Raw genomic sequence first — 270,182 nt, 5'->3', positions numbered from 1 at the left:
TTAAAAAAAAAAAAAAAAAAAAGAGGAGGAAAATGAACTATGTATAACATATTACTGTCTCACAAGGATTTCAAAACTACCTTCAAGGAAAAATTTTTTTTTAAAGTAAATTACCCCCAATGTGGGGCTCAAACTCATGACCCTGAGATCAAAGTCGCATTCTCTACCGACTGAGCCAGCCAGGCGCCCTGAAAAAATCTTTTACTTTTATTTATTTTTATTTTTATTTTTTTTAAATCTTTTACTTTTAAAGATTTTAATTAAACTTTTTATTTTAAGATCACTGCAGATTCACATGCAGTTGTAAGAAACAATACAGAGATCCCATGTACCCTTTAACCAGTTTCCCCCAAAGTTAACCCTTGCATAGCTACTACACATCTTGTCACCAGCAGGAAGTTGACAATACAATCCATGATCTTATCCAATTTCCCCAGTTTACACGTACTCATGCACATGTGCCTGTGGATTCAATTCTATGCAATGTTATCATATGTATAGATTTGTGTAATCACTACCACAGTCAAGACAGAGAACAGTTCCATCACAAGGATCTCCGGTACTGTCCTCTAAGAAGCCTTTTATTTTATTTTTTTAGATTTTGTTTTTTATTTTTTTTTTGAGAGAATGAGAGAGAGAAAGAGAGAGTGAGAGCACATGAGAGGGGGGAGGGTCAGCAGGAGAAGCAAGACTCTGCGCTGAACAGGGAGCCCGATGTGGGACTCGATCCCGGGACTCCAGGATCATGACCTGAGCCTAAGGTAGCCGCTTAACCGACCGAGCCACCCAGGCGCCCCAAAGCCTTTTATTTTAAAGATTTTATTTTTAAGTAATCTCTATACCCAATGTGGGGTTTGAACTCACAACCCCAAGATCGAAAGTCGGGTGCTCTACCCACTAAGCCAGTCAGGAGCCCCCAAATCCAAATACCCTATTACCACGTTAAGTCTTCAAGTTCTTTACCCAGATCTAAGGCAAGAACGAGGTGCCCGGGGTCAACTGAAGAGTCCAGTGAATCCCACTACCCACACTGTAAGAAACACTTGAGTTGGGGCACCTGGGTGGCTCAGTCGTTAAGCATCTGCCTTTGGCTTGGGTCATGATTCCGGGGTCCCAGGACTGAGCCCCGCATCGGGCTCCCTGCTCAGCGGGAAGCCTGCTTCTCCCTCACCCACTCCCCTGCTTGTGTTCCCTTTCTCGCTATATCTTTCTCTGTCAAATAAATAAATAAAATCTTAAAAAAAAAAAAAAACACTTGAGTGACATGTTTATTCTTGGTGGACCAGACACTTAAATGATAAATATGACTATATACAAAAACTGCAAAACTATATATAAAATTTTAAAAAGACCACAAAAACAGAAGATTATGATCACACATCTGTTAAAAATCTGTATCTAAAGGGGCGCCTGGGTGGCTCAGTCAGTCTGGGCATCTGACTTGATTTTGGCTCAAGTCATTATCTCAGGGTCCTGGAATCAAGCCCCATGTCAGGCTCTATGCTCAGCTGGGAGTCTGCTTGAGGATTCTCTCTCCCTCTCCCTCTGCCTCCCTCCCCATTTGCCCATGCTGTCTCTTAAATAAATAAATATATCTTTTAAAAAAATCTATTATCTAGGAATATGTACACATGAATATTTTGGGAGGTAATGGTGGCCATGCAGAAATTTAAAATATGGAACAGTAGAGTGGTGGGCTACATTTTCCCTTTTGTGTCTTTAAAGTACATATAAGGAGGTGCCTGGGTGGCTCAGATGGTTAAGCGTCTGCCTTCAGCTCGGGTCATGGTCCCAGGGTCCTGGGATCGAGCCCCGCATTGGGCTCCTTGCTCGGCAGGGGGCCTGCTTCTCCCTCTCCTTCTACTGCTCCCCCTGCTTGTGCTCTCTCGCTTTGTCAAATAAATAGATAAAATCTTTTAAAAAAAAATAAATAAATAAAGTACATGTAAGTAGTTAAACAATTGGACTGAGTTCCTGGGGTCACAGGATGATACCAGAGAGGACTGAGGGTGTAGATACAATGCTCAGAGTACTTCTTGCAGTTGACAGTTCCTCCAGGACTGGATGGCCAGATGGAGACAGACCTTTCTCCTCTGCCCACCCCTCACCCCGTATGCAGGCTGATGAAGGGCAAGTGCAAGGGAGGGGCTGAGAAGGGGTCCAGAGTAGGCCAATTGACCATGTGGTCTATCCAGGACTGAGGGTTTTTCCAGAATGTGGAACCTTCTGTGCTAATACCAGAAAAGTCCCAGGCAAACAGGGACAAGTGGGTCATCCTATCTGGAAGGTTTCTATCTGTACTTCTTTGGAGCTTGAAGCTAAGTAAACCTTTTTGTGGTTAAGGACTCAGAACATGTGGGTAGGAAAGTGTGGAGGGATGATTTAGAAGAGAATAAGGTGACCATGACACTTTCTGAACACCTGAGCATCCATCTTCCTTTGGCCTAAAAAGAAGTTGCCATAGCTGAGTTATACAACCTGATTTTTGAGTCTCACAAAAACGTAATGGAAAGTAATTCTGGCAGATACACATACTTTAAAGGCTAGGCTCAAACAGGTTACAGAGGAAAAAAAAGAAGAAAAGATTACCTGTCACATAAGAGAAAAGCATTTAACCTCAGAGTGGGTGGAATACCAATGCACTGAGCAATTTTATAAATTGGGCACTTCAGCTTTTAAAGAAGTACAATACTTCTCATAATTTCTAAATTGAGTTACTTGTCCATCCATGAAAAAATGTGACTTGTGTTCATTTTTCTTAGAGCTGGTTAAAATGAAAGACAGCTGTCCCAGCACATCCCACACAGTCATCCACCAGTGAGAGGCGCACAGAAGACCAGAACACAGGTGTGCACCCAGAAAAGGCTTGCAATCCTATATGCTTGGAGCCCAGTCACCCTCCAATGGCTTAATACATGCACGGCACTCTGCTAGGCACAGGTAGACACAACTTTTACTCTTAAGAAACTCATAGGCTTGGGGCGCCTGGGTGGCTCAGTTGGTTAAGCGACTGCCTTCAGCTCAGGTCATGATCCCAGGGTCCTGCGATCGAGTCCCGTATCGGGCTCCACCTGCTTTGCAGGGAACCCGCTTCTCCCTCTGCCTGCCACTCCCCCTGCTTGTGCTCTCTCTCTCTGGCAAATAAATAAATAAAATTTTAATAAAAAAATAAAAAAGAAAGAAACTCATAGGCTCAAATCAAGGCACTCTTAAAATTAAGAGACCCACAGTCTCAAAACAAGGAGATGAACAAAGGGTTCTAATACCATTTATTCATTACCTTAACAGCAGGGTCAGCAAAATTCTATGGGAACCCAGGTGAGGCAGCCATGTTCTTCATGTATAAACCTGACCGTTGGACCTTATTCCATCAGTTCTTGCCGTTCTTGAATGCTCAACTTATCTCTGACTACTGACCCTTTCCTCAACATGTCTCTTCTGCCCTCAACAGCCCGCTCAAAAAACCTTGCTTTGGTGTTGAGTTTTTCTTACTGTTGCCAATTTAACAAATAAAAATAAAAACTGCCTACTTGTATCTGAAAATCAGATAAATAACAGATTTTTTCTTTTAGCGTAAGAATGTCCTGTGTACTATTTGTGACATATGCTAAAAAATTACTTATGCACATTCAGCAAACTAAGAACAGAAAGGAACTTCCTTAACATGATAAAGGGTATTCATGAGAAACCCATAGCTAATATATTCAATGGTGAAAGACTGAAAGAATCCCCCATAAGATCAGGAACAAGAGAAGGATGCCTGCTTCTACCACTTCTATTCAATTTCATACAAGAAACTCTAGCCAGAGCAAGTAGGCAAGAAAAAGAAATAAAAAGGTCTCCAAAGTAGAAAGAAAGAAGGAAAACCACCTTTATCCATAGATTATATGATCCTATATATAGAAAATCCTAAAGAATCAACACACACACACAAAAACTTTACAGCTAATAAAAGAACTAGGCAGGGGCGCCTGGGTGGTTCAGTCAGTTAAGCATCTGCCTTTGGCTCGGGTCATGATCCCAGGGTCCTGGGATCCAGCCCCACATCAAGCTCCCTGCTCGGTGGGGAGCCTGCCTCTCCCTCTCCCACTCCCCCTGCTTCTGTTCCCTCTCTCACTGTGTCTCTCTCTGTCAAATAAATGGATAAAATCTTAAAAAAAAAAAAAAAAACTAGGCAAAAAATGCAGGATAAGTAATTCATTTCTAAACATTAGCAATGAACAATTCATAAAGATGTTAAGATAAAAATTCCATTTACAGTAGCATTAAAAAGAATAAAAATACTTAGGAATAAATATAACTGGGGAGGTGCAAGACTTATACACTGAAAACTATAAAATGCTGCTGAAAGAAATCTAAAAAGATATAAATAAATAAAAAGACATCTCCTGTTCATGGATTACAGACTCAGTATTGTTAAGATTGAAAGATGCCAGGGGTGCCTGGCTGGCTCAGTCGGTAGAGCATGTGACTCTTGATCTCAGGGTCATGAGTTCAAGCATAACACTGGGCATGGAGCCTACTTAAAAAAAAAAAAAGAGAGAGAGAGAAGAAAGATGCTAAGCACCATTAGTCACTAGGAAAATACAAATCAAAACCACAATGAGATACCACTTCACATTCACTAAGACAGCTATTAAAAAAGAAAAAAAACAACAACACAGAAAATAACAAGTGTTAGCCAAGACGTGGAGAAAGTGGAATCCTAATACACCGCTGTTGGAAATATAAAATGGTACAGCCACTGTGGAAAAGTTTGGCAGGGGGCACCTGGGTGGCTCAGTCAGTTAAGCGTCTGGTTTGGAATTGGGTCATGATCCCAGAGTCCTGGGATCAAGTCCCGCATTGGGCTCCCTGCTTAGCGGGGAGCCTGATTCTCCTCCCTCTGCATCTCCCCTGCTTGTGCTCTCTCACTCTCACTCACTCTAAAATAAATAAATCTTTAAAAAAAAAAAAAAAGTCTGGCAGTTCCTCAATAAGTTAAATATAGAATATATAACCCAGCAACTTCACTCGTAGGTATATACCCAAAGTACTGAAAACAGGCGTTCAAACAAAAATATGCACATGAGTGTTCACAGCAGCACTATTCACAATAGCCAAAAAGTGGAAAAACCCCGGGTCAATCAACTGATGAATGCATAAACAAGATAGGGGATGTCCACACAGTGGACTATTATTTAGCTATACGTAATGAAGAGCTGGCACATGCCATAACATGGGGGAATCTTAGTAACGTTATACTAAGTGTAAGAAGCCATATACAGGGGCGCCTGGGTGGCTCAGTTGGTTCAGCGACTGCCTTCGGCTCAGGTCATGATCCTGGAGTCCCTGGACCAAGTCCCTGGATCGAGTCCCGCATTGGGCTTCCTGCTCGGCAGGGAGTCTGCTTCTCCCTCTGACCCTCCCCCTTCTCAAATGTGCTCTGTCTCATTCTCTCTCTCTCAAATAAATGAATAAAATCTTAAAAAAAAAAAAAGAAGCCATATACAAAAGGTTACTACAGAATTCTACTTTTTGGAAATATCTAGAATAGGCAAATCCACAGAGACAGAAAGCAGATTAGTAGTTGCCAGGGTCTGGGGGAGGGGGAAACGTGGAGTCACTGCTTAATGGGTATATGGAGTTTTCTTTGGGGGTGAAAAAATGTTCTTGAACTAGATAGCGGTGGATTGGTTGCACAACAGCATCAATGTACTGTCACTGATTTGCACCCTTAAAAAAAATGGCCAATTTTACCACAAAACATTATCCATTACGTATCTGAAATTCAAATTTAACTAGGCATTCTGTATTTTATCTGGCAATCCTAGCCCCACTCTGTATCCTGCTCAAGGTTCCCCTTCTCTTCAAAGGTTCTCAAGGAACTGCCTCAACATTTGCAACCTGTTCCTTAACTCTCAACATTCAACAGGTGTGCAGTCTGGTTTATGCCCTGACAATCCAATCAAACTGCTATTGTTAATGTCATCAGTGATGTCCAAGTTGCCAACTTTACTGGAGACTTTTGTTTTTGTTTTTTAAAGATTTTATTTATTTGACAGAGAGAGAAAGCGACAGCCAGAGAGGGAACACAAGCAAGGAGAGCGGGAGAGGGAGACTGAGCCACCCAGGCGCCCTGAGATTTTTGGTTCTTGCCATAACTGCTCTCTCCCTAGCAACCGACATGGTGCAAATTCTTTTTTTTTTTTTAAGATTTATTTGAGAGAGAGCAAGCACAAGCAGGGGGAGGGGCAGAGGGAGAGGGAGAGGGAGAAGCAAACTCCCTGCTGAGCAGGGAACCCGACCAGGGGCTTGATCCCAGGACCCCAGGATCATGACCTGAGCCGAAGGCAGCCGCTTAACCGACTGAGCCACCCAGGCGCCCAAATCCTCTCCTTTTTGCAATACTCTCCTTTCCCACTGGCTTCTGTGAGGTGAAAGGTTAACTCAGCAGATTTGGGGTGTTCAAATCCTGCACATTCCAAAAACACCCTGGCCCTTTGCCAGCTCCTTGGAGCTAATCTCTAAGCCTTTGGAACATCCTTCCTATTAAGACTGTCCGAGGGGCGCCTGGGTGGCTCAGTCGTTAAGCGTCTGCCTTCGGCTCGGGTCATGATCCCAGGATCCTGGGATCGAGCCCCGCATCAGGCTCCCTGCCCAGCGGGGAGCCTGCTTCTCCCTCTCCCACTCCCCCTGCTTGTGTTCCCTCTCTCGCTGTGTCTCTCTCTGTCAAATAAATAAATAAAATCTTTAAAAAAAAAAAAAAAAAGACTGTCTGAATAGGGTGCCTGGGTGGCTCAGTCGTAAAGCGTCTGCCTTCAGCTCAGGTCATGATCCCAGGGTCCTGGGATCGAGCCCCGTATCGGGCTTCCTGCTCAGCGGGAAGCCTGCTTCTCCCTCTCCCACTCCCCCTGCTTGTATTCCCTCTCTTGTCGTCTGTCAAATAAATAAATAAAATCTTAAAAAAAAGACTGCATATACTGAGACCTTGGCCACACCAGACAGCCTACACTACCAATGTGATTTATGGTAGGAGCCTTGGGCCACATCAGTTGGACCTCTGAAGGGGGCAGGGACTGGATAGCTAACTAAGGTCAGCCATGTGGGCACTCCATGCCTACTTGACTGACCCCCAATAAAAACTCTGCACAGGCTCCAGTGAACTATCCTGATTGGCAATATCAGTAAATGTTGGCAAACATCATTGCTGGAATGAAATTAAGAGCTGCCCAGGAGTGCCTGGGTGGCTCAGTTGGTTAAGTGTCTGCCTTCGGCTCAGGTCATGATCCCAGGGTCCTGGGATCGAGCCCCACATTGGGCTCCCTGCTCAGCGGGAAGCCTGCTTCTCCCTCTACCCCTCCACCCTGCTCGTGATCTCTCTCTCTCAAATAAATAAATAAAATTTTGAAAAAAAAAACAAAAAACAAAAAAGAGCTGTCCATGTGACTGCACTAGAAGAGGACAACTAAAGCTTGTGCCTGGTCTCTCCTAGACTCTACACTATGTGCCTCTTTCCTTTGCTGATTTTAATCTGTATCCTTTCATTGGAATAAACCATAACTGTGAGTATAACAAGCTTTTACGAGTTCTGTGAATCCTTCTAGTGAGGGTGGTATGGGGCCCCTTGACAAACTTGTTACCATTTTCCCTAAGTCTGATTATCTCCTTTTTTTGTCTTTACTCCTGGGTCCCCTTTCCTTCGCCCTCCCTATAAATGCTGGTATTCTATTCTTGGGTTATCTTCTCTCCCCTGCTCCACAACTGTAATAATGTCCTTCCCACCTATCCCAGGCAATTTCATTCACTTGTGGTTCTGATTGCCACCTGTCCTCATCCCCATTTGAGACTCCAGCCTGGATATTTCTGCCTGGAAGCTCATCTTAGCATGACCAGGTCAGATTAACCCTCACCCAAACACCTTTCCTGCTTTGGTTCCAGTTTTAGTTTCTGACTCCCTATCAGTGTAGTAGGCACTAAAATCCTCATTCCCAGGGTGCCTGAGTGGCTCAGTTGGTTAAGCGTCTGCCTTCGGCTTGGGCCATGGTCCCAGGGTCCTGGGCTCAAGCCCCGTGTCAGGCTCCCTGCTCAGTGGGGAGCCTGCTTCTCCCTCTCCCTCTGCAGTCCCCCCGCTTGTGCTCTAATAAATAAAATCTTAAAAAGAATAAAATAAAATCCTCATTCCCTAATCAACCAATTAGCAAGTCTTGCTTTTTTCTGCTTCCAAACATCTCTGAAACTGAGACTTTCCATTCCCATAGTTCTGGCCCTCATTAGCTCTCACCTGAGCTCTTGCACGCATCTGTGAAATATTATCCCTAATATATCTCATGCATCCCTATCCCCAATCTAGTTCTATCCTTTTTACCTAACAGTTCTAAAACATGAATCTGCTCAATTATTCCTACTGAAACTCCTTTAGAGGCACCCCAGCCCCTGTAGACTTAGGCTCTTTAGCAACACTGTAAGTTGTGACCCAGATCTGCTCTCTACCCACACCCTCTGCCTTCTTTCCACCCCAACTCTCCAGCAATGCCCAACCACTCTAAATTCCCAGAGCATATTCACTAAACATTATCATCTCTATGCCATGACCCATTCTAGGCACTGTAGATAAATTAGTTAACTAGACAGTTAACTCAAAGGGCTATCTTCCAACAGGGAAAACAGTAAGTAAACGGAGTAATTTCTGATACTGCTGAGTGCAGTGAGGAAAATGAAGCTGAAGATGACAGAGCACGATCAAAAGCCAACGGGGATATTGTTTTAGCATGGGCAGGGAAATGGCCTTTGGGAGGAAACCTGAATAATGGTGGCAGGGATCCTTTTTAAAATTCTCAGACCCCAAATGTTACAAAGTTACTTGTATTAAGTTGCTTACATACATACTGGATCTATATACACAGAATCTGTATGTACAATCTCTTTAGCTTATGGCTCTAATACAACCAAACCTGAAGCCCACTAGACTTCCTATCATGGGAGGTAATGCATTTTCCTTCTTGTCTGAGCTACTTATCATGAAAAACATTCTACCTGGTCATCAGATTTGGGAATCACTGGCTCAAGAGGCACTCATTTAATTCTACTCTTCCAAGTCCAATATTAGGGAGAAAATATTCGGGGGGGAAGGGTGGGGGGAGAGTTTATGCAAGAGAAGTAGAAACGCAGAAGAGGGGGGCTAGAGGATGACATTAAGCTCACTAAATCTGAAATGGCTCTTGTAAACAGGAAGAACCAGCAACTAAGGACAACCAACCAAATGTTAATGCGAATGAGATTTTAATTTTAAAGGGAGAAGAAAACATGCATGAGGGAAAAATCCTGAAATGTAAATGAAACTGTAAAAGATTCTTATTTAACTTTAAGTACGCTCCACATCAAACATGGGGCTTGAACTCCCATGGGGCTTGAACTCATGACCCTGAGATCAAGAGTCACATGCTCCACCGACTGAGCCAGTAAGGTGCTCCAAAAGATTCTTAATTTAAAACAAAGTATATGAAAACCATTTTCAAAAAATTGGCTTTGAAAATGTCTGACTACACTTTTTTTTTTTTTAAAGATTTTATTTATTTAATTTGGCAGAGAGAGACACAGCAAGAGAGGGAACACAAGCAGGTGGAGTGGGAGAGGGAGAAGCAGGCTTCCCCGCAGAGCAGGGAGCCCAATGTGGGGCTCAATCCCAGGACCCTGGGATCACGACCTGAGCCGAAGGCAGACGCTTAACAACTGAGCCACCCAGGAGCCCCTACATTTTTATCTTAAAAATTCAAAGTCATCGTGAGGTAAGGCCAGTCAAGAGAGTAAGAAAAATATGGTAAGAATTACTTGAAAATAGGGCACATTAAGAGGTTTATTAGTCACCTGCACAAACTAGCAACAACTTGTCCAACTGGGCCGGGTTACAATTAATTCACAGTAACACTAACTTCACTCTGCCGTAAACAAAGAGCACAGCTAAGTCTCCTCAACAGAGGATTTTATTACCAAACCTATATTCTGGCTTTTATAACGGTTTCCCAACACCTTGCACAGCGCACCTCTGCAGCATTTATGAGTGACAATGTCCTGAAAGCCCTTCAGAGAGCGGAGGTGAACACCTTCTCATGGAGGAACATCAGCTTTTCTAAGCGAGTTCGTTTCAGGAGGGGGAGCCATTCCCAGTGGAATAACTCGACCACACGGTATCCGAGCTGCTTCAACTGCCGCCTCTTCATGTTGTGCAGTCCAAGCAGATCCCTGGAACCATAGCAGTATTGGTTCTTGTTTGTCAACTGAATAGCCAGCCTCACTTGTGGGGCCTGCACGCAGGCTGGGGGATGAGGGCCCGCCATCTCCATGGCCCCCAGTCTGTCTGCCACACTGTCAGGGGAGCTCCCCAAATGTATGGCCACCTTCTCTAATTCCCTTGCCTGCTGCTCAGTCTCTGACTCAATTTCTCCCCGGAAATGTGCTCTTGATTTCCCTTTTAGTAGCCGATTCATCAAATCATCTGTAAGGCTGACTCCCACGTGCTTCAGCCTCAATCTGGCTTCATCTTCCATTGATACGGCTTCTTTGTTAAATGGTAATGGCTTCAAGTTAACATCAAGCTGAACCTCTAAGTCAGAAGATCGGGTATGAGGCAGAATCATATGGTGTTTGATGTACTGGGGCCCACCCAACATGTTCTCAAGTAAAAAGAGAGCTTCTAGGAATTCAGGCTTTGAGCACATATCCCTCCTTGCTAAATTCCACAGCATTTCCGACCCCTCTTGCTGAAGATGAGCACTAAGACGATTGCCTCTGTAATCCAGACACTCAATGCCAACCGTACCATCAAGAGTATACAACTCCTTAGTGAGTTCGAACTTACTTCTCTCCTGAGCTAACCTGATGAACTCTGGACTCAAAGCAAAGTTGATGAGCTCTAATGGAAAGTACTCAGAAAATGCCAGGCCCAGCAAGCAGGTGAGCAGGTGTTCTGGGTATCGCCTGAACTCAGGCATCTTTCTGTGAATCTCATTTATCAGACTAGAATAAAACTCTTCTGTATTGGGTGGCTTGTAATTCAGAGTTCCAAATGACCACAGAATCTTGGCTACATCCTTACTTCGACAGTATGCCACCCTAGGAGGCAAAGAAGCAGCCACAGCATTCATTAGCCCTTCATCCAGGATGTGTAAAGCTGAGCAAGCAAGAGTCAGGTGCATGACACCCTGAACTCCTAGAAAAGGAATTCGTTGAGGAGCAATCTGGCCAAATTGCTTCATGAAATTTATGTGATCCACGTGAGTGAAACGGAACATTTTGAGAATATTCACTAAGGCATAATTACTCAGATGCTGCATGTCAGCACAAGCCAAGTCTCCAAGTTTCCGCATGACATATTCAGAGAGACTACTACTTGATTTAAAGAACCCCAAACAGATTGTACCAATCTCCTCTAAATTGATCAAATCTATATACTTGAGAATCAACGATTCCAGTTTTTGCATGAGGTCTTGGGGTACCTGGCGACTTTCACCTATAATATAAATTAAGTGAATCAGCTGGGATAAGGATAGATCTTTCCAGTGTAAATTAAGATAACTAAAAAAGATTTTTAAAAACCGAGGTACTCTGCGGCCCAAGTACCGCCAGAGGTCAGCCACCAAGAGAAGCTGATCCAGACTCATCTCCCACACCTTACTGCAAAATCTGGTTTCACACACATCGAGCACTGAATGGGAGTAAGGGATTCCTAAACCGACAAAGGCTTTCAAAATATTGATCAGATCTGGGACTTCAAAGAGCTGTATGTTTTTCACACTCAGCTGGCAGAGCAAAGCAAAACTGGTACTGGACAGCACAACAGGATGCTGCTCTGCAGGCAAAGAGCTCAGCTTACAGAAATAATCAGCAATGACTTGAGGCTGGAGATTATCTTGATAAACTGTGACTTTGTGCAAAATTAATTCACCTTCTGAAACAGAAAGGGGCTGACAAGTCTCCGATCTGTTATAGCTGTGCAGCTGGTACTCTGGTCTTAGCTGGAGGAAACCTCGGGGGTCTTCAAAGGAATCAAACATTTCTATATTGTCTTCAACAACTCCCGCGGCCCCGGGTGAGCCCGGCTTCAACGTGCTGGCCTGAGAGGCAGAAGCCCTGCTGGATTCCGAACCTGGGAGGGCGCTGCTGGTTGTCAGGAGCCTCCAAGAAGAGGAAGCGCTATGAATGTTCTCAACTTTTTTGGCAGGCCAGCAGAGGCTGCTGTGTTCTGCAGGGTCCTGTCCCCCATGCTGGGCGCAGCTTCCCACAGTCCAGTATGTCACACTCTGGGTCGCACCGTAGGCAAAAGGATGGCAAAACGTTCGGTATCCTAAAGGTTTTAACAACTTGAGGGTGGCTGCCGTTCTGGGGTCAGTACCGATCGTTCTGGCAGTCAGAACACAGTCCTCACAGGTTTGTCCAGGCAATTTCTTGTTTGCATGGCGCTTGATTAGAGCTGGACGGGGAGGCGTTCCACAGAAACTGCCTGGAAATCTTCGGCAGATCGCAAGAGCCATGGGTCACAAATGACTGGGCCAGAATTGGTGCCAGATACTGAAAAAAGGGTAGATGAAGAATAAGTGGCTTCCACCTATCACAATACCAAAACGCACACATTTTAAGAAAGAGATTAAGCTACACTGCTGTCCACTCAAGTAAGTTCCATGCTAGTGAATGCCCAAACCACAAGACAGCACACATCAAGGATAAACTCCTTATCCTTCGTATCAAGGCATAAAGGGCCCGCTTGGAGAATAAGAACGTTGGTAAAACTGTTGTGCTAACTCCAAAAGTAAAAAGTGGGATCTGGTGTAAAGTTTAATTACGCCCACGACAACCCTCCTTGTTCCTAAGGTATGAAGCTCTTGATGACGGGATTCTGTTCTAATGCTGCTCCTACACCTTTTAGAAGATGCTTGTCTCCTCTCCAGGTGGCTTATCAGATACTGAATCGCTATCACAGAGCAGTCACGCAATTGGAACGTATACTCAAAAACTCATTTTGGTGGGAGAAGGCAGAAGGCTGATGCACTCTGCTCATTGTCGATTCACGGGTGGGAAGCAAAAAGCATCTCGAAGTTGGGCTCGGGGTTCAGGGAACACCAGGTCACACGTCTGCCCTGCTGACATGCAAGGGAGGAGCACAGCTCTCCTCTGGGGGCGGCTGGTTAGCAATGTGGCCAGTGAGTCAGATGCTGACGACCCTGCCAGCTATACAGGCTTCTCTGGATGGCAGGAGTGTATGCTTTAATTTCTTTGTGAACCAGAGTAGAATTCTATCCCATTAAATCTTTATACACTTAGTTCTTTACTGTGGCCTGTGGACCATTCTGTCCACTAAGTTTCAATCTATGGGTCCAGATACTACAGACCAGGTGTCAGCAAACGACGGTCCACGGGTCCAAATCTATCCCTCCACCTGTTTCTTAGGAAAAGTTTTATCTGAACATAGCCAGGCCACACATTACATATTGTTTACACCTGCTTTCTCACTACAAGAGTAAAACTGAGTAACTGTGGCAGAAAAATACATGGCCTGCAAAGCATAAAATATTTACTATATGGCCCTTTACAGAAAAAGTTGGCTATAGACGATTAGTTTATGCCTATGAATGCAGATGGCCAATTTTTTAAAAATTAGAAAACATTAGGAAAATAGTACTGAAATAACTTTTCCTTTAATAGTTAGAGATAATTGAAAATTTATGCCTCAAAATAGTCACTAGGAATCTCAACCAATATTGCACCACAGGCATGCTAGGAACAAAAGAGAGCAAGTAATAGAACTCTCCAGTTGACAGAATAGGGTTTGGTGTTTTTTTTAAGATTTTTTATTTTATTTTTTTGGAGGGGGAGAGGGAGAGAAAGAGAAGGGGGGGCAGAGGGAGAGGCAGAGAATCTCAAGCAGACTCTGCACTTAGCACGGAGCCCCACCTCACAACCCTGAGACCATGACTTGAGCTGAAACCAAGAGTCCAACGCTTAACTGACTGAGCCGCCGGGGTGCTCCGACAGAATAGGGCTTTTAAGAAGACCTGCTTTAGAACCTGGAATCTACATTTGGCTCAACAGAATTTGCAATTAAAGCCATGAACTGTTCAAATCTGTAGACTTTCATCTCATCTTGGGAACTAGTTTGAAATAACAACAACAACAAAAGACAAAACATTTTTTTACAAAATAACCGTGCTCTAAAGAAAAAACTGGCGCCTGGCTGACTCAGCTGGTAGAGTATGCGACTCTTGATCTCGGGGGCTTTAAGTTCGAGCCCCACATTGGGTGTAGATTACTTAAAAATAAAAAATCTTAAAAAAAAAAAAAAAGCAAAAAACTGAAAAAAATTCAAATGTCCACCTGGAAGTAGAGACTGGTTTATAGAATAAGTGTGTGGCAGGCATCAACATGAGAAAAAGCACATACAAAGACACAGTAGGACAAAGAGAACAAAGGAAAGTAATTATATAGCTTTTTGGTGGGGAGACTTTCTGTTATATCTTTGATAAATTAACTTTTTCCCCCTTTTTATTGGCACTGAAACCGTTAATACAGAAAAGTATACGAGTTTAACAAATGCCTTTATAAATAATTTCAAAAGTGCATTAAATAACTTAAATTACTTCAATAAATACTACCTAAGAGTACTTTTTTTTTTAAGATTTTATTTATTTGAGAAAGAGAGACACAGATAGCGACAGAGATAACGAGACGAGAGCATGAACAGGGAGGAGAGGGAGAAGCAGGCTCCCGCTGAGCAGGGACACTGCCGTGGAGTTCGATCTCAGGACTCTCAACTCATGACCTGAGCTGAAGGCAGACGCTTAACCAAGTGAGCCACCCAGGCACTCCTACCTAAGAGTAGTTAATGAAAATACTGTGCACGGTCCTCAAATGAACAAAAGAACCATTTGGAAAATGGAAAAAAACCATTTCCTCAAACATCAATGTTTGAGTGGTATCGATTCTGTATTTTGAATTAACATGGTTCTTTTTGATTTGTAAAAATACAGGTTAAGTCCCAAGATGGAAAAAACAACAGCCACAATCATCTTAGGGCCTCCTCTGTGCCAAGCCTAGTATATGCTTTTCATTTATTTATTTTTGTTGTTTTGTTTTTTAATTTTTTAAAAGATTGTATTTTTTTATTTGAGACAGAGAGAGACAGCGCACGAGTGGTAGCGGGGAGAGAGAAGCAGACTCCCTGCTGAGCAGGTAGCCCTATGCAGGCTTGATGCCAGGACCCTGGGATCAGGACCTGAGCCGCAGGCAGATGCTTAATCAACTGAGCCACTCAGGCGCCCCTAGTATACGCTTTTTAAATCTGCATTAGTTCCAATCCTTACAACCTCTCTGTGAGGTAGGTCTTACTATCTCTATATTGTGGATGAGGAAAAGGACACTTCACAAGGTTAAGAAACCTGCTGAAGGTTACACAGCTAAGGGATGGAGTGAGGTTTGACATCAAAGACTGTCTTGATTCCAAAATCCACAGTGCAGGTGTATTCTAGACAAGAAGAGTCAGATTCCAGACAAAGAAGTGGGGAGGACCCTGAACAATCTACAGGGTTTCCAGACGCCAAGGAACTGGAGGGTTAGAATGGGTGAACTCAAAAGCCCCTTCCACCTCTAATACGGGCAAACCTCGGATGTAGCGTTGCTTGGTTCCAGACCACTGCAATAAAGTGAATACCATGATAAAGTGCGTCAAAGGAATTTTCTGGTTTCCCAGTGCACATAGAAGTTATGCTTATACCATACTGTAGTCTGTCAAATGCGCAACAGCATTATGTCTAAAAAAACAACAGACATATCTTAATTATAAAATGCTTTACTGCTAAAAAATGCTAACCATCATCTGAGCTTTCAGCAAGTCATAACTACTGATCACAAATCACCATAACAAATACAATAATAATAAACAACATTTGAAATACTGCAAGAATTACCAAAATGTGACACAGAGACAGGAAGTGAGGAAATGCTGTTGGAAAAATGGTACCAACAGACTTGTTTGACACAGGTTGTCATAAACCTTCAATTTGTAAAAAACACTCTCTCTGTAAAGTGCAATAAAGTGCAAAATGAGCTATGCCTGTAGTCTAGGATCCGACCTATCACTATGGTTAGTTTATACTGCTTACAAAAAGAACAAAGAGAAGATCTCAAAGACTGAAATCTACAGGAAGGAATCGGTATACAAGATACCCCGTCATCGAGGTAAGGAGAAGTACCATAACTGAAGACCTGGAAGTTGGCAGGAGAGATAAGGGATCCCGAATTTAGGGCTCAACTCAGGAGAGAAGCAAAAGGAAACCCCAGGAAAATGATGAAGATCCCAATACTGGAACTGTGAGCAGACATAAAGAGCAACTAGTTCATGCCAGAGGAGGTAAATATTACCAACGAGAGAGGTTTATACTTCTAAGGAATAATCTGGGGATGGACAAGCAATTGTAGACAGAAAACCAAGCCAGTAACAGTGACAAAAATTATTAACTCCAGGAAAACAAAAAAGTTGTGTAAGACAGAAAATGGTTCCCCGCTCAGCTATGAATATTTACATAATCTTACTGATATAAACCTTGAATATCAGCTTAACCAAAAATTATGAGCAAACTATATATGGAGGATGCAGGGAGGGGAAGAGGAATAGGGGAGGCTGGGTAGTGAGGCCCAGAGCCTCAAAGCCCGTAATAAAGAAGTCAAAGATTTTATAGATATAGATACTTCCTAGAAATCAAGAAACAGCAACACAAATACATTATTTAGAAATAATGCAGATTTAAAAAGCGTATACTAGGGGTGCCTGGGTGGCTCAGTCATTAAGCGTCTGCCTTCGGTTCAGGTCATGATCCCTGGGTCCTGGGATCGAGCCCCACATTGGGCTCCCTGCTCAGCAGGAAGCCTGCTTCTCCCCCTCCCATTCCCCCTGTTTGTGTTCCCTCTCTCGCTGTCTCTCTGTCAAATAAATAAATAAAATCTTTAAAAAAAAATTTAAAAAAAGAAAAGAAAAAGAAATATACTGATAAATGCCAAAAGAAACAAGAGTGGAAAGTGCCTCCACAGAACAAAAAAGGAGGGAAAAAGAAAGGAAATTAATATTTAGTGTTATAAGTTTCATCAAACTATTGGACTGTGTAAACCATGTCCAACTTTGACAAAAATTAAATTTGCCAAATGCATGTACTAACAGGAAATTAAGGTATTCTTCAAGAAGACAATGTTCAAAGAAAGTAACCTTAAGTTTCAAGGAAAATGTTGAAAAGTCCAACTAGTCCAAGCAATTCCTACTGTCTATAGAACTTCCTTATGGATGCCCAGTAACAGAAATGATGACAAAATAAAGAATCGTAGAAGCATGCAAAGCCAACTGCAAACGGCAAATAGGAGCTACTTACTTTTCCACCATGCAACTTTTAGCATAACTGTTGAGACACCATATCTATATATATAGGTCTGAAATAAAATCACTTCAGAAGTCTGGTCTTGAGTACTGTGGAGAAGGAAAGGAAAGAAACAAAGGGAAGATACAGAACCCATAAAGTAGATCAGTGAGGAGAAGAGGCACTGCAAAGGAGAGGTTGTCAGATGTGTTCGCCCAGACAGAGAAAACACAGCTGAGTTTGTTAGTTCCTCCTTACTTAAGGACTCCCAGGGAATCCATAAGAAAGATGGAAAGGGAATACTATGAGATGCCCAATCAGTAACTCCTGACACCTTCTCTAGAGGTTCAAAGACATGTGACAACAGCACAAAGCTCCTTTCCTAGTTTAAGTGTATAAACTAAACTATATGTATATTCTCCTCCCCATCTCCTCTTTAGGGGACCTAACAAACCAGAATGGAGCCTCAGAGACCCCTGGCACTGCCCAACCGCCCTGAATGATGTGATTTCACAGGAGTGAGGCCTCTTACCTTTCCACCTTCCAGGTACAGGTCTGAGCAAAGTCGAATAGCTTCGTTTAAACTACAGTCCAGAAGTTAGAGGAAGGGAGCCAGACGGAGGAAGACAGCCATGCTAACTGTAGATTAAGTATATGACACTCTCAGCATATCCAATTCACCAGTTACTGGATCTCCTCTCTTAATTCTGATTACTGTCCTTTTGCTACAAAGGTTTAACCCCCTTATGTCCTGATAAAATTGCCACAAATAAATGGATACTTCAAATTCTAACCTTGTCTGAGCAAATAATTTGTTGAGTAACCCTGAGAATTAAAACAAAAAACTAAATTTCTCTAGGTGTTGAGAGTCTACAAAACTTTAATGCCCCTGGTGAGGGCTTAGAGACTGACCTAAGGACCCTTAGCTGTTAATGCAAATGCTAACTGGGCTAGACTCTTCCGTGCTTTGGTTTCCACACAGGAGCAGAGAGGGATCTACTACTACCATGAAGGTCAAACACTAGTGCTAAGGTGTTTAGGTCAAGGTAAGTATCACCCCGAGTTAAGCCAAACCAAAACCAAGTCTAACAGACCATCCCCTCCACTTTGTTCCAGTTTGCACTTTTTTTTTTTTAAGGGAGGGAGAGAATCTTAGGCAGGCTCCACACCCAGCACAGAGCCCCACCCAGGCTCGATCTCACAACCCTGAGATCAGGACCTGAGCCGAAAGCAAGAGTCAGACGCTTAACCGACTGAGCCACCCAGCCACCCAGGCGCCCTCTAGTTTCCGTTCTTATTGGAGAAAACAGCACATCACAATTATCTGTGAAACTTTTTTTTTTTTCAGTTTATATAGCCCTCTCCTCCCCTTCTCTAAGCCTCTGCTATTCCTCTATCAGAATGGCAAGAAGGGCCTGGGTAGATACAGTCTGACAAGACCCCACAGATGATTCTGTTAGAGCAACCGCTCTTAAAGGATTCACAACACTGTCTTTAGAAAATCTCTGGGTTTAACAACAGAGAGCAGGCACCCATGCCCTCTCAGCCCGTTGAGAGTGGAGCTACTAAAGGAATGACCAAAGCCTTGCAAGTAGAGAGAAATATCTGCATCCAAAGTCACGTCAACTGGTCAAATCAACCAAATACTTGGTTTTATCTATTCTAGCTTTGCAAGGCTGAGCAGTACAGTTTTTCAGGCAGTGGAAGGGGAAACTTCAGAATTCTCTAATATCAAAGTTGACGTATCTGCACGACGAATGACAAGACCCTGTTGGGAATCAGAGAAGTAATGGGGAATGAATGGGGAAGAAAATCAAACTGTCAAATCAACTAGGCCTGCACAACTGCCAAATGCCTCACTGTCTCTGCTGTATTATGCAACACTGAGTCTTCAGATTTTATTTTGGTCTACTAGGCAGCAGCGAACTCATCCCAGAGCTTGCCTGAGGCCATTCAGAGCAGTGAGTTGGAGAATCTGGTTGTGGTTAAAGCAGCTGTTCTTACTCCTCACAAAGTGTGAGCAAGGTGCAGAAAACAGGAATTAACATGCCAGCTGCAACAAATGACTAGAGCAGGGAACACCAGACACACTGGTGCTAAAGCCCTTGGCCACCAGCTCCACAGCATGAAGTGCTATTCGAGGGTTTACAGTGAGTGAGCAATGAAGCATGGTCTGAGGAAGTGGATGAGTAACTGGTACAAAGAGGGCCCAAAGCTCCCTGGGTCAGGACAGAAGAGCTGTGTCATGATTTGTACGGAAAGAGAAAGGGCAATTATTTTTCTTATCTCTGGAGAGGAAAGGGAGGAAGACATCGATAATACCCTTAGGGCTGTACAACTAGAAACCGTTCTGTTAAAAATGGGGACTAGGTATACATCGTATTGATATTTACTGAAGACTCAGGTTGACCCAGTACTAAGCAAAATACTGTATGTAGCATTTTGCGGCTCAAATTGTGGCCTGCGGACCAGCGGCATCAGGCTCACCCTCACCTGGAAGCTGGTCAGGAATGCATAACCTCGGACCCTACCGCAGACCTACGGCCACAATCTCCAGATCCCCGAGTGATCAGCACGCACGTGAAAGTGTGATAAGAAGTGCGGCAAAACACCTCACTGCATTCCCCCAACAGTCCTGCGAGGCAGGCAGTTATGATCTCCGGCTCCCAGAGGAAACGTCAAGGTTCAGACGAACCGTTTGCCCAAGGTCACAGAACTCCGGAGTGGCGGGGTCGCCGAGATGCTGCCTAAAGCGGGCCTGCGAGAGGAGTCCGCAGCCGGGCCCGGAAGCGCGGAGCCCGGCCTTGGCGCGTGCCCGGCCCTGCGCCGCCCAGGACGGGAGAGGCGGGCCAAGCGCCAGGCGGGCAGGGAGCGGGAGCGGCCGCCGCGACCTCCTCCCCGGGCGCCGCCACTCACCTGAGCCTGGCGAACGCGGGCGCCGCAACACCAGACCCCGGACCCCGCGGGAACGCCGCGCCACCACGACTCCTCCAGCAACACCCGGACCTCACAGCCCCACTTCCGGCCAACTGCCCGCTACTTCCGCCTGCTGCGCTGGTGACGGGTGCGCCCGAGGCCCAAAAGACTCTGTCAGCGTTTTCCAAGGACGTTTTCCAGTGGAGGACGTTGCTAAGACGACGCGGGAGTCTAGGACCTGCGGAGGGGAAACAGCGCCGTGGATGGACCGCGCTGGAAGTCGCTGAATAGCCCAGACACTGGTTCGAATCCCAGACCACCACTCAGGGTTTTATAGCCTTGGAGAAGTCACATCAACTCTCTAAGCCTAGTTTCTCAACTGTATGGTGAGGATAATCACGCATCTGTAATAGAGAAGCATCTGTGAAGCGCTCTCAGGAGAAGAGTTGGTGATGGATAGCCGAGCCAGCTAGGAGAAATGGATGTGAGGAGTTGGAGCTGGAGGAGGCCTGTGCATATACTGATGAGCAGGGTCATCATTTACCTCCCTGGGTAGAGGGGCTCACACCTGAGCCTCTATCAGCAACTAGGCAAGGAAGAGACCCTCCAGGAGGGCCTGGTCCCGGACTGCTGTTCTGGGGGAAACTTGAGACTGCCAGTTGGGTTTGTCATACCTTGTCAGTGCCTTGGTTGCTGGTCCACCTATCCTAAGTGCTGCGAAGGAGACTTGAGAACTGACGCTCCTTCCAGGGCACCATCTTGTCAGGGAGACAAAAACCAATGCAGGGAGGACACTTTACTGCAAATGAGGTGCAAGCCTGGCATCCCAATTCCTGAGCTCTGCAGAGGGCAGTTTGCCTGATTCTCTCACTTGGACCAGACAAGAGCAAACATTCCTAGTTGCTAATTATGACTCTCTTTGCCAGAAGAACCCGGAGGGAGCAGAGGACCCATCCCCAGGGGATGAACCATATTGCTCCTAGGCAGCCATGACATTCCTGTTCTTTGCCAAATACTCAATTTCCCAGCCTCCCTTGAAGTGAGAAGAGGATGCAACTCAGTTCTGGCCAACAACATTTAAAGGGAAACGTCCTGGCAGGATTCTGGGAAAGCTTTTACCTTCATGCTAAAGTAGTGTGGCCTCATTCGCTTCATGGAGCTGTGGCAGCCACCTTGTGGCATGGAGGAAACTACATGCTAAGGATGGGAGAGTAGGAGAATGAAGTCTTATGTCCTTGATGAACCACTACCTATGACAGAATGCTTGTGACCAGAATTGTCAGGTGAGGAAAACTAAACCACTTTTTTAAGGTCTTGTAAATCAGGTTGTTGCTTGTAGTGGGGTGCATTCTTGACTGGGGTGGGGGGCGGTGTTTTGTAAAGATGAGAGGCAGTTATCATAAAGGACAGCACTTATCCCCAAAGGACAGCTCCCTGCTCACAGCACTCTTGGGTCCATTCTGCCTTTGGGGCTTCACCACTAATTACAACCTTGTTCTCAAGCGTCATGTTTTTGTCTTCTGTCCTCAAACATTGGCCAATCACTGTAAGGTGGCTCAGGACACCGCATCTAGCTGTCCTGCACCACCTACCTGCCTTCCAGCCAGCAGCCTGGTGTCCAGATGCTGAGTTAGAACCACCTTGAAACCCTTCAGGGTGACAATCCGAGCTCAGAGAAAGCCCCATCGGGCAGAAACTTGGAACCACGACTCCTTCTGGGCGACATGGAGGAGCTTGGGCTTTGGGCCAGCCTTCTCGCACGGCCCAGTGAGCACCTCCGGTCTCGTGCATCCCCTGGGAAATCTGTTTACTCCAGCTTTGCCCTCCACAACCCCCTCACCCAGGCTTCACCTCCCAAACCTGCAAAGACACAAGCAGGCCAAAGAATGCCACTCAAGAGGCTTTCTCCATTTTATTTCTTTGGGAAAAGAAAACGAAGTCTTTCCATCACCTATGGTAGAGATATATATTTATATATATTTATATATAATTTCTTTTGTGGTTGGAAGTCCCAAAGCTGAGTCTGTTCATATTTTTTTCTATTTTTTTTTTTTTCCTACTAATGCCTTCTCTTCCCCCTGCCCCTCTGGTCCAGGCCCAGGTTCTGGGGCAGGTACAGTGAGGGGTGAGTGGAATGGGCAGTGATTGCCAGATGGCCCCCCTCACCCGGCTCAGAGATCTGGTGAGGGTCACCGAGAAGGGGCTGTGCAGAGGGATAGAGGCCACACAGGGGGGCACTCTTGTTTTTGTGGGGGATGCACAGCTCATTAAACAGTCACCAGTCATAGGAGGAGGCTGGTCAGGGGCTGGGGAACTTGCTCACAGTAGTTGCCAGCTCTCTCCACCCTGTCCTCCAAACCCCATCTTGGGGGTGGGAGGAAGAGAGTGAAAAGAGAAATACAAGGGCTGAGGGCCAAGCCTCCTCTAATTTTTATTGCTGGTGAATTAGAAATTTGCCTTTCCCTTCCTATCTTAGGGAGATAGACTCAGAGGATGCCGAGAGGAGAAGGGAAGTGACAGTGCTGTCCCAACCCCCACTGATGGCCATGCCAGGCCTACCCTGGGCAAACACTGGGCTACCTCGAGGTCCTGGGAACTCAGGGGTCAGTGTTCCTCTCAGGTCAGCCTTGTCCTTCAAGGGCAATCACAACCATCCCCCCTCGCCCCTCAAAACAAAGGCCTCTGGCTCAGGCTTGGGCCCATTGGAGCTTGGAAGTGGGCAGTGCACCAAAGATCAAGCAGAATTTTCTACTGGAAGAAAAGGTGAGGTTTGGGGGGAAGAGGCGGCCTAGGACAATGATGTTCTGAGCGTGAAAGCAGAGGGAGGCTGGGGGAATCGAGTGGGAGAAGACACAGGAAGACATCACAGACACTCATATGACCTCAGAAACCGGGTGAGGGGAGTGCCTGAGAGGCAGGTAGCACTTAATAGCTGTAGTTAGAGCCACGGACAGCGGCCCTGGGTGTGGGGTGAGCCAAGCAGATGGGGCTATCACCCTGTGGGATCCTGGCCAGAAGGGTGGGGTAGAGCTAAGCAGTCTCCAGGTGACCCTTCCCAAGAACAGGAGAGCAGATCTTCCCTGGGCACTGAGTCTCCACCCCCAGCCTTCCCTCCGGCCCCTGATACGCACATATGGACATACACTCAGGACCAGGCCAGGCTCCGAGGCCTGAGCCCAAGAGACCTTGGTAGGAGTGGGGGGAGGGGCTGGGCAGGTAGCCCTCTCAACCACATACGGGCCATCTGCTCCCACTCGTCCTGCCAATCTGCCCAGGGAGGGATAATAGGGCAGGAAGGAGAGAGGCCAGGAGCCCAAGGTCTGTCAGCTTCGGCAGACCCCATGCAGGCCCCCTCAGGCTATATGGCCTTGGAGGTGACCACAGAGAGCATCACTGGACACCGGGGTGGCCAACAGAGGCAGCCCGGTCCTACCGAGGGGCTGGGGCACCTCATGGTACTGCAGGCCTGCCACCTCCCATCTCCTGCAAAGCAGTGCCAAGAAGGGGAGCACGGGCTCCCCCAAACACTCTGCCTCGCTCTCTCCCTTCCTTGGGAGGAGGGTCCAAGTGGGCTGCCCAGAGGGCCTGTGGTAGAGCCCGAAGGGCACCCAGTGGGGGGTGGGGGGTGGGGAGGGACCTGGTCACAGCTGCTTTGAGAACCTCTTTGGTCTGGGGGCATGGGGGACATGGGGAAGAGAAATGGCGGGAAGGGGACACTGGGGACTCTGGCCTTTGACAGGGCATTTGTCAAAAGGCCACATGCCCAGGTAGGGGATCAGATTTCCGTGGACTCAATGCGCTCGAGGCGGGAGGGCGTCCAGGCTTTCTTCTCCTCGCCGTGTTGGGGGGTGGGTGTGCTGGCACCCCCCGCTGCCCCGCGCTCCCGCAGCCGCCGCTCCAGCTGCTGGTTGCGCTGGTACATCTCCACGTAACTCAGCTGCAGCTGCTTCTGGTACTCGATGACCTTCTCCTTCTCCTCCAGCCACACGCGGCGCTCCTCCGCGAAGCTGGCCCCCTGGCGCTCCCGGGCTCGCCGCTCGGCCGCCAGCTCGGCCTGCAGCCGCCCCACCTCCCGCCGCAGGGCCCGCGTCCCGCTCTCCCCGCCAGCTTCCGCCTCCCCGTCCAAGGAAACCAGCGAGGCGGCGGCGGCCACCCCGGCCTGCCGGCGCATCTTGGCCTCGTCGCTCTCGCACGTGGCCAGGGCCTCCTGGGGCTCGGCCGGGTCCACCGGGGTCAGGGCGGGCTTGAGGCACGCCGCGGGCAGCTCCGCCTCGCCCAGCTCCAGGCTGGCCTGTTTGCTGCCGAAGGAGTCCCTCAGGCTGAGCAGCTGCTCCTCCTTCTCCCGCAGCGAGGCCCGGCCCTCCCGCAGCTGCGAGCGCAGCCCCACGATCTCACTCAGCTTCTGGGACACGTCGGCCTGCGAGTCCTTCAGCTGCTGCTTCAGGAGGGAGATCTCCCCCGCCTTCTGGCACACCTGGGCAGGGGCAGGGGCGAAGAGGACCAAGGTCAAGGCAGAGCCCTGCGGCCGGCACCCGGGCCCCGGCCTCCAGCCCGCAGCGCGGAGCATCTGCAGATGCAGGCTTAACTCCTGGGACGCGCAGGAATGCCCCAACGGCCCCCCTTGGGCTACCCAGGACACACGTGGCTAGTCCCACACAGCACCCCCCTCCCTCCCCGGGGCCACTCTGGTCCTCACAGACGCTCCTCATCGGTTCTGTCCCCCTCCCCCTTCACTCCCCCTCGTGACAGTGGGCCGCAGCTCTGGGTTTCTCCAGAGCGACAGAAGGAAGGAGACTCAGAGAGGGAGAGCCCAAGCCCCCTGCCCGCACCTCCCACTTAGTTTCCTCCATCCGGGGCAGGAAGTCAGCCTGCTCCTTCTGGCAGGCGGCCACCTTGTCCTCCAGCTCTTCCCGCTGCCGCATCAGCTGGGCGGCCTCCTCCTGCAGCTGCTTCTTGTCCTGCTGCAGCCGCAGCACCTGCAGCTGTAGGCCCTGCTGGGCGCGCTGCGCGCGGCGGGCCACCTGCTGCAGCTTCCCGCTGCAGCCCTGCCGCAGCTCGGCCAGCTCGCGCTCCCACGCCTTCTGCCGCTCCTCCAGCACCTGGGCCACCGCGGCCTCGCTCTGCTCCAGGCTCCGCCGCAGAGCGGTCACCTCCTGCTCCTTCTCCCACAGCCGCTCCTCGAGCTCCTGGATCAGGGCACTGGGCGAGGGGGGTGAGCAGGCCGCGAACGGCAGGCCTCCACCTCCGCCCTCCCCCGACCCCAGGTGGCCTGGCCGCCCCATGGAGGAGGACGACCCGCTCTTGCTGGAGGCGCGCCCGCTGTCAGAGGTCCCCAGGTCCTGGTAGCCCGAGCCGCCGCCGCCGCCGCCACTGCCGTAGCTGGCAGTGCCGATGCGGTTGATGTGGCTGGTGGAGGCACTGAGGGGCGCCAGGTGCTGGCTATAGCTGGAGCTGTAGGTGGGCAGGCTCGTCAGTGAGTTCCGGCCGGAGTCGGAGAGGCCGCCCCCGCCCCCGCCCGCTGGGGTCATGGTCCGAGACTTGTCCAGTCCGCCCTTGAGACCACCAGGACCCTGTCGTCCCTCAGGAGTACCATTGGTCTGCGGGGGGCACAAGTTCTGCATGGAGTGGAAGTTCTTGGGTACAACGGGCTTGAAGGCCGAAGGCCTGACTAGCGGCTCGGAGCACTGAGTAAAAAGCAAGCAAGGCGGAGTGGGCATCAGAATGGGGCCTTAACCTCGGCCCCAGCCTCTTCCCTCTGGCCAAGATAGGTTCAGCCTCACCCCCAATTAATCTCCATCCTGGAAGTCCCTCCCAGCCGGGCTCCACCGCATGGCACCCAAAAGCCAAGTCTCCGCCCTGGAACCGCCAGCCAGACTTGGCCCCCAAGACCCCACACCAGGGCTCCCCAGCCCGACCTCCATTCTGGCCCCTACACCCCAACCTCCAGGGCCCACTTTACCCTCCTCTCTTCCCCTCAGAAAAAAGGCCCTGGGGACCGACCTGGTCTAGCTTGCCAGAGGTGGCCAAGAGCTTAGGTGGATGGCTGGGCTCGCGATACTGCGGCGGGGCCTTGTCACTGCCCCCGCTGCTGCTACTGCCCCCGCTGCTGGCCACCACGTTGCCGCAGACATCGGTGTGGTCGCTGCCCCGCAGCTCGCCGTTGAGGTAGAGGGAGTTGGCGAGAGCCTTGTCTTCGGAGGGGTAGCGGCCTGGCCTCTCCCTGCTGGCCCCACCACCGCCGCCGCGGGGGCCGGGGAAACTGCCCTGGCTGCCCCCACCCCCCGTGCGGGTGCCCACGCTCTTCATGGCGAACTCCTGGGCATGGGCCACCCCGCTGCCCACACTGCCCATGGCCAGGCGAGGGTCTGGGGGTCCGAGCTCAGAGGGCCGAGGGGCAAAGGCCAGGAGAGGATCCCGCCCTGGGTCAGCGCGCATAGGCAGCGTCTCCAGCTTCGCCATGACTGAGCCAGGGGGGCACTGCGGGCACAGGTGGGAAGGCAAAGATAGGTCAGCCCCACCCCCGCTTGCACCCCGCCCCTCAGTGTCCCCTTCCCTACAGTGGGTACAAGAGTTCCCAGACACCCAGGATGGAGGAATGGGGCTGGGGTAAGAGTGACAGCTTGGTAATGGGGGTGCCTGTTGCCCACCTGAAGCCCAGGCCCCAGGGCACCATGCACATACCCTCCCAGCTTTGCTCAGCTCAGCATTCCACTCCTCAGCTCCTGCCTCAACCCCATCTCCTCCATGAGCCCCAATTCTTCACTGCAGCTGCCAAAACTTAGGCGTTCTTTTCCCTGGGTCTGGAGCCCTATAACCCAACCTCATGGGCTGGGGAGATGGGGTTGGAAGGGTACAACAATGCTTGAATTCAATAGGGAACCTCAGAAATTAAAGGAAGGAGAGAACCCACCCCTAACCAAAACTTGGGAGTAGGGGTCCTTCCCGGCCCCCTAACCTAGGGTGTTGCAGTCAAGGGCAGAAGTGGAGGCTCACTACCAGCGCAGGCTCCTCTCCTTGCCTTTCCAAGGGAGTGGGGGGCCGACGGGTCCTCAAGCCTGGGACCCTCCGAGGCCCGGTCTGCAGGGGCCATGTGCCTCACTTTCGCAGTCGGGGCTCGGCCCGAACCAGCTGGGCGACTTTGGACGGGCCGACTGAGCCATCCCGGACTGCAGTTTTCTCCTCTGCGAAATGGGAGGAATGGAGGACCTACCTCATGGAGCTGCCGAGCGCCAGGCGCCCCGAGGCGGCGGGCGCGGGAGGGACGGGAGTCTTGCGCCGCGCGCCCCCGGGTCGCATGTGGGCGCCACCTCGGGCACGCCCCGCCCCCCGCGGACGCCCGGGGACCTTGGCTGTAGCGCGTGGCGAGCGGACCTTCCGGAGGTCTTCCCAACTCGGCCGCACGAGGGGCCCCTTCCCCACGGTCAGTACCTCTGCAGAAGCCCCGGGGCTGGCTGAGACCGAGGCAGAGGACGCGGTGCTACCAGCTGCGGGCGCTGGCCGTGCCTCCCTCCGGGCCTGCTTTTCCCACAGGTGGGCGGGGGAGGGGCGGGGCTTCCGCACCCTGCTGCGCCCGCAGGGGATTCCGCGCCTCCCATCCCCTCTAAGAATTCACTGCCACCGGGAAGACTTCCTGGATTACCCCCTTCCCCCGTTCCCTTTGGACCTTGAACCGTGAAGTCCTCTGAGCCATTCCGTGAGCGTGCGCCCCCCCGCCCCCAAGGCCAGCCCACAAGAGCGGGGGGGGGGGGGCGGCGCAGCGCAGGCAGGGCGACAGGGCCTCGGGTTACCTGTGCTCAGGGAGGCCCCACTTCCTGGTTCCTTTGTCTCAAATCCACACCGGGGAACACCTGCCCTAGAGATCTGCATAATCTAGCGGGGCCAAGGCACCAGGCAGTGCCAGCCGCGGATGCAGACCCTGGAATCCGTTTGCCAGAGGTGGTAGGGGCACCCTCAGGCTTTCCCCCCCTACTCCCATGAGAAACCAGGCAAGGAGCCCTCCTTCTCTACCAAGGTGAAGCGGTCCAGGTGGCACTCCATGCCCCTCGAGTGCCCCTCAGACTGTCTTCTACCCAGATGCCCATTCTGATGCCATGTCCTTCCTATTAGGCCCCAGACCAGGGGAACCTAACAAAACTCTTGCCCTTCAGGAGTCTTTTGGCCACCACACCTGGAATTACAGCCCTAAGTGGTTGGAAAGTTCACCATCAAGCCAGACCCCACTGCCTTTGTAAAATTCCATTCTCTCAGCATCTGCCCCCCTCCCACCCCAGGGGTGGAGAACAGCACTTTACCACCTTCCTCCCAGGAGCCGGTCTATCCCCACATGCAGGGCTGAGTCTAGGGTGAGGCAAGGGAGGCACCTAGTGCAGAACTTCAGCACAGTGTCAGCAGGTGCAAGACCCTGAGAGTGAGTGCCTCTCAGGCCTCACTCTCGTCCCCGCTCTGCCTCTGCTCCCCAGGTACTCCAGCTCAGCTACCCCTCAACTCAAAATCCCCCTCCCACCCTAAGCATGACCCCTTTCTCAGCATCCTCAGGTACAGTGTGGGGAGCAGCTGGGGACTAGGAGGATGAAAGCTGAGTGGCCTGAGGCTTGAAACCAGTGGGAAGGCCTGGGCGGGGTCTGGGAGGAAGAACTGACCAAACTTCATAGAGATGGGGTTCAGGGGCGGGGGCAAGGGGTGGGTGTGACACCCTTAACAAAACAGGGGGAGAATGTTTGGGGAAACAGGTACTTTGGGAAAGACCAGACAAAGATCTCTCTCACATACTGGGTGGAAAGAGACTGTGTGCTGTGGTCAGCATTCAAGGGTGGTGTGGGTGGAGCCCAGCATCAAGCGAAGGTGGCAGGGCCCCAGAAGCCTGGGAGGCAGTGTGGACACAAGAAGGCCAGAACAAGGCAGGCCCTGCAGAACAAGCTGGGGGACTTCAAGAATGTCAGAGCAGCTCCCAATGTTAGAAAGGGGCCAGGTAAAGTCGAGACTGGAGAGTGTATCCTGGATCTGCAGGTGGAAACCTCACTGGCTTCAGAAAAGTGGTGCACGGCAAAGCGAGGCTACAAGAGTAGCTGGGTCCGGAGGGAGAGATGGGAGAGTTCCCTGGTGAAAGAGAAGGCCAGAGAAGGCAGTAACTTAAGGTGGTTTGGGATCCAAAGGCTCTTTTCTAATTTTAAATTAAGCATGGTAGAAACCTGAGTATGTTGCTATGCCGAAGGAAGGCGCCAATAGTGAGATGAGAGAGCTAGGCAAGGGGGCTCCAGCAGATGCCAGGATGTGGGCAGGAGCAAACCTCAGAAGTGATCATGTTGATCATGAGAGTGACAGGGGATAGTGTTTGCAAGGGTGCTTTCTGAGCTGTAGGGTGCAGTACAAACATGCAGTACTTCCTTCTCTGTGATCCACAAAAGGAGGATCTGACCACAGGTTGAGGCTGGTGGTAGGCCACTCAGCGCCACTGTTTCCCTGGGATGTGTGTGGTCCCCGGACAAGCTCAATGCCCAGAGTCCTAGATGGAAATGAGGTGTTCCTGGGAATGTCTCCTGGGATCGGCTCCTGCTCTACCTGGGGAATCCTTGACTATCAACCCAGAGCAGCTCTCCCTGGAGCCCCATTCCCCAAAGAGTGTCCTGCCATAATTCTAACCTGTCAGCAAGCATTCCCTGCCCCTTGCCTTTGCCGAGTTTGGGCTGCCGCAGTTTCTTTTCTCAAAATCCCAACAGGGAGCTGGCAGGACAAGGAGGGGCATTTGTTTCCCTGATAGGCAGAAACTGAGCCCAGGGGAAGGGTTTGAGCTTTGTGTATGGGTTAGGGTCCTGAACTGGCCCAGGTGGCTGAGCATGGTCTGCATAAGCACCCTCAGGGCATCAGCTCAACAACCTGGGATGACAGCCTGTTGCCCAACTCTGCCGCTCTCTCTGTGCCATCAACCTTCATTGCCTGGGACATTATGCAGAGTATTGATGGTCATAAAGGGGTCAAATGATCTGTACCTGGGCTCTACATGGGCAGGTCCCTCCAACCCACAGTGACCACTCAACCCCTCCTTACCTCTGTCCCTCCCAAAGCTAAGAACACTCTACCCCTCTCTTGTGGTCTCAGAGACCCCTATACCAGCCCATTTGCCCCCTAAAGCTTTCAGTAGCCCCTCTTGCCAGCACCCTTGCTGGGGGCTCCTCGCTGGCCTCTTCCCCCCTGCACTCCCTCCCACACACAGCTGCCAGGGGACTCTTTCTAAAGGGCAAAGCTGAGCTTGTCCCTGCTCTGCCCAAATTCTTCCACGAGCAGCGCCAAGAACAGTCGACATGGGTTCTGGAGGCATCAGCTCAAGTGTAAATCCCAGCTGAACTGATTAGGGGTGAATGCATGCAGGTTATTTCACCTCGGGTTCTCACACCTACCTTACAGGAATCTTAAGAAGTAAATGTATTATGGGTAAGAGGCCTGGCATTTCTCTCAGTCCCCAGAACCAGAGCAGAGCTTGCAGCAGGGCCTTCAAGGCATCTCCTGCTGCCCATCCTATTTCCCCTGACCTGAGCTCCTCTCCGCTCCACACAAAATCTCTTCCCAGGTCTCTATGCCCACCCTGCATCCTTCAAGGACCAATCCAAATGCTGCCTCCCAGGACAGCATCCCTGATCGCCCCTGGGGAGCAGGGGCCTTGGAGCACTTGGCTCAGGCTACTCCAGGGAGATTTCACTCTGAGGCTTCCCCAGGGGCTGGCCTGGGGGTGCCCTGGGGACACAGATGGCAGAGTCCTAGGGGTCTCTGGGCCCTGACCCTGAGGAGATGCAGAGAGAATGCTGTGGGAACGCTAGTTATGAGCAATGCAAAGAGGCAATGAATCCGGACAGGAAAATCAGGAAGGGCTTCCGGGAAGAAGGACTGAGGGAGAAAGGGGACTGGGGGCACTGTAGGGCTTTTGGGGTGCAGAGGTCTTCAGAACTTCTTGGTTGGGATGTGGGAGGGGAGATCCACCTTCCCTTGGTGTCAACGGGGGAAGGGAACCATCTCCTAGATCCTGGCTCTGGTGGAGCTGGTGTTTAAGGACTGAGGGGGCTGACAGCGCCCCCCCTACCCCAGCACACACACGCGCGCACACACGAGCTGCCGCGCAGGGGAGTGGGGGTGTTCGCCATTCACCAGCAGTCCACGGCCCGCAGCGCCAACAGATAGAGACCCCGGCCACAGGCTGTCCTGAGGAGGTGCCCGAGGGTCTCCGTGGTGCAGGAAATCCCTCTCGCACCTTCCCTAGCTCCCTACCAGCGCGTGTGGCCCCGGGGGGCGGGGCGCAGAGGGAAGAGGTGACATAATCCGGGCCGCACCCCCTCCGGCCGCCACCTCCCCCCAGGCCTGGTGAAGCATCCATGACATCATCGGCCTTATCTCCACTCCCCTCCCCCGCCCCGGGACCCCAGCAGCGGGACGCGCCCCCTCCCCAGCTCCGGGTCCGGCAGGACGAGCATCGCAGTGCAGCGGGCACGACGACAGGTCGAAGCCGGGAGGGGTGCCACGATGGGCCGGCCTCACTTACTCGCTGCCTCAGGGTCCAGCGCGGGGTCCTCGGAGCGGGCGCCACCGGCCCGGCTCGCTGGCGCAGCCCGAAGCCCGCCCGGCGGGGCGCGCGGCGCGGGCCCGGCTCCGCTCCGCGCCCCTCCCGCTCCCCGCCCGGGCCCCGCCCACCCGCGGCTGCGGCAAACGCGGGCCCGCCCTCCGGCCACGCCCCCCAGGGCCGCCAATCCCCAGGCTGGGGCGGGGCGCAGCGCTTTAACCCCTTTGTAGCTGCGTCCGGGTTCGCGCGTGGGACCCCTCTATTTCACCCTCTCCAGAGCTGCGTAAGTCGGCCCGAGTCCCTCTGCTCGTCGCCTCTTACCCCCCCAAACCCCTTGGGTTCAACCCCCAGGCTCTGATCTCTAACAAATCCAGTGGGACCGCGCCCTCCGCCACTACTTTGGCAACCGGGAGGAGCCCCTCCGGTTTGGGGAAGGGGATCTCGACGTCGACCCCAGCCCCATTTCTCTCCGGCTCCTGCTCTTCCGGACGCGGCCTCCCAACGGACGCCGTGAGACCGCAAGTCTGCAAGGTGGGGGCGGGCGAGCCCTCCCGGGGGGGATCCGACACCGCTGAGGGAAGACCCGCATGGGCGCGGGGACCGCAGGCCGGCGTGTAAGAGGCTTCGAGGGGCCGTAACTATGTCCGGCAGCAAACGGTGCCGGTTTGAAACTTGCTGCTGCGGAGGCTCACTGTCCGGGGGGTAAAAGGAGGGCAACGAGGAAAAAGATACACGTTACAATCCAGCAAGGTGTGAGTGCTTTCACCCCCTGCCCCACACCTGGCAGGAGGCCCAGCCCCAAGCCCACGCTGCATTCGGGGGTAAGAGGGGGTGAGGTGAGGACTTCGTCCCTCACCCGGAGTACCATTTTCGCACGCGCGTGCTTCGTTCTGTACCGGGAGTGCTCATTCTGTCCCGGTTGGCCCGGGAGGACTGCCGGGAGGAAGCCGGCCGGGACTGGAGGTCTTAGCCTCGAATACGGCGAATATGGCGGGGAAGCAGACCAGGCCTAGTGTTCAGCATGAGTAAAAGCCTGGAGGCACAAAGGGTCTGTCCTAAAAACTGCAGCGCCTCCACTCTAGCTGGGATTTAACCCATTGTATCATATCTGTTATTTGGTCATTGCTGATTTGTTTGGTTATCTGTCATCCTATTTTATAGTATGTATTTCTTGCTATTTCCTGTTTTCTGGATTTTTCCATATTTACTTTTATTTTCTATAGTGGTCTGCAAGATCGAAAGCCTGTGTTTAATTCTCCTGGTGGTTGCCTTTGAGTTTATCAAGTAAAAATACAGTTTTTCACAAATCATTAAAGTCAATGACAAATTATTCCTTTTTATATTCCTCTTTATGTAATGAAAAATTTAATGTGCTTTTCTATCTCTAGGCCTGCTGCCCTCATACCTACTTATATCTGTTCATTTAATCCAGGATGACAGGCCCAGTTTTGTTTACACTTTTTTTTCACGCCACAAAATCCTGTTTTTCTTTTTTTTTTTTTAAGATTTTATTTATTCATTTGAGACAGAGAGATACAGAGAGAGAGCAAGAGCATGAGCAGGGAAGAGGCAGAGGGCGAGGGAGAAGCAGGCTCCCCGCCGAGTCAGGAGCCAGACATGGGGCTTGATCCCAGGACCCTGGGATCATGACCTGAGCCGAAGGCAGATGCTTAACCATCTCAGCCACCCAGGCGCCCCCAAAATCCTGTTTTTCGATCATTGCCTTTGGCTTTTGCCAACTCTTTGTTTAATTGGTATCAATGTCACTGCCAGTTTTTTATGCTCTAATTTTTCTATTCCTCAATCGGACCCATCTCTCATTTTACTGGTGATTTCAGGGAGGACCCCTGAATGTTTTTTTCCTAAGCCTTTGCCCTAGGTAAGAATGCCTTTCTACTGTCTTTCTTTTTTTTTTTTTTTTAAAGATTTTATTTATTTATTTGAGAGAGAGAGAATGAGAGACAGAGAGCACGAGAAGGAAGAGGGCAGAGGGAGAAGCAGACCCCCTGCTGAGCAGGGAGCCCGATGCGGGACTCCATCCTGGGACTCCAGGATCATGACCTGAGCCGAAGGCAGTCGCTTAACCAACTGAGCCACCCAGGCGCCCGCCTTTCTACTGTCTTTACACACTAATATACCTTTATGGCTTGACTTTATAGAATTCTTGAGTCTCCAAGGCTCTCTTGTCCTTATCCCTTTGTCTTTTGGGTCTTAAAATGGTAGAAAGTACACCTGAAACTAATATAATGTTAATATGTCAATTATATCTCCAAACAAAACAAAACAAGGTAGCAAAGCTGGTCTGGTCTGTGTTAGGTGAGCAATTTGCCTGGTGCTTCTTAGGATTTTTCTTTATCCTTAAAAGTTAAATATTTGCCAGCATAAGTCTATTAATTTTCCAGAAAAGAAGTGATCTTTTCAGCTTAGGAAAGTTTTCTTCTAATATGTTCCTGTCCATTCTGTGAACAGGGTTGCTTTGGGGGTTTTTCTCTCCTAAAATTATCATATTAGATTACTGCTGTCAATGAAATCTCTTCATCCTCTTTCTCTGCATCCTGGGAGAGTATCTCATGTTCTTCTTCACCATCACAGATTTAATTTTCTTCAGAGTCAAGGGTACTCTTTGTTTTCTCCAGTAAGATACCTAATTCTGCTTGTTGGGTTTTTTGGGGTTTTTTTTAAGATTTTATGTATTTGAGAGTGAGAGAAAACAAGCAGGGGGAGGGGCAGAGGGAGAGAGAGAAGCAGGCTTCCTGATGAGCAAGGGACTCCACAGGGGCTCCAGGATCATGATCCAGGCTGCTGGAAGGCAAATGATCAACTGACTGAGCCACCCAGGCACCCCTAATTCTGCTTGTTATATCTTTCTTCGATTTTAGCCAATTTCCACCCCACCTCTGTCTTGATCTCACTCAGTCTCTTTTTAGTTTTCTGTTCCTATTTCATAGAGAATGTGGTTTTGCATTTTAAGAAGCATAACAGGAAAATAAAGGAATACCATAGCTGACTCTGTTCTAATGTATATGAAAGCCTTAATAAAGTGGACCATTTTCTGGGAAATACAATTACAAAAATAAGAAAGATGTTGAAAACATTACCTAAGAAATATGTCCCAAAAAGGCTCTGGGCTCAGATGGTTTAATGGAAGGACTCTCTCAAACTTTCAGTGAACAGATAATCCTTACCCTGTAAATCTGTATTACAGCCCAGAAAAGTTAGAAAGCTATTTCACTTTATGAGGCTACAGTTCTCCTTATACCAATTCCTAATAAAGACAGCATAAAAAGGAAAACTGCAAACCAATCATACTTACCAATTCAGGGGGAAAAATTTACTAAATACAACTCAAGGAAATAAAATTAAGTGTGACTGCATAAGAAATTAGTCCATGAGTTTGGTAAATGAGAAAAAAAAAAATCGTCATAATATATGCCAAAAAGTCACTCAAAAACCAGTACCCAAAAAGAACCCTCATAATTACCCAGGAACAGTTGAAATTAAGATTCAATATCTTGTGCCTTGACATCTGGTAAAATCAGGAGTGTCTCAAATAGCTGAACTGAACGTTGCCCTAGCCAAATAATCCTTATCAAATCGACCAGGTGCAGTTTCTGCTTATCTCTGAGAGCAGGTTTCAGTTCTTTGCCAGCCTGTGGAATCATTCAAACAAACCAATGACATTCCCTGCAGGAACAACAGGCACACTTCAACCTCTTGCTGCTATAAAACTTGTCTGTCCTCCACAGCTTCTGGTTGTTCACTGTATTTCTGAGTGCAACACCTGGATGGCCCCATTGGCTTGTGGTGTCCTCCTTCCCTGAGCTGTGAGGATACGTGACTGATAAACTGCTGTCGCTCTGACCTGTCCAGTGTCAAAGGCTGTGTTTGGCCGTCCCCATAACCCTAGGGTGGGAACCCCTCCCTCACCAATGGTAAAGAGAAGGCAATTAAAACAAGAGTCTATTATCTCAATAAAGCTGGAGGGAAAAAAGAGTCTATCAGACTGACAAAACTTAAAAACTGATGGTATTGCATGTTGGTGAGACTGTAGGGAAACAGGAACTCACGGTGTTTTTGAGAGTATAAATCGGTACAACCTTTTAGGAGGACAACTGGGTAATAGAGCTATAAAAATGTGAAAAGTGTATATCCTCAGACTTAGCAATTCCATTCTGGGAAGAAATGCCATCACAAATAATATAGATGTGCAAAGATAAGTCACTAATGTACTGACTGTAATAGAAATATTTAAACATAAATACATCAATCTATTAATGGAAGACTGAGTAAATGAATCACAATGCATCCAGTGCAATGTAACAGTAGCGATGTAAAAATGCCACAGGTGTCTATGTGTTGACATAGAAAGATGATTACGTGGAAAAAAAGCAAGGACCAGAATCGTATGTATGCATACTCTAATTCTTCTATTATTTTATTTATTTATTTATTAAATATTTATTTAGGGGCACCTGGGTGGCTCAGCTGGTTAAGTGTCTGACTCTTTTTTTTTTTTTTTTAAAGATTTTATTTATTTATTTGACAGAGAGAGAGATAGCGAGAGCAGGAACACAAGCAGGGGGAGTGGGAGAGCGAGAAGCAGGCTTCCTGCCGAGCAGGGAGCCCGATGTGGGACTCGATCCCAGGACCCTGGAATCATTACCTGAGCCGAAGGCAGACACTTAACGACTGAGCCACCCAGGCGCCCCAAGTGTCTGACTCTTGATTGCAGCTCAGGTCCTGATCTCAGGGTAAGGTCAAGCCCCGAGTTGGGCTCCACACTCAGTGCAGAGTCTTCTTGTCCCTCTCCCTCTGCTTCCCACCCCCCCACCCCATTTGCTCTCTGCGTCTCTCTCAAAAAAATAAAATATTAAAAAATATATTTATTTATTTAAGAAATCTCTACACCCAACGTGGGGCTCGAATTCACAACCCCGAGATCAAGAGTCGCATGTTCTTCTGACTGAGCCAGCCAGAGCCCCATCTTCTATTATTTTAGTAAGAATATGTATGTACCTGCATAGAAAAGTGAAAAAATGCACACCATCTATTAATAGTGGCTATTTTGAGATGGTGGGATTGCAGGGAGGAGGGCAGAAGAGAAGATTCTAGGCACTTCTGTAATGTTTGCATTTTTTTTACAACAAGCATGTATTTTGTAAAAAAAAAAAATCGAAAAGATAATGCAGTTTGCTTGGAAGAATAAACAGGTGAATAAGCTCTGAAAATTTAGAAGCAGCTATTAATTTTAAATTAATAGCTATTAATATTAAATATCTGCTTAAAAACCCCTGCCCCAGTGGACGTTTGCATTCTAGTGGGAGGAGACAGTTGGTAAAATATATAGTGGATTAGAAGTGGCAAATACTAAGGAGAAGTTGAGATTGCTGGGGGATCCCAATTCCAAGTAAGATGGAAGGCCCTCCTGAGGAAGTGACATTCAAGTTAAAGACTTGGAGGTGGGGGAGCAAGCCAAGTGTAAATCTGGAGGTTTCTAGGATGCAATAATTTTGTATATAGTAAAATGAGCTCTTTTTTTCAGTATTTTCTTGTTTTTATGCACCAACTAAAGCTTTCAAATAGAAAAAGCTACTTAACCGTGATTTTAATTAGTTTTTAGTAAGTAACTACAAAAAGAATTAACATTGTTCAAGGTTTACCCTTTTAAATGGCACTCACCCTAGACTGTTTTATAGCTGAGTTCTACCCAATCTATACAGAGATCATTCTAAATCATAGGAAAAGATGAAAAGCTCCTTAACTCATTTTATAAAGGTAGAATAATCTTAATACCAAAATCTGAAAAATAATATAAAAGAAGAAAAATTGTGATTGATTAATCATCTGTCTTCCCCACTAATCTGTAGCGTCTATGTAGACAGGATACTTTAAAGTTTCATTTCCCGGGGTACCTAGGTAACTCAGTCAGTTAGGTGTCTGACTCTTGATTTCATTTTTTTTTTTTTTAAGATTTTATCTATTTATTTGACAGAGAGAGACACAGCAAGAGAGGGAACACAAGCAGGGGGAGTGGGAGAGGGAGAAGCAGGCTTCCCGCAGAGCAGGGAGCCCGATGTGGGGCTTGATCCCAGGACTCTGGGATCATGACCTGAGCTGAAGGCAGACGCTTAACGACTGAGCCACCCAGGTGCCCCGACTCTTGATTTCAGCTCAGGTCATGATCTGAGGGTTGTGGGATGGAGCCTCAAGTCTGGCTCCATGCTCAGCGGGGAGTCTATTGAGATTCTTTCCCTCTCCCTCTTCCCCCCACCCCCGCAGGCTCTCACTCTCAAATAAATAACCTTTAAAAAAAAAATTCCATATTAATATTATGCAGCCATCAAAAGGAATGAGATCTTGCCATTTGCAACGACGTGGATGGAACTGGAGGGTGTTATGCTGAGCGAAATAAGTCAATCAGAGAAAGACATGTATCGTATGACCTCACTGATATGAGGAATTCTTAATCTCAGGAAACAAACTGAGGGTTGCTGGAGTGAGGGGTGGGTGGGAGGGATGGGGTGGCTGGGTGACAGACACTGGGGAGGGTTATGTGCTACGGTGAGCGCTGTGAATTGTGCAAGACTGTTGAATCACAGATCTGTACCTCTGAAACAAATAATGCAATATATGTTAAGAAAAAAAAAAAGAAGGTAGCAGGAGGGGAAGAATGAAGGGGGGAAATCAGAGGGGGAGACGAACCATGAGAGATGATGGACTCTGAAAAACAAACTGAGGGTTCTAGAGGGGAGGGGGGTGAGAGGATGGGTAAACCTGGTGATGGGTATTAAAGAGGGCACGTTCTGCATGGAGCACTGGGTGTTATGCACAAACAATGAATCATGGGACACTACATCAAAAACTAATGATGTAATGTATTGTGATTAACATAACAAAATTTTTTAAAATTTCATATCCCCACCTTAATACTCTGATAAGCAGAATTAATGAACCCCCAAAGATATCCAAGTCCTAATCCCCTGAACCTGTAAACATGTTAGGTTACATGGCAAAGGAGAATTAAGCTTGTAGACAGAATTAAGGTTTCTAATCAGCTAACCTTAAAATAGGGAGATTAGGGGCACCTGGCTGGCTCAGTCAGTACAGCATGCGATCTTGATCTCAGGGTTGTAAGTTTGAGCCCCATGTTGTGTGTAGAAATTACTTAAAAATAAAAATCTTTATTAAAAAGAAGAGATTAGCCTGGATTAACCAGGTGGGCCCGGTGTAACCATAAGGATCCTTGAAAGTGGATGAGGAAGGCAGAAGTGGGGGCGGGGGACATGTGACTACGGAAGAATGGTTAGAGATGCAAGGTAGCTGGCTTTACAGATGGAGGAAAAGGACCACAGGCCAAGGGACGTGGCTTGAAGATGGATTAGAGCCTCCAGAAAGAAACAGCTCTATGTTGATCTCAGCCCAGTAAGACCCATGTTAGACTTGTACAGAACTAAAAGATAGGAAATTTGTGTTGTTTTATGTCGCTAAGTTTGTGGTAATTTGTTACAGCAGTACTAGAAACCTAATGCAAACGCATAACAGACACCCAGCATTCATTTGTTGAATGATGAATGAAATTGCAAAAACCCTTGGGTCTACAGACAAATGGGTAAAAGAGAAATAAATCATTCACAGAATACCAATGGCCAACAAGCCATTGAAAACACCTCTAGCCCTGCAGATATTGAAGAGATGCAAATGAAAACCTACCAATTAACCTGACCCTTTGGGGTCCTACCCACCAAGTTATCCAGAAGGGGACATGGGGCTTCTCTGGGATGACTGGGCAGTGACCTCCAAATGTCAAATGGGGGATGGGGGGGCAGACAAGGCACTTTAATCCACGCTTAAGTTTGGATGTTTGTACTAAAGCTTTTTAAGCTGTGCTTGCTTTATGAGGAAATAAAAACCTCTGGAATTGGACCAAAAATTCCTGAGCATGACTAGTAAAGGTCTTGGGGGTTATCCAGACCAATATAAAACTGTAACTGAGACATTTATGATCCAAGTATGCTGGGGTTTTTTACATGTTTTTTTTTTTTTTTTTTTTTTTTAGGATTTATTTATTTATTTGACAGAGAGAGACACAGCGAGAGAGGGAACACAAGCAGGGGGAATGGGAGAGGGAGAAGCAGGCTTCCCGCAGAGCAGGGAGCCCGATGCGGGGCTCGATCCCAGGACCCTGGGACCATGACCTGAGCCGAAGGCAGACGCTTAACAACTGAGCCACCCAGGCGCCCCTACATGGGGTTTTATAAGCTGATGAGCTGATGTTTACATACACACCCCCACGGGACCCTTGAAAAATATAAAGGGAAAAATATTAAAAACTTACTAGACTGTATTCTCCTTTTAACCATTCTTCTTTACAAAGTGTACATTTGGGGCGCCTGGGTGGCTCAGTTGGTTGGGTGGCTGCCTTCGGCTCAGGTCATGATCCTGGAGTCCCGGGATTGAGTCCCGCATCGGGCTCCCTGCTTGGTGGGGAGTCTGCTTCTCCCTCTCCCACTCCCCGTTTGTGTTCCCTCTCTCGCTGTGTCTTTCTCTGTCAAATAAATAAATAAAATCTTAAAAAAAAAAAACGAAGTGTACATTTTTCCCAATAGAAGATGGTTTTTGCTTTTATGTTCTCAAGGGTCCCTAACATTTTTGTTTTTACATAATTGATGCTTTGTTTATATAATACTAACAAAAAAATTTATCTGTATCTATACAGTGTAAACCTCAACTGCAAGATATTTAGAAACAAAGCATAAACGAATACAAGCCACCACCATACCACCCACCATCTTAAGTGAGTTTTATGAACTCACATCTATTTGTGAAGGATGTTATTCTTCTTAAAGTCCTAAGCAGAATAATAATGATTATTGCATCATGGAATTATGGTTATACTCAAATCTTTAATCAATTTTATGGAAACATACAGACTCCAAAAATGTTGCCAGATTTAATTTTTGTAAAAGCCGGGGTAAATTTGTCTAGCAGAAAGCCTTGTTAACTTTTTACATTGCAGATGATATCACTGCAGACTAAATGAGATGGCTAGGTGAGACTTTTATTACCTGCCTTTGGGCCCGAAACTTCCCATGTGTCCTTCCCTTATCACTTGTCAACTTTTCCTCTCTTGAGTTACTACAATTCAGCAATGATGGATTATATGTTCAGTAATTTCTCATCTATTCATATTTGTTACTATGGTCTATTTTGATAGGAGGCAATATGCACAAACTACAAAATACATAAAGCCAGCTGCCAAAATAGACATCAAGCCTATGTCCCCCCAACTATGCTGTTCTATAAATTGTAGGGTTTAGCTCAACTACAAAGTGGCCTGACTAACCTCGTTGATGAAAAATAGAGAAATAAAGCAACAGAAGTATTAAATCTCAGCTACTCGGTTACAATACAGTTGGAGCATTACTAGTTTTAGTTTTTGTATTATTATTATGGATGTATTTTTGTGTCACTCATTAGAAACTTAAGAAAGTTAAAAATGACTAAAACCAGCCAGTAAATCTAACAGGTTATGTGCAAAAGGTCATATTTATTATTATTTTTAAGATTTTATTTATTTATTTGAGATAGTGAGAGCGAGAGCCAGGAGACACAGGGAGAGGGACAAGCAGACGCCCCACTGAGCAAGGAGCCCGATGTGGGGCTTGATCCCAGGACCCTGAGATCATGACCTGAGCCGAAGGCAGACAGACACTCAACCGACTGAGACACTCAGGCGCCCCAAAAGGTCATATTTAAACAAGTTTAATGTCACAGTATTTGATAGGTTCTCTTATAAGGTTGCCTTATGCATTTTGCTGTAATGAGTAATCAAAAATGTATAATAAGCCAAAAATTATGTATGGTGTCAGGATAAACCAAGTAAAACTATTTTTCAGCATCACTACTGTAGTCTAAATTGGTTTTGGTACAACCCCGTGACTACCAAGTTATATATGATCACAACTCTACCCCTAGATATTGATCCTTGGCCCAGTCCTCAACGTAAAAGGAACAGGCTCCTTAGAACGCTGTTTTTCAAACTGTAGGCTGAGTTCTGTTAGTGGGTTATGAAATCAATGTAGTCACCATCAGCAGTAGTACAGATTAGAGAAGCAAATGCCAACATGCATTAACCACACTAAGCAAAGCACTTGGACCTTAGCTTCAGTTATCTCTATGCACGGGCATACAAACATGGACTAAGTCCTCAATAAAAAATGGGTTTCTGAGGCGCCTGGGTGGCTCAGTTGGTTGGGCGACTGCCTTCGGCTCAGGTCATGATCCTGGAGTCCCTGGATCGAGTCCCGCATCGGGCTCCCTGCTCGGCAAGGAGTCTGCTTCTCCCTCTGGCCCTCCCCCCTCTCATGTGTGCTCTCTCTTTCTCTCTCTCTCTCTCAAATAAATGGATGGAATCTTTAAAAAAAAACAAATGGGTTTCTTACTAAGAGATACTGTCAAATAAGTTTGAAAAAAACAGCCTTAGTGGAATAGTCGTCTCCAATCTTGGGGCTGGGGCTTGGGACAGGAAATATCTGGGGCAAGCACTTGTGAAGGCTTGAGGTGGTACCCTCTGATGATGGTACAATGGGGGTGTAGAAGGAGGGGCTGATGGAGTAATGATAGGTTGTGGGATATGATGATTGCAAAGAGGGGTTAAGAAATTAGTTACTTGGGGCGGTAAAGTGTCTGCCTTCAGCTCTGGTCACGATCCTGGGTTCCAGGATGGAGCACTGCATCAGGCTCCCTGCTCCATGGGGAGCCTGCTTCTTCCCCTGCCCGTCCCCCTGCTTGTGCACACTCTTTCTCAAATAAAATCTTTTATTTTTTTATTTTTTTAAAGATTTTATTTATTTGACAGAGACAGAGACAGCGAGAGCAGGAACCAAGCAGGGGGAATGGGCAAGGGAGAAGCAGGCTTCCCGCTGAGCAGGGAGCCCGATGTGAGACTCGATCCCAGGACACTGGGATCATGACCTGAGCCAAAGGCAGACGCTTAACAACTGAGCCACCCAGGCGCCCCTCAAATAAAATCTTTTTAAAAAATGAGTTATTCATTCAAAACACTATTAAATACCCCCCCTTCATCAAATATCACCCATATTTCTGGGCTCAGTAATCCCTGCCCTTCCCAGCCAGGTCCCAACCTCCCTTTCTACCTACTCTCTCCTTTGCCCCAGGCTTTCCTGTTCCTCCAGCCAACATTCCACATCCCCTCAGTGAATCACAAGCCTTTACATTCTCGCACCTGTCCTCCCCTCAGCCCAGAAGGCCTCTCCTTGTGAGCCACCAGTCCTTTTCATAGATCAGTGTTTGGCCATGCACTTGCTGGCTGGTCTATCAGATTAGTACCACTGCCCCATCCCCCACTTGTGGCTTGGGTCATGTTTTGCTCACTGCAATTCCCTGAGGTGCTTAGCATCCTGCCTCGTACTCAGTAGGCTCTCCGTAGATTATAATTTTAATTTTGCTTTTTTTTTTTAAATTTTATTTATTTGACAGAGAGAGAGAGCGAGAGCAGGAACACAAGCAGGGAGAGTGCAAGAGGGAGAAGCAGGCTTCCTGCGGAGTGGGGAGCCTGATGCGGGGCTCGATCCCAGGACCCTGGGATCATGACCTGAGCCGAAGGCAGACGCTTAATGACTGAGCCACCCAGACGCCCCTAGTTTTGCTTTTTTAAACACATTTTGAATGTGTTAAATAACTAGTGTTACAAAGATCCAACGTGCATCCTGCACTGGTGCCACTGGAGAGCCTGGGGGTCACTCAGTTGCCAGGTGAATGGGGAGACCACTGGTGGCCTCAAAGGACCCAGCTTTTTTTTTTTTTTATAGGAAAGAGGGGAAGCCCCTCTTTTTTTTTTTTTTTAAGATTTTATTTATTTGAGAGAGAGAATGAGAGAGCATGAGAGGGGGAGGGTTAGAGGGAGAAGCAGACCCCCCGCTGAGCAGGGAGCCCGATGCGGGACTCGATCCCGGGACTCCATCCCGGGACTCCAGGATCATGACCTGAGCCGAAGGCAGTTGCTTAACCAACTGAGCCACCCAGGCGCCCAGGACCCAGCTTTTTTATCCCCTTTTCTGAAGTTTACCTTGGGCCAAGATCATGAGGCCATCTAGGGCTCATTGTGTTTATTTATTTACTTTAAAATGATTGATTTATTTTAGAGAGAGAGAGCACGCACGCATGAGTGGGAGGGCCAGAAGGAGAGGGAGAAAGAGTATCAAGCAGACTCGCACCCCACAGAGCCCGACAGAGGGCTTGGTCCCACAACCCCGAGATCATGACCTGAGCTGAAATCAAGAGTCAGACACTCAACCGACTGCACCCCCTATTTATTTTTTAAAATATTTTATTTTTAGGCCCTTCAAATTATCTTCTCCATGAGGGGGACTGAAGAAAAGGACCATCTATTTTGTGGAAGGTGGAGATGCTGGCCACAGGGAAGACCGCATCAATAGGCCTATTAGAAGGACGAACTAAAGTATCTACCATGATTACTTCTGTAATCTGGTCAATTAATAAAGGACTACTTTCAAATTGGAAAAAAAAAATTATTTTTAAATAATCTCTATACCCAACATGGGGCTTGAACTCACAACCCTGAGATCAAGAGTCACACGCTCCACCGACTAAGCCAGCCAGGCCCCCTTGTGTTTATTTATTTATTCTTAAAGGTTTTATTTATTTGAGATAGAGCTAGAGCAAGTGAGCGAGTGAGAGACAACCGGAGGAAGCAGCAGGCTTCCCACAGAGCAGGGAGCCTGACATGGGGCTCCATCCCAGGACCATGAGATCATGACCTGAGCCGAAGGCAGATGCTTAACTGACTGAGCCACCCAGGCACAACCCCCCTCCTTGTGTTTAGTTTTAAGCTTAAGTTATGAGAAACTTTCAATATAAAAATAGAGGAGTGGGGCGCCTGTGTGGCTTAGTCGGTGAGCAAAAGGGGCCACGCAACTAAAGGACTCAGGGTCACAGTCAAGGTCAAGTCTTGGGTCCCTGCTTCTTCATCTTTCATATATACATTCTCAGCAACCTAAGATAATCACCCTGGGGCTCCAGGAGAAGTGAAAACTGTACCCTCGGGAAGAAAAAGAAATAAAACCAGAGCTAGTAAATAAGCAAATGTAAATCCATGGTACTGAGATGTTTTTGGTCAGTTTCAGTATTACACACACAGATCAGTAATGTCATTGTTCTACTACTAGATGTGTCTGGTCTACTGTTTGAGATGTTAAACATTTAAAATAATTCTATACATTAAATTTGGGGACTTTAAATGCTGAGAATATTTTAGTAATAATTGTTTAAATGCTTGAAAAATTATGAGTGGTTAAACCTGAAAGTTTCCATTTATTGTGAAAGCGGTTTATACATACTTAGAAAAATGTTAATCACTACTTCAAGAACGGCTCATTTGATAAATTTCTTAGATTAGTGGATTGTTCACTAAAAAATGCACAAAGCGTCATAGGTTTTCTCCTCCACACTAAGCTCTTGGGACATAAGGGGTTTTAGAAGGCTTCCAGGATGTGAGAAAGGGATATGCCTCTTCCTTCCTCCTGACCTGTGGATGGAGGGTGGAATGTCCTGAGGGTGGAATGAGGAGCTGGGGCTGCTACAGGCCTCCTGCCGCCTGGATGGCAGTGGCTGAGGATGGAGGGAAAGGGTGGAGGAGACCTGGAGCTGCTGTATTGCTCTGGGAGAAGCCCCTTCCAGAGGGGATTTTAACTACTTGTAACTTGATGGCCTGTCTCTCCACCCCACCCCACCACCTTCTCAACCTAGGCGCCCGCTGCAATCTCCCACTGATGCTGCCTGGGTCCCACCCCCAGAGATGCTGATTCCACTGGTTCAGGATGCAGCCTGGCATGAGACTGCTGACAACTCTCCAGGGGCTTCTAATGAGCAACCAGAGCTGAGAAGCATCACTCAGACTATAGGCTTTCTTTTCCCTTTATAATTTTATGTTTCTTTCTCATACTGCCAGTACCTTTCTCTGTTTCTTCCCTCTCCTACTGGACTGTGGGCTCCCAGATGGCGTTCCAAACAATGCATGTGGCCCTTCCTAGCTCCAGGTGACTCCGAGTGCCTGTAGCTGACAGAAGCAGTAGTCACGCCTCACTTGGAATTTAGGCACTATAGTTAATATTTATGGCACCAAGTGAGTCAAAATCATCCTTGATGACACTCAGGAAGGCTCTACCCTACAGCCTGATGTCCTGTCTCCATCACCATCTCCATAGACCATTTCCTCCAGGATGGGAACAGAAAGCTGCCTCCTCTACCTGGCAGAGGAAGTAGGTGGTCTATGTTTAGGGACAACCTTGCATAAAAAATACACATTTAAACCCATGCCTCACCCTCAGCACAGCAGGATGCTCACGCCACAAACAGCCCACAGGAACTGGAGTGACTGACCCTATAGGAGAGATACATCTCCCATCACACCCACTCCTGAGCATATGGTCCTTATATCCACCAGTGGGTGGAATCACCCACACCGTTTAAACTTTCTGTCCAGGATAGAGAGCTAAATTCATGGGACAGACTGTAGGAAGCGCATCTCTCCACCGCACCACTCTATCCAGCTCAAGCAGGTTCCTCGCTTCCTTCTACCTGCCTAGCCTCCCCCTCCCTGACCGCCCTTCCCTCCCTCTCAAAGGCTAATGTTCCTTAGGACTCTATCCTTGGCACTTCCCTCTTCTCCTTAAGGGCTCTCAGCCCTCTCTGTAGGGCTCCTGAAACCATCCATATAACCAATAGTGAGACCTTCCTCCCCAGTTAGGGGAGATGTTGCCCTAAGGTTGCTCACTTTTGCTCTGGAAAGTGGGGGAGAGAGAGAAATTCTCATCTTTGTAGGGTACAAAGGAACACAATAAATGCTCAATATTCTTTTTCAATAAATGAACGCATGGTAAGAATGGAACTTTCATCTGCCTCCACAGGCTCCTCCCATTCACCCCCAAGATTTGTTCTGAGGACTAGACTTCGCTTGCTCACCTGGGATCCCAGGCCAGGCCTTCTGTCACACCAAGCCACACCAAGCTCAGCAGTGCTCACAGGCCTTTAATCTATAACTGCCTGGCCACATTCCATCTCTCCCCCAGGGTGGAGGGGAGGGTTCAAGTTGTACAGCCAGGTAGGCTGTGCTAGCTCCCAGTCCAGAAGGCAAGGGCTAGGTCAGGCTGGGGACTGGACAGGGGGCTCCCGGCCCCAGGCAATGAGGGAGTTGCTGGCCTGGGCAAGCTCAGTGATGGACACCCGGCCCCGCTGTCGGATGAAGTTAGCCACAGCAGCCAGTTCCTCGGGGGTTATGTAGATGAACTTGCCCCGGTCGTCAATCACACCTGTGGGGACAGAAGGGTTGTGGGGCTGAGCCATCTAGGGCGCCCTCCCCGACGTTGCCTGAAAATGCCCACCCACCCACCCCTTCACAACTGGCTCAGAGCCCTCCAGGCCTGACTACCTCCCTGGGCTCCCCTGGCTGCATCCAGTCCTGCCTATGCAAGTCAAATCAGGCTTCCTTGCCTGTCCCTGTCACCCTGAGTCATTCCCAGACCTGGGCATCTCCCTCTGCTCAGCGCCCCTCCTGCACATCACTTCCCCACCCCGGGCTGAGAAGGGGGGTCATCCTGCCTCTGCAACAAATCCCTGCAGGCCCTCTGTGGCTAGACACACCCCAAGGCCAGGGCCTATGGTGACTGACTCTCACCCCCTCACCTGTCAGAGTCCCCTCAGCCAGCAGGTCCTGGATGCGGTTTATGGTATCCTATGAGAAGAAGAGGTCTCAGAGATGGGCACTGCCGTCCCAGAAGACAGCTGCACTCTCCCTCCACCACAGTCAAATCTCCTCCTCTCCTTCTCATGGCCATCCCCAGTGTGACTCTTTGTTTCTCCTCTGGAGGGGCTCAGGGAAGACAGGGCCGTGGTCCCGGGGCCCTGTAAGACCCCCGAGAGAGGCTTTCTTCAAGGCAGGAGAGGAGTGGTGGGGACATTTGGCTGCGAAGGCTGACGCAGCCTGTTTGCAAGAGAGTTGTCAAGGTAACTGGGTTTGGGCTGCCTCGCTTACAGGGGCCGCTGGAGTGATGGGGTTTGGGCTTTTTTCTTTTTCCTGTCTAGCAGAAAGACAAGATTCCTGGGGTACCAAAAAATTCCTACAGTCTACTCTTGCTTGAGGGCATTAAGACTCCCATCTTTAAGGCAGTCCCCCTGAGAGCCGTACAGACCCCGTGGCCATATTCCATGGAGCAGGCCACCTTCAAGGGCTTACCTGAGTCCGCAGGCCCACCTGGGAAGCCAGGTCTTCCAAGAGCACAACCTTGGACTGCTGTAAAGAGGGGGAGAGGAGAAAGCCTCTCAGCACAGGAGCCCTCTGAGGTTGGTACACCCACCTGTTCTGCTCTGGGTAGCTGGCTAAGCAGGTTCCATGCTCCCAAGGGAGAGCCTTGTTTCCCTCACACACTACTCACGCTCTCCCAGCTGCCTGTACGTGTACACACACACACACACACACACACTCATCGACTCTCTCATGCCCCTGCTTACGGGGAGGGAGCTGCCCAAACCACTACCTGCCCCGTGAGTCACGTCCTGGCCTGGGGACTACCCTGGGACAGGCACCCGTGGAGAGTCGAGCACAGCTGCTACCTTCTCCTCTGCATCCAGCCGAATCATTTTAACATTATGAACAGGCTGGAAGGGGAAGCACCACAGAGATGAAGGGAGGGGCTGACAATTGCCAAAAGCTTATCAAACAACCGTCACTAGGACCCGTGTTTGCTGAAGACCTGCCAGGACAAGGAGCTGAGAAGCGTGGGGCGTGCAGTGGTGAACAAGACACCGCTCCTGCCCTCGAGCTCAGAGCCGGTGAGAAGATAGGCAAGAATGTGGACAAGAAGAGAGCAGATGAGAAGCCCCGATGAGCCAGGGTCCTGGTAGGAGAGGTACAGATTGTTCTTGTCTCACCTCTGCTCACTGCCCCCTTGGCCTAGAGATCCCCACCCCGACACGCCACGCTGCTCACCATCCTCTTCACGCTCTTGAGGCACCATGACCACCCTTCAAATCACTGTCACTCAATCTGCTCAGGGCTTTCCACACACGGCCATGCTCCTTGTGCTTCCCTCACCCCCTTGGTAGAAACTTTAGTTCCTGGTGGGGTCCACCGCTGGGTCCTACGCAGGCATCTGCCCTGCCTCCCCCACAGACAGACAGCATGTGACTTGAGAGAAGGTGGTCTTTTGCGTTTCCAGGAATCTTCCATAGCAAATGAGCTGGGGGAGGAGTGACACGGTGACGCCTCCTCAGCTGCAGATGGCATGTAACTGTTCAAACTGCTAAAATGGATGTGCAAGCAGGGAGGCAAGTGAGTGGTGGTTGGGCCAGGGGGTGGCAAGCACAAGGTGACCTGGCCAGCTGGCCTCTACCTAAGAAGCAGGGAGCAGGCACTGGGTTCTCAGTGACAGCTCAGAATGTGACTGCAGAGTCACCCCAGCTGTCCCTGAAGACCTGGCCTGAGGGGATGCTAGGGCCAAAAGTGTGTTTACAGAAACAAACCAACCCACTCAGCCCCGCTCAGAAGGGAGAGAGAATCAAAAAGAGCAAGTTAGGCCTACGCTGCACATAAACTATGCCCAGCACAAAAACATGCCTCCAGTTCTGAAATCCTAGGACTAAAGGGCCCATTCCCCTGGAGCCTGGGAGAAGGCAGGTGGGCTGAGTTCTGGAAATCCTCCTTCTCCCTGCAGACAGCAGCTCTAGGAGGACCAGCCTGCACAGGCTGGAAAGACTTCTATAGTCCAGAAGAGTCTGGAGAAGCCCAGAAAAACTCTCCAGAGAGCCTCTGAAAGCAAGGCCTGGACTTGCCTCTACTCAAGTCTCTGCAGAGGAGAGGGGGAGCTGAAACTGTGGACGAGGGCTTTCTGGAGGGCAGACTCAAGACCTGTCGCTGCCCGCTGGGTAGGTGGGGATGGTGAGTTCCAAACAGCAGCAGCAAAGTGTGGGAGATGTCCTGTCAGCCTTCGAGGGTGTCAGGGTGGAAATGGGTTCCATCAGAGGGAAATGAGCTCTCTCCCCCACAGGAATACCAGGCCCCCAGGCTATGAGCCCAGCCCCTTACTGCTGGGAGGAGTTTGAACCCTGCTCCCTTTGGAAGGGGGGGAGGATTATGCAAGGCCTGGCTCCCTGGCACCCCCTAATAGCACCCCCACCACCGCCCCCACTCCCTCTGCACTCCTTCCCTCAGCCGCCTCTGCACCTCTGAGCTGCACTTGAAAACCTCTCCCCTTGTCGCATCCTTCGTGGGAGAGAAGTTGCTTAGCAGCAAAGCAAAGCAGGACGTGCTTATGCAACCTGGAGCAGTACCCAGCACGGCTACAGAGAGGGGGACACACGTGTTGCCCGGCCCTAGATTCCAAAGGAAACATCATCCTGTTTCCCTGAAGACCCAAGTTCCTGATCAGGAACACGTGGCAGGGGATGCTTGTTTCAACTCAGCAGAGTCTCAGTGACAGAACTGACAGAAAACACATGTGAAGAAACTTGAAAACACAGTGACTCACTGAGCGTGGGGTCTGAGGAGCAGGGAGACTGTCAAACCCTGAATGTGAGGAAGTGATGGAAGGCTCAGGCCTCCCACACAGACCAGGTCCCTCTCCACTGTCAAAGAAGAGGCTCTTCTGGCCAGGACCAGGCAGCTCAGACTCCCAGGTCCCTGCCCACTCCGGCATGAGCTCCAGCGAGCCGCCGATAGCCCCGGCTCAGGTCCACTCCCTCCACGCCCAGAGAGTGCACGTGACACACACGCACACACACACACACACCACACACACGTGAGGCAGGGAGCTGATGCCCAGCTCTGTCCTGTGGTTTCTTACCTTAATGTAGCTGATGAACTCAGTCAGGAAGCTGTGGGACTAGAGGAGCAGAGAAATTGGGGTAAGTGTCCCCCTTGCAGGGGCTACAGGGGTCTATGCCTACCCACCTGCCTGCCATCTGCGTGAAGAGAGCTTCCCACAGTGAGGGGTTCGGAGGCACCGCCTCCTCTCCTGGGGACAAGGCCTCTGGCCACTGGAGCCTGCGGGGCCTGATGCCCATGCCCCTCTCAATGCCTGACAAGGGCGGCAGGCAAGGAACGATGGGGTGTCTGGGATGGGGTGGCGGGCTTGGTGGGCATAGAGATGAGCTTTCCAGGGGCAGCAGGCCCACCTGTTCCTCAGTCATGGTCTCGCCCACACCTTCCTCCTCCACCACGAAGGCTTCCTTCAGTTTCAGGTACTCCTCATGCTCCCGCTGGGCCTGCTCCTCCCGGGCCTTCCTCTCTTCCTCCTCCTGTGGACAAGAGTCAGGTACATTGGGGGCGGGTGCCCACCCCATCCCTGTTCTGGGCTCTGCTACCCCCACAGGGCACCAGGGCATATAGTCCGGCCCTTTCTCAGGGACAGAGTTCCTTCAAGAGACTGCTCCCTCAACCCCAAGCTGAGCTACAGGAAGAGGCCCCTCTTCTCATCAGTTCCATTACCTCCCACACGTGTGCTGCTCAGCCCCCTCTCCTCTAAAATCCTGCCAATGACCCCCCCCTTCCTCTCATGTCCAAACTTTGTGGACAAACACCCAGGCTCCACTTCCTCATCATCCATTCACCCCTCCCACCCACTCCAGTCTGGCTTCTGATACTCAACCCCACCAAAACAAGTGCTATGGTCTCAGCCACCATCCATCCGACCAAATCCAAGGGACAGCCATCAGCCTCATAACCCTGTCCTCTCAGTGGTGCTGGGAAGAGCTGACCATTTCCTCTTCCCTCGTTGGGCTGGCAGATCCCACCCTCTCCTGGGTTTCCTCTTGCTCCTTGGGCCATTCTCCTCACCTCCTCCATCGCTCAGCCCTGTGCCTCCTCCCTCCTCCCCTTCCTCAGGCCACCTCGCCATGCCCACAGCATCAACAACCATCTCCTTGCCAGGGACTGCCACAGTTGCCCCAAATCTCTCCTCCCACACGACACACCCACTGGGCCATCTTACAGGCACCTCGAGTTGAGTACGTCCCAGAAAGACCCTGTGATCTACTCCCCACACGTCCGGTGTTCCTCCTGGGTCCCTGGCTCAGTGAGTCACACAGCCATATGGCCAGCTGGTCAGAAATAAAGTCCTATCTACCACTTCTGCCTTCAACTTCCGGAAAACTTCTCAGCCCATCCATGTCACTTCATCACCACCACCACCTTGTGCCACAGCTTCCCTCCACGTCATCCTATTTTACACAGCTCTCAAAAAGATTTTTTTAAAACACGTAGCTAAAGCTGGAACAGAGAATATACAAAATAAGCCTGGAGCATCTTGCAATGCCAAAAAGTAAGAGAGTACTCAGAAAACAAAACAATGAGGTTACATCAAAGGTACATGGGGGCCAACTGCAAGAGCTCCTGATGACCTACGTAACAAGATAAGTAAGATACTATCAGATCGTAACGCAATGCACAAAACTAATATCCACGAGTCCACGTTGGTATAAACAAATACATACACAGGGAAGAAAGGTAAATCTTCTGTACAGAAAAATTCCCGATACTTTGCATACTCTGCTCTTGAGGAGGTGGAGAATAACTCCCCACCCCTTAAGTGTGGGCTGCGCATAGTGACTTATTTCCAAAGAACTACAGGAAGGAGGAAGTAACATTATAGCAGACAAATCTGGCAAATAAAACCTGAGCCAAGCAACCAGGTTAACATCAGTTATGACAAGTCAAGTTGACAACACGTATCCTTCATATGCTATGTCAAGAATGGCGCTTCATCTGTGATCTTCTTCCCAAAAATCCATAACCCCAGTCTAACCATGACAAAAAAATCAGTCGAGCAAACTGAGGAATATTCTACAAAATATTTGCCCAATACTCCTCAAAACTATCAAGATCATTAAAAGCAAGGAAAATCTGAGAAAATGTCACAACCCAGAGGAGCCTAAGGAGACATGGTAACTAAGTGTAATGTGGCATCTTGGAAGTGACCCTGGAAAAGGACAGTAGGGGAAAATTAACGAAATCCGAATAATGTGTGGGGTTTAGTTAGGACAATGTATCGATATTGGTTGTGGGAAATACACCACAGACAATGTATCGATACTGGTTGTGGGAAATACACCAGGTAAGTAAGGTGCTAACCCAGGGGAAACTGTATGCAGAGGAGCCCCAGGACATTTAAGATCCATCAGGCAGGATCACCTTCGGAAAGGTAAAAAACAATAACGGTAAAATCTCCCCTGATGCCTTCTCTGCTGTGTTCTGGCCCATTTGCTACAGCACCCAAAGCCAGGCTCCCTGCCACCCAGGGTCCCTGGACAGCAGGGCCAGTGAGAGGCCAAAGGCACCAGCGAGCTCTTCCTAACTGGGGCAGCCCTGGCTCTCACTCTTTATGCACATCACACCTTTGTGATGTTCCCTTTCTTGTTCTCTGGTTCTCAGAAAGAAGGAAGCACCTGGCAAACAAATGCTCATTAGCCACCTACTACCTCAGTGGTTCCCATTCTCTGAGCATCTATCTCCTCCAGGTCAGGCCCTAAACAGGAACTGGCTCAGGCAGGACCGATCAGCCCTTACAGTGACCTTTAACAACTTCAAGGCCTTTAGAATCCAGACTCTACTCCCTCTCTGACTTCTCTCCTTCTTGCTTATCTTGTTTCAGCCACTCCAACCATCTCAATTTTCTTTACATGCTTCAGGCATGTTCAATAAATCACATACACAAAAATCCCCGTCTCTGGCTCTGCTTTTCAGCAGCGGTTTCACACAGGTTGTGTTTAGAGTCCAGGGACCAAATAAACCAGGGCCTGCTCCTGAAACCAGTCCAAGGCCCATCTTCCAGGTCAGAGATATAACGAGCTGCATGAGAAGCAAGGCTGCCTGCTCATGAGTCAGAGGTCAGGATGGGGGGGGGGGCCTTTCACCTTTTGTTCCTCCTCCAGGCGAAGTCGCTCCTCCTCTTTCTTCCACTCTGCCTCCCTCTGGGACTCGAGGCGTTTCCGCTCCTCACGCTCAGCCTCCTCTGCCTGGAGAGAGGCCTTCATAGGGAGCACATCCCTACCCCCCACCAGAGCTTACCCACCTCACAAACAGGCCAGGGGGCCAACCTTGGGCCAGACCATGGACCAAGGCTGTAAGAGACAGTCAGGCAAGCAGCATGCAAAGAGCCCAAGGGGAGGGCCTGATGTAGGGGATGAGGAAGGCAGGACCCTTTCGCACTCCAACCCTCCTGCTTGCCTCACGCTGGGCTTTTCGCGCCTGTTTCTCCTCTAGCTTCCGTAGTTTCTTGGCTCCAATTTTCCCTGACAGGTGACTTTCCACCGGCTTCTCGATACCTTCTTCTTCCTGGGCTGAGTACAGTCAAAGAAAGACAGGTCAGGTCCTAGAGAGGGCTGATGATGATGGATCCATCCTACCCCTTGTCCCTCTCCACATGGCGGCGGATCCCGTTCCTCTCACCTGCAAATGTCACTAGCCCAGCTCTGCCCTCCACAGATATCTACCATGAATGGAGAAATTAACACTCTAAGTCTGTGTATGTGAGAGTGTGTGTGTGTCGGGAGGTATTGAGGGTAGAGGGTAAGGTAAGGGAAAGGTGAGGGAATCATGGGGCAAGGGAACAGATAGTAATTTTAGATGCTGCATCGCCACAGAAAGGGAGGTGTCAGGTTCCAATATCTGAGCATCTGAAAATCACAGGCAGGGATGCTTGGGCTTGCAGACTTCTCTGGTTTGTCTCTGAGCCAAACCTCCAGGGAAAGACGGCCTCATGGGGAAATGTATCCTTGCCTCATATCTAAAATTGTCCTCACTGTGGTCAGGAGCTGCTGAGGGTTCCAGGCTCAGCCCCTGGCCAAAAAGACAGCTCCAACCCCAAGACTACCTAATGTTAGGGCCAGCTAAAAGTTTGTTGTTTTTTTTTTTAAGATTTTATTTATTTATTTGAGAATGAGAGAGAGCACATGAGAGGGGGGAGGGTCAGAGGGAGAAGCAGACTCCCTGCCGAGCAGGGAGCCCGATGCGGGACTCGATCCAGGGACTCCAGGATCATGACCTGAGCCAAAGGCAGTCGCTTAACCAACTGAGCCACCCAGGCGCCCCAAGGGCCAGCTAAAAGTTAAAGACCTGTTGGGGCACCTGGGTGGCTCAGTTAGGTAAGTGTCCAACTCTTGATTTTGGCTCAGGTCATGATCTCATCAAGCCCCGAATCCAGCTCTACGCTCAGCGTGGCATCTGCTTGAGATTCTCCCCCACACACTTTTTTCCCCTCCCCCTCTGCTCCTCCCCCTGCTTGTGCTCCCACACATGCCCTTGCATGTGCGCGTGCTCTTTCTCTCTCAAATAAATAAAATTTAAAAAGACAAAATAAGACAAAAAAAACCTGTTGGTGCCCAAGCAGCAGAGATGTCTGATCCCAAGTCTAAGACAAAAGGAATGGCACCAGAGTGCCTCTTTTTTGAGCCAAAGGGGCTAATTCCCAAAAGTACAAGGGCAAAGGCCTCAAATGCCCCTTCCTCCGGCTCAAGCCAGGTTTGAACGCTGGAGAAGAGATATTTTTTCCCACAATCCCAGGGGCTCCCCTGTTGGTCTCCCAGGGATATGGAAGCTCTGTCAACAAAATGTCTCCATCCCCAAACCCTTCTAGGGTTACAGGTGACCTCACCTCAGGAACTGCAGAAGCTCCTGGCTAGGTACTCTGGCCCTAGGGTGAAGCTCTCAGAAAATGACTGTGCCCATACCAGTAAGGTGCTGGGATACAATAAGTGGACTGAGGAACTCTCTAGGTCAATCTGAAGACGACTGCCCTCTTGCTTAGACACTAAAAGCCAAAATGAAGGAAGAGGGGGCTGGCCCAATGGAATAGGGGTCAGGGTCCAGAACTGCTGGTCAGGGTCCAGAACTGGGACCAAAGGATGGGTCCCAAGTCTCCCCTCCCCCAACCCTATCCTGTGGCTCCCAGACAGGTCTCCTACACTGTAGCTCCACACTCCACTCTTCTACCCTTCATGCCCTAAACCAGCCCCTTTCTCCTCCAGGCTGGGCCCTTCTCACCTGGGATGATGGCTTCCTCCTCATTCTCATCCACTTCTGCCCAGGTGACACGCTGGGCTCGACGCTGGGCCTGCAGGCGACTGCCCAAGTCTCTCCGGCGCCGGGGCCTGCCCCCGACTCTCTGCTCCTCAGGTTCCAGGGGCCGAGTCTGGGCCACTGAGCCTGTTACTACCGGCTGCTCCTCATTGTGCAATGGTTCTTGGCCAGCTGTAGGGAAGAGAGGAATCACACAACTGTCTAGTAACCCAACCCACCTGATGGCAGGGGAGCAGCAACCTGGAAGCCTCACCTTCCACTCAACTTCCTCCAGGCTCCGGCTGCCTGAAGCACAAAGCCCCAGTTTCTCAGATCATAAAGGCCTTTATAACCCAGACCCACACCTTGGGCTTTTGCAGCAAGATCACTTGTTCCCTCCTGCCTTTGTCGATACCTTTCCAGCTGGCCTGCCAGAAGACTACCACCCTGCAGGAGGAGCACCTCTGGGAAGCTCATCCTGACTTCTCTAGACCACATCTGCATGCTCACTGCAGGACTGCATTTATTTCTTGCCTAACACCACCTGCCACAGTTTTAGAAGGCATGCCAACCGGGAGCACACCTGAGGTCTGAGGCCTCCTTTCCAGGAAGATTTCTTGACTATCTGCCTTACCTCAGCTCTCTCTCCCCTGCCCTTGGAGCATGTAGGTGCTCTGAAGTAGGTTGTGGGTCCAGAGAGGGGCAGAGACATATACTCAAACCCACATACTGACAAGAAATGGGGGATGGAGGATGACAGGCGTATCTGTTCTGTACCCTGGCAGATGACATGAGCTCCTGGTCGGGGCGCAGAAGAGAGAGAAGGGTGCATAGGGCTCTCTTCGAGGGATGAGAGAGCTTCAGGGAGTTACAGCTCGCAGGTAAGCACAAAACACTCAGGTGCCGCCTTCTTGGCACCCGCTCTGGAGCCAGCCTGGGTGGGACGGGACACCCCGGCGGCCTCTCCTAGGAGCGCACAGGGGGACAGCCCCAATGACGGATGGGAGCATGTCCGCCAGGGGACCGGCCCCTCTGGGTCTAGAGAGCCGGGGGGCGAGAAGAGGAATTGAGTAAGGCTGTCAGAAAGGTGTAGGGGCGCTGCCATCCCGTCCGCGAGTACGGTTGCGGCACTGCGACTCGCCGCCCGGTCCGCGACGCGCACGTATGCGCAGGCGCGCGGCTGGCCTGAAGCGCGACAAGCGCAATCCGGCTCCGAGCTAGTCGTCTGCCCAGCCAGGCAGGCCAGCGCATGCGCAGGAGCCGCGGGCGAGGGCCTACAAAGGCTCAGGAGGCCAGAGAACGCGGCCCCACCGGCCCTGGAGCAGCGGCATCTCCTACCTGCTGTCGTCCGGCCCCGGCTGCGAGTCAGGAAAAAGATAAGGCCGACAAGCAGAGCCGCCGCCACCAGGTACACCACGGGGGACACCATGAGGACGGCTTCCAGGCGGAACCGGCGTCCACCCCGAAGCCCCGGATCTCCCGGGCCCCGCCCAACGGCCATACGGCCCCTCCCGTTTCCCATTCTAGACTCCGCCCACCAGCCGGGGCCCCTCCCAGGCCGCACGCTCCGTAGAGACTCCTCAATTTTTTACTCTAAGAGGAATTGGGGGGGCATGCAAATACTCGTAAGTGGAAATTACCGCAAACGATTTTGTGCAGTGAGACATTTATATGTGTTTTAAAAGCATTAAGCAACATCACAGAGCGTTTATAAAAACATACATATGTAGAAAAAGTACAAAAAGATGCTTAGGAATGATACACACCAACTTCAGGATAGGTGTTAGGAGGAGGGAAAACGATGGATGGGATTAGGCGCAGAGCTTTGCCTGTATCTGTGACATATGATTTCGTTAAAAGAAGAGAGGGGAGGGGAAGAGACCAAATCTTATATTTAAATGAATCGTGATATTATTTTTGTACACAGAACTGCAATTTTATACCTATTTTAGCATAAAATTAACTTTATTAGACTAATACGAGAATTAATGACCCAGTTTTCCATAGTGCGCACTCAAAATTTAAGTACCCACAGGGAATTTAAATTTCCCTGTAATTCTTAAGAATTTTTTATTTTTATTTTTATTTTTATTTATTTACTTTTCTCTTTCAAGAGAAAGATTTCTTTTTTTTTAAAAAGATTTTATTTATTTATCTGAGAGAGAGAATGGGAGACAGAGAGCATGAGAGGGAGGAGGGTCAGAGGGAGAAGCAGACTCCCCGCCGAGCAGGGATCCTGATGCAGGACTCGATCCCGAGACTCCAGGATCATGACCTGAGCCGAAGGCAGTCGCTTAACCAACTGAGCCACCCAGGCGCCCAAGAATTTTTTAAAACTAGGAACTAATTATACCTCAATAAAGTCATTTGGGGAAAAAAAAAGGGGGACAGTATGTAAACTCAAGATTTTTGAAAAAGCAAATAGCAACTACTGGGAATTTGCTGTAAGAGCAGTATGAAGCTTTTTGTGTGTGATAACACAAAGATCCAAGGACCAATGCGATGAAGTGGAAGATTTGAAAGAAGATGGCACCATGTGAACATTTTAACATTTGTTAAGCTGAAATAGTGGGAACTTCTGCATCTATTTTATTATTTTCTGTAACTCTGGAATATTTCATAATTTACATTTTTAAATTTTAAGCAAGCAAATAGGCCAGGATAGGTGAAATAAAAATAGCAAATGTTGAAAATTATTAAAGTTGGGTAATGGGTATATTGGGGCTCATTATACTGCTTTTTTTTTTTAAGATTTTATTTATTTATTTATTTGACAGAGAGAGACACAGCGAGAGAGGGAACACAAGCAGGGGGAATGGGAGACAGAGAAGCAGGCTTTCTGCTGAGCAGGGAGCCCGATGTAGGGCTCGATCCCAGGACCCTGGGATCATGACCTGAGCCGAAGGCAGACGCTTAACGACTGAGCCACCCAGGCGCCCCTCATTATACTGCTCTTTTCTATTTTTTGTAAGTTTGACATTTCTGTTTAAGTGTGGAATTTCCCATAATAAAAAATTTTATTAAAAACTAAAAATTAGGGGTGCCTGGGTGGCTCGATTAAGCGTCTGTCTCTGGCTCAGGTCATGATCCCGGTGTCCTGGCATAGAGCCTCACACTGGGCTCCCTGCTCAGCGGGGAGTCTGCTTCCCCCTCTCCCTCTGTCTCTCCCCCTACTTGTGCACACATGCACGCACACACACACACACACTCCCTCTCTCAAATAAATAAATAAAATCTTTAAAAAAACTAAAAATTATGGGGCACCCAGCTGGCTCAGTTGGAAGAGCATGTGACTCAAACTCACGATCTCAGGGTCATGGGTTTGAACCCCAAAATGGGTATAGAGATTTCTAAAAAACATGAACTTTTTGGGGTGCCTGGGTGGCTCAGTCGTTAAGTGTCTGACTTCGGCTCAGGTCATGATCCCAGGGTCCTGGGATCGAGTCCCACATCGGGCTCCCTGCTCGACGGGAAGCCTGCTTCTCCCTCTCCCACTCTCCCTGCTTGTGTTCCCTCTCTCGCTGTTTCTCTCTCTGTTAAAAAATAAAATCTTAAAAAAAAAAAAGAACTTTAAAAAAAAACCTAAAAATTAAGATTTTATACATTTTTGTGTGTAATTTGCACATGCACAGAAAGCTTCTGGAAGGTCAAAACAAACTGGCAATAGAGCTAACTCTTCCTTGCTGCCTCAAACAGATACCGTTTTTTCAGTTTTCATTTAGAGTTCTCAGGTTCTCAGAGTCCTGGACCCCAAGCATATTATTTAAGGTTTGTGGACGGGGAGGAAGGTGGCTGGGAGAACAACAGTGAGACAGCTGCTGCCCTGGTCCAGTAGGAACAGAACAGGGCTGGGTTCAGACAGTAGCAGTGGAGGTGGAGTGGAGGGACTGATTGGAGAACTATTTCAGAGGTAGAATTGATAGGACCTAACAAGCTCCCTTGAGAGGAAGAATCATCTTTCTTTGCTTAACTGGGGTTCCCTCACAATTGAGGGGTATATGATTCCAAAGAGATTTCCTGTGATATTCCTTACTCAAGGTTAGAGGGCAAAAATTCACATATTTGAACTCTAGCAGAGTCCATTTAATGAATGAGCTAACACATCCCCTTTCTCTCCATTCACAGAAACTATGAACTTGACTATCTTTATACTTCGCTCATCAGTTAAACCATCAATACATTTCTTTTTTGTTGTTGTTGACTAGGAAGATTTTTGTCACTGCAGCAAAGAGTCCTGACTAAAGATCACATATACACAAACTTTTGCATACGATTTCAGGGATTCATGTATTTCCTCTCTCCCCACAAGCTCTTGTACTCTTAGGCCTTCAGCTTGAGTGAGGTCTAGCAAAGTGAATACCCACTCACAATATTCCCTGCTTAACAACCCTTTGTGGACTCCCACAGTTTGCTAGATGACAGTCCTGGCCTCCCCAGCCTCGGTGATGGTCCCTCCAGGACCTGGTGCTCCCAGGGGCACTGCACTGACCATACCACATGGTACTTGTCTGTGTGGTGCACTGGATGCACATCCCTGGCAAACAGGTTCTTGCCTGTGGTTGTTGCTGAAGCCTTCAACAGTCAGGAGGTTAACATTGTAGAGGGGAACCTCCTCTGCCTCTCCACCTCCCTGGGGATACCCCATGACTTCATGAAGAAGGAAGACAGACGACACAAAGGGACGGCTACTCGCTCCCTGAATCTAAACCACTATGGTCAGATCTCCAAGGAGCCTCACACATTGCCTCATCGAATTGCCTGAACAGGCCTTCCGGACCACTTGAGGACACAGTAATGCCTTTTGGACTGTGCAATATTCCTGCTATGGTAAGGTCACTGAGCAAAGGTTTTTAGAGAACATGCAGTTTTTTGCTATTCCCTAACAAATCCTGGGGGCTAAAAAAAAATTTGAGATTATCAGGGGACACGAACATTAAGCAAAATAGCTCATCCAGACAGACTTCTGACTTCTGATGTTCCTCTGTCAGGAGTTTCCTCACCAGGAGAGAGGGGCCCGAATCTGCCCTTGCTTTTAATCTGTGCTTGCTGAGTCCCTGGAAGAAGGAGACAGGTGACTTGTTCAACGGGGGTGTCAGCAGTGGGTCAAGGCCTTTGGCACAGGTGGGTTTGTTGGGGCACTTTCTACCCTTTGCTGTCAGGGCCGGGGCGGGCGGGGGGGACTTTCCTCTGCCCTATGGTCCTTGCTGGCCTTATAATCAGACTGACTTGAGACAGATTATGAGGAGAAAATAAAATTTGATAGGTGTGTGTAAAGAGAATCCACATAGACGAGATTCTAAAGACAATGAGACAACAGGATGCTTCTATGAACTAAGAAGAGGTAGGAGCCTGAGGATACGCAGGGAAAAAAACTCATTAGCAAGGTGAAAAGGGATGTTTGGGAAAAACAAGGTTGCTCTATTACGCAAATATGATAAGTTCCTCAGGGGGGAGGGTGTGTGGTCTCTGTTAATACTTTTCTTCCTGTTGCAGGCTCTCCTTTCCAATGTAAATTGTGGGAGTTATGGGGGAGGCAGAGAGCCTTTACTGCATCTGCTGTGTTTTTATTACTTTTAACTCAATCTTTATGTCAAAGTGGCACATATTGGGGCAAAGATCTGGCTGAGGCAGTGGGCATGGAGAAGGCATGATAGATGTGAGAGGCTGTAGGGATGAGGGAATGAAGGAGTTGAAATACTGAGGTCCCAAGCTTGGGAGATGAGTGAAAAGACAGGGCTTGCTTTAGGCTAGCCAAATTTAAATTCAAAGGCAAGTAGTCGGATCTAAAAAAAAAACAAAAAAACAAAATAAGCTCATAGATAACAGGGCAGATTGGTGGTAGGGTTACGGGAGAATGGGTGAAGGGGGTTGAAAGGTATATACTTCCGGTTATAATCCTGGAGATGTACAGCATGGTAGCATGTTGACTACAGTTAACAGTACTGTATTGCATATTTGAAAGTTTGCTAAGAGAGTAAATCTAAAGGTTCTCATCACAAGAAAAAATGTGTAACTGTAAGGTGATCAATGTTAACCAGACTTGCTGAGGTGAATGCTTCTAAATGTATACAAATATCAAATCATTAGTTGTACACCTGAAACTAATGTTATATGTTAATTATACCTTAATTTAAAACAAGTTCTTTTTTTAATCCACAGTCAAAGTGATCAAAGCTGGCGGGCAAGGGAAGAAGGGAGTAGGGCTGGAGGTGAGGTCAGGTTTGCAGCCCTTGTCCAAAAGAAAACAGTTCTCAGGGGCAGATTTGTAGGTGCCCGCGGAGAAGGCGAACCGTCCAGGGCACAAGACTGCAAGCTCATTACGGTGCAGGTTCTTTGCCTCCCTCGGTGCCCCCTTCCCAGAGAGGGGAGAAAGCAGGGGTGGGGCCGGTGGCTGCAACGGTCTCTTCTCTTCGAAGACAGCGCCCCTTGCGGGGAGGGCCTGGTTTCAACACACTCGACCGCCAGTCCCGGGAAGACCCCGCAATTCCGGCGCTGACGGGCCGCGCCATTTCCCTCCCTTTTAGCGCCCGTCGCCCCAGGCTGCTCATCCGGAAAAGGGGCGCTCTGTTCCCCAAGGTCTGAGCAAGGAAGCTGGGCGTCCAGGACGGCCTTCTCGCCCGAAGGCAGCTAGGCTGCAGCGGACACGCTAGGCGCTCGGTGGGAGCCCGAGGATCCCCGCTCCAGGAGCCTAGGCCGGAAGCTGCGTCGCCCGCTTCCGCGTCAGCCGGAAGTGCCTGCCACTTGAGGCAGAGGACTTCCGGTGGGTCTGCAGGGCAGTCGGGAGTCAGCATGGCGGCCCCCTTGGCCGGGAAAAAGATCGTGTTTGTCACGGGGAACGCCAAGAAGCTGGAGGAGGTGCCGGGAGGGCGCGGGGGGCCGATCAGTAGGCGGCTGAGGGGGTAGCGGGTGGTAGGGCCCGCTGGGGATCGGGCGGAGAGGCGGCCTCCAGGCGGAGGGGGCACGGAGAGGCCGACCCGGGCGTGTGGAACGGGTTGGGCCGCGCTGAGCGAAATGGCCGTGTGTGCGGAGTGGAGCGGGCCGGTGGTTGGCTTTAATAGAATTAAGGCGTTGACAGATCCAGGCTTGCGAGCTCGGGAGCTGCGGGAACCAAAGGAGTGCCGGGTCCTTAGTACCTGTCCCAAAGGTCATCTATTAGGCTAGACCCCAAACGGGGACTCTTGACACCCCTCTGGAGCTGATCCAGACCCCGCTGCCGACCTGGGGGTGGCAGGGGCGAGACAGAGCGTGGGACAGGCAACCAAACTGAGCCGTCCACGCCCCACCACGGTCCAGAAATGTGGTCCTCAGCCTCTTTTCCTCTTCTGTGAAATGGGGATGATTTGGAAGGTCGGTTTCACAGTGCAGTAGGGAGGAGGAGTGAAGAAAGCATTAGATCCCCAGAGTTCCTGACTCTGGGAATCTTGTGGCTAGCTGTGAGGGTTCTGCGGGTGGATGGATAGCCTTTGGCTGCAAATAATAGACACACACAGGGAACTCATGTCAACTACTAGGTGACTCTTCTGGGAAAACAATGTTAAGATGTCCCACAAGATTTGAGGAGTCTCCCGAGGGCCTATCTTGTCCTCGTAGTTCTCTCTGGATGCTCATTCCTTTCCTAGTAAGCGTTTTTCTGCTTACTTCGCTCCTGGTGGAGGGGGCAGTGAGGCTTCTGCCATACATTAGCTCTCATTAGCCTTGCTTGGGTCAAGGGTTCGCCCCTGCTCAGTCAGCCATGGCCAAGGAGGTGAGTCATGGTGCAGAATCAGGGTGACATCCACTAGATATGTTGAGGCAGACGAGTGGGACCCAGTCATTAGGGGACCGACCTTTCATTTGTCCACAGCATAGGGAATGATGGCACTTCTGTGGCAGTACAGGGTGTCCTACTCAAGAGCCAGAGCCCCGTGCTGATAAAAAGTTTGGGATCCTGAGGCCAGGCCGGTCAAGCAGACAAGTAGCGCCACCGTGAAAAAGAGCCCATGCAGGATGGTGGGTGCCAGCTCCCAAGCCCATCTCTGTGTCTGGTTGAGAATGTGGCCTCCTATGTTTTAAAAAGTGGCTAGAGTGGCCAGAGGAGGCTCACCGAAGAAGATGGGTTAGATGAAGTTGGCTTAGAACAGGGTGTCTTGACTCTTCATCCCATGGCACTCCATTGACAGGCTGATGAAGTCTGTGGACCGTTTTTCAGGGAAGTATTTTTAAATGTACAAAGTAAAATACATAGGGTTACAAAAGAAAGTAATTCTATTAAAGTACAATTCTCAATATAAATATTTGTGATCTAGTTAACATACACTTTTTTAATGCATTAAAGGATTCAATGTAGCCGTGTGTAGTTACCATAATTTTCAAATAGGGTTGTAAATATTTTGAGATATTTGCTACAGCTGTAATGGGATATGACAACATCTGTGATTTTAATAGGTTTAAAGGTCACAGAAACTGCTGATGCTATTTTGGTTTTCTATATTTACTCACAATTGAAAGAGATGCTAAATTTCAGCTAAGGGTTAGTGAAAATAAAGGCATTTTTTTTCCCATCCGGGTTCGCAGGCCTCTTGAATTCTGGGTAACCCCTGATGGAGAATTGCCAGAATAGGAGGTTACATAGAGTTTTAGGGAGCAGGAGAAGGGAAGAGGGTGTCCTGGGTGGGGGGTTAACGTCAACAGAGAGACCTGAAGTAGGAGGGTAGGAGACTGAGGAGATGGGGGAGCTGATCTGCTGGAGTGGGACCCTGAAGTCTGGAGTGAGGCTCCTGGGCCTGACTTACTCAGCTTTAGGGGGGCTGTCAGGAGAGTTACCTGAAGAGAAAGGTGGGTGACAGCTTCTGTAGTAACAGGGAATTGTTAACAAATGGTAATAAATATTCTTTCATTTTGGAACAGGTCATTCAGATTCTGGGAGATAAGTTTCCATGCACTTTGGTGGCACAGAAAATTGACCGTATGTCTCTGTTTTGTTTTATTTCTGAAAGATGGTTTGATTTCTCTGTCTCCCTGTGACCTGACTCTCTTTGTATATCTGTTTCTCTAACAAGTGCCGGAGTACCAGGGAGAGCCTGATGAGATTTCCATACAGAAGTGTCGGGAGGCAGCTCGCCAGGTGCTTGCTCCTCGCGCGTCCCAAACTTGCTCCTCTTGTCCTGGGGCTCCTGGGGGCTGTACCTGCTGGGCTCAGACAGAGAATAATAGGGTGGGCACAATTGGTCATAACTTCAAGGACCTGCCCAGGCCTAGCTAGATTGGGGTCAGTTAATGTTGGCAGAGGAATACTACCTTTCTTTCTCAGCCTTTACTGCATAGTATCCCCAGACCAACACACAGACACGCGCACGTAAGCGCACACACGTACACATATGCACACACTTGTCTCCGATTATCAGATACATACATTCCAGTGCCTGCATTCTCCCCACACACATCTGCCCCCGCACTCACACATCTCTGTGGAATTGGGAAAGAACACTTCCCCGAAGCGTCAGGCTGTCCGAGTGTGAATCCCACCTCTCTGGTTGCTGTGCCTGGAGTAAGCTTTACAACCTTCCAAGTTTTTGGTGTTCCTGTCTCTCGAAGGAAGAAAAGAGATTAGCCAGGGGCAGTTTCCTATAGCTGTTAACTGCAGCTGCTGTAGATCCCAACTAGCTTGGGCCTGGCCCCAGCCTGGCGGGCCTGGGAATTCAGGTTAGGGACAGGGCCTACTCCGGTCACAGGTCTCGGGGCTTCGCCTCCTTGTGTTGCAGGTACGGGGGCCTGTACTGGTGGAGGACACCTGTCTGTGCTTCAATGCCCTCGGGGGCCTCCCTGGCCCCTACATGTGAGTCCCCCCCCCGCCCCCCGCAGGGCCCTGGCCCCCAAATCACCTGAACTTCGAAATGATTGGTTACCTGATATTGTGGGTCGTTCACTGTCTTGGTGTCAATACCAATATTTCACATTGTCCTGAGGAAGGATTAGGGGTCGGGGAGAGGCATGCCTTTCTTTTGTAAAGTGTGAGACTGTGATTGTGTAAGCGGAGATAGGCCGGTGGAACCCACCTGCTGGAGAGGTACATTTGTGGCAGATCAGTTTCAGGAAAAAGGAAATAAGGAAGTTGAGATCTGAAAATGGATTTCCTTGAAACTATCCAGTGCCCTGGACACCCTCAGATGGCCTTTGTGTATCTCTTGGGTACACATATCTCACTTTGAATGCTCCTGGCTGGGGTGGGAGGGCATAGGCACGAGGTGCTTTTGCTGGGTTTTGGACACGTTTATCTTGAACTTTTGGATTGCCTGTATGTTCGCCAAGGCAGTAGCACCCATATGTGTTGCTCCGTATCCTCACCAGCACTGAGTACTAGGACTTTAATGTTTTGCCATGTGGGGAATGTGAAATGTTACCACATTTGGATTGAATTTGCATTTTCCTTTTTTTTTTTAAGATTTTATTTATTTGAGAGAGAGGGAACACAAGCGGTAGGATGGGGGTTGGGCAGAGGGAGAGGGAGAAGCAGACTTTCTGCTGAGCAGGGAGCCTGATGTGGGGCTTGATCCCAGAACCCTGAGATCATGACCTGAGCTGAAGGCAGCCACTAAACCTACTGAGCCACCCAGGCACCCCTGAATTTACATTTTTCTAATTACCAATGAGGTTGAGGCCTTCATAGGTTTTATTAATTCTTCGTGCATTGCCTGTTTACTTCCGTCCGTTTTCCTATTGGATTATTCCTCTTCATTTTGAGTTGTTATCATGCCCCCTGGCTGTCCTGGGGCTCTAATCCTGGGGGTGGGGTGAGGGGGTGCAGCCCAGAGAAGATGGTAGGAAGCTCCATCTGTATCCGGTGTCTGACTCACCTTTATTTCTCTTGCAGAAAGTGGTTTCTGGACAAGTTAAAGCCTGAAGGTATTAATCTCTTTTCCCTAGCTGTTGGGAATGGAGAATCCGGAGGTAGTCTGGGGGAGGGGTCCCAACTAGTACAGTAGTAGAATCGAATAACGAGCTCCATGTCCCCATCACCCAATTTCCAGGGTATTAAGCACAAAACCTATCCGATGACATGTATAAGCTCCCCAAATTGGGTGGCTTCCCAGGGCCTCAGGGGTGGGGAGTAAGGCTGGGAGCTGAGCTGCACAGACATCACTACGCTCCCCCTTCCCCCCCCACCGTCCCCGCAGGTCTCTACCAGCTCCTGGCTGGGTTCGAGGACAAGTCTGCCTACGCGCTCTGCACGTTCGCACTCAGCACCGGGGACCCCAGCGAGCCAGTGCGCCTGTTCAGGGGCCGGACCTTGGTGCGTACCCGCGCTGCCTCCCCCGCGGGCCGCCAGAGGGCGCTGCGGCTCCAGCCAGTGGCCCAGGGTCTAAGGCAGGCGGATGGTGGGAAGGGCTCGTGGTCAGTTAGTTCCCAGAGCTTTGCCCAGACATGCCCCTGAGCATCACAACTAGGAGTGCTGTCAATCCTGAAATCTATCTGACCTCTGAGGCTGGTGTTCCAGAGATACACGGTGACTCATGGCTGTTGAGGCCTGGCCCACCCAGAGCTCTGCACTGTGTCCCCTCCTGAGAAGCAGATGTGGAAGCTGAAGGTGACCGCTCCCGGAGCTGCACGGACAGCCCAAATTTCTTCCAGCTCCCATCCCTGTCCAAGTGTTGAGGTGACGACTTCCCTAGAGCATCTCACATCCTTTCCAACTTCTCATGTTCCTGTAGAATTGAACTTTCCCCAGCTCATTCCTTCCCCAGCTAGCCTTCAGCACAGCCCCGCCTGCCTATCAGACGCTTGGGTTCAGCTGCTTCTTGCAGGGTCCACACCACCCTCGGGGCTGGCCTGCTCCCCCGCAGGGCAGCCGTTTCCTCCTCGTGTCCGGGTCGATGCCTTCTGGCCCATCACTCCTTCTGCTCGTAATAAAATCCAGAGTCCTGAGTAGCCCACAGAGCCCCGCCCCAGAGTCTCCACTGGGAGCTGTCCATAGACATTTCATGATGCCCTGCCTGGTTACATTTTTTTTTTTTAATAGTGGTAAAAAACATAAAACTACCATCTTCACCACTGTTACGAGTTCGGTACAATGGTATTGACTATATGGGCACTGCTGAGCCACAGACCTCGAACTTTCTCGTCCGGCAAAATTGAAACTATACCGGGCGCCTGGGTGGCTCAGATGGTTAAGCGTCTGCCTTCGGCTCAGGTCATGATCTCAGGGTCCTGGGATCGAGTCCCGCATTGGGCTCCCTGCTCCTTGGGAGCCTGCTTCTCCCTCTGCCTTTCTCTCTCGCTCTGTCTCTCATGAATAAAAAAAAAAAAAAAATTGAAACTATACCTATTGAATAAAAGCTCCCCCTTGCCCCTCCCCACCCACCCCTGGCAACTGCTATTCCGCTTTTGTTTCTAAGAGTTTGGCAACTTCAGACCCCTCGTCTAGGTGGAATCCTGCACACGGTGTTTGTCTTTTTGTGGCCGGCTTATTTCTTGGCATAATGTCCTCCCAGGATCATTTGTGTGATAGCGTGCACAGAATTGTGTGGTAGGTGACGGAACCCCTCCTTTTTACTGCGGCTGAATAATAGCCATTGTATGTATCTGTGCATTTGTTTTGCCCGTTTATCTGCCCATGGGCACCTAGATTGCGTCCCCGTCGGGCTGAGTAACGCTGCTGCTGCAAGCACAGGCGTACCAGTGCGATCCGAGCTTGAGATCCCGTGCTCGGTGCCTTTGGATGTTCACGCAGAACCAGGATGGCCGCGTCCTAATTGCTGGGTTACTTTTTTTTTTTTTAAAGATTTATTTATTTATTTGAGAGAGTGAGAATGAGAGAGACAGAGTACATGAGAAGGGGGAGGGTTAGAGGGAGAAGCAGGCTCCCCACCGAGCAGGGAGCCCGATGCGGGTCTCGATCCCGGGGCCCCAGGATCATGACCCGAGCCGAAGGCAGACGCTTAACCAACTGAGCCACCCAGGCGCCCCGCTGGGTTACATTTTTAAAAATTAATTCTAGATGTCTGCTACTTTCACAGAAATGTTCTCTAAAACATCAGAAGTGTGAACAACCGTAGTCCCTGCCGATGGGGCCTGGTCACTGGGGTGACCCACTGTTGGGGTCCCCACTATTCCCGATTGTCTCCCCAGCTTCAAGCACTTTGTGGCTTGCTAGCCCCTACGTTACCTGAGGTGGCTTTGTTTCTCTTCGTTTTGTCCTCACTCACGCTTTCCAGACCCCCATCATCTTGTCCTCGCAACAACGCCTATGCCGAGCCCATCCCCATCTTGGGTCCCAGCACCAGCTGTGTCCTCCACCTGGAGCGTTCTTGCCGATCACTTTATGTGGCCAAAGTGTCTCCTCATTGAGCTCCCAATCTAGGTCACTCCATCCTGTTATTCTTGAGCCCAGCTCCCTGTTTGTTCCTTCTAAGGCACTTTGCATTTTGTAATCGTTCTTTTGTTTACTGGTGTAAAGCCTGTTTTGCTTAAGAGGTCCATTTGACCAGGGCGAGGCTAGGCCTGGTACGGCTCCAGTGCTGAGAACATTACCTGCCCCACTGCAGATTGAACCAGAAAACCAGTTGTGGTGTGGGCGAGGTTCAGAGTGGCTCAGTAATGGACCTTGGTCACGCGGCTCCCCACCGGCACCAGTGGAATCTGCCTTTGGGCCGAACAACTTGGCAGTTACGTGGCTAATGCCCATTTTTGCCACTTCCGTTGTATTTTTTATTTTTTAAAAGATTTTATTTGAGAGAGAGAGCACGCACACGAGCAGGGGGAGGAGCAGAGGGAGAGGGAGAAGCCGACTCCTGCTGAGACGTGGGGCTCAACCCAGGACCCCGGGATCATGACCTGAGCCGAAGGCGCTTAATGACTGAGCCACCCAGGCGCCCCTCCTCCCTTGTATTTTTAAAATTACTATTTTTTAACCTTCAAGGCAACATGACATCTCACGGTGCTGATTGGTGCTGAATTAAATCGGTTCTCTGTAACATTTTCCTGTTGGAATTTGCCTATTGCAGTCGGTATTTACTGAGCTCATTTATGTATTGAACAGTGTGCTGAGTAATTTCTGTTTCTTCATTTAATTGTTAGAGCCTCCTTTGTAGTTTGAGAAATGCAGCAGTTTATTGCACTTAACGTAATAACAGCGAGTAGCAGTCATAGGGCTTGTGTGCATAGTTCAGGGCCTCGTAACTTCCTATTCAGAGAACATGTTTTCTGTCAGTTTTTCCAAGTTGACTCTCTTCAGTGAGGTCACAGTTTGTCAGAGCTGTAGAGAGAGGGAGAGCGGCCCAGGGGTGTCAGTGGGCTGATCAGGTTTGTGGTTCATGTGTGCGCGCGCGCGCACAGGGAGAGCTGTGTGTGCGCGTGCAGGGAGAGCTGTGTGCGTGCGCGCAGGGAGAGCTGTGTGCGCGCGCGCAGGGAGAGCTGTGTGTATGTGTGCGCGCAGGGAGAGCTGTGTGTGTGCGCGCGCGCAGGGAGAGCCGTGTGTGTGTGCGCGCGCGCGCGCGGGGAGAGCTGTGTGCGCGCGCGCAGGGAGAGGTGTGTGTGTGCGCGCAGGGAGAGCTGTGTGTGTGCGTGCGCAGGGAGAGGTGTGTGTGTGCAGGGAGAGTGTGTGTGTGTGCGCGCGCGCGTGGGGAGAGCTGTGTGTGCGAGCGCAGGGAGAGGTGTGTGCGCGCGCGCAGGGAGAGGTGTGTGTGTGTGTGCGCGCAGGGAGAGCGTGTGTTTGTGCGCAAGGAGAGTGTTGTGTGCGCGCGCAGGGAGAGGTGTGCGTGTGTGCACGCGCAGGGAGAGTGTGCACGCGCGCAGGGAGAGCGTGTGTTTGTGTGTGCGCAGGGAGAGTGTTGTGTGCGCGCGCAGGGAGAGCCGTGTGTGTGTGTGTGTGTGTGTGTGTGCAGGGAGAGCGGGCCCACTGCCTTTTATTTATGTATTCAGCGAACGTGCAGGTACCGCGGACTTCTTGAAACCGTCTATTTTGAATACCTGGGGCTTAACCAAGTACATAAACTAGCCAGACTCAAACTGGCCACCCTCCTCCTAGGGCATTTCCTCTGTGCCCAGTGATACACCTGTTCCCCCCCCCTCTCCCCTGGCAGGGCCAGATCGTGGCGCCCCGAGGCTGCCGAGACTTTGGCTGGGATCCCTGCTTTCAGCCTGATGGATATGAGCAGACGTAAGGAGCCCCGTTTTCTTCCGGGGCGGTGGGGTTGGGGCAGCCGCGGTGCGGGTTGGCTGGGCGCCCCGCCCGAGCGCAGGCGTGCAGATTCGCGGGCCGGCCGTAGGCTGCTGCTGCAGCTGAAGGCGGTTCTGCTGGGGGGGACGCGAGGAATCCGCGTGGGCTGCTCTCCAGCGCGGGAAGCAGGCAGGCAGAGCTGGGAGTTCCGGGCCCTTGGGCTCCAGCTCCGCACAGAGCAGCTGCGTGACTCGAGTGCCTTCCCCTCTGCCCTTGGCTTGTCACATCTAAACCTGACCGTTTCGTGGGATGATCTGGCTTCCCTGTGTAGTTTGGGAAAATGTTAATACTTCCAGCACCGCACGAAACCACCCCAGTGCCAAATGTCCTCATTACTTCCCCCTGACCCCTCGGCCCCCTTGTTTGCACTGGACATGTTGGCCATTATTGGAATCAAGTGTTCCAGGCTTGAGGGGCCCCTAGGGAGCGTGGCCTGAGGCCTCACAGTAGCCAGACAGGGCTGAGGACGACGTGAAGCAGCACCATCCAGGAACGCAAGACCGAGAAAGGCTCTGTTTCTCCACTGTTCGATCCAGTACGTGGCTATCCAGTAGGACTTAGGAACTGAACGTAGTTTGATTCAACTGCGGTTGATTTCAACGTACATGGCCACTCGTGGCTAGTGGCCACGTACTGGACAGCCCAGGCCGGCGGCACCCAGGCGGGCTGTGGTCCTCACCTCACTGGAGGCCTGACACGGAGGAGGGGCCACCGGCCGGCTGTCCCGCACCACCCCCGCAGTACACAAGAGGAGACTGTCGTGTTACTCGGCAGGTCCCACTGTTTCCTGTCAACAGATGACAAAGCTGATCAAACATGCAGCTCGTCCCCCTGTCTCTGGCTTCCCGTAACGACTTTTGGACACAATTGGGCAAGTCTAACATCCTTCCACATTCGTCAATACGGGTTTCCACCTACAGGGGAATTTAAAACTTTTTTTTTTTTTTTTTTTTTAAGATTTCATTTATTTATTTGACAGAGAGAGACACAGCGAGAGAGGGAACACAAGCAGGGGGAGTGGGAAAGAGAGAAGCAGGCTTGCCGCAGAGCAGGGAGCCCGATGCGGGGCTCGGTCCCAGGACCCTGGGATCATGACCTGAGCCGAAGGCAGACGCTTAACGACTGAGCCACCCAGGCGCCCCTCTCTCTGTTTTGTTTTGTTTTTTTTAAATTAACTCTGGCTGCCAGGAGCTGGGGGCCCCACCACCCTTTCCTGGCGACTCCTTGAGCTTTGGGCTCCAGGACGGGTGAGGGAAGCGCACCCCCTGAATCCGGGCACCTCTGAACTGCTCTTGTCACCCCTCAGGTATGCAGAGATGCCCAAGGCGGAGAAGAACACCATTTCCCATCGCTTCCGGGCCTTGCTTGAGCTGCAGAAGTACTTCGGCGGCCTCGCTCCCCCGGTAGTTGGTGGTGATTGCCCCGGCCGGGGAGCTGGGGAAGGCTAGCCTGCCACCTCCGCCATCAGACGGGCAGCCCTCCAAGTACTGCCGTACGGATCACTGCTTCCTGGGGCGGGGGGGTTGAGACAGCCTCACCAGCCCTGGAGGAGCAGCTGGCTCAGCTGGGAGAAACTTGGGGCCCTCGGGGATTCAGTGGGCCCTCCTACAGCCTCCTGGCCTGGGATCCTGAAAGGACCTGGGCTGTGAACCTGGCCGCAGCAGGCCCGAGGGTTCGGGAAGAACCCCACAAATCGCCCTCGACGTTTTTAAAGGGTTAGAAATAAAAATACTGGAAGGCACTTTCCTCCAGAATAAACTGGATATATCAGCTTTGAAACCTGCCCCAGGCAGTTGTGTGTTTCCTGAATCTCTGCGCAGGAGCAGGAAACCTCTGGGGGGGTGGGGGGGTGGCGGGGAACGACGATGGGACGAGGGTAGCAGCCGAGGGTGTCCGCATGACCTTGCTCGCTGGAGTATCGCATCTTTCTTCTCGTTCTTCAAGTTTCAGCTCGTGAGCTGACCGTTTCCATGCCAGACACATGCTGCCTGCCCCCCACGGAGGGAGGCCACCACCCAGCTGCCTCCGTGGTGTTTGCTGGGTTGGGGGGTGGGCTCTATTTCAGTATGACAGAGCAGCCTGTGGGGCTCCGCTGGGTTGTTAACCCCCGGAAGGGCTGTCTGGCTGGGGCTCAGACGTGGGGTGCTGGGGGCTCGTCTGCTCCCCGCCTGGTGATTCTGGATACAGCCCTCCCTGGAGGGAACACCCAGGCCACTGGGGAAGGGGCCCCAAAGGATCACATGCCGCACGCATGGGGTGGGTACATGGAGCTTAGGGCCGGGCAGCCCTCTGTGCTTGCTATCAACTCTTAGAGTGATGTCCCAGGCCTAGAGGACACTGTCCCCCTTTGCTACCCATCCCTACCCACACCATGAACATGCTTGTCCCCATGCCCACCTACCGGGGAGCATCACCCTGGTCCTCCCCTCCCCCCACCCATGCACCAGGGTACCCACCCCCCCACGCGGGCAGCCGGCCAGCCTTGGGAGGCTCAGTGTTGCCAGTTCCACGTGGACGATGCCAGCCCCCTTGGGGCTGCATTTGTCAGGTGACCTAGGGCATCGAGCATTCCTGCTGCCCCCTCACAGGTTTGCCTCTTCTATTGGAGTTGGAGTCCTGGTCTTTTTTTGTTGTTGGGTTTGCAGGAATTCTTAGCGTATCTAGATGTGAGTCCTTTTCAGTTTAGAGGTAGCAGATGTCTTCTCTCATCTGCGCCCTTGGTCTCTGGTGTGTTGGGGAAGCCAAAGTCCTGTAAGGTAGGTCATGGGGCCTCTGGCCAACCACCAAGTGACCAAGCCAGGAACACAGCCCCTTCTCCCTTCCATCGAACCAATCCCCACATCCTGGCCTCCGAGTCTTCCACTTCTGTTCAGCACCACTATGCGTGCCTTGGTGCGGGGTGCAGCCCCTGCCCCACCCCACACAGGGCGTTCGTCACCACAGTGGCTCTGAGCTCCGTGAGCCCAGGCCCAGGGCTGCCAGACCCGCTCGTCTTTCCTCCACCAGCCGTGGCTCGGCACCGGCCCCAAGCCCTCTCCTCCGGGCCGTTGCACATGCTCTTCCCAGAACAACACCTCCCCTGCAAGCTTTCCTGGCAACCCCGCAGCGCCAGGGCCTCCTGGATCTTCCCCAGCCCCCTGTTGGGCCAACATCCACGGTGTGAGGCTGGAGGTGACGGCCTGTGGCACTCAACAAACCCTGGTCCTTTTTATTCCGCCTCCCCTTTACATCCGACTCGTATTCTCTGGTGGCCCTGAGGCTGGGGCAGGGCAGGACAGCAGAGATGGAAGCGTAGAAACAGGAGTTTTATTCTCTAGGGTGCATACAGCAAGTTCCTTACACAATCAAGGAAATGGTTTCTCTTTCAGACATCTGACTCTTTTATCAAAAGAAAATCCGTCCTGCTTAGTCCTACTCTGGACAGAAGTTGCCCTGAGCAGTGTTACTGACCCAAGCGAAAGGCTAATGGGGACAGGGATGGGCACCTACCGTGGAACACCCACCCCCCTTCCTATGCCTAGATGCCCTAGGCCTGATGGGACAGCTGGGACGGGGTGCAGCACAGAGCCCCACCCCAGAGGACACCCATACCTCCCCCCTGCATGGCCGCAGAGTCAGCCTGGGCAGAGCCAGAGAGACGAGCGAAGGGGATATGGCCGGGGCCTGCACGTCAGGGCCCCAGTCAGTGCTCAGCATCCATGGCGTCCAAATATTTGGCTTCAATGATTCGGGGCAGCAGGTTGTAGCTGGGCGGAGGGAGAGCAGACCTCAAGGTGAGCACTGGGTCGGAGAGCAAGAGGCAGAGGGCACCCCCCACCCCCTGCCGCCGCGGCCCGCCCGCCCGTACCGGATGGGGATCATGGCAATCATGATGAGGGGGAAGATCATCTTCATGTAGGGCAGGCTGCTCATGCCGAAGGCACATAAGAGCAGAAGCTGCAGGACCTGCAGGCCCGTGAAGTAGTGGATCTTCCTCTGCGGCACCCTCCGGACGTAGTGGGTGGGCGGGTACGAGGTCTGCGGGCGGCAGGGACCCGCTGTGGGCAGGCCTGGAGCCGTGACCCGCCCCACAGCCCTCACTCTCAGGGCCGGACACTCACCTGGTCCTTGAGCAGCAGGGCCACGCGCTCAAAGAGCTGGTTGCCGTCGATGGAGGTGAGCGCGATGTAGAGGAAGAGGCCGTAGAGCACGGGCTTGGGGATCCACTGCAGCGGGAAGGGTAGCAGCAGGAGGGAAAAGCCCACCAGGATGCTGGCGCCCAGCGTGGTCAGCCGCGTCTCCTTCACATTCACGATCCTGTGTGGTCCCAGGGCACCAGCTCACCTCCGGCCCTGGTCCATGGGGCCGGGTCCCCCCTCGGCTCACATGGGGCTCCCCGGGCTCGCTCCCTGCCTGGGTCCCATGGGGCCCAGGGCCCCCCCACCTCAGGGCCCACATGACTTGCCTCAGGTCTCAAGGGACCCGGCCCGCACTCACGTCTCATAAATGTGCCCGTTCTCCACACGCTCCTCCACCAAAGCCAGGGCCCGCACGTGCAGCGGGGAGTGGGGGTAGGCAGCGTGGATCCAGGGCAGCCCAAACAGAGACAGCCCGCTGTTGATGACGGCGATGAGCAGGAGGTCCCAGTGGTAGGCAGTGCCCTTCACCAGCCTGCAGCAGACGGGGGCACGTGTGGCCGGATCCCCGAGGCCCCTTGCAGGATCGGGCGCACGCTCAGCCCTCCCCTGCCCAGCCCTGCACACCTGTTCTCTGGGGCATTCGCCAAGGCAGCCACCAAGTTCTGCTCGATGAAGAAGAGCAAGGAGAGCAGGAAGCCCAGGCCCATGGCGCTGGCGATGGCCCCCAGGGACAGGGAGTGCATCTCGGCCACCTCAAAGAGGCTCTTGCTGGGGTTGTAGCGGAACTGGCTCACTGCAGCAGGTACAGGCCCCTGCTCCAGCCTGCGACCCTCGAGGGGTGACCCCACCCCACCGCACCCCCTGCCAGACCCCAACTCACTCTTGATTTCCCGGAAGCCGTAGGAGGAGATGAGGGAGAAGGTGAGCACCGAGATGGGCAAGGCGCAGTCTGACAGGATCTCCCGCATGCAGGGGTGCAGGTAGGGGCTGGGGACACAGGTGGGTGTATCAGTGCGGCCTGGGGCTTGTGCCTCCTTCCCCTCGCCCGTAGGCCGCCCTCACCTCTTCTTGAACTGGTAGAGGGTGTAGCTCAGCCACAGCGTGCCCAGCATGATGAGGAGGCTGAGCACGGCGGTCTCCCGGCCCGGGTGCTCGGCGTGGTGGCTCATGGAGGTCAGCTGGGGCGGGCGGGTCAGGAGGCTGGTGTTGAGGGCAGTGTGGAGGCTGGTGTTGAGGCTGGTGCCGAGGCCCAGCAGGCTCACCAGGGAAGTGCTGTCTGTATAATAGTTCCCGAAGTCGTGGTCATAGTAGTACTTCTGGAAGACTGTGGATACAGGCCAGCAGGCCTCAGCCATCCGAGCTCGAGGAGGCTGAGGCCCAGCTCCCTCCTGGATGCGGGGGAGAGGGGGCCCCCGAGGGGAGAAAGGGCTTCTGGGGGGGACAGGGAAGGGAGAGGGTCGCCTTTGTCAGCCAGGAGGGCCCCCACTGACCTGCTTGTCCACCCACCGCCCCAATCTCTGACAGTGCCTCACACCTGGCCCCGTGCCTCTGATCCTGCCTGGGTCAGCCCTGTCACCCTCCAGCACCTGGCACTGCTGCTCTCTGCTGGTCACAGCTCCCGAGAGCACCCTGGACCGTGGAAGGAGCCTTAGCTTGCATGCTGCTTGGCGGCCCTGGCCACAGCCCATAGTCCCCCAGCTCAGCTCAGTTTCCCCTGCAGCAGGCGGCCACCGGCTAGACACTCACTTTTGACCATGCCCTTGACAGCATCCAGCATGAAGGTGATGGAAATGAAGAGGGCAATGATCTCTTCTGTCGACCTGCCGGGGGGGGCGGGAGGGGTGTCATGCCTCATCAAATGGGGGGGAACCGGCGGGGGGGGGGGGGGGGGGGGGGGGGGGGAAGGCTTCCCTGAGCCTCTGCACAGCCCCCAACCTCCTCCTGCCATGAAGCCCAGGGTCCCACGCTTCTCTCTTGGGGCAGTGATACGCTGGGGGCACCGCAGCCACTTTGGGGTTACAGGGCCTCGGAGGCCGGCATGGAGGCTGACCCAGATCCCCGGCCTTGGTCTCCCTCCTGCTTGAGGGTCCCAGCAGCTTGGGGAAGGCCCTGTCACCTCTTGAAGAGACGCATGACCAGACTGAGGTTGAAGAGGGCATAAAGTGCGAGAAAGAAACTGTTCCACAGGCCCGTCCACGCGTAGAAGGTGTTGAAGTCCAGATCGTAGTCACCACAGATGCCACAGATTACTGCAGGCAGCAGGACGAGGGGGCTGGTCAGGGCTGGGCTGGGGCCGGGGACCACGGGAGCCACCCTCCCCCGCCAGTGCCACGGCACCTTGGATGTAGAGGGCCAGGGGCGCGGTGGTCAGCAGCACCACGAGCGGCTGCCCTGAGAAGAGAGCGTACAGGAGGCCTCCGATGCTCTGCCCCGCCATGGTCTTCTGCACATCTGAGGAGGTGGGGGGGGTCAGGGGGTGCCGCAGCCCTGGGCCTCCCGCCCCGCCCCCACCAGCCTCCCGCCCCTGCCTCACCGATGGCCCCGTTCGTGTTCTCATCGTTGAGGGACCCAAAAGCGATGGTGGGCAGGAGGCAGGTGAAGTAGAGGAACAGGGTGGTGGTGATGTATTTGCCCACAGCCTTGTTTTTCCCAATAATGCCTAGCGATGGGACAGGACAGGAAGTTTGCTGGGGATGCAGGACAGGCCCATGTGTTGTCCTGGGACCGAAGCCACAGGCTGAGCTCCGGCGGGGGTGGGGGACCATAGGGCCACGTACCGTCTGTGAAGTCCAGTGGGTACACGGGAAACCTGCGGGCAATGTCCTCCCGGATGCCCTTCCCCACAGGGAGAAAGTCCTTGTGCTTCAGGGGCTGGGGAAGGGGACAGATGTCTGTCAGCTCTGCAGCCCATGGCCTATGTGTCACCGCAGCCGCCCAGACCTGCCTCCCCGCCGTACCTGTGCGGGTCTGTGTCTGCAGATGGAGTTCATGTTGTAGCCCTTGGCGCCGAGGGCTGGGCACTGGCTCACCACGGTGAGCAGCTGTCTCTGATGCACCAGGGCCTCCTTGAATTCCTCCTCCGTGCGGGTGTTCAGGAGCTTCTGGCGGAAGGTGATGTCCAAGAACATGGTGGCGAACGTGCGCCCCACCTCCGCGGCAGTCTTGGTGCTTTTCTAGGGGCAGAAGAAATCACACCTGCAGTTCCTGGAGAGTTGGGGGATCCCCCGCCCTGCCCATCACCGATAGTCCCAGGCACAGGGCAGGTGCCCCCCACTGTGAAGTGGCAGCAAGTTTTGTCCCCCAAGAGTCAAGCATTAGCGGAGTCGGCCAGGATTCCCGCCAGGTCAGCAGATCACCAGAACCACCATCAAGTCTCTGAATCTCCTTAATAAACTCATGAGTTCTTATAAACTGAGGTACTGGTATTGTCCCAAGGAACACAAACCTGCATCATCGTGGATAATGAGATCACAATGATGGACACAAATCTTCCCCAGCTCCGCTTCCCTAGCTGTATTCCCAACCGTCTGCCGGTTTATTTGATTTTCTGAGGGGCTCCAGGCCTGTCAAGCCTTCTCCCTCTTGCCTGACCAAAGTCAACTCTGTCCATGAACTCCGGGCCCAGCCTCCCCCACGACAACCCCTTCGTGCTGCCCAGAGCCGTCGTCCCAGGCCCGTCCCGCCCACGCTTTGCTTTCCTGTTCGCTCTAGAACAGGCTCGCTCTCCAGAGGAAGAGCCAGGTGTTGGGCTGGTTGGCGCCTGTCACCAGGCAGGAGTCCAGCCACTCGGCCCTTGGGATGCTGCCCCTTCCACGGCTCTGGCCGCCTCACCAGCTGTCACTCCCTCTGCCCGACACGCAGCCCACTTCCGCTCTCCCCAGCGCTGTAACCTCCCCAGGAGGGACATTCCCCTCAGAGCCTGCTTTGCCTAAGGGGGCAGAATCGTCAAGAAGCTAGTGGAAGTTTAAGCATGAAGGCCCTTCTCAGGCCTGGGGAGGGGCCTTCGCCATTTTCTATTTATGATTTTGAAATCCGTTTCCTTCAAAGAAGACTCCCCAGACCATATTAGCTTCAGCCCCCACACGGGCAAGATGTGCCCCTGACCAGGGGGTACATGGCCCAGGCAGAACTGGGGATCCCCGGCCAGCAAATCATAGAGCCAGCCACCTGCAAGAAGGATCGGGGTTGGGGTAGACCGATGAAAAGCCCCCACGTTGGAATAATACTAATTTTAACAAGTATCTCTTTTCAGCCAAGAAGGAAATACCACTTTTTGGGCAACCTCGGGGGAAATTAGGGCTTGATGAGGACCTAGCAAGGATGCTTCAGGGAGACGTGGGGGGCAGATCTGAAGGACAGCGTGAGCACGAGGCCCCCGGGCCCGGACTGTGGGATCCCCCAGCACATGGAGCAGATGCTCCCAGGGAGAGGGCCAAGTAACCTGGGACCTTCCTTCTCAGGAAACGGAGCCACCCCCAGACCCCTACTCACCATCTTGGGCGGGGCCAGCACCAGGATGACGAACCGCACCTCACACGAATTCTCCCCCCAGTTCTGCGGGCGAACCAGACGGCTGATGCACACATGTCGCTTCAGCAGGGCCTTGGAGGTGCAGCTGCCAGGGGCGGGGAGGGCACACGGCGCATGGTTGCCACCATGGGAGCTGGGCTCCCCCTCCCCCGGAACCCCTGACTTTGACCCCCCAGTGACCTCTGATGGGAGTGCTCACACCTTCCACCCCCAAACTGGGTGGGCCAGCTGTCACTGGGGAGGACAACGTGGTGGCCTGGCAACTCACATGATGCAGATCCAGGACTGCTGGTATTGCACCCCCGTGACCGTGGCAGTGACCCCTTGGATGGTATCTGACAGCAGGTGGGCTGAGGGCAGAGCGAAGGAGGTCAGAGGGCCCGCCAGCCCACCTCCCTGAGCTCCCGTGCTCCACTGGGGAGCCGGGCCCCACCTTTCCCCTCTGTGGGGGCCCCGGCATCGGTGAAGAGCATGGCCATGAACAGGTCCAAGTTGCAGTCAGGCTCAGTGTTGTGGGGGTCGTGGGCTAAGCGGCACAGCATGGCACGCAGCACGTCATCCAGCGAGGTAGCCGTCTCGTTCAGGATGATGCTGGCCCGGGCCAGGAAGCCATCTAGGTCCCGGTGTGCCCGGATCTCTTCCTCAAAGTTCTTTAGCTTCAGGTACTGTGGGGACCGCACACACAGAAGCACACAGGCCCGTGAGGGAGATCCGCGGTCATGGCCTGGGACCCTCCTCCGTGGTGCGCCCCGGCTGCCCCAGCCCCTGCCCACCAGGACCAGCACCCCTTCCGAGAGGGACGGCCCAGCCTGGCTGGCCCCCACGGCCGGGTCGAGGGCTAGCGGGAGATATCTGTGCGGTGTGAGCTACCCCAGGGAAGCAGCCACCTCCACCCCCAGTGGGTGGCCCAGGAGCAAAGGTGTCCTGTCCCGCCGACGGGCCACTCACCTTGCGGGAGGTGTGTAGGAGCCCACAGCCGCCAGGCGATTCACTCTCGGCTAGGGAAAAGTGGGAGGGCTCAGGGGGCCACCCCACCTCGTCGGGACTCTCTTGGTGGCGTGGGGCCGTGTCTGCCCAGCCCCCAGTCCCCTGCCCGCCCCCCCCCCCAGCCTGTCCCTGCTGCAACCCCCATACCAGCCTGGGTGGGCTGCACCTCGAGGTTGACGTTGACAAAAAAACGGATGCTCTCGCCAGACACGATGGAGGAGTTGACCGTGTCGAAGGCCTCATCCCCCAGGCTCTCCTCACGGGTTTCAGAGGCATCATCCATTTCACACTTGAGGTAGCCTAGAGACCCAACCACCACCGAGAGAGACCCCCCCCCAAAGAGGACCCGGTTGTCAGTGCTACACACCAGAGGGAGGGACTCCAAGCCCAAGGAGCAGGGGCGCCCCTGGGCTGTCCCCCTTGGTGCACTCAGTGAGTGGTGAGGGAGGCCTCTTGTAGGCCAGGAAGGAAGCCTCAGGCCCAGGTGGGCCGAATGTCTAGTCCCAGCCCAGCCCCAATCAGAGTATGGCAGCCAGCTGGCAGCCCCCACCCAACGGCTTTCTCCAACATTCTTCAGCTGCAGGAACCAGGGCCCTGCACTGTTCCGACCCATGTGTAGCCTCTCAGCTACAGAAAAATATGGTCATTCCACAACCCTGGGCCCGGTAGGTGGTGCAATGATGAGTTAAGACTGGCCTCTGCCCTCCCCGAGCCCCCAGATTACAGGACCCAGACCTGCCGGGCTCCCTAGCTGGGACCCAAGGGAAGCCAGAACTACTGTGGCGTCCGGGCCCCTCCCCACCTACTGGCACAGGGTTTCAGAGTGCTTCCTTTCTGGGAGGGCATGGGGGGTGAAGCATCAAGGCTGACAGACTCGGTCCAGACAGCAGACAAGGCCCAGGAAGTAAGGGAGCCAGAGATACAGTCAGGGACTGAGAGGGGGGACCCAATGGCAGGCAGGAGGAGTGTCGTGGCACCTTGGGACTCCCTCTCCGAGCGGAGCCTTTCTCTGGGTGGGCCTTAGTTCCTCCATCGGCTCCCAGCCCCAGCGCCCCTCCTCTAGAGGAAGCCTTCCTGGTGACATGCAAATGTTCCACCCTTGCTTGGGCTCCTCGCGAGCTCTGGGATGGCAGTTTGGGCCAGGCCTGCTACCCTCGTCCTGACCCCCGGTTCCGCCAGGCCCGGTCCCACTCCCGACCTCTGATGGGCCGTCCTCAGGCCAGCAGGCCGACACCCCAGGCAAGCCAGTGCTATGCTCCAAGCAGAGGGCCTCCCTCCCCAGAGGGCCTTCTTCCAGGCTCCACAGAAGCTTCCTCTTGCGGCTGGTCCTCCTAGGGCCCTGCCGGCACCCCTTCCTGACTGTCCTGCGGGTCCCTATGGTTCACCACCTGGGAGTGCTCCCAGGAAAGGGGCTCCTGGAGCCCAGACCCCCAAGGATGCCTGACAAACACCTGTGCAGGGCCGGGGACAGGTCAGCAGCACGCCTAAACCTGCCAGCCAGTGACTCACCCTGACTCACTTCCACTCTAGCCCGCCACTTTCCTCTGCACACCCCAGGCCCCATTCCCCCAGTGTGCTGTGCTCAGCCTGGGCCCTTTCAGGCAGGAGGTGCTGGGTCTGCACTGCACTCAGAGCCCCGAGTCAAAAGATGTCCTTCCCATTTTTGTCATGGAGCTCATGTCCACGAAAAACCCCTTCCTCCCCAGTCCCCACCTGCCCTAGCCTCCCTTCCGTCACCCCCACCAGCACCCATTATTCCTGGGCACTGCCCTTCACACTGCCCCCTTCTCCCCTACTCTGGGCTCTACCTAGGACCTGCCCAGCTGATGCGACCAGGTCCCTGCAATGCTCCTAGGAGGCCATGTCCCCACGTCCATCCTGTAAGCCCAACCACACACCTAACCCACCTGCCAACAGCCTGGCCCCCGCAGTCACCAGGCCCTGGGGGCCCTGGGTCAGAGCCTATCACCACTCTGTCCAAGCACCATCCCACTGAACACCCCTCAGATGGTCAGGCCAGGCTCCAGGTCTGGGCACAGGAGATCCCCGAGACACAGAGAGGGGGAGAGCTGGTCTGGAGCAAGCAGGAGAGCTGAAGCGGGGAAAGGTCCGGTTACATGGCTTTAGAGGGACAATGGCAGCCCCCTCCCTCGCTGGGCTGGGCAGGGACTGAGGGATGTGGGCATATACGACATGGCCTAAAGGCTGGCCCAGTAACCAGAGCATTCTAACGCAAACCAAGGCAGGTCACCAGATGGTCCACAGAGCCCAGGAGAGGGAACTGCCTGCCCTCACAGGACCACGGGAGCGACCTGTCCGTGTCCGCCCCTGACCATACCACCACCTCCTGGACGGGAAGCTCTAAAGGCATCCCAGCACCAGCAGAGGCCCCCAGATGGGCGGTCAATGCCATGGGTACTCAGCTGGAGGGACCAGGACCAGGTCCCCTAGAGACTTTTGACCAAGGAGCTCTCTCCACACACCCCCCCCCCAGAGGTACTCACCTGCATCCTCAAGGTACCCGTTCTGCGACATGTTAGAGGAGTACTCTGTAAGGAAAAGCCCAAGAATTGTTACCAGCTCCACCAACCAGCCCCGGACAGTCTCCTGTGCCCAGCTGCTCCCCACCCGACACCCACCATGCTGACGCCTTCTTACCCTTCCCAGGTACCCAATACAGGCCAACCTGGGGGGAATAAGAGCAGGGGCGCACTAGGCAGGGGCCCCCTACGGAGCCAGAGGAAGCCGAGCCTGTCACTCTTCAGCCAATCTGCTACGGTCTGCCCAAGTGGGAAAGGGCCAAGTGGGGTGGGGGGAGACGTTCCCAGCACCGTTTCCTCCAGGAGTTATTAACAGTACCCGTGCAGTACCGTGGACTGTGTTATTCAGCACCGGCCGCCAGGGCTGGAGGGAGGGGGCCCGTCCCTCCACCCTCCATGTAGTGGCCGGCCTCCCTGGCCTCCCTCGTTTCGTTGCCAAGCCCAGCACCTGGGCTGGGGGCCTCCTGCCCGCACATAGCGCCTCTCACTCTCACATCGGTCCCTGGGGCCATCAACACCCATCACATGTGCAGTCGCCCCCAACCGCACGCGCCCGGGGTCACAGGGGGCCGACTTGGCAACCGCCTCCTCCCCTCGGTGCCACCCGCGTCCCGGGCCTCCTGGGAGGCGGAGCCGTTGGTCCTCCCGGGAGAAGGCGAGGGGGGCGGGGAGGGGTTGGGGAGCGGGGAGCGCCGGGCGCGCTCACCCGGCCGGGCCCCGGATCGTCCCGACTGTTTGTGCCGCTCCGTGCGAGGAAGGAAGCGACAGGAGGGGCCGCGTGCACGAGAGGAAAGCGCCTCCAGACTCGGAGACCCTGGGGGTCGGGGGGCAGGATGCGGACGGACGCGCGGGACGGGAGCCCGGGCTGCATCCAGAGGGGAGGGGCGGGGGCGGTAAAGCTAGCATCCGAGGCTGCAGGGATGGACAGAGGACGAGGGTGACGAGGGTCCGGAAGGGTGGGGGTGGTGCACACCTTACTCTCATCCCGGGCGCCCCACGTGCAGGTAAATAAATGGCCGTACAAACCCCAGGCTGGCCCTCAGGCGTCAGGGCCGCGAGGTAAAGGCTGCTGCGGCCTCGCAGGGGGCAGTCGGAGGCCCCCGGATCCCTAAGAGTGGGCAGGCTTCTCCGCAGCGCGGGGACGAGAAGGTGTCCCGGCAGAACGTAGCATGAGGCGGCAGCGTACCCGTGCTAAGGACCCCACAGATCCGTCCCAACCACTTCCACTCCCCACTCCTCCACTGGCTACCGCATTTCAAGTCGGCGAGAGGGCATTATTAAATCGAGCACGCAGTGTCCACGAGGCTCCCTGGGCCTCCCGCCGCCACCCTCGTACTCCCCCGGCCTTCCCTCCCTCTCCGCCGAACTCACACCTGACCCCAGGCCTGGGAAGCTTCCACGACCCCCTCGCCCACCGTGGCCTGGGGCCTCTGCAGGCCGGCGGCAGCCGCGTTCCCCCCGGTGCTCCGACGGCTCCGCGACCCCGCCTAGCACCCCTTCGCTGCGGAGAACGGACGGCCCTCCCGCCGCGTCCCCGCCGCGCCTGCCGACTTAGGCACCCACCGCATGGCTGGAGATGGAACATGCGCCGGGTGGCCGCAGCCATGGCCCCGGCGATCGGCCGCCAGACGGCTGCACAGATGCGCGCACAGCCGGGCTCCTCACCCCCCGATCTCCGGGACCCCGAGCTTGGCGATTGGGGCGGGCCAGCGGCCGGAGCCGGCGACACACCCCCGCGCCGCGCCTGGGTCCTAATGCCGCTCGACGCCCCGCCCCGGTGCCGCCCTGGGCGGGGTCCCGTCCGCCCGCCCGGCGCCCTCACCCGCGCTCCTGTCGGTCCCGAGCAGGCTGCTCCCGGGAGCCCGGGGCGACTCCGCCAGAACGTGTAGGTCGGGCTCCTACGCGCCCGCGTGCCCGCCCAGGCGTCGCCGGATTAGGGGCTGGGCGGGGCTGGGAAGTTTCTGGGAAGAAGCTCGACGGGCCCAAGGACCCACGAAGTTGTGCCTCTGCGGCGGGTAGCCGGAGGACTCGCCGAGCGTCAGCTTTATGCGCGCTGCAGGCCCCCCGCCCTCGGCTCGGCAGGGGGCCTCGGCAAGGCCCAGCCTGCCAGCTGCCCCGCCCCCTCCATTCATCCCAGTCGCTCGAGTGGTAAACTCTTCTTCTCCTCCTCCAGGAAGCACGCCCCGACTAACTAGATGGGCCGGCGCGCGTTCCCTGGGCTACGCCCTAGTGCGCGGAGCCAGCGGCGCTCCCGGCTCGGCGGCGTCGGGTTGGCTCGCTGTGCGCCTCGAGGTTTCTCTTCTGGCCTCTGTGCGCCCCCGGCCTTCTCTTGGGTCAAGGTCTTGGCTCGCGGCTTCTTTCCTTCCCAAGGTAGCCCGGCCGCCCGGTTTTCCTTCCCGAACAGGGGGGAGCCCGACCCGGGGACGTGCATTCGCCAGCGCCTGGTCTTCTGCGAATCGAGAGAGAGAGAGAGAGAGCGAGAGAGAGAGCGCGAGCGTTTAGTGTAGGGAGGCGGTGTTGCGCGCAGGCAGGCCCGCGTCCACTACGACCGGTCAGGCAAATCCAGCCCATGCGATGAACCCCTGGCCTGACCCTCGGTGTCTTCTCAGCAAACGATTCCACGGCCTTTGAGCCCCAGTTGGACTCAGGAACTCTCCCCACCAGTGTTAACCCCCACCCCTCCACACTCTGGCTGCCAGCCCTAAGACTAGCAGCGATCCCCCCCTAACCTCCTGCTGGGAAGGAGTCCTCAGCCACTGTCCCCCAGGCCTGGAAGAGGGCGGGATGGGCAAGCAGAGGGCGAGCCCACCTCCGCGGAGGCGTTGCTCTGCAGCCCCCAAGGGCTCCTGGTGCGTTGGGGGAGCCCTGTGCACAGACCGGGTGAGCTCGGCTATCGGTTTCCACTCCCGGCAAGATAGTGCATTGGGAGGGAAGCCATGGGGGCATCCTTCTGCAGATGAACGGCCCGGCAGTCGGGAGGGCTCTGAGCACGCTACTCCTTACTACCAGAGGAGATGCCGCAGAAGATATCTACCAGACTCAGAGGACTAGCTGGGGGCTGGCTGCATGTTCTCTGTGGGGCTCAGCAGGGCCTGGAAGGAGACACACAGGGTCTTCCTGGGGAAACCCTGCACTCCACCCTTGGGATCTTCCTTAGATATCCTCTAGCTAGACCCTCAGACCATTTCATAGACTTCCAGAGGCCCCAGGAGGGGGGTTGAGGAGGAGCTGAAGGACAGACAGGCTACCAGAAAGCAAGGTTGGATAGGGTGGGTGGTACCAGGGCTGGACCCCTAGAAAAGCTACCTATTTTGCCGCCCGCCTCTCACATCTGGGAATGCCTAGGCTTCTGCATCTGTCTTCCTGTGTCAGCACCAGTTCCCAAACACCCAGACCTTCCAACCCGCCTTCCAGGAAGCCACCCTGGATTGGAGGGGCAGCCTCCTCCCTCATCTGGGACCCCACCGCTTAGCCCACAGGGAAGGCCTCCCCGCAGTGGTGGATGGACCTGACTCTCAAAGGAACTGCCACTGAGCCCTTCCCTGCTTCCTGCCATCTGCCTCTGCAGGTTCTGTTCCCCTAGTTGCCCTGGAGGGAGCCCCAGAACTCCGCAGACCACCCCCCCCAACACAAGAAGCTGTTTCCTTTGGCTCTCCCACCCACCACCTGCCTTCTGTGCATTAGAGGCCGAGGGCAAATAGAGGTGCCCCAGGTATCCCTGCCTGTGCCCCATTGGGTCCTTACACGGGCAGGCAGTTAGGGATCCAGACATAGGTACACACAGTTCGTCTCATTCCCCTTCCTTGGGCTCCCTTTATTGGGCTGTGGACCTGAGTGCTGGGTTCCACAAGGCACTTAATGGCTTTCCAAAGGAGTTTCAACTCAGTTTCCCCTGTAAGCCTCTTAGGCTTATAGATTGTAGAACCTGGAGTGAGAAGTAACTCTGTATATCTCATTCAAAAACACAAATTAGAGGACGCCTGGCTGGCTCAGCAGGTGGAGCATGTGACTCTTGATCTCAGGGTTGTAAGTTCGAGTTCCATGTTGGGTGTAGAGATTACTTAAAAATGAAATCTTTACAAAAATAAGAATAAAAACACAAAAAACCACTTCCTTGAACTCCCTTCCTCCTCCAGGAACCATCCAATTCCTCAGCGGTGCTTTCAGACCACATTTCTCCAGACTTTTCTCTGCAACTCTATCTCCACACCCTCTCTTACTCTTCAACCCCCCTCATATGTCTTTTGTCCCCGCTCCGGCACTGAAACTGCCTCAGCTCTTTTGCCAGGCCCTCCCCCCTCCCCTGGCAGGGCCCAGCACCACCCTCCCCCTCCTCCTCTGTCGGAGCTGGACCCACGGCTCTCTTGCAGTCACAGCCAACAATCAGATTGCGTGACTCCTGTCACTGAGCTCCGGACCCGACACGCCGCAAGTCCTTCCTCCCTCCCCCCAGCCTGGATGGCTAATAGGCAATTCTCAGCAAATCCAGGCAAAACAGAGCTTCCAAGTCCGCCATCCACCTGGCTGCTCCGGACCGGGAGTCGCCCCAGTGCATCCACGTTGGATCCATGAGCAAATTTTGTTGGGTTTACCTTCAGAACAGAGCACAGTTCTGCCCCCTTTCACCTCCAGCCTGGTCCACCATCTGGCCTTCTGACTTGCCCCCACCCCTATCCATTCTCCATCACCAACGGCTTCTCCTGGTGTTTAGAAACAAACAAACAAACGAACGAACAAACAAACACAGCAAAGCCATCTCCCTGCTGTGGGTGCCTGGAAGGGGTGTCTGCAGCCCTTACCACTGCTCACTTCATCCTTCGGCTCTGGTGGGGGAGGCCGTCCCCGCTCCCACCATCCATAGTAGTTGCTGTTTCCTTCCCTCACAGACCCCCGTGGCCCCTCGCTGCAGCATGGCCTTCTTCATCCTCAGTTTGCTGCCTGGGCCCCATCTCCCGGGCCAGACTACGAGCTCCCTGAGAGCAAGGCTGTGTGTCTTTCCCCAGCACAGCACCCAGCGCAGTAGGTGCTCAACGAACCTGTGACAAGTGGAAAGCACAACGAACCTGTGACAAGTGGAAAGCACAACTGATGTCTCCACATATGGTTCCCAGGGGCTTTCAAGCCAGTGAAGCCCTCTATCCTCCACTGCCACTCTGGTTTTCCAGCTGCACCTAATGGGGGACCCGATTCCCTAGGTTCCCTCCCTCTCACCCCAAACTGCTCGGTTGTGGAACCAAATCCTTTTATTTCTACTTCAGGTGGGCCCCATCCTTCCACCTTCCCCTTCCTTGGACCTTTGGCAAGCATGGCTTCCCACACCTTGCAGCCATCAGGCTTCCCTCGAGTCGGCTCGGGTTTTATAAGCCTCTTGGGGCTTCTGCTGCCTTGAGCAGGCTTCGCAGCCCCTCAGAGCCCCTCACCATCCTGGGAGGAGAGATGCTGTTCCCACGTTATCCCTCTAGTGCTGCTGGTGTGCTGGGGGAGGGAACAGGGCCTCCACTGACCCTCCTCTCCTGGGGGACATCTCCAAGCCCCATAGATGGGGGGGCCTTATGGTACCCCTCTCCGAGTTGCTGTGTATCCACACTGAAAGATCCAGGCTCCTAGGAGGGCAGGAATCCCTGTGGAGGGCCAACAAGGACCTGCTCCCCTTAGAAGGACATCTCTTTTGTGCCACCCCCTGCCCCCATCAACTCACAGTCACAGTCTAGAGGTTGAAGTGGAGTCTTTTTAGCTAGAAAATTCCATGAAGTTTTGGTTATCAAATCATCTTTCCTCTTCCTGTTGTCCTTATTTTGCTATTATTTGTACATTCATCCAGGCATGAAACTTCTGAGTAAATATGTAAAGTTTCTTAAAAATTTGGAGCTGTGTGAGGAAAAAAAAATAAACTTCTCTATTGGTACAGTAAAAGCAGTAGTAATTGTAGGATAAGATGGACATATATTCACATTTTATTTGATTAGTTTTTAAAAACAGATTTATAGTCATTTATTGGTTTAACATAAAATGTATTAATCCTGATACATTTTTTTTTTTTTTTAACCAAATTATTTTGGCTGGTCACTTTAGCAATGCAGGAGCCTGGGAAAAACAGGAATAATTTGTGGATAAATTTATTTTTCTCCAAATTTTTTGATAATGAAACAAAAATGTTTTTGGAATTCTTTCATAACATTGGGTTTTTTCCACTTGGTTTTTTCCACTTCTACCTGAAGGTCACCCCCTCGCTCTTGTCTAATTAGTCATTTTGACTTGTCAATTGTTCCTTCAAAATCACTCTCCATTTAGTCCTCTTCTCATTCCCAGCAATGTGGAGCAGCGGTCCACCCCCACATTACAGTCTATATGATCTTTCTTATTTAGGGGAAAAAAAAATGATTTTCAAAACAGGCTCCCATGGAACACTGGTGTCCCTTAGTGTGCTGAGGCACTAGAGAGCCAAAAAATAGTGGTCTTTTCTCAGTCTGCAGGGGGAAATGGTCCTACTGCATGGAATGTTTTCGATTAAAACATTTCCCCCCCTTGGTTAAAAATCAGTACCACCACAACAGAACAACTTTGTGTTCGCTATCACTTGTACTAGAAGAGACTAGCAGAAAGCAAAATTAAAAAAAATCAAGTATATATCTGATTTTAACAGAAAAGCTCAGAAACGGTCTGCCATGCTGGTCTAGGGGGGCAAGCCCTTTTTTGGGGGACTGAGATTCACCAGTGGACCTGATTTGGGGGGGCCCTTGGAAATGCACAATGGCCCTTGGCCAGGCCAGTCAGAATATTCCTGACCATTGTGACTGGTTCGGGGATGGCAATGTGACCTCAGACTTCGGTGCTGCCTTTGGAGAAGAAGGCTGGGTCTTCCCTTTGGGGTGTTAGGGCTGTTGGCAGCATAAAGGAAGCTCACTGCCAGGGAAGAGGGAGGCCACCAAGTACGGAGTGAAGGCTCTGATGACACTGGAGCTGGTACCACCCTAGACTCTTCTTACAGCAACCAAGCCATTCCCTTTCTATCATGGGCTGGCAGGGGGGCATATTGTCATGTTTCCTCTGGGCATGACTGTTTCCTAGATTGTATGATAGAAACGAACACATAATTACTTCTCCATGCTCCTGAGAGAGCTCTGTGATACTCAGCAGCTCTACCCGAGACCCTCTGCTCCAAGTCACTTCCCATCAATCAGCCAGGATTCCCTGATTCTGAGGCTCCTGCTCTGTCAAGCATGCCCTCAGCTTTCAGTAGTCCAGTGGCCCTACTGTGGGCTCCAGGTGGGGACAGGCCTCCTCCCCAGCCCCAGGCTTCCTGGCCTCTAAGTCCTCCTGGCCCTCAAAGATCATTGCCTCCAGGAGCCCTTCCACATAGAGTGTCAACCCCATCTCCCTGACAATTGTGAGGCTAATCCCTAAGCCCTGGTGGCTTCCCAGGAATGCAAAGCACAGGAGCTCCCTCAAGGTTCAAATCCGGCCCTGCAGGACTGGGAGGCGTGAGACTCTGGGGAAAGGGGTTGTGAGGAAGGGGATGCTTCTGCCACCCCCTCTCCCAATTCTCTGGGCCCCTCACATGCAGTTTTGCCTTGGTTTGTACATGACTCATTGAGCACACAGAACCTCCAAACCCAAGACCACCTTCCCTGCCATCTGAGGGAGGCTGCTTCCTCCCTGTTGGGCCAGCTCTCCATCTTCCCAGCAGGGCACTTCCCTTGTCCGGAGCCCCTGCCTTGAGAGCGGGACAGAAAGCAGGGTCTCTGTGAAAGCGCAGCACCTCCTTGGCAATCAGCTCTTGCCCTGCATTGCCCACGGCCCCAGCCAGGCCCCCCACCGCACGCAGAGAGAGGCGCTGGTGACCACTCCACTAGAGCTGCGGGCCTTTGGGCGGCCTCTCCCTGGGAGAGGTGGATATTAAACTTCACAGTCAAAACCCAGAGGCGCCTGGCAGGTTCCAGGGGCCCCAGGCTCCCTGGGTAGGGTAGCGCCAGAGGGGCGTCTTGGAGGGACCTTGTGCCAGGGCAGTGGCTCTGACCCCTGGGCCAGCCCCACCCCCTTTGTTTTCAGTCGTTCCCATTTGTAAAGTGGCAGCAAGGGCCACCTCACGGAGCTTTGGCTGGAGTTACATGAGCCGACCAGCTTGTCAAGCACCCTGCTGAACAGATAGCTGGCTTCCTCAAGCCCCTCTTCGGGTTCTGGGAGTCCTGAGAGTGCCCATCCCCATGCAGGGTGGTCTCGTGAACTTTACTCTCTGTTGGCCCTCTGGGGTCTGGGGATGGGGACGTGCACCCCAAGGACCTCTCTCCAGCTGCCCAGCAAAGTGCTTCCCCGGGAGGCCCAAGGAAGGGCCCTAGTTCCAGGGGGTGGGCCTTCCCAAGTCCCACCCGCCCCCTTGGGGCTGAGTCCACAGCAACAGGCAACTGCACCAGGTCCTGCTTGTTCAGTGAGAGTTTATTGGTCCTTAGCATGACATCTCAGTTACCAAGGTAAATTCACATACACGACTGCAGGTAAAAACATGTAAAATAATATAAAAATAAATTGAAGGCTACTTTTATATATTTACTGAATTAAGTAGTGTAATAAATACTATAATAAGCAAAAAGCTTCAATCACACAATTCAGTTTCACTGAAGTTACAGTAGTGTTTGTAAATATGAGTTTTAAAATTTAAGTTACAAATATTAAAGCACTGAAAAACTAGTATAAAAGTGAATTTTGGCACGTAAGTGAGCTCTTCTGTCATTAGTATTTGACAACCTGGGACAAGGAAGCCTTTTCTCACCTACTTTTTGAGGTATAACTATCCAACTAGGTCAGCGACACACTGGAATACTTAATAGTTTACAATCTTTGAGTTAACATTTCCCTTTTGAGAAGCCCAAAGAGCAACCCAGAGCTTATTACTGTGCAAAAATTCTCCAAAATCCTAATAGAATTTAGGAGGGAACTTTTTCTTGCGACCCACAGGGCCCAGGGTCCTGGCCTCAGGTCAGAGAGCCCCCAGGGCTCGGATGGGGCCAACCAGACTCCTTGCCAGCAGCCCCTTCCTAGGGTGATCCCTTTTCTCCAATTTCTGTCTCCTCCTTCCAATCAAAAAAAAAGGAAAAAAATCCCACATCAAAACGTAAAATAACCCATAACTTCAGCGACTTCAAATTATCACACTCACTCTGGGTGATATAAAACTGAAGCTGCTAATAGGAAAGTTGGCAAAAAGCACGTAAGCCCCTGGAGGACTTCTGCCTGTCCCTAAGGAACCTACTACACCTGATGTCTCTGCTGGGTCCCTGGCATCCACTCCAATGGTCAAAATCTACAACACAGTGTCATGGCCCTTCCTCTGGAGATAGCCTAAGACCCTGTCCCTCCTCCTGGAGCTCCCAGAGGAATCAAGTGGATATTAAACTTCACAGTCAAAACCCAGAGGCGCCTGGCAGGTTCCAGAAGGGGCAGTGCGGGGGGTGAGGAGCATCCTCCCTGCCTCAGTCCTCAAAGAGCTCACACAGCCAGTGTGCCTCTTTACCAGGAGCACAGCAAGTGCGCCCCAAGGAATGCCCTTTCGCCAGTGTGCCCCTTCACACTCCCGAGCAGGCTGAGGAGCGTCAACGGAGGCCTCAGCCAATTCTGCCTTTTTGGCTTTGGAACTTCTTAACGTTTTGACTTTTTTCAATCACAGTTTCATATTCAAGTTGAGGTAATCACAGTTTTCCCTCTAACAGCAGAGGAATTGGGGTAGTGGGGCAAGTTGGTGAGAGAGCATTTCTGTGGACAACGGTCAGAAACCAAGACCACCACGTAGTGCAGCCCCACGCAGTGGGAAGACCCGCTTCTATGTGCGGGCTCTGAACCCTTTTTAAAAACTCTTTTGTGCAGCCACCAGGAAATGGCTCGAGCTCCTCAATCTAGAGCTTTCATTTAAAAGTTCACAGCAACCCACCTGGAGTAAATGGCCTATGGTTCCCCTACCCCACCCACCCACCCCACTTCTCCCTTCTCTAAGGCTGCTCAAGGTTGAGTTTTTAAAAAGAGCTCAGTAGAGCTAAAAGAAGCTACAGTAACTCATTGCTTATTTCATCAATTGCACTTAAGATCTATGTTATTGATTCTGAAGCAGAGGCAGGCCCATTGTGGACCCCAGCCTCTGGCCCACCAGAAGTGAGGTGCTCCCAGACTTGGGCTCCACACCAGGGCCCTTGTCACCACCAGCTTTGGGAGTTGGGACTGGAGCACATGGGCCTTTTCAGAAGGCTTTCTTCATGCAAGATTTCTTATTTAGTGGTATTTTGAGTTTTGTTCATTTGGCTTCAAATACAGATTATTTTTTTCTAATACAAGTACATTTTGCTGACAAGCCCTTAACAACCTGCTTTGCTACTTGCATGGAGGCCTCTGAGTGACCAGGCACACAGATCACATGTGCTCCATCCTTTCTCAGTCTCTCCTCTGTGCCAGGGGCTGTTCTCAAAAATCCCTCTACATTACTGGAAACTTTGCTGGTTTGTCTATGTGCTTCTTCCTAAGGCATGCAAAAAAAAATATGTGAAATTCAGAAAGCATTTACAATCTAGGCAGCTGAGGCGCTGAAGTCCTAACCGACATCACCCAAATATCAGTGTCTGTGACCTCCCCCCACCCCAAACTAATTCTGGAAGTCAGGCACCGGATCCATTTGTAATTCCCCTCTGCTTTACGGTCCAGCTGCAAACAAAGCCCCTGGAAGGAATTCTAAATTGGATATTGGAATTCTTTGAAATTCCCGGTCTACAGGAGCCAACAACAATGCTTGGGGACGTAAGTGTCCTGAAGTTTGTGGCTGCAAACCAAGCCTTCCCTGCTAAGGCTCAAGGGAGGGCTGGGTGCTGGAGAGTGAGCCCCTTCGGGGATGCCGCCCAAGTGGTCAGAGTCCTGGGCCTAAGACTAAGCGGTTGCAGGATGCTCCCCTCAAGAGTGAGGCAAAGCATCACCAGGGGGGCTGAAGCAGCAGGTCTGCTCTTGCCCCTGAATGAGGCAAACCAGAGTGATGCCAGGAGGGGAGCTCAAAACCAACCTCCAGGGAGACTGCTTGTATCAATTCAAAAGCCACATGCTTCTGGAAAGCAATATGCCTTTCCCCTCAGTTTAGTCTGTAAGGGACAGCTCCTCATCTGAGAACAGGCTGTTGATCTCAGCCCAAGCTGCTGGCTCTGTGGGTGGGGCTCGGGCAGGGCCCGGGGTGGTCCCCCCAGGACTGGGCCCAGGGCCAGCAGGGCCCGCTCCTTCAGTGCAAGGGGCCTAAGCAGAAGCCAGGCACTCCACTGGGGACAGGGCTCTCCTGGGACAGTGTCTGAGGCCCAACGCCTGTGGTGGCTTGGTCCCCCAGGCATGGCCACAGTTCAGGCAGCCAGGGTTCCTTCTGCTTGCCAACAGCTCCTCTGTGTAACAAATGATTCTCCCCACCGTCACAGTGCCTCAGGAGCCCAAAGGAGATACCCAGAGGTTCTGGGCTGCCAGCCCCACACACAGGGCAGTCCCTATCTGCTCATCCTCCGTGAAGACCCCCCCCCCCATCAGTGGTGCAGGTGATGCTCTTCAGCGCTGTATAGAGATAAAGACAACATGCACTCAAGCCAGTACACAAAGGCCAAGAAGAACAAAGACAGCCCCTTTAGGGAGAGGCCTCTGGGAAAGCTCAGGTTAAGTAACCCCATTTTTAAACGTCCACCTCCAGGGTGGACGTTCTGCAGGATGTATGTCCCAGCCTTCCCCTAGGGCTTCTGCTCAAAGAGGTCATGATACTCCTGCTGTTCCAGCTCTCGGTTATACTTCTCAATTTCCCGGTTGGCTTCTTCCACGTAGTCATTCATGAACTGGTCCATGACTAGTATCTCATTAAGGAAGAGAGCCCAGGAGGACAAGGGAACCTGCCCAGGCCCAGAGGGATCTGTGGGCAGCTGAGGTGGGGGACACTCAAGTAGTAAAAGCCCAGCCCACACAAAGCCTACCTGCCGGGCTCTTTTTCTATACTGGCCGCACCCCAGCTACAGAGAATAAGCCAGGGTTGGCACAGGTTCCTTCATGAGGTCCTAGAGCTGAGCCCTTCGGCTTTCATGAGTACAGACTCCTGTCCACCTTCTCCCAGATTAACTACTGCAATCATGTCTAGTCTCCCACTCGTAAATTATGATCCCTGATGACCACAGGACGCAGGATGTCACCACAGCTACATTTAAACTACAACAGGTCTGTAGATGCTTCGGCAAATGAAGGCAAAATTAATTTTAATGATGTTAGAAGGCCCAAATGAAAAGTCTACCTCTGTGGCTTGCTGCGTGCTCTCAGAACACAGCCTGCTCTAGGAGGTGGGCCGCAGCGGCTCTAGCAAACACCCTCTTGACGATCAGGCTTCCCACACCCCCAACCTGGCCACCACAGATTCTAAGGATACGTGGGTGAAAATCAGTCTTGTCACCAAAAAAGTTGACAAACTGGGTGCCGTTGTAAAAGTAGCCTGCGGGCAGGGGGTCCAGGTGGCGTTTCACCTGTAGGAAAAAAGAGTCCTATTAAAAATATCTGACCACTTTTTATCATCTACTCATTCATTAAAAACAAATAAGCCTATGACCTTAGCAAGATAGCCCACTCTGCCCCATGGAAGGCTAGACATACAAGGGAATGTCCTCCCTGCAGCAGTTCTCAAGTAGTGACTGATGGAGGTCCCCGAGCTCTCAGGGAGGAACTCTGGGAGCTTCTCATGGGATTAAGCTCCACTCGTCCTCAGTGGTACTGGTTTGGTAACATACCCTTTGTTAGCTGTCTCCCCTTCTTTCTCTCCCTTACTTTTCCCACTTCCCTGCTAGTGTCTCCTAGAATCACTTCCAAAATAAGCTACGTGCACTCAAATCCATGTTCAAGGTCTGCTTCTGGGGAACATACACTACAAGGACTGCCTTCTGAGGTACCCACAGTCTCCTCCCCAGGAGCACCCAGGGTTGCCCAGGACAGGAGCTGGATATGAAGGGACCTCCTCAAGTCCAAAGCAGGGGCTCCTAGGGTCCCACAGCCTCTCCCACCCACTCATTACTGGGAGAAGTGGCACAGCCTGTGCTGGGGGTCGGGACTGGGGCAGAGGCTGAGAGTCAGCCTGAAGGCTGAGGGGCTCATCAAAGAGCCTTTCATGGTGGTCCCAGGATTATATCCCCTGCTTATCGGCAGCTTCTAGATCTAGACAACTTTTCCTGGGCTCTGTTGCTTTATCTGTGGTTTATATCTAGCATGGAGGGATGGGAGGAGAAAGGACTTCTGTGGCCGCTTCAACAGTGTGTCAAAACAGGGCTCCATGTCACCCCTTCCTCTATCTCATGCCCAGGGCACACCAGAGGTCACTCTACCCTCTTCCTCTCAGGCTACAAGGTTGGAGGGTCTGAGGTTCCTCTTTACCCAGCTTCCCTCTGTGGCTTAAGAGGAGCAAGACCTTCAGCATGCCCTATAAATAGGCCCCTCACTCAGGGAATCCTAAAGGATGGAGCTGTGCCAGCCCAGAAGGATAACCTTGGGGCTCTTAGGGGACTCACGTGGATATTCCTGATCTCCTGCTGGGTCAGCATTCCCCTGGTCTTCAGGGCTTTCCTCTGAGGCTTCTGTGCAGAGATGTAGGGAGGGAGGGGTCAGGTCCCAACACAGCTGATGGGAGTACATGGGCAGGTGAGGGCTCAGGGCTCTGGGGGCCAGTTACATGACTTAGATCCCAGTGGCAAGGAAAGAAAGCACAGCACTGTCATGGCCTGGACACAATATCCTGCCTGCCTGCCCCTCAAGGAGACCACTTACCACCACAGAACCCCGTGTGCCAGGGGAAACAAGCAGCAGAGGAAACACCAGTGCTTCGGCAAATAGCACGTTCCTGTCTCTGTAGATCCTCGACTCTAAGCCTCACCAGTGCCAGGTATGCAGACAAAGGGACAACATGAGGTCCCCTACTCAACCATTTAGGAGTTTATCCAGTTTATCTGAGAAAGACACAGCCTACCGGCAGCCATCCCTCAGTATAAAAGACAGGTTCCAACTAAGCATCTACAAAGGACCCAGGGCTCAGCCAACTCTATTTCCAGAGTTCTAAGTCAAGCTAAACCCCTGAGGCTGTGCTAAGAGACCTAGCACCCAACCTGCATCATATTAGAGGATTTTAACTCCAGTCTGGGTTTTATTTTTCTTTGCAGTACTGGGCTAAAGATGCTTACGTGCCTCTGTAGGCAAGCATCCTCTTCCCTTGAGACTCCCTGGGCTCACTGGTATCAATGCTTGAAATCTTGGTTTGCAAATGGCCATAAGCATATCTTTGTTGTTTCTCTTTTCTAGAGAGAGAACCCAAGTATAGAAGGATTCTGGGCTCAGAACACAGGACAGCCCCGAATTAGGTTCAGCTAAGAAAAGACATTTTGAGTTTAGACTGCCAGGCTGACCCAGGATCCACATGGAACCACCAGGTTTCACCCAGGTTCTAGTTAAGCCACCTAATAGCTGCAATTTGCCTTGGCAAAAGAATTAGAAATGGCTGTAAGAACAGGTCTGCCTTGAGGTTACCCTGAGTGGCTTCCTCCTACTTGTAAACCATCCCTGAAAGTGCTGGCTGAGCCTGTGAAGGGTGGACGAGGAGGGACGTCATGGGAGGGGCTTCTACCCCAAGGCCAGGAGCAGCTCTGAGGTGTGCTGGTCACATTTGGGCCAGAGGTGTCTGGGCTTTGGAAACCACCTGCTTGGCTGACTGCCGCAGCCAGTCCTTGACGCTTTCTTCCTTCAGGGAGCAGCCGATGAACACGAGGTAACACTCCTGCTGCCCGTTGCCTTCTTGAGGTATGCTTCGGGAGTCAGGCGGTGGCGAGGGTCCCTCCAAAACAGGGACAATGCTCAAAGAATTGGCCAGAGTGTTATGGCAGACCTCCATGGCCTTCTCAGAGTCTGTAGGGAGAACACACGTAGTTCCTGAGCCCCAAAAGGATAAAGCTACACTAAGACTGTAACGTGCAGATAGTTGGGGACAGATTCTTGTGACATATGCAGGAGGGAGAACTGCCCTGATTGGTGTCAAGTTAGAAAGGATGACGTAAGAGAGGGAGGAGCAATGTAAATTTCTGGCTTGGCTGATTTGGTAATCAGGTGGATGTCACTAACCCAGAAGGGGACTACAAGAGGAGAGCCCCTAGCAGAGGCCTGAGAGGCCAAGGGAAGAGGGACTGTCAACATACAAGTGGTGCAGGAGGGTCACATTATAGGAACAGGAAAGCTAGGACTGGGTTTATAGACTGAGAAGCGGGGGGCTAGCACAGGAGACACAAGAAAAAGGCAAGGTCCCCCTAAAAAGCAGGATGAGAAAGGGTTCCAAAACAAAGAGAGGTTAACTTTGAATAAGAAAGGGGTCAAGAGAAGGTCTAAATTAAGACAAAAACAAGGTGAGAGGGAAGGGGGAGACATTGTGACCTCTGAAACAAGGAGGGGGCTGTCTGTCGGAGCCTGAGGGAAGCAGGCTTGAGTAAGGGGTCAAAGTTTCAGATTCAGGAACATAAATTAGGCCAAAGGCATGGGTTAAGGACCTTGAGAGCTTCTTTTATATAGGTGATGTCATCTAATTCTCCCATCTGAACCCATATGGTCCCATGCTTACAACTCTCAGTGGCTCCCTATGGCAGACACTGATGGTTGCCTGCCCAGCATCCTGCTCTTTCTCCAATACCAATTCCCCAGAAGGCATGGCAACTCAATCCTGGGCAATGAGAGGAGTGGTCTGCTCAGGAAGTGGTAGGAAGGGCTTCAGTAAAAGGCATCTGTATTGATAAAGCCACCCACAGGAAGAGAAGAGCCTCTCCTCTCAGCTGGATGTTGTGTTTGGAGGTGACACCTAGACCTGTAGCACTACCTGGCAATGAGGGCTGGGAACCTGAGGACAAGCTGACATACCATGAATTAAGGAACACACATTACCTGTGTCCTCAGTGGCCCTGCTATGCTGCCTGATCTCTTGACTTCTTATTACACAGCTAACACCTGCTAGGTGAGTTGGCGTTTTCTGTTACAACAGCTAAAAATGCCTTAACAGACATACTGCTGCTAGGCCTCAGCCACAGTGAACCCTTTTTGGTTCCTGCAATGTGCCTTTTTTGCCTTGGTTCCAAAGCACATGCTGTACCTTTTCTCTGGAATATTCTCCCCTTTCCCAATGTTGAGTTAACTCCTTGTCTTGAGGCCTTCCCTGACCTCCAGCCCAGGATGGATAGACTTCAGGTCATTAGGGTTTCCAGAGGCCTAAGGCCAATAAATAGGGAGAAGGCAAGTGGAAGGCTTGAAGACTTGGGCAGAAATGGATCTGGACCTGGAGAGCTCATCACTGGGGCAGCTCCTGGTGACAGGTCTAGGAGGCCATGGATGCCTTGAAAGGGGTGCAGTGAGAGTCTCTGGAACAAGGAAATCAAGGAGCTGTAAGGAAAGGCCCTGGGCAGGCCATCCAGGGGGAAGATAGGACACATCCTCCACTGTGGAGCAGGACCTGCAGAAAGGCGGGGAGACTAAAAGAACCACTGGTGTCAAGCCCAGATGGGAGGGTTTTTGAGAGAGTCTGAGAGCTATCCGTGGTCTGTAGAGCACCAGTAGAAGCTATAAACCCGCATCATGAGATGTGAGCATTCCATAGTGCAGGACTCCCAAATCCAACTCCCCAGTTACCTGAAAACTTCACTTTGCCCAGGATGTGGTAGATGTTTCCAGAGAAGGGGCTTGGCTTGATGGAAGACTGAATTGCTGGTGGAGGAAGAGGACAAGGCTGTCACCTACCTGGGGGCAGAGGCCAAGTTCAGGGCACACAGCTGGGAGGGTTAGGGACTGGGAAGGATCCCTACTCGAGGGACCAGGGCTCATAGGCTGTCCCTCCACCAGAACCTCCCCAGTGGCTCTGCCACTGTTCCCAAGAGTGGGGCACTCCTGGATCCTCAAATCCCTCTGCTTGTTTTTGGACCCAATGGAAAGGAGAAAAGAGAGCACACATTAATACTAAAATGGTGCCAGGTAGCATGGGCAACTCTGGCATACTCTTTTACCAGGGTCTGGGACATGTCCCAACCAAGGCTTACCTTTACACTTGGCCACGAAGCGAGGCTTCTCCAAGGGACGACCAAACCATACGCAGATCTGAACCATTAGTGGAAAGACTGATCCAGCATCATATTTACCTTCATACCTTAAAAAGTTTAAAAATTTGTAAGTACAAGTAATTGGGGCTTTGAGTGTTACCATATACCACTCAGGGATGAATTATATACCCATCCAGAAATATTTGAGTTCTCTCTTATGTGACATTTGCATACAAAACACTTGTTTTAAATATGTATATGTTTCTTTCATCTTGAGACTGGGAAGCATGGTTGCCCCATTACAGCAGGGAGGTCTGTAGACTAGCAGTTCCTTGAAGCCAAAGATCTCCATCTATCTTTGAAGCCTACCAGTGTGCCACCTGAGATTGGGGGTTCTTCCTGACACCCCTGGAGCTCTTCCTCAGGGCCTCAACTATACCCCACCATTGTTGAGGGCAGCTTAACAGACTGTACATTTGGATGTGCACACTTTCCAGAAGGAACTAAAGAGCTGGGGCATCTCTGCTCTATTTTCTCAGTTTTGAATTCAGCAGACATAATGCTAACCACAGACTCATTAAGAAGATGCCATGTTCAGGGGCACCTGGCTCAGTTGGTAGAGCACGCGATTCTTGATCTTGGGGTTGTGAGCGCAAGCCCCACGTTGGGTGTAGAGATTGCTTAAAAATAAAAATTTCTTTTTAAGATTTTATTTATTTGACAGAGACACAGTGAGAGAGGGAACACAAGCAGTAGGAGAAGGAGAAGCAAGCTTCCCACTGAGCTGGGAGCCCAATGTGGGGTTCGAACCCAGAACCCTGAGATCATGACCTGAGCCGAAGGCAGACACTTAACGAATGTACCACCCAGGTGCCCCCAAATAAAAAAAATTTTTTAAAAAGGACATGCCAGGGCACCTGGGTGGCTCAGTCGTTAAGCGTCTGCCTTTAGCTCAGGTCATGATCCCAGGGTCCTGGGATTGAGTCCCGCATCGGGCTCCCTGCTCCGCGGGAAGCCTGCTTCTCCTTCTCCCACTCCCCCTGCTTGTGTTCCTGCTCTCACTATGTCTCCCTCTGTCAAATAAATAAATAAAATCTTAAAAAATAAATAAATAAAAAATAAAAAAATAAAAAGGACATGCCATATTCAGAGCATTTAAAAAGTTTAAGTTTTTATTATGGAAAATTGAAAACACATGCAAAGATAGAGAGAGAGTGCAATGAACCCCCATCATCCAGCTTCCAAAGTTATGGAATTGTCATTCCTTCTTTTGAATTATTTCCTTGAGATGAATCTGCATGATGGTATCAACCCAGGAAAGGGTGTAACCATCTCATGGGTAATAACTTACACCACTCCCAGTAGCAGAAGAGTGTCTCAGTTGCACAACAATTCCCCCAGCAATGATTCTTAGATATTTCTGGTTAAGTGTAATAGGTTTCAATCAAAACAACAGCGAGGCATCATTTTACGTTTTTGAGTTACTAAAATGGAATTCTGTTACCATGGCTGCCATTTATACTTGCTCTAAAGTGAACTGTGCAGGGGCACCTGGGTGGCTCCATCAGTTAAGCGTCCGACTCACGGTTTCAGCTCAGGTCATGATCTCAGGGTCGTGGGTTTGAGCCCCGCTCGGGCCCTGTGCTCAGCATGGAGTCTGCTTGAGATTCCCTCTCCCTCTCTCTCTGCCCCTCCCCCCTCCTCACGTACTCGCTCTCTCTCTCTAAAATAAATAAAATCCTCAAAAAAAGTGAACTGTCCACCTATACGGAATGGGTTACTTTTCTTCAGTATCAAAATAAGCTTCTCAAATATTACATTAACCCTTTGCCACATATGATGCAAACATTTCGTCCAGTCTATTATATTTTATTAGTTTCCTTTACTTTAAAATAGCTCTACAGGGGCGCCTGGGTGGCTCAGTTGGTTAAGCGACTGCCTTCGGCTCAGGTCATGATCCTGGAGTCCCGGGATCGAGTTCCGCATCGGGCTCCCTGCTCGGTGGGGAGCCTGCTTCTGCCTCTGACCCTCCCCCCTCTCATGTGCTCTCTCTCTCTCTCGTTCTCTCTGTCTCAAATAAATAAATAAATAAATAAAATAAAATAGCTCTACAGATTTGAATTTTATATCACATGTATTATTGAAACTATCTTACTCTTTATGCTTTCCTTAAAGTAAGGTGCTGGTGTAACATTTCTGCAGTACTGACATGTTCTTCTTGCCCTCTCCCAAGATATGGGAGACCATTGGCCTCTCTGGCTTCTTTGTTCAGAGCCTGAATCCTTACGGAAACTGGGAGGGGCCAAGGGAAGAGTGAAGGTTTCCTGCTAGGCTAGAAACAAGCCTTCTACCAGGGGAGTTGGGGGTGGGGTAGATGAGCACAGAGAGGGTTGTGGGAGGGGAATGGCTGACAATCTGCACAGCACAGAGCTAAGCACAGAGCTAAAGCCTCTTCACTGAGGTGGTGGGCTCTGACTCAGTGAGGGAGGGGGAAAAATATACAGGGATGGCTGATGGCTGCCATCTTGTTAAAAGATTAAATTATCTGATTCCTAGGAAGGGACTCAGAAGGGGGAGGGTCCAAAGGATGATGCTGAGGCCCCTCCATCTCTGATTCTCTGTAAGAACTGATCTTCCTGGCAAAGAGAAGGCTTCAGACTTTAGATTCACGGAGCCTTCTAATGCACCCTTTATACCTGGCTCTTGGATCATTCTGCCTCCAGGAAAGTTTGTGCCCTGAGCTAGGTTCATGTGCACAATGCCCAGAATGAGTCGCCATGGACTACAGAATGGGTGCTTCCCTAGGTGCTAGGTGGAAGCAGCAGGAATCTCAGGCCCAGGCCCAGAGGTGAGGCAGGAAAAGGGTCAGTAGCTGTAGTCAGTGGAGAGGAAGGTTTCACCCATAAGCTTCATCTGTTTCTTTTTAGCTAAGATAGAACTGTCTTGTTCAGGCATAAGGCATGATGCACTTACCCACTGTTTAAGCAAGTATGATATAACTCAAATCGGAGGTTCCTTCTAGAACATGCCTGAAAATCTTCAATTCCACACATGGGACTTGTTTGTTTACCAGCATAGTGCAATCAGTTTTTTGCTGGTATAAAATACTGATGACGTAAGGGGTGGTGTGGAGGACATAGAAAGGTGTCTGGGGGAAGTGAGGAAGGGTAACAAAGATAATCCAAATCAACATGAGAGAATACTTTTGGCCAAGCTTTAGTAACTGTCCTCCCTTGAACCTTCAAGAGAGCAGAACCCAGCTACCCATTCTGTAGAGGAATGAGCACAGCACGGCGGTTGAGCATACGGGCTCTGGAGCCACATAAGCTGGGTTTGAACCGCAGCTTTCACTTACTGGCTGTATGAACCTGAACACGCCATTAACTCCTCGCTGCCTCACTTATCTTATCCTTAAAAAGGAGGAAAATCAAGCAGCCTACCTCGCAGGCTTGGTTTGAGGATTAATGAGGTAACACAGGTAGAGCCTGTAGGATGGCACTGTCCAACAGAACTTTCTGTGAGGATGGAAATGTTCTGGATCTGCGCTGCCCAGTGTGCTAGCTGCTGGCCACAGGTAACTACTGAGCACTTGAAGTATGGCTTGTATGACTGAAAGACTGATTTTACTTAATTTTTATTAACTGACACTTCATTAAATAGCCAAGTGTGGCTGGTGGCTACTGTCCTGGAGAGCTTAGAACAAGGTGTAGCCCACAGTGAGTGCTCAAGTGATGTTGGCACTAGCATGACGACAGTGCCTTTGGTCCTCTCTCCTCCCCTCCCTTTTGGAGGAGAGGTTCACAGGCTGGGAGGCTGCCGGGAGAGAATAAACATCCCCCGGGCCACAACAGCAGGGAACCTACCTGTCAGGTGGGACCCCCTGGAGGACTGACTATATTCTCAGGAGCGACTCTCATCTGGTTCCATGCCAGCCACCTCACCCTCACTAGAGGCTAGAGGAAACAAAGGCCACGGTGTGCTTGGTGCTCACAGGGCCACTCCCTAAGTCTCAACATCCAGCAAGGCTCCCAAGTTGGAGCCCAAGATGTGTGGAGCACTGGGCTCCTGGCAAGACCAGCAGCTGTTAGGATATGGCAGGCCATCCCAGCTGCCAGTGTTACCCTTGTAGAACACGTGAAATTTCACTTTTTCTTTTTTTTTTTTTTTCTGTAAATGAATAAATCATTGCGTTTACAAAGAAATCTTAGCTACTTTTCAATGATGATACTTGCCAGCCAGGGTACATTAAATATCGAGATCGTAGCATCTGAGGACTTGAAAAACTATTTTCTGAGAGAATCAGCTCAATGTCTTCATTCCTTTGAAAACATATAGAAAAACCTAGGTTAATTAGGATGATCAATTTTAACTGGCCCATTTTGCTTCCTTCCCCCATAGATGCACAAGCATGTACACATACATTTTTTCTGTTACTGCACACCTAAAGCCTTTCAGTATGCCTCCCTCTCCTAAGAACAAGGACGTCCTCTTTCACAACAACAATACTATTATTATACCCAAGGAATTTAATACTGTGGACCAGCAGTACTGGTATCATCTAGAAGCTCATCATCAGAAACACAAAATGCCAGGCCCTACTCCAGACCTGCCTTCTTATTTTAACAAGATCCCTAAGAGATCTATATGCACATTAGAGTTGGAGAAGTACTGATCTAATCCATTTTCAAATTTTCCCTGTTTTGCCAGAGAGGGGACCCAGGATCCAATCAAGGACTGCTTACTGAATTTACAATCTTTATTTTCCTTTTATGTGGAATAATTCTTCCAACTTTTTTTTGTGTCTTACAGAGTTGACAGTTGTGAAGAGTACATGCCAGTTGTCCTGTGTCCTACAATCTGGATCTATTTCCTTATGAATAAATTTGGTTAAACATTTTTGGTAAGATTAATACCCAGGTGAGGTTGTGTCCTTCCCAGAGCATCACATGAAGGAGGCACACGATGTCAGTCTGCCCACATAGTGGTCTCTCAGTCTAATCATTTGGTCAACGTCATGTCTACTAGATCTCTCTACTGTGAAGGTACTTTCCCCTCATCGTAAGCAGTAAGTAGTCCATGGAGTGATACTTTGAGACCAGTTAATGTCCTTTTCATCAACAATCTGTCACCCACTGCTCTTAGTATCCACTGATGATTCTTGCCTAAATCAAGTATTATATTAACAGTTAACAAAACAGTGACTCTCTGGTTCTATAAATTCTTATTTATTAGTGTTAAGAGAAATTTACTGTCCTGCCTCTCCTCATTTTTTTAGTATCACCATGGACTCATTTCATTCCATGTGCTGTAATTTGTTATTACATTTGTTTTCTCTTATGCTCAAGCTGTCCCAAATTTGTCTAGTGGGAGCTTCTTAAGCTAGCTCTGGTATCCCTTTGACATATCTCTACTAATCTTTGATACCTCCTTGCTTTTTTAGCACAATATGTACCAGGCTCACCTGTACTTTCCCTGCCCTAGACCTGCAATCAGTCAATTCTCCAAGAAGTCCTGATACCTTGTATTGGGGATTGGTATGTAGAAACCAGGATCTAGAGGAAGGGGTGTTTATTCTACTGTGGTATTAGTATTTCTGGTCCCTTTCAATGGGAAGAGCTAGGAAATACACATTTTTTTTAAATAATGAATTTATATTGACTCCCACAATTCAAATCCACCGTTCACAGGGTTTTTCTTCACCTTTCCCACTTCACATTTATAATCTTTCCTTTTTTTAAGATTTTATTTATTTATTTGACAGAGAAAGACACAGTGAGAGAGGGAACAAGCAGGGGGAGTGGGAGAGGGAGAAGCAGTCCTCCTGCCGAGCAGAGAGCCCGACGCGGGGCTTGATCCCAGGACCCTGGGATCATGACCCGAGCCGAAGGCAGACGCCCAACAGCTGAGCCACCCAGGCGCCCCTATAATCTTTCTTATCTAACAAGTGATGTTATTTGAATCAGGGTTCCAACAGAGGATTATGTTTAAAAGTTACTTGAATTAATTGCTGTGTGTGTGGTTGTTATTACTTTGATATACAGATGGATTCACTTTTTTGTTTTAGTTTTATCCCTCTTTGTTAATTTCTGAATATGTAAAATATTTACATTGCTCAAAGTCAAAATTATATAAAAAGTATATACCTTTTGGTCTATCTTTGTGGAGCAAATAAATGTGCTATATGACCAGATGTTTTCTCTTCATACACATCCACACACACAAAGTCATCAATTCTCTATTTTTAGTTTGTAATTTGGACCCAAGTCCATGAAGTAAAAAGGTCATTTCTCTATGTTCTCTATGCCATTTCTTTCACATCTTAACACAAGGAATATTGAGAGAGTCTCGACTTCATCCTTTAATGCACAAAAATGTGATGCATCAAAACAAAGTATCTCGGGGCACCTGGCTGGCTCAGTCAGTAGAGCACGCAACTCTTGATCTCGGGGTTGTAAGTTCGAGACTCACGTTGGGTGCAGAGAATATTTAAAAATAAAGTCTTGGGGCGTCTGGGTGGCTCAGTCAGTTAAACCTCCAAACTCTTGATTTCAGCTCAGGTCATGGTCTTGGGGTCATGAGATCAAGCCCCGTGTCGGGCTCTGCGCTCAGCATGGAGTCAGCTTGGGATTCTCTCTCTCCCTCTCCCTTTGCCTCTTCCCCTGCTCGTGCTCTCTCTCTCAATAAAGAAAATCTTTTTAAAAATCTTAAAAACAACAACAACAACAACAAAATATCTCAAAACAGTACAGGACACTGACACATGGGGTCCTCTTGCTGATTTTTACGTAACATCAAAAGCACTTCTATAAATGTGCAGGTCTTAGATACAAGAGAAAGACACTGTGGGCCATAGTCAGAGCGGTGCATCTGAGAAAGTGGCTAGTCCTACAGGGTGAAGTAAACTTGGTAAGTTTACCTGGTGACAATCCCATTTTCTGCAAGAATGAAGGCTGCAGTAGGATTGGCAGCCCTGATGAGGCTCTGCAGCTGGACAAGGAGAGGGTGCCTCTGCTCCGTGGTGTGACTGGTGAACACCACATTACTCACCAGGCCTGAGGAATAAAACCAAGAACGGTTCAGGCTTTGGAGTCCTGACTGGGGCTGAGGGCTCACACAATGTGAGCCTTTGCTCCCTTCCTGATCATCCCTTCCAGTAGCCCTCTTATACAGACACCCCTGACCCCCAACACCTGCTCCCCTGTCTGTTACTGCCACTTCTTGGAGTGAATGGCCTCAAGCCTGTAACTGCCTCACTTCTTACCCTCCTCTACTTTCTCAATTCTACTCTCCAGCTGGAAGCTCTCCTGGAGCTTCTTCATCAAAGGGCCCTTTCCACATCCCTTGTCCTTAACCTCTTCCGGAACCCGTGCCAGGCACCATCACTAGTTTAGACCACAGACATTTACCAAGCACGAACCATACGTCAGGCACTCACCATTAGATTCTCAAAGAGTGCACAGGCAAGGAGTTGCTCACACGGACCTACAATTCTAAGGTAAGTGCTAACACAGATATTCACACAGTCATACAGTAAGGAAGAGTGGTGCCGGCAATGAGGGGTTGTGGAGTGGGTAAAAATCCCTCTCAAGCTTTCATAGATACATAGAAGGAAAATCTATGCTACAGAGAATTTGGAAATCAGGGAAGTTATCATATCCTACCATGCCAACATAATTATAATTCCATACTCATTCCTGTTTTGACATAGTTATGATCAGAGCATATACACCATTTCCACTATAAGATCACTTGCATTTTTGTTATTCAACCATTTTTATTCACTTAATACTGTGAAAATGTAAAATATATACAAAAATTTTAAAAGTAGTACAATGAACTCCCATGTGCCCATCCACCCTTCAAGAATTGACAACACTTGGCTAACTGCATTTCTTCCATATCACATGCCAGCCCTTGCCCCTTTCCCCGGGATGATTTTGAGGTCAATCCCAGACATCCTATTCTTTCATCCAAAAATATTTCAGTATATTTTAAAAATTAATAATTAACAATAAATTCTTCAATATACAAAATATAGTCTACGTTCTCTGTCTCATGTTTTCTTAGAGCTGATTTTTTTGAACCAGGAACCAAAGTCCACACACTATATTTCATTGATACATCTCATAATTCTCTTTCAATCTGCGGTGTCTCATTTCTTTGTAATTTATTTGTTGAACAGCTGTATCCTGTAAATTTCTGCCGTCTGGATTTTGCTGATTGTAACCCCATAATATTGCTTTAACATACTAGCAGCTAGATCTCTTTTATAGATTCAATCTTTTATTTTTTTTATTATTTTAAAGATTTTATTTAGTCATTTGACAGAGAGAGACACAGTGAGAGAGGGAACACAAGCAGGGGGAGTGGGAGAGGGAGAAGCAGGCTCCTGGCCGAGCAGGGAGCCCAACGCGGGGCTCGATCCCAGGACCCCGGGACCACGACCCAAGCCAAAGGCAGACGCCCAACGACTGAGCCACCCAGGCGCCCCTCAATCTTTTAAAATATAAACTATTTTTTAAAAAATTTCTTGTTCTTGGGGTGCCTGGGTGGCTCAATTGGGTAAGCATCTGCCTTCGGCTCAGGTCATGATCCCAAGGTCCTGGGATCGAATCCTGCTTGGCAGGGAGCCTGCTTCTCCCTCTCCCGCTCCTCCTGCTTGTGCTCTCTCTCCCTCTTTCTCTCTCTGTCAAATAAATAAAGTCTTAAAAAAAAGATTAAAAAAATTTGTTCTTTTTCTAATTTTTTAAAAAAGATTTATTTATCTTAGAGAGAGAGACTGTGAGTGAGAGAGCGCAGGGAGGAGGGGCAGAGGGAGAGGGAAAGAGAATCTTTTTTAAAAAAAAATGTATTTATTCATTTTAGAGAGAAAGCATGCACGCACACAAAAGAGAAAGAGAGTGGGGGGAGGGGCAGAGGGAGAGAGAATCCTGAGGCAGACTCCTTGCTGAGTGCAGAGCCCAACGGGTGGCTCAATCCCAGGACCCGAGATCCTGACCTGAGCTGAAACCTAGAGTTGGCTGCTTAACCGACTGAGCCACCCAGAGAAGGAGAATGTTAAGCAGACTCCAGGCTGAGCGCAGAGCCTGAAGCCAGGCTTGATCTCATGACCCTGAGATCAGGATCTGAGCTAAAATCAAGAGTCAGCCATTTAACTGACTGAGCCACCCAGGCGCTCCCCCTTATAGCTTTTTAATAGATCTAAATCACTGTTTCTTATAATATCACTTTTAGACAATGCCTATTGGCTTTTCTACATGACAGATGGGGAAACTGGAATATTCTGAAGTGTTCTTCCTACTTTGCCATCACATTCTGGTTGGTTATATTAGTAATTTTAGTCCCTCCAGTGTATATCTTTACAACTAACTATATACTAAGAATATAACTCACTCTTTATAACTTGATTTTATAGCTCTAAACTATTGATCTCCCACTTTGGAAGATGTAGAGAGAGTATCTCTTGCTGCCTCCTAATTCTTTGTTAAATAGAATTTCATTTATAGGTTTTCAAGATTTTCAACATTTATATTCTATTTTGTAATAGAATTCTCATGGGTGTTATCATTAACTCTGTATCTAAGATTAAAATCTTTTTAATAGGAGAGGCTAGCTTTTTTTTTTTTTTTAAAGATTTTATTTATTTATTTATTTGAGAGAGAGAGAGAAACAGCATGAGAGGGAAGAGGATCAGAGGGAGAAGCAGGCTCCCCGCTGAGCCGGGAGCCCGATGTGGGACTCAGTCCCAGGATTCCGGGATCATGACCTGAGCCGAAGGCAGTCGCTTAACCAACTGAGCCACCCAGGCGCCCAGGAGAGGCTAGCTTTTATAAATGATTAGTTCATAAGTGATTATCTCTAAATTACAGAGACTTCTGCTGTCCCAAGTAACCTTGTAATTGTGGGATCCTGAATGATGAATATTCAGTATAGAGGACTCTGTATGAATACTATTTAATTAAGCTGAGTGTTTAGTTTAAAAATAAAAAGAATCAGCTGTACTTAGTTTTTGAGGGCAAAACTCAAACAATGCAAAGAAGGATTCACAAGGAAAATAAATTCCCTTCCTCCTCAGCCATCTAGTTTCCTTCCCTGGAGGCAATCACCATTATCAGATTCTCAGATCTTCTTCCAGGATGTGCTGTGTATACACAAGTAAATGTGTGTATACCTTTTTTCCCCCACAAACAGTGGCATATTATACTGTTCTGCACCTTGTTTTTTTACTTAAGCTCTTTAACTTTTTAATTTTGGTAAAGCTTACTTTTTTGTTAAAATCTTCCCTATTACCTTACCATCTCAATCCTTCATGTGACTCTGCTCTCTCCCCTCTTCTAAACTATAAAAGCTCCTATGAATAACACAGGTGTTATTTAAAATACAGGACTCAGTCTTATTTATCTTCTTCATATATGTAGAAAGATAGTATAATGTAAAAACTAAAGCATGGGTTATTTATTTATTTGACAGAGAGATAGAGAGCACAAGTAGGCAGAGAGGCAGGCAGAGAGAGAGGGAGAAGCAGACTTTCCACTGAGCAGGGAACCCGACGTGGGGCTCGATCCCAGGACCCTGGGATCATGACCCGAGCTGAAGGCAGCCGCTTAACCGACTGAGCCACCCAGGTGCCCCTAAAGCATGGGTTTTAGAGCCAGGCAGACCATGAGTTTGAATGTGGGGCTCCACTAATTACTAATGAATGACATCAGGGGCAAACTGCTCAACTTTCTCTCTAAGCCAAATTTCCTCCTCTGTTAGATGGGAACAGTAACACACACCTGCAGGTTATCAGTAAATAATTATCACAGGGCCTAGAGATAGTAAGAACTCATTAAATGCAACTTAATGGCCACTACCGTCATTGTCTGGGGAGCAACAGCCTAAGAATGAGACTTCTACACGGACACTGAGGGGCCTGGATTGATCCATTTCTCAGACAGACAAGGGTGGCTATGGCACCAGCAGGAAGCTAGGTCATGTGACTCCCACTAGTGAGGCTGCTGAGTCCATGGTTCAGATGAGTGGCCATCACTAGATGGAAGGCAACTTCCAGGATCCTTGGCTCCTGCGTCTAGTCTGAGGCAGATGTAAACAATACTTCCTTCCTCTCGACACTCATACTAACGAAAAAAGTGTTCTAAAAATGCTAAAGACTGGGAGTGCCTGGGTGGCTCAGTCGTTAAGCGTCTGCCTTCGGCTCAGGTCATGGTCCCAGGGTCCTGGGATCGAGCCCCGCATCGGGATCCCTGCTCGGTGGGAAGCCTGCTTCTCCCTCTCCCACTCCCCCTGCTTGTGTTCCCTCTCTTACTCTGTCAAATAAATAAATATTAAAAAAAAAATAAAATAAAAATGCTAAAGATGGAATCTGACCTCACAAATTGTCTGGATGCACTCAATTCATTACCAGGGAGTAGGGATTAGGAGCTTCATGCCAACGGTCACATGTTACCATGGGGAAAGGATACATACGAAGGTTATGCCACATGACTGGGATCATAGACACCAGGACTTACAATTCACCTGCTGAGCACAGAACCTCCTTCCTAAGTGTTTATGAACAGTTTGGGGATCTATCAGTTCCTTGGTTCTGAGATGTAGGTTCTATTCTTCTCAGGTATCTGGTAGTGCTCAGCTAGTAAGCTGACCTTAGGCCTTTGCACGGTGCTTGAGAAGAGACCTCTCAGGATTCAAGGGTGAGTTTCCTCACCAGCCTTCCTTGACATCCAAGTGGTGAGTGCAGCTCTGCTTCCTCCTGTCACTTGGTGAAAGGCTGCCCAGTTCCCCAAATGTGGGCTGTGGAGGCACCTGAGTCCTCCTCGTGGCCTGGTGAGTGCTAAACAGCTCCTGGATCCATCATCCACTATCAATCCCTGCTACCATTTGTCTAGTTCAGGCTGCTAGTCTCTTTGCTAGGTCACTGCTTATTCTGTGCACTTCCAGGCTTCTCTTACTATAATTCATTCTAACTATTGTAGTCAGAGTAATCTTTCAAAAACAGAAAATCTGATCATATCAGATGTGCTCTGGTGTGTGCCCTGGGTGTCCTCTGGTCACCATCAGGCCTTCGCTCTTGCTGGTCCTTCTGCCTGGAACCATCTTTTCCCTCCTCTTCGTTGGCCCAATTCCTCCTTCAGGCTACAGACAATTTGAATAGCACCTCTTCCAGAAGCCCTCCCCAACCTCCCAGGACTGGGTTGAAGCAGGCTCTAGATACAGATTTGCTGAATAAGTGAATGAATGAATCAAGTGTCATAAAAGATACATGCAACCTGATGTCCAGTGCAGCTGCCTAAGCAGCTAAGCTGTGGGCACCCACATGCCAGAATTTTTCCCACTTCTAAGTCTGAGCAAATCCCATTCATCAGCCAGCCATCTGAAAGGTTTCTAAGATTTACCAATATATACACATTTTTGGTAGAAAATTCATAAGGTACAAAAGGGTATTCAAACCAAGCTTCTTCCTCCATCCTCTGGCACCCTGAGTCCTAGTTCTCTTTCCCAGAGGCAACCACTGACAACCAGATCTTGGGTATGCTTTCTCAGATAGTCTATGTGTATGCAAGTATACAAGAAGATAAAGAACCACGTTTTCTTAAGAGCTTCTCCCACACAAAACCTCTATCCTCAAGGTCTCCGTGTATGACCTAGTTGTGGTAATGGCACAGACTGAGGAATTCAAATGGAGAATATGTCAGCATTTTGTTTATTCTATTTTAAAACATTTAAAAATTTCTGTTCAGAAGCTTTAACACTAAGATGGACAATTCTCAGCCACAGTGTCAGGGAAGGCTCATAATGAAGGTGACACTGGTTGTGCCTGTGCGCTCAGTCCCATTTAGAAAGGTCACTCTGGAGGCTTCAGGGGAAGCACTGAGGATGAGGCTGGTGAGCCTAATGCCAGAAATCCATGTCCTATGACTGCACCAGGGCCTGACTGGGGCCTCTGGAAATGGAGTAGGGCAAGATCAGAAGGCCAGGCCCAGAATGTAGCATAGTGGGGGAAGCAAAGCAGAGTGCTAGAAGGCTCAGCACATTCCAGAGGTGGCAAACATGGGAGCCGGATCCTGCAAGAGGCCCATGAGATTTCCATGAGACAAGAATGGCTGTGATGGATCTTGCACTGAGGAGTCAGCAAAAGCTGAGTGAAGACCTATAAAGGTCCTAGGACTCTGTGGGGTATCTTCTTGGGCAAAAGAAACTGGAGAATCAGACTAGTGCAAATGTGGCAACCTAAGTTGTGTGCACCAGGATCATAAGCATAGGCCTGGCCTATTCTGGAAAAGGCTGGGGTCTGGATCTCTGATGGACACCTTGCCCAGAGTCCTGTCTGCTTCACCAGTGTCATGTAGATAAACCCTGGGGGGTTGGGATTCTAGGTCAGGAATTGGACACAGAAATGGGGCTTTGCTTTATAGGGAAACAAGCAAAAGGATTATCCTCAGCATTCCTTAGGCCAGCTATGCAAACTACCACCTGCCAAGAGGAAATGCCATCTGTGAGGCAGGTACAGCAGTTATCTGGAGCACAGGGTGAAGAGGCCACTGTGGGTGTTTCATCTTGCTTGGGCCAGGAGCTTCCTTCTGCTCCATATCAAAGAATGGATACCCACATTTGGCCATGGTCTTACCAGTCTGGGATGTGAGTGAGTGGACAGCCTGGCCTGCCCATTCCCCAGAGTGGAGAAACACCTCTAAGGTCTGACTGTCCCAGTCTGGGCTAAAGGCTTCCAGAAGCCCAGAAGAAAGCAAAGTTTGTTTTATCCACCTTTAGATACTTCCAAAAGCAGGACATGGTAGAAAATGTCTTTGCTCTTCTCTCAAATCAGCATTATACTGAGTCTTGTTTGCTGTTTAAGCTCTGAGATTATTTCCTAATCCTTGATTTCTGTAACACACATCATCTTGGGGCTGCAATATAGTCCTTTTCTCATTGTAAAACAATCCTTTGTTGTAAAAGCAATGAATCAGGGAGCCTGACTCATGAACAGGAGCAAAGGGAGGCAATATGCTCCCTCGGGACATGAAGTGTTTGTCTACTGGTGGCAGATCCCACTGGTAAGCTAGCCACCAAATCTCTGAGGATAAAAGAAATACTTGCCTTTTATTTCCTCCCTCCCTGGACAGCCATGCCCATGGTGAGCCAGGTCAGACCAGTTCATAGGGTCTTTTGGGCCCAGATGCAAGGGGAAGATAATTACTAAGACACTGTCACTCTACAAGTCCTTTGGAGTTTAGAAAAACATCATCAATGGCCTCAAGGTCATCTGCCCACATCCCTATCTTTACACATGCACAGAATCTGATACAAGTTGCCTTTGAACACTGAGTAAGGAAGCAGTGTTAATGAAATCTGTCTACCAAGTGCCAGAGAGAATCCAGTCTGTCTTGGCCTAAAAGGTCTTTCCTCCCAAGAAGAGAACTCAGGTTCATGGACAATGAAGACAGGCACCTCCCCAAGGCTCTCGGCTAGGGCAGTCTGACTATCTGTGCTGTGTGCAAAAAAACCAAAAGGGGCACGGAGGGAGAAGGTGCCAAGGAGCCAAGGTGCATTAGGGTGGCAATAATCATGTGGTGGACAGGGGATGACTATAGCCCACACCCTTGGCTTTGACCATGACTTGCAAACATATATCCAGGGACCAGAGAGTGATCCTTGGTTATCTCCTGGACCTATGTTTTCGCTTATGCTTTATATCTCAAGGACAGGTACCACCAACCTTCCCAACCTCCCAACCTTGGAACTTAAGAGCAGTTCATTCTAGATAACTCTTTCTCCAACTCATGCCCCACATCTAGTCTGTCACAACATTCTATGGACCCAACCTCCACAAAAACTCCTTCATCTACATGGAATGGATACTGTGGGTGGACCCAGCCACCTCTATTCCACTCTGCTTCTGGGGTGCTGTGCCTGGAAAGCAACAAAGGACTCTAAAAGCTGGACTTGAGACTCCCTGGAGCGGCAGTCCAACACACACATTCCTCCCTCCAGTGACCCGGCTCCTGCCCTGCGCAGCACCCAGCTCAGCTGTTTCCCAAGACAATAGCTCTGGTATGCTCAGTTGTTTCCGCTCCCTGCGGACTGGCAATGGGATCAGCAGGGTAAAACTGTGCTGGGGACACCAAGTTATTTTCTTCTGTCTGATTTCTTCTTGCTGGGCTGGCTCAGGAAGCTCAGACCCCAGGTCTTCTGACAACAATGAGCATTTTATCATCACTGCAGGAAATTTAGAATTTATTCTGGGTCTCCAGGCACCATAGTTAATATGACTAAAAAGTGCTGCTTCCAGGGTTGCCAGATGGGAGGACAATGCGAGGTTGAATGTAACCTACAGGATGGATGGATTTTTCTAAATGCTACCAAGGAGGTGTGGAAAATTCCAGTGTATATAGGAGGGGATTAAGGGAGAAAGTCCTACTGGACCATACTGTGCATTCATGGGACAGGAGAAGTGCATCAAGATCTTGTTGATCCAGAGGCTAGGAATACCTAATACCTTTTCAGTCCACTGATATTAGTTGGAAGGCCAGGGCGGACTTAAGCCCCGCTCAGGAGAGCTGTTGTCATGGCAGCTTATCATCTGAAGAGACAAACTCAGAAAGAAATCTGCCTATCAAATATGATAAAAGAAAAAGATGTCAAAGGTTTCCCTGGACCAATTTTGTTTGTTTTAGATTTTAGAATGGGAAAAGGAGATGAAGAAAAGTCTGTTACATCTAAACAGAATTTGAAAGGCATGCAAAAGCAGAAAGTAAAACATATTGCTTACCTTGTGAACACTGGTCAAGACATTTAGGAAAGAGAAATCTAGAGGGGGAAAAAAGAAATATTTAAAAACCATTAATGTCAAAATTGTTATTATTTCCCACAAAAATGTGAATATCCAAGCAGACTTATTCAATGGGGCAAGTGGCAGGCAGTACTAAGCAGCAAGAATTGGTTTTCGGGGCGCCTGGGGGGCTCAGATAGCTAAGCGTCTGCCTTTGGCTCAGGTCACGATCCCAGGGTCCTGGGATGGAGCCCCACGTCAGGCTCCTGGCTCAGTGGGGAGTCTGTTTCTCCCTCTCTCCCTGCCTCTCCCCCTGCTTGTGTTCTCTCTGTCTCTCTCATTTGAATAAATAATCTTTACTAAAAAAAAAAAAAAAAAAAAAAAAAAGAATCGGTTTTCATAGCTTTGAACCAAAGCTCTCTAGGCCAGGAACCCCACAGAAGCAGTCCGTATGTGGCCAACTCTTGATGGAATGTTGAAGAGGGGATAGAGGCCTAGTCTCTAGATTACAAGAAACAGAAAAGAAAGCAGGTTTTTTTGTTTTTTTAAGAGACAGTGTACTGATCATAAAGGAGAAATTTCAAAGGAAAATGAGAAGAATTATATTCCCCTAACTCTTCCAGGGGTCTTCAGTACTAAAGTTGCCATGCTTCCCTTTATGTGCATGCTGGAATCCTGGTTCCCCTTCAACCCCATTCTGAGCTCTAATGGTGAACGAATAGCCCAAAACTGACTGGATCACAGATGAAGCAGGTTGAGAGTGACTGATTCAAAGAGTGAGTGAGTTAGCTAACGCAGAGAAAAACTCACACTCTCAAGTGCTTTTAAACTCCTAAAGCATCATAGTACCCTTCTTAGGGAAGATAGCTAACACGAATGAGAATAACTGCCTTTTATCAAGTTCTTCCTCTGGGCTGGGTACCGTCAAGCAGTTCTCATGTACGGTCTTGTTCTGTCCTCATATCTACTCTATGCCTTGGGTACTTACAAGCTGAGAAGAGTGGGTGCGTTTACGATAGCTAAGCAGTCTAAGCACTTTGCCCAAGGCCTCACATGAAGCTAGGAAGTGGGAGGACTTACGTAGGGACCCAGGTCTGTTTAGTACTGTAGAGCTCCCGTGTTTTCTTTCCCTACAAATGAGATGCTTGCTGAAGCCATACTTCTGAACTGTTGCTGGTCTAGGTGCAGGTAGTAACGATGTTCAAATCACCAGGGGGGAATTTCTCTCCTGCAATCTTTGTGGTGGCAAGTTTTCATCCTTCTTTTTTTTTTTTTTTTTTTAAAGATTTTATTTATTTATTTGACAGAGAGAGACACAGCAAGAGAGGGAACACAAGCAGGGGGAGTGGGAGAGGGAGAAACAAGCTTCCTGCTGAGCAGGGAGCCCGATGTGGGGCTCGATCCCAGGACCTGGGACCATGACCTGAGCCGAAGGCAGACGCTTAATGACTGAGCCACCCAGGCGCCCCAAGTTTTCATCCTTCTATTTGCTTTCTGAAAATACCATTTGGAACCAAATTTGGTAGATAAGTGAGCTGGATGAATACCACTTTGGATTGTTGCCGTAGTTCTCTTGCCTGACTCCTTCATAGTTTCTGAGGAATTCCAAGGAGAAACCCCCATGTGCTCTGAGCAAGATCAAGAGCCCTGGAACTGGGAAGAGACATCCATCCAACACTGGAATCTCCCAAGAAGGGAACTCACTGATTTCACTGCACTCAGTCTGAATGGCCTGACACATCGCAAACACATTCGTAGAAACTGTCTGTCCCCATCAGTGCCTGTGGTTACAGTACATGCCCTTAAAGGCCCTTCTCAGCACCCTGCTTGCTTCCTCACAGCAGCCCACAGCAATTCACACCACAGACATCTTAGACAAGACAAGCAAAGTTCTCCCTCAATGCATCTTATCCAATCACAGGCTGGATGCTCATGCTTTAAACCACTGACGGCTACAAAGAAAATATTCAGAACACTTAGAATTGCACATATACATGACTCTCTAAAACTGGAATGCAATTTCTCATATCTTGGTATCTTTGGCATCTCTGTCCTTCAAATTCATGTTGGCTTTCTTTCCTAATCCAACTAGGGGTTATCATTACTTCTTTATAATTCTTATGAAATTGCATCAAATCTTTTATTATGGCACCTCTTACCTCAATCATGATTATTTGGGTGCATATCATTGGTGTGGCATTTGGAAAATATATTTAACTTTTCTGAGCATCAGCTCCCTCATGGTAAAACATCATAATGATGCCTACCTTAAGGGGGTATTTTGAGGATTAAGAGGGGTAAAGTATCACAGCAAAACAAATAGCACAAAATAAATGTTGGCTCTCTGCTTTCCTTCTCTACATATCATCCTCCTTACTAAACTGTAGTATTTTCTTTTAAACTAGTATTTTTGAAGAATGCCTGGCATAAGACTCTTATTTTTTATTTTTATTATTTATTTATTTATTTATTTTAAAGATTGTATTTATTTATTTGAGAGAGAGAGAGAATGAGAGACAGAGAGCATGAGAGGGAGGAGGGTCAGAGGGAGAAGCAGACTCCCTGTCAAGCAGGGAGCCCGACGCGGGACTCGATCCTGGGACTCCAGGATCATGACCTGAGCCAAAGGTAGTCGCTTAACCAACTGAGCCACCCAGGCGCCCTATTTTTATTTTTTTAAAGATTTTATTTATTTATTTGACAGAGAGAGAGATAGCGAGAGAGGGAACACAAGCAGGGGGAGTGGGAGAGGGAGAAGCAGGCCTCCCGCAGAGCAGGGAGCCCGATGTGGGGCTCGATCCCAGGACCCTGGGATCATGACCTGAGCCGAAGGCAGACGCTTAACGACTGAGCCACCCAGGCGCCCCACAAAACTCTTAAACAGAGCAGATGAGTTCATTAAAATGTACATACAATGTATATACAGGTTATTGACCAGCTCTTCCTCTGAGTAACAGAAACGACTGTGATTATAAGCCTCACGTAAGTATGGTATCCTGCATTTTGTAGTGTGCCAACCAACTACCTGATTTATATAAAATTCTAGTAAATACTGATCCAATCTGTCCCAAAACACGGGCCCCACAATTCCTACATGCATATCCACAAAACTGCATACCACATGAGCAGAGATCTGGGATGATTTATTCCTTGCTGCCCTCTCAATGATTAGAATGGTCCCTGGCACACAGCAGACCCAACAGATACTCACTGAATGAAATCCACTAGAATAAAGATACCAGACAAATCTCACATAGACTCATCCTGAATCCAAACTGAGCCCACCCTTAAAGAAGCCACACTAATCCCCACCTCACAGAATGGAAAAAGATACCCTGCTATGTTCTGCTCCCACCTGTTTTTTTAAACCATAATCTGGAAGCAATGATGTAAATTTTATTTTTGCTAAGGCAGCCACTTTACAAAAAACCCCCCAAAACACTGAATTAAGTTTTAAAAACTTGAGTCTCAAAAAATCTTTTACTATAAAAGCAATATACAACCCACAGCTAACATCATACTTAATGGTTAAAGACTAGATGTTTTCCTTTTCAGATCAGGAACAAGAGAGGATATCCGCTCTTGCTATTTCTACTCATTATACTGGAGTAGAAGTTCTAGTCAGGGGAATTAGACAAGAAAAACAAAGTGCATCCAGACTGGAAAGAAAAAAATAAATCTATCTCTACATACTCATGACACGCTTTTGTATATAGAAAATCCTAAAGAGTACACACAAAACACTAACAGAATTAATAAATGTGTTCAGCCAAGGTTGTAGGATGTAAGATCAATATACAAAAATCAATTGCATGTCCATACACTACCAATGAACAATCCAAAAATGGTATTTAGAAAACAATTCCATTTACAATAACATCACAAAGAACAAAATACTTAGGAATAAATTAAACAAAGGAAGCATAAGACTTGTACACTGAACATCACTGAAAGAAATTTAAGACCTAAATAAATGGAAAGATTGAGCCAGGTTCATGGATTGTAAGACTTAATATTTTTAAGATGGCAATACTTCTCAAACAGATCTATAAATTCACTGAAATCCCTACCAAAATCTCAGTTGTCTTTTCTTTCTTTTTTTTTTTTTAAAGATTTCATTTATTTGACAGAGAGAGACACAGTGAGAGAGGGAACACAAGCAGGGGGAATGGGAGAGGGAGAAGCAGGCTTCCCGTGGAGCAGGGAGCCCGATGAGGGGCTCAATCCCAGGACCCTGGGCCCATGACCTGAGTCGAAGGCAGATGCTTAACGACTGAGCCACCCAGGTGCCCCTCAGTTGTCTTTTCTTGTAGGAACTGACAAGCTGATCCTTAAATTTACATGGAAATGCAAGGAACTCAGAATAGTCAAAACAATCTTGAAAAAGAACAAAGTTGAAGGACAAACACTTCTCAATTTCACAACTTACTACAAAGCTACAATAATCAAAACAATGTGGTACTGACATAAGGAAAGACATGTCTATCAGTGGAATACAGCTGAGAGCCCAGAAAATAAGCCTTCACATTTATAGTCAATTGGTTTTTGACAAGAGTGCCAGGACAATTCAATGGGGAAACAATAAGTCTTTTCAACAAATGGTGCTGGGGCAGCTGGATATCAACATGTTGAAATAATGAAGTTGGACCCCTACTTCATGCTGTATGTAAAAATTAACTCAAGATGGAACATAAGTCTAAATATAAGAGCTAAAACTATAAAATGCTTAGAAGAAAACACTGGGATAAATCTTTGTGACTTTGGATTCGGCAATGCTTTCTTAGATATAACACCATAAGCACAAGCAATGAAAGAAAAAATAAATTGGACTTCATTCAAATTGAAAACTTTTATGATTTAGAGGATACCATCTAGGAAGTAAAAAGATAATCCATGAGAGAGAATTTTTGCAAATCAAGTATCTTATAAAGGACTTGGGTTCAGAATATATGAAGCACTCTTGCAACTCAAAGAGACAACTCAGGGGCGCATGGCTGGCTCAGTTGGTACAGCATGTGACGCTTAGTCTTGGGGTCATGAGTTCAAGCCCCATGTTGGGTACAGAGATTACTTAAAAAAAAAAAGAAAAGAAAAAGAAAAAAAAGAGACAGCCCAATTTAAAAATGGGCAAAGAGTTTAATGGACTTTTTTACAAAAAACATACAAGTGGCCAATAAGCAAATGAAAAGATGCTGAATATCATTAATATTAGGGAAATGCAAAGTAAAACTACAAGGAGATACCACTCTACACAATACAGACAGAAAATAACAAGTATTGGTGAGGAAATGGAGAAACTGGAATCCTCATACACTGGTGGGAAAGTAAATGGTGTAGTGGCTTTAGGTAACTGTTTGCAGTAACTCAAAGTTAAATGTACGGTTACCATATGACCCAGCAATTCTATTCCTAGGTATATGCCCAAGAGAACAGAAAACACGACCACATGAAATCTTATACACACATGTTTCTAGCATTTATAATTTATTTATAATAGCCCCCAAAATGTCCATCAAATGATGAATGAATAAATAAGATGTGGCCATTAAAAGGAATGAAGTTACTCACACATGCTAAAACATGGATGTACCTTGAAAACATTTTGCTAAGTAAAAAAGCCAGACACAAAAGGCTGCATGTTACATGATTACATTTATATGAAATGTCCAGAATAAGCAAATCCACAGAAAGTAGACTAACAACTGCCAGGGGTTGGGAGGAGGAAGAAATAGGGAGTGACTAAATTATTTGTTTATTTATTTTTTAAGATAGAGCATGAGTGGAGATGGGGGAGGTACAGAGGGAGAGAGAGAGAGAGAGATTCTTAAGCAGGCTTCACACTCAGCGTGGAGACAGATGCGGGGCTCATCGTGGGGCTTGATCTCACAACCCTGATTATGATCCAAGCCGAAATCAAGAGTCGGATGCTTAACTGACCGAGCCCCTGAATTGTATACTTTATTTTATTTTTTTAAAAGATTTTATTTATCTGACAGAGAGAGACACAGCGAGAGAGGGAACACAAGCAGCGGGAGTGGGAGAGGGAGAAGCAGGCTTCCTGCCGAGCAGGGAGCCTGATGCAGGGCCTGATCCCAGGACCCTGGGATCACCACCTGAGCCAAAGCTAGACACTGAACAACTGAGCCACCCAGGCGCCCCAGAATTGTATACTTTAAAAGAGTAAATTTTATGGTATGTGAATTATACTTCAATAAAGCTGTTATATTTTTTAAAAAGCAGTACACATGCATATTATAAAAGATCAAATGGTTTCCTTAGTAACCAGAACTGGTCTCCAAGGAAATGGCCATTTCCCAGAAGGAACTACCATTAATAGTTTGGTATGTATTCTCTTAGTTCCTATACACATACAAATAAACATTTAAAAAATACATACTGTTTTGGCAATTTACTTTTCTCACCTCACAAAATATTGTGGACATTGTTATGTGTTAGTACACAGAAATCTACTTAATTTTTTTAAATGCCTACATAGTATTCCATTATATGAATATTCCCAAATTTAACCAGTCTAAGTCTTACTAATGAGCATTTGGATTATTTCCAGTTGATATAATAAAGTGTTTTATTTATTAAGATTTTATTTATTTATTTGACAGAGAGAGACACAGCGAGGGAGGGAACACAAGCAGGGGGAGTGGGTAAGGGAGACGCAGGCTTCCTGCGGAGCAGGGAGCCTGATGCAGGGCTCGATCCCAGGACCCTGGGATCATGACCTGAGCCAAAGGCAGACGCTTAACGACTAAGCCACCCAGGCGCCCCAATAAAATGTTTTTTTTTTTAAAAAAGATTTTATTTATTTATTTATTTGAGAGAGAGGTGGGGGGAGGAGCAGAGGGAGAGGGACAAGCAGACTCCATGCTGAGTGCGGAGGCTGATACAGGCTCGATCTCATGACCATGAGATCCTGACCTGAGCTGAAATCAAGAGTTGCACACTTAACTGATGAGATACCCAGGCACCCCTAAACAGTGGGGGTTTTTTTAAGTAAAGATTTTTATTTTTTAAGTAATCTCTACACCCAATGTGGGCTTGAACTCGCAACCCCAACATCAAGAGTCACATGCTCTATTAACTGAGTCAGTCAGGCGCCCTGGTATTATTAACGGTGTTGTTTTGAACATTGCAGAGCACATCTGTCATGTTTCAGCCTGCTCAGGACTTCTAAACAACTTTCCTAGGCTTGAACTTAGGAAGTCCATCTCTTTTGTGTGTGTGTGTGTGTGTTTTTTTAAATATTTTATTTATTTATTTGAGAGAGAGAGAGAGAGCAAGAGAGAGAACACAAGCATGGGGAGTGGGAGAGGGAGAAGCAGGTTTCCCGCTGAGTAGGGAGCCCGATATGGGGCTGGATCCCAGGACCCCGGGATCATGACCCGAGCCGAAGGCAGACGGTTAATGACTAAGCCACCCAGGTGCCCCAGTCCATCTCTTTTCTAAATAGCACAAAACTACTTTTCCAGCCTTTCTTGCAGTCTGGTGCAGGCATGTGATCTAAGTTCCACCAACCAGATTACTGCAAGACTCCCACTGGCAGTGAGCAAGGTGAGTGAGAGGATGTATGGTAAGCAGACCCCATTTTCTGGTGAAGGAAGTGGCTGAGATATCCCCCCTATCAGGGCAGGCCTAAGAGGTTTGAGCATTGCTCCTGGCTGCCTAGCCAATACAGCCCGGCCACCCTGAGACTCTGTAAGCTATAATGTCCTTTAGTAAATCCCTTTCCATTAAAACATACTGGAGTAGGGGCACCTGGGTGGCTCAGTCGTTTAGGCGTCTGCCTTCGGCTCGGGTCATGATCCTGGGGTCCTGGGATCAAGCCCCACATCGGGCTCCCTGCTCAGTGGGAAGCCTGCTTCTCCCTCTCCCACTCCCCCTGCTTGTGTTCCTTCTCTCGCGGTCTCTCTCTCTCTGTCAAATAAATAAATAAAATCTTTAAAAAAAAAAAAAACATACCGGAGTAGGCTTTACTACTTGGAATTAAGAATTCCATCTGAAACAAACTCCCCTACACATATATATCTTTTGAATATTTGTACAAATGTAACTATACAAACTTCTAGCAATGGAAGAGCCAAATCCGCCTCTAAAGAGGTTATATTAGTTTATATTTCTATCAACACTGTACGAATGTACCTATTTCCCCACACTGTTGCTATGCAGTGAACCACCCCAAAACTACAGGGGCTTCAAATAACGACGATGTGCTTATTCCTCACGATGCTGCGGATTAGACGGGCAGTTGTTCTGGCTTGGGCAGCTCAGCTGGGGCTGAGGGTCTAAGATGGTCTCACTCACAGCCAACTGGGGTCTCAGCTCAGATGGAGGCAGCTAGGCCTCTCTCTCCACGTGATCTCTCATCCTCCGTCAGCCTAGCCCAGGCTCCTTCACGTGGTGGTCTCAGCTCTTAGAGACAAGAGAGAGCAAGCCCCAGTGTGTAAATGCTTTTTAAGCCTCTGCTTATTTCTTGCTTCTTGATGTCCCACTGGCCAAAGCAAGTCACATGCTCAAGCCCAAATTCAAAGTATAAGAAGTAGATTCAATTCTTCAACTCGTGACGGAAGGCGCTGTTTTTTCTATGGCCATATTTTTCTATGGCCATATTTCCACAGTTGGCCATGTAAAAAACTTTTTCTTTTTTTTAAATTTATGGGCTTAACACTGGCCATTTAATTTTTTTTAATGGAATGGGCTTAACTTTAATAACTTTCTATTCTTGATCATGGGCGCCACAATTCTCTTATTCTATTTCACGTGTACCTCTTGCACATGGAATATAACAGTGCATAGCCCATGTGCAGGGACTAATCATTAGTTTTCCAACAGAGCATTAGTACACCACTATAGTAAATTACTTTCTGGAAGGAGTTCAAAGGTAAATTTGGAAATTTCTCATTAATTCCTAAAAAAATGAGCAAATCAGTAACTATGACTTACTGACCTAATAGTTTTGATCTCCCAGTATGAAAAAAACCCTGAAGAAATTAGTATACTCATAGTCCTAACACCCATGATTTTATTACTTATATTTTTATATTCCACGACCCCAATTCATACATGATATTGCCTTATTTCTATACTTAGATTATATGCTCATCTTTAGTCCTTTTATATATTTCTCACTTCTTTCTTTTTTTTTTTTTTTTTTTAAAGATTTTATTTATTTATTCATGAGAGACAGAGACAGAGAGAGAGAGAAGCAGGCTCCCAAAGAGCAGGGAGCCCGATGCAGGACTCGATCCCAGGACCCTAGGATCATGACCTGAGCCGAAGGCAGACGCTTAACCATCTGAGCCACCCAGGCGCCCCTCACTTATTTCTTTATTTGAATTCTCTTAAGGACCCTTATTCCTCACATGTTGGCAAACCCATTATTCAATGATATTTCATAAGCATTAAACAGAAATGGTTTCTGTACTCACAAAAGCTAAGTCTGTATTCTACAAGTCCCTCTCTTTTCTCTAATGATCTTCATTTCTTCGTCTATTTTTCCTCTTCATTTTGTTATTTTCTCAAGCTTGAGGTTCTCTGACACAGATTTAAGTCTTTGCAGTGTCTATTCTACTTCTGACTGCTTTGAGATTTTCATTGCTATAGTGGTTTTATTATTGTCTGTTTTCTTTCTAGGGCTCTAGCAGTTCATTTTCCATCAGCTTCTGCTAGTTAAACTTTTTTGTCCCCCTGACCTTTTCTATTTAACAGCTTTACTGAGTATACATATAACTTGCAAATCATAAAATTCACTCATTTTAAGTGTATGTAGTTCAATGATTTTTAAAGTAAATTTACAGAATTGTGCAACTATCACCATAATTCAATTTTAGAACATTACATTACCCCCCCAAGAAGATCCCATTTCCCCAGACCTTTTATATCTCTTCTTTGAGCTCTTCCCACCTACCCTGTTAACTCCTCCTCTTCTCCTTAAATATTTTTTTTTGACAGTGCAGCAGAGTACTCGTCTAGGCTAATTTTTCTGAAGTATAACCTCCCATCTGTTGTTTGCTTAATATCTTTTCCTACCTTTTTTAAGTGGTAGTATCTAGTCACACATTAAACCTCCTTCTGCTTTAGTTCATCTTTGTTTTATTTTATTATTTTTAAGAGATTTTATTTATTTGACAGAGAGAGAGCACAAGCAGGGGGATCAGCAGAGGGAGAGGGAGAAGCAGGCTCCACACCAAGCAGGGAGCCCAACACAGGGCCTGATCCCAGCACCTCAGGATCATGACCTGAGCCGAAGGCAGACGCTTAACTGAGCCACCCAGGCACCCCTGTTTTATTTTATTTCTTTTAAAGATTTTATTTTGAAGTAATCTCTACACCCAATGTGGGGTTCAAACTTACAACCCTGAGATCAAGAGTCACACGCTCCTCTGACTGAGCGAGCCAGGTGCCCCTTTAGTTCATCTTTAAATAAAAGCTCAAGGATATGTCATTTGCAAATAAAAAGCTCGAGGAAAAGAAATACGACTGCTAGGAAGAGTCAGTGTGGCAGTCCAAAGTACAGTGGTGATGCTCAGCATTCACTACAATAACCTAACCTAAGACAAAAGGAAAACAGACTACCTTGGCTTTTTATGGGAGAGCAGAACCTAAATCACAGCTAAAGAGAAGAGAAATGGTGAAGATGTTACTTGAAATCAGTCAAGGTGGTAAGGGAAGAAACTCTAATGGATTTTATATGCAAAATCTAAAAATATCAACTTGGGATTCAAATAGGAAGGGAGCTCTTTCACATGAAGGTTGAAGGGTAGATCAATCAGTTCCCAGGAGATACAAGTAATATGGACTAGCCAGAAAGATCACATGATTACAGACCTGGGAGACATTCCACTGGGCTAAAGGGACAGGAAGTCAAATAGCTCTGTGAAGGGACAAGGTAGTGCTTGAAACTCTCCCCAGTGAGGAGAGCTCTGATGATGAAACAGATACTTCCAGACACCACTGGGGCAATGTGAACTGGGAAACCCACTCAAGAAGCAATTTTCAAATGTGAATAGAGTTATAAAACTGATCATGCAAATAATTAATATCTCTTTGAAGAACCTATTCTAAGGAAATTATCTGAAATTTGAGAAATTCATATGGATAAAGATTTTCCTACAGCATTATTTATAATAGTGAAAAGCTGGAGACAACATATGTGACTAACAGCGGGGAAACTGTTAAGATAAGCATGTCCAGGTGCCTGGGTAGCTCAGTTGGTTAAGCATCTGCCTTCAGCTCAGGTCATGATCCCAGGGTCCTGGGATCGAGTCCCATGTTGGGCTCCTTGCTCCGCAAGGAGTCTGCTTCTCCCTCTGCCGCTCCCCCAACTCATTCTCTCACTCTCGCTCTCTCTCTCAAATAAATAAATAAAATCTTAAAAAAAAAGAAAAATTCTTAAAAAAAAAAAAAGCATGTCCATCCACACACATTATGACTTTATAATTAATCAAAATGCAATTACCACTGTGATATTAGAACAAATATATGTTAAGTTACATAATATGTTTATATGTTAATCTAAGAAGGATATAAAATTATATGTATACCATAACTGTAAAAAAATGGAGATAAAAAAGGCAAGGTATTCACAAAAATGGTAAGTTACATTGAGTTAGTGAGATTATGGGTAAATTATTATTATTTTTTAAGATTTTATCTATTTATTTATTTGAGAGAGAGAGAGAGCGTGCATGAGCAGGGCGGAGGGGCAGAGGGAGAGGGAGAAGCAGACTCCCCGCCGAGCAGGGAGCCCGACGCGGTACTCGATTCCAGGACCCTGAGATCACAACCCGAGCTGAAGGCAGACACCCAACCAACTGAGCCGCCCCAGATTATGGGTAAATTATTACCCAATTTTCTTTCTTTCTTTTTTTTTTTTTTAAGATTTATTTCTTGGGCGCCTGGGTGGCTCAGTCGGTTAAGCAACTGCCTTCAGCTCAGGTCACGATCCTGGAGTCCCTGGATCAAGTCCCGCATCGGGCTCCCTGCTCAGCGGGGAGTCTGTTTCTCCCTCTGACCCTCCTCCCTCTCGTGCTCTCTGTCTCTCATTCTCTCTCTCACAAATAAATAAAATCTTAAAAAAAAAAAAAAAAGATTTATTTCTTTATTTGAGAGAGAGCGCGAGCATGTGCACATGATTGTGTTGAGGAGCAGAGGGAGAGAATCTTTCAAGCAGACTCCCCCAAGCAGGGCTGGATCTCATGACCCTGAGATCATGACCTGAGCTAAAACCAAGAGGCAGACGCTCAACTGACTGTGTCACCCAGGCACCCCAATTATTACCCAATTTTCCTTGTTGCTGTTGTATTACTTCCAAAGTTTAAAAAAACCAAAGTTCACCTATTAGTAATGAGAATGAATGTCATTAACTGAGGTAAGACAGTGTTAAGATGGTTTAACCACTGGGGCACCTGGGTGGCTCAGTCAGCTGAGCGGCCAACTCCTGGTTTCGATTCAGGTCGTGATCTCATGGGTTGTGGGATCAAGCCCTGCGTTGGGCTCCCCGCTCACTAGAGAGCCTGCTCGACATTCTCTCTCCCTCTGTCCTTTTGCCTGCTCACACACACACACACATACACACTCTCTCTCAAATAAATAAATCAGAAAAAAAAAGGCTTAACTATATGAAAAATTATCTATGAGATACCCTAAGTACCTGGAAAACAAAGCACCTCCCCTATGGGAAAAGAAAAGGCTGTCATGGGCATTCTTTCTTTCGGGGAGAAGCTGTTTCAAGTCCCACTGCCCTAGATGGACAGCTTTTCAGTACACAAAGAAAAGTGTTGAGAGGCTTCGGTCTATACGTGTCTTCTGAGAACCGAGCACTAATCAAGCAACAATTGAGCATTCATTATATGTAAGGTAGATTAATGCATTCCAAAAGACAAACACACATAATCATGTGTCTCCTTCCGGTGGGTGGAAGAAAATCGCTTTCTATACATTTAAACCCACCACATCCTGTGGGCTGCAGAGGATCTGAAGCATGTACCTGTGCTCCATGTAGCAGCTCAGGGGCTCCACGCACACCGTGATGGCACCAATGGTGAAGGAGGACTTGACCTTTGAGTCTGGATGGGTCTGCAGGGCCTGGACGACATCAATAACATCTGTGTAGCTGGGAGAAAAAAGAGAAACATTAGCTTACTGACTGGGGCCGCAGAATGCTGAGGGGCTGAGCGAGCAAGGGTGGAAAGAAAACCACAAGGAGGAGCCTGTGACGGGGTTCGTTGGGGTCACCCCACTTAATGATTTAGAGTCCCTCCCTGCATTCCACAAGGTTTCTGCATCCCCAAACCTCATTAGTACTCCTAACTGTGCAAGAGTGAATGGAAGAATCCCCCACCACTTCTAGGAGTAAAGGGACGCCTGCAGATGACCCTGGCGCTCTAAGGGTGGGACTTGGTGTCCTTAGGCCTGTTTTCCAATCATTTTAGGAGCTCTTGGGTTGGTCTATTTCCTTTAATAGCTTTTTCTCTCCTTCTGCCTCACAGAACATGCAGACAGGAGAGAAACAGGGAGCACCCCTGTAGGTCAGCAGATACATGTCAAACCCCACCTGCATTTCTATTTCCTGCCTGGAACTCCCTCCAAACTCCAGACTTCCAGAGCCAATTTCAAGGAAATGGAACAAAAATCCTAAAATTTGTATGGAGCTAATTTAATATTTTCAGTTAGAACTTAACATGTTCATGATTCAATTTCCCATGCCTGTTCCTCCCAAGGCCTTGTCCTTCTCAGCAGGGGGGACTCTATTCGTTCAGCTGCTAGGCCAAAAAATTTGTTTGGAGTCGTCACTGACTGAACTTTTTCTCAATTTTCAAAATATAACTAGAATAAGATTGCTGCTCACATTCTCCCACTACTACTGGATCCTTACTGTTACCATCTCTTGCAGACTACCCCACAGCCTCCTCACTGGCCTCCCTGCTTCTGTCCCTGCCCCTGCCCAACCTGTTTTCAACAGAGAAGCCAGAGAGATCGTGCTAAGTCACTGAGTCAGTGGCTTCCATCCCACTCAGCGTCAAAGCTTTTAAAGCCCTTACAACAGCCCCCACAGCTGTCTATGATCTGACTTCTATACAGGAGGAGTTTCTCCTCCTACTATTCCTTCCCTTACTTGACTCCATCTAAGCACTGTGACCTCCTGGCTCTTCCCTGAACATGCCAGGCATATTTCCACCCTGGCACTCCCTGTCCTCTCTCCTGTGATGCTGTTTTCCTCAAATGTCTGCCAGGCTTGCTCCCTTCAGTTCTCTGCTCAAATGGCATCTTGAGAGAGGTATCCTGTGACTTCCTGCAGCCTATGTGATATAGCAACCCTCCTTCTGCACAACCTGCCCCCGCCCCAATTCTTCCCTACGGCACTGAACATCAGCTACATACACTGTATTTTCTCATTTATTTGTTTATAGTGTGTCTCTGCAGTAATAATGTAAAGTGGTTGTTGAATGGTATAATCTGTGGCGCCTAAGCAGGACAGATGAATGAACTGGATGTCCAATCCTGGGTATACTCATGGCCACTCCAAGAAGGGGCCTCCACTCTTTACCTTGTAGAGAACATTTTCCCAACTGACCCAGCCTATCACCAAAAGGTCAGTTCCTACAGGAGGGAAGGCAAAATCTGAAGGCAGCCTTGCTGATCATATGGGCCTGGGCCCTTGGGAAGCTAGTGGTGGTGCCTGGGGGGATAGGTACAGCCTGCCTGAGCCACTTCCTGAGTTCCTACAAATAACTCACCTGCAAAACAGCCCTTAGCTTTATCCGGGACTACATTATTCACACCCCCACCCCCAGGTCTGCCTCAGTCTGACCAACTAGCAGTGCTTCAATCAAGAATAGGGTGTGCCCGGTTCTAGAGCTCCCCCATGAGGGCCTGGCAGCCAGAGAGCTGTAAAGTGAGCCCACTGCTCCCTGGTTTCTCCCCCTGCCTGGGCACGTGTGTGTATTGCCACATGGGGTTCTTTCTCCTGGTTCTGCAATGTCTGGTTAGGCCTGGATGCAGGAGAACCACCCACACTGCCTGCAGTGCCAGGCCTCATGCGTACTTGTTAAGCGGGACTGACTGAAGCTTATATACTACTCCAAATCTCTTTATGGTCATGTTTACCAGATTTAACTCTCCTGGTTAAGCGCCCCAGCCTTGCTCCTAAGCATTAGCTTTCCCCCTCTTCTAAACATAAAGTTTGGAAGCTTTTTATTTTCCATGTTTGGTATGAGCCTAGAGACTCATTTCTTAGGACCGAAAAGAACTGAAAGATTTACCAATCCTGCAGATTTTGGTCATTTTAATACCATGGGTTATCCCTTAGAGAGAGTGGCTAGAGAATTCCCGGGTTTTCAGAGCATTCCATTCAATGGAGAAAGGTTGGAGTGAAAATAGGCCCCAAAGTCCTTGGTGAGACCAGTGCATCTGGGCACTGCAACCAGGAACTGCTGTGGCAAGGGAAGAGGCTCTTGGTGTCACTCACTGTACTTGCTGGGACAGGGAGGCTGCTAGACCCTCCCTCCCTCCCCAGCCCTTGCCCTATAATCATCCTGGCCAGGGCCTCCGAACAGGAGGAAGCAGGCCTCACTACAGAAGGAAGCACACTCCTCCAGCTACCAGAGTTTGTACTTGACCACTTTGGCTAAACTGCCTCGAATGCATGATGAAGGCAAAAAAACCTGGCTTTTCATGTTTGCCTCTTGTCAGTTCTCTCTTTATTAAAAATAAAAGCAAAACAACAAAACAAAACAAAACCCCTGCAGGACTTTAACTTTCTTTCTTTTTAAACAACAGATATCCTATTCAAGTGTCCTTTGGCCTCTGTTTTATGTTTGCAATTTAAGCCTACAATTTGGGCATGTGTTTTAGATTAATTCAACTTTTGTTTTGAGAGAGACTTTGTTTATAAATATTTTAAATAATCTAAAGAATGATTTTATAATATTCTGGAGTATAAAGAAATACAATCCCTCAAATTCCTTAAAATTAATATTTTAAAATACAGATTTCCCCAGTTTTATGTATGTGTGTGTGTGCGTGTGTGTGTTTAAGTTCCAAACAATTCTGTCACCTGTGTAGGTTTCTATATCCATCCCACAGTCAAGGCACTGAACAGTTCCAACACCACCAGGATGCCTTGTGCTGCCTTTTTATAACCACGCCCACCTTCCTCCTGCCTCCCACTCCCATCCCTAACTCCAGGCAATCACCATTCTGTCCTCTATTTCTAAAATTTTATCATTTCAAAATACATTGATTTTATTTATTTTTTATTTTTTTAAATATATATATTTTTTAAATATGTATTTTTTAAGATTTTATTTATTTATTTAACAAAGAGAGACACAGTGAGAGAGGAAACACAAGCAGGGGGAGCGGGAGAGGGAGAAACAGGCTCTCTGCTGAGCAGGGAGCCCGATGTGGGGCTCAATCCCAGGACCCTGGGATCATGACCTGAGCCGAAGGCAGACGCTTGATGACTGAGCCACCCAGGTGCCCCCAAAATATATTGATTTTAAAAACAACAACTCCACTGGATATCAAAGCTCAACACCACTGCCCCACTGCTGCAGTAAGCCAAATGGAACCAGGCCACTCTAGGGGCAAAAGAAAACTCTGCCTTATATCACAGCATTCCTCCAAGAATCCTATAAATGAAGATAAAAGCCACATTCAGGAAATACAATTCTCAATTTGAGAAGCCACTGGAGTCTCCCTTTACCGGCAACCTCTCAATACTGGGCTCAAATGTCCAGCCCCAAGGAGATGGTCATGCAAAAAGGAGGCTACCATGAGCTCTCTGCTGAGCCTCAAAGAGAATGGGCCCAGCTTGTAAGAGCAGTGTCTTAGCGAGAGCCATAGCATTTAGTTGGTATTTCCACTTGAATCCTTCGGGAAGTCTGAGGTCCCTAGCATCCCAGGACTGTGACTGGGCAAAGGCTGGGTCTGAGTACAACTCAGACTGGGCTAGCTATACACTGTCACTGTAATCCAGAGCAGCCAGGGCAGCTGACACATTTGCAGATGAGCATTGTCAGAGACAAGGGGTTAATGATGCTCTCTCAAGTGACGGAAGATGGCAATGCCCTACACAATGTCAAACTGCTGAATTTGCTCCAGGTCCACATCCCCAGTGACTCTCAACTTCGGCAGGGGCCAATCTATTCCTTTGACCATTAGAAGCAATGGAAAACCCAAAATGGGCGCCTGGGTGGCTCATTTCATTGAGTGTCTGACTCTTTTTTTTTTTTTTTTTAAAGATTTTATTTATTTATTTAACAGAGAGAGAGAGCGAGAGAGGGAACACAAGCAGGGGGAGTGGGAGAGGGAGAAGCAGGCTTCCCACTGAGCAGGGAGCCCGATGTGGGGCTCGATCCCAAGACCCTAGGATCATGACCTGAGCCGAAGGCAGACACTTAACGACTGAGCCACCCAGGCGCCCCTGAGTGTCTGACTCTTGATTTTAGCCCAGGTCTTGATCTCAGGGTTGTGAGTTCAAGCCCTGCGTTGGGCTCTGGGCTGGGCATGGAGCCTACTTAAGAAAACAACAACACACACACAAGTGGTTTCAAGCCTAGACTCTTGCTCTGTGGCTTCCATGACCTCAGCCCACAAGCAGGACAAAAGGTCTGAAGGAAGGGAAGCCCAGGGCAGGTGTGAGAACAAGGCCTGAAGGAGAGGAACGATGTCCTGGTGGGCTGGTGGGGTGCACAGTCCTGCCCGCCTCCAGCCTAAGAACCACCAGCCTGGCTTTTCTAAACTCACCATCCACCCAGGAGACTCAACAGGGCTTTGGATCTGGGCCTACTCTTTACTGGAAACAATTAGCCAATTGCACATAGTAATTATTATGAGCACAGAAAATATAGCATAGCATAAAAGCACTTTGTGAGAACTGCCAAAAGCTTCTGTATTACCAGCCATCGTGAAGACCACAGCCTGTGTTTTCCTGACCTGGCATGTTCACCTCTGGGCTGGAGGGTAGTGGGCCTGCACAGAGCTCCTCTCTGGAAGGCCTTAGAATGGGTCAAGGTAAGCTCCTTGAAGCCTGGGTCCCTGAAGCAGTAGTACTCACTCTGTCAAATCTGTCCTCTGAGGGAGCTCCCTGCCCAGCTGGACTATTTATGCTCCCCACTGAGGGTCCCAGGAAACCTTCCTGGACCAGCCATCCTGGGGATGGTGGGGCTCAAGACTGCAGAGTGTGGGGGCTGTCTCTGCAACTCCACATGAGGAAGGACTGAAACAAATGGCAAAGAAGAGGCTTAGGGATCACTATTGTTACAAGAATTATCAAAGAATCTTGCCCAGAAAATCTCTTCCCTAATTCTCTACCTTTTGGGAATACCATGATACTGAAACCAAACTTAGTTTTTTGTTTTTTTTTTTTTAATTTGACAGAGAGAGACAGTGAGAGAGGGAACACAAGCAGGGGGAGTGGGAGAGGGAGAAGCAGGCTCCCCGCTGAGCAGGGAGCCTGATGTGGGGCTTGATCCCAAGACCCTGGGATCACGACCCGAGCCGAAGGCAGATGCTTAACGACTGAGCCACCCAGGCGCCCCATCCAAACTTAATTTTTATTTAATTTAATTTTTTTTGGCGGGGGAAGGGTTGAGGGAGAGGAAGAGAGAGAATCTTAAGCAGGCTCCATGCCCAGTGTGGAGCCCGATGCAGGGCTTGATCTCACAACCCTGAGGTCATGACCTGAAATGAAATCAAGAGTCAGACGGCTTAACTAACTGAGCCACCCAGGTGCTCTGAAACCAAACAGAAAACTTGTGTGCAAGCTACAGCAGCCACTCTGGGCCACGAGATAGCAACCAGAGTCCTTGCTTGTTTAAGGCCTCTCTGGGTAGTGCAGACTCTGCTCATGAACATGTGGAGGTCGTTCTGTGCCCCAGGCTAGCCACATACAAAATAACAGTAATGGCAAGGTCATCACCATATCCCACTGTCCCCAGAAGACTTCTAGTACTCACCCTTGCAACACCACCAGCAGTCGGGTCTTTTTGCGGATGTAGGCTGACTGGCGGGCAGAGCGGTTCTGCTGAGCCTCCAGGACACTGGAAAGGTATCTTTGGAAGTGGGCAGCATGAAAACATTCGGAGCTATCCATGATTTGGCGGTATACCATCCACCTGGAAATGGCAAGTATAATCTCAGCCTGGGGGCCACCTGATGGCCTGGCCCCACAGGCTCAGCCAGTGGATCCAAATGTGACTGACCAGTACTCCCCACAGACATTCTGCCCAGTGACCCTGGACAGGAGAAAGCAATCCTGGCATCACAGAAACAGGCGGAGAGCACTGGGTGGGGAGCTCCATATCCTGAAACCACTATCACTGGAACTTTTGATAGGAAATGCTTTGCCACAGGGAAAAAGGTCAGGTAAGCACATGACCATCAGTCAGACTTTGGAGTTGAGAAAGACTCCTTCTGAACAGGCAGTCATTTCCTGAAGGATCATCCAGTAAAATGGTTTCAGTCTGGTGCTCAGTAAAACTCTTGCTAAGTGAGCAGGGTGAAGAATTCAGACTAGTTCTACAACAAAAGCAATGGATACGAGGGAGGAACTGGCTAGCCACTTAGTACTTAGAAGAGGCCCAATATTTCCCTAGCATGTCTCTAAAACCTGTCCAACCTCCCAAATCTCCCTGAACTCCCAGACTTCTAGGCGATTTCCACCTTCTCCATTCCCTATGGCCTCCTGCAAGATGCCTTACTTTGAGGTAGACTAACTAGATATTAAATGTCTGTTCAGTTAGCCAGGGTTGTTTAGTAATCTGCTGGCCATATGAACGTAATGGATGAATGATTTCCCCAATTTCCCCTAAGCCGACATGTCCTAGCTGCACTGGAACTGACGCAGTCCCCTTGTGGTCAGGGATGGATCACATCTACCAGTTCCCAAGTTCTAACTACTCTGGTCCTGAATGGCCCTGCTGACGGGGCATACTCCCAGGCCTTTGCCTGTGCTGGTTCTGCTGCTACAGTGCTCGTCCCCAGATTTCCAAAGGTTCACTCTTCATTTCCTCAGGCCTCTGCTGAAATGTCCCCGTCTCAGTGAGGTCTTCCCTGAGCACCCAATTTAAAACTGCAATCCTTGGCGCGCCTGGGTGGCTCAGTTGGTTAAGCGACTGCCTTTGGCTCAGGTCATGATCCTGGAGTCCCGGGATCGAGTCCCGCATCGGGCTCCTTGCTCAGCAGGGAGTCTGCTTCTCCCTCTGACCCTCCTCCCTCTCATGCTCTCTCTCTCTATCTCATTCTCTCTCAAATAAATAAATAAAATCTTAAAAAAAAAAAAAACTGCAATCCTTCCCCCAGCTCAAACTCCCTACACCCTTCTCTACTTTGTTTTCTCCATAGCGCTTTTCACTAGCTAATATACTACTTTATCTGGTTAATCGTATTCCCAAACTAGAATGTAAGCTCCACAAGGGCAGAGACTTTCTAGTCTGTTTTGTTCATCTGTCACCCACACTTAGAACAGTGCCTGGCACACAGGAAGTGCTCAGTACAAACGTGTTAAATGGATGGATGGCTACCATGCTGATACCAATCACACCAAAGGCCAGTACATGCTGAAGGTCTCCCAGTGCCTATGGGGCCCAGGCACAGAATCCCTTTCCCCAAAGCAAAGGCGGCAGCCATACTAACCTGCCATATTCCTTATGCAGAGTGACCAGAAAAGCACAGAGCTCGCTAGCATGACAGCCTGGGAGGCCAGTTACAATGCTGATAATTACCTACATGAAAGAAAAGTCATGTGGGTTTGTCATCCAACTGGGAGATGGCGTTGTGTAAAAGGTTAAGAGAACTGACTTCTGGAGCCAGGTTCTGTGGGTGTGAACCTCAGCACCAGCACTCACCTAGCTATGTGACCTTGGGCTAACAACAGAACCTATCCTGCAGGGTGGATGTGATGATTAACTGAGTTAATATATGTGTGTGTTAATATATAAGTGCTTAGAACAGTGTGTGGCACATAGCAAACACCATATAAAATGTAGTGTTACTAATACAATTTCCATGGAGCAGGTTTGACTAGATCAGTTAAAATACAACGGAAAACACTGGGCAGAAAGGAGGTCTGAGACAAAATGTCATGGGCTAAAAAACTGGTGTGGTAAGTAAGCTCAGCGAAGGAGAGGAGTGGCATGGGGATATTTCCGCCTGGCTTCCCAATCCGTCCAAACTGCATGGCCTGAGCTAAGGAAACAAACGGGGTGTAGGAAGCCCTCCTGAGTCTTGACTAGGAGAAGAGGAGCAGGCTGAACTGTCCTAGCCGTAGCACACAATCAAATGAAAACAGGGCCCTCTGCAGGTATGTATTCCGAAACAACTTGAAGAAATCCCCTGACAGAGCAGGGGTCGAGCAGGGGAGGAAAGGAACCAGGTAATCGCTGAATGGTACTGATGTAAATGACATAGCATGTGTTTTCTTTCACAATACACAAGACTCACCGGGAAGAGGCCTGGTCACAGATAACTTAGACTGAAGCTCAGCTTGGTGGCACTTATCACTTGAGCCGGTTACATCAGCAGAGGGAACCCTCCTCTTTTCTGGGAACCAGTTCTCCTTCCTCCCCTCTGACCAGGCCCCTACCCTGTATCCCTTTCTGCTCCTGCACGCAGTACTCCATGTAACTTTTGTTTATCCTCCTCCTCACCTTGGTTCCTATTCCTCATCGCCCAGGCCCCTGCCTCTCAAATCACAGCACATGTGCTTATAGCCAGACACCTTCTTACTTTAAGGCCTGTCCTATAGCAGCCTTTTAATAAAATACAAGAGGTAAGCATTTTCATTTTTAAACTCTTGCCTAAGGGAAAATCAAGGCTTCTAATTGCTTAGTGCTCCTATTATCTTTTGCAGCTGAGCATCTTCTAGGTTTGCATATAAATAATGCCCTGAGCGTATTATGACATTTGGTTCTGAAGAAATGGTGGGAGGGGTAATGAGGAGGGGCATGTGAGATGGGAGCGGATTAAAATCTACTCTTGGGAAGACAAGGTTTATAAAGTATCACCTTACCCTGGTGATGCCAGCAAGGTCCAACTAATAAGGCCCTTCCTCTTATTAGGCTCAATGTGTAACCCACTGCCAGGTGAGGCCTTGTCACAGACAGAAAGAGCTGATGGCACGAGAGCACTGAGCAAGAATTTGAAAGACACAGAGAAGCCAGGGGAGGCACGGCAAGGGGCCAGGGCTTTACGGCTGCTGTGGGGCTTGGCTGGGGTCACTGCAGATGCCTGTACACACTCACTACATAGAGCAGGTTTCATGCGTATTATTCTATCAGTATCCTAGGAGGTGGAGAGTCTTATGAAAGGGACTCTGCTTGAGCTCTTTTTGTTAACTGACACAGAAGACCCAAGGGCAGCCTATTGGGATTATCTTCCTGTGAATTCCCAGCATACTTGCTGAGCTGCTGTACCTTGTCATTTTCTACTCGGTAAGTAGGGTTGATTTCAGCTTGCTGCAGCAGGACAGGGAGATGGGTCCTCATCACAGGCTCCTGACTAATGCTGCTGATGGCGAAATGCTGAAGAAACCTAGAAAAACAAAGACAATGCTATTATGTTACCATCACCAGCCTTGCCTGAATGTTCTCTTTCACATGAGAAACTCATTTAATTGCTAAAAAAGAAATCTCAGAGAGATTCACTCCACAGAATAAAATTGTACATGGTGTCACTACTACCTTTTACACTGATTCCTAAGAAGCTATGAAGAAAAAGGCGCTGAGAAAGGACCAACACTGAGGTTTCTGACATTTCAAAAGCTAGAACATTAAACATCTATAAAGAGAAAACTGGAGCTCACCAGTCTAGCTCTGGAAGTTTGGCTGGGAGTAGCTTTAGAGGACTCTGTTTCTCCCCAGCAGAATGGCCCAGGACACTGAAGAGCTTCTGGGCATTGGAGTGTCTGGAATATCAGAAGTTCATAGATTAGAACTCCATCTCCCTACAGCACACATACTTTACATAACTTGTTCTGATGCTTTCAAGCCAGAGTCCCGTGACACAGTCAACACTTCCAAAACAAGCATCTCACTGACTTGGAACACAATGCAGCATTAGTGTGTGAGGACGGGTGTGCCCACAGAGGAAGGTTCACCTGAAACCCTTGGTAATATTATGGGTTTCTGATTCTTGGTGGATTTCATCTCTCTTGACTTCTAGTTCCCCAAGGGCACTGGCTACCTGCAAGGGAAGCGCTGAAATGACTGTACTGGCCCTTTCAGAAGCCAAGACCCCTGTGTTACATAACGTAAGTTGTCCTGCAGAGAGAGCAGACACACACAGCTTCGGGAAACAAGCATAAACACTGAAGGCAGCCACTTACAATCTCTTTTGTTCCACAGATAATCCATCTTCCTGGATCACTTTTAAAGACAGCCCTGAGTTAGCCTGCTGTTGCCAGGGGGAGAAGACCTAAACAAAACAGAATTTGAGCAAAGAACACTTTAAACCCAACAACAGGATATGGAATCCACATGGGGATTTGATGGTTGTTGAAAATCTAGACTGTCAGTACAGAGAAACACCATCATAACAAACAAGTTTGTTTCAAAAATAGAGGCCTGCAGCAATTTTGTTCTGTATTTTTCAAAACTAGAATTTCTTTCTGGGTTCCTCTCCCAGGGACTCTGCTCCTTCAGAAGCCAGGAAGTATGGAGTAAGGTGTCAGGTAACACTGTTCTGGCAGCAGGGGCACGTTCTTCCCTGGGGACAGGACCAGAAGAAGGAGCGGTTCACACAAGTCCTGCCTAGGGGCAGAGAAATGGCTGAAGAGAATGTAAAGGGCTCTCTGTGTTCCTGGGTTGAAAGGACAAGCACAAAGAGGTAGGGAGGACCAGCGGGCAGTAGGAGGGAGACATGGACTAGCCTGAGATGCCACTCTGCAGCCAGGCCAGCTCTTCTCTCTTCCATGTTAGGCCAATCTGCCCTGAGAGAGGGACAGTCTCCTCACAGGCTGTGGCAATCAGACCTTTCTGAACATTTCCACCAGTCATGAGGCTGGCCGTGTGTTTAACTTTGGCTATTGCTTGGTCTCTAAGTGGGTTGTATAATTCTTGGTAAGCTCCCCCTCATGCAATCTATACCGAGTGCCTATAACATGCAGCCTGCCAGGTGGGACCATTCACAAGGGGAGGGCCTGTGAACCATGGGAAGGGAGAGACTAGGGTGGGGTAGAGAGCTCTGATCCATTAGGTAGGGCCAAATAATTCAATAAAGTAGCTAAAAGAAAAATGAGTCTAATTAGGATTTAAAGGGACAAAGAAGATTTGTCTTAGCAGCTAAAAAGCCTTTTGTTCAGTTCCTTTAGGTTCTCATCTCTCAATGGCAAAAGCACCATTCCAGGACGCAAGGGGATTAGAAGCAGCCACCTCCACCAGTGCTCCCAGCTCTGCCTCTCATCACCTCACTCTTAGCCCTGAGATGTGGCCTTACCATCTAAACTCCTAAGGAAAAAAAAGTAGTATTTGTTTTGCAGACTAATGATTGGTGTTACCTCTGAGTAAAATGCTTGGTATATCTTTGATTTGGGGAAAAGGGCAATCATCAGAAAATTGCTTGATCCATGGAAATGAATTGGGAGATGAGGAAGCAACGAGCTTTTGAAGTCTATCAGAAGGGCAGCAACAACACTTGTGGAATCCTAAAGAGAAAAAGATGGAGCATCAGTGAGAAAAGCCATTGGCATGATACTAGCCCTCACAATTATTGTCAGGACACATATGACAAATTTCACTGTAATTATTTTCACATTATGTGGTGTACTGGGGTCCAATGATAGATGTGCTTTTCCAATACCCAGTTAAGGGAGATATAGGAAGTATAACGGTCTTTTCTCCTAAACTGAAAATGTCATCTTAAAATTCTTTCTATAGTATCAATCCCTAATCAGATATATGATTTTTAAAAAAAGGTTTATTTATTTTAGCAGGGGGAGGGAAGAGGGAGAGAGAGAAATCTTAAGCCGACTCCCCACCAAGCACAGACACCAATGTGGGGCTCAATTTTACAACCCTGAGATCATGACCTGAGCTGAAATCAAGAGTTGGATGCCCAGCTGACTGAGCCACCCAGGCGCCCCGATATACGATTCTTTTAAAAAGTTCTCTCTATACCCAACATGGGGCTTGAACTCACGACCCCAGAATTGAGAGCCACATGCTCTACTGAGCCAGCCAGGCGACCCATGATTTGTAAATATTTTCTCCCATTTTGTGGGTTGTTTTTACTTTCTTGATACTGTATTTTGATGCACAGAAGTTTTCAATTTTGATGAAGTCCAATTTATATATTTTTTTCTTTTGTTGTCTGTGTTTTTGGTGTTATAATCCAAGAAATCATTGCCTACTCCAAGGTCATGAGGACTTTACTCCTATGGGTTTTTTATTATTATTATTATTAACATATAATGTATATTTGTTTCAGGGGTACAGGACTGTGATTCATCAGTCTTACAGAATTCAGAGTGCTCACCACAACACATACCCTCCCCAATGTCTGTCACCCAGCCACCCCATCCCTTCCACCCCCCACCACTCCAGCAGCCCTCCGTTTGTTTCCTGAGATTAAGAGTCTCTTATGGTTTGTCTCCCTCTCTGGTTTCGTCTTGTTTCATTTTTTCCTCTCTTTCCCTATGATGCTCTGCCTTGTTTCTTAAGTTCCGCATATCAGTGAGATCATATGATAACTGTCTTTCTCTGATTGACTTATTTTGTTTAGCATAATACCCTCCAGTTCCATCCACATCATTGCAAATGGCTCCTATGTTTTCTTCTAAGAGTTTAATAGTGTTGGCTCTTACATTTAGGCCTATGCTCCATTTTGAATTAATTTTTTGTATATGGCATAAAGTAAGGATCTAACTTCATTATTTTGCATGTGGATGTCTAATTTTCCCAGCACCATTTGTGGAAAAGACCTTTGAATGATCTTGGCACCCTTGTTAAAAATCATTTGGCTAGGGGCGCCTGGGTGGCTCAGTTGGTTAAGCGACTGCCTTCGGCTCAGGTCATGATCCTGGAGTCCTGGGATCGAGTCCCGCATCGGGCTCCCTGCTTGGCAGGGAGTCTGCTTCTCCCTCTGACCCTCCTCCTTCTCATGCTCTCTGTCTCTCATTCTCTCTCTCTCTCTCAAATAAATAAATAAAATCTTAAAAAAAAAAAAATCATTTGGCTACATATGTGAAGGTTTATTTCTGGGCTATTTATTTCACTGGTCTATGTATCTCACTTTATGCCAATACTACACTGTTGTTTAATTACTATAGCTTTGTAGTAAGTTTTGGAATCAGGAAGTGTGAGTTTTCCAACTCTGTTATTTTTTAAGATTATTTTGGCTACTTGGGGATACCCTAAGATTCATATGAATTTCAGGATGGGTTTTTCTACTTCTGTAAAAAATGTCATTGAATTTTGATAGGAATTGCATTGAATCTATAGACTGCTTTGGTAGAATTGTGGTCTTAACAATGTTAAGTCTTCCTATCCACGAACATGGGGTGTCTTCTCATTTATTTAGAACTTCTTTCATTTCTTTTTAATTTTTTTTTTTAAAGATTTTATTTATTTATTTGACAGAGACAGCGAGAGATGGAACCCAAGCAGGGGAAGTGGGAGAGGGAGAAGCAGGCTTCCCGCCTAGCAGGGAGCCGGATGTGGGGCTCCATCCCAGAACCCTGGGATCATGACCTGAGCCGAAGGCAGACGCTTAACGACTGAGCCACCCAGGCGCCCCTCTTTCTAATTTTTAAATATTTTATTTATTTATTTATTTGTCAGAGAGAGAGAGACAGAGAGCACAAGCAGGGGGAGCGGCAGGCAGAGGGAGAAGCAGACTCCCTGTTGAGCAGGGAGCCCAATACGGGACTCGATCCCAGCTGGGATCATGACTTGAGCCAAAGGCAGACGCTGAACCAACTGAGCCACCCAGGCATCCCTGTACCTTGCTTTTAAAACTTAATTTACCATTAGCATCTACCAAGTTGCTACAAACAGTCTGTAAATATTTTTAAAGACTGCATCCCACTATCTTCTAAAGCCACCCTTATGGCTGGATATTCATACTATTTACATTTCTCCTTGTCAACAGGACCTTTTATTTACTTTTTGCCAATTTACTGTTATATATGGTAGTGTGAGGCTGTTTCTGATGTACTTCCATATATCTGTTAACTAACCTCATGTTAATAAAGACAGAGTTCTTCATAGAAAAGAAATATTAACTCATTTGTTTTAATCGCCAAAAATGTTTTACCCAGTTTATCTTCTGCTTTTTAATAAATTCTTTGACTTTTTAGAGTTTCAAATTACAAATTAATCTGATAAATTTTATGTTATATCCAAACAATGGAATACTATTCAGCAATAAAAAGGAACAGACTTTTCATATAAACGACATAGATGAATCTAAAAATCATTATACTGAGTGAAAAATGCCAGACTTAAAAGGGTATACAATGTATGATGTCCATTTGTATAACATTTTATTTTATTTAAAGATTTATTTATTTGGGGCACCTGGGTGGCTCAGTCATTAAGCATCTGCCTTCAGCTCAGGTCATGATCCCAGGGTCCTGGGATCGAGCCCTGCATCAGGCTCCCTGCTCCGAGGGAAGCCTGCTTCTCCCTCTCCCACTCCCCCTGCTTGTGTTCCTGCTCTCGCTATCTCTCTGTCAAATAAATAAATAAAATCTTAAAAAAAAAAAAGATTTATTTATTTGAGAGAGAGTACGCATGCAAGCAGGGGTGAGGGGCAGAGGGAGAGAGAGAGAAACCTATAAGCAGATTCCCCGCTGATTGTGGAGCCCAACACAGGGCTCCACCCCAGGACCCTGAGATCATGACCTGAGCTGAAATCAAGAGTTGGACACTTAACTAAGCCACCCGAGGCACCCCCGTTTATATAACATTTTAGAACTGCAAACTGATTTACAGTGACAGAAAGCCAGAAGTGGAGGGAAAGAGGAATTGCAAAGGGCATTAGAAAACTTTAGGGGTGATGAAAGTTGTCTGTATCTTGATTGTGACAGTGGTTTCATGAGTGTATACATCTGTCAAAACTTTAAATGGATATAGTTAATTGTATTTAAAGTATACGTCAATAAATTAAATTGTTGGCAAAAATATTTAAAATCCTTAAGTGGTCAAATCTGACAGACTTTTCCTTTAGAATTTCTTGTATCATTTCTAAGCTTACAAAGTTTTCCTGTCTCTGGAAAATTTTTATATTCCTCTTTCTTCTTGTGAAACTTAAAAATATTTAAAACATTTAATCTCTCAGAAGTTTATTTTGATTTTTGATATGAGGTAAGAATCCATTCCCCCCTGCCCCAAGTTAGCTAACTTATTGTCCCAGCACTTGAACAATTCATCTTTTCTTCCTTCATCAACGTTTTCATCTAATAACGCCATCCATTCTGTCTTGTTGGCCTGCTTGCACTTTTGAACACCCTTTAAGGCAGCAGGTTCTATGTGGCAGAAAGAATTTTCTCTGAATTGTTCACAGAACTTATTTTCTGAGCCATCTGACCATACCACCTCACCTAGTCTCTGTCTTGACTCCCAAACAGGCTGGTTTTGAGGCTGAAACCAAACACAGTAGCAGACCTGCCCTCCACTCTAGTGTCATACTGAGATGAGTTGTGCCGTGGCCAGGAGAAAAGCCTAGGGAGAACTCATAGCTGCCTTCTTCCTTGTAAGGGGAGCGGAAAGTGTTAAACAAACTGGTGAAGTTAAAGGGTGGTTCTGGGGTGTAACTTTCACAGAGGTGGAGGGGAAGTCTGGGTGTGTCAGGGGGTGGGGCTGAGCCCTCATGGGGAAAGTGAGACACTTCTCTTCTCTCTGGCTCACTTACAATTCTTTCTCACGCTAATGGATGAACAGAGCCCCATCAATGTTAGAGGAACAGCTTCTTTCCAGTTCTTAAGTGGGTGAGCCTTTGTGTCCCTGGGTGGGAGGGGGGCCATTTAAGGCCTTCAGCCTACTTTCTGGTCCTCTTTGGGATGAGTTAATTGGGCATGGGTAGCCCTCCTGACCCAGAACTCTTTTCTAGCTAAGCCCTTTACGGAGCAATGAGGTTGACAATTGGACAGGCCTCTCCAAGAACTCCCTGCCTGCCTGCCTCAAGGGCAATGCTGGTTCCTGACATCCTGTCCCACGGTGGTGGAGCAGGGACAGGGAGTTATGTCGTTTTTGTCTCAGAAGTGTTGAGTATCCTTCTGAACATCAAAGCCATGGACTGATAAAACACCTACCCCATCATAGAAGGAAATGGCATTCATGTGATCCTTGGAAAGGACGATACTTCCGTGATGACGGTGAGAAAACAGAAGACCACTAGAGAAGAAGTGCACTTTCCCTGGAAGGAAAAGAGAGCTGGTCAGAGCTGAAGGGCTGGACCCTGGAGGCCAGATCCCAGTGTTCTTGCAAGTGCCAGGGGACACCACACTGGTAACTAGAGACTAGTACCTGTAATGCTTAAGTTACACAGTTTTTATGCTGAGTCCTGTGCTCTGGGGAAGCCAATGTACACTCCTGAAGCTTCAGAGATAAATGAGGCATCACAGTCTTTGCATAAGAATTAGAAAAAACCAAGTGAATAAGTTATCAGCTGCTAGGAGAGAGGCAAAATTCACATTCACTTGTGGGTGTCTTCCAGGGAAACACACTGAAAAAGACTTTGGGTATGTCTGCTCCACCACTGAGTTTATAGACTCTTCTTTCTCCTATTTTGGCAGAAGCTGGCTTGGCTCTAAAGTTAGACTACCACATCCCTCACTAAAAGCCCAGCAGGGAGCACTAGGGTCTCAGGTAAAGGACTGATGAAGGGACCTAAGGGTCCCTGTGCCCAGCAAAGGAACATCTGAGTTAGATAATAGGGGATTCTATAGACACTAGAGGCCTGCTGCTCTACATTCACAAGAACAAGATGGGTGGGATGTGGACAATGGATGTGGCTTCCTCAGTTCAAGGATTCAGGTCCAAGGAGAGCTGCTGTTTCCTGGGCGGCCAAGGTCATACAGAATAGCTCATTATGGGCCCTAGGGGGCAGACCAAAGAAAGAATAGACACCTCAGGAGACAGGTGTTAAGACTGGGCTTGCTTTGGAGACTTAAATGAAACACCCAGAGTACCCATAAAACTGCTGGGTAAAGCTGCTCTCTGGAGCTGGTCCAAGCTATATCCTTTCTGTTCTTCTAATAGCCTTTCTTTCTTTGTTTTCACAACTGTAGAAGAGAGAAAGTACTTCTTGGAGTTCAAGGCACAAGCTTGGTAATACTGTTATCAATACCTAACTGCTAAGACAGAGGACAGAAGACAAAGACGACGGACTGATTCCTTGAGATGTAGTGCTAGGAAGTTAGCCCCAAAGCTCTGGAGATTGTAAGGACAAGAAGAGCAAAGGCCAAGGTGAGGAATTTTGGAGACTTCAAGTTGAAGTCTTCCTGAGGAGGTGGGGTTTCAGGAGGCAGAGAGGCCTAGTGTGTATGTGTGCTTGTGTGTACATGTTAATGGGGCAGGGGAAGAAGTGGGGGAGGTGGAGGCAGCTTTTAGGTACAAGAGGAAGATTTGGAGCCTGAGTCTCAATGGAAGAACTAGATGACCGGTCCTAGGGAAATAATGCTATAACCTTAGCACATGGGGCAGCAGCAGCCCAGTTCAGGGCATCGAGGGTCAAGCCCTGTAAGCTTCACAGCCTCTAACAAGTAGAGCTCGACCTCCTTTGCACACAGCCTTGCCCTGTGGCCCTCTTGAGTACAGGCTACCCATGACCCAGCCTCATCTTGTATCACAGCCAAGGTTCCTCATGGCTGTTCCCAGACCATTCCCTTCCATGCTGGCACAATGCTTTCATTCCCTCAGAAACACAAGCCCTTTCTTCTCTTCACTGCTCACCTCTATGCCCTCCTAGTCATGCCACAACTTGTGCTCAGTCTTCTCTTCCACAGCCAAGCCGCCCATCTCTTCTGAGAGATTGGGGGATGGCCCACGCCCCATTCCGGGCTCACTACTCCTCAATCCCAATGCCACAGTAGTAAAACAGCACCCAGGACATCTCAACCTCTGAAATCTTTCGCTCCAGAACCTACTCTCAGACTACAGCATCCCATCAGCCTTTTAGCTATCTCACTCCCTGATCTCATCCTCTGACGTCACTGAGCCTTTGAAGCCTCAGTCCCCTACTTTTCCCGATTGCTCAGAAATTGCTGACTTTCCTCTCACCCACATGCAGGGTGTATCTTCCGGGACAGGACATGCTTTAATCTTGGATTTGTCAGGGAAAGGGATGGGAACAGATTCTGCTCAGTGTTTACTAACAACACTAATTGCAGTGAAAACCCCTTATAGTTTTCTGCTTTCCCAACAATTTCAAGAGGTAATCTTCTTACCAGGCTGATGGGGGGACACAAGCTTAGAGAGACTTCTCTCAAAGTCACAGAACAACTTCCAGTGGAACCAGGTACAGAGCAGAGGTGTGTAGGGGGCGCCAAGGTGTTGTGGCATCGGGGGCCCCTTCAGTTCTCACCTGGCTTCTTCCTCTTTGCCCTCTCCAAATGGCTAATCTGACGACTGCCTTCTCTGCTTCTTAGCCTCAAGAGGCCCACAGTGCGGTCTGCAGTCCCTGCTCTGCTGTCTTAGCTCCTCCACCAGCTCCCCCAGGGCCCAGCCAAGATGTTCAGCACTCTCCTCACACTATGACCTCATCAATTCCAGCCACAGGATAACTCTATCTACTGCTTATAGAAAAAAGAGGGGTCAAAAGGTATTAGGAGGTAAGAACTGCTCTCCTACTACTGCTTCCTATCTGTACCCTTCCAGGTCCTTGGCTCACCCTCCACCTCTGTAGCTCTAACATGAAGCTTCTCAAAAGCAAGCGCAGTATCACTCAAAGGCCTCCTGGACGACATCCTTCCAAAGCTTCCAGAAAAGAGCACAGATGAGAGAAGTCAGCTCAATCATTTCCTCTCTCTATACTCTGAAGCCTCGAGACAAAATGGAAAAGAGGAAGACAGAAATTCACAATGCAGTGCTGGAAAAGCACTCATTATGGGGCCTGGCCCAGGGCAGGAACTCAGTAAATGGAAGCTGATTTTAGTTCTGGTGCAGAAAGGCTATCTTGGGTCGCAGCTACCCCTCAGCCTGGCTCTGGAAGCGGTAACTTTCCTTATCCTCAGAGCACACATGAAATAACTGAAGTGACTCACTGGGTGGTCCAGTGCCTGTTACCTGGTCTCTTAGATCCTAATCCACTTGAAGTGATGACACTTCCAGTATCTGCTCTGGATTCATGACTGTCAGACTTCGGTCTGAAGGGATATGCCTTTGCAGGGGTTTCTCAGTGACCACGGTAACCAACTCCTGAGGAGACCTCTTTGGCTCCTTGCCTTTTTTTTTTTAAGATTTTATTTATTTATTTGAGAGAGAGAGAGAGAGTAAGAAAGAGCACAGCAGAGAGGGGCAGAGGGAAAGGGAGAAGCCGATTCCCCACTAAGCAGAGAGGCCGACATGGGGCTCGATCTCAGGACTCCAGGATTATGACCTGAGCTGAAGGCAGACCCTTAACCAACTGAGCCACCCTCCTTGGCCCCTTGTCTTATCCTGGTGCCCTTACTGAAAGGCCACTGTCATTCCTTCTCCATTCTGTGAGTCTAAAAACCCAAGGTAAGAGGAAGTTCCCCCTCACTACCCAAGAAGCAACAGGAGACCAAGGCATGGTTCTGTCTTTGATTGACCTAGAAGGGCAAAACAAGACGCCAAGTGTCAATGAAGAATTTGGCTTTACCTCCTTCAGACACCTCCAATGGTCCAGCCTGTGTGAAGAGGGAACATTTATCTTTGCTGGGGAAATATAATGCAATGCCTGGATGATTTTCATTCTATGTGACAGAGTGTGAAATGTACACATATGGCTTAAAGAAAAAGAATAACAACACAGTCTAGATGCCTGTACACTCACCACACTCAGCCTAAGAAACCAAGCATTACTAGTACCTTTGAAGCCTCCCAAATGTCCTTCCCCAATGGCCCTCTCTCTTCTACCCAGAGGGAACCAACATCCCAAATTCTGTATAGTTTTATCATACTTCAATGTATCTATAAACCATATATTATTTGGTCTCGTCTGTTTTGTTTTCATATAAATAGAATCTTAATACATGTGTCCTTCTGTGATTTAATACTCTTGACATCTGTTCCTGAGTCATCCATGTTGGAGGTCATATGCAGCTGCACAGCCCACTCACATTCAGTGCTACAGAAGACTTTCTCTTCTCAAGAGTCCTTGACTAGCTTCATGTGGACACAAGGGAATACACAAGAGGGTTTAGAATGAAGTCAGCAGATAGCAGATGACTGCTGCCTGGGCCTTCCCATCATAAGAAGGCAGGACTCAGCTTGGTTACCAGATGTGTCCACTACAGTGCCCCTGTTTCTCACTGTTGAACAATCTCTGCCCAGTGGAAAAAAACACTCTGCAATCTATAAATCACCACAGGGACAATGAAGGAGCTGCTTGAGTGCCAACCATTCATGGAGGCCTGTAGGAAATAGTAAATATACAGTCAACTGATATTCAACAAAGGTGCACAGACAGACCAAAGAAAAAGGAGAGCCTTTTCAATAAATGGTACTGGAAAAACTGGATATTCCTACGTAAAACAATGAACATCAACCCATACCTTGAATGAGACTTTCTGCCCATTCCCACCAGCCACAGTAGAAAACCTCGTACTTCACAGGGATGTCAGGTAGAATATTCAGAAGGATTCTGCCTCAGCAGTGGAGTAAAATTAGCCCTAAATTAAATGCTGTACTGTCTCCTGGCTAATAAAGCTTAAAAGCAAGGCCAGATGATAAGACTATAAGAAAAATATATTAAAACAATTATTATAACTGTATCCCATGTGTTCAAGAAGCCAGAAGACTGAACCATGTTAACTTGAGACATGAAAGATGTAAAAAATAATGTAAATCAAACTTCCATAGATGAAAAATACAATGTCTGAGAAGAAAAATACACTAAATGAGATGAATATTAGACAGTTGTGGAAGTTTAAGCTACTCCAGGGTACTGCTGCCCCCACATACATTTTGTTTGGCCAAGCGGCTTGGGGGCGGGGGAGGGTGGTGCTTAAAATGACGCTGGCCCCTCACACAAGCCCTATGTAGCAGGCTGCAGAGTCACAGGAAGATGTAAGTTCCTGATATGACTTCCCCAACAGCCCTTGTGATCAGGTCTCCCCTGCCTTCTAGGGCCGTCCCCTTATGTACCCCTTACAGAAAACTCCTGTGGAGCTTACCAAAACCCTGCTCTTCTGGTTTGAAGTGACCAGTCTGGCCTTAGCCTGGGAAACCCGAAGCACTCTACCCACAAACCCTATTAAAGGCATGTGCCCCAGGTCCTGCCACTCTGTCTGCACTCTGCTTTGACCCTCCTGTGTGCCCTGCAGGCATGAGGCATGCCATTGCCCTGTGTACTTCCTCCAGGACTTGTGAGAAATAAAATTTTCTTTTTTTAAAGATTTTATTTATTTATTTGAGAAAGAGAGAATGAGAGACAGAGAGCATGAGAGGGAGGAGGGTCAGAGGGAGAAGCAGACTCCCTGCTGAGCAGGGAGCCCAATGCGGGACTCGATCCCGGGACTCCAGGATCATGACCTGAGCCGAAGGCAGTCGCTTAACCAACTGAGCCACCCAGGCGCCCCGAGAAATAAAATTTTCTATTTCAGTTTCTTTTGTGGTCTTTTGTTGAACTTGGCTCACCATTCCCTGTGCTCCACTTCACAAATGTTAATTTAACAAACTCATAACAACAATGCAGTAGAGGTTAGTAAATTAGAATACATACAAGTAGAAACTATGCAAAATGAAACACAATGAGAAAAAAGACTGAAAATAATTGTACAGAGCAACAGGGGGCTGTAGGGCAATTTCAGACAGAAAAGATATGTAACTGGAGGCCCGGAATAGGAGGGAGGAGGGGAAAAACTAAAAAAAAAGGCTAAAAATACTCCTAATTTGAGGAAAACTGAATCCATCCATTGAAGAAGCAAAATGAATTCCAAGCACAAGGAACATGGAAAAAAACATAACAACTCATATAAAAGTAAAATTGCTTAAAATCTGTGATAGAAAGAAAGCAAACTGGGTTGCCTGGGTGGCTCAGTTGGTTAAGTGTCCAACTCTTTTTTTTTTTTTAAGATTTTATTTATTTATTTGTCAAAGAGAGCGAGAGCACGAGCAGGGGGAGCAGCAGACAGAGGGAGAAGCAGGCTCCCTGCTGAGCAAGGAGCCTGATGTGGAACTTGATTCCAGGACCCTGACATCATAACCTGAGCCAAAGGCAGACGCTTAACCGACTAAGCCACCCAGGTGCCCCTGAGTGTCCAACTCTTGATTTCAGTTCAGGTCATGATCGCAGGGTCATGAGACTGAGCCCTGTGTTGGGCTCTGTGCTTAGTGTGGAGTCTGTTTGAGATTCTCTCTCTCCCCCTACCCTCCCCCCACTCATGCATGCACACACACTCTCTCTCTCTCTGAAATAAATAAAAAAAAATCTTAAAGAAAATCTCAAAAGCAGCTGGAGTGAAAAAAAGATAACTTCTGTAGAAGGAACAAAGATAAGGATGGCAGTGGATTTCTGCTCAGGAATGGTGCAACTGAGAAGATAGTGGAGCAGAGCAACACTTTTCCAGAAAGTAGGAAACTGCTGGGGTGTCTGACTGGCTCAGTCAGCAACTCTTGATGTTGGTGTCATGAGGAGCCCCATGATGGGATAGAGCTTACAGAAAGAAAGAAAGAAAGAAAGAAAGAAAAGGAAGGAAGGAAGGAAGGAAGGAAGGAAGGAAGGAAGGAAGGAAGGAAAGAAAGAAAGAAAGAAAGAAAGAAAGAAAGAAAGAAGGAAAGAAAGAAAGAAGGAAAGAAAGAAAGAAAGAAAGAAAGAAAGAAAGACAGACAGAAAGAAAGACAGAAAGACAGAAAGAAAGAAAGAAAGAAAGAAAGGGCGCGTGGGTGGCTCAGTTGGTTGAGTGACTGCCTTCGGCTCAGGTCATGATCCTGGAGTCCCTGGATCAAGTCCTGCATCGGGCTCCCTGCTCGGTGGGGAGTCTGCTTCTCCCTCTGACCCTCCTCCCTCTCATGTGCTCTCTCTCTCTCTCAAATAAATAAATAAAATCTTAAAAAAAAAAGACAGAAAGACAGAAAGAAAGAAAGAGAGGGAAAGAGAGAGAGAGAGAGAGAAAGAAAAGAAAGGAAGGAAGGAAGGAATGAACGAACGAACTACTGACCTAGAATCTTTACCAAGTGAAAATATCTTTCAAAACCCAAGGGGTGGGACTTCTGAAATGGCTGTGAAGATCCTCTCCCCAGAAAACAGTGACGAAACTGGTCTAATTGTTAAGACAACTATTTAAGGACTCTGGTCATGGACCAAAGTTGTACAATAAAACTGAGAAGCATTTATTTGAGAAATTCTACTGAAGCTTGGTGAGAACTGTGGAAATCTGGTGTTTCAGCCAGGGGCTATTCACTTGACCTCCCCTCTAGTTCCATGGTGAACAAAAATCTTACACGGGAGAGGGGCTGACTTGGAGGCAAAGCACAGAAAATTTTATAGGCAGGGATGTAAAAAAAAGACAGCAATCAAAGTAGCAAACGTTCAGGGAATGCCAACATACCGACTAGCCAGAGATGTCAGAGCTGGCTGGTCCAACTAGCCAGAATGCAACAGGAAAGTCAGGAGACTGAGACAACAGATGTCAATTATTATACAGCAATAAGGCTATGATTTAAGGCACCTTCCTGGTGCCATCCATGTGCACCAGGAGACACGTACAAAAATACTCATGACAGGACTGTCTGCAATAGCAAAAAAAACTATAAACCCCAAATGTCCATCAACAGTCTGAAGAATAAATAGCACATTTTCATACAAAGGAATCCCATGGAGCCATAAAAGTGAATGAGCTATATGGCTATCCAAAACAATCTGGATGAATCTTAGGAAAAAAATAGTGAGCAAAAAAAGCAAGTCCCAGAAGAACACACAGTGTGATTATATTTGTATTACACTCAAAACCAAGACATTGTTTAGGGATATAGGCATATGTGGTAAAACTCTAAAGCGGGGTCCTGAGGATTAGGGGCTGGGCAGCCTGCCTGACCAAGGTCAGCAGGGTGGGGAAGAGAAGGGCACATGAAGGACATAAATGAATAGGAACCTGCATAGCAAGAAGTCCTGTGACAGCAGAAGCCACTAACTGGGGAAGAAAAAGGTTCCCGTGCTGGAAGCATTTCAAAGTAAAGAAGTACTGTTCTTTACCTATATGTAGTTCGAAGGGCCAACTCTGGACTGAGAATCAGAAGACCTGGACTACCCTCCAGATCTATTGTGACCTTGCATTATAACCTCAGGCAAGTTTTCACCTATGGGGCTCGGGATATGAAGCTCAATTAAGGTAATGCATGCTGAAGAGCTTTTTAAATGCCTTTAGGGAATGGGAACGGATGAGTTTCAAGCTCATCACAGTCTCAAGTAAAGACAGATTTACTGACACTAATGACGCTTAAACTTCAGAACCCCTCACCTGCCCAAGCCCCCTTCCAAAGCCCTCAGAAGAGCCCTAACCGTTTTGTGTTATTTTTCCTTGAAAGAACCTTAAGTGGTATAAACTTCAAGCACCACTTGATCTAAGCCCCAAAGTGGCAGAAAGCTTAACAAACAGCCAGAGGAGATTCCTGCTCAAATTCTCTGTTCCTATTTAATTTTCCTGCCTCAGAAAACCACCTCCTAATTCAAACTGCATTTCCTTCAGGAACTAAGAGTGTGTCTCAAAAGAGTATGACGAATAGGGCTTCAGAAATCCCTGGCTGTGCCCTTTGTGTAGAGACCTCAGGATACAATGAATCTTGCTGGACAACTCAATACAGCGTAAGATTACTTTTCTAACAAGGCCCTTTGCTAAGAAGGTGCAAACTAATTTTGGCTAATATCCTTGCTAAATATTATAATTGGCTCAACTATGACAGAACACAACCACCTCTGTGTTGCCTCTACAACCCACTTCTGAAACACTATGCAATCTTGCCCCAAGGCGAGCAGCACTGTCACATACTCCCTGCCTTCCACAGGTTCCTGACTCTGGTCTTCTGTACCGGGATCTGGAGAAGCACAAATGCAGGCAGGGGCTGTGGCACAGGCACAATGCTAAATGCTATTACTTACTACCCGGCATTCTATGGAGCCCCAAACCTCCTTGTGCTTTGTCTCCTCCATGAATGGAGAAGCAGAAGCTGAACCAGTGATCTAAGAATAGGGAGAGGAATCTGCCACTGGACAGAATATCTTCAAGAAGAATAAATTATCCAGGAAGGGGATTTGCTCAGTAGAGGCTGAGAAATTCGTGGAGTAAGTCACAACTCTTCTTCCACAAGATGGCTATATCAACCAGGGAAAGAACAGGACTCCTAAGAAAATGTTATTTTGAGGAAACCAAAAAGGAGCACAGAATGAATCTCCATGAAATCCATGCAAAACCAACAAGGTTTTTGAGAATCTTAGGTCAGCAGAAATATACTGAAAGGGACAGAGAGAGAATATGAAATCAAAGGCGACTATTGAACCCCCAAATGCTATCGGCAAGAAGCAGGCTGATAAAACTCACCTACAAAGTGCTACCTTTGTGAAAAAGGAAGGATGACCGAGGTGTAGCCACAAGTTTAGAGGGGAAAACTAAGAGTTTAGACGGTGAAACCAAGAGCCCAGGTGGCAGAGATAAGAGCCATGGTGGACTATTCCCAGGCCTTGAAACCTAATCCAGACCCTGGAGTTTGCCCAGCTGGATTTCAAAGCTACTTCAGGCTGATGACTCCTTTTTATTTTCCACCCCCCACCCCGTCCTTTCTGAAGATGAATGTCTATATTATTCTATGTCAGGGCCACCCTGGGTGTTGGGAGAGAGGGGGAGGTGACTTGTCTCATTAGTTTCACGGGGCCACACCTAGAGAAGACTTCTGTTCAGGAGTTGTACTTCATGGATTAAAAGCCAGAGCCTTATCTACATCTGATTTAGATGATCTTGACGATGAGATTTTGGATTTTTGAGCTAGTGGGATCTGGGACTTTGAACTGTTACCATAATGAGATGGGGCCCTTGGGAAGGGGTGATTATATTTTGCATGTGGGAGGGACATGAATGGGAGGCCAGAGGGTAGACCGTGGTGGGCAGAAATTCAAGATGGCTCCCATGACCTTCATCTTCTGATGTTACTCCTGTGTTCATGTAATGTTATATGGCAAAAGGAACATTATTTGAGTGGGCTTCCTCTAATCACAAGCAGTTCTTTATAAGCAGAGTTCTCTCTGGCTGGTATAGAAAAGGAATTAAGACAGATCCAAAAGGTAAGAGAGATTCAACAACACAAGGGAGGTTTCATTGCTGAGATGGGGGAGGGCTGTCATAGGGCAGGGACCTCTGGGAGAAGGAGCTAAGCATGGTCCTGGGTGACAGCTAGCAATAAGATGGGGACCTCAGTCCTACAATCAGAAAGAACTGAATTCTGCTGATAATCTAAATGAGTTTGGGAGTGAATTCTTCCCCAGAGTCTCCAGAAAAGAGCCTAGTCTGACTGACACCTTAACTTCAGAGAACCTAACATGAATCCAGCGAAGTCTACCTAGACTTCTGACTTACAGAACTGTGAAATAGTAAATGTGTGTTTTAAGCTACTAAATTTGTGGTAATTTGTTATACAGCAATAGAAAATGAATCCAGACTTGTTTAGGTCCACAAATTCTATTTCTGGACACGCTGCCGCTCCAGCCTATTCTGAGAACAATCCTCAGGCGGCAAGAAGAGGACCAGACTGTGGTTCTGGGGCCATCCCTTCCTAGCACAAGTTTCTTCATCTGCAAAATGGATGGATAAAAGGAGAAAAGCCATAAGAAAACACTTCTACACCAACAAGTCTTTTCAAATATCAGATGCATTACTAATCACAACATCCATGCCAATACTTGCAAAGAGGGATCCAGACACAGTTGAGAATAGAAAAGTAATAGCCAGGGGCGCCTGGGTGGCTCAGATGGTTTAAGTGTCTGCCTTCGGCTCAGGTCCTGATCCCGGGGTCCTGGGATCGAGCCCCACGTCGGGCTCCTGGCTCAGCGGGGAGCCTGCTTCTCCCTCTCCCTCTGTCTCGCTCCCTGCTCATGCTCTCTCTCTCTCTCTCTCTGTGTCTCAAATAATAAATAAAATCTTTAAAAAAAAAAAAGAAAAGAAAAGTAATAGCTGGCTCACCTTCCTCAGGCCAAGAATGTGGATTGCTGGAATAAAGATATGCTCCTTCTCCTCCTGTTAGAAAAGTACCCAGGAAACAGGCATCCCCCTTTAAAAACAATCACAAAGAGCAGACAATTTACAGCATAAATTTTCACAGAATCAAAAGTCCTGCCCGTTTGTCTGTCTACAAAAGCTGCTTAGTCAGCCTCACATAGACCCAACTTCTTCCATGCCTTTGGCAGCCTAGCTCTTTGTCATGTTACAGGCACTTTTAACTTGTAAGGTCCTCTCGGAGTCCAGGCACCAAAGCCTGCTATGCTTGTTCATCTCGCAGTGGATTTCTAGCAACTGGAAGCAGCTCTTCTTGGCCTAAAGCCTTGACCTCTCAGTTCTATATGTCTAGGCCAATCTGAGATCTGCTTAATAGTACTGGGAGATTAAAAAAAACATCAAAAGGCCAAAATGGCAGAACAAATCCCTCTGTGTACCCCATTAAATGGTTATTTCTAAAGCTCTGCTGGGAGGGGAAGAATGCAAACAGGAATTGAGACAAAGAGGAACATATTCTTCAGATTAGCCCTAAAATGAAATATTCTAGTTATCTTCATAAACTGTTTACATTTCATTTTGATACAATGTTAACACTGAGGATAAGAAGGCTGCTTACCTTCACTGCTTGCTGGGTTTTCTCAGATAATTTTACTTCATTATCTTCTACCTGTGTCCAAAAGGAATACAAGTGTTCAGTTTCCTACTTCAAGGGCAAAACTCTCCTAGGTCTCTCCCATGTTCAACATTTCCAGGAGACTGGGCAGTCCCTCCACCAAATCCTGTGTTCTGAGGCCCTGATGGCTGGCAGAGCCGGGCTGGCTACTGGTCATCAAGGCTCAGAGCCCAAGGCCCTGGTGGGCTCTCTCTCTCCCTGGGACCTGAGGTCCAGCTAAATGAGCCTACAAGATGTGGAAATGATGTATTAGTCTCCACTTACATTTCACTTCAGAGAATCCTTTGTAAGGATAAAGGGAAGAGAACATATTAATGTGTTCTCATTTATATGTATTCATGTTAGAGGATGATTCTTGTTCTTCTCTATTCACATCAGAATTATAGAAACAGGGGCGCCTGGGTGGCTCAGTCGTTAAGCGTCTGCCTTACATCTCCCAGGGTCCTGGGATAGAGCCCTGCATCGGGCTCCCTGCTCCACGGGAAGCCTGCTTCTCCCTCTCTCACTCCCCCTGTTTGTGTTCCCTCTCTCGCTATGTCTCTCTCTGTCAAATAAATAAAAATCTTTAAAAAAAAAGAAAAAAAAAAGAATTATAGAAACAGAATATAAAGATTTTAAAATAGGTACTTAGACCATTATTAGACTCATTGCTATCATACTTTGTGTCCCAAGGCACGAGAGTTTTAGACCAACTCCCACAGATGAAGATGGAACCCTTCTATGCGTAGAAAGACTGCTGTAAATACTCAGCAGCAACCATTCTGACCAGAGAAGGGAGCCACATGATCTACTCCTCACTATCTGTGTGACTCTGGACAGGTTGGTCAATTTCTAAGCCTTAGTGTCCTCATCTGTAAAATGAACGTTTAATTTCTTCCTTTCATAATTTAACAGGGACCCAAATCACTTAGTTCACTTCTTTTGGCACTTTCCCAAGTTTAGGAGAGAGTTAAAGAAACTAGATTCATTTGTATAAAGAAAAAGAGCTGAGATAAAAACTTCCATTCCTGAACAGTAGCTAGTTTAGGAGCTGACATCCCACCAGGGACCCAATGAAGAGTCTCTTCCTCAAATATTCTTCCTGATTTCTCCACATTTAAGTCCACTTACACCGGATGAATGACACTAACCAGCCAGGAGCAGAATCTGGGTATGGCGGCTGTCAGGACTATGAAGCTGGTTTCTGTGGTAACAGTGCCATCTGCAGGAAGACCACAGACATGCCAGTTACTGCCCACTACTGGAGCCCACCTTGTAGGCCCCCAAACTAACACCCCTTCCTTTCTCAGGAGCGATGGCTCCTCTTAGTAGTATACAAAATCTTGTGCCCTCAGAAATTGAAAACTTCCTCATCTGGGAACAGGGAGACTAGTGAGGGGAGGGAGGAAGGTTTCCCCACGTGATTAACTCTATTATTTTTTTTACAACTAGAAACACTCATTTAAATGGAGAGTCCTGGGAATTAATCCTTTTTATTTATATTTTTAATTTTTATCAAGGTAGTACAAGGGTGAAAAAAAGGATCTAATTATTATTTCAAATTGCTTCTTCCTGACTACCAGTGAGGCTGTACATATTCTCATATACATATGTGTGTGTGTGTGTGAAGATAATGTTATAATTAATAACATATTATATATTATGATTTATGTATACATAAAAACTATGAAACTATATCTATAACTTATTTTGCCAAAACAAACAAAACAACTCAAGTTTTGCTTTCTAAAGACCTTATAAACACTTACCTTTTTCTTTAACCAAGATCTGAGACGTCAAAAAGGATTCTGAGAAGACCACAGACCCTAAGCACCCCCTTCCTCCCAATAAGTCAGGAATGTCATATACAGTCATACAAGCCTGTATCAAATGAGAAAACAGAGTTAGGCCAGTTGTCAGTCTTAAACTTCCAAGGAGAGACCCTTAAGAAACAGACCACAAAATACTGCTCTAAGGCACATTTTGACAGAATACTCCAGAGTTTCTAAGGAAAACTCAAGTTATTCTGAACTACATCTCAGGACCAGGGAGAGGACTTCAGCATCACCCACGCTTCCCTGCAACTGCTTCTGCATCAGAGATACACTTGGGCCACAGGAGTATTTTTATGTTTCTATAAATTCCCTCAAATTGCTTATCTTTCCTAAGATAACAGCCTTCCTTCCTAATTGTGATGAGGCCCTGGCTTCTCAGAGTTGGAGGTGTTTCTTCCAGGCTTTGTACACTCATATACTCTTCGCATCCTGGCACATGCACATGCTCACCAACTCCTTCTTTGGTTTGGGCTCAAGTTCTGAACAAGTCTGGGAAGGCGGTCATTCATTCATTACACATCTTCATTGATATTTCTGGATACATGTCAATACCTACAAATGCTTCTTTCAGTACCAAGAAAATTGAAAGAAAACTATTTAAGCTTTTATGGCAAGACAAATAAAAAGAGAGGCTTCAGTAGGCTGGAAAAAAAAACTGGAGCAACACAGAAAGAGCTCTCGAATGGCTGATAAACAAGCCCTAATTTACGTTAAAACTAAAGAAAACAGAACAGTTTTGGGGGAAAATCTAGCAGAAGAAACGCAGAAAATGGTATAAGCCAGAGCCAGGGTCTGGAATGACTGAAGATCTGGTGAGGGACATGGGATGAGTAGCACAATGAGCCTTCTCAGGTCCTGTCTCCTCCTGGCCTGATGTTGCTGAATGGCCAGGTGCAGAGTTCCTGAAACAGAGCCCATTTTCATACACTGTTATCCTAGGCTGGGACCCCTGTTCTAGGCTCAGGACAGAGACAAAAGACATAGGGCTCTTGAAGAAATTGCTAGATTCCCAAATACAAAAGGAAGGCAGAAGAGTTGAGAAAAAAACACAGTTAAAGCCAAAGTGGTTAATTTCTCATGTTGTCATGAAAAAAGGATGTACAAAAGTGACAGGTAGGCTTTTATATTTTAGTTAACTTTCTGATTAAGCCTCACAACTGGGAGGTTTTTTTTTTTCTAAATCTGCTTCAAAGAATTTTTAACATGTGAAGACACAAAACCTTCCTGGGTTGCATGGTCTCTCTTAATTGACAGTGGGAACCCTGCTTTGGTTTCCAGATCAAACAGGAAGACAATCCAGTGGGTTATACCCAATACTTTACTTTTATACTAGGCTTCTAATATTGAGGAAGAGGAGAGAGAAAATTAAAAGGCAGAACTTCATCTCTACTTGGAAAGGAGGACAGGATTTGGACAGAAAACAACAACTTTCTCTCTCTTCTTTCCTATTTCATTAGTGGCTGCTGAATGCATACTTAACACAATAGTGTGATTCCACTGGACTCCTGATTACCTTCTATTGTGCAAAGGACCTTCCAGAGCACTGCAGAGGAATCTAAATAGAGCAATCAGGGCTTACGGTCTGGCAAGGAGATAAAGTACTATCACCTATTATCAGAAAGCACCTCCTAGGATCTTGATGATGTCAGAATAAAGTCTCTTAGTTCTAAATGAGCATCAACACAAAATGCTGACAGATACAGGGAGCAGACACATTATAAAGAGAGAAATTACTCACAACCTTAAAAAGTTACTCTTGTTGTACTACTCTGTAGATGAGATAACACTATTGCTTTTCCACTGGTGATGGCCGTGGGCACGCATTTGCACTGAGTCATCCACACCTGCACACCAAGTTCCTGGTGACCAAAAGCTCACTGGAATTAAGACTCAGGCAGTAGCCACAGAACAGACCAAGGTGCAATCTGTGCCCACATATACTGCAACCAGCATCTTGGCTGGATAGCTACCATCCTCTCATGCATTGCTTGCCAATCTTCTGCACATCAGGATGCACTGGGCTAAATGGAGAACTTGGCTTGTGACCAGGAGCAACTGGTCTAGAAACTCTGCTCCCCCAGGCCATGCCAGCCAGCCCACCTAGGGACCAATATTTCTGCATCTCTAAACCATGCCCCTGTCCCATCAGGGTGCCTCCAGCAACTGGGTTGGAAAGTTCTGCTCTGACTACCCACTTCACTGGAGACTTAGGCCCCCAGTTTTTTAATTTATTTTCACAGACCCCTGTTAAGGGCATCAACTCAGGCCCTGGAACACAGAGAATCCACTGAAAACTCATCAGTCTGTGTTGAGGCAGGCTTGTCCTAAGCTCACATTTCCACATGAGGTCAGAGCAGTCTCAGTCACTTGGAGGAAGCCTTCCTAACCTTAGGAAGAAGTGTCTCTCCCAACCCCCAGATAAGACTCTGGGCCCTAGGAAGCTGAGGCACGGGATATGATGTGGGCCTGGTACAGCTGCCTGGGCACCCTCAAAATCACAGGCTCACCACAGCTGCAGCTGAAACCCTCCTGAGAAGAGACCAGTTTTCTCAGGGACAGACTGCCCAAGACTCCCACCTACTCCTGTCTCACCCCTTGCAGATGTCCCTCTATAGGGCACTCCCTGCCAGCTGACTTGTAACAGCTCTGCTTACCGTCTTCACGAAGTATAAGCTATCTTCACTGTCCAGAGGCATAATCCTGGAAGAGGAAGAGACAGGAGAAACACATATTACATTTACAATGCTCTCTTTTCTCAACTTGGCAGCAGCAACCCACAGACCCAGATTTCTTTAAGGGCTTTTCAAAGCACTGGGTTACATGTATGCAGATTTAGTACATAGGCCACTGGAAGGAATAAGGTCCACCATTTACTCCCATGCCTCAGTCTTTCAGTGGGAAGCACTCAGGGTATAGGGTCTCAGCTGAGTATAGCCAGTCCCAGGCCCAATCCTGGCATGATGTCATTGCCACGTGTAGAACTCTAAGAAGACCACCCACATCAGCAGTTACAAGATAGCCTATCTTCTCTTTTTCTTCCTAAAACTTGCCCCAAATGAGCATGCATGACAAACACACACTTACCTTCCCTGATTATTCACAGCATGGATATGAAAAGCCGTCTTGGAGCTGTAGACCCACAACAAAATAAAAAGTCAGTCTGTTCTTGCTAACCATACCGCTGGCCACCCCCCAGACACCTGCTGCTGTACTGCACCTGTGCTCAGCCCTCATGGCACATGTGCCAATTGCGGGGCCAGCGCCTGACTCCAGTCACAGCTCTGCCTCTGTGCAGATTCTCATGGCTGGCTTGACACAGCAGGAGAGAACCATGTGCCAGAATTGTTGTTTACTGCAGACTGGGAAGACCCTCTACTGGCCCATGGCCCCCTGCCCCACAGCTGGGACATATTGTCCCGATCCTCCTTTTCTTTACTACCTTTGGGTCAAGCTGCCATCCGCGCTCAGAGCCCAAATAGAGGCCAAGTCTTGTGTTCCTCTCAGGAGATGATTTGCTAATCTGATGTAGTGTGAGGATACTCAGTGAAGTGACCTTGTGGAGAGAAGGGAGGGGGGCTCCAGATGGGAGGGCTGGCCCTGGGAGATGCTCCTCCCATTGCCTGGTATTCTTTTCTTGTTCCTTCCTCCAGCTAGAGAGGTATGCCCAGGCCTAAAAGGCTTTGGGATGGAAAGGTGGCCTGCCCTGGAAAGGCTGAGTGGCCTACACAAAGCTCTGGAAGAGAGGAGGAAGGGAATGACAATGCCCGCCATGTCCATGGTGACAGAAGACCCCCATGTGACAGCAGCTAACATTTATACGCTTAGTCACTCTGCATGATGGGAAGACAAGGAAACAGATGTAGAGAGCTCCTTGTCTTGCCCGAAGTCACACAGCTGGAAAGCAAAGGAGCTTCCTCAAACTCAGGTCTGTCAGGAATAGACAGTCCAGGCCAGAGCAAGGCCTTAAGGAAACAAATTTCTTCTCTCCCTCTCCTCTCATGGCCAGAGCTACAAGATCCAGAAGACCCAGAGGAAAGACGCCTGAAGGCTTGCACCAAAAAGATCTGGCTCTTTCCTCCACTCCTGGAGCTGCAGCAATAGAATTCTTGTTAGATCAACTGACTGACTTACCTTTTTCAATGTTCTTTCTTACTATCCAGGGCTGTAGATGTAAGAGAACATGGGGCATGGAGCTGAGGCACCACAGGGCACATCCTGTAAGTGTTCTAAAAAAATTCCCCAAAAAAGTGCACCTAGTGGTCCTCATACAGGACAGGTGGAGGGTTAGGTGGACTGGGTTCATGAAAGTTTAGCTATGGACACAGACCACACAGAGGGCCCCTGTGATGTGCCAGATGTAGTATGATGGTTGGACTGCCAGCAAGTCTGATTCCCAGAGCGTCTAGCCCCTGAGACAAGGCCAGGCTCCGGGTGTCTATTACCTGAGAGGCATCGGAGGCCCAGCGCCAGGCTCTCCTAAGCAGGGACTGTCTCTATGTGGCCAGGGACCCTGACCCTAACAAACTTCACCCCTCATGTCCCTGCTTCACCTTTCTAACCTCTAAACCTGGGTCCTTCAGGTCTCTGATGTTTCTGCCATTGATCTGCCTCCCATTCTGGCATCAGGAAATGTGTCTGACTCTTTCTCTTACAGTTCCTCCATCTTTGGCTGCTTGTCCTCTCAAAGCCCTGATCATGAATGTTTCTCTTTCAGATATCCCCTTATTTTACTGGAAAATTTCTCAGAGGGAAGATGGAATATCAAATACAAGACAGAAAAGGGTCTTTATAAAAAAAAAAATTAAAAATAATTCCTTATAGAAAATAGCAGCCATTGCTTCCATTGCTTCCATTGCTTACCGTAGGGCTGCCTTAAACTGCATCAACTCAAAGGAATCTAACCCAGATCCCAGGGTCTGCTCAGCTACCTCCTTTGCCTGCAAAAGCAATGACAAAACAGAAACAATTAGCTTTCACAGCAGGAAAGAGTACATATCACTGATAGGAAGCACTCTTCTAACATTTGGCCAGGAGAACACTGTGCCCCTCCCCCCTACACAACTGCTTTGTATACATCAATAGATCAAAGTGAAAACATTGTGTTAAGGGAAACAGGTGCCTGCTTTCTTTGGGCTGGGTTCACAAGAAACACTTCATTCAGGCAGGTGGGCATTGGAACCTGATCTGCCGGGAACTGTAACCAGCAGGGATGATGCCATTGTGAGGTCTGGAAAAGGGTTTCCTCCCCTCTCCCTTGGCCCTGGGGGAGGGACTACTGCCCTTGGAGTTTCTGCCAGATGCTAAGAATATTAGAATACCTACATTTACAAAAGATCAGTTAAAAAAGAAAAGTGTGGGAACTGATATTGTATAAGCCTTCAGCTAAAGGGCTGAGAAATCCCAAGTTGTACCCAGGATTCAAGTTCAGTGAGGAGGGGAGATGGCCGGGAGCTGGTGACTACGGCTACAGTCTCTCTGGTATCTACATCATACACAACCTTTCCAATGTCAAATGGCTTCTTTCAGGAAAGGTCCTATTGGCATTGGGAGGCATCAAGCCGACTCTTCTCCTCTCCTTACTGGGTCAGATATAGGAATCCAACTCAGCAGGGCAGGTTAACCGCAAAACAGCAAGGAAGAGAACGGTCAGAGAACGAGAACACATGTGCTTGTCTAGGAAAGGCAAGTCAGTTTTTCTAATTTTTAGTTGTTTTTTTTTTTTTTAAACATTATAGGAAATCACACTATGTAGCTCAAGACAAACTTACCTAACTTTATTAAATTCACAGTAGAAAAATCTATATTTTTCTTTATTTTTTAACTTTAAAAAAGCTTTTTAAAAAGCTAGTAAAATAAATAAATAAATATAAATTTTAAAAAAAAAGCTAGTAAGTAAAACAGTATGCTACAGAATGATTTTTCTTTAACACAACCGGATATCTACAAAGAATTGCTGATTAGCAGTCATTCCTAGGACAAGGGCAGTTCAGTTATAGGCAGCAGAAGCTCGGCACTCTCCAGGCACCTCTTTGTCTGGTGTCAGCTCCACTTAGGGCCAAACTCGCACAAAACTGACTACTACCAGGTGTCCAAAGCCAAAACAGACGGATAGGACGGTTTACACTGAAATTACTACTAAGGAAAGAGAAACGTGGTGTTTAAATTACCTTTGTTAGACTGGAAGTTTTAGCATAACATGCAATGCCCGCCAAAACAGCCTGTATAACAGCAGCGTACACCTGGGACAAGAGCCTACTTTAGAACAAAAGACAGGGGTTAACTGTGGCATCACAAGGTTTCAACAAAAGCTGCACGCACATAAATGACATTCCCTAAGGAACTGATTTTTAAAAAGAATGAGAAAAGTGCAAAAACGGAACTCACTGATTTCTAAACCTTTTATAAAGATTGATTTATTTATTATTTCAAAGAGAGAAAAAGTGTGTGCGTTCACGGGGGAGTGTGGGGAGGGGCAAAGGGAGAGAGACAGAATCTCAAGCTGACTCCCTGCTGGGCATGGAGCCTGACTCAGGGCTTGATCCCAGGACCCTGAGATCATCACCTGAGCCGAAACCAAGAGTTGGATGCTTAACCAACTGAGCCACCCAGGCACTGCTGATTTCTAAACCTTTTAAAAGCCATGTGCCCCACGTGATTTATACTTTGCTCCTTTTTTTTTTAAGTTTTGTAGAGCTTTTTGAAAAAATATATTTATTTTTTCGTTTTAGAGAGAGAGAGAGAGAATGAGTAGGGGGAGGGGCAGTGGGAGAGGGAGAGAGAGAATCTCTGCATTGAGTGCAGAGCCTGATGTGGGACTTGATCTCATGACCCTGAGATCATGACCTGAGCTGAAACCAAGAGTGAGACTCTTAACCAACTGTGCCATCCAGGTATCCCTATACTTTGCTCTTATAAAACTATCATAAGAAAAGCCAGCTCTGCTCAGAAGACCAACCCTCCTTGTTTGTGATCCAACAGAAGAGAACTCTGTAGGCTACTTAGCCCCTCTATGTCAGGAGCCTGAATCCCTTCAGTGTCTTGGTACAGAGTTTCTGCTTTTTCGGGACCAACCACACCACACCTTCATGTCATCTCCTCCCAGGCTTACTAAGGGCAGGCTGCTACTGGAACCTCAGGGTGGGAGACCTCAGGAGCAAAGGAGATTACCTCAGAGGAGAAGAGAGCTCCACTTAAATTACCAGCTGCACACCACTTTCCAAGCAGCTTACCTCAACAAGAGAATAGAGTGTGTTTCTGAGGGCAAACATTCCCTTCCTAAAGCTCCTTGCTCGCCAATCCTGCCCTTTCTCTTAGACTTCTCACTTCCCAAAGTGATTATAAGAAGGTTTCTTCCTTCGCCAGACTGGGACTGTTATGAAGGTCCCTAGAAAATCCAAAATCCAACACTGGTTCCCCTTAAGCAGAAATTTTCAATCTCAGCATTTTGGGTCAGATAATTCTTTGTCCAGGGGTCTGTCCTGTGCACTACAGGATGTTCAGCAACACCCCTGGCCTCTATCCATTAGATGCCAATAGTACCCCCAGTTGGGATAACAAAAATGTCTCCAGACATTGTCAAAGGTCCCTGGAGGTGGGGCTGGAGGAAGAACTGTCCTTGGTTGAGAATCACTACTTTAGGGGAGAGAGATCTGGGATCTTATCAGGATAATTACAGAGAAAAGGGGTTCATCCACAAGGCCCTGAAAGGCAGGGAAGGTGCCTAGCAAGAAACTGATAAAGACTTGCCTAAGAATATGTCTATTTTTATTCCTCAGAATCTTGTAACAAGTAAAGGAAGGTGACCGGAGTTGAAAAGCAGGAAGGAATCCAGAAATGATCTGGTCTAACTCTCTCATCTTACAGGAGAAGCAAGTAGGGCCTCTAGAGGTGGAATAAACCGTCCAAGGCACAGAAAATGAATGGCAGGCTTGACTTCAGGTCTGCTGTCAGGCTGGTGCTTTTCTACTGTGCCATGTCACACTGCCAATTCCTTTAATTTCCTCCTTGGCTCCCGCACCACACCTCTACATTTTAGGTAAGAGATCTGAGTTGGGTAGAAGAAAAAAAGACAGAAAAAGTATACATAACAAAATGACAGCTCCAAGGATCAACATATCCTGAAGATTGCTGGCTAGGCCACAACAGAGGGGTAGGTCTTGGTAGGAAGGGGCCTGGCAGGGACACTGACAATGAGCATGGCCACTTCCAAGTAAGACCAGAATCCTCCACACCTTGACACCAACACCAAAGACATATAAAGATGCCCCTCCTCCTTTCCTCACCCAGCTTGACTCAGACATCACTCAGTACCAGCAATGTTTTGGCCTCCCCACTGCTTGGCCTTCTCCTATACAACCCCTTAGACACCAGCTGAATGCAAAGCCGCCTGGCTATGGACTCGTAAAATGGCCTGAATGGGAGGCAAGAGACTCATGCCTGGATGGCGCTGCTGTTGCCCTCACTAGGACTCCTTCAGGCCCGAGTTCCACCAGCTCTGTGATTCAGCAAGTCTCTGCGTGGAGGCCCAAGCACTGGTCAATACTAGTCCCTGAAGCAGGGCACCAGTGAATTTGGATTAGGAGAAATGCCTAAGGGTTGAGAATGAAGATCCGGGCTGAGCACAGTTGGCACAGAAGTACCAGCAGGGAAAGGGGCGCCTGGGTGGTGCAGTCAGTTAAGCATCCGGCTTTTGATTTTGGCTCAGGTCATCATCTCAGGGTCATGAGATCGAGCCCCATACTGGGCTCCATGCTGGGTGTGGAGCCTGCTTAAGATTCTCTCTCTCCTTCTCCCTCTCCCTCTGCCCCTCCCCACACCACTCACGTGTGTGCACTCTTACTCTCTCTTAAAAAAAAAAAGTACCACCAGCAGGTACAAAGCAGGACTATATATACCCATACTCATATGAGAATGTGGTCGACTTGTTAAAGGGTAGAAAACCCACACACTAAAAAACTGCATACACATTAATTACAGCTATACCAAACCTAAATGTATAATTTTTAAAAACCCAGAAAGATACACTGAACTTGGACTTCTAGCCTCCAGAATTGTGAGAAAATAAATTTCTGCTGTTTAAATGACCCAGTCTGTGATATTTTGTTATCGTAGCCCAAGCAGACTAACATAAACATTAATGAGTTTATTTCTTATCTTTGGTTCCCTGTTATATGTGGGGGAGCGAAGTCAACACTAGGACCTTTTTAAAGTTGCACAGCCTGAGTTCAGATCCTAGCTCTATTCCCTAAGCCTAAGAATCAAATCCAGAGGAAACACTGCTCAGACCAGAAGGGGTTTCCCACAGATTCTCACAATGTGTTTCAGGATGTTTTATTTTTGGGAAAGCCCCTGATAAAAAAAATGTATTATGTAGAAGACATAGTAAGAGGAATCACACCATTAAAATGGATGGGTTTGCAGGCAGGAAGTCTCTGAATTCTGGAAAGAAGAGCACATGGCAAAGCTGGCAGGACTCCAAGCTGAGAGACAGGGGCTAGGAAACCATGGCTCTGCTCACCGCTTCACCCAAATGTCCTACCCACTGCTGATCTCAGAGGAGTTAGACGGGACAGCCACGATATCTGAGTAACTCAACTTTGAGAAAGAAAATATAAAATAGAAATGAAGACTTACATTTGTTCAGTTTTCTTGGGCAGCTTATTCTCATCACCTGTGAAAGAGGACCATGAATTAAGTGTGACAAGATCACGGGTCATGCAAACACTTCACGAGGAGGCTAGAATTTCTTAATTCGAAGGAGATGTCAAGAACTACATTTTTTTTTCCTTTTGGGTTAAATATAGTACAATCACAACAGCTTTTCCCAGTATCCTCCTAGACCTTCACTCCTGACACTGATTTTAACAACCCACTCAGCATCACCTCTAAACACCAGAGAAGACATGGGGAATCTTAGGCTCTGGAATATTTTTGCCTTTATTTTTAATTTTTTAAATTTATCACGTATAATTAAGTAGGCTCAGTTCTGACTCTTTTATCATCTCCTTAATTAGCTGACCCTTAATTATCATGCTTCTTTCAGAGTTTTCCGGCTTATACAGCAACACCCTGGTGAAAACCTGGTTTCTGCTGTACTCTGCTCTGTGGACCAGTGCTGAGATCCTCATTCATTCTAGAGGTTCTTCTCTAGGTCTCTTTGGATGTCTGCAACTTCTGATTACCCCAGCAAGAAGGGCAGCCCCAGCGGGCCTCACCTTTCTGGATGGCCCTGCAGCATGGAGCACTTGCTCCTGGGAATGTTCCCAGTTCATAGGTACCCTTCGACCACGGCCCTGCTTCACCAGAACAGCAGGCGCCTGGCTGACTCATCCAAACTCTCACTATAGCCCATATCTCCTGCTATCCCCAATTGGGACTTACTCATCTTTGCCTTCCCTCTAACACTGAGCACACAGTCTCACACATGGTTAGACTATATACATGTTGAGCTGATAATTACTCCTCCTGAAATACATTCTTTGAGAAATGTGTTAGGTGCATCAACTCTCCATCTGGAATCAGAGAGGGAGTGGGAGGCCTTTACAAAGTGGATATCATGAGCTTCTGAGGAAAGCAGTAAATTATGAGTCCATTTCTAGTTCATAGGAGAAATTATTCATTAGGGAAGCTGATGAGATGACAACAGACAGGGACTTACCCAAGTAAGGAACGTGAGTAGCTCCAAAAAAGTAGGTTCTTGAACAAGCAAGGGGTCCCTTTGGTGAGACGCACTGTACTACCTAGATGTCAGAAAAAAAAGTAAAAAAGGAGCAGGGATTTAGGTGTATACTGCTGAAAAACAAAAATTATATAGTTAATGGAAATCAACTTTATCTCACCAGCAGCTGATTTATTATTTTTTAAAGGCACGGGGGAAAGATCACCTTTAATTGTTTTTCCAGAAGTATTTTGTGTTGTGTGTGTTTTTAAAGATTTTGAGAGAGAGAAAGTGAGAGAGAGAGAGAGAGCGCGCACAGTAGGGGGAAAGGCAGGCAGAGGGAGAGGAAGAAGCAAGTTCCCGGCGGAGCCACCCAGGTGCCCCTTAATGTTGTGTTTTTAACCTTGGCTATATTGTGAGGTTGCTGCTGGGTCAGCACATGATGTTAATGAATTCACAACTTAGAAGGAAAAGAGGAAATGTGCTTGGGTTTTGATTGTCATTAATAGTCCAGAACTTTCACAGTGAGGACCTTGCCCGACATGACAGGGAGATGTGTGGGGGGCAGCTATAAATTCAGGAAAGGAGGGTGTGCCCCAGGTCCATACCTTCATTTGTATTTCATCTCTGTACATAGGCCTTGGAGAAGAGACTTAAAAATTCTTATTCTTTGGGGCGCCTGGGTGGCTCAGTTAGTTAAGCCGCTGCCTTCGGCTCAGGTCATGATCTTAGGGTCCTGGGATTGAGCCCCACATCAGGCTCCCCATTAAGTTGGGAAGTCTGCTTCTCCCTCTCCCTCTGCCTCTCTCCCCCTTTGTGCTCTCTCACTTGCGTGCTTTCTTTCAAATAAATAAAATCTTTAAAAAAGATAAAATAAAAATTCTTCTTCTTCTTCCCTGTTTAGTTTATTTATACAAAGATGGATACAGATGTCCTTTTCTTTTGAAAATCCAGCATATCATCAGGGTTCCCAGGATATCAGTTATAAAACACAAAAATGCTACCATAAGAACTAAAGCAAAAGAAGTTAGTGCAATATATTAAAAAAATAGCTAAATGTGACACAAATATTCATTCTACTCCAATCTTTAAGGAAGTCACAAGAGAATCCATGGCATTTTTCTGTAATACTGTGAATCCAAGTTAAAGATATGTAATAAGGACTTGTTAGGAATACTCTATAATTCACCATAGTGAATATGATCAATATTGCCACAACCCTAAATAAAAACGCATGTACATATTTCTATTTGCTGGTTAATAGGCATATTTTCACAATAAAACATGTTTCTTAGATTTCCAAATTTCCCCTAATTGAAAGTTTCTTTTAAAGGTGCCATTTGTTTCAAACCTGCTTCCTTAGATCATATCCTAAATCTGTATAAGCATAGATTAACATCTAACTTATTGGCACTTACATTAAAAGAAATTGGTACAACAGAATTTACCAATATAATGTATAACTGTTCAGATAATCTGGATTTGCATGTTTTACATGTCACCTATTAATCTGTAAATTATTCACAAATGGCACAGAAATGGAGAGGGTAAGTATGTTACATTGAAAAAGAGATGAGTGAAGACGAAAGATCATGATCTAGGACACCCCCACCCTACCCCAGAACCAGATCTCAGGTAAGTTCCTTGACTTCATTAAGTTTCATGTTTATTAAATAAAGATCCCCAATTATTATAGAAAGTTGTATATATAAAAAATTGTATAAAGAATTTGCTAAATTAAAAAAAATAGAGTTTTAGGTTGACAGAAAGAAGTTAAACCCATCGATGTGTGGGGGCCCCTCTAAGGCTGTATTCTCCAGGAGTTTCTCACTCTCACTCTAATCCATATTCAGCCTCCAGGAATTCATCAAAATTATTATTTAAGTGTGGCTTCTGTTCCAGGTAAGCAGACACTGGCTGTGATTCCCTGGATTCAACCCGTCTCTCTAGATCTTGGAGTAGGTTTGCCTTGAGACTTCAGTTCTTTGATGAGTCCAAGAGAAGTTATTGATTTTCAGTTTTTCAATTTTTTCTTTTAAAGATTTTATTTATTTGACAGAGAGAGACACAGTGAGAGAGGGAACACAAGCAGGGGGAGTGGGAGAGGGAGAAGCAGGCTTCCCGCCGAGCAGGGAGCCCGATGTGGGGCTCGATCCCAGGACCCTGGGATCATGACCTGAGCTGAAGGCAGACATTCAACGACTGAGCCACCCAGGTGCCCCTCAATTTTTCTCTTGTAAGGATGTGAGAGATGATTTCCAAGCTCTGTGCATGTTATGCTGAGAGTGGAAGTCTGCCCTGGATGTTACTTACATCCTGCACTTCAGCAGACCTCCTTTGACACTGCTTCCATGGGTGAACAGGGGAGCATGCTGCTTTGTTACTGCCAGGCAGGAGTGTAACTCCAGGTTCCCACACAGCCTCTACTGACACCCAGTGTGTGTGCGCGTGCCTGTGCTCCTTGTTCCCACACAGCCTCTACTGACACCCAGTGTGAGACCGTGTGTGTGTGTGTATGTGCGCATGCACGTGCTCCTTGTTACTGCTGGGCAAGAACAGGAGTTCAGATTCCCCAGTCTGCTTCCGCTGATGCCACCATGGCTTGGGAGAGTGATTGACACAATGGGTAGGGGGCAGCCTTGTTATGGCTGAGTGGTGGTGAAAGTCCTGACTCCACTAGACTCCAATTATACTACCCCAAGGAAGAACACCTTGTTATTGCTGGGTAGGGGTGGACGTCCAGGCTCCCTGTATTTTCCATCGATACTGCAGGGGGAAGGAGGGTTCACTGGGGCCCAGTGGGGATGAAAGTCATGGCTCCCTAGTGGGCCTTCTCTAACATTAATCCTAACAGGGGTCAGGGTAAGGCAATGGCAAAGGCAAGGTAGACGCTAGGCTCTTCACTCAGCCCTTATTGGTAGGGGTAATGGAGAGGCAGTTTTTTTCTGAGGGGTTTGGCTGCAGTAGAACAGCTGTTGTCTAAAAGTTTTCTGTCTTGCTAGGCTGTCCCCTTCCTAGTCCTTCTGCCAGAGACAGCAGGCTTTTCATATCTGTGCCTATTGGCATTTCTGCGTTGTCAGCTTCTCCAGTATCCAGTCTGGGATATACAGGCAAAAAGGAACCCCAGAAAACTCAGTGCCATTTTGTCCCTTTGGTCCTAAGCTCCTCAGCCAGCCTGCCTTCTTCTACCTTCCAGAGTCTTCCCATGTTTGTTTTACATATAATGTCCAGGGTTTTTAGTTGTACTCAGTAGAAGGAATTGGAAAAAGTATGTCTACTCCATCTTCCCAGAAGCAGAAATCAGTTTTAACATATACAGTCAATACATAAGATTACACAAAGAACCCCATGTCATTTGGCATTTCCTGTGTATTCCCAGGGTGCTCTGGGGGGTTAAAATGAGGCCTTTACAGGGTAGTAATATCCTGACAGCATATCCATCCATTCAAGTAGCCCTATATTCCTGGCCAGCTTAGAGTCAGAGAGATGTAGTCCATGAGAGATTCAGTCCAGAGAGATTTAGGTCTCATGTTCTCTAATCAAAACTAGCAAATAGTACCTACCTCCCCAGCTTTCCTGATTGTCAGGAACATTTTGAAAATACTTAAACTTCCACAGCCTTTTACAATCACTAGAGTCTCATATTTCAGTCTAATGTTTCCTTTAAAAGAATGTAGCAGACAATTTACCACCAAATGCAAAAGTCTTCTCCCTGGCACCCTCAATAAAAGAACAGTGATCCTCAAAGTTTATGTCCTGAAATGTAACAGTGAAGATGTATCAAACCTAGTAGGCTTGGAATGAGTCTATTTGCAAGCTAATTTAAAATTCTTATTCTACTGACCATATTACTTACTACAAATTAAAGAGTTTGGTTTGAGAAAATATTTTTTTAAGCTTTTTCCTTCAAATATTTAAAAATTAACTATGATGTTTTCAAATTACACCTAGTACTTATATAAAAATACAGTTTGCAATCACTTCTTTCACTCCAAAACAACTTCAAGTTCAAGATTAAATCAATACACAAACTAGAAAGGTTCCCCTTATCCTCCCCTCCTCCCTATTTAATAAAACCAATTAAGCACCAGGTATCAAGCCACTCACCATGTGTTTGGCAAAGCTCCCATTGGGACCAGTGCTGCGTACCAGATGCCCTTCAGAAGGGAAGTTAAAGTTGCCAGCGTTCAGATTTTCTCGTGTGGAGTGATTACCAAAGAGAACGAATGGCTGCCTATTAGGGCTGGAGTGGCAAACCAAAAATGTGGTTAGAAAAGAGAGTCCTAGCTAGGGCAACTTCCCAGTGAGTGGGCTCCTTGGGGTTTTCAGAGTGGGTTTTCGGTCCTGCTTAGGGTTTTCAGTCCTGCAGTCTGAGCAATGTGGTCAATCCAGTCCCCCTAACACTCCTTGCTTGCTGCGAAGTTATGCCAGATGTCTCTGACTCCTCCTACTGACCCACAGGGATCTTTAGGGACATAACTAAATTCAAGCCAGGTTTATATTTTCAGCTTGTTCTACTTCTTAAGGAGAAAGTTCCGTAGGTCTGCTGTCCATGATACAGAGATGGAGCAAGGTTCCAGTTTCATACAACAGCATTTTAATAGAAATAGAAATTTTAAAGGATGACAGTTGTGATACTCAGACTATAGGCAGACAACAGAGGCATTAACCATTCCAGACTAGCTTTTAGGATGGGAGGAGGAGAGTAGGTTTGCAAATATCTCACTACCACACTCACCTGCCCTGCATACATCTCTTTCTTTTGTCTCCTCTCTTGGTTAGACTTGTCTGTTTATTTTAGCTTTTTGCTGTCACTTTCTGCTCACTTCTCAGCCCACTTCAGTTGACCCCTTAGTCATTTTACTCCAATTACTCTTGCAAAAGTCACCTAGTGACTTTCACACAGCAAATAACAAATCCAATGGATAGGCTTCAACCTGCCCTTCCTTGGTCTTTCAGAAGCACCTGACACCCTCTCCCTGTAAGAGCTGTTGCATCTCAGTTTCCCGTCAGCCATTCTCTTCCTCTATCTGCCTCTGAATATTCCTAGGGTTTTACTTTCAGCTGTCTGCCTCTCCTCTCCTCTTTCATGATCTACCCCCGTTCCCCTTCCAGTTCTTGCAGTAAATAAACGGCATCATCATCCATCCAGGGACTGCACCAGACCTGAGACGCTTCCTTAGGCCTCCTTGACTTCTCCTGCCCCTTACCTTCTAAATCCAATCAACCACCCAAGTTTCACTTCTATTTGTCTATTTCCCTCAATCCACATGGTCACAAGCCTCGTCCACGTTGCCATCATTTCTTTCCCAGACGATTGCAATGCTTCCTCACTGTGATCCTGCTTCCACTCCTGCTCTCCTATAATCTATTCTCCACGGTTCAGAGCGGACAACCTTTCATACATGGAAAGCCTTTAATGCCTTTATGTTATTTTCAGGAGAAGGACTGAATTCTTTCATATGGCCAAAGACTTGCATGGTCTGGCCTGGCCAACTTCTTTGGCTCCATGGAAGGCTACTCTCCCCCAACTTTTATATTCCACCAAACCCATCTTCTTTTATGTTCCTTATGCTCTCATCTCAGGATGCTTTTCTCCCTTAATCATCTTTTTTTTTAAAAAGAATTTATTTTTAAGTAATCTCTACATCCAGTATGGGTTTGAACCCAAAACCCTGAGATGAAGAATTGCACATTTCACAGAGTGAGCCAACCAGGCACTCATCTTATATCTTTTTTTTTTTTTAAGAGTTTATTTATTTATTTGAGACAGAGAGAATGAGAGACAAAGAGCATGAGAGGGAGGAGGGTCAGAGGGAGAAGCAGACTCCCTGCCGAGCAGGGAGCCCGATGCGGGACTCGATCCCGGGACTCCAGGATCATGACCTGAGCCGAAGGCAGCCGCCTAACCAACTGAGCCACCCAGGCGCCCCTCATCTTACTATCTCTACTCATCATTCAAATCTCCCCTCAGAGAAGACCAGGCTCTCCAGCTATGGTCTTCACAATGCCTTGTTCTTTTCTCCTTCATGGCACCAGAGTTTGTAACTATATTATTCTGTGAGGTTGCTTGATTAATGTCTTATTTCTCTACCACACTATACACTCCACAAGGGCAGAGAACCATGACTGTTGTTTATTTATTTATTTATTTAAAATTTATTTTTTTTAAAAGATTTTTTATTTATTTATTTGAGAGAGAGAGAATGAGAGACAGAGAGCACGAGCAGGAAGAGGGTCAGAGGGAGAAGCAGACCCCCCGCTGAGCAGGGAGCTCGATGTGGGACTCGATCCTGGGACTCCAGGATCATGACCTGAGCCGAAGGCAGTCGCTTAACCAACTGAGCCACCCAGGCGCCCTATTTATTTATTTATTTATTTAAAGTAATCTCTATGCCCAACATGGGGCTCAAACTATGACCCTGGGATCAAGAGTCAAATACTCTTCTGACTGAGCCAGCTGGGCACCCCCCGTGATTGGTTTTTTAATCATGTATCTCTTGCTTAGTATGTCATATGTTCTCAACAAATACTACCTAAAGGATATTTTTATTTATTTTATTTATTTATTTATTTATTTTTAAAAGATTTTTTAAATTTATTTATTTGACAGAGAGAGACACAGCGAGAGAGGGAACACAAGCAGGGGGAGTGGGAGAGGGAGAAGCAGGCTCTCCGCTGAGCAGGGAACCCGATGCGGGACTCAATCCCAGGACCCTGGGATCATGACCTGAGCCGAAGGCAGACGCTTAACGACTGAGCCACCCAGGCGCCCCATTTTTAAAAGATAGCTTCTGCTATGGACTGAAAAACTGTTTGTGTCCCCAGAGAATTCATATGCTAAAATCCTAACCCCCAAAGTGATGGTATTAGGAGGCAGGGCCTTTGGGAGGTGATTAAGTCATTAGGGCAGATCCCACATGAATGGGATTATAAAAAAGGCTCTTATAAAAGAGGCTCCTGAGAGATCCCTTGCCCTTTCTGCTAGGTAAGGTTATAGTGAAATGACTGCTATCCAAGAGGAAGTGGGCCCTCATCAGACATAAGATGGGATAATGCCATGATCTTGGACTTCCCAGCCTCCAGAACTTTGGGAAATAAATGTTTTTTGTTTATAAGCCACTCAGTTTATGGTATTTTTGTCACGGCAGCTAGAACAGATTAAGACAGTTCCCTTTACCCCTACCCTTTCCTTAAATTGCCCTTAGTGTATGTCATGTGGAAAATTCTTTACATTTCTTGTATTATTCTTAAAAATACCTCCTTAAGCTTCAGGCAAATAGGGACTCTTAAACGTAAACATGACTCTGATTTTTCTTCTGAAGCTTAATTCAAGGTAAATGACCCTAAGTCCCAGCCCTGGCAATTTGTCTCACTTCAGACTGAATTGGAATTAGGGAAGAAAAGAGAGGAAAGAACTACTCTCATCTATCCATCAGGGGAACCAACCAAGCGGGGGCCCTCCCGATTACCATGACAAGAGAGGTGCTAAAGGAAACACCTCAAGAAAACAAATGCAGCAACCCTGATGCTCCCTGTCTTCCTGGAGCTGGACTTTTAATGTCTGAGCCCTTTGACTCCCCACAAGATGCTGTTGAACCCTGCCTAGCCCTTGGACATTCTGCTTCCTAGCTTTCCTGGGGGTAGGGATGGAATGTAAAAATCTTTAGATTTCAGCAAGGTACAATTTTTTAAAAGCTAGTTTACTATAAAACTGTATTTTAAAAAAATATATGTATAGGGGTGCCTGGGTGGCTCAATCAATTAAGCATCTGCCTTTGGCTCAGGCCATGCTCTCAGCGCCCTGGGATCAAGCCCCGCATCGCATTGGGCCCTGCATCGCATTGGGCCCCGCATCGCATTGGGCCCCGCATCAGGCTCCCTGCTCAGTGGGGAGCACTGCTTCTCACTCTCCCTCTGCCTCTATCCCCCACTTGTGTGCTGTCACTCTCTCTCAAGTAAATTTAAAAAAAAAAAAAATATATATATATATATATATATATGTATATAAATACAAAAGCAGTAAATGGACAATTTTTCAGGGTATGAATTTCTTACCCTGTGATGACTAAGTCAATTTATATTTTCCTGACTCTACCTTCTGGACTTAGATGCTCCCTCACAACTACCCCCCTCCTCAATCCCATTTTCTCTATTACCATTCACCTTTCTTCCCCAAGAAACTTACCTGTTTTCAGTTATATGGCTGGAGATCATTCCATGACTGAAGTAACTTCTGAATGGCTAAAAAAGAAGCCAATATTGTATAAATTAAGATCATAATTTTATAAAACAATCACAAAAACCCCTCATATATGTACATATGTGTGTATGTAGGTGTGTGTGTGTGTGAGAGAGAGATGTTTATAGATTATTATAAGAACACGGAAGGACATATGTGGTAGAAAGCAACATGAATTTTGGGGATAGGTAGCAAACGAAAAAATAGCAAAAGAAATAAAGACAAAAGGCTGCAAAAGAAAAAGGAAAGTAAAGAAAAGAAATTCTTGTTAAGTTTTATAATTTTTAATTACTGAAAGAAAATTGGACTAATCATCATCTATGGTCCAAGCACTAATCATGTAGGAATTTTTCCCTTCTATTAAAAATTTGTTTTTCTACATTTCTAATAAAGGAATATATATTAATTATAACACACTGATTTATTTTTATAGTTGTTTTTTTATTTATTTATTTGAGAGAGCGAGAGAGAGCACACACAAGAGCAGGGGGAGAGGCAAAGGGAGAGAGAGAAGCAGACTCACTGCTGAGCAGGGAGCCCAATGCGGGGCTTGATCCCAGGACCCTGAAATAATGACCTGAGCCGAAGGCAGCCGCTCAACTGAATGAGCCACCCAGTCACCCCCTAACATACTAATTTAAAATCAGCATTGAGAAAGAATCCACAGAACTTAGAAGTACACCGAAAGAAGTTTCCCAGGAAACCACAGAAGTACTTCTCAGCCTTGGTGTGTATAGTACTAGGCTAAATACTAACCTAAAATTGATGCAGGGGCTATGTCAAAAGGGTTCAAAATTCCAAAGAGCAATTTTAATCCATCTAAATAACATCTACTGTTCTCCCCCCACCCTGATTATGTACGTAATATATGCTTATTTTAGAATTTAATAAAAGCCATCTACAATCTCTAATAACTATTAACATTCTGGTATATTTTCTTCCTATTTTTTTTCTATGGTACATCCATAGTATATGATTGTACCAAAGCCTATTAAATAGTCCTCTATTCTTAGAAATTGCTACTAACTCTCTTATATTATGAATAATACTGTAATAAACATCTTTTCATAAATTTTATTTGCAGCTCTAATTATTTCCTTAAAGCAGATCTGGAAATGAAATTACAGGGTAAAAAGGCAGAATTTATTAAATTATAAAAAAAAAAAAGAAAGAAAAGTGGTATCTCATTACTGTTTTATTATACATTCCTTTGATTTCTAATGAAGTAGAGTATTTCAGATATATTCAATGGCCATCTGGATTCCCTTTGGTAATTAACTGTTTACTTACATCCTCTGGATGTTTATCAATTGGAGTTTTGGTGTTCACAGATCTTACTCCACACAATGGAGTACTATGAATCATAACAAAGGATGAGGAAAATCTCAATGAACGGACTTGGAGAAAGTTCGAGGATATATTCTTTTTTTTTTTTAAGATTTTATTTATTTAACAGAGAGAGACACAGCGAGAGAGGGAACACAAGCAGGGGGAGTAGGAGAGGGAGAAGCAGACTCCCCGCTGAGCAGGGAGCCCAATGCGGGGCTCGATCCCAGGACCCTGGGATCATGACCTGAGCCGAAGGCAGATGCTTAACAACTGAGCCACCCAGGCACCCCTCGAGGATATATTCTTGTTGAGGGAAAAAAGCAAAGTAGAAATGACTCATGTATCTTGCTCTTCAATGAAAGAAACAAGAGAAAATACACATGTATCTGCTTATTTGTGCAAAAGAAAAAAGATAAATCAGAAATGAGATTTGTTACCTATTAGTAGTGGAGTAAGTAGAAAATGGTGAAGAAAGGGAGGGAATGAGAAGGGGGTATAGGAATGAAGGAGTGACATACGTTTCACAGAATATACCGTTTCGAGTTATCTTTCACTCTTGGAACCACAGTAATGAGAGAAGAAAAAAGAATCCAGAAAACTGAAAAGGGCATCAGTGAGATGTGGAACTACTTCAAGTGGCCCAATAACAGAGGTAATTACAATCTCTGAGAAAAGGGTGGACAGAAAAAATATCTGAATAATGGCCAAAAACTTTCCAAACTTGATGAAAACTATAAATCTGCAGATCCAAGAAGCTTAACCAAAGCCAAGCACAAGAAATATGAAGAAATACTCAAAAGTAGTAATAAAAGAGAAAATCTTAAAAGCTGCTAGGGGGAAAAAAAAAAAAAGACTAGCTACATACAGAGGAACAAAGATAAAGAATAAATACTAAGATGAACATTAAAGATAAAAAGGAGATGGGGCACCTGGGTGGCTCAGTCGTTAAGTGTTTACCTTCGGCTCAGGTCATGATCCTGGGGTCCTGGGATCAAGTCCCACATTGGGCTCCCTGCTCGGCGGGAAACCTGCTTCTCCCTCTCCCACCCCCCCTGCTTGTGTTCCCTCTCTCACTGTCTCTCTCTCTGTCAAATAAATAAATCTTAAAAGAAAAAAAGATAGGAGAACATCACAAACAATGCAAGGGAGAAGACAGTGGAACAGCATCTTCCAGGTACTGAAAGGAAAAAACTATCAATCAAGAATTCTATACATGGCAAAAATGTCTTTCAAAAATGAAGGTGAAATAAAGATATTTTTTCAGACATATGGAAGCTGGAAGAACTCATCATCAGAAGATTTGCACCATGAAAAATATTAATGGACACTCTTCAGGGAGAAGGAAATCACACTAAATGGAAATCTGGATCTACACAAAGGAATGAAGAGCATCGAGAACAGTAACTACATGCACAAATACATAAAATTTTTAAAGTTATTTAATTATTTTTAAAAAGGATTAAAACAAGATTAAAAAGAGAATTAAAAAAGGAAATTGACTGCTCAAACGAAAATAATAGCAATGTATTAGTGGGGTTTATAACATGTAAAGGTGAAATGCATGACAACAAAGATCAACACCAACTCCAAAGTCAGGAGTCAGTGCAGCACAGGAGAGCTGAGGACTGGCCGTGCAAGCCCAAGGTAGACTCAAGTGTAAGCTCAAGATTGTTCTTCTGATCCTCCCAGCTGACTAACTTTGGGGACTGTCCTATGCTCTGGTTCTTGATTTAGATACCTTAGTTTACTCACAGAGTGAGTCTTACACTGAATCTAGTAACTTCACCATTGTTTACCTGGAAAGAAAGCTTACCTAGAGGTTCGACTGAGGAAAGGAGTGCTACTCACATGTGGAGAATTATTTCTAGGCCTATTAACTAGTGCCCAGAATTCCTTGCTGACAGAGGTATCACCACACTCTAAAATGAGTATCTTTCTTGTATAGAAGCTGGCACAGAAAAACAAAGAACAACTTCTTTATAGAGGTTCATAGGTTGGCATGGGGGCTAAAAACTTCTTTACAGCACACAACAAAGCTTAAGAAAATAATAACCGAAACATATTAGGATTGGTAGTTTTGTATTCTGAAAAAATTAACAAAACTAAAACAGAAACAATAAATAAGTTAATCAATTTTTTTCTCTTTGACCCTTTCCTTACATACCTCACCCGCCTGAGATTCAGAAAGTTCCAGCAGGAAAGGAATTTCTGTATCAAAATTAGCAAAGAAGCTAGTCCACTGATGTTCAAAAGCCACCAAATCCTAGAAGAAAATGAAAAGGATAATGCATTTGGTCATACTGAGAGGTACTTTAGAAAACCAGAATCATGAAACTGCATCAGATATCAAAATACCAGACCATTTAAATATATTTTAAAAGTTAATAGCAAACTACAAATACATGTTATCACATAGATGAACCTCAAAAACCTACAGATACACGTCATCACATAGATGAACCTCAAAAACAAACGAAAGAGGCCAGATATAAATGACTACCTGGTGTATGCTTCATTTATATAAAATATCCAGAAAAGGCAAATCTATAGAGACAGAAAGTAGATTAGTGGTTTGAATAGGCCAGGTAGGAATAGAGATTGACTACAAGTTAATACAAGGGAATATGGGGGGTTGATGAAAATGTTCTAAAATTGTGGTGATGGTTGTACAATTGTAAATTTCACTAAAAATTACTGAATTGTACACTTAAAATGGGTAAATTTTATGGTATATAAATTATATTCTAATAAAGTTATTTAAAAAGAGGATACTAATGTTTACCTAGTGCCTTACATCAGCAATCTTTATTGGAGAGAGGGACCTATTTATGAGGCACCTAAAAGATGGTACACCCAGGGACAAAAGGTGGTCACATCAGTGAAGCTTTGTTTAAAGACAAGTCAGGGGCGCCTGGGTGGCTCAGTTGGTTAAGCGACTGCCTTCGGCTCAGGTCATGATCCTGGAGTCCCGGGATCGAGTCCCGCATCGAGTCCCGCATTGGGCTCCCTGCTCGGCAGGGAGTCTGCTTCTCCCTCTGACCCTCCTCCCTCTCATGCTCTCTGTCTCTCATTCTCTCTGTCTCAAATAAATAAATAAAATCTTTAAAATAAATAAATAAAAAGACAAGTCAGATGACCTTAGTTAGAAGTTGGGTGGTGCCCCGGGTGGCCCATAGCCTCTCCTCCCTCACACCCTCCCCTAGTGGCAGTGGGAGAATTGTAGAACTCTGTGCCCTTCCCAGTTGACTCTCCTCTTTGTGCAACCTCTCTCCCTCCCCCATCCCAGCTGCTTTTCAGCCTCCTCTCTGAATTCATTCCTGTTCCCAATCACCACACATTGCTTTGTGCTTCTGGCTTTCCTTTAAAACATCATCAGTTAACCAAAACACATCAGTTAACCAAAACACAGGAGTTGCTTAAGATACTCAAATAACATCTTTGTCTTATTTAATTAATTTGTTTAATTTATTTTATTATTTTTTAAAGATTTTATTTGACAGAGAGAGACAGCAAGAGAGGGAACACAAGCAGGGGGAGTGGGAGAGGGAGAAGCAGGCTTCCCACGGAGCAGGGAGCCTGATGTGGGGCTCGATCCCAGGACCCTGGGACCATGACCTGAGCCAAAGGCAGACGCTTAATGACTGAGCCACCCAGGCGCCCCTTATTTATTTATTTTTAAAGATTTTATTTGTCAGAGAGAGAGCACAAGCAGGAGGAGCGGCAGGCAGAGGGAGAAGCAAGCTCCCTGCTGAGCAAGGAGCCCGATGTGGGACTCTATCCCAGGACCCTGAGATCGTGACCTGAGTGCAAGGCAGATGCCTCACTGAGCCACCCAGGCATCCCTCTGTTTCATTTTGAAGTTGCTGATAATCTGTTCTCAGATAAGTTATCTTTACTGTCCATTTCACACAGTGTGTTTGTATGCTGGGCACCAGCCTAGTGCCTTGCTCACAGCAGGTATTCTGTTTGCTGCACTAAAACTGACTAGCTGGATCTATGCTCTCCTCCATTCTCTCCCAGTCGATACACAAGTACCCAGACCTATGGGCTCTGTGTTACCCATGTACTGACTCTACTTCTGGCCCTAGGCGTAAAGCACAATGGACTTCTGCTGGGAATACTTAGTGTAAACAACATTCTTACTAATGGCTCTGCTGCTTGCTGCCCAGATGATCTGTATTTTATTTACAGATAGTTACAGATGTGTATGTGTATACATATCTAAAATTATTTTCAGTAATCATGTAGGTGAAAGTGCTGATACTGTTTTCTATATATGTTTTATATATAATGTGGGATAAAAAAATCAGGCATATATGTATGAATATATATATACACACACACACACACACACACATATGGAGAGAGACAAAACACACAGAGAATTTCCTAGCTCTACCCACTGAAAAGATCTAGAAACAATGACCAAACCAATACCAGTGAGCATTCCTAGCACCTAGACTGTTGTGTTGAAATACTATTCCCCACTCAAAGAAACCAGAACTTATTAGAGAAATGACTGATTCCAGATATGGAACAGGAGATGTATAAGATAATCCAGGAATATCTTGTCATAGTATATGGTAAGGAAGTTATCAAGGACTATTAGGATTGTGTTAAAACAATTTGTGAGCAACGTGAAGTAAGCCACCGCCCAAAGATTGAACAATGTGAACATTAGTAAAGATGATAGCTCCAATGGACAGAAACATCAAATATGTTTAAATCTATGAGTTCAGAATGAGACAAATTAAAAAGAACTAATTGGTTACTTTTGGAGAATGGCTGGGAACCAACTTTACTTTTAAAGTTGATATATAAAAGCAGGAGTTCAATTATCTTTCTTTTCCCACATGGACTCTACCACTGCATAACCAAATAGTAAGCTGAATATTTCTCTTTAGAGAATATAAATGAAGAAGGAATTACAAAATTGGAATACTACCATTTTACAATGGTGAATAAAGAATCTAATTAATGAATTAAAGATCTAAGGGTTGCATATCAATGTTCACAAAATAAAAAGATATCAATTAGATATATGTACACCCTCTCAAGTAGTTTTCCCTCCCAAAATCAATCAGAACACTGATTAAAACTCTAGATTCAACTACCAATAGTAAGAAAATACAGAACACAGGGGAAAATGTTAAACTACATGATAGGAATGAGATCAACAAATCCCAATGAGGACAACTATAAGATGAATGATCTGGTTTCCTTAATAAATAGATAGTGAGGGGTGGGGACAAAGAGATGGAGGGGGAACGTATAGATTAAAAGAAACCTAAATACACACACACGTGCATGCACACACAGGCAGTTAAACTAGGTTTTTTTGGAAGTAAATTTTGATGAAAAAATTGCAAAGAAAAGGGGGTAACTGCCATAGAATTCATGATAGTGTTATGCTCGGGGGAGTAGGAAAGAGGTGATGGGTTTGGCAAAAAGCACTCAGATTGCTTCTGGGGTGGCAAGACTCTGTTGCTTTGCTTTATAATGACTCATTAAGCTATATATTAGTTTTATGCTCTTTTCTGAGTCTGTGTTAATAAAAACTCTTTAAAAACAGATGCACAAGTAATACATATTCACTACAGAAAACTCAGAAAATATAGAACAAAAATCAATTAACATTTTGGAAAATATTCTCATTCTATTTTTACAGATGTATCTTATACACACAGACACACACAAATACGTGCATACTTGTAACTGGTAATCTACAATTATCTGGGTCAGACTGCCCTGCCATACCACCTCTGTGCCATGGCCCAGTAAACCAGACCTTCTGAGTTTGGGATCCTGACCTGCTGCTATCGGGTCCAATCAATGCCCCTGATCCAGGATCCAAGATAGTCTGTGTGTTTTGGGGAATACAGGAAAAAAGATGGGGCACTCCGTTCCAAAAAATTCCCTGAGGATGTGTCAGTACTAATTACAGAATAAGGGAGAATCAGTCATTAAATACTGCTTTCAGTTCCACGCTATGAGTGAAAGATGCGATGAATTCTCATACTAAAAATAACTAGCATTATATATGAAATGTCCATATAAATACACACATATACACATAGACAGTCTTAAAACATCCTAACATCCTTGCATTTCTCTATGCCCACTTTATAGATAAGGAGACTGAGGTACTGAAGCGTAAAGCGACCTACTTGAGGATGGAATACTAAAGAGCAGCAGAAGTGGAAATATATCTAGGTAAGAGATACCCAGAGCCTGTGTTTTTTCCACCAGACACACTATTCTCCAACTTTTCCCTAATACAAATGGTGCACTTGTGGAAATAGATACTGTGTATGTAGGTGGAACTGGTCAGTTGCATCTGATGATGAAGAAGGGAAAGTTTATCTGCACAGACTCTTTGAGGCCAAATCCAGAAGACAAGCCCAGACAGATATCAAGGTCAGATAAGCAGCAAAGGTCTGAAAACCCCAAGAACCATGCCAGTCTGCCTTGGTTCTTGGCTGGTAGGGAAGGATACTGAACTTTAGACAGAATTCTTGGCCCTAGGCTGGTATCCAGCTCTCTGGTGGCTCAAAGTCCATATCCATGGCACCAAAGGCAAGTTGAGTTGGCTTAAGGACTAGGCAAGGGGAAAGCAGTTATGTTTGAGCAGTTGCTCTCAATGTTCAAAAGGAGATGATTCTGGGGCTTTCTGTGTATTTCTGGGGCTTTCAGACAGGTTCCTTCCCTGTGGCTGGAATGTTCATACCCCCTCCTCTTCTGGAAAATCTCTGATCACCACACATGACTCCTTTGAGAAGCAATCCTGAGCAATTCCAGGCAGAGTTATTTTCCTTACCTTCTATATTCCACTGCAACTATATATAGCAGTTACTAAAGTATACCGCTATTACTGGTCTAAAAGCCCATTAAACAGTATGAGTGGGGGCCAGGTCTACCTATTTCTGTGACTTTAGTATAAGCACAGTATCCAAGAAATAGCAGGGATCAAGAACTACGCATTTGTTGAAGAAACCAACAAGCAGGGGTGCCTGGGTAGCTCAGTTGGTTGAGCATCTGATTCTTGATTTCGGCTCAGGTCATGATTTCAGGGTTGTGAGATCAAGCCCTGTATCAGGCTCTGCACTGAGCGTGGAGCCTGCTTAAGATTCTCTCCCTCTCCCCCTAACTCCCACTTGTGCCCCCTCTCTCTCTCAAAAAACAAACAAGCAAAAAACCCCAAAGGCACTATACTGACTGACAAGGGTAGAAAAAGGATCAATTTCAGTATTTAAAAGTATTTTTAAGAATTATATAATGCAATAAAAATGGGAAAATGAAAATAAAATAAAATAAATGACCAATAAGATTACCACTGGAGGGGTGCCGGGTGGCTCAGTTGTTAAGCGTCTGCCTTCGGCTCAGGTCATGACCCCAGGGTCCTAGGATCAAGCCTCGCACTGGGCTCCCTGCTCAGTGGGAAGCCTGCTTCTCCCTCTCCTTCTCCCACTCCCCCTGCTTGTGTTCCCTCTCTCGCTGTGTGTCAAATAAATAAAAATCTTAAAAAAAAAAAAAAAAGACTATCATTGGAGTTTCTAAGACATAGAAACACAAATTGTTTTACAAAGATGGAAATAATACCTTTTACTTTGCCAAACATATTTTGAACTTCTATATCAAATCCAATTCTAAAACATGATTTTAAATGACGGTATAATGGGCCACCAAATAGATTTATTTAATTCCTACTGTTGGACATTCACTTTGTCTTTAGTTTTTATTAACAGTTTTTATAAACAATTCTTCAGTGAATATCCTTCACTGGCATCTTTAATTATTTTCTTGAGATAAATTACTAGACTGAAATTGCTGGACAGGGATGCCAAATGTTCCCTCCAGACAGGCATTTCACCTATTCCACTGAAGGTCTCACTCTCACTCTTTGGCAACTGGCAACTCTATTCTCAGCCTTTAACAAATTTCTAGCATTTTAGTAGATGAAAAAGTAGCACCTCTTTGTAGTTTAGTGTATCTGTGAGTATGGGTGCAGTTCATCTATAAGGAGTAGTTCATGGAAAAAATTATCAATAAAACAAAAATATATACTTCTGAGAGGAGTCTGCACTCTCCCTCCATGAGATCTGAGCAGGAAGCATGGAGCTGTAGGTTCTCTGGCCATCAAAGAGCCACCAGCAGTGATTGGCCCAGTGGGAATTAAAGCCTAGATGTCAATTTTGGCTTAGGATTACAAGTCTTGGCAAAGGGGAAAGAGATGTGAGCAGAAAAAGTATTTGGATGGTGGACAGAAAAGAGGGTTTTAGAGAAGTTTGGAGGCTATGAAACAGCTCAGAGAAGGGAGAAAATAAGGCAGATTTTTAAAAAGTAATATGGGTATAAATTGCTCGCTTTTCAGTAATTTTTCTAGAGATACAAATAAAGACTAGAATTGCATTTTAAATACTTTTGGTTGTTGGATTCGAATTTTATTAAGAACATTTGTAGTCTCACCGCAAGAGATCCCTGCATAAATTTATGGTCATTTTTATACATGTTTATAGTAATTTTTATCCTATGTGGGGTTCAATGAGCTTCATGGATTTGTGGATTGATTTATTTCATCAGCTTGGAAAGTTCTTGGACGTTACCAACTCAGATTTCCTACTGCATTTTCTCTCTACTTTCCTTCTGGGACTCCAACTATACTCTGTTAGATCATTTGACATTGTTTGGCAGATACTTGATGCTCTGTTTTATTCCCCTTGGTCTTTTTTTCTTGGTCCTTCAGTTTAGAAACTTCCTTTGACCTATCTTCAAGTTCACAGAACTTCTCTTCATTTGTATCTAACCTGCTAAGACAATCTAATAAATTTTTCATTTTAGGTATAGTATTTTTCATTTCTAACATTTCCATTTGGTTCTTTTTATAGTTTTCAGGTCTCTGCTGAAATTCTTTAGCATTTTTATTAGTTATTTGAAGTTTTCCATTAGTTAATTCCAATATCTGGATCTAATCCTCTTGACTATTTCTTTTGAGACTTTATTTGTAAGTAATCTCTACACTCAATGTGGGGCTTGAACTCACAACCCCGAGATCAAGAGCTGCAAGCTCTACCAACTATGCCAGCAAGGTGCCTCCCTATTGACTGTTTCTTTTTTCTTTCTTTTTTAAAGATTTTATTTATTTATTTGACAGAGACAGACACAGCAAGAGAGGGAACATAAGCAGGGGGAGTGGGAGAGTGAGAAGCAGGCGTCCCGCAGAGCAGGGAGCCCGATGCAGGGCTCGATCCCAGGACCCTGAGATCATGACCTGAGCTGAAGGCAGAGGCTTAACGACTGAGCCACCCATGTGCCCCTTGACTGTTTCTTAACAAAATTTTCTTGCTTCATATCTTCTACTAATTTTTTTAATCATATGCCAGACATTTTGTTATTAAAGTTTTTACTGAAAAACTGAAGTACATAATATTTACCTCTAGAAAAGTGTACCCTTTCCTTTATCAGGCCATTAAAGTAGGGATCTAAGTAATTCTGATCTATAATTAATCTGGGTCTAGGTCTCACCACATCTGTGTATTTGTTAATCACTAAATTAAAATATTTTGAGGGTAGGGACTGAACTTCAGTCGATTTTGCTCATGGGAAGTCAGAAAACCAGGAAGAGCCTGGTCTACAGCCCATGGTGATTACCACTATTGCTTCTTCAGCTATAAGATGTCATTGTTGGCTGAGGTGCAATTAAAAATGTCCTTCTGAGTGGTCCCTCTTAACTGACTCCAGAGATGCTTGCAATGTTCTTAAAAATACAGTGTTATGGGGGTGCCTGGGTGGCTCAGTCGTTAAGCGTCTGCCTTTGGCTCGGGTCATGATCCCAGGGTCCTGGGATCGAGCCCCACATCGGGCTCCCTGCTCAGCGGGAAGCCTGCTTCTCCCTCTCCCACTCCCCCTGCTTGTGTTCCCTCTCTCGCTGTGTCTCTCTCTGTCAAATAAATAAATAAAATCTTAAAAAAAAAAAAAAATACAGTGTTATGTTTAGCCTCCATGTGTGACGTATAGCGTCCTCACATTCAGGGGACTGCATGCAAGTGGGGTATGGGTCTTAGACACTTGTAGAAACTCCTAAACTACTTATCTCTCTTCTTTCTTTGTGGTTAAATTTTCTTTATCATTTTTGCATTCTTATGCTATAAATTTCTGCATGTTCACTTTTTTCCATAATTAGATTAGCCATGGATTAATAATGATGATGATTAGGTTTTTGCAAAGTACAAAAAGTTCAGGGTTTAGTTTTCTTTTGTATTCCTATTTAATTAGAAATGTTTAAACAGAATGGATGTTCAATTTTATCAAATGCCTTTTAGGCATCTATGGAGTCATCACAAATGGTCCCAAGGAGAAAAATTAGTGCAGTGATTATATTAATAGATTTCTTTATACTAAACTAAATATTGCACCCTTATTAAGCTCTACTTCATCAGAGAATATTCTAAAATGATACTGGATTCTACTTGCTAATATTTTACTTAAAATACAGGCACTAAAGGGGCGCCTGGGTGGCTCAGTCGGTTAAGCATCAGCCTTCAGCTCAGATCATGATCTGGGATCAAGCCCCGTAAATACGGGCTCCCTACTCAGTGAGGAGTCTGCTTCTCCCTCTCCCTCTGCCCCCTTCCCCTCCACTGGTGCTCTGTTTCTCACTTCCACTCTCTCAAATAAATAAATAAATAAATAAATAGATCTTAAAAAAAAAATACAGGCAGTAACATTGCCAAGTGAGACTGGTCTGTAGTTTCCATTTTTGTTACTTTTGTTGGGTTTTAATATCATAACTAACTTAATTAAAAGGCTACACACTATTCTTTTTCCATGCATATCTAGTCATGGCCACTGAGAGACACCACTGAGCTGCTTAATCACAGCATCTGTTCCTGTAGCCTCAGTTTTATCTGTTGCTCCTCACTGGAAATTGCTCCACCCAACTTTATACTTTCTTCCAAGTCCAGATATTAATGCCTGACCCTCTAATCCAGCAGTCAACAAGTTATGGTTTGTGGGCAGGCCACATATTTTTGTAAATAAAGTTTCCTTGGAACACACAGACACACCCATCCATTTAAGCATTGTCCACGCTTGCTCTCAGGCTACAATGGTACCGCTGAGTAGTTCTAACATAGTTCTAACAGAGACGGAGGGCATACAAAGCCTATGTTTGCCAACCTCTGCTCTAATTCTTGATTCTTTTAAGCCAAACCCCATCTTTTTAATCATTTCATCTCAGGGAAAGAGTGCAAAAAGACAGCGTCTGTATTGTTTTCCTGAAGTCCAGCCCAAGAGAGAGAATGTTTTTAGGTGGAAACGTCAACCTGGTAGGCAGCCTTGGTCTCGCCTCTGGTGAGGTTTCCTCAGAGCGAAAGAGGCACTATCACTTTTCCAGGTCTCCTTCTACCCCCGAGGAGTTCAAGATAACAATCAGGGAAGAAACTGTTCAAACAAAAATATATCTTGCATTTCTTCAAGTTAAAAACCGTTAGTGGACAACTGAGCTGGCTCTAATATTTATACGTTAAATACAATTTGGCTTCTTACTTCTGAAAGCAAACTCTCCAGAGACATAGGATCCATCTTGCTGTAGACATTCCATAGACTCAAACTCACATCCTGCAACTGCAACATAAGGGTAAAAACATATAAATAAATGAGTCAATATCACTATGACAACCAAAAGTATCATAAATGACTATTTTGGTGAAAATTCAGTGATTAGAATAAATCAAAATTTTATCAGTTATATTAGAACCAATACATATTAATAAATGCAGTCCCATTCAAGGAAGCTATCTTTACAGAAACTTTGGTACATCTTTTGAATACCCTTCTGAGGGCTCTACTCAATGCCCTTTGAATTATGTGCTTTTTCAGTCTAACTGGTGGGAACAGGTACTGTTCCCAGCCCTTAGCATGTATCAGGCACTGTTCTTGATTACTCTTCAGTTGTTGTTTTTTTTTAACTCTGCCCTTGGTAGTTGCCTGACACATGAATGCACTGATACTCTTTTGAATACTTGGGATGGGGGTAGGGTAGGGGAATCTTGGCAGATCTTTGGAGTTCTCTCTGGTACTTTCCTTTTTAGTCCTCTAGCTGCCCTGCTCTCACCAGACTCTCTAATGTATCTTCTCAGCTTAGGAAATACACTGGGATTCACCTGGGTACCCCCTCCCTGTGCTGTGGGCCTGGAAATTTTCTCAAAGTAGTAAACTAGTGCAATCATACAGCTGACCTTGTCTATTTCTCTCAGGGAATCAATATTTTTCATTGTCTGATGTCTATTGTCTTGAAAACCATTGCTTCACATATTTTGGTTTTTATTTGTTCTTTTGGTTTGGCTAGGTTGAGTTGTTTTGGGAAGGAGAGAAATCTGGTTCCTACTGTCTTATGTAGGTGACTTATTTTTTTCTTCCTAGAAGAAATGTGATACTCTTTTATCCTTACTGTTCAAAAAAGGCATAGATAGACTTAAGGCTTTTTCCTTCCCATTTATACTTGCTAAGTCATTTAATTTAAAAGTTTTTATTCTTTTTATCACTGAAAATGTTTATTCTTTTTAAAAAATTTCCTCCCTTCTGATATCTCTGCTCTATCTTTCTGTAACTCTTACTTGTTGGATATCAGACATCTTGGATCAGTTCTCTATGTCTTTTAACTTTTTTCTCGTATTTTCTATCTCCTTGATTTTTTAATTTTATATTTTTAGAGAATTTCCTAACTTTACCTCCCAAACCCTTTATTAATTTTATCAGTCATAATTTCCCAGAACTCTTATTTTCTTTTTTTTAGTTATTTTTATTTTATTTTGAGCTCTTATTTTCTTTATGTTAATTTATCACTTGTTCTATGGTCACCAAATCTTACTTGTCTGGGCATCCTAATGAGAGTTTTGTGCTTTAAGTTTTGCTCTATATCTTAATTACCTTTGGGTCTTATCCAATCCATCTTTTTTTTTAATCTCGATCTTTTCAAGTTACAGGTATTTAATCAAATGTCTGGTGATCTTTGGTTGCTTGTTTTTACTTCCAAATGGAAAGGCTAATTGGAAGTTTTATGCTCTCAGCAGAGCTTGTCAACTACTAGAAAGTTTTTTTAGGGAGAGCAGACAGGCAAGAGGCAGTTATTCAGGTTCTCTACTCCCTTATATTCTGAATTCCAAAAGACTGAGTTAATATATTTAGCTCCTTCCTCTGTATTCTGGAACAGCTTTTCAAGCATCAACTGATTTGATTTTTTGAAGGTACTGAATCTGATTTCTAATTTTAAATGCAAACTTTAATTTTACTAATAATTTTGAGACTTATAATATTTCCTTATGTCAGCTATCTCCCTTTTTAATTTTGTGTGCTCTACCTACCATTTCTTATTTCTCTTCTTACAAAATCCATTCTTAAAAGGTACAAAGGAGACATTTTTCTCATTTTTTATTCTATTTCCTGGAGAAAATCTTTTTAAAAAGCATGCTGATCTATCTCTGCATCTATATGCTATGGTTTCTTTCTTATATTTTGTTGAATCTTTTCCTAAGTCTTATTCCACCTTTCAATATGAAGATCTTATGTTTGTCCATAAAAAGGTAAATGAATGCTTGCTCTATGGTTACTCTCATTATTCAGAAGTTTGCTACTAGAATTCTCTCCTTGAGGAGCTAGTTGATGTAAATTTACATTACTAGGTGACAGTTCCAGCAGCTGGAGAGTTAAGAAGGAGGAAGCTGGAGGCAGGGAAAGCCCTATCAGAGGAACTTCCCTATGCTGCTTCCCAGGAAGAGCTCTCTATACCCGTAATTCAGTTTGGCCCAGTCTAAATGCCAAGTAAAAGCTTATGTGGGTCTGGCTTCCTTTCTCATGCTGGCACCTAGTACATCTGGGACAAAGCCTCCTCTGGGTTAATGACTTTCTTCTGGGTATAGACATACAATAAGACAGAATTTTTAAAAATTAAATTTTAAGTGTCTGTAGTTCTCCTTCCAAAGACTCAAGAGTCTTTCTGGCTCAGGCAGTTATCAGGCCTCTGGTGTGTAACTCAGAGTGGAGTACTGTTCCATACCCTAAAGGCTGGTAAGGAAGGGAATGGAGGTGGGGGGAGAATGAGAGGGAGACAAAAGGAAAGCATTTGAGAGAATAACAATTAGCAGCTACAAAGAAAGGCAGGATCTAGAGAAAGGCATCTTGAGAGAAGACTTATAGTAGCCTCACTATATTATGTGTGCAGTTTCCTCCTTATTGCCCACCCCACCCCATTAAACACCACCCTACAGGAAAGATCCACATTATCTTGTAAAGGTTTTTTGGAAGGCATTTTATTGGGGCACCTGGCTAGCTCAGTCAGTAGAGCATGAGGTTCTTGACCTCAGGGTTGTAAGTTCAAGCCCTACTCTAGGTGTGGAGCCTACTTAAAGAAAGGAAGGGCATTTTGTTCCTTTTGGATGTGTCTGCACGGGGTAATGCACCTTAAGGCAGGAGTCAGAAGGTCTGCCTCATTTGGTTTGTATGAACCCTGCAGCCTCCTAGTGTACTGCCTCTTTTTTTTTTTTTTTAAAGATTTTATTTATTTATTTGACAGAGAGAGAGAGTGGCAGACAGAGGGAGAGTGAGAAGCAGGCTCCTCACTGAGCAGGAAGCCCAACGTGGGGCTTGATGCCAGGACCCTGGGATCTTGACCTGAGCCGAAGGCAGACGCTTAACCGACTGAGCCACCCAGGCGCCCCCCCCACTTTTTTTTAAGTAGTCTCCACACCTAGCACAGAGCCTAGTGTGGAGCCCAATGTGGGGCTTGAACTCAAGACCCTGAAATCAAGACCTGCGCTGAGATCAAGAGTCGAATGCTTAACTGACTGAGCCACCCAGGTGCCCTATGCCCCTATTCTTCTAAATTAGAGAGCACTGAGGCGCCTGGGTGGCTCAGTTGGTTGAATGCCTGATTCTTGGTTTTGGCTCAGGTTGTGATCTCATGGGTGGTAAGATGGAACCCTGCGTCAGACTCCACACTCAGCAGGGAGTCTCCTCCCACACCACTCGTGCTCGCTTACTCTCTCTCAAATAAATAAATTAGAGAGCATTACTTCCTAGCAGGGGCAGCTCCCACAGCCTTGCTGAAGTTCTCCTACTTATAGTCAATGTGAGAATACTATAGTTTTAGAGCAGGAAAAGTGGAGACCAAGTGGTGTGCTTCTCTTCAACCCTACATCCCATGTTCCTTCCACATTACAGGGTTTACCAGGCAAGAATCCATTTACTTCCTAGGGACACTGCTACTTCTTGGAAGGAGGGATAGTAATTAGCCCTGGGCCATGCTTCCTACTCTATGCCTAATAGTATGTTCCCATTTTGAGCATGTCAATGTTCATTCCCTGTTTCTGTGCTGGGGGGCAGGTCATCTCATTGGGAGATGCCTATGGTGATGCTGCTAACCTACCAGGCCATCCTCCTTAATATGCACTCTGGGTGACCCCCTCTCCCAGACTCATTCATTAATTCACTTAACAAATATTTATGAGTCATCTCCTAGATAGAAGGAATACTGAAATAAAAGATACTGTCTGTAACACAAAAGATAACCCTTTTATTCCTCTAGTATGCTGTACTTATACAAAATTCTGTACTGTCCTTTTCATTGCTCTTGAATAGTTCTCAAATTATATGAATTTCTAAGATACAAACAACAACAATGAAAAGACTGTTTTTGTTCTCAAGAAGCTTCCGATCCAGAGACCAAGGATGGGTGGGTACATGAGTAGGGGTGTGTGAAAAATGTGTAACACAGGACAAAGAAAGCTGTAAGAGGAATCAGCTTAGGGTGCTACAGGAGTAGACTGGAAGAACAACGGACTCAGAATGGGGAAAAGAGAGAAAGGAGGACAGAGAGAAACTCCTAGAAGAAAGGACACAGGAGTTTAGTTTAGGGACTAGCTTTGCACAGCATCTATTTTACATTTCAAGTTTTTTAACTTGCTCCATGCTCTTGAGAGATCACTGCTAGCTTTTCAGAGTGTTATAATGATGCACACTCACACTGTGGGGGCCCTTCATAAAGACAGCAAGTGGCAGACAAAAGCCAGGCATACTGCTTTTCACACATACCTCGTATTTCATGGTAAAAAATCCATCCCCTCCAATGCCCTCAAGTGCAAAGGCCTGTACAATTGGCCATTTCTCTACTACAAACATATCAAATATCTGCAAGTGACCTAGAGGAATCAAATAAAACAACATGTATCAAATACCATCCTGGATATAACAGTCTAAACCTGATCTAATGTGGTTAGACAGGCGTCATCTCTCTCAAATTCACCGTGGCCACATTTAGCAAAATAAAAGTGAAACAGATAAAATGGTTAGATATTAAAACTAGAAAGACAAAATGAAAGTCATAGAAAATTCAAATCATAACAAGTTACATAAATTCAGATTTCTCTATAGTATACTTTCACATTCTGGTTTCCTAAGTGAGCAAATTAGTAAATAAATAGTGGCCTATTACATCTGACTTGCATCACTTAGCGGATATAATTATTAACAGACCCAAACGTGGCTCTTCCCCCTTAAGAAACATAGCCAATCAACTTCCTCAAGGGAAAATTACCAAATCAAAAATTTTCCTTTTGTATAGCAATAGTTCTAATGAGCAAAGTTTTTTAAAAATAAGATATAACCACGGCTAAACTTGTGGATTATTTTCCTTTATTTTTACACATCATTTTTGAGCCTCACTGTCAGCATATTTTTAACAGCTGCCTGAATTACTATTTCTGATTACCAAGAGGCTCCACAGCTATACTCTCCATACAATTAAGTGGCACAGCTAGATGGCAACTGTGGTAAATCCCTTATCAGTTTTTCTGACTAGATGGCCTGCTGTGTTGTTACAGAAATTTCAGTTATGAGTACCAGCTTGCAAAGAAAAATCCCCAAATTTCATTCTGCTTGATTCTCTGCCTTTAGTGAAAATAAATCAATGGGTTTCCCAGCTAAATGCCTCCAATGGAAGGAGCAGCAGAAACACTGGGTTCACACATCATCCAAGCAAGGTTCTAATATGGCTTGCTGTCAGATACCCACCTTGGGAGCTGTAAGGAATGCCAATTCTACTACAGTCTCGAACCATGTCCACAAAGCTGGCAATTTTAAATTCTTCTGCAGCTTCCTCATCTTCATACTGAAGAGGGAAATTGAGAGGAAAACAGACTCTGAGGAGACATCATGCAAAATCCCCTATTTTCTTGGTATTTTATCAGAGTTATCTCAAATGACATTTATAGAGGACTGCACCCAAGAGGGTGTTTCCAAAGCCAACTTTTTGTGTTTGCTGGTCAGATACCTGAATGCAAGAGATAAAACCTGCCTCAAAAATTCCCCAAAAGCTCACATGGAAAGAAGGGTTCTTCCCATGTTGTTCAAGGGTCAACTATATATCAGTATTTTTTACGATTCTATTTTTTTTTTGGTTGGATTAGAAGTCTGTTATGTTATTTTAGTGATCGCTTAGATTTTATAGTAAACACCTTTAACTTAAAAAAAAGAAAGAAGGGTTTTTTACCCGTATTAGGTCACCATTTCCATGAAACCCTAAATCTCAAATCCCAATTTTTTTTTTTTAAAGATTTTATTTATTTATTTTTTTAGAGAGTGAGCGAGAGAGAAACAGCATGAGAGGGGAGAGGGTCAGAGGGAGAAGCAGGCTCCCCGCTGAGCCGGGAGCCCGATGTGGGACTCGATCCCAGGACCCTGGGATCATGACCTGAGCCGAAGGCGGACGCTTAACCATCTGAGCCACCCAGGCGCCCTCAAATCCCAATTTGATTTCCAGCCAAACACTTGAAAAGAACCCAAAAGGAAACAAATAGCAAAAAATCCAAACATGGAAATGTTACAAAAGCTTATCAAATTCTCCTGAGGCAGTCCATTGCACTCATTCCCCAAGAGAATGGGTGCAGGCTGGTGATAAACAAGCAGGACAGGAAGCTAGGGTCACAAGCCTACGACTAGGTCCCAATTTGAAGAGTCCCTTTTGTCTGTCAGGTAAACAATTTATCTATAAGGTAGCCTCATAATGAATTATGAAAAGTTCCACTAAAACAAATAGCTTTTTTTGTGTAATGACATGCTGCAATTTGTTTTTTTTAAGGGGCCTCCTGTTCTAGATCTATACTTTTCTGAAAGAGTATCCTTAGAATGTCTCTAAGTGCCTATTCTATCTTCTCTCCTTACCTCATTTTCAGTCATGCAGTGGAAATGCAGATTTCTCCAATGTGCCACATAGGGTAAGAGATAGCGATAGTTTATAGGATTACAGTACAGATGGACACTATCTGATTTAATCAATATAATTACATCTGTAAGGAAAACAAAATTAAATCACAACACTGTCAAAGTCATTTCCTTTACACATTTTCTGCTCAGGTAATGAATAATACCATTAAAGCTATTTCAGAGACAATGTAACAAAACTCTAAACTGAAAGTTCTTTATAACTAGGCAATGTGCCTCAAAGGGACTGTGTAACACTCACGTGTGGGCAGCAAGGATTTTCTAGTTCCCATGCAATGCTCCCACCACTGTGGCCCTCTGGTTACTACAATACTCGCCCAGAATAAGTCAAAAGAACAGCTTTCAGGATGTTCTGCTTCGCAAAGTTCAACACCGTCAAATCTGTGGTACCAGACTTAGCTGTGTACTTTGCTACAGAGATAAATACCAAATGGAAACTCCATAGCCTAAAGCCACCGAGGCAGGAAATAGCAAATATAGCCAGTGACGGTTCTTCTGCAGACATCAATGTCTAAAGCTCTTGGCTGTTGACTCAAGGCAACCATGGGCCTGAGGACATCACTGTTCAGCTCTGGGAAGGGTTACTATGTAGGGGGTGAACTCTGTACACAGGAAAGGCTGTGAGGAAGGAAGCAGAGGCAAGTGGACAAGGCTTCTATAAATAGATCAGCAGCTCACAGACTTAAGGAAGAACCATGGATGTTGGTGGGTCAAATAAATAAAACAATCCCAAGGATGCAAATAAACCTAGGTAAGGTAACAAGAGCCATGAAATGGGGCAGGAATATTAAAGCAGTTTGAAGACTGAGAAAGAAAGCAGTCGTACTTCCAGAAAAAGAGCAGAGCTCCACTGCATGGCTCCTCAGAAAGCAGAACAATCTCAGGCATCTCTCTAACAAGATGATGCTAGGGAAGTTGATGGAGGAGGTGGCTGGAAGTGAGAGCAGCATGGTGGCAGGGAGCATCTAAAACAGTAGGTTTAGGGCAATGCCAACACAGTAACACAGTGACAGCCCATATTCTACAAAAACCTAAGCCCGATGAATACAGACTGCAGCTGACCACACCACTGGGTGGCCTCTTGAAATAAAGCTCCATGATGCTGACCTTTGGTTTTTCAAAAATCACTCTGTGCCCCACACCTGGGCAGACCCAGGTGTTCTAGGGAACATGGTATAGAGCAGCCTATTCACTGCTGACTCTCAGTTAAGCACTAGAATCACAAGGTGGCAAGGGATGGGACAGGGATCACCTCTCATCCTGTTGGTCTTCTTCATACAGGCCCTCTAAGAGCCTTGCCCTGAATCACTTGTAGATTGTCTGCTGAGGAATGAGAGTTTGAAGTCACATGGAGAGGCTGAGGGGGGCTTCCAGTTTATGTTCTACACTAATATGTAAAACTCCACAAAGAATTAGGATCCAGTAAAAGAAATAATGCAACAACTACTAAGCCTAATTAAGCATTCTCAGAATCTCATAGGACTCTGATGTCATTGCTCTGAACAAAATTAACAGTAAAAGATGAAAGTATAAGAAAACTGGATGAATATGTAAACTATTTTAAGTTTTTTTAAAAAAATAAATCCTTCGTGTTGGCCTCTTTTCCTCTCATATACAGATCAAAATGTAGATGTATAAATCCAGTGTCTCAGTTTACCAACTACTTGGATTTAAAAAATGAATTTACTAATTCATTTTTAATTCATTAATGATTTATTAATTCAGTCAAAGAAGATGCTCATTTCATAAGCACCCATTATGCCAGACGGCAGGATAAAGACAATGATAAGCAAAAAAAACCCCACACCTTTGGAGGTTTAAACTATTTCCTTAATTTCAGTACTACAATATTCTTAGCAACTTTGGCTGCAGTGAAATCTGTGGCTGGTATGAGCATCTGTCTTTTTATAATTCTATGTAACTGCCAAGATGAATTCTTTTTAAAGTAGGCTCCACACCCAGCATGGAGCCCAATGCAGGGCTCAAACTCACAACCCTGAGATCAAGACCCGAGCTGAGATCAAGAGTCTGACTCTTAACCGACTAAGCCACCCAGGCACCCCAAGATGAATTCTTTCAAACCAGTAGATGTTGTACAGCATAAAGAAGCATTATTTATTTGTTTATTTATTTATTTATTTATTTATTTATTTATTAAAAGATTTTATTTATTTATTTGACAGAGAGAGACATAGCGAGAGAGGGAACACAAGCAGGGGGAATGGGAGAGGGAGAAGCAGGCTTCCCGCTGAGCAGGGAGCCCGACGTGGGGCTCGATCCCACGACCCTTGGATCGTGACCTGAGCCGAAGGCAGACGCTTAAAGATTGAGCCACCCAGGCACCCCAAGAAGCATTTTTTTAAAAAAAGATTTTATTTACTTGAGAGAGAGAGCACAAGCAGGGGAAGGGGCAGAGGGAAAGGGAGAAGCAGGCTCCCCGCTGAGCAGGATGCCTGATGCAGGGCTTGATCCCAGGATGCTGGGATCATGATCTGAGCCAAATGCAGACACTTAACTGATCCAGGTGCCCCGCATAAAGAAGCATTTTTAAAAATCAAACTCTGAAACTAAATTTGATATTGAAAGAAATTTAATGGAAGTTATAATTGCAGTCTGCTCCTTCTGCACTTCCTAATAAAAAGAAAACCTAGTCAATCTATAAGGATAAACACTGTTAAGGATTTTACCACAGAAAAATTTTCACATACAGTAGACCAGGGTTCCTTAACCTTAGAACTATTGATAGTTTAGACCAGATCATTCTTTGTTGTGGAGGGCTATCCATGACACTGTAGATGTTTAGTAGCCACTCTGCCCAGTTGTGACCATCAAAAATGTCTTCAGATATTGCCAAATGCCCCTCGGGGAATAAAACTGCCCCCACTTTAAAACCACCGCACTACATCCACTGCAAGATGACTTCAATATCAATATTCAATATCAAATGTTAGCTTTCATGCACTCCCAGCTGCTTCACAAGAGCTGCCTGTCTCTTGTTCAGTTTGATTTGTCTATTCCTGTGTCTCTGGATCCATCTGGCAGACAAGTCAAGATGCTAAGTATGTGATATCAGAGATAGCTCCTGGGCATCAGCCCACAACAGCATCAAAACAGGGAGAGTGTCTCAGAGCTGAAGAAAGGGGAATGTAAGCAGAAAGCCTCCATTGTAATCATGGGCATCATCATGAATTAAAGTCACACAGAAAACAATTCCCAAAGACAGAGATGGACAAAGAGCCTTTGTTCCTAAGCTGAAGATCCACATGAAGTCTTCCTTGTAGGAGTAGCCTGCAGGCTCATCCTTTACCCACAACTGAATGTGCTTTCACAGGACAACAGCACATAATCTGAACCTCCCAGCACATAAAAAGGCAGTGGGCAATTGAGAGGAAAACTACCTTGCCAAGAAGATACAAAGCCAAACTGATATGCACTTTTCCCTCTAAAACTGATTAACCCAGTAAACATATTCTGAAAACTACTTGTCACTAATCTTGTATCAACCAGCAGGTTACTAACAAGAGCATACTACCTTAATACCATATATACTTACCATCTAGAACTTCTTCAGAAAACCCCGTTTTCTCAAAATCACTTGTATTCTGATTGTACAAACCAAACAGAAGATAGTTCGCCAGCTCTCTGCAGCCTTCATTGTACCTGCTATCGATTCCTGCAAAGCAAAGAAGGCTCTGATCAGCTGTACTGTGGGACACAAATGAGTCCCAATAAATTGCCCCTGCTCGGCAAAACCGTGATGGTTAAGTTAAAGGCAGAAGCTCACACTAGTTTTGTGCCAGAAACTAAATTAAGCAACTCTGTGAATGAAGCATCAAGTTGGTTGTTACTTGGTTTTCAAGATCTATATAGTTGAGACAGTTAAATAGCATACATTATTGAAGCTATTCATTTCCAAAAAGTAATTTTTCAGTTTATTTTTTTATTTTATTTTTTTTAAGATTTTATTTATTTATTTGACAGAGAGAGCGGGAACAAGCAGGGGAGTGGAAGAGGGAGAAACAGGCTTCCTGCCGAGCAGGGAGCCCGATGTGGGGCTCGATCCCAGGAACCTGGGATCATGACCTGAGCCGAAGGCAGACGCTTAACGACTGAGCCACCCAGGCGTCCGCAATTTTTCAGTTTAGAAAGAAGCAAAGAATACGGTCCTGCCTGCCATGGCCTGCCATGGCTGGTTAAAGATTTTGGAATACTTTTCAGTTGGAATAGGAATAGGGGATAAAAAATATTCACTTCTCAAAGAGAGCTTTACCAAAACATGGGGGATCAAATAAACGCAGATTAAGGTAGTTTGAAAAGAACGCAAAGAAGTGAAAAAGAGGACAAGTGAATGGAACAACAAACACCTATCATTTCACAAATATTTATCAAATTCAAGGCCCATCACTGTGCTGGATGCTGGAGTGTGTGGTAAACATGCCTGCAAATGGCCCCCATGGAGCTTACAGTCTAGTGGGGCTGGGTCAGAAACAAAAAAGAAATTAAACAATATACCTTCACTACTGCCTCTCAATGGCATGGGCATATGTACTAACTGGTTCCTGAGTATCTCTGAACATGTCACGGGCAGGTGGTAGCTGTCTACAGGAGGCTGAGGAAGGAGTTGGAGCAGAAAGAGCTCTAAGAATAGAAATATGGCTAAAGCCTGGGAAAGAGGACTGTCAATGGCCATTCAGACAAGTGAAAAAAAGTAATGGTCATTTAGAGCAGAGGGGCCCAGGGACTGCCTGTGGCAGACGACTTCTAATATAAGAGAACTCCCTTCTAAGCTGAGATCAAAGCAGCACAGCCCTGTTCTATCCCATTCAATGCTTCAGTGAAGGGAGGGGTGAAAAAGAATCAAAAGCCAGAATGGACTGGCCTATCTAAGGCCCAAAGTTTAAAGGGCTACAGAGTGAAAAATAAACAGCAGACTGAGCAGACCTGGCCTCAGCATGTCCACTTCCAAGGGTTCCAGCTGCATAAATTGCTGACATGAAAAAGACTGACCATGTAAAATTAAAGGCAAAAGAAACTCTATGTAGGCACTATGCTTTAGCTGACAAAGTTGTTTCTCATAGGGGTATTATGGGTTAACAATTCTGATACTGCTATATATGTATACTGGAATTAAACAAGTAACTAATGGTGGATGATGGGTGCCAAGTTTCCTACTGGTGAAGTAGAAGTTTACAGATAAGCAAAAGGGAGAAACTAGAATAACCTATGTGGTAACTGGGTAGGATGGAGACATTAATATGAATTCACGTTTAGCGTAATATAGATACAGATGGTTACATAACATTTACAGGTAATGTACACACAAGTATTTTGTTACTCTGTCACTTGCCCCAGGGCCTAGGAGCAATGACATCCCAGTAGTAACAAGAGTGTATCCAATGCCCAGATACTGATTTCTAATACCACTCTCCAATAAAAGGAACCCCAGCACTCCTTGGAGAAATGGCTGATTCTAGGACTGGAGCAGGAAATATATAAAATAAGCCTAGAGTATCTTATAGTGCCAGAAAGTACAGAAATGCTAAACAAACAAAACTTTGATTGGGGGGGGTATGTCAAAGGGAGGGACACCGAAGCCAACTGAAATGATAGCATAAGTACAGTAATGAACAGGTGCTTTTATTCATAGGTAAATTCATGGCAAAGACAGCTCCCACCCTTCTGAGGGTTGCAGCTGGAGAGAGAATCCGATGAATGTTGTTTAAACATTTGGAACTTTTGGCGGGAATTCCAGGTTTACCACAACTGTGGTTTGGTTTTGCTTTGTTTTTAGGTAAAATACAGCTTTAACAAAAAATAATGTAATTTCTATCATAAATCCACATTCCCTTCTAAAAGCTGAAAACTTGATCACATTTTCCCAAGTAAGTTCAGTAAAATTATTGCGCAGTTTTTTAAATTCCAAACTTAGGCATTTTTAAGGTTCTGCCCTTCATTTTCTCCCCTAAATACCATTTAAGTTTCAAAGAGGGCTTGTGCAAGGGTGTGTGTGTGTGTGTATGTGTATTGAGTGTATATGGTCAAGAGGCATTCTTTGTTCTCTGCTGGCATCAGCCGCTATTTATTTTTTTTAATTTTTAAATTTTTATTTAAATTAAATTAATTAACATATAGTATTTTATTAGTTTCAGAGGTGGAGTTCAGTGATTCATCAATCTTATATAATACCCAGTGCTCATTCCATCATGTGCCCTCCTTAAAGTCCATCACCCAGTTAACCCATTCCACACTCCCCGCCCCTCCAGCATCCCTCAGTTTGTTTCCTATGGTTAAGAGTCTCTTATGGTTTGTCTCCCTCTTTGATTTCATCTTGTTTTATTTTTCCCTCCCTTCTCCTATGATCCTGTTTTTTTTTTTTTATAATTTTTTTTTTAAATTTTTTATTTGCGAGAGAGAGAATGAGAGACAGAGAGCATGAGAGGGAGGAGGGTCAGAGGGAGAAGCAGATTCCCTGCTGAGCAGGGAGCCTGATGTGGGACTCGATCCCAGGACTCCAGGATCATGACCTGAGCCGAAGGCAGTCGCTTAACCAACTGAGCCACCCAGGCGCCCCCTGTTTTGTTTCTTAAATTCCACATATGAGTGAGATTATATGATACTTGTCTTTCTCTGATTGACTTATTTCACTTAGCATAATACCCTCTAGTTCCATCCACGTCGTTGCAAATGGCAAGATTTCATTTTTTTGGATGGCTGAGTAGTATTCCATTGGCTATATATACCACATCGTCTTTATCCATTATCAATGGACATCTGGACTCTTTCCACAGCTTGGTTATTGCACCACAACTGTGTTTTTATGGAGACCTACCAACCTCTGGGCTGAGTAGTGGAACCAGGATTCAAACCCAAAACCTGCCTAGCTCCAGACTGCATGTTTTTAACCACTCTGCACACTGCCTCTCGCAAGCTTAAATGCAAGTGCGGTTAAGTGAAAACACAAAATCATGCATACAATATATGAAGAAAGATAAACAAGAACCTAGTAGTGGTTTGCTTCTGAGAAGGAACTTGGGTGGTTGATGGACAAACCACCAGACTTAACAATTCCACTTCCACGACTCAATACTACGGGTATAAATGAAAATAAGATAAAGAAGATTAATCTGATACAGAAAAATCTCCAAGATACATTGTTAAATGAAAATTTAAAAATCAGGTTAACAACAGTATAAATAAAATGTTCCCATTTGTGTTAAAAAAAAAAAGATCCAATTGGCAATGCTATCTCTGGGGAGTGAAACAGGGTATCAGGGATGGTTAGGAAGCTCTGTTCATTATCATTTGTGTATTGTCTTTTTTTTTTAAGATTTTATTTATTTATTTGACAGAGAGAGATAGCCAGAGAGAGAACACAAGCAGGATAAGTGGGAGAGAGAAGCAGGCTTCCTGCTGAGCGGGGAGCCCAATGCGGGGCTCGATTCTAGGACCCTGGGATCATGACCTGAGCCGAAGGCAGACACTCAACGACTGAGCCACCCAGGCGCCCCCATTTGTGTATTGTCTTAATTTTTAAATTATATGATGCATTTTCACAATAAAAAAAAATTAAATAAATGCCCAGTTCTGCCACTCTATGGTCCTGAGCAAGTCTGTCTCATCTCCTAGAGTTTGTTTCCCACTCTGTAAAAAGAGACAATGCTGCTCCCTTGCAAGGCTGCTGTGAGGAGAAATGAGGTAACATGTACAAACTGCCTGCCCTGTGGTAGGGCCTCCTTATCCCACCGATAGTTCACCTGATCTCATGAGAACAGCACCAGATTTCAAGAGAACAAGAGCTGGGAGAAGGACACTAACTCAAGCTTATCTCACAATGATACTATTATTAATATCTTCCTTGAAAGGAAGCCAAGTTGCCCCACCTTGTTAAAAGCACTGACCTAGGATGCAGAGGATCCCATCAGGTCGAGACTTGCTGCTCTGGGTCAAGATGCTCTGAATCTGGCGGAGTCGGCTGCAGCTGCAACAAGAACAGAAATCAGCTCCTGAGTGCCAGCACACGAACGCATGAGGAGGAGGAATGATGCTAGGGATGGAAACTGGTCCTTGCCTGGTTTTGATATCAGAACTATAACATGAACTGGAAGTACTCCCTTCTCTTCTATCTTCTGGAAGAGATTATGCAGAATTTATCTGAAGCCTAATCTGAACTGCTGATTACAAACTGGACAGTCTGTGGTTCTGTGGCTCAATAGAGAATGGAGCCAAAGGCCCTCTCATGGTCAATGCTAGACAGGACTGGGACTCAGCAGCTGATCAGAATGCTCTCTGATGACTTCTCATTTTTGAGGATTATCAAAGAGTTTCCACACCTTATTTGCCCCAACTGTGGTCCCCATCAGTTTTCCAAAAACAAAAATGAAAAACATGTAAAAACCAAAAAATTGGTTTAAGGATCTAAATGAAGCTCTGATTCATCATCACCACTATCCCCAGTTAGAGTATCAGCAAAAGATATTTGTTCCCCTTTCTGGGCAGGTCTATTCCTGTGGCCTTAGCGATACTCCCTCCTCCCAAACAAAGCATAAGGAGAGGCACTCCCAGACATTAATATCACTCCTAAGGATTCCATGTTCTCCATACCAACCCCTCCTCCTTTCCAGCAGTCCCAGAAAAAGATGCTCAATTTCCTGCTTAAGACTGATCCTTCTGGGCGCCTGAGTGGCTCAGTTGGTTAAGCGACTGCCTTCGGCTCGGGTCATGATCCCAGGGTCCTGGGATCGAGTCCTGCATCGGTCTCCCTGCTCTGCGGGGAGCCTGCTTCTCCCTCTCCCACTCTCCCTGCTTGTGTTCCCTCTCTCATTGTGTCTCTCTCTGTCAAATAAATAAATAAAATCTTTGGAAAAAAAAAAAAAAGACTGATCCTTCCACTATATCTCTCCCTGTCACCTCCAGGTTCAGGATTTGCCTCCACTATTCATTCCCTAAGACTCCTATATTTAATTTTTTCCCTATGGTCAACATAATCTCAGCCTTACCACATCATTATTAACTAAGATCCTCCACAAACCAACTACACTAACTGTTCCATCTATGACAATCAGACTTTATCCCTGCCCCTCGCTGAATCTGCTCCATTGCACTGCCCTATATTCAACCAAACAACAGTATTCAGCCAAACAACACTATTTCTCTTCTCTGAATTCTTTTTTTCCCGTGGATTCTTTCTGATGTTTCTACTCCCAAAAAATCCATTCCATGACTTAGCTGTCATTATCATTGCCTTCCCTCATGATGTTCACATATACCACCTAACATCTAAACCAAAGACAGTACTCCAAGAAAAGAAAGCTATAGACCAATACCCATCATGAATATAGCTCTAAAAACCCTTAATAAAATATTACTAAATAGAATTCAACAACATATAAAAAGAATTATGCACCACGACCAAGAGGAGTTTGCCCCAGGGATGCAAGGCTGGTTCATTACTGGTAAATCAATCAATGTAATCCATCATATTAACAGGCTAAAGAAGAAAAAAAATTACACAACCATATAATTGATGCAGAAAAATCATTTGACAAAATTCAACACTTGTTCACAATAAAAACACTCAGAAAACTAGGAATTAAGATTATATTTAATAGTGAAAGACTGAATGCTCTTGCCCTAAAGGAGGAACAAGGAAAAAAAGTCTGCTCTCATCACTCCTATTCAACACGATAATGGAAGTTCTTGCTAGTGCAATAAGGCAAGAAAAGGAAATAAAAGACATACATATTGAAAAGGAGGAAATAAAACTATCCTTATTTGCAGATGACATAATGGCCTATGTAGAGAATCTCATGGAATCTATAAAAAAATCTTAGACCTAATAAGTGCGTTCAACAAGGTTGCAAGGTCAACATAAATCAACTCTATTTCTGTATCAAAGCAATGAACACATGGAAACCAAAATTAAAAAAATGCCATTTAAATATAAATTTAACAAAACATGTATAGGATTTACATGCTAAAAACTATAAAACACTGATAAAGGAAATCATAGAAGGGGCACCTGGGTGGCTCAGTCAGTTGAACGTCAGACTCTTGGTTTTGGCTCCGGTCATGATCTCAGGGTGGTGAGATCAAGCCCCACGTCAGGCTCCATGCTCAGCATGCTGGAAATTCTCTCCCTTTCCCTCCCCCTCGGCCCCTCCCTCTGCTCACACGTGCTCTTTCTAAATAAATAAATAAAATCTTTTTAAAAAGGGAAATCAAAGAAGATATAAGTAAATGGGGAAACACTGTGTCCATGGATTAGAAGACTCAAGATAGTATAGGTGTCAATTCTCCCTAAATTGATGTACAGGTTTAACACAATTCCTTCAAAATTCCAAGACTTTCTGTAGATATAGACAAGATTAACCCAAAACTTACATGGAAAGGCAAAGGAACTAGAACAGCTAAAAATTTTTGAAAGAAGGAAAAATAGAGGGGCGCCTGGGTGGCTCAGTCATTAAGCGTCTGCCCTCGGCTCAGGTCACGATCCCAGGGTCCTGGGATCAAGCCCTGCATCAGGCTCCCTGCTTGGCGGGAAGCCTGCTTCTCCTTCTCCCACTCCTCCTGCTTGTGTTCCCTCTCTCACTGTCTCATAAATAAATAAAATCTTTTAAAAAAAAAGAAGAAAAAATAGAGGAATCACTCTGATGTCAAGACTTATTATACAGCTAAAGTAATCAAGACTGAACGGTACTGACTGAGAGACAGACACATAAATCAATGGAACAAACTAGAACTGCCAGAAATAGACCTACACAAATACAGCTAATTAATTTTTGATAAAGGTTCAAAAGCAATACAATGGAAGGATAGTCTTTCCAATAAATGGTCTTGGAGCAAATGGGTAACCACAGACAAAAACATGAACCTCAACCTAAATTTTGTACTTTACACAAAAATGAACTCAAGACAGATCACAGATTTAAAATTTTAAATGTAAAACTATAAAATCTTTATTATTTTTTTTAAAGATTTTATTTATTTATTTGACACAGAGAGAGAGAGCACAAGTAGGCAGATCAGCAGACAGAGGGAGAAGGAGAAGCAGGCTCCCTGCTGAGCAGAGAGCTCAATGCAGGGCTCAATCCCAGGACCCTGGGATCATGACCTGAGCCGAAGACAGACACTTAACCGACTGAGCCACCCAGGCACCCCGAAACTATAAAATCTTTAGGAGATAACAAAAGAAAATCTTCACAGCTTAAGATTAAATAAAATTCTTAGACTTGATACCAATAGTATAATCCAAGAAAGAAAAAAATCAATAAACCGGACTTCATCAAAATTGTAAACTTTTGCTTTGTGAAAGATCCTGTTGAAAGAATGAGAAGACAAGCTACAGACTGGGAGAACGTATTTATATCACATATCTGACAAAGTAGAATATATAAAGAACTCTTAAAACAACAGTAAAAAATTTAAAATCCAATTAGAAAATGGGCAAAAGGCATAAGGAAACATTTCCTCAAAGAGGATATAGAGATGGCAGATAAGCACCTGAAAACATGTTCTACATCATTATCCATTAGGGAAATGCAAATTAAAACCACAATGAGATATCACTATACATCTATTAGAAAAGCTAAAATAACAAACACTGACAATACTAAAATGCTGCGGAGGATTCAGAGAAACTGGATCATTCATAAATTTCTAAAGGAAATTAAAGAAGACACCAATAATGGAAATACATCCATGTTCGTGACTGGAAGCCTTCATATTGTTAAACTGTCAATTCTACAGAAAGTGATCTATAGATTCGGCACAATCCCTATCAAAATCCCAATGATGTTTTTTGTAGAAATAGAAAAATCCATCCTAAAATTCATAGGAAATCTCAAGGGACCCAGAATAGTCAAAACCATGTTGAAAAAGAAGGACAAAGAAAGCTGGAGGACACACTTCCTGAGTACAACAGTAACTACAAAGCTATGGTAATCAAAACAGTGTGGTACTGGCATAAAGACAGACATACTGAACAATGGAATGGAATAGAGAACTCAGAAATAAACTCTTTTTGTGACTGGCTTATTTCACTCACTATAATATCCTCACAGTCAAATGATTTTTCACAAGGGTACCAAGACCATGCACTGAGAAAGGACAATTTCTTTTTAAGATTTTATTCATTTGACAGAGGGAGGGAGAGAGAGAGAGGGCACAAGCAGGGGGAGGGGCAGGCAGAGGGAGAGGGAAAAGCAGGCTCCCCAATAAGCAGAGAGCCCAATGGGGGGCTTGATTCCAGGACCCTGGTATCATGACCTGAGCTGAAGGCAGACACTTAACCAACTGAGCCACCCAGGCCCCCCAAAAGGACAATTTTTTTCAACAAATGGCTTTGGGAACACTGTATTATCTACATGAGGAAGACAAATTTGGACCTTACTTTACATCATATATAAAATTTAACTCAAAACAGAAAAAAGACCTAAATGTAAACCTGAAAACTGTAAAACTTTTAGAAGAAAATATATGGGAAAAGCTTCATGAAACTAGATTTGGCAATGATTTATTGCTATGACACCAAAAGCACAAATAAAATAGAAAATACGTAAATCAGACTTCATAAAAATTAAAACCTTACATTCACAGAAGGACACAATCAACAAAGTGAAAAGGCAAACCACAGAATGGGAGGAGATATCTGCAAATCATGTATCTGGTAAGAGACTAATATCCAGAATATATAAAGCACTCCTACAATTCAACCATACACACACACACACACACACACACAAACCCATTCAAAATAGGCAAAAGACTTGAATACACATTTCTCTAAAGAAGATATATGAATGACCAATAAGCACATGAAAAGATGTTTAACATCACTAATCATGAGGGAAATGCAAATCACAACCAAAAGGAGATACTAATCCCACACAAATTAGGATAACTACTATTAAAAAAAAAGAAAACAACAAAAAAGGATCAGGAGAAATTGGAACCTCTGGGCACCGCTGGTGGGAATGTAAAACTGTAGCTGCTGTGGAAAACAGTATGGCAGTTCCTCAAAAAATTAAAAATAGAGGGATGGGGGAGGCAAAAATTTTAAAATAGAATTATTTTATAATCCAGAAATTCCACTTCTGGGTATATATCCAAAAAAAAAAAACCGAAAAGGATTTGAAGAGATATTTGTATACCCATGTTCACAGCAGCAATATTCGCTATAGTCAAAAGGCAGAAGTAAGTATCTATTGACATGAATAAACAAACTCTGTTATATACATACAGTGGAATATTATTCAATCTTAAAAGAAAGGAGATTCTGAAACATGCTAAAAACACGAATGAACCTTGAAGACATTATAGTAAGTGAAAAATAAGCCATTCACAAAAAGACAAATATCATATGATTCCATTTTTACGAGATACCTACAATATTCAAATTTATAGAGACAGAAAGTACAGTAGTGGTGCTGGGCTGGGGGAAAGAAGTGGGGTTACTGTTTAATAGGTACAGAGTTTTGTAAGATGAAAAGAGTTCTGTGGGTGAATAGTGGGATTGTAGCACAACAATATGAATGTACTTAATGTCGTTAAACTGTCCATTTAAAAAATGGTTAAAATGGTAAATTTTGTTACAAGTGTTTCACCACAATTAAAAAAATTTTTTAAGTTAAAAAAAGTCAATGTCACGTAAAACAAAAACAGAGAGGGAGAACTCTTCTAATGTGAGAGATTAAATAATAATAATAGCAATGTAATGTAAAAACCTTAATTTGATTAAAAAAAAAAACAGGGAAATATCCCTGAGACATCTGGAAAAATTTGAATATGGACTGGGTATTTGATGGTAGTAGGGAATTACTGTTAATTTTCTTAAGTGAGATGTTATTGTATTTATACCTAAAATGTCCTTTTTTTTTTTTTTTTAGCAGATACATGAGGAAGTACTTAGAAATGTCATGATATCTGTAACTCACTTGAAAAGGGTTTAACAGAAAACCAGAATGAGGAAAAGAAAAGAAAAATAAAGATAACACACACAGCAAACTGTTAAAAATTACTGACTCTAAGTGGTAGGTATATCAAGTATTCCCCATACTACTCTTTCACCTTTTCTGTATTGTTTGAACATTTTCTTAATAAAAATCTGGGGCTGGAGGTAAGGGTGGAAGCAACTGAAGGTTTTAGAAGCAGCAGAACAGAAACTGCAAGACGATCAAGATTAAAGCAAGAAACCTTCTCTCCCTGGGAAATGGATGTCTGCCCCCCTTCACTCTTTCATGTTTACTACAAGATCAATCTTGCAATAATTCTCTGCACTAGAAATATTTCATCAACTTGGTCCTTTGGCCCATTTCCTAACCCCTATGAACAGTAGACAGACTGCCAAGGTTACCAAGAGCTCTTTGGTTTTCAAACTAACAAGCAGCCAGTGACAAAAAGCATGAATCCGTCATGTGACCAGGAAATAAACAGCTCCCCCAACTACTGCTGTGGAAAGCCAAGACAATACTGAGAATAGGAGCAAAAAGCGTTTCTTTTCCACAAGTATCTTGGGCAAATAAAGTGGAAGCATTTAAAATATAGAAAGACCTTCCTCTTCCCAGAGTAAAACACTATTCTAATTAGTATCTCTTATTTTCCTGTCAAATGAGTAAAACTAAATTCAGTTCCTTTATACATTTTCGTGCTTCCCAAATTTAATTCTTAACCAGAACATAGCCTATTATTTGTCACTGAACCATTAAACTTGTCACTTATTGAAATACTTACCTATTAAAAAAAAACCCAGTAAGTATAGAGAAAACCACAATCACCGGTATTCTCAGCACCCAGAATTAGCCTCTATTAACATTTTGGCATACTTGCTTTTATCTACCTTAGTGCCACATATAAAATATTTATTATCCTTTTTTTGATGAAAAGAAGTGGAATATTAAAACTGTCATTGCTCCTGACCCCCAGAGGTCACCACTGAGCTTGTTGTATATCCACCAGTCTTTTCTTCTTTCTTCCCCCAATAGAAACTTTCAAACATACACCAAATCCAGCAAGAGAACTGCCCTCTAGCTTCCAGGTTTACCTGGGCACTGCTAGCACATCCTGGGTAGGTAGATGGCCTGACGTCACCATGACTTTACAAAGTTCCTCTTTCAGAGTACCTGGAGTCTCAGCAGACCCCCTAATGTGGTTTATGTCAAATATGCTGCTTGTATACTATACTTTATTTCTGACTTTCATTGGGTTCACACTCAGAATCTAGACAGAATAGATGATAAAGTGAAGAAGCCAGACCTAAACAGAAGCAGTTTACCCAAAATCACAAGGCTGAGCCAGGCTTAGCAGCACCAAAATGTGAGTCACCAGATACCTTAACTCTGAACTTTTCCTTTCTGCTACACCTCACTGATGCCACAGACACAGAGTTTCTGAATTCTAAACAGTCCGTCATCTCTGTTTTTCCCATCTTCGGTTTTATAATAGTTAATTCACTGCTCACTGCTTTTACAAGTTACTGTATACACAGCCAGGTATATTTTCTTGTTTGTATTTCATTATCCTGGTTCCCTGGAAATGGACAAAAAAACCTGAAAATTTTATTTTTGCCTGTTTTTTCCTCCATAAGTGACTTTATGTTAACTTTATTTTCAAAATTAAATAATTAATGAACATATTGTCCTTATATTCTGAATGCTTTGTGTTTTGATTGTTTTACAAAGTGAATCCTCATACTAATCTGGTTCACCTTATAGAAAACTGCTGGGAGCAATTTGGTGTGAATCTCAGTAATGTATAGTTTGGGTGAGTTTTTTGGGGGGGGGGATGGATTGCTTTTACATAAAATCATAATCATGAGATACATAACTGCTCTGCAACATGCCTTTTTCACTTAACATTATGCCTTAAGGCCTTTCCAAGTTAGTACATAGAACTCAACTGCATTTTTAAAAGTGCCATACTGTATTCTTTTGTTTTTATTTAACCAGCCACTCTGATTAACATTCAGGATATTTATTATTTTTGCAATAGCAAACTGCTTCAAAGAATAACTATATCCATCTTTGGCACTGCAAAAATTTCTGCAGAGATCTAAAAAGTAGCACTGCCAGTTTAAGAGGTATCTGCATTTTAAATTTTGACAGACGTTGCCAAATTGTTTTCTTAAAACAGTCACCTACAATATACCAGACTACCTGTTTCCCCATAACTTTCTAAACCATGTGTTATCACTCTTCAACTAATTTTCATTATCATACTTTTACATTTCTCCCTAATCTCTAGGGAGACTGTCAGATGTTTATTGATCATCTATATTTCCTTTTCTGTGAATGCATATTCTTGTTCTTTACCCATTTTCTATTTACTCATGGGGAGGTTCTGAATAATTAATATATTCCATATTTTAAAAGTCGTATTTTGGTCATATGCTGCAAATATTTTCTTTAAACTTCTAGACTTGGTTTATGGTATCTTTTTTCATGCAGAGCTGTCAAGTTTTATTTAACTAAATCTGCCTAACTCTAGCTTTAGGCTTAGGAGTTTTAGGTCTTCCTTTTGTGTCTTCCCACTCAGTATTATAAAAAAAAATAAAATGCCAATTACTTAATTTTATTTGGGTGTGTGTTTTAAACATTTAGCTCTTTGCTTCTCTGGAACTTGCTTTTTTACTTTTGTGAAGTGGGAATATAACTGTATTATTTTATTTTATTTTATTTATTTGAGAGACAGAAAGCATGAGGCAGAGGGAGAGGAAGAAGCAGACTCCACGCTGAGCAGGGAGCCTGAAGCTGCTCGATCCCAGGACCCTGGGATCATGACTTGAGCAGAAGGCAGATGGTTAACCGACTGAGCCACCCAGGTACCCCAATATAACTGCATTTTTCCTCCAAAATATAAATGATTGTTCCAAGACCACATATTGACCCTTTTCATCCTCTGATGTAGAATGCCACTTTCAGCATATGTTAAATTATTATATAAAGTGGGATCCATATTTTTGATCCTTATTTGATCTATTTATTCTCTCAGAAATAGTACACTTAAAAATAATAAAAAATTATTAATTGAACTTTGTAATAAATGGATTATTTTTATATCTTATAGAGCGAGTTCTATCATTGTTTTATTTTTTTTTAAGATTTTATTTATTTGAGAGAGTGAGACAGAGAGAGCCCAAGAGGGGGTAGGGTCAGAGGGAGAAGCAGACTCCTTGCTGAGCAGGGAGCCTGATGTGGGACTCGATCCCGGGACTCCGGGATCATGACCTGAGCCAAAGGCAGTCGTTTAACCAACTGAGCCACCCAGGCACCCCTCTATCATTGTTTTAAAGATCATGGCTTTTACTGAACATTTTCTTTTCTTTTTTTTAATTATTTAAAAAAAATTTTTTTTAAAGATTTTATTTATTTATTTGACAGGGACACAGCGAGAGAGGGAACACAAGCAGGGGGAGCGGGAGAGGGAGAAGCAGGCTTCCTGCAGAGCAGGGAGCCCGATGCGGGGCTTGATCCCAGGACCCTGGGATCATGACCTGAGCCGAAGGCAGACGCTTAACGACTGAGCCACCCAGGTGTCCTCTTTTCTTTTTTTTTTTTTTTTAAAGATTTTATTTATTCATTTGAGACAGAGATACAGAGAGAGAGAGAGAGAGCATGAGCAGTGGGAGAGGCAGAGGGAGAGGAAGAAGCAGACTCCCCGCTGAGTCAGGAGCCCGATGTGGGACTCGATCCCAGGACCCTGGGATCATGACCTGAGCCGAAGGCAGATGCTTAACCATCTGAGCCACCCAGGCGCCCCGTCCTCTTTTCTTTTTTAAAAAAGATTTTATTTAGGGGTGCCTGGGTGGCTCAGTTGTTAGGCGTCTGCCTTTGGCTCAGGTCATGGTCCCGGGGTCCTGGGATCAAGCCCCACATCAGGTTCCCTGCTCAGCGGGAGCCTGCTTCTCCCTGTCTAGCTCCCCCAGCTTGTGTTCCCTCTCTCACTGTCTCTCTGTCAAACAAATAAATAAAATCTTAAAAAAAAAAAAAAGATTTTATTTATTTGTTAGAGAGAAAACATGAGTGGAAGGGAGAGGGAGAAGCTGACTCCCCACTGAGCAGGGAGCCCGATGTGGGCTTGATCTCAGGACCTGAGCCAAAGGCAGATGCTTAACCATCTGAGCCACCCAGGCACCCCTGAACACTTTTTCTTTTTTAAAAAGATTTTATTTATTTTTCAGAGAGAGACCATGGAGAGCGCAAGCAGGGGGGGTAGCAGGCAGAAGGAGGAGCAGGCTCCCTGACAAGCAAGGAGCTCTGTGTGGGACTCCATTGCAGGACCCTGGGATCATGATCGGAGTGAAAGCAGATGCTTAACCAACTGAGCCACCCAGGGTCCCTGAACATTTTCTTTTTAAGATGAATTATAAAATCAGTTTGTCAAGTTCCAGAAAAATTCCCATTGAGAATTTGTATTATGATCATACTGAATTTGGACAGCACTGAGCTCCCTACTCAGGAACAAGATATATCTCTCCATTCATTCCTCTCCTGTTTTATGTCTTTCTGTCAAGTTTTATATTTTTATTTATATAAGTTTTACACATTTCTTATTAGATTGATTCCTAAAGTTTTTGTTCCCATTTTGAATACCATCTTGAATCCATTACCTTTTTCAAACAATTTGATAAAATCAGTTCTAATAGTTTTATCTATTATCATAGTTTTCCAAGCACTAAATCATAGTGGGTTTTTTTTTTTTTTAAAGATTTTATTTATTTATTTGACAGAGAGAGACACAGTGAGAGAGGGAACACAAGCAGGGGGAGTGGGAGAGGGAGAAGCAGGCCCCCCGCCGAGCAGGGAGCCTGATGCGGGGCTCGATCCCAGGACCCTGGGATTATGACCTGAGCCGAAGGCAGACGCTTAACGACTGAGCCACCCAGGCACCCCAATCATAGCGGTTTTATCTCTTCAATATTTACAGCTTTTATTCCAACTCATTAATTCATCATGTTTTTACTGAGCACCTACTGTGTGTTAGGCACTGGTTATTCAAGAGCCGGGGGGGGGGACTTAGCAATTAATAAAAGGGCAAAAACCCTTGGGATGAAAATACTAGAATTTACATTTCTTTTTTTTTTTTTTTCAGAACTTACACTTTCTTTTTTACACAGAGCTCGAGCTCACAACCCTGAGATCAAGATCTGAGCTGATATCAGGAGTCAGACGCTTAACCGACTGAGCCACTCAGGAGCCCCTAGAACTTATATTCTAATTGGGAAATGAGTGAGGGAGAAATAAAAATAAATAGGAAAAGTACAGTTATCATATGATGATAAGTGGAGGACTGAGAGTCCTAAGAGAAGGATGGGTTGCCGTTTTAAAGAGAGATATTAGGAAAGGTTTTACTGAGAGGACATTTGCATAAAGACCTAAAGGAAGCTAGAGAGGAAGCTGCACAGTAAGTGCAAAGGTCCGGAAGCAGCAATGTTTACAGCAAAGTGAGGAAGACAGTAGTAACAGGAGATGAAGGCGGGGGAAGGTGGAAACTGGATTAGAGTCTTGTCAAAGTTCATGATTTGAGATTTTTCTTGGAGTGTTTTGAAAAGAGGGATGACTTATATAAGATGATTTATATTTTTATAAGATGACTTTATTTACTGTATTGGAAACAGACCAAAGGGGGACAAGAGTTGAACCTGAGAGACCAATTAAGAGCCTACTACAAGAAGTAGATGATTATCTCTTTTGCTTATCATTTTTCTTATTAAGTAGGCTCCATGCCTAGCATGGAGCCCAATGCAGGGCTTGAACTCACAACCCTGATTCAAGACCTGAGCTTATATCAAGAGTCAAATGCTTAACCAACTCAGCCACCCAAGTGCCCCTCTTTTGCTTATCTTATTATATTAGCTGAAACCTTATTATGTTACTTGATTTAAATCAAGAATGAATATTAAATTTTAAGTAGATTTTGGGGGGCATCTACTAGTCTGTTAATTTCATTGATAGATTTTATTTATTTATTTATTTAATTTATCAGAGAGAGTGAGAGAGTACAACAAGCAGGGGAAGCAGCAGAGGGAGAAGCAGGCTCCTCACTGAGCAAGGAGCCCAATGTGGGACTCGATCCCAGGATCCCGGGATCATGACCTGAGCCAAAGGCAGACATTTAACTGACTTAGCCACCCAGGCGTCCCTCATTGATAGACTTCCTGATGATGAACAACTCTTGCATTTCTGGGACAAATTCTACTTATGTGTAAAGTTGTTTTACCATACTTCTAGATTCAATATACTATTGTGTTGTTTTTTTTTAAAAGATTTTATTCATTTATTTGAGAGAGAGAGCACATGAGAGGGGGGAGGGTCAGAGGGCGAAGCAAACTCCCCGCCGAGACGGGAGCCCACTGCGGGACTCGATCCAGGGACTCCAGGATCATGACCTGAGCCGAAGGCAGTCGCTTAACCAACTGAGCCACCCAGGCGCCCTCAATATACTATTGTTTTATTTAAATGTTTCATTTGTAGTTCTCCTTTGTGTTCTCCTTGTTAAGTACCAGGATTATGCCAGCCTCAGAAAGCAAGTGGCAAGTTTTCTGAGGTATGTACTGAACTCCGCATGCTTTCCACTTCTACCTCCCCTGATAACTAACACTGGGCTCCTACTTGGCCACCGTTTCCAATTCTGACTTACCCAGGAGCAAGTCAGGGCAACTGGAGTCCTTACCAGGGATTTCCCCATTTTAGACCTGGAAGAGAAATGGCCTCTAGGGTCATAGCACAGGAAGAATGTGTATTTGGGGTTGTATGGATAGAGGCAACTATTCTGATAGAAGAGTTTTGGTTCCAGTTCTTGAGGCCCTAGTTTCTGCACCTCTTCCTGTAGGAAGTCTATATCCCTATTATTCCTTCTAGTCACATAAGGCAATGCATTCTTTTTACTTAAAACCTTTGAGTTGGGTTTCTGTCATTTGCAACAGAAAACATTCTTAATACAAAATCAATCCCAACATTTAGGGATGAAGCATACAGACATCTATAACTTTAAAAAGCATTACAGGGGCACCTGGGTGGCTCAGTCGTTAAGCGTCTGCCTTCAGCTCAGGTCATGATCCCAGGGTCCTGGGATCAAGCCACGCATCAGGCTCCCTGCTCGGCGGGAAGCCTGCTTCTCCCTCTCCCACTCCCCCTGCTTCTCCCTCTCCCACTCCCCCTGCTTGTGTTCCCTCTCTTGCTGTCTCTCTCTCTCTATCAAATAAATATATAAATAAATCTTAAAAAAAAAAGGCATTACAATATAAGATGGATTGATGGATAGAGGAATGGATATATAATGCAAATACAGCAAATATATTAAAAGTGTAGAATCTAGGTATGGATACACATGAATACCACTGAACAATTCTTTCAACTTTTCTTATGAACATTTTCATAATAAAATGCTGGGGGGAAAATCAACTGTAAGACTAATATAAACAAGCCTTATCAGCATTAATTTGGACTTCAGGTACTGATTAAAAGGAGCTACTGTAGGACTACTAGGGTTTAAGAAACTTGGCCCTGAGTTAAAGTGGCAATTATTTACTCCCCTTGCAAAACTAGAGACTTGGGGGGTGTCTGGCTGCTCAGTCAGGGGAGCATGTGACTCTTGATCTCAGGCTTGTGAGTTCAAGCCCCACACTGGGTGTGGGGATTACTTGAAAATAAAATTAAAAATAAAAAGAACACCCCCCCCCCCAAAAAAAAAACAACCCTAGAGACTTGGAAGAAAGGCAAAAGGCAGGATGTGTGGCAAGGCAATAAATGTCATTTCCCACCAATGTCTTTGCTGGGGCAACAACTTGCAATGGAAAAAGCAATGCCAATGTTAAAACATGGTTAACCACTGACCATAAGTGACTCGAACTGAAAGGACATATACATACACACACAAGATATGAATGAGAAATGCACTGGCATCATTAAATATTTGATGACTTTAATTTTCTCCCAGCACTTTCATGGAGCTCACCAGAGTCATTAGTAATCCTAAGCAATATAAATTTCATTCCATATTGTTATCTCCCTATGGGAGAGACGTTTACCCAATCCATATCCATTCTCCCATTCTTTTTAACTCACAGTACCCCAATTTTATTTGGGGCAGCAATGGCCCAGTTCCTCTGCTTCTAGAGCTGACCAATGAGACATGCAGAAGCCAACATGTGGAAGCTTCTGGAGAAACTCTCTGAAGGGAAAGAACCGACTTAACTAGGAGAACTGTCCTTTCTCCTTCCCCTTGCCTGACAGACATTATAGCTGGAGTTCTTCCAGCCATTTTGTGACCATGAAGCCATGGAATCCACTTGCTAAGAACACCAAAATACACAGAAGAGGCCTGGTTCCCTCCCTGATGACTTTATATAAGGACTAGCCTGCTCTCCTTAGACAGACATCTTTTGCAAAAAAAAATAAACCCTTAAGTCATTATTGTTAAGCATTTTTTATCAGCTGCCAAACGTAGCTCCAACCATTAGGCCACCTTATCTAAAATGGGTAAAACTGGTGCCCAATTGCAATTCAAGTCTACACATATTTCATGAACTGGGGTTTATAAGACACTCCACAAAATTCAAGAAGTTCAGAAAATGCTACCTGCCACAAGTGGAAAATGTTATCTGGAAGTCTGTTCATGATATTCTGGTGTAACAACATCTTATTTTCCATTTTCTTCCTTTTCTCTGTCTTTCTCTGAGCATTTCCTCACACAGTCTGCTCTTTGTAAAGTCAGTTTCACAAGTCTTCATTCAGAAAGCATCCACAATTACTTTCCCTCACTTCGACTATTAAATGCATGCCAAATATAAATGCAATGTGGGATCCTTGATTGGATCTTAGAGTAGAAAAAAGTCGTTAGTGGGAAAACTGGGGAAATTCAAATAAATAGTCTGGAGTACTAAAAGCCAAGTAAACAAAAGTTTACTTAGTAAATTAAAGCACTATACTAGTATTAATTTCTTAGTTTTGATAAATGCACGTGGTTATATGTAAGATGTTAACATTAGAGTAAGCTGGATGAAGGCTATATAAGAACACTCTGTACCATATTTGCAACTCACCTATAAATCTAAAATCATTTATTTCAAAATAAGAAGTTGAAAATGAAAAACATGCCAAATGAGTTGACTTTTCCTCAAACCAGGGCTCAAAATCACAGATAAAAGTTTTTGTTTGTTTTTTTTAAAGATTTTTATTTATTTATTTGACAGAGAGAGACACAGTGAGAGAGGGAACACAAGCAGGGGGAGTGGGTGAGGGGGAGAGAGAAGCAGGCTTCCCGCTGAGCAGGGAGCCCGATGTGGGGCTGGATCCCAGGACCCTGGGATCATGACCTGAGCCAAAGGCAGACGCTTAACGACTGAGCCACCCAGGCGCCCCCACAGAACACCCCACATTGCAAACCCTTTTTCTTTTCCTTTTTTTAAACTTTCAGGGCAAAACAACAATAATTTAAGCTGTGTAACTCTGTAGGGCATCTGCATCTCATTCACTCCCTTCTCTAAAAATTAGAACATGACAGAAAAGCCCAAGAGCTATGAAACATTTTCAGGATACTGTACATTATTAATGCCACCATATTCACTAAATTAAGAGTCCTCAGTACACAGTCATCCCAGATACAAGTGAGAAGGCAGATACTCAGACCTCTACCTCTGGGTAGGAAATAAGACCATAAAAGCCTAACTAAGCAAACCCTCTTTGCTTTTACAGGCACCACACCAAGCCTCCCCGGCCAGCATCTAAGCAAGTATACTGGAGGTAAAGCTTTGCATTTTCAGATATACAATGCTTTGCATTCTGAGTTTTCTTAAGGCAATACCCATCTGTACAATATCAATTATTATTTCTGTGTATCTGTAAACCCAACAGAGTACCATGGGTATTGGCTATTGGCCAATAAATATCACCTGAAGAGATAACTTGCCCTTGTGAGGCTTTACTGAAGTGCTCTCTGTAGAACATCACCATCATAAACCACTGCTCACCATCTAGCTCACATGTGATTCTTCATTCTCTGAACACCTATGAAATTTAACATAGCCCACATCTTCAACTGTAATTATTCTCTATTCATTCAATAAATAATTAATGCAAGCAATATTTCATAATAGCTTACAACAGCAGTTCATATTTACCGAATGCTGTCTATGTGCCAGACACTGATCTAAGTACTAGGGCAAGCAATGTGGGAAATGGCAATAAAAAATGGTCCCAGGCCTTTGGTATTCCAGAGATAACAAAGCAAGTCCTTCCTTGTTAGTCCCTTAACAAGGAAGAAATTCCACCTGTTCATGGTATAGAGGATCCCCAGCACAGGAACCCCTTAATCAGACTGTTTTGCTAGAGCACATCCTCCAATGGCTTCTTAATAAAGGGTGCATGTGAGGTCAAACTTTGAGAATTTTCATGTGTGAAATGTCTTTATCCATCCCTCACACCTGCTTGAGAGTATGGATGGATACTGAATTCTGGGAAGGAATCCATTTTCCTTCAGAAGGCACTGCTTCTCCATTATCTTCCAGTTTCCAATCTTGCTGCAATCCTCTGATTCCTGACCCTATCTATGTGATTTGCAGATATTCTTTTGACTTTATAGCACTCAAAAATTTCATGATGTTCTACCTTGGCATGGATATTTTTAAATTAGTTGTGCTGGACTATCGGAAAGTCCTTTTGATCTGGAAACTCATGTCCTCTGGTTTTGAGAAAATCAATCAATTAATTAATTAGTTTATTTAACTTCTTGCTTTATTTTATTTTGGCTGATTTCTTCATGCCATCAAACAAGAACCACCCGCTAGCCCTTCTTGTTACAAATACCTACAAACGTCTAGGTCATTCAGTTCTCCACATTCCCTAAAGATTTTTAGCTTCTCGTTCATTATCTCTTTTGCTATTACTACTCCCACCTTCACTCATGATAATTTCAGTAAGCACTAAGACAGGTAATCCTCCCACTATCCTTACCTCTCAGTTCTTTTACTCCTGTCTTCCAATGATGTCCTCTATCCTACTTGAGCCACACACTTCCACAGTGTCCACGTCCAAACAGCTCAACATAGCTGAAGGAAAAGCATACAACCGTGCTAACCGGGTCTCACCTTAAATTTATGATAACAAACAGCAAATGGGCACTTGTAGCTGCCTGGCAATCCTAAAACATTTCCTTATTTAACTCATTTTCCCCAACTCTCCTGGATGGATTTTACACCTTCTTTCTTCTCAAACTTCTAACACCTTCTCTATTCTTCATTTTTAGCTGAAGATCTGCCTTCTTATTTAACTGCAAATATAGAAGTAAACAGAAAAGAATTTTCACTTTCTTCCACCACCAAGCTACCAACACACTAGCATTTGGGTCTATATACTCACCACAGATGAACTGTCCATGCACCTATACAGCCTGAGGCCAATGTATCTATTTATGTCCTAGATCCCATTCCCTCTCACCTGCTCAAGGACTTCACTCCTGCAATTGTCCTTTCTTTTAATTATCATTTTCCTCTCTGTACTCCATCATCCCCATCAGCCTCAAATGTTTTAGGGAGACTATAATGTCTGTCCACCTAAAAACAAAAAGAACTCTAACACTTCTACCCTTCCAACGAGAGCCCTATTTCTCTGCTTTCTCTGATAGCCATAGCCCTATTATTCCGCTCTCTCTCACAGCCAAAGCCTTATTGCCCTGCTCTTCAATCCTTGAAACAACATCATTATGACTATCTATATGCACTGTCTTCAATTCTTCTCCTCCCATTTTCTCTTGAACCCAGTGCACCAAACCTGTTCTTTTTTTTTTTTTAATTTTTTTTTTTTTCTTAAGATTTTATTTATTTGCGAGAGAGACAATGAGAGACAGAGAACATGAGAGGGAGGAGGGTCAGAGGGAGAAGCAGACTCTGCTGAGCAGGGAGCCCGATGTGGGACTCGATCCCGGGACTCCAGGATCATGACCTGAGCCGAAGGCAGTCGCTTAACCAACTGAGCCACCCAGGCGCCCCCCTTTTTTTTTTTATAAAAGATTTTATTTATTTATTTGATAGAGAGAGCGAGAGAGTACAAGCAGGGGGAACAGTAGAGGGAGAGGGAGAAGCAGGCTCCCTGCCAAGCAGGGAGCCGGATGTGGGGCTCGATCCCAGGACCCTGGGATCATGACCTGAGCCGAAGGCAGACGCTTAACCATCTGAGCCACCCAGGCACCCCACCAAACCTGTTCTTGTCAAGGTCACCAATGACCTCTATGTTACCAAATATAATAATCTATTCTTAGTCCTCATCATCCCATCAATGGTACTTATCATTTGGCTTTCCAAGACTCCTGGATTCTTCTCCCATCTCAGAGGTAGGAAGCCACTTTCCATCAGAATTTGGAAACCACTGCTACACTGTCTTTCATAGACGGGATACCCCAGGGCTTGGATGTTGGTCTTTATCTACATTTGCTCCCAGGATCTCTATCTGGTCTCAAAGATTTAAATAAAAATGTGGGAGTCATCAGCATAGTACTTCCAATCCCAATCTTTCTCCTGAACTCCAGATTAATATACCCAAACTGCCTATCCAATCTCTCCATTTGGATATCTATTAGGCAACTCAAATGAATAAGGCCAAACCTGAACTCATTTTCTCCACAAAACTGCTCTAATTCCAGTGTTCCAGGTATCAGTAAATGGCAATTTCATTCTTCCAACAGTTGAGCTCAAAACTGACTATGCCTTCTTACATTATTGTTCCTTCAGCCCTATTTCTTCCTCAGTACTTATTTCTCAACACTCTGTATTATGATTTGTACTGTTTTTATCTCTTTCCACTTATAAAGGAGCTCTTTGAGGGCACTGGCCTACCTTATTTGTCTCACAACACCTAGCCCAGTGTATGTTGGATTATTTGTATAAAGAGGAGTAAAATTTAAACTGATAAACAAGTCCTGAGCAGGATCAGGTCCTTCTGCAGAAAGAGATTCTGAAGTAGGAAAGCATTATTTCAGCTATTTCCACTGGTTCCTTAGCACAAGTCAAGATATTACTTGGTAAGAACTCCAAAATCTCAGTGGCTTGAAACAATGAAGGTTTACTATTTGCTCTGCATGTCAAACATAAGTCACCTGGAAGTTTGCTTTGAGTCCCAGACTGATGGATTAGCCACTACCTGCAACACCAACAGTCACCACAGTAGAGGGAAAGATCGCGGCAAATCATACACCAGAAGCTTTTACCATGAAGGAATACACATCATTCCTGAACACACTGACTGACCAAAAGCAACTCATAAGGCCATACCCAACTTCAAGGGGGCAAGCAAGTATAATTATACCACATGCCCAGGTGGCGGAAACCAAAAATAGCTGATGAGCAGCACTGATGACTACCACATCCTGAAAAAGCAGCTTCTAGTTCTAAGCAACAGCATTTTAACTCCTGATCTCTATTCCCCATCTGTGAAAATGAACTCCATTGCTAGAAGGGAACCACACATTTGCAAAGTACTACCTATGGGTCTTTAGGAATGTAACTTCACCAGTTAGGCCTGCCTCTTTCATCACTCAGGAGTCAGAGTGCTGCAAAGAAGCCAAATATGGGTGACAGGAAAGTGCTGAGCCCATACCTGCCACTCAATGTCAAAAGTCAGGAAAAGGCGTGAATGGGTAAGAAAAGCATGTTCAGTTATGTAGAAGTAGAGTAAAAGAGGAGAACCCTGACTCAATTTCTTTTTCTTTTTTTAAAGATTTTATTTATTTATTTGACAGAGAGAGACAGCGAGAGCAGGAACACAAGCAGGGGGAGTGGGAGAGGGAGAAGCAGGCTCCCCGCGGAGCAGGGAGCCCGATGCGGGGTTCGATCCCAGAACCCTGGGATCACGACCTGAGCCGAAGGCAGACGCTTAACGACTGAGCCACCCAGGCACCCCCTGACTCAATTTCTTTTAACAAAGGTAAAACAGGCCTTGGGGTCCTTGCACTACCCTGTGTCTGAAGACCAACAAGTTTCACTCAAACCACTTGTTTTAAGATTCAGAGTTTACGGGCGCCTGGGTGGCTCAGTTGGTTAAGCGACTGCCTTCGGCTCAGGTCATGATCCTGGAGTCCCTGGATCTAGTGCCGCATCGGGCTCCCTGCTCAGCGGGGAGTCTGCTTCTCCCTCTGACCCTCCCCCCTCTCATGTACTCGCTCTGTCTCATTTTCTCTCTCTCAAATAAATAAATAAAATCTTTAAAAAAAAAAAGATTCAGAGTTTACGATTAATAAAGTTAGCCAACATTAAACAAAGAAACACTTATTTTGTAAAAATGCTGTGCACTGCCATGTTCCTAGAAACAAGGAAGGCAGCAGTTATTTTAGAGATGGATTTCACTGGGAAGCTTTTTTCTCCTAAAAGTTTCAAAGACTCAAGATTCCTAAGCTCAAAATGATCTGGGATGAACCCCAAGTCTATCTGGAGCTTAGATTTAATGGATGGCTGCTCCAAATTCTTAAGTATCCTGTGCAGGGGCGCCTGGCTAGCTCAGTCGGTAGAGCACGCAATTCTTGATCTCAGAGGCGTGAGTTGAAGCCTCACGTTGGGCATGGAGCCTACTTTAAAAAAAAAAGAAAAAAGAAGTATCCTGTGCAGTTTCTATTCTGTACAAAGTTCAGATACTTTCTAACAGTGAAAGTGGCTGCCAGAAATGTTAGGACAGATTGGAGATGGTTACCATAAGCAACTAAACACTTAGAACACAAGGAATTCCACTAAAGAGCGGAGCAGGAATTCAACCAATGTCACCTGCTAAATTAGAAGCAAATTAGGACTCCCAAATGCAACCATGGGTATCTAGCCCTACCTCTCCCAACCTTTATTCATTCAACAAACAGGGGTGGGGAAAGGAATGCCAAGAAGTAAGCGAGGGACAGGATTTTAAGATTTAGTTCTTGCTCTCCATGAATTTGTTCTTGTTAAAACAAAACGAAACAAAAAAACAGATTGGCGAGCAAAAAGTTAAAAATACAATGCCTTAAGTACCATAACAAGGATACAAGAAGAACCATTTTAACGTATAAGTTAACAATCTCCTTTCAAGGGAACAACATATTTGCTTTGCTAAGTTATTAAAATAGAGAAAAAGCAAAACAAAACAAAACAAAAAAAACCCCTCTTCTGGTTTAATGACAGTTTAGCAGATCCCAAAGCCTATTTCTCTCCCTCTTCTTTCTTCTCTCTCAACGATCTCTGCCGCAAATGCTCCTTCATTCCAACCTCCACACTCTGCTAACGGCCCCATAACAGCTCCATCGCAAACAATGCCCAGACTATCAAGGTCAGCCCCAAAGGCACTGGGAGCAGAAATCGGAAACGGGTCTTCCTATAACGAAAAGGGGCGGGGACCATCCCCATCCCGAGGCATCCAGGGGCTCCGTCTCTAGCCCCAGGGGCTTAGGGTCCGCCAATTCCTCAGCGGCTCGGGGTCCGCCAATTTTGGGGGTTCTAGGCCTCTTTTTCCTATTCATCCAGTTAGTTGTCTCTCCTGCGCCTCCCCCCAACCTGAGCTCCCTATTGTGGAAGGAGGGAGAGTCGCGATGCAGGCTGGGGCATGGGGAGGTGGGGGAACGCGCAATAGGGAAGATGCTGTCAGCGCGTATGTATGTAGGGGGCGGGAGGGGGGCACTCTTTAGGGATGATGCTGTCAAGGGGGAAGGCCCTAGAGAAGACCTACTGTATGGGGAGATTATAGGTAAACCGTTTCTGGGGAAACCTATTCGGGGGTTCTCCCCAAAGGAGCTACTGTGCGGGAAGGTCTCCACAGATAGGCGTTTCTGGGGGAAATATTCTAAGAGGAAGGCAAGTGAGTTACGCATAGAGAACCCACTGCAGAGGTTCTCCCCAGGGGAATCTTTCCTGGGAGAAACCTACAGGGACGGGGATGTCATAGTAGGGGGTTTCCACAGAGGTGCCGCTGTGGAGTTGTCTACAGGGGAGCCGCTGTGGGAGCCGCTACGCAGGGCGCAGTTCCTGGGGAAACGTCCCTCAGGCAGCCGTTTAGGGAAAACCATCTGCAAGGAAGCCATGTCGGACCACGCCCTGCGGCGGGAGGCGTCGCCCGACCCCAACAGCCCGCAAGCCCCGGCCCGGCCGCCCCTCTGTAGCCTCGGCCCCGCGTACCTGACGGAGGGCGACCCGCGGCCGGAGCCGCCGGGGGACCGCGTGCGGGGCAGCCCAAGCCGGTGCGGGGGGTACACGTCCATGGCGGCGAGCGGCGGAGGAGGACGCTGCCGCGGCGAGGGTCGCTCAGGCCCGCGGGGCAGCTGCAGGCCCGCTGCGGCCGGGCGGGGCGGCGGGGCGTGCCGGGTGGGCGGGGGGCGCGGCGCGCGGGGGCACGTCGGGGCGGAGACGGGGCCGGGTGCGCGCGCAAGGATCGTGGATGGGGGCGTCGGGGCCCGTTGGGCTGGGGGTGGGCGCACCGCCGCAGGGCCGCGCCCTCCTTACGCTGCGAGGCAGCCTGGCCGGACGTGGGGAGCGCGGGTCCCCAGGATGAGGGTTTCCACGCCGAGGCTCTGCCCTGTCCTCAGGCCCCGCATCATGGAGTGGGGCTCTCTGCTGCGCCCCCAGCCACGCACGCGGACGCGCCCGGGGGCGGGGCCTTGCTTCGCCCCGCCCCGCTCTGCCGGCTTCGGCCTCCAGCGAAGGCTTCCACAGCGGCAGCCAGGTCCCGGGGCCTGAGCACCTCCCACGTTCCGGTCTCGCTTCCCTAGATCTCCCAGGCGGGTGCCTCGCTACTCTTTCTTCACCCACTGCTAATTAACTGCTCACCCTCCCTTCAAACATCCAGCCGATTCCTAGCCGACTTCAGGTTAGCGGTGCGCTCACACTCATGCGCAGGGCATGGGCGTCAGGGTTTCATCGGTTCCAGGAGGATCCCTGCCTTTTACTGTTCAGATCCTGTCTGGACCTGTTTCAGACTGCAGGGTCTTGTACAAGAAACCTAATCCCGCCGAGACTCAGTCTTTTCGTGTGTAAAACGGGGGAAATGCTTAGTTGTTAGGGTTATCAGTAGTTTCGCTTACGCAGGACGTGTTTTGATTTTGTCTTGTGTCGCGTACTGACTTCAGGATGCCTTACATGCCCTGTATTCATCTTTTTGCAGTCAATTACAAAAATTTTAGAGTTATTTTCCGCCGAGGCAATCTGAGCTTAAATCACTTAAATGGCAACGTTAGTTGAAATATCCTACCTCCGCAACTAAAAATATCTGGATAATCCCTATGGTTCTTCCAGCAGGTTTAGCTGAGGGAAGACCAAAAGAAAGGACTAGAAATTAAAAGTACTTATTATTCGTATTAAAAAAAAAGACTTTTCTTGGCTCAAGTTTCAAGTCGTGAGCAAGTAACCACCATTATTTAGAGATAACTTCGCATCAAAACACAAGCTCTGAAAATCAGCCAATCAGCGATAGCTTCACTCCAGTGGCTCTGCTTCTGAAAATCAGCCAGTCAACAACAGCTTCACTCCAGTAACTATGCTTCTGAAAGTTAGTAAATCAATGACAGCCCCAGGCTTCTGAAAGTCAGCCAATCATTGACAACTCCACGCTTTTAGACAACAGCCAATCAGCAAAGTGCCTCGCTCCGGTGGCCAGGCTTCAGAAGTTAGCAGGGTCTTCAGCTGCCTTGGTGACCACACTAACAGAGCTGGAAGTCGGTCGGTAGGGAGCTGCGTTCTCCCGTTTCTGAAATACCTCCAATCCTCCAACGCAAGGCTTCCCAAAACATTATATAAGAGCAGCTCTGGCTTTGTTGAGGGAGACTGTGGATTGTGCCTTACAAGTACAGCTCTCCTTTGCAGGCAGAGAAGTTCATCTTTTTCTGCATCAGATATTGAGTTCATTTTTTTTTTTTTATTCCGAAGTTAGAAATCCTTTTAAGATTCAACTCCCAGCTACCATTAGTTATGAGTTTGGACTTCTGACAACTCAGTCTCAGCCGTGAGATTTATAAATACAGCCTTTTCAAGTCTTGCGATGGTTGCTATTATCTTTTTCTTTTCTTTTTAAAAAGATTTTATTTTTAACTAATCTCTACACCCAACGTGGGGCCGAACCCACAACCGGGAGATAAGGAGTCTCATGCTCCACTGACTGAACCTGCCATGTGCCCCCAGTTATTTATTTTTTTGCAGTTCTATGGGTATGTTCACAAAATTGTACAGTCACCACAACCAGCTTTAGAACATTTTCATCACCCCAACAAGAAAACCTACACCTTTTATAAAAGCAACCATTTCCCCATTTCTCTCCAATGGTCCCAGCCTTAGGCAACCATTAATATCTCTCTCTCTCTCTCTGTATGGATTTGCCCATTCTTAACATTTCCTATAAGCTGAATCATACAGTATATGGTCCTTTGTGACTGACTTATTTCATTTAAGCATAATGTTTTCAAGGTTCATCCATGTTGTAGCATGTGTAAGAATTTCATTTTTATGGTCAAATAACATTCTATTGTATGGATAAATCACATCCACTTATCAGTTGATGTACATTTGGGTTTTTTCCACATTTTTCCTATTTTATTTTTTAGCTAATGTTGCTATGAACATTAGTGTACAAGTTCTAATGTGGACATATGTTTTCAGTTCTCTTGGGTGTATCACCTCAGCATGAAATTACTGGGTCATATGGTAACTCTTTAACCTTTTGAGGCTCTTCCAAACTATTTTTCAAAGCAGCTGTACCATTTACATTCTCACCAGCAATATATATGAGTTCCAATTTCTCTAAATCCTCGCCAATACTTATTATCCATCTTTTTGATTGATTATAGCCATCTTAGTGGGTGTGAAGTGGTATCTCATTGTGGTTTTGGTCTGCATTTCCCTGATAGCTAATGATGTTGAGCATCTTTTCATGTATTTATTAGCCATTTGTACATCTTTTTGGAGAAATGTCTGTTCAGAACTTTTGCCCCTTTTTTCAAAGATTTTATTTATTTATTTGAGAGAGAGAGAGCAAGCACGAGTGGGGGACAGAGGCAGAGGGAAAAGCAGACTCCCTGCTGAGCAGGGAGCCCGATGTGGGGCTGGATCCCAGGATCCTGGGATCATGACCTGAGCCAAAGGCAGATGTTTAACCGACTGAGCCACCCAGACGCCCCTCTTTTCCCATTTTTTATTGGGTTATTTTCCTTTTTTATTAAGTTGTAATAGTTCTTTATATATTCTAGATACAAGTCTCTTATTGGCTTTATGATTTGCAAAATTTTTTCCCCATTCTATGGATTGTCTTTTCACATTCCTGATAGTGTCCTTTGAAGCACAAAATTTTTAATTTTGATAGTATCCAATTTATATATTTTTTCTTCCTTCTTTCCTTCCCTTCCTTCCTCCCTCCCTCCTTTCCTCTTTCTTCCTTCCTTCCCTCCTTTCTTTCTTTCTTTCCTTCTTTCTTTTTAAAGTAGGCTCCATGCCCAATGTGGAGCCCAATGCGGGGCCTGAGCTCATGACCCTGAGATCAAGACCTGAGCTGAGGAGTGCCTGAGTGACCCAGTCAGTTAAGTGTCTGCCTACAGCTCAGGTCATGATCTCAGGGTCTTGGAATCAAGCCTCACATTGGGATCCTGTCAAGTAGGGAGTCTGCTTCTCCCTCTCCTCCCCACTTGTGCTCTCTCTTGCTTGCTCTCTCTCTCTCTGAAATAAATAAATAAAATCTTAAAAAAAAAAAAAAAGAGTTGGACACCCAACAGACTGAGCCACCCAGGCACTCCATTTTTTCCTTTTGTTGCTTGTGTTTTGGGGTCATATCTAAGAAACCATTGCCTAATTCAAGGTCATGAGGATTTACCCCCCATTTTCTTCTAAGAGTTTAACAGTTTTGGCTCTTAAATATAGGCATTTGGTACATTTTGAGTTAATTTTTGTATGTGGTATGAGGTAGGGGTCCAACTTCATTCTTCTGCATGTGGCTATCTAGTTGTCTCAGCACCCATTTCTTGAACAGACTATTCTTTTCCCATTGAATTGTCTTGGCACTCTTGTTGAAAATGTTACCTCTTTTGTATTTGTGTATATTTGAACTCCAAAATGCCAAAATGCAAGTGTGAAGTTCATGATGAATTTTCTGAACAGTGAACATTTATTAAATGAGGAAAAAGTGCTTTCAAAGCTCTATGTGTAGTATGCAAGTGTTATTCAATATTGAAAGTGGTGGAGGGGTACCTGGCTGGTCAGTTGGTGGAGTATTCAACTCTTGATCTCAGGGTCATGAGTGCAAGCCCCACGTTGGGTATAGAGATTACTTAAAAATAAAATCTTAGGGGATGCCTGGGTGGCTCAGTCGGTTAAGCGTCTGCCTTCGGCTCAGGTCATGATCCCAGGGTCCTGGGATCGAGTCCCGCATCGGGCTCCCCGCTCCACGGGGAGCCTGCTTCTCCCTCTGCCTCTGTCTCTCTCTCTCTCTCTCATGAATAAATAAATAAAATCTTTAAAAAAAAAAATAAATAAATAAAATCTTAGGCGGTGCCTGGGTGGCTCAGTCAGTTAAGCATCTGCCCTCGGCTCAGGTCATGATCCCAGTGTCCTGGGACTGAGTCCTGCATCGGGCTCCCTGATCAGCGGGGTGTCTACTCCTTCCTTTGCCCCCCCCCTGCTCATGCATGCCCTGTCTCTCTCTCAAAAATAAATAAATAAAATCTTAAAAAATATAAAATAAAATCTTAGGGGTGCCTGGGTGGTGCAGTCGGTTGAGTGTCCGACTTGGTTTTGGCTCAGGTCGTGATCTCGGGGTCATGGGACCAAGCCCCGAGTAGGGCTCTGTACTCCGCTTGGAGTCCACTTGAGATTCTCTCTTTCCCCCTCTCTGCTCCTCCCACTTTTGCACGATCTCTCTATCTCTCATAAATAAATCTTTAAAATAAAATCAAATAAAATCTTAAAAAGAAGAAAATGGTGTAAAGTCAGATACAAACTAGCATATACTAACAGCTAAGCATGAAAGATGTGATTTCTTTAACTTGTGTCAAAGAAAGTGACAAAATAACAATTTTTTAAAAAAAGTTTTTAGGGACGCCTGGGTGGCTCAGTTGGTTAAGCGACTGCCTTCGGCTCAGGTCATGATCCTGGAGTTCCGGGATCGAGTCCCGCATCGGGCTCCCTGCTCAGCAGGGAGTCTGCTTCTCCCTCTGACCCTCCCCCGTCTCATGCTCTCTCTCTATCTCATTCTCTCTCAAATAAATAAATAAAATCTTTAAAAAAAGTTTTTATTTAAATTCCAGTTAGTTAACATACAGTGTAATGTTAGTTTCAGGTATCCAATACAGTAATTCAACACTTCCACATAACAATTTTTTGGCTAAGAGAAATTCAGATGAATATGATAAAATAATCATAGAAGTTCTAAAGGCTTCCCACACTGTATATTGTCATCAGTCTTTCAGCTCAAATGACTATTTGAATGTACTGCTACCAGAACTATTTTCTAATTCCAAAGCTGTAAGCAAAATTTCAAATGCCAGAACAAAATCTACCGCAATAGTTAAAAATGTAATAACTCCATTTGCTGTGACAGTGATTATCAAAGCTCTAAATGCTTTATTTTTTCACAGCATCATCACGAATGCAAGTAATGACAATGCAGGAAAATTTTCCCTTTGCACAATACTCTTCTTGTGAAAAGGCTTACTTGTAAGGCTCTTTTGAGTAAAATCCCTTCCGGATTAGACTTCAGAAACAAGAGCAAATTTTTGTAGACTCTCTTATTGAGGTAGGCATTAATAAAGAAAATTGTACTGCTTCAGGTGGAGATAATACAAATAGAAATGTTGGTAGATGTTTACATGAAGTGCAGACATTGTTTATTCAAAGTTGAAAGCATAGCATGAATGATTCTATGGAAGCTGTTGGCTCTCCCGCTCATATTGTGCATGAGGCTGCTCAAAGGGCAGCTCATGTCCTTCCACTGCTTTGATGTAATTGTCATGAAATTGTTCTCTTCTGCCAGCATTTATACAGTTCAAACCGAACAATTAAGGGATTTTTGTGATTTTGCTGGCACTGAATGTTCTTCATTTCTCTCGTTGGCTCTCTTTAACAAATGGAGTTGAGAGAACCCTCAGTTTGTTTGAAGCACTGGAATCTTACTTTAATTCTTTAAAAAAAAGCCCCCCAAATTCTTATTGACTTTAGAAATAATCCATTAAGGGAAACCAATTTATTTCTTGTTCATAGTTTACAATATCTCCTTAGGAATAGAATTATGCAAGTGAAAGAAAAGTGTTATTGCAACACCCCACTGCTTAAGGGAACTGTTGAATTATTAAGGGAATGATTGATGACAGAAAATTTATCCCTTTAAGTATCAAGGCTGTGCTTAAAAGGGACATTACTTATGAAAAGGAAGAGAAATTCTGACTTAGAGTGGATAATTCTTACAGCACTTGTCATGACTGCCTTTCGAAATGGATTTCATCTCATGAGGAATTTGATTCTTTTATAGGGATATTGCTAAATACTCATATCTGACAGCCTGGGAACAAGGGGAATCATCAAGTGTAGTATTGAAGAAAAAGGAATAAAAATTAATGACAATGTTGTTTTTTGTCAGTGGACAATGTTTTTATTTTTAAGATTTTATTTATTTATTTGACAGAGACACAGCGAGAGAGAGAACACAAGCAGAGGGGGAGGGAGAAGCAGGCTTCCCACCGAGCAGGGAGCCCGATGCGGGGCTCGATCCCAGGACCCTGGGATCATGACCTGAGCCGAAGGCAGACGCTTAACAACTGAGTCACCCAGGCGCCCCAGAGAAATGTCAGTGGACGATGTTTTTAAAGTTACTGACTGGGGTGCCTGGGTGGTGCAGTTGGTTAAGTGTTCGACTCTTGGTTTCGGCTCAGGTCGTCATCTCAGGGTTGTGAGATTGAGCCCCGCATCTGGCTCCACACTCAGCACGATGTCTGCTTAAGATTTTCTCGCCCTCTGCCCCCCTCCTCGAAATAAATAAACAATAAATAAATCTTTAAAAAAAATTTAATGACTATGAGATGCAATACTGAAGGACGGAAAAGCAAGTCATGCCATGACAGATGGTATCTGCTTCAACAAACCAGATTTGAAGAGCAGTTTTCAGGGTGGTTAACTTTATCTTAGTACATGTTCAGTATACGGGTTCATAATGCTAATGTTGAGCATGTTTTCTCAATAATGAATGATCAATAGACAAAAGAACTAAAAAAGTTATATGTGACCATTGTAGAAGCTGTGATACAAAGAAAATGAATATAGATTGTATCTGCAAGGAATTTCATACGCAAATTCTACAAAACAAGGAACTATTAAAAAGAACCAAAAGGTGAAAAAAATATAATTAAAAGAAGTATATAACTTAGTTACTTACAATTTATTTCCTTTAAATAACAAGTACCTTTTGGTATATATCCCATGCAATAGTTTTCTTTTATATCAATGTACATAGGCATAAACAATTTGCTATAATTTAAATTTAAGAGGGCCCCCTGTTTTTTTTATTGCTAAATCCGGCAACCCTCCTCATGGATGATCTGAGGTACTGTATGTAATCCATTTTATGAGGGTCATTTGAAAGGCTTATCCCCAGTAGTCTTTTTTTATGGAGGTACAATTTCCCTAGAATAAAATGGGCAATAAATTGTACAGTTCAGTGAGTTTTGACGAATGTATACAGTTGTAGAATCATTGCTTCCCAGTCAGGATATGGAACATTTCCATGACCGTAAAAAGTTCCCTGGGGCCCTTTGCAGTCAAATCCTGCACCCTGGCCCCAGACAACCACTGATTAGATCTTAATAGCCATAGATTAGTATTGTCTTCTTTTGAAATTTATATGAAACAGAATCAGCATCATGATTAGAGATTGAGTCACCTTGTTATATCTATCAGTGGATTATTCCCTTTTACTGATGAGTAGTATTCCATAGTTTGGACATAACAATTTATCCATTTACTAGTTGATAGACATTTGAGTTGTTTCCAGTTTGGGGAAATTACGTATAAACTCCTATAAACATTCATGTTAAATCTTTGTGTGACTATATGTTTTAATTTTGCTTGGGTAAATACTTGGGAGTGGAATTGCTGCTTCACATGGTACGTGTATATTTATTTATCTTTTTTTATTTGTCAGAGAGAGAGAGCGTGTGCACAGGCAGGGGGAGCGGCAGGCAGAGGGAGAAGCAGGCTCCCCACTGAGCCAGGAGCCCGATGCGGGACTGATCCCCGGACCCTATATTTATATATCTTTATAAAAAACCCATCGGGACGCCTGGGTGGCTCAGGCGGTTAAATGTCTCGGGTCATGATCCCAGGGTCTTGGGACTGAGCCCCACATTTGGCTCCCTGCTCAGCGGGGAGCCTGCTTCTCCCTCTCCCTGCTGCTCCCCCTGTTTGTGCTCTCTCTCTCTCTCTGACAAATAAATAAATAAAATCTTTTAAAAAATAAAAAACCATCAAAGAGTTTTCCAAAGCGTTTGTGCCCTTACACACTCCCACCAGCAGTGTGAGAATTGCAGTTTCTCCATACCCTCACCAACACTTAGCAGTGCCCATCTTTAATTTTAGCCATTGTCCTGGGTATGCAGTGGTTCCCACTGTAGTTTTAATTTGCATTTTTCCCTAATAATTAATGATGTTGGGCACCTTTTCATGTTCTTATTTACTAGCTGATTATTTTTAGTTGTGAAGGGCCTTTCAAGTATTTTGCCCACTTTTTAAAAATCGGGTTGTTTGTATTTTATTGCTGGGTTAAAGGAATTCTGTATGTATTTTGGATATGTATCATTTCTTGGATATATGCATTGGGAAAACACACTCCCTGGTGGTCTAGTGGTTAGGATGCATTGGGAGCGTTTTCTCCCAGTTGGGGGTTGCATTTTCATTTTCTTAAGGGTGTCTTTTGTGGAGCAGAATATTTTAATCTTCATGAAGTGTAATTTTTTTTTCATTTATTTAAGAGGTGAATGTGGCTGGCTATGGTGTCTGGGAGTATGGGAACAGGGTGAGGTAGGAAGGCCTCAACCAGCCAAGAGACCTTACCTGGATAATGATTCCCCTTCCCTTCAGTGCCTCAAATCATAATCCTGAAGATGCAAAGTAATAAAAGTTTGAACGGATTAAATTTTGAATTTTTTTTAGCAAGGCTATTTCATAACTGCCTATGGTGGAAGACTTCTGGAAGACTTCTCAGAAGTGACATCTGTGCAGGGGTCCAGAGGATGAATGATAATAGCTATTATTTGAAAACACAGGGTTTTAAGCACCTTTCATGAAAACCTTTGTGGTAGTCAACCTCCAAGATGGCCTCCAATGATCCTTAGCTCCTTTATTCATACCTTTGAATGTAGTCTTCTCCAACACTGAGTCATTTCTGGCCTGTGAGCAATAGAGTATGGCAGAAGCCACACTGTGTGACTTCCAAAGCTTGGTCATTAAGGATATATGCACCTGTTCTAGAGAGAGGCAGCTGCCATTCTGTGAGGACACTCAAGAAGCTCTGTTAAGGGGCGCCTGTGTGGCTCAGTTGTTAAGCATCTGCCTTCAGCTCAGATCATGATCCCGGGGTCCTGGGATGGAGCCCCGCATCGGGCTCCTTGCTCAGTGGGAAGCCTGCTTCTCCCTCTCCCACTCCCCCTGCTTGTGTTCCCTCTCTCACTGTGTCTCTCTGTCAAATAAATAAATAAAATCTTTAAAAAAAAAAAGAAGTTATTTATTAAGAGACCTCCATGGTGAGAAACTGAGGCCTCCTGTCAAAACCCAGCCACAACCTGCCAGTCATGTGACTGTGTCATCTTGGAAGCACATCTTTCGGGCTGTGAAACCTTCAGATGACTGTAGCCTCAGCTGACATTCTGACTGCAGCCTCCGAGAGACCCGGTGGTAGAAACAATCTACTAAGCTGCTCCTGAATTTCTGACCCACAAAAACTGCTTCAGGTAATAAATGGTTTTTTTGGTTGTTGTTACAAGTCACTGCAGTTGGGGATAATTTGTAATGCAGCAATAGGTAACTCATATATCTCACTATAGTTTTAAAAGGTAAGAATTAGGGATATTTCCTATACACAATAAGGAAACCGAGCTTCAGAAAGGTTAAGTGACTTGCCCAAATAAGTATCAGAACAGGTATTTCCCTGGACAAATAATTTAAATTTTTTTTCACAATTTCCATGCAGAAACAATAAAGAAAAACATCACAGCTCAGATAGCAAATCTCCTCAGCTCTTCTTGAACCTTTTTTATTTCATTTTTTTAAAGATTTTATTTATTTGAAAGAGAGAGGGAGAGTGTGAGTGAGCACAGGGTGGGGAAGAGGGCCAGAGAGAGAGGGAGAGAGAATCTCAAGCAGACTCCTCACTGAGCGTGGAGCCCGACAGTCTCACAACCTTGAGACCACGACCTGAGCCAAAACCAAGGGTCAGATGCTCAAAGCAACTGAGCCACCCAGGTCCCTGAACCTCTTTTATTTTTCCCCAATGTTCCATCATCGTCTCTCACAAACTCTCAGGACTGACCAACCTCTCCATATCCTGTCATCTGGCAGTGTTCACTAAGCAAAGCAAATGCTTGCTACATTAGAACTGAGTTTGGATTCTAGCTCTATCTTTCCCCAATGCCCATTTCCTAATCACTGCTTTCTAGAAGGGTTTTCTAGGAAGAGAATAAGGGAAGGGCATTAGAGGCAGAGCAAACAATGAATGCAAAGAAGTGAGGGTTTGACAGAAATCCGCTGCTTCTGAGGGAACAGATGGACAGTGTTTCAATGTGGCTAGAGATAACACTTCCTGGAAAAGGAGGTGGTGGGGTGAGGCAGGAAAGGAGCTGGTAGTCAGTGTGGAGAAACCTATACGCCAGGCCAACAATTTTGGACTTTTCTACAGTAAAAGACTTTAGGCAGGGGAGAGACATGCTTTTTTTCTGAGTTTTCAAAAGACCCTTTGGTGGTTTAGCAGACGCTGTTGGTGCTCCTTGGCACGTACCACTTCCCTGCGTGTTGGCCCACCTTCCATATCAGCAGACTGGAAGCCCTCAAGCCATGACTGAAAGGAGTTCTTATATAAATACCCTGAATTCTCACTCCTGAGGAAGGATGACTCGGAGGCACACACTCCACAGTGTTTCTGAAGGTTCCTCAGTAGCATTGAACTTCGGTTGCCCACACTGATAACTTGCTTGAGAATGGGCACTTCATTGGCTGCTTTCCTTGCCCAGAATCTCTTTCCCACTCTCCAGCTGGGTTTTCCTGGTATTACCTCCCCAAATAGGTACTTGTGCTTAAATTCTTATCTCAGGATTTCCCTCTGAGCAAGAAGAAAACGAGGACTACAAAATGAAACAGATGGATTAAGAGGTAATATATCCCATGTTTATTCAAATACTCATGAAATTGTTGACTCTTCCCAAATTACGAGTTAAATGCAATTTCCAACAAAATCCTAACAGGATTTTGTTAAGTTCAGTGGAATTTAACTGATCTCTGTGGTCATTAATAGCAAAGTAGGTTATGGAAAAGAAGAACGAGGAGAGGGAACTCACCCTACCAACTAGTTGGATTTGTTATAAAGCTATTAGGAGTTAAGATTTACTCTAAAGCTATCATAATGGCACAGGGAGGGGCAAACAGATCTAAACATATATGAGGCCTCGCTATATAATAAACAGGGTATGACAAAGCATGGGGGAATTGGTGGACTATTCAATAAGCAGCGCTGAACCACTGACTACCCATTTGAAAAGAATTAAATCTCTCTGTGGCATAATATACAAAATAAACTGCAGATAATTTAAATATGAAAAACTGAAATTTCAAATTATCAGAGAATATCTTTATAGTTTAGGGGAAAGGGAAGGATTTCTTAACAAGACAAAAATCAGAAATCTATGGAAAAGACAGATGTGTTCGATCAAATCAAAACTTAAAGCATATGTTCAACACATGGTAACCATCCATGCTATAACATGGGTGTAACTTGAAAGCATTAGGCTAAGTGAAAGATGCCAGTTGCAAAACATTGCACATGGTAAGATTCCATTTTTTAAAAAGATTTATTTTTTTTAAATTTTATTTATTTATTTGAGAGAACGAGAGAGAAAGCATGAGCGGGGAGAGGGAGAAGCAGACTCCCTGCTGAGCGGGGAGCCCGAGGCAGGGCCCGATCCCAGGACCCGGGGACCATGACCCAAGCTGAAGACAGATGCCCAACTGACTGAGCCACCCAGGCGCCCCAAAAGGGGCATTTTATTTATTTATTTGAGAAAGAGAGAAAGAACGAGCATGACTGGGGCGGGGGAGGGGCAGAGGGCGAGAGAGACAAGCAGACTCCCCACTGAGTGGGGAGCCCCACGCAACGCTGGATCCCAGAACCCCAAGATCATGACCTGAGCTGAAATCAAGAGTCAGACACTTCTCTGACTAAGCCACCCAGGCACCCCTGTATGATTCCATTTTTATGAAAGTTTCAAACTAAGCAAATCTATAGAGACAGAAGGTAGATTAGTAGTTGCCAGGGGCTGGGAGGAGAGGGAGAACGAACAGTGACTGCTAATAACTACAGGATTTCTTTTAGGGATGATGAACATGCTCTAAAATTAGATTGTGGTGACGGTTGCACAACTCTGTCACTCTAACTAAAACCCAATGAATTGTACACTTTAAATGGGTGAATTCCATGGTATGTGAATTACTTCTCAATAAAACTTTTCTTTTAAAGGCAAGACACACACCGGGAGAAGATATTTGCAATAAATATTACTGACAGACTATATCAAAGAATTCTGTAAAGCAATAAAAATGACAAACCACCCAATATAAAAAAATGCACAAAGAATTGGCAAATCAAAGATGCAGAAACTCAATAAACATACATAAGTTTGCTCAACATCATTAGGAATGAGGGAAAAGAAAATTAAAATAATGAGATACCATCACACCCATTAATTTGGAATCAGTTTTTTTGCGGGGGGACAATATTTAAAAGCTTGACATTATTTAGTGTTGCCAGAATACGGAAAAATGGAAACTCTCATACACTTTTGGTGGGAGTATAAATTGATATAACCATATCAATTTGCTTGGACAGCAATTTAGTAATATCTAGTAAAGTAGAAGATGCTTGCATGTCTGTATAAGCCAGCAACTCCACTTCTAAAGAAACTTTTTTTTTTTTAAAAGATTTTATTTATTTATTTGACAGAGAGAGACACATCGAGAGCAGGAACACAAGCAGGGGGAGCAGGGGAGAGAGAAGCAGGCTTCCCGGCGAGCAGGGAGCCTGATGCGCGGCTTGATCCCAGGACCTTGGGACCATGACCTGAGCTGAAGGCAGATGCCTAACGACTGAGCCAGCCAGGTGCCCCCCCCCCCCCTTTTTAAAGATTTTATTTATTTATTTGAGAGAGAGAGAATGAGAGAGAGCACATGAGAGTGCGGAGGGTCAGAGGGAGAAGCAGACTGCCCGCCGAGCAGGGAACCCGATGCAGGACTTGATGCGGGACTTGATGCGGGACTCGATGCGGGGACTCGATGCGGGACTCGATGCGGGACTCGATGCGGGGACTCGATGCGGGACTCCAGGATCATGACCTGAGCCGAAGGCAGTCGCTTAACCAACTGAGCCACCCAGGCGCCCCAGCCAGGTGCCCCTTAAGAAACTCTTTCATATGGGAACACATGAACTAAGTCCAAAGATGTTTATGGCACATTGTTTGTAATAGTAAAATTTGGTACAGGGGATTTAATATCCATCAATAGTGGATCAAATGTGAAATATGAATCAAATTTGGAATTTTCATTTCACTGTTATACAATTAAATGAATATGAATAAGTCTCAGAAATACAGAGTTCAATGAGCTACAAAATATTTGCAATATGACACCTGTATTAGAATTCTCCAGAGAAACCAAACAACATATAAATGTATACTTATGTATATATGTATATATAAATGAATACACAAACACACACACGTGAATTATTACAAGGAATTGGTTCATGCAATTTTGGAGGCTTGGAAGTCTCATGATCTGCTGTCTGCAAGCTGGAGACCCAGGAAACCTAGTGGTGTAGTTCTAGTCTGAGTCTGAGGCCTGAGAATCAGGAGTGCTGATGGCATAAAAATTCCAGTCTCAGAGGTGAAGACTGATGTCCTAGCTCATTCAGTCAGGTGGAGTGAATTCTTCCTCCATCTTTTGTTCTATTTGGGCTCTCAATGGATTGGATGATGCCCACCCACATTGGGGAGGGCAATTTTCTTTACTTGGTCTACTGATTAAAATGTTAATCTCAGTGCACCTGGGTGGCTCAGTCGTTAAGTGCCTTCGGTGATCCAGGGTCCTGGGATCGAGGCCCTCATCGCATCAGGCTCCCTGCTCGGCGAGAAGCCTGCTTCTCCCTCTCCTGCTCCCCCTGCTTGTGTTCCCTCTCTAGCTGTTTCTTTCTCTGTGTCAAATAAATAAATAAAATCTTAAAAAAAAAAAAAGTTAATCTCATCTAGAAACACTCTCACAGACACACCTAGAATTATTATGTAAACAAGTATCTGGGCAACCTGTGACCCAGTCTAGTTGAGACATAAAATTATCACAATGCCACTGAGGTAAATTAAAATAAAGATACCTGAAATGATACTATGTATATTGCAGCAAAAGTATAAAAACATGATAGTTGCAGGGTGCCTGGCTGGCTCATTCAGGAGAGCACGCGACTCTTGATCACCTGGCCGTGAGTTCGAGCCCTACCTTGGGTATAGAGCCTACTGTAAACAAGTAAGTCCTAATATTAAAACAAACAAACAAACAAAAAAACATGATAGTTTTTGTTTCTGAGACTGGGGAAGGTAAACTTGGTGGATACATCTTCATCTACAATGTTGTATCTCTTTAAAAGATTTGATTCAAATATGACAAAATATCAACATTTGTCCATTTAGGTGAGTGGTACCCAGGTATTTATTTATTTATTTATTTATTTATCTTAGATTTTATTTATTTATTTGAGAGAGAGAGAGAGAATGAGAGACAGAGAGCATGAGAGGGAGGAGGGTCAGAGGGAGAAGCAGACTCCCTGCCAAACAGGGAGCCCGATGCGGGACTCGATCCCAGGACTCCAGGATCATGACCTGAGCCGAAGGCAGTCGCTTAACCAACTGAGCCACCCAGGCACCCCCCAGGTATTTATTATATAAACCTTTGTTTTCATCAAACACTTCACTATGAAAATATAAACTCCCCCACAGAAAATGGACCAATGATACAAACAGGCAATTTACAAAGGAAGAAATACAAATGGCTAAAAAGGAAAAAAAAGATGAAAATATGTTCAACTTGACCAGAAATCCAGGAAAGGAAAATTAAAACAACAATAAGAGATGGAGTTTTGCTTATAAAATTAACTTATCCTAAAAAAATGTAGCCACTATGGAGAAATGAACTTTCTGATACCTGCTGAATGGAGTGTAAATGGGCACAGTCTTGCTGGAGGGCGCTTTGGCAAAATACGTGCAACAGGTTCTCAAATCCATTTTCAATTTGGCACGAATGTTAGACTGATTAGGGTTACACTATGCTGTGAATAAGTTAGCCCTGTAAAACTTAAAACTACTAAAACAATAGTTTAACCTGGGTAGAAGATTGTATCTTCCTATATTGAAGGTGTGGTGGCTGTGGGTCATGGCAATCTGAGAAATCAGGGCCCTTCTAACTTATGGCTCTACTGGGCTTCATTCCCCAGGTCACCTCGCAGTGCCTAATGGTTGTTCCTGTACCAGCCATCAAATATGCATTCAATCCAGCAGAGTGGAGGGAAGGACAAAGAGGAAGGAGCAAAGAGTGACACTGGCTTTCTTCTCAGGAAGCTTCCAAATGACAGTTTACCTTCATGTGGTGTCCTGAACCTAGTTATATGGCCATGCCTACTTAGAAGGGAGTCTGAGAAATTTAATTTTTATTCTGGATCAGCAAGATTATCTTGTTTGTTTTTATTTTTGGTAAAGGAAGGGGAAGAATGGAAAGAAACAGCAGTATTTGCTGAGTATGCAAAGAAAACATAGTAATTTTATTTTCATGTGGTTTTTCATGAACCATGTATTAGATGATGTTGGAGTCCCTGCCAGATCCCCTCAACCTAGCTAGCACACTCGACCCCAAAACCCCTGTGAGTTTTGATCTGGGATCATAGCTGCACCCTTCTTCAGAGAATTGCCTTTGGCCTACAGCTTCGACCTCACAAAGAAATGCCTGGGAGGTTATACCCGCCCCAGGGAAGAGGGAGACAACCAAGGATTTACTGACAGAGGGGTAAAAAAAGCCTAGCTCTTGCCTCAAGGGGGTATGATTCTCACTCCAGAGCTCTCCTGTGGAATTTTTTTAAAAAAGATTTTATTTATTTGACAGAGACAAAGCGAGAGAGGGAACACAAGCAGGGGGAGTGGGAGAGGGAGATGCAGGCTTCCCGCTGATCAGGGAGCCCGATGTGGACTCAATCCCAGGACCCTGGGAAAGTGACCTGAATCAAAGGCAGACGCTTAACGACTGAGCCACCCAGGCGTCCCTCTCCTGTGGAATTAGGCTGAAACCAGACTCCAGGTGAGGTTCCATTCTTCACTCTCTCCTTGATACACATTTTTCATTCCTGATCTTCTTCCTTCCCCTTTTTATCCTTGTCTTACCTCCTGACATGTTTCTCCTGAGAACACTTTCTCAGTAAATTAGGTACACAAGAATCCCCACCTTAAGCTCTGCTTTTAGGGGAACTTGACCCAAGACAAGTCTCATCTACTGGCTAGCAGGAAAAAAAATTAAGTTTGTCCTATCGAACAAACTTAGTCTAATATAATTATTTGGACAGTTCTTTTAGGTAATGCTTAGTTCCTGTAGTACAATGGATTATTATTACCAATCCTTTATTCCCTCCTTGGCATACATTATTCATTCCTTCCCCATGGACTTTGGTCTTGGCTATGAGACTTATGTTGGCCAATGGAATGTTAATGGGTATGAGAAAAGAGGCTTTAAAGATTTTATTTATTTGAGAGAGAGAGAGTGCAAGCCGGGAGAGAGGCATAGAGGGAAGGGGAGGCACAGAATGTCAGGCACACTCCGCACTAAGCGTGGAGCCCGAGGTGGGGCTCAATCTCACGACTCTGAAATCATGACCTGAGCCAAAACCAAGAGTTGGACCCTTAACCAACTAAACCACCCAGCCGCCCCATGAGAATAGAGACTTTTATTTTTTTAAGATTGATTGATTGATTGACTTGACAGAGCAAGAGAACACAAGAAGGGGGAGCAGGAGAGGGAGAAGCAGGCTCCCCGCTGAGCAGGGAGCCCGAATTGGGCTCGATCCCAGGACCCTGGGATCATGACCTGAGCCAAAGGCAGACACTTAACTGACTGAGCCACCCAGGTGTCCTACTTACTTATTTTAGAGAGAGAGAGCATGTGACCAAGAGGGACAGAGGGAGAGGGAGAGAGAATCCTAAGCAGACTTTGTGCTGAGTGTGAGCCCCGACGTGAGGCTTTATCCCACGACCCTGAGATCATGACCTAAGTGGAAACCAAGAGTCAGACACTTAACCAACTGCACCATCCAGGTGACCTGAGAAAAGAGGCTTTAAATGTGAGCATGGCTTGGCTTGGCCTTTTGCAATCCTGTCTTCTGTCATGAGAAGAGCACATCACAGTAACCGCTGGTCCCAAAACAAGGAGACTTGTGGAACCGACTTGAATTGTACCTATGGCCTGGAGCCAAGTCAAGTTGATTCTAATTGAAGCCGGTAGAGCTGCAACTGAACCTCGAACCTATGAATCTAAGCTTGTTGTTAAAAGTTATTGTGTTTTGGGGCGCCTGGGTGGCTCAGATGGTTAAGCGTCTGCCTTCGGCTCAGGTCATGATCCCAGGGTCCTGGGATCGAGCCCCACATCGGGCTCCTGGCTCTGCGGGGAGTCTGCTTCTCCCTCTCCCTCTGCTTCTCCCACTGCTCATGCTCTCTATATATATCTCTGTGTCTCAAATGAATAAATAAAATCTTTAAAAAAAAATTTAAAAATAAATAAATAAAGTCATTGTGTTTTGGGGCGCCTGGGTGGCTCAGTTGGTTAAGCGGCTGCCTTTGGCTCAGATCATGATCTCAGGGTCCTGGGATCGACTCTCTGCTCAGCAGGGAGCCCACTTCTCCCTCTCCCTCTGCCACTCCGCCTGCTTGTACTCTCTCTCTCTCTAATAATTAATAAAACCTTTAAAAAAAGTCGTTGTATTTTGAGATTGTTTATTGTAGAGTAGAAGCATGACTAAAAGAATTTTTGGGGGGATAAATGTTCAGATTCTTAAGTTTTTATATCCATCCCGTTCTCAAAGAAGATATCTGGATGACCAGGGGGAGGTGGACTTCTCTCCTACCTGCTGACATCCATAGCTGATAAAACCCATTTCCTTTCTCAGTTTGAGCTGGGTCTGGCGACTTAGTGTCTCATTGGCTTTTGCTTGCCCTTTGGACACCTCTGAGTCCCTGTCCTGCCTCCTCTGTCCCTCTCCTTAGGAATCAGTCTACCCAGCAGCCCTTGCTGCCCCGTGACAAGCCCCCCCCTCCCCCCAGCTGTTAGCTACCATCTGCTCCACCCAGGGAGCATGGGAATCACCAGGCCCGGTAAAAGCTGTATCCCTGCTTTTGTGCCCTTCCGCACATTGCTCTTCACCAGGTTCAAGCAGGTTCAAGCATCACTCTTTTATATGGCTTTCTCCTAGAACCCCAATGTGGAATGGAGTGATTCCTCCTGCTTTTGGGGCCTTGCTGAATTCTCAAACTGTCTCCTTCTCCAGGCTGAAGTCTAGAGTGGAGAGACTAGGGCCCATGAATTCCACATCCTCTCTCTGTGGCCCCTCTCTCACCTTCCTCTCCATAATACCTTCAGGCCAAGGCCTAGGTTTTGAAAGCATACTATGGAAGTAATGCTCCAATCTGGTAGCTCTTGATATGTCAGATGAAAGCTACAGGAATTTAGAAAATTATTTCCCTTTGGACAATGCCTTGCTTTGAAGTCTATTGATTTGCAGCAAAACTCCATTGTGAGTGTCCAAAGCTGGAAAAAAAAATCCTTTTTGCTTATTTCCTGCAATAAATCAAATCCTCACCACCACCCCAATAAGATGGATGAATTGTGGTAGACATGGAGATTTGCTGCCCAGATCCCCCTTCAAGGAAGGACTTGCTGCCCAGCTGCAGACAGCATGGTCAGCAGCCAGCCGTCAGCTCCTTCAGGGTCTGCCTCAGCCATAGACAGCTGACCCTTCCAAGGTCATGCCCTTCCTGAGGCAGCCTACCTAGACTAGAGACTGGTCAGATGGAGGGGATACAGGCCTGGCTTTTTTTGGTTCAATGTGGGACACTCTGTTGGGAAAGGTCATCGAAAAGACATGACCACTAGTTGACCTGTGAGCCTGACCTGGGCAAGGCTCCTCCCTCCTTCCCCTGTCCTTAGAATATGGGTTCTGCTTGCCTTTCTTGCTCCCAGAGATTGCTCCAAGGACATAGCCTTTAGACAGTGATATGGTGTTGAGAATATATGCATGGTATATGTGACTGAACCCGGTTAAGACCTCTGTATCAACTTTTAAGATTTGGTGAGCAAGTGTGGGGTTCTACTTGTCTTGCTTAGCTCAAGACTAACCTGGCGACTTCCCTTTGCTTATTAAAACTGATACCTACCAACTTGGAGTGGGCTGCCTCCTTCTTTGGTCTCTCCCTGCCCTCTGCATTTGGGGGCCAGTTTCAGATTACCTCCGGGGAAGCTCCTGACGTCATAAACCAACACAACTGGGCAGTACTCATTCAGAAGCTCTCTGCCAGAATGGCTGAGGCTTCATTGGGCCTGTACCGCAGTTTGACTTCTTCCTCCCAGTCTGGCTTCTGCCTCCTTCTTTTTTTTTTTTTTTTTTTTTTTTAAGATTTTATTTATTTATTAGAGAGAGAGAGAGAGCACGCACAGTGGGAGAAACATACTCCCCGCCAAGCAGGGAGCCTGGTGTGGGACTTGATCCTAGGACCCTGGGGTCATGACCTGAGCCGAAGGCAGATGCTTAACTGACTGAGCCACCCAGGCACCCTTCTGCCTCCTTCTTTGCACCCCAAACTCCATCTCAGAATCTAATTCCAACCTATGATATCGACACTTTGGGTTGAACATGAAGATCCTTATACATACAAGGGAATATTATTTAGCCTCGAAAAGTAAGGAAATTCTGACACCTGTTACAACATAGATGGATGTTGAGGACATTATGCCAAGTGAAATAAGCCAGCCACAAAAAACCAAGTACTGTATAATTCTATTTACATGAGGGATCCGAAGCAGTCATACAAAAAGAAGGTCGAGTGATGGTTGCTAGGGTCGGGAGAGAGAGAGAAATAGTGAGATATTCTTGAATAAGTACAGAATTTTAGTTGGGGAAGATAAGAACTATTGTGGAGATGGCTATTGTGATGGTTGCACAACAATGCAAGTGTAGTTAAGGCCACTGAGCTCCACACTTATAACTGGTAAATTTTATGTTATGTATATTTTATTGCAATAAAAAACGGGCTTAAAAAAGTCAGCTGTAAATCAAAGCATTACACACTACAGGCAAGTTTATGAAATGTAAGGATGGCTAAATGTCAGGAAATCTTGGTGAGATGCTGAAAGTCTAAAGTGGTCCCTTTAGGACCATCCTGTAAGAACGTGCCCTCAAGGTATATTTCAGCAGCTTTAGCACAGAATGACCTTGGCATTGGACACACTTAACAAAGCCTGGATGGTGACATTTCCAGAGGGAGAATGGAGGATGCTAAGGGACGGCATGAGTCTTCCCTGGTCACTGAACATAAGGGAGGCTGTGGTAGAAGGGAACTGCAATCGAAGTGTTGATTGTGTCCATTAAATAAGCCATCATGTTTAAAATTGCTATGACATCATAATGTACAGGGCCCTGATTTTACCTGATTTTCTTAAAAATAAATCTGTGTTTGGGGTGACTGGGTGGCTCAGTCAGTTAAGCATCCGACTCTTGGTTTTGGCTCAGGTCATGATCTCAGGATCATGGGAATGAGCCCATGTCGGGTTCCACAAGAGGGCTTGTCCCTCTTCCTCTCCCTCTGCCACTCTCCCTCCCCATCTGCCCCTCTCCCCACTGGTGGTCTATCTCGCTCTCTAAAATAAAATTAAATTAAAAAAAATAAATCTGGGTTCACATTTTGGTAGAAATATTAAGTGACCTGTGTCCATCTCCATACATGACATCTGGGCCCATGTGTAATCCATTGGTCAAGACAGTGACCACCAGATCTCTCCATGGTAAGGGTACCTTTTCCTCTTTGCAATTATTAAATATTCTTTGGTTAATACTTTCAGACCTTTTTTTTTTTTTTTTTTTTTGATAGAGACACAGTGAGAGAGGGAACACAAGCAGGGGAAGTGGGAGAGGAAAAAGCAGGCTTCCCGCTGAGCAGGGAGCCCGATGCAGGGCTCGATTCCAGGACCTCGGGATCATGACCCGAGCTGAAGGCAGATGCTCAAGGACTGAGCCACCCAGGTGCCCCACTTTCAGACCTTTTGATTATCCTTTTTCCCAACCCCTTTCATTGCAATGGTTTTATCTTCCATTGATGAGTTCAGATGATTCCTGTCTGAGCTAAATATTACTAGAATGTGTTTATAAAATGATTTTTCTATTTCTATCATTCCTTCTACATTGGTTAGTTGGCATTCTTCTATGAAGAACTTTCCTTTCTATGCCCCCTAAAATGTTTTATGTTAATGTCAATATAAATGAATTGATTTATTTTCATTCAATACATTATGACCCATCTGGTGCATTAATCATTTGAGGCTGGTGCTGCCCCAAGTTTGACATAAAATGTAGATTCCAAGGTACCTTCTCCATCTTCTGGGGGTGGAATCTGGGATTCTACATTTACAACTGGCTCCCCCTAGTGCTACTTAAGCTGAGGTGAAGCCTTTCCAAAGGACCATCTGTGCAGTTTATGTTAACAGTGACTTCACGCCCACAAGGCAATGCACTTAAAACTTGAAAAGGTGACTCTTCTGAGCCAAAAAAAGGCCAGACTACCAGCAAACAAAAGTCTGTCTTCCACGGTTGGGGAGGAACAATTAAGAAGTGGGTGAAGAGGTTGGGAGACAAGATACTTACTAATTCTTGCAACATTACAGCAGTTTTTCTGAACAATGGGAACCATTTGCTTCCATCCACAAGGGGAGGGAGCTCTTTGATATTTGAAACCAAACACTGATATAATCAGGAAAAGGCTTAGATCAAGATGGAAAACAATATATGAATACACACTGTCATTCTTGCTGAGAACTCCCAACAAAATCCAGAAAAGATATGAAATAGGGAAAGTAATAAGTCTACAGCAGCATCAGGAAACTGAAAAACCAACAGGCCAGGTGTTTCAAGAAAGTCCTGGAAGACAGAACAGAAAGAAGTGTGTGGTCAAAAAGGGAATTGTGCTAAAGCATTTTGCCTACTTCCTTTCCAAACTTCACTAAAATAACAGTAAATTAAGAAAAAAAGAAAAGAAAAAAGCACAAACCCCACAAAGATAAAAAAGAACAGGTATTGAGGCAGGCAAGACCAGGCTAGCAATGTCAATAATACATAAGATGTTCTTACCTGATGTAGGGGAGAAAGAGAATGAGTCCACACTTGGAAAAGAGGCAAAGTTATGGTTGACTGCTTCCTGGTCAACCAATCCTTGAAAAACACCTTCACAACCTTAATGGAAGTAGAACTTTGTGTCCTGAGGAATGTAATTCATTACCACAATATATCTAGTGGATCCACAGCTATTGAAGGAAGGGTCAGTTTTATGGTCCTATATAGTTATAGTTTAACTTCAGAAAACAATAGATTCTGTGGTGTTATAAGCTATTGTGTAGCTAAACACTGAATTTTAATGCCCTGTAGAAAGTTAACTAGCCTTGAATCTTACCTAGCAAATTGTCTTTGGAATTCCTTTCATTAACTCTATGTTTGTTTGCACACACACACACACACACACACACTTCTGTTTTTCAAGCATTGGCAACCACTTTTTTTTTTTTAACCTGCTGGTTCCTTCCTTAAGGAGTTAAATAAAATTTTAATATATGTTCACAATCTCTTGGTTTCAGAAGTTTGCTGTTTTAACATTGCTTTCAGTTTTCTCAGTTGTGCCAGGTCGATGGGAGGGAGCCAACAAGAGGAAAACCAATTTGGGCTTCAGTACCCCCAGAAAGGCTCAGAGACTGGAAATACCACATAGCTCTGATGTCACGAGTGAGGGCTTGAGTTGGAACAGGAAGACATAGTTGAAAATCTTGGTCCTTCTCTACCAGGACAGAAAACTAGGATTTGCCATTTGGAAAGGTTGGACCTCAAAACTCTGACTTTAGGGAGATCAGGCACAGCAGAGAATGAGGCTGTTGGAGTGAACGCTGGGGAATGGAGTGTAGTCTGCATTATGAATGGAGAGGCTGGCATCATCCCCTGCTCTGAGCCAGACAGATTCCGCCACTCTCCATTCTTTCCCTTCCACTCACATGAATGCTCCCCGTCAGCACGCAGAAGATAGGAAGTGCCTTGGATAGAGAAATTGACCAGTCCAGAGAAAAATACCTTCAGAAATTGGCATTTTGGGGGGATCCCCCAATGAAACTTCTAGGTGTCCCCTAGCCTATGAAACCACAATCAATAAACACCTACAAACATAAGGCTCCAGTTCTTGTGCAGATGAACATGGAAAACTACTAACTTGGAAATCAGAGACTTGAGCAAACAGGAAAAAAAAGGAACTTGAGGAAACAGAGAAAATGACAAGGAGCAGGAAAAAAACTTGCAAAAATCTACTATAATTAATATTCCCAGAGAGATTAGAGAAGATCTTATATCCCTGAAATAAGATTAGGATGCTATATATAAAAAAGGAACATTTAATGAGCATTAAAAAAGATTTTAGACATTAAAATTATAGCAGAAACTTTTTTAAAGATTGAAAGTTTAAAAGATGACATTGAAAAAAGCTCCCTATAAGTACAAAGAAAAAAAAACAACCCAAAGAGATTAAACAGAAGAAAAATAATATGATGATTAGAAGAATAGTTCAGGAAGCCCAATTCCTCTCTTCCCTTTGTATCAAAGTCCAGATAGGAAAATCAATCGCAGGCAATGTAATTCAATAGAAGAACATTAATTTAGAGAATTCAACACAATAGTGGCAAAAGAGTCACAAGAGCCAAATGAGATGCCCAGAGGTTAACTGCAGCATGAAGCTGCTATCATCCCCAGGACTGGAAGAGAAAGGTATGAAGTGATGTTACTAGAGGTGATGTTACTCCAGGAGCTGGAGTCTGCCAGCAGAAACCAAAATCATAGTAGGGGTCACCCAGCAGGAGATTCAGCCCTTGCTAGAGACACCACCCAAAGCAGATAGAAACAGGGAGAAATACCCTGGTCTCCATTCTTCCCACCTTCCAGTTGCCTGCCACGGCCTCCCATAGCTCAAAGGGTGTAAGCATAGGAGGGGCAGGCAGGGAATGGGTGTGTGAGCAAATACCTGCCCAGCGCACCATTGAAACACCAGCTAAATTCAGACTGAGGAAGAAAGACACAGACAGTGAGATAGGGATAGAGACAGAGAGAAACAGAGAGATAGACAAAAACAGAGAGGCAGAAACAGAGAGATAGAGACAGAGACAGGGGAAGGACAGACACACAGAAAGACATACAGAGACAGAGATACAGAGAGAGATGAGATTAGAAAACTGGGAGAGGAAATTGCCAAGGGGATAATCCAATTTCCCAGAATCAAAGGTCACAAGGTTCTAGTGGTAAAGGTCTAACCAGGAACCAGGCACAATGAATAAATTTTAAAGTATAAATATAGACAATCAACATGAACTCATGTTTAGTTTAATATATATATATATATACACACACAGATGGATAGATACAGAGATAAATTTAGAAACAAACGTGTACCTACACAGGTCGGTGTCCATACATATATTTCCTAACTCCATCTGCTGAGAGATCCTGGGAGCAGTGACACCCCAGGAGAAACAAGTACCCTCAGTGCCCAGATCTTGGTTTCTAATACTATTTGCCAGGAACAACCTGGGCTCTTTGGAGAAAGGACTAAATTTAAGGCTTGCACAAGGAAAATACAAGATGCACCCAGGGCATTTTGTAGTATTAGAAATTAAGGAAGTGTTTAAAAACTACAAAAACAACAATAAAGGATGGGACATGTCAAAAGGATGCCAGAGCCAACTTGGAGGTGTTCCCAATGGCCAAAGCTGAAATAAAGTGGGAAACAAAATAAATAATGTGGTACTGCATTATAAACCAAAGTATAAAATAAATATACATGAGTCCATACTTATATAAATAAGATGGTTGAATCAATAAACAAATGGGGGAGAAGAGACAAATCTTTATAGAAGAATTTCTCCTTTTTTAAAAGATGTTATTTATTTGACAGAGAGACAGAGAGAGAGCACAAGCAGGGGGAGTGGCAGGCAGAGAGAGAGGGAGAAGCAGGCTCCCTACTGAGCAGGGAGCCTGACATGGGGCTCCATCCCAGGACCCCGGGATCATGACCCGAGGCGAAGGCAGCCGCTTAACCGACTGAGCCACCCAGGCGCCCCATATAGAAGAATTTCAAATAATATAAGTAGACCTGCTCCCTCTTTTGCAGAAGGTAGAATTTAATTCCTTTTCCTGTTCCCTTTGATTGTGACTCACTTCCAAATAATAGAATATGGAAAGGAGAAAAACAGTAACTTTACAATAGAGAAACCTGACAAATAATACCTTGACCAAATGACCGAGGTTAACATCATCAGTAATAAGTTGTGCTGATATTATGTGTCCCCCTGATATCATGTGATCAGAAGGACATTTCACCTCTGTGCTATTCTTCCCCCAAATAGCAAACATCAGGCAAACCCAAATTGAGAGAGAATTCTATAAAATACCTAGCTAGTACTCTTCATAAAGATAAGGGTCATGAAAACAAAGAAACACTGAGAAAAGCTGAATACGAAAGGACAGGTAATACATACCATGCAAATGCTAACCAAAAGAAAGCTAGTGTAGTTATATTCATATCAGACAAAATAGACTTTAAGGCAAACAGCATTTCTAGAGATTTTTCATAACGGTGAAATGTTCAATTTGCCAGGAAAATATAATAATTCTAAATTTGTAGGTACCTAACATAGTCCTCAATATGAAAAGCTAAATAGAACTAGAAGGAAAAATAGAAATGTCTACAATCATAATGAGCCATTTTAACATACTTCTCTGAGGAGCTGACAGAAGGGACAAAATAGATCAGTGTGCCTATTGTTTGCCTTTTCTCTTCCTTTCTTTTCTTTTCTTTGTTATGCTTTTCTCTTTTCTTTCTTTTTTTTTCTTTCTTTCTGACTTGTTAATTTATTAAAAAGTCAAAAATTAGCACTATAAGCATGCTCATTAGAAATAAGAATGGGGGGACATCTGGGCGGAGCAGTCAGCTGAGCGTCCCCATTTCTTGATTTCAGCTCAGGTCACGACCTCAGGTCATGATCTCAGGGTCATGAGATTGAACCCAGTGTTGGGCTCTGCTGAGTGTGGAGTCTGCTGGGGTTTCTCTCTCTCTCTCCCTCTGTCCCTCCCTGCCTCACTCTCTCTCAAATAAATAAATAAAAATCTTTAAAAAATATAAAAAATAAAAATAAATAAGGATAGGGACACTTGGCTGGCTCAGTCAGTGGAACATGCAACTCTTGATCTTGGGGTTGTGACTTCCAGCCCCATGCTGGGTGTAGAGATTACTTAAGAAAAAAATAAAATATAGGGTCACCTGGGTGGCTCAGTCAGTTAAGCGTCTGCCTTTGGCTCGGGTCATGATCCCAGGGTCCTCGGATAGAGCCCCACATCGAGCCCCACATTGGGCTCCCTGTTCAGTGGGGAGCCTGCTTCTCCCTCTCCCTCTGCCCCTCCCCTCTGCTTGTGCGCTTGCTCTCGCTCTCTCAAATAAATAAAATCTTTAAAAAATATATTAAAAAAAAGAAAGAAGGATATAAATACCAGGCAAAATAATTTCAGCACTCAGGTTGGGTGGGAGGGCACCTGGGTGGCTCAGTTGGTTAAGCGATAGCCTTCAGCTCAGGTCATGATCCTGGAGTCCCAGGATCGAGTCCTGCATCAGGCTCCTCGCTCAGCGGGGAGTCTGCTTCTGCCTCTGAACCTCTCTCCTCTCGTGTTCTCTCTCTCATTCTCTCTCTCTCTCAGATAAATAAATAAAATCTAAAAAAAAAAAGAAAGTTAAAAAAAAAAAAAGGTTGGGTGGGATCAGGAAGGGGAGTTATGCTTTTCATTATAAGCTCTGTGATGTTATTTTACCTTTTAAACCATTTTCATTTGTTCTTTGGTAAAAATGAACGATTTAAAATAAAATTAAAAATTACTGAATAGGGGCACCTGGGTGGCTCAGTTGGTTAAGCGGCTGCCTTCAGCTCAGGTCATGATCCCAGGGTCCTGGGATCGAGCCCCGCATCAGGCTCCCTGCTTGGCGGGAAGCCTGTTTCTCCTTCTCCCACTCCGCCTACTTGTGTTCTTTCTCTAGCTGTCTCTCCCTCTCTGTCAGTAAATAAATAAATAAAATCTTTACAAAAAAAAAAAATTACTGAATAAATTTTAAAAATTTGATAGAATCAGATGAATGAAGAATAGGAGCAAAGAGAACAGCCCAAAACATGCCTGTTAGAAGAAGTTTAATGTCAAGCAAAGAATCACTACTACCCAAAGAGGTTAACTGTTATTTAAACAACATTGTATTGTTACAGAAATAGAAAGCCAGATCAATGGAGCAAAGCCTAGTTGAGAAACAGACTCACATAAATGTAGAATTTAGTTTGTAATGAATGTGTTGTTTCTAACTGGTGGGGGAAAGGAGACTACTCAACATACGGTTTTAAGGTAATAGGTGTTACATACGGGAAAAAATTCAAGTTAGATTTCCTACCTTGTGCCATCAATAAGAATACCTTCCAGGTAGAACACAGATCTAAAGTTTTCAGAAAATACAAATTTTTTAAAGATTTTATTTATTTATTTATTTTTTTAAAGATTTTATTTATTTATTCATGAGAGACAGAGAGAGAGAGAGAGAGAGAGAGGCAGAGGGAGAAGCAGGCTCCCAAGGAGCAGGGAGCCCAATGCGGGACTCGATCCCAGAACCCCGGGATCATGACCCGAGCCGAAGGCAGACGCTTAACCATCTGAGCCACCCAGGCGCCCAAGATTTTATTTTTAAGTAATCTCTACACCCAATGTGGGGTTTGAACCCACAACCCTGAGATCAAGAGTCATGTACTCCATTGACTGAGCCAGCCTGGTACCCCACAGATTTTTTAAAAGTAAAAAATATGAGAGAATTAAAAAGGCATAAATACACCCACATATACATATAAATATATATAAACATCATTTGGGGAGAAAAAGGTTTTCATAAACAAGACACAACAGGCAGAGTTGACAGCTACTCTATGCTTATCAGGTTTTCCTTTCCTTCATTCTCCCGTGACAAAACTCTTACAATCCATATGGAGCACATTCTGAATAGTTTGACATGACTGATCCAGTCATCAGACACAGGAATCAATATATAATACATATCGGTCTGAGCATTCATATGAGGTTAACAGGCTCTCCTGGGATTCCTATGCCTAAACCATCATACAGTCTTTCTCTCTTCCTTTGGAACTATCAAATGTAAGAAAATGGGCCATGTTTCCAACAAGGCAAAGGGAGCTTAATAGGAAAGAAGCCCAGAGAACTCATAGACTATGAGAGAAATTATCCTAATGACATTGTTGGAATTATGATTCTAGTTGTGGCTCAGGACCAAATACATCTGGAATTCCCAATTTTGTTAGCCAATAAACTGTCTTTTTATTTGAACTAAATTGAGTTGGGTTTCCAACACTTTCAACCAAAAGAACCATGTCTAATAATCCAAAAATGATAAAGGTTAAGCTTGTTGATCTAGAGCCCATAAAATTACAATCTTCTAGATAATGAGAAATATCATAAACAAAGTAAAGACAAGTGGTGGATTAGAATAAATTATTTATAGTAAACAATGGGCAAAAGATCAATATCTAAAATACATAGAGGGTGACTGCAACTCAATAAAGAAAAAATAAAATGACTCAAAGAAAAATTGAGAAAAAAGGTATGGTGTTAGTCAAACTCTTTCCTTTGAACTTTGTAAGTTACAAAGCTTAACTCTTACTCCTTTAAGCAAAGGAAATTTGTTGATTCAAATAACTGAGAACCCAAAGGAACAATATGCTTCAGGAATGGCAGGATCCTGGTGCTTAGATATGCCCATAACAACTGCTGTTCTCTCTCCCTCTCTTAGTTCTTTCTTTTTTATGTATAGGTTTCATTGTCACCCAGGGTCTCTGCATATGGCAGCAATATGTTTTCTTGTAGTTGCAGGCTTATCATCATTGAATCTGTCATAACTGCTTTGGTTTTAAGTGTTATAAAACCCAACCCAAACAGGTTTAAACAAAAAAGAGAACTCATTAGCCTGTGAAATCAAAGAGGTATAATCAAAGAGGTCATACTGTCCTTGAGTGGAGCTTGAACCAAGAGTTCCAACACTGTCAACGTAGGACACGTTTCACCCTTCCACAATGTCTTGCCTTCTGCTGTGTTGGTTTTATACTCAGGTTCCTCAGGATGGCCTCTAGTAGCCCTAGGTTCCCTTCATCCTTGATGCTCGAACCAGGGGGGGGAAGAAAGAGTTTTTCTCTCTTAACCCATATTTCAGTGGCTCTGACTGGGTCACAAGACCACCCCAAGTAATCTCTGTGGCCATTGAATGTGGTTACAGTGGGTCATATGCCTACCTATGGACCCAAAAAGAAGTTACCTTCACCCAAAGTAGAAGAACTGAGAATAAGAGAAGGAAGTAGTTCCTTCTCCTTTCCTCCAAAATCAATGTACTGTTACCAGAAGTAGAGTGAAGTAGATTGCTGGGAGTGAACATGTATCTACTACAGCGTTCTTACATACAGCTCATAACCTTAAGAGAAAGATCTGCTTTCTGAGATGCCCCCAAAGGCCCTAGCTATGCTGGGACCACGTGTCTTCCTTTGGGCCAATTCATCATTGTGTCCCACTGAATGGGTCCTAGCTGGGCATCCAAGAAGCAGAGCCTGAGACTTGTACCTGAATAATTGAGGAATGCTCTCAGGAAAATCCTATAAGGGAGCAAAGGAAGCAGGATAGGGTCAGGGAAGAAACTATGCAAAGGTGAGGATTCAGCTGATCTCTTGGGGGGAGTTCTGATGCATAAATTGCACTGCAGGATTGTCTATCCCACCTTCCCATGAGGCAGAGGAGCTGTCTTTTGTATCTCCTTTTAGACGTGGAATGCCCCCTGGTGGGAGGGGATAATATCCCAACCAAATTGGCCCCTCCTCCTGATGGCAATTCTCTTTAGAAAAATGAAGCTGTAAGCCTCTAGGGGTAACACTCACCTGAACTGCAGGATGGGAGCCCTGGCCAGTAAATGGGATCAGACCAGGGCACCAACAGTATCTACTCCAATGACTACAATGACTGGTCCACTGGGGTCATTTGTCTGCCCTGGGACAGGGGAGAGAAGCCTTTTGAGGGAGAGGCCCCCCAGAATCATATGGAATGGGAGAAGAACGATTCTGAAAAGCAGAATCAGATACTGCTTGCATTTTACTTCTTTAACTGGCCAGCACTCACACACATATGCCTACAGTTTAAACGAATGTCCCCATTTAAGGTCACGAAGCTGGCGGATAAGTGACAAGAGACCTTCTGAGTTCTTGCAGATGCTGTCCCTGCCTTGCCCATTGCCACTCTTGTGCATACTGGCCTGATTTCCAGCTGCAGGCATGCGTGCTTCTTTGTATAATGGCTTTCTTGGATTCTTCCCTACTTTGTCTTTGTCACTTACACAGCAGGCCAGAAGTGCAGAGGAATTGGTATGTTTTCCTCCCTCAGAGCTCCTCTCAACCGATGACTGATGGGACTTGATGTATGGACACCCCAGCTCCCTTACTCCTTGTAGTGCATTAACACTGTAGCGCATGTTCTACGCTGGTTCCCAGAGTTTCCCATGGGATTAAGCTCCAATTGTACACATGGTAACTGGCTTGATAATGCATCCTATATTGGTTGCCTTACTTTCTCTCACTTTCCCACTCCTCTGCCAGGATTTTTTTTAAAGATTTTATTTATTTATTTGAGAGAAAGAGAGCACAGTAGCAGGGGCAGAGGGAGAGGGAGAAGCAGACTCCCTGCTGAGCAGGGAGCCCAACACGGGGCTCAACCCCAGGATCCCAAGATCATGACTTGAGCCAAAGGCAGACACTTAACTGAATGAGCCACCCAGGCATCCCCCCTACCAGTATTTTTCTTTTAATCTCCCAAGTAAACTACTTGCAGTCAAGTCTTTGTCTCAGGATAGGCTTCTGGGGGCACAGAAATAAAAACATCCCCTCCCCGAAACAGCTCGAGTCTTGCCCTGTCTGCTGCAAGAAGGTGTGTGTGCGCGCGTGTGTGTGTGTTTGGGGTTGGGGGGAGGTTCCTTCAGTTGTAAGCCAGCTGCATTCTTCTAATTTAGGTTCAGATGTGGCTCCCCATGTCCAGCAACATACAAATAACATTCACAGACAAATTGTTGGAAGAGGGATGGAAGAACCTCACTCAATAAAAACTCACATTTGGAACAGGAGAGAGAGAGAACATCAAGTGGCTACCAGTTCACAGCATAACTTACCCCCCTGCAAGACAGGAGCAGTGAGTGCTCTTTCCTTTGGCAGCAGACAACATCCTTGTTCAGTCCATCTCACTGCCTCCAGGCTACTCTCTGTGCTCATCTCTCTGGTTCATTGTTCTCCATGGCTACATCTAAAGGGTTCCTGGCATGGATTCCTCTTCTGAATTCTGCACAACGTGAGCCGCTCATTTCCTGTTGATGTGAGATCTGAAGCCTGAGGATGCTTTAGGGTCGTGTCAGCCATATTTGTCCAATCGTAAGACTCACCTGGAATGCTTATTAAAAAAATGCTTTACCCCCTGCTTGTGTTCCCTCTCTCTCTGTCTCTATGTCAAATAAATTTAAAAATATATATACTTAAAAAAAAAAAGAAAAAAAGGGGCGCCTGGGTGGCTCAGACGGTTAAGCGTCTGCCTTCAGCTCAGGTCATGATCCCAGCGTCCTGGGATTGAGCCCCGCATCAGGCTCCCTGCTCAGCTGGAAGCCTGCTTCTCCCTCTCCTACTCCCCCTGCTTGTGTTCCCTCTCTCTCTGTTTCTATGTCAAATAAATTTTAAAAAAAATCTTTAAAAAAAAAAATGCTTTATACCTTTCTGAAGGAGAAGATCCTGGGAAATTTTCTTGCCTGGATTTCCCAGAGAACAGAGAAAGAGGCAAAGGTTTCATGGTAGGGTCTTTTTTTTTAAAGGTTTTTTTTTTTTTTTAAAGATTTTATTTATTTATCTGAGAGAGAGAATGGGAGACAGAGAGCATGAGAGGGGAAGGGTCAGAGGGAGAAGCAGACCCCCCGCTGAGCCAGGGAGCCCGATGTGGGACTCGATCCTGGGACTCCAGAATCATGACCTGAGCCGAAGGCAGTTGCTTAACCAACTGAGCCACCCAGGCGCCCCATTTTTTTTTTTTTTAAGATTTTATTTATTTATCTGAGAGAGAGAATGGGAGACAGAGAGCATGAGAGGGGAAGGTCATGGTAGGGTCTTAATGGGAGGTGCTATCCCAAAGTAAAAGTTAGAGACAAGGGGAAGGAAGGAAAATAACCGCAAAGTGGTATATTTTTGCGCTCACTGTAGCTTCAAGAAAACATACTTGGTTGCTTAGTTACACAGGAGTCTTCTTAAAAAGTTATGCAAACGCACCATGTTTTGAAATCGTCCACTGTGGGGTGAAAAGGAAAGATTATTTGCTGGTTCCTTCCTCTTACCTTGCACTGGCCAAAGTTCACTCATGGGGTGTTAACTCCCTCACAGCTTGGGATTCTTTCCCACTCTCACAGAAGGGGAGGCCAAGTTCCTTGACTGATAGGTTCACAAAATCATGGGTGGTGGGAGAATAGCAACTTCCTCAAATAAGGAAATGCAAGCAGAAAACAATTAATTCACAGAATTTGGAGGTCATGGGTTAAGGGATGATAGTCAAGATATTTAACAATTAGTACATGGGCACAGCTCATTGAGAAATTATTATAAGTATTATAGGACAAAGAAAATGAATACTTGTATTGATGACATTAGAAACCAAGATTCTCCACAGACCTGTACCCCGAAACAAATAATACCTTATATGTTAATAAAAACAAAACAAAACAAAACACAAGATTCTCAGTCCAGGAGAAAGAAAATACAAACATAAACTCCAAGAAGTTAAATACAACTCCATAGTCCTTTTTTTTTTTATATAAAAAATTATTTAATTAATCTGTACAATGTGAAGCTTGAACTCATGACCCCAAGATCAAAAGTTGCATGCTCTTCTTACTGAGCCAGCCAGGTACCCCACAACTCTGTAGTCCTAAATTTAAATTTGGAACCTCAGTATTAACCTAAGGTATATTTTCTTTAAAAAACAAAATAAGATTATTTTCTAGCTCCATATACTTAAGATTTTATTTATTTAAGAGAGAGAGATCATGAGCAGGGGGGGAAGGGTAGAGGGAGAAGCAGACTCCCCCACTGAGCAGGGAACCCCATGTGGGACTCAATCCCAGGACTCTGGGATCATGACCTGAGCGAAAGGCAGATGCTTAACTGACTGATGCTTAACCCAGGAGCCCTAGCTCTGTATACTTAAAAAAAAAACAACCCACCTAAGTCACTGGGAATGAGTACCCTCAGCATCCAGATTGTGGCTTCTAAACAGTATTTTTCTCTAAAAGGAATCAAGGATACTTGAAGAAATGTCTGATTCCATATCTGGAGCAGAAAATGTACAAGAAGAGCCTGAAACATCTTGTATTTGAAATTTAAACAAACAAACAAACAAACAAACAAACAAGAGACACCTATAGAATACTACTGTAGGAAACAAACTTTAGCACAACTTGAACATCAAAAAGAACAGTAACTACAATGAACTGAAAGACATCAAATATGTTGTTTGTGAATCCATGATGATATTCAAAACAATAAAAACTACAAAATGCTTTGGTCAAGTTTGGAGGATGCCAGGCAATCATTTCATTATCCTGAATCCTGGTACATAAAGGCAATAAGCACTTAGCTTTTACTCCATGAACTATATCTCAGAGCAACTAAATAGTTGATGAGGGAATGTTATTCTTTATAGAACAATTACAGCTGATAAGCATATAAAGGATGAGAGGATTAAAATGAAATACTAGAAATAATAAATATTAGAATTAAAATGAAATAATGGTTCTAGGCTAGCTCCGTCAAACATAACATTCTGTGATAAAGGAAAAATTCTATATTTGCTTGTTCAGTGGAGTAGCCATTGTAGCTGCTAAGCACTTAAAATGTGGCCAGTGTGACTAAGGAATTAAATTTCTAATTTTGTTCAATTTTCTTTGCATTTAAATAGCCGCATGTGGCTAGTTGCTATTGTATTGAACAGTACAGTTCTAGGGCATGATTATCTTTGGCTGCTGAAATCATTAGGTGAAAGACTGGTGGGGAATTTATAATGCATATATTAGAATTACTACCCCTGAATTTACTGACCATCTTAAAATCACAAAAAGAGACAAACAGACATCATGTCTTCTGATGCGATGCAATGGGAAGTATGTAACACCATCCGTGAAAATTCTTGCCAAAAATATCAAACCTAAATCTGATTCAGCTTCTAGATCTAACTACCAGTTTTGGAAATATAGGGAACAGGAGAACATGATAAACACCATAGCAAGAGAGATCAGCAAAATCTAGAATGTGGTAAACTCCTCAGGACAAACGATATGATTTATTATGATAATCAAATAATTGTAAAGGAAAAGAAGTGGGAGGGGATGAAATCTATGGTTCAGAGAGACCTTGTTTGGAACCAACTGTATCTTCGCCTGGGGCCCCTAGAAAGCAGAACCTGATAGTAAAGCTATGTGCAAATACTTTATTGAAAAGGCAGGAATGAGGGACAATAAGTGAGACAGAGGAGCACAAGAAGGCATGATCAAGTTGGCCACCATGAAGAGTGATTCCTTAATCCCACAGACTTTGTGAGAAGTTACATACACTGTGTCTTCAGACTGTTGATCTGGGGATGAAAGGGAAAGCAGTTGTCCATTGGTTCTCATGTCCATTGGTCAAAGTTTGCCTCAAAGAGTTTTAAGTCCCTGGCACTTCTGGGTTGTACATGCCAAGTGGATTTCTACAGTCTCCCGCCCTGCCGCATTAAAGAGAAGCCCTGAAGAAGGGCCAGGCTACACCTGTGGGCAGCTGGTTGGAGCCTGTGCAGGACTGATCTGGGCAGCAGTGACTGGATTAAGTGACATGAGCCTGAGAGGATCTGGAGTTATGCACAGAGATGGTTGATATAAACTGTTTAAAAAAGAGAGAAAGGGAGAGAGGGAGAGGGAATGAATCAGGGGAACTTGAATGCTATTGAATTTTGACTGGATGTATTTGGTGACATTAGGAATTATTGTTGTATTGTTAACTTTTTGTGTGCCTATGGTACGGTGTTTATGACATTTCTTCAAGGCTTATCTTTTAGAAATCCATACTAAAGTATTTACACATGAAACAATATGATGTCTGGAATTTTCTTCAAAATAATCCTGTTTGTAAGGAGAGTGGATGGAAGCATAGCTGAAACAAGATTGGCTGTGAGTTAACCTGCTGGCTTTAAAAACATCCACTCACGTTGATATTCCTCCCTTCAAAAAGCGGAACCTAATTTCTCTCCCCTTGAATGTGGGTGGGACTCAGTGACTTATTTCTAATGAATCCAATGTGATGGAATTGATCTTGTACGTCTTCCAAGACTATGTTATAAGAGTCACTGCAACTTCCAACTTGCTCTCTTTTGGATCACTTGTTCTGGGGGAAGCCAGCAACCATGCCGTGAGGATGCTTCAGCTGCTCTGCGGAGAGGGCCAAGTGGCAAGAAACAGATGCTTCCTGGCAACATCTTACCAGCCAGAGGTGAGGGTCACCTTGGAACAGATCCTTTAGCTCCAGCTAAGGCTTCAGATGTCTGCAGGCCAGGCCGACAACATGACTGCAACCTGATGACAGATCCTGAGCTGGAACAACCCTAAAGGCCTAAAATCCTGAATTTCAGAAGCTGTGCAAAATAATAATAAATGTTTATTACTGTTTTAATTTTTTAAGTTTGGGGGTAATTTGTTATGGTCAAATGAAGTAAGTTAATAATTGTTGAAGCTGGGTGTTGAGTTCATTGTACTCTTTTATTTTTGTGTATGTTTCAGATTTTCCATGATAAAAATTAAATACTGAGTTCCTATATTACATTTTCATATAAATCCTTTCCAAGTGGATCAAAGACTATATGTAAAAAGCAAAAAATCCTGGTAAATTATCATCTTTGTTACCTGAAGGTAGGAAAGGATTTCTTAAACCAGACATGAAAAGCATAGACTATCAAGAAAAGATTGGTAAGTTCCTATACATTAAAGATAAGAACTACTTATTGGATGATACTATAAAGAAAGTTTATCTTTTGATAAACCACAATCTGGAAAGTGATATTTGTTACACATATAATAAAGAAAAGACTAGTATCTAAATATATAAGTGACTCCTACAAATCCATAAGAAAAAGACAAGCAATCCAATAGAAAAATGGGCAAAGGTTATGAACGCTCAATTCACAGAAGGGGAGACCCAAATGACCAATAAACAAATAAAAGACCGATAAACCAGTATCAACCAGTATCAACCAACCATCTCTGTGTTGGTCCCCACAGTAATTAACACTCCCTCTCCTAGCAGCCCTCAACAATGGCTGACTGGAGTTGGTACATAAATACCCTCAAATACTCTAGCCTTCCTGCCTCTCTGAGGTATGTGTCCTATTCCACTTCCCAGAGTTTCCCCTGTGGAATTGTTCACACTAGTCACGGGCTTGATAACACAACTCTGTATGATTCAGTGCCTTCCCTTCCCTGTCTCCCTTCCCTGCTCTGCTACCTGTTCCCTGGGATTATATCCCACATTAACCTTGAATTCTTGCCTCGGGGCTTTCTTCTGGGGGAACCTAAACTAATATGAGAGTGTTCAAGCTTCCTTGCCAGTATCAGACTGAGTCTGAGCCCTGGCAATTCTGTGGGAACTTTACATGGGAAAAAAAGCTACAGCCTTGAAATGCACAGGGGAGAAAGGGGCCTGAAGGGTGGGGGGCCCAGACCACGGCCATAAGGTATACACTTCAAGGCTGTCCCAAGCCCAGGACTCTTGAAGGTCTGCTTTCCTTCTGCCTTCTTTGAACCTTGTCCATAATCAGTGCCCTTGGCCCTGACTTGCTGAGGTTCATAGCTAAACTCTCTCTGCGGCTTGAGTCATTTTTGACATGCTGCTCTGCCTTTAGACTGTTTAACTTGGTAAACACTGCAATCTGGGTCACAGGCCAGGTTTTTGGTGAGCTGGTTGTGTACACATGGTTATCTGCCACCCCTCTCCCACATTGGGGTTCTGGCCACGGTCATAGTACAAGTGAACACAAGAACCACTTCCCCGTAATGAAGGCTGTATTGCTGCCTGTAGCTTCTCAGATGATGGGGGTTGGTGCCAGTGGGCTGGCAGCAACATGAGATGGGGACCGCTGTGTGGGCATCAGAAACCTTGATCACAACACTGGCAACAGTCCGTATCAGTGCCTTGGGCGAGCGCTAGGAATAGAGATGGTGCTTCTGGATGCACCAGGACAGTGGGCTTTGATGGGAATCAGCTTAGAGAGGAGTTGGCTTCTCTATGAGCCAAAGCAGGAAACAAGGAAATGGATATCCTCCATGGGTTTGTCATACTGTCTCGGTGGTAAAATATCTTCTGTTATGGTGTTGGGTATGTATAGGGGGACTTCCAAATTCTTGTGGCCTATATTAATTACCCGGTGCTGTGAGACAAATTGCCCCCCAATTTAGTGGCCTACAACAATTTATTATTACCCTCACAGTTTTTGTGGGTCAGAAATTCAAGAACAGCTTGACTAGGCAATTCTGGCTCAGGGTCTTTTGTGAGGTCTCACTCAAAATGTTGGCCAGGACTGCCGTCGCCTGAAGCCCTGATTACCCAAAGGATCCATTTCCAGGTTGACTTACATACATGTTTGGTAAGTATGTGCTAGTTCTTGGTGGCAGGCCCCAGGTCCTCCCGACCTGTGCCTCTCCACGGGCTGTTCAAGTGTCCTCATGACGTGGTGGCTGGTTTCCTCCAAAGCAAGTGAAGAGAGAAGGACAGGGAGGAGAGGGGGAGGGGGAGGAAGAGGGAGAAGGAGGAGCTATCCTTTGCATGACTTAGCCTCAGAAGTCACATAGTATAATTCTACCACATCCTATTTGTTAGAAGAGAGTCACTCAGTCTGACCTCTGCTTTACAGAGAGGAATTCAACTTTAACTTTTAATGAGAATATCAAAGAATTTGTGGCCTTTTTTTTTTAAAGCACCATATTGTTTCTACTTTAATAGCTAACTGTAACTTGGATTATAAGGTCTTTTCCAGCTTCTATTTCTGACTAACTCCATTTTTCTATTCTTTCCTTATGTAAGCAGTAAGGTTTAAATCATCAGTTGGGGATATAGTATGGTCAACTTGTATTTCTTTAATTAATAATTAGAACACTTATCTGTTCTTCAATTCCTCTTTCTTTTCTAGTGAATTACCCAAGAAACCTGGGGCTTATTCAGTCTAAAGTGGCCACTCCAACTTCCCAGTCAGCGAGCCAGCATTGCACAATTAACTTGTGAAAAGTAAGACATTTGGAGAGGACACTGATTGAGAAGCTGTCCCGCTCATCTCCAGGGAGATGGTGCGAAGAAATACTGCCAGGTATTTTGGCCATGGAAATGCATTGCTCAGCTCTCCTGCTGGGCCGGGGGTGGGGGGTGGGGGAGCCCCTCTGGCTCCACCCCTGCATCTGTGCTGGTGCAGGCCCATTCCTGAGACATGCGGGGCTACTCCAACTGGCAGCTTTGGCTCCAGCACTCCCATTTGGCCTGGACAAGCCTTTTATGGAACTGTGCCACAGTCTGAGACTCTTCTTAGCCGATCTTTCCTTCCCCCTTCCCCTCACAGCTGTCAGATTTTTCTTTCAGTCTGAATCTTCTCCATTCTTTTTCCTCTTTCCTTCCTCTATCCCTCTCAGATGTTTCTCCTAATGGGTCTCTTGCAGGTCTGTCTGGACATTTGTGGCTCTTCCAGGCATGCACAGTGCTGGAGTTGGTTCCCACTGGCTTGGGAGAGCAGAGTCTGTGTACCTTCCTGATTCTGCATTCAGTGACATCATGTTGGTAGCTTGAAATAGGCCAAGGTGGGAGTATTTACACCACAGAAATCAACAAATGCTACACATTAGGGTGTTTTCCTCCCAGGGAGCTGGTTGATAAACATTTATCAGCACATCTCTGGTATATACCCAACAGAAATGAGTACGTATGCTCACAGAGAGACCTGTACTGGATTCCTAGGCTGTTCATAGCATCATTAATCATAGTTGCCTCGAACTGGAGACTGCCCAAATGTCCATCAGCAGTAGGATAGGTAAATAAACTGTCATATTATGGCACATACACATTTAACCAGTAGAATATAAAAATAAAAACAAATTACTTACTATACACAACAATATGAATGAATTTCACAAACATAATGCTGAATGAAAGAATCTAGACACAAAAGACTCCATACTGTAGCATTCCATTTATATAAAGTGAAAAACTGGCAAAACTAATCCAAAATGTAAGAAGTTAGGAGAGGGCTCCCTCATGGAGGTAGTGACTAGGAGGGTCCAAGAGGGATCCTATGATCTATTTTTTTACCCGGGCCCTAGTTATATGAGTATGTTTACTTAAAAAATTCATTGAGCTATATATGGATGATCTCTCTTCACTTTTCTGTATATATGTTATACTTCAACAGAGTTTATAAAAAATTATATATAATTAGATGTTCCATAAAGGCAGTGATTTAAAAAAATAATGAAAAAATTTTGAGGGTGCCTGGATGGTTCAGTTGGTTAAGCATCTGATTTTGGCTCAGGTCATGATCTCAGGGGTTGTGGGCCTGAGCCCTGCAACAGGCTCCACGCTGGGTGTGGAGCCTGCTTAAGATTCTCTCTCCCTCTCCCCCTCCTACATCAATGTGGGGTTCGAATTTACAACCCCAAGATCAAGAGTTGCATGCTCTACCGACTGAGCTGGCCAGGTGACCCTGAGTAATATTTTAGTAAAACCATGTTTTGTTTATCTGTTCATCTGTTGATGGACATTTAGGTTGCTTCCACCTCTTGGCTATTGTGAATAATGCTACAGTGACTGAGTGTACAGATATCTCTTCAAGATCCTGGTTCAATTATTTTGGATATATATCCACAAGTGAGATTGTTGAATCATATGATAATTCTTTTTTTTTTTAAGTGGGCTCCATGCCTGGCGTGGAGCTTGAACTCATGATCCTGAGATCAAGAGTTGCATGCTCTACTAACTGAGTCAGCCAGGCACCCCATGATAATTGTTTTTAATGTCTGGAACTGCCAAACTGTTCTCCACAGTGCACTGCCATTCCCACTAACACACAACAGTTCCAGTTCCTCCATATTCTTGCCATTTGTTATTTTCTGTTTTGTTTTGATAGTAGTCATCCTAATGAGTGTGAAGAAAGGCAGAGATTTTTATATGCTTTTTCGCTGCTGCCTCCACAGGGCCTAGATCAGTCTCTGGCATGTAGTAGCCACTCAATGAATATTAGTGGCAGAACTGAATGAATTGAATGAGTTGACATCCTGTATAGGGTTGTGTAGTGGGCTAAATAGTGGCTCTCCAAAAGATGTGTCCATATCCTAATCCCCAGAACCTGTGAATATTATCATATTTGGGAAAAGGGTCTTTGTAGATATAATTAAGGATCTTGAGATGAGAAGATCATCCTAACTTATCCAGATGGGCCCTAAATCCAATGACAGGTGTCCTAATAAGATACACACACAGGAGAAGACAATATATAGGAGAGGGTAATGTGATGACAAAGGCAGAGACTGGAGTGATGTGGCCACAGGCCAAGGAGGCCAAGGAATGCTAACTTCCATCAGAAGCTGGCACAGGCAAGGAAAGATTCTCCCCTAGAGTTTCCAGGGGGAATGCAGCCTTGCTGACACTCTGATTTTGGACTTCTTGTCTCCAGAAGCATGAGAGAATAAATCTCTGTCTTTTGTTTTGTTTTGTTTTGTTTTGTTTTGCCACTGAGCTTATGGTAATTTGTTACAGCAGTCACAGGAAACTTAGGAAGGCCAGTTGTCTTTTAACTCTATTACTGTTTTCATAATATCTTATCTATGCATAGGAGAAAACTTTTGGTTCTCTACTGTAGAAATTTGAGGGAGAGGGCATGCATCCAACCCATCTAATAGAAATTTCAAGTTCTCTGCCTTTAAATTGGTGATCTCCTCCCAAGACTGGTGTCCTTCACGTTGATATCAAGGCCATTTCCTATATTTGTGGGGCTTAGCCTATAGAGGCCACCAGGAGCTCTGCCAACAGCTAAGGGCGCTAACCCTGTGCTCCTAGATCAAGGATCCCTAAACATTTTCCTGTAGAGCCTGCCAAGGACTGTTGGGATTTTATATTTATAAGTTGACCTATCCCTCACAAGGAAGCTGCTACCCAATGGAGCTTCTTTCCTACCTAAAACCCTCCTAGTTGTGTTTGTTCCAAACCCTCAGGATCAACCTTTTTCACAGGCCATATAGTACCTTATATGTTAGGTAAGATCCTGACATCTATAATCAGAGAATTGCTTTGTTCCAGGCAGACTAAAAGTATAAGATCTTTGACATACAAAAAAAAATGTTGATATTTCAAATAGCACAGAGTGAGGTCCCGTGATACTCAGGGAAGGTCAGACAGATGATTAGATAGCTTACCAGGGCAGCATTCATCCTTGCTATTGAGTGCTCAATAAATATCCGTTGTATATAGTAGACTGATGCCTCTCCCATATTTCCTTTATTGGATCCTTTTTACAGCTGTGCATGCTGGCTGGCTGCTAAATGAGATATGTATATAAAACACTGCTCTCTTGCCTCAAGGTGGAATCAACTCCATGACATAATCCATGTCCAAAGGCTCTCCATAGGATCAGCCCGAAGCTTGACTCCAGATAAGACCACCTCCTGGCTTAGCTCCCTTCCCTGTTCTGTCCTGCTTCCTTCATCGCCTTTCTCCAGAAAGCACTCTCATAAAAAATTATGTACTCAAATCCTGTTTCAGTCTCTGTTTCTAAGGAAACTGACTTAAGACAATGCATGAGTAAAAGCCAAAAAATTGTAAAACCATTCATGTCCTTGACCTGGAGACAAGGCAAAGATATAGAAAATGATGACATGAAATCAGAGAGAGCAAAGGGCCACATGAACAGAGACAATGCCTTTGTTGAGTAAAAAAAAAAAAAAAGAGCGGAGGTAACTTCAAACCATCCTAGTGGATACAAACCTCC

The 270,182-nt window shown here is 45.9% G+C and overlaps 7 protein-coding genes across 25 annotated transcripts in view; 1 reads left to right on the top strand and 6 right to left on the bottom strand.

Moving 5' to 3' along the window:
- UBOX5 (U-box domain containing 5) overlaps positions 1-20,372 on the bottom strand; it is a 38,595-nt gene extending 18,223 nt beyond the window's left edge. For 3 of the 6 annotated variants that reach the window (XM_035005987.1, XM_035005992.1, XM_035005991.1), the window contains exon 1: positions 17,905-17,985. The gene's annotated coding sequence lies outside the window, so the exon portion shown is untranslated. Of the gene's footprint in view, positions 1-11,923; positions 11,976-17,387; positions 17,458-17,904; positions 17,986-20,288 lie in introns of those variants that run through there. The other 3 variants (XM_035005989.1, XM_035005988.1, XM_035005990.1) reach the window with 3 other exon arrangements.
- On the bottom strand, positions 9,818-20,376 carry FASTKD5 (FAST kinase domains 5). 3 transcript variants are annotated; one of them, XM_035005985.1, is made up of 2 exons: positions 20,289-20,376; positions 9,818-12,546 (listed from the first exon to the last, which is right to left on the bottom strand). In XM_035005985.1, exon 2 carries the CDS (start codon positions 12,507-12,509, stop codon positions 10,062-10,064), a length of 2,448 nt encoding a protein of 815 aa, XP_034861876.1. In that variant the 5' UTR covers positions 12,510-12,546; positions 20,289-20,376; the 3' UTR covers positions 9,818-10,061. The 3 variants fall into 3 exon arrangements, with proteins under 3 accessions (XP_034861876.1, XP_034861874.1, XP_034861875.1); XM_035005983.1 differs by lacking the exon at positions 20,289-20,376 and adding an exon at positions 17,905-17,990; XM_035005984.1 differs by lacking the exon at positions 20,289-20,376 and adding an exon at positions 17,388-17,475.
- A 1,811-nt stretch (positions 20,377-22,187) lies between these two features.
- Positions 22,188-31,926, bottom strand: LZTS3 (leucine zipper tumor suppressor family member 3). 5 transcript variants are annotated; one of them, XM_035005979.1, is made up of 5 exons: positions 27,717-31,926; positions 27,244-27,469; positions 26,289-26,765; positions 25,118-25,972; positions 22,188-24,762 (listed from the first exon to the last, which is right to left on the bottom strand). In XM_035005979.1, exons 3-5 carry the CDS (start codon positions 26,745-26,747, stop codon positions 24,064-24,066), a joined length of 2,013 nt encoding a protein of 670 aa, XP_034861870.1. In that variant the 5' UTR covers positions 26,748-26,765; positions 27,244-27,469; positions 27,717-31,926; the 3' UTR covers positions 22,188-24,063. The 5 variants fall into 5 exon arrangements, with proteins under 5 accessions (XP_034861870.1, XP_034861869.1, XP_034861872.1 ...); XM_035005978.1 differs by having other exon boundaries at positions 31,816-31,926; XM_035005981.1 differs by having other exon boundaries at positions 27,282-27,469; positions 31,816-31,926.
- Positions 31,927-46,882: 14,956 nt separating this feature from the next.
- Positions 46,883-57,405, bottom strand: DDRGK1 (DDRGK domain containing 1). Its single transcript, XM_035005977.1, has 9 exons — positions 57,260-57,405; positions 55,907-56,113; positions 54,092-54,204; positions 53,779-53,880; positions 51,043-51,165; positions 50,712-50,750; positions 48,107-48,163; positions 47,557-47,605; positions 46,883-47,183 (listed from the first exon to the last, which is right to left on the bottom strand). The coding sequence occupies exons 1-9, from the start codon at positions 57,348-57,350 to the stop codon at positions 47,017-47,019; spliced, it is 948 nt and encodes a 315-aa protein (XP_034861868.1). The 5' UTR covers positions 57,351-57,405; the 3' UTR covers positions 46,883-47,016.
- A 5,256-nt stretch (positions 57,406-62,661) lies between these two features.
- On the top strand, positions 62,662-72,893 carry ITPA (inosine triphosphatase). 3 transcript variants are annotated; one of them, XM_035005974.1, is made up of 9 exons: positions 62,662-62,776; positions 64,808-64,865; positions 64,960-65,024; positions 65,662-65,735; positions 66,771-66,802; positions 67,075-67,190; positions 70,978-71,054; positions 71,889-71,985; positions 72,421-72,893. In XM_035005974.1, the coding sequence occupies exons 1-9, from the start codon at positions 62,711-62,713 to the stop codon at positions 72,481-72,483; spliced, it is 648 nt and encodes a 215-aa protein (XP_034861865.1). In that variant the 5' UTR covers positions 62,662-62,710; the 3' UTR covers positions 72,484-72,893. The 3 variants fall into 3 exon arrangements, with proteins under 3 accessions (XP_034861865.1, XP_034861867.1, XP_034861866.1); XM_035005975.1 differs by lacking the exon at positions 71,889-71,985 and having other exon boundaries at positions 62,663-62,776; XM_035005976.1 differs by lacking the exons at positions 70,978-71,054; positions 71,889-71,985.
- A 1,513-nt stretch (positions 72,894-74,406) lies between these two features.
- On the bottom strand, positions 74,407-85,982 carry SLC4A11 (solute carrier family 4 member 11). Of its 4 annotated transcripts, none has more exons than XM_035005971.1 (20): positions 85,112-85,982; positions 83,254-83,298; positions 80,897-81,049; positions 80,711-80,760; positions 80,196-80,427; positions 80,031-80,112; positions 79,724-79,847; positions 78,190-78,405; positions 78,010-78,103; positions 77,766-77,891; positions 77,570-77,683; positions 77,349-77,481; positions 76,979-77,052; positions 76,295-76,556; positions 76,113-76,219; positions 75,857-76,025; positions 75,591-75,764; positions 75,215-75,410; positions 74,962-75,131; positions 74,407-74,860 (listed from the first exon to the last, which is right to left on the bottom strand). In XM_035005971.1, the coding sequence occupies exons 2-20, from the start codon at positions 83,282-83,284 to the stop codon at positions 74,797-74,799; spliced, it is 2,571 nt and encodes an 856-aa protein (XP_034861862.1). In that variant the 5' UTR covers positions 83,285-83,298; positions 85,112-85,982; the 3' UTR covers positions 74,407-74,796. The 4 variants fall into 4 exon arrangements, with proteins under 4 accessions (XP_034861862.1, XP_034861861.1, XP_034861860.1 ...); XM_035005970.1 differs by lacking the exon at positions 85,112-85,982 and adding an exon at positions 84,853-84,989; XM_035005969.1 differs by lacking the exons at positions 83,254-83,298; positions 85,112-85,982 and having other exon boundaries at positions 80,897-82,423.
- A 5,719-nt stretch (positions 85,983-91,701) lies between these two features.
- CUNH20orf194 (chromosome unknown C20orf194 homolog) lies at positions 91,702-228,009 on the bottom strand. Of its 3 annotated transcripts, none has more exons than XM_035005966.1 (37): positions 227,903-228,009; positions 205,365-205,444; positions 201,020-201,139; positions 197,407-197,531; positions 196,258-196,354; positions 195,280-195,386; positions 190,738-190,815; positions 181,358-181,456; positions 177,811-177,866; positions 173,730-173,865; positions 169,623-169,704; positions 168,599-168,635; positions 165,133-165,220; positions 163,826-163,902; positions 162,050-162,094; positions 161,620-161,665; positions 158,900-159,011; positions 158,282-158,352; positions 157,095-157,145; positions 156,446-156,533; positions 145,406-145,509; positions 140,651-140,797; positions 139,481-139,569; positions 138,959-139,060; positions 138,570-138,687; positions 136,792-136,880; positions 135,114-135,272; positions 129,140-129,265; positions 116,140-116,177; positions 107,287-107,422; positions 104,603-104,689; positions 100,371-100,477; positions 99,967-100,041; positions 98,003-98,208; positions 96,825-96,890; positions 95,699-95,792; positions 91,702-95,131 (listed from the first exon to the last, which is right to left on the bottom strand). In XM_035005966.1, exons 1-37 carry the CDS (start codon positions 227,995-227,997, stop codon positions 95,019-95,021), a joined length of 3,546 nt encoding a protein of 1,181 aa, XP_034861857.1. In that variant the 5' UTR covers positions 227,998-228,009; the 3' UTR covers positions 91,702-95,018. The 3 variants fall into 3 exon arrangements, with proteins under 3 accessions (XP_034861857.1, XP_034861858.1, XP_034861859.1); XM_035005967.1 differs by having other exon boundaries at positions 165,133-165,217; XM_035005968.1 differs by lacking the exon at positions 227,903-228,009 and adding an exon at positions 227,579-227,783.
- Between the last annotated feature and the right edge of the window lie 42,173 nt (positions 228,010-270,182).

This window comes from Mirounga leonina, unplaced genomic scaffold (assembly GCF_011800145.1).
Source record: "Mirounga leonina isolate KUSES-001 unplaced genomic scaffold, KU_Mleo_1.0 Mir_150, whole genome shotgun sequence".
In the NCBI taxonomy this organism is placed as follows: domain Eukaryota; kingdom Metazoa; phylum Chordata; class Mammalia; order Carnivora; family Phocidae; genus Mirounga; species Mirounga leonina.
This window is presented reverse-complemented; position numbering and strand designations above follow the sequence as displayed.

Coding starts and splice junctions, on each gene's coding strand:
- DDRGK1 (XM_035005977.1), bottom strand. CDS start 57,350: ATGGTGTCCCCCGTGGTGTACCTGGTGGCGGCGGCTCTGCTTGTCGGC. Junction 54,205..55,906: donor GGAGGAAGCCATCATCCCAG/GTGAGAAGGGCC, acceptor GACTGTACTCAG/CCCAGGAAGAAGAAGGTATC. Junction 51,166..53,778: donor GCCTGGAGGAGGAACAAAAG/GTGAAAGGCCCC, acceptor TCTTGTCCACAG/GAGGAGGAAGAGAGGAAGGC.
- ITPA (XM_035005974.1), top strand. CDS start 62,711: ATGGCGGCCCCCTTGGCCGGGAAAAAGATCGTGTTTGTCACGGGGAAC. Junction 66,803..67,074: donor GGACAAGTTAAAGCCTGAAG/GTATTAATCTCT, acceptor CCGTCCCCGCAG/GTCTCTACCAGCTCCTGGCT. Junction 71,055..71,888: donor CCTGATGGATATGAGCAGAC/GTAAGGAGCCCC, acceptor GTTACTCGGCAG/GTCCCACTGTTTCCTGTCAA.
- CUNH20orf194 (XM_035005966.1), bottom strand. CDS start 227,997: ATGATGCGGGGCCTGAGGACAGGGCAGAGCCTCGGCGTGGAAACCCTC. Junction 201,140..205,364: donor TGGGATCCTCTGCATCCTAG/GTCAGTGCTTTT, acceptor TTTGCTTTGCAG/GAATCGATAGCAGGTACAAT. Junction 156,534..157,094: donor AAACCCAGCAAGCAGTGAAG/GTAAGCAGCCTT, acceptor TTGTTTTTAAAG/GGGGATGCCTGTTTCCTGGG.
- LZTS3 (XM_035005979.1), bottom strand. CDS start 26,747: ATGGCGAAGCTGGAGACGCTGCCTATGCGCGCTGACCCAGGGCGGGAT. Junction 25,973..26,288: donor CCTCTGGCAAGCTAGACCAG/GTCGGTCCCCAG, acceptor CTTTTTACTCAG/TGCTCCGAGCCGCTAGTCAG. Junction 24,763..25,117: donor TGGAGGAAACTAAGTGGGAG/GTGCGGGCAGGG, acceptor GCCCCTGCCCAG/GTGTGCCAGAAGGCGGGGGA.
- SLC4A11 (XM_035005969.1), bottom strand. CDS start 81,362: ATGGGTCGGAACAGTGCAGGGCCCTGGTTCCTGCAGCTGAAGAATGTT. Junction 80,428..80,710: donor TCCTACACACCTCCCGCAAG/GTGAGTGGCCCG, acceptor CGGTCCCCACAG/TACCTGAAGCTAAAGAACTT. Junction 75,411..75,590: donor AACGGGCACATTTATGAGAC/GTGAGTGCGGGC, acceptor GGGACCACACAG/GATCGTGAATGTGAAGGAGA.
- FASTKD5 (XM_035005985.1), bottom strand. CDS start 12,509: ATGGCTCTTGCGATCTGCCGAAGATTTCCAGGCAGTTTCTGTGGAACG.